The following is a 284363-nucleotide window of genomic DNA, read 5'->3' on the forward strand; positions in this document are numbered from 1 at the left end:
ATGGAGAAGAGGCGTAGAAACTGAGGGTGATTATTCCTTGGTTATGATCCTGTCTCTTTACTCCAGTTGCGTGATTGGGCCCCTGAGGGCTAGTGCTGAAGCTAGGGGGTGGGGCTTGGGGATGTAAGGTCAAATTTTTTGAACCTATGGAATTTCCCTCCAATTTTGAAGCAGCCCCTTAGTGTCGAATCTGCTGTCTATTCCGCAGGTTTCGCTCTTTTCTGAGTTTCTCGACGATCAAGACAAGCGAAATGAAACACCATTAAATTAACACTGGGTGATGCTGAACCCTGTATAAATTGTATTTTCTAGTTGTTCCAAGTTGCGACCTAAGGCGAATCTGCAACTCGGGAGTGAAACCCAGGGGGCGGACCGAGCAGCGACCATTTTTGTTTTGCGGCCGTGCGCTCTCAGAACATCTTGACTAATAGGACCCCACGGTGTAGGCGGAGCCTATCAGGGAGCAAGGCGGGGTCGTGGAAACGTGATGATTCAAATGAACTAATGAGCTGGGCGCATCTGGCACGAATCGCCAATGAGCGGGCGGGTTAGGGCGGAGCGCATATGCCCTAGTGCGTTCGGTTGCACAGCGGCTTTGGCGCATTTTCGGCTGGTTTGATTCATCCATTTTGAAGAGACGGGGGAGCGGGGGGCTCGTCTGATCAAGAGGCCCTGAACCAAGGAGCGGCGGAGTTTGAGAAGCCAGCAGCTCGGGGTTCGGCGGCAGCGGCCCCATCGGCCGAAGTTCGGGGGGGGTGGGGCGCCGAGCGCGCGGGGTGGGGGGGGTCCTGGTCCTTGGCTTCTCGACTCGGTCCTGTTTCGACAGCGAACATGTCTCGGCCTGTCAGGTCAGTGCGGAGTCCGAGGCCTGGAGCGGGTTGGAGGGGGCTGGGAGTGAGTGGTGAAGGAGTGGGGGACAAAAGCCTGGATTGCGGCCCTCTCTGATACCACGCGCGGCCTCCTCCCTTTCGGGCCCCGCGCGCGCCCTTGAGCGTGGGGGGGGCCTTGCTGGCACGCGGGACTGCGCGGGGGTGGCGGCCGCGCGCCCGTGCGCGCGCTTCTCCGCGCCCCGCGCCGTTGCAGGGCTTGAGGCCGCCCTACTGCCTCCCCCACCCACTGTTCTGGAGCAGGCGGGGTGTTCCCTGAATCGCCAGTGGCCGGGGAGGGGGAGGGGTGTGAGGTCAGCGCTCCTAACCAGGCCCCACCTGCTCGGGGCGGGCCGCTTGGATCCCGTTGAGGGGAAAGCGGTGGACTTGTGCTCGAATTCCCACCTTAAGTGAGGAGGGGCGGAGGCACTTGTTTGGCCCTTTCCCCTCTAGACTTGCGTGGGGGTGGGGGTGAGGGTGGGGGTGGGAGGGTTCGGCTCACTTTCCCTAGCGGACGGGGGTGTTCCATGCAAAGGGGGTGGGGCGGCACTGCCACCCCGCCTCCGTTCTCCCGAGTCGCCGCAGGGCCCCGCCTCCCGGATCGGGCCGGCTGACGGTGAGACCGGTTCTTTTCCCCTCGGGCAAAGATTCGGGTTCGGGACTGAGCCCTGGAAAAAAGTGGGCCGCTGCCTCTCCCCTAAATCGGGAGTTTTGAGACGGTTAACCCCAAAGTTCGCCCTTTCCCTCCGATTAGGAATGTCCTTCCTCGGGGAAACGTCCTTAACTCAGGGAGGTGCGGGTTAACAGCAAGGCTCAAATCCCGTGTGGTTCTCGTTCCGCTACCTCTTCTCTCACCCGGTGTACGTGTCGGGATGTTTTTGGAACCACCTCTCTCCCCCGACCAACTTTAATAAAAGGGCTAGGTTTAGTTACCATCAGACTTTATTCTCAGAATTTCAACAAGTTTGCTCTTTTCCAGTGGAATTCTCCCGGCCATTGTATGGAATGTGCCGTTTATGGAGGCGTGTGGTTTAGTTCAATCTGTTGAGGCCTTTAAAAGGAGAGCTGTTGTAAATAAACGTTAGTTCCTTGACACTTGTGTAATGTAAAGAATTGGCTACTTTCCATAGTGTTTTCGAGGTAAATAGTTAAAGGATCAGTTGAAAAATAAAGGAAAGAGAGAGTTAAGGCTTAAAATGTTTATTTGGAACAATGGAAAAGTTTTGGGGAAAAAAATGTTTCTTCATTCCAAACTTTGTGGGAAACAAATGTCTTGACTCAGGGGTCTAAGGAGAGAATGGGACCCCGGGAAGGGTTTTGTTTCACCACGTTTTATCCCCTGACTAGATGATTCCTCTCCAACTGGTGGTGGTATGGTGCTGCATGTTCCGATGTTAGGGTATCGGTGGGGATGGGGACAGTGAGCTAACAGCCTGACTTGTCTGCCTTCCGATTTCAATCCGCATCTGATAACACCATCGCCACCGGGAAAGTTTTGCCGGCTTTTTGGCAAGGAGTCTGAATAGCTATTTTAAAGTATGCATACTTTTTATTGGCATGTAAATTAACCAGTGTGTGGCATCAGCTCGTGGAATATTTCTTTAGGATCAGGTCAATAGACAATACTATAATAAAGATTTGTTCTATCTGAATTGGGTATTTTGTCTCCTGGAAGTAATAACTGTGGTGAAATTGGACGATTATTTTTCTGTACCTTTTAAACTTCACTAAGTTTTGATGACTTTCTGTTTTATTGTAGTGACTTTGTTAGACTCACCTGCCTGAATTTGTGTTCCCAGATATAGATATTGGCACATGAACAGAACTTTTTTGTTCAAAAACTGGATTTTAAATATCACCATGTGGGGATAAATATGTTAAGCACAGTCTTTTTTTTTTTTTTTTTTTTTTTTAAGGCACTGGGATTTTTGCACAAGTTTTTTTCTTACTCTATGTTAAAAATAATTTTATCCTGTTTATTTGCCCCTAACTGAAGAGTGGGCTTTTGTCACTTTCAAGTTATAATTTTCAAAACAACTTGATTTCTGGTTATCCATATTTTAGTGATAAAGTCTCTTCAATGTAACTTTTTTAAAAGAAGTCTTTAATATACTCATGACCAACAATAAACAAAGCAGAAATAATTAAACTTGAGTTTGGTGGTTTGTTAAATTTTGCAATAAAACAGTCCTGTCTTAGGAAAGTGTTTTCCTTTCAAAGTGTAATTGAAGAATCTGTGTACCCTAGAACATTTAACAAAAAATTGACAGACATTGATCTGGTTTCAGAACCATCAGCCTGGTTTAAAAAAAAAGGCACATGCTGGAAAATAATCAATGCCACAGTGCATCTTTGGGGGTATGTTTATGCCCTTAGGCCTATATAATAATAATTTTGCAAAACTTCTGGTTTTCATTTTTTTACTGTAAATATCCTTTTTAATTTAATATTAACCTAAGTATTTAAAGAGCATATAGAAATGTAATAATGGTGCCTTGGCACCAGTTTCCCAATGATGCAAATGATGACCCAATCAGCTACAACATTTTCTCAAAAATGTATGTCTAGCACATTATATCTAAGTAGTTTTGCTGGTACAGGATTGCTGTCTTACAGAGTACCTTTTACAGCAACTGACTCGTACTGTATGTAATGAGAGCCCCAATATTTTAGGCCTTGGATTCAAAATGATAAAGCATAAAATCAGCCTTGGAGCTAGAAAGAATAGTAGGCAAACTCATTTTACAAGTGACTTAACTGGGATCTGGAGAAGTGATGTGCCTTGAATCACACACTACTAGATGTCAAGGGTGGGTCTAAGACCCTAGATTTCTAAATTCCTAATCCTGCTCATCCCCAACCTCGACTTCCCCATAATCCCTTTGCCCTTTGCCGAATAGATGTTACTGATGTTGATTAGAGAAAATAATGCGGCACCTTTAACTTTCAAAGTACTTTCATGACTCTTATACTTGGGAGCAAGGAAGGAAAGTATTATTATAAAACATGAGAAAGAAAGTGTGATTTGTTGAGACTAGAAACCAAGTTTCTTGAAATTCAGCTTGGTATACTCTCCACATATCCTCCTTCATATTGAAAGTGACCCAAGTCACTCAAATTATCTTACTTGCTCCTTTCTTTCTAACATAAGTGTACTCCTTTTATTTAACCTGACGTTATAAGGAACCTTTAACATTGAAAGTTTAGTTGTGAAAGCATAGGCTCTTACAGGTATATATAAAATTACTTTTATATTTTGTCATTTTATAATTATGTTGAAAATTAGCATATTTCCTGAAATTCCAAATTGTTTTCAACAAGGATTTAGTTTGGTATGTGTTTGGATTCTAAAATTAATACTTTTGTCAGGAAATTAGTTTCAAGAAGTCCTCAGTTAAAGGGAAAACTTGGAAACCTGAAAATTTAATGTAGCTTGAAATTTATGACATCATGTATGCACAGAAAGACAAAAATTGTAGCCCACAGATGTATTCTATTATAGTATGGATTCTTAGAAGCTGATGGGAATCACTTTTTATTATCCTAGTAAATGTGGCTGTAGATGAGCCTCGTTCCTTATATCTCTTTGTATTCTCCATCCCAGGTGTGTGTGTGTGGGGGGGGAGAAGTGTGATTTTATTAACCTTGTCTCTATATATTTTATTATTACTTAAATGTCACTTTCCTCCAAAAAGACATAATCCTTCTATAGACCTTACTGTCAAAGACATGCTATCAATGATATCTCACAGAATAATTTGCAAAGCCTGAATAACAGAGGAATTTCATTTTATAAGAAAACCAAAGTAGTCAGCGTTCCCAACAAACATGTATTTAATTATACGGGAAATGATGGTAATTTCTGTGGTTTGTTACTGAACAAATTTATTATTGAGAATAAATGCAGAGTCAGGCATTCTGATAGAGACTTTCACTTTACCTAGTTTTATCCTCACTACAATCCTGAAAAGGGTATTTTAAATACCTTTCTGACAGGTAACAAAAAAGCTTTTAAGAACACATTATTCAAGGTCATAAAGCTATAATAGAGCCAAGATTTGATTCCAGATTTGGACACAAAACTAGCATTTTTTCTACAGTACCACTCTCCTTCCTAGTATTTGGCATGAAGATGGTCAAATGTGTTTTATTTAGTAATCTCTTCAATGGTGAGTACATTCTTTATACATAGCTTTTGGACTCGGTATAGGAAATATTTTAGGGACAACATTGTTCAACTCAATACTTAAAATCATTTTCTGATATTTTTTTTAATTAAAATTAAGTAAAGCTAGAAAGAACTTCAGAGATTTAGTCCAATTCCTTCAATTTACCAGTGATGACTTTAAAGCCCAAAGAATTAAATGTAGAGCTAATTAAATAGTTGAATTTTGACTGTAAGATTCTTGGCCATTCTCCTTTCTTCTAGATTTACATTTACTTATTTGTTGCAACACAGAATGTATTACAGGTCCACAATCCCTAGTGTGAAACCCTTGATGCCATGTGTGTGTGGGAATTCAGAATTTTGAAAGCAGCAAGGTACATATGGTGATGTAGCCTCACCAACAAGTAAAACACATTAATAATCAAGCACGTGAAACAGGAATTTTCCCATTAAATAAAGGCTGGAAAAAAACCTTACATTCTTCAAGTCAGGTCAGGTTTTCATACAATGTCAGTTATGAAAATCTTGGTTTTCAGGCCTTTTGGGATTTCTAGATTGTGTGTTAGGGATTTTAGGATTGTAGGTCTTTAACAGTAAAACTCCCTTTCTCAAAAACTTCAGTTTTAAAAAAACGAAATCAGTTCCAAACTCAAAACCACTATTTACTGAATAACTTATGTGCTAGATGTTCTGCCAGGTAATTTTGAAATCTTGCAGCAACTCTTCAAGCAAAGTATAGATCATCCTTATATCATGTGTGAGGCAGCTGAGGCTTTGATGAATTAAAAAATTAGCCCAAGTTAACATAACTTGTCAAGATTGGAGCTGGAAGTCAAATCCATGTTTGGCTAACCCAAAGCTGGTGTGATCTTTCACATGTGACATATTGCCATGGGGTGTTCCTCTTTCTCAAGGTGGTATAGTGCACTTTGGCTTCTTTGGAGGGGCTGACGGTTCAAATTAGGGCTTTAATGGAAAAGATTAACTCAAAAATAAAGTGAATGTTAGATGGAGAAATGTAGAAAAGGATGATTTTTTGGAAAGAATAATAGAAGCTTATGTGAAGGAATTAAAGGAAGATATACCTGAATGGAGGAAAAAACCGAAGTGGTTAGTGTGAGACTATTTAAAAAACTGTGAATGTTAGGTGGCATTGTTTTTTAAGTTGATACATATTTAAATGCTCAGACATTTCTCTCTGACTAAAATGAGTGAATAAACTAAAAAGTCGTCTAACAGGACTGTACAAGAAAATTATAGGTTCATTTCACATTCAATGTAGATGTCAAAATGCCGAACAAGATAATAGCTAGCTGAATCCAATGTTTATTAAAAATATATTGTGATGAAATACGTATCATGCCCCAGTAACAAAACTTAAGAAAATCCGTTACTGTGATTCATCATATTAAAGAATTAGAAAAATGGTGGCATTTGAAAAGGCTCCACGCATTTATTACACAACTCAGTATATTAAAATTAGAAGGAAATTAAGATTAATTAAAATTAGAAGGAATTGGTTTCACTTGACAGTGATTACAAGCTAAGATAAGGCAACTAAACAATTTTGTGTTAAGTCTCAGTGAGAAAACTAATTATTGGGATAAGGTAGCATGGCATAGCAAAAGAAACCCTTGGGTATCAGGAAACTTGGGTTTCAGCCTCTACTTAGCAATCAATTTATATAATGATGTTGCACTTCTTGAGAATAATGGTATCTTGCATTTACAAAGCATTTAACAATTTTCAAAGCTTTTTCTCACAGATTTCTTCCAGCTCTAAAATTACCATTCTTTAATAAGGAGGAGAAAACTAATTTCCAGTAAGGGACTTTTTTTGGGGGGCGGGGGGTCCATTTTTCCCAGAAATTTAAACAAGGCCATGATATCCTGCAATTCCGGAACACCATTCACATTAAAAGCTGTGTGAATCCTGTCCTCCTGTAGTTGTATGATTTGCAGTCTGCACAGCTAGATAGCTTGCTTTGCAAACTTTGGTTACTAGAACTTAAAATTATTTAGCATATGTAAGGAGTTATGTCTATTTGCATTTTAAAAATTCTTGCTGCAAAGATAGAAATTAAAGTGACTTCATTACTGTAGATTCAGAAGAGGTAGTTTCTTGGTCACTTAATCTTGGGTTGTTGAGATTAGAGACAACATTTAGGAGGCACCTATATTGTGCACAGTTGGAGGGATTAAGTGCAAGACCACTTAGTCAAACTGGCATCTCTTTGTTTTGTTCTGAAAAACTATCTAGATTCTAGGAAGTGGAAGTGATTGTTACAGAACTGCACTGCCATATTTTTTATGTAGCTACTATCTAAACAGTCATTTGACGACAAGTGCCTTGAAGAGCCTCAAATGTTATCATATTCCAGTTTCAAAATAACTAGGTGAGAGAAACACAGGCTGCCCAAGAGTGTTTCAACTGGGTTAAGCATATTTTCAGGTGCTTCTTAGTACATATCTATTTTTTGAATTGGATATAATCCCTGAAATATGGTGTGCCTGTTGGTAATCTGCTAAGCAAGGTGATCTTCAGTGAGATTTCCTTCCCAGCTACCTTTTGTTGGATGTGTATAATCCTTCATCTGTCAAGATTAAATGGCCTAGAAGATGAACTACTTGAGAAAGTAAAAATGAGCTTGGACCACAAAAGTAAAAATCCACCCTGCCATTCATTGGGCTGGGATAACAGGCACAGATAAAGACAGCTATCTTTCTTCCAAGGATACGTTGCGTCTGTAAAGATAACAACCCTGTTGTTTGAGTGACTACTGCTTTCTTGCTGAAAGACTTGATTCTCTCAAATCAGAGACTGCAGTTTTGTCAGGAAGATTAAAGTCATTTTGACACACAATTAGCCTCAATTTACAAATCAGGTGCAGAGCTTCAGATAAGGGATTGCTGGAAACAACGTTCTACACCTACCCTAACTTCTCTGCAAAGAAAGGACCTGAGATCCGCTTGACAGACTAGACCTGATGGTCTCCCCTTTACACACAGTCCTGCTTTCCTTTCAGCCCATTAAGACACTAGTTCATTTAAATTTCAGCTAGAAGCTTCCTTTTCTCCCAAATCCTATAATGAATCTTCCTTTGTTTGCTGAGAAGCCGCACACATCTCAGGTGTGCTGTCTCCTTTGTTGTAATGAGTCAATAAACTTGACTTTGTCGTTCTACAGGTTTGTCCTTAGTGATTGGGTTAAGACAATCTGGAAGATTCCACTGGGGTTTCTGACACCTTCTCTGCTGCAGAACAGAACTTGACTTAACTCAGCAATAATATGCTCATCTGAGACCCCTTCAGTTTCACCTAATTGAGGATTCTCTGTCCCCAGTTTTTCAGGTTTTGTGATGAATTGTTGGGGAAAATCTAGCCTAGCACATTTTGTCAATTTATTACACTCATTAAGAATTGTATGTGTGTGACTTTGAAAGAAAAGACTTTCCTATATGGAGAAAATACGATGGAACTGAATACGGTAAGTTGTAAAATGACTTGTCCTGGGAATAAGGAGTGCCATGTAGAGTTAATATGTGTTCTTCTGGACTAAAACATTTGGAAGTTGATTTAAAAAGGGAGCGCTGAACTAAAACATCTGGAAGTCGATTAAAAAGGGGGGGGGGTGACAATTTAATAAACAGATGTGCCTGGTCCATCATTCAGAAATCCTTTACTTCCCTCTTTCTGCAGAAATCATGAACTTTTCCCATTTGAAAATATGCTAGGAGCCCTTTTCTAAATACATGTATTTGGTTTTTTCTTTTTACGTTCTTATGTCTGGTGACTTTGTTTCTGAATTGTGTATTTTAAATGTAATTAATAGAATGATATACAGTGCATTCAAAGCAACATCTCTCTTAGGTAAAAGTAACTTGAAGCTCAAGATAAATGAAGCAATTTTAAGAAATTACCTACTGAGTTGAGTTCAGATATCCTGGACTCAATGAACTCGGGATTCTTATATCGTGAAAAAAATTGGCATATAATCTTTGAGGGGTAGAAGAATGGAATGATGTGATACTCATAAGTTTTAAAGAGGGGGAAATAATTGATATGCTGGAAGCTTAATGACATCAGTTAGTTCTGTAAAAGAGATCTCTGAATACCTAGGAAGTTTGAGAAGTGATGTGTGTAGGATATAGGGCTAGATGGGTTTAGGTTCGAAAATTGGCATTACCACTTAGGTGATAGTAAAGTTATTTAACCTTTCTGAGCATTAGTATTGTATAAAACTGAAATAAAATTAGCTCCTCTTTTAAGACTATAGGTGAAGTATCTGGCACATATTAGCTGCTCTTCTAATTCATAAGAATCAGCATGGAGTCAAACTTCAGAATACTGGCTTTCAGGGATATCTCAAACATTGGATTCAAATTTTATTTTTGAAAAATAATTTTAGAGATCAAGCTAAGCAGTTTTCTTTAATGCAGGACTTTCAAAGCTTTTAACATTGTGAATGTTCTTTTTGAATGTTTAAGGGAGTGATATCTAAACTGATCTAACCAGGAAACCCATAGAAAACCTGTTTTGACAAAACACAAATAGGAAAATTTTGTAGTAAGTAAAAAAAAATTTTAATTGAAGTTGTAAAACAAACCTATACTCTTAAAATGCTTTTACTTCTGGTTAGCTGTGTTTTATGATTTCTCAGAAGATTTTGTTTGAACATAAAGGGTTTTTTGCTGAAAGGTTTTACTATCACTGACTTAAATGAACTCATTTCTTTTTTTAAGAAAGTATTAGAAAGAATACTGTAAAAATAGTGTTGTTTTTTTCTTTCAACAGAACTTTTGACAAAGCTTCACATGAGGTCCTTGGGCTAAGATAAGAAATCATAGGCAGAATGATAGTTCAGTGTGAAGGGTTTGTGCCTCAGTAGCCATACCCAGAGAGGGCTGATTAATTGGTAGATGTTAGCCAGGAAGAATATTTCCAATGGTGCCTTAAAAAGCTTTGTTCTTGGCCTATCTTTTTACTGATGACTTGGATGAGGACCTTGGTGGCATGCTGATTAAATATTTAGATAATGTGAAGTTGAGAAAAGAAATATGTTGAAATCACAGTCGGGATACAAAAAGATTTTAGATTTTGGAAAGGGAGATTTTAGTTACTGGAATTGCAGTATCAAGTCCAGTGAGTGATGTAAGCAGCCCAAAAGTCAAATGAGGTCTTGGATTGTATTAGTAGAAGCATAGTGTAGACTCAAAAGAGGAAGGTCATAATCAGCTCACCCTACACGCACCACCTTTTTTTAACTATGTGCTTAGGTTTAGTTCTGGGCATTTCTTGATAGACTTTACTGAATTGGAGGTGAAGTGGAGGAAATTAACGAGATTGCTGTGGTACTTGAAACATGTCATATGAGTAGTGTTAAAAGAACTCTAGCCTCCAAGAAAAAAGTAGTGGAAATTGTCATAGAGATTTTAAGAGATGCTCTGTGGAGGAGAGATTAGATTAGAGGAAGATCCCAGAAGTTAGAACCATGAGTGGATGTTAGAGACAGATTTTACCTCATTGTGTAGAACTATTTAATTATTGGAGTTTTCTTAGAATAGGCTGGCTTGGGAGATGATGAGAGGTTCTCAGACATTTCTTTCTAGGGATATTTTTTTTGACAGCCTACAAGCTTTGGACATGGTTGGATTCGATTGTCTAAGGTCCAATAGTTCTGGTATTTAATCCTTCTGGTACCATCGTATCTCTCTACCACTACCCACCTAATTTGGATAGCCTTATGAATGCTTAAGGGACTTCTTTTAAAATTTGAGACTAATATTGGGAAGAGATATCTTTCTTTTGGGGCTCGGGTCAATGACATCATTTTTTTGTAAATGTAAAACTAAAAACTACTTTGGAAATTTCTTTTTGCAATCCACTTTTTTATTCTAAAGCATGGCTCTCAAAATTTTGTGATGGGGTTCCAATAAATACATTTTCCATTGCAGTTCACTATACACATGAACAGAGACACCTGGAACAAGTTTTTTGGGAACGTGTGATTAATTAGGTGACATTTTTCTCTTAGTTTGTATATACCTTTTGTTTTTCTTTTAAAATGCTGCTTATATACCACGAAATTGGTTTTAGGACCGAATAGTGGGTTTTGACCTATAGACTGAAAAACATTAGAAGAGATGTTAGTAGAAAAAAAAAACATTGTTATACAAGATCCTGTAGGATTCTGATGAAATGTGATGTTTACCACATAGGTGATGAGTGAAAAGAGCTTTTTTGGCTATTTTTGGGTTTCTCAAAATTCAGATTTGAAAGGTTCTTTAATGTCTAATGAGAAACTTGTTAAATTCTAGAAAGTTAGCAAAGATTTTTTTTTTCTTCCTTGCATTGGACTTACAAAGCTTTTAACATTGTGAATATTCTTTTTGAATATAGCTTGAACAATATAGCTTCTTCAAGATGAAATGGAAGTATAGTCACCTTAATTGAACTAATGTGCTTTTGACTTGAGAAAGTGGTTTAGTACCTTAAGTAGTTTAAAATTGGGGGTGTCATTAATTAAAGGTGAGTTGTGTTTTGACAGTTTCATTGTTCAGCTTTCCTCTTCTACCTGAAGCTTGAGACACATCTCTCTTTATATTCTGATGTGAAGGGTTGTTAAAAAGGAGAACTAGATTGTAGGGTCTCAGTTGTTTTCTCATCTGTAAAGTTAAGGGGGTTATAAATGAGATAATTTCAAAATCATAGTAATTTCCATCTCTAAAATTTTGTGATCCTGGTCTCTTCAGAATGTTGGTTACAAACCTCACTTAGCAAGAATATTATTGTTTGGGTCTTAGTTGCTGCTATAAGAAAGGAAAAGCATGTTTAGGTAGACTTGTCAGTATTTAGTAGAAAGATGTTGATGATTAAGAGAGTGAAACTAAAAATCCTCTTGTTAATAGATTGCTTTGTAATATGAACTGTCCATGTTTGGTGCCAAACAAATCTTGTAGTGTTCTTTTTCTAGCTTCCCACTTAACCTTTTATTTTTACACTTTAAACAGGTACATAACCCCTGGGGATCATCCAGGATTTGGTTCCTGGTGACCAAGGTACATACAGAATTGAGGTGTAGAGATTATATGCAGCTTTTAAAGTAAGAGGAAACACAAAACTGAATTTTTTTTGAGTTCCTGAATTTTTTATTTAAACGTTTGTATTCCTTACTGGGTAACAGTAGCTCTCTTTTCTAGTGCAACCTTTTAGATTTGTTTAGATCAAACTCCAGTTGATTTGAATGATGGAAATTGGTCTAGAATGACTTAAATGATGGCTTTAAAATAATTGCTATTTCTACTTTCTCTGGCCTAAACAATAACCTGAAAACTTTGCCACAAGGTTGGAAACAGCTTACTATAGAAATAGGGAGGTATTTTGATATTGCATTTTAGAGAAATGAGCAAGAAGCCTTTTAAGATAATCTTTCTAAATGGAAGTAGACCCACTACTTTGACATGCGTCTTTTAAAATTGAGTGGCTTACTCATTGTATCCAAATAATTAAAGGTGTTAATCATGTACATTCAGAATTGCAGTGGCATTGGTTAGAGAACAAGTTAACCTTTAGACAAGAGTAATAGCTATTTATTGGATAGTTATTGTGTACCTAGCACTGTGCTGAGTACTATACCTACATTTTCTCTTATTCTCATAACAACCTTGAGAGAGAGGTTTTGTTATTCCTATTTTACAGGTGAGGAAACTGAAACTCAGTGAGGGGAAGTAACTTGCTCAAGGACATAACAGCTAGTAAGTGGCTTAGCCAGAATTGAAACGCAGTCCAAAAATTTGGGTTTTTTTACCTCTAGGCTGTATTGAAGTTTTGTGTTACTTTCCCAATTCTAGTTGTTGATACTCGTTTTACAAAGAATTAGTTTAGCCTTGGCATTTAATTTAAGTAATGGTATTTTGAGAAAGTAAGAATATTTGGTTATTTCAGCTAGAAGTAGAACTTCCCGTGCTTAGACTTAAATGTTACTCTTAAGTTAGTGTGTCTATTCTAATATTATCTTCTGAATTTCCAGTTTACTTGGCAACAAGTTCCTCAAAATGTATTTCAGCTTAAGTAAGGTAAATCTCCAAATAGTAGGCTATTTTAATAAGCATCTTTAGAAGGCAGGATATAGTTTGAGAAATGAAGCAAACTATTATAAGTCATTATAATGAGTTGTTATTATGACCCTGGTTACACAGATCTTTTATGTAAATTACTTTTTCTTTTCCCACTTTAGCATTTACGGATAGGTTGCATTGGTTTTTGGTCATATACCCTTAGTAAGACAAGATTGCTTTTATATTCATGTTTTGTTTACTCGAGTTTTATAGTTTTTTGATAAATGACATTTGTTATTTAGGATAATTCTAGGCATTTTCAGATAATTGAAAGTTAAAATATTTGTGTTTTAAAGGAAGGAATGGCCTTTCGATTTACCTTCTAATATAATGTCAATATAGCTTACAAAGCATTTCTGTAGTTCTCGTTGAAAACTAGTATAGAAAAAACTGTGCTAAATAGTTGCCTTTTTAATTTCTTAGGTTTAAAGTAACAAGTTATTTAATACAGAAGAAATTAAATTTCTTTTGTCATGAAGGACAGTTGGGAATTGAATGTCTGGTACACTCAAGACTCCAGTCTTGTAACCTCCTCTCTATTGCTGCCTCTTCCTGCCCTCATCCTGCACAGATGCCAAGTCCATTCTCTCATCAAACACGTTTCTTCAATTTGATGTTCCTAATGAACAGACAGCCTCTGTCCTCAAGAAGCTCACTTTTAGTAGGGAAGACAGACATTTTGTGGATTATATAGTATCAATAAAAGCTTAAGTGTGTTGCGAGGAGTCAGGGTATCTGATAGGAGTAGGAGTGACAGGAACAGCATTCTAGCTGCAGCAAGAGGGAAAAAAATAATATGGTTGGAGGAACTACAGACTTCCTGGGTTGCTTAAGAGTTAAGTGGCAAGAAATGAAATCTTAGATTTTAAGTCGATTGTGTGTTTTTTGTTTTTGTTTTGTTTTTGTTTTTGTTTTTTGTTTTGTTTTTAAACATACATATATTCTTTTATTTCTCTAAAAAATAAAATCAGCTCTGTGGACCCACTCTCCACCTGGTTGGTAGGAAATTAAATCTCAGGCATGTTTGTGGGGTTCTGTCTGTACATAGGATAAAACACAAGCCAAGGAGTCCAATGCAAGTGAGACCATTTGGAGACAGGCTCACTGAGCTTCTGGCCACACTGCTCACCCCTGATATCTCCTGCGTCCACTTGATGGGGGTGGTTCTGCTGATTCTTTTTTCTTTTTTTTTTTTCATTTTTATTGAGATTGTTCAGATACCATACAATTATCCAAAGATCCAAAGTGTACAGTCACTTGCCCCTGGGTACCCTCATACAGCTGTGCATCCATCACACTTAATTTTTGTTCAATTTTTAGAAACTTTTCGTTACTCCAGACAAGAAATAAAGTGAAAGATGAAAAAAGAAAAAAAGAAAAGGAAACTCGAATCCTCCCCTATCCCTAACCAACCCCCCTCAATATTTGACTCCTAGTATTGTTATAGTACATTTGTTACTGTTTATGAGAAAATGTTGAAATACTACTAACTGTAGTATATAGTTTGTAATAGGTATACAGTTCTTCCCTATATGCCCCTCTATTATTAACTTCTAATTGTATTGTCATACATTTGTTCTGGTTCATGGAAGTGATTTCTAGTATTTGTACAGTTGATCACGGACATTGCCCACCATAGGATTCAGTTTTATACATTCCCATCTTTTGACCTCCAACTTTCCTTCTGGTGACATATATGACTCTGAGCTTTCCCTTTCCACCTCATTCACACACCATTCGGCACTGTTAGTTATTCTCACATCTTGCTACCAACACCCCTGTTCATTTCCAAACATTTAAGTTCATCCTAGTTGAACATTCTGCTCATACTAAGCAACCACTCCCCATTCTTAAACCTCGTCCTATATCTTGGCACCTTATATTTCATGTCTATGAGTTTACATATTATAATTAATTCCTATTAGTGAGACCCTGCAATAATTGTCCTTATGTGTCTGGCTTATTTCACTCAGTATATTGCCCTTGAGGTTTTGTCATCAACCCATTTTTTTTTAATATGGTTTTGTTCACTCATCATACATTCCATCCCAAGTAAATAATCGATGGTTCTCTGCATGGTCATACATTTATGTGTTCACCATCTTCACCACTATCTATATAAGGGCATCTACATTTCTTCCACAAGGCAGGAGGGAGAGTCAAAGAAGGTAGAGAGGCAAAAGAAAGAGGAAAAAAAAAATGACAGCTAGGAAGTAGCAAAAGGAAAAATAACCTTAAATCAAAATAGAATAAAGAATCAGACAATACCACCAATGTCAAGTGTCTAACATGCCTCCCCTATCCCCCCCTCTTATCTGCATTCACCTTGGTATATCACCTTTGTTACATTAAAGGAAGCATGATACAATGATTCTATTAGTTACAGTCTCTAGTTTATGCTGATTGCATCCCTCCCCCAATGCCTCCCCATTTTCAACACCTTGCAAGGTTGATATTTGCTTGTTCTTCCTCGTAAAAGAACATATTTGTACATTTTATCACAATTGTTGAATACTCTATAGTTCACCAAGTTACATAGTCCCAGTCTTTATCTTTCCTCCTTTCTTGTGGTGTCTCACATGCTCCCCACCTTTCTCTCATCCATATTCATAGTTAAAATATGTGCTAAATAGTTGCCTTTTTAATTTCTTAGGTTTAAAGTAACAAGTTATTTAATACAGAAGAAATTAAATTTCTTTTGTCATGAAGGACAGTTGGGAATTGAATGTCTGGTACACTCAAGACTCCAGTCTTGTAACCTCCTCTCTATTGCTGCCTCTTCCTGCACAGATGCCAAGTCCATTCTCTCATCAAACACGTTTCTTCAATTTGATGTTCCTAATGAACAGACAGCCTCTGTCCTCAAGAAGCTCACATTTAGTAGGGAAGACAGACATTTTGTGGATTATGTAGTATCAATAAAAGCTTGTGTGTTGAGAGGAGTCAAGGTATCTGATAGGAGTAGGAGTGACAGGAACAGCATTCTAGCTGCAGCAAGAGGGAAAAAAATAATGTGGTTGGAGGAACTACAAACTTCCTGGGTTGCTTAAGAGTTAAGTGGCAAGAAATGAAATCTTAGATTTTAAGTAGATTGGATATTATCCTATAAACTTAGATTTCTGACATAGCTCCTAAATTGGTTCTTTTCTCTCTCCATCTCTTGTTCCCTAGGTTTAGTTGGTGTTTTTGTTTTGTTTTGTTTTTTAATTGTCTATATATTGCAGTCCATGTGATAAACATTTAGTTAGTCCCAAACTCAATTTGAGACAGCTGTGAGGCATGGCTACTAAATCTGGTATAGTGGAAATGGTCTAATAAATAGGTACTTGGGTTTTCTTATTCCCCCTTTTTAGTTTTTTACATAAGAATAAAAGTTCAGAAAACATTTTGAGTGCATACTTTTCCCTTGCTTTGTACCAGAAATGTGGAGATAAGATATAGTTGTCACCTTCAAGAGACTCAGATTAATGGGGAAAAAAAAAAAAAAAAAAGGAAAACAAATGATACAGCAATATATGGTAAAATGGGGAGAGTGCACAAGAATAATTAACTGCCATTGAGAAATTAATTTTTATTAAACTTTAATAACTATTTCACTTAATTTTATAGAATTACTAACTTTTAGATCTGTGAAGCAACTAAGTCACCAATTCCAAAATGGTAGGAACTAAGGTCCAGAGAAATTGACTTGCTTGAAGTTCTAGAATCAGAATCCAGGATTCTTAGTGGCAAATATTTCGTTTTTTCTTTTTTTTTTTTTTTCTATGTAATAACATTCTAGAGTATTTCTAGTGATAGATGGTTAGAAAGTTCTTTACATAGAACCCACACTTAATCTGATCGCTAAAGCTAAACAGGTTCTTTTACTCCTTTCATGTCAAAGCCCTAAAGTAGCTAATATGTTTTACCTTTTACAAGGTAAAAATTCTCCTCTATTCACTTTTTCATGAGATATTCTTCACTGTTGGCTCCCTTACAAATTCTCATAGGATTTATCTACTCATATGTGGCACCTAGAAATTGAGTAACAATATTTTAGTTGTGATCTCACCAGCAGATGATAAACTGGAATTATTATGCCTAAAGATCAAAACCTGTACTTTATTAGAGGTTGAGTAGAAAAATGGAAATCAAGTGTTAGATGTCTTACCTAGTACTTTAGAGTCAAATAGATGTAGGCTTTCCTATTTTTCCACTCATTGTTTTAGCTTCCCAGCTGCTAGAATAAAGACCATAAAATGGATTGGCTCATGGTTTTGAGGATTGAAGGCGAAGCTTTCTCTCTGAAGACTCGTGTTCTGGGGCTGACTGCTGGCAATACTTGGCTCCGTGGCTTTTCTGATAGTGCACATAGAGGCATCTTCTCTTTTCTGGGATCCATTGACTTCCAGCTTCTTACTTCCCATAGCTTTCTCTGTCTGACTTTCACTCCGCTTTAAAGGACTCCAGTAATCTGGATTAAGGCCCCATTTGATTCGGTTGTGCCACACCTTAACTGAAGTAACATCTTTAATGGATCCTATTTACGAGTCTAAATGGATTAAGATTAACAGCATGCGCCCCACCACCGGGGTGCATAAATCAGTCTACCTGACTCATTAGAAAAAGCATCTTTTGAACTCAGCAACAAAAAGATAACCCAATTTTTAAAAATGGGCAAGGGGCTTGAATAGGTCTTTCTCCAAAGAAGATATTCAAATGTCTAATAAGAACTTGAGAAGATGTTCATCATCATTTGCCATTAGGGAAATGCAATGAAATCCATGACACACCACTTCAGTCCCACTAGAGTGGCTGTTATTTAAAAACAGAAAATAATAAGCATTGGCAAAGATGTGCATTATTGGTGGGAATGTAAAATGGTGCAGCTACTGTGGAGAAGAGTTGCGCCGCTTCCTCAGAAAGTTAAGTATAAATTACCGTATGACTCAGCAATCCCACTTCTAGGTATATACCAAAAAGAATTGAAAGCGGGGACTTGAACAGATATCCGCACACCAATGTTCATGGTGGCATTATTCTCAATAGCCAAAAGATGGAAGCAACCCAAGTGTTCGTCAACCAATGACTAGACAAAATGTGATACATGTATACAATGGAATATTATTCATCCGTAAAAACGAATGAAGTTCTGATACATGGTACAACATGGATGAACCTTGAAGACATCACATTAATGAAGTAAGCCAGATACAAATGGACAAAATTGTAGAATCTCACTTACATGGAATAATTAGAACATGCAAATTCAGAGTCAGAAATTAGAATACAGGTTACCAGGAGTGGGACTGGGGAATGATTGGTAGTTAATACTTAATGGTACAGTTTTTGCTCAGGGTAATGGAAAAGTTTTGGTAATGGATAGGGTTGATGGTAGCACAATATGGTGAATGTAGTTAATGCTGCTGAATTGTATACCTGAAAGTGATTAAAATGGGGCATTTCATATTGTATATATTATACAATAGAAATTTTCTAAAAACCATAGAACTGTTCAACAGAAAATGAACTCCAATGTATGTAAACCATGGACTTTAGTTAATATAATAGTATTGTTTTCATCAATTGTAACAAAGGTAACACATGCATGCTGTGGTTATGTTAATAATAACGGGGAAAATGGGGGGGTGTATAATGGGAACTCGGTACTTTTTGCATGATTTTTCTGTAAACCTACAACTACTCTAAAAAGTAAATAAATAAAAATAAAAGCATCTTTTGAATGGACCAGTTAGTGTTTATTCCTTTCCCTTTTATGTAAGTCTTTCCTTACTGTTGCTATAATTTTCTTTTGAGCATTATAATATAACTATTATATTTTAAAATTGCTTTTGCCATGAAAAAACTTAGTAATAACTTTATCAGGTATACATGCGTATGTGTATATAGGAAGAATGAAATTAACATTTACAATTTTGGTTTGTGCATATGTGATACCTTGTGTGTATAATGAATATATGTAGTGATTTAGCTCATTTTGCTGTTTTATGTACATATATTTTGGGAGATGGGAGGTTGTTTATGGGGGGAAATGGTATTTGAACTATCACTGAGATGAGCAATGTGAGAATTGTCATTTGAAATACCTTTGCCTTAAGTTGTACTTCCCTAAAACAAAGTAAAGTATTTTGGCTGGGAATGGGAACTGTTGAAAAAAACTTTCAGAGAGCTACTTTTCATTTTATTATGAAATAAAAGTGTATATTCCAGGTATCTTAGAAAAGTCGTATATTTTTATGATCTTAATTAATTAGAGGCTCTCTTTCTACAGAAATAGGAAGGTCGTTGATTATTCACAGTTTCAGGAATCTGATGATGCTGGTAAGTATTGTGATTTGTAAACTGTAAGTTGGACTGATCCATAGAAGAATCTCCAGCTTATGTACTTTTTTATCATGCATTTGGCATTTTTTTTATTTTTAGAATATTTGTATATGCAAATTATGTTAAGATCTCTGTCAACCAAAACAAAAGTTGGACTTCCATGGATTTTAACTTCTACTTGGTAAATCATTGATCATAAACAGTTGAATAACTGTTTTTTATCTGGTTTAGGAGTCCAAAGTTTAAATGTCCATTAATTCTGATGCATTGTTCATTACTTAGAATATCATGCTATAATCACCATAAGATTTATACCTTGTATTAGGGGGGTATTTATGTTTTTTCCTGAGTAAAGAAACTAAAATGAGGGTCTATTTTATGAAATAATTTGATTTGTAAACTAATTCATCAAAGAAGGTGTGGTATATCTTAAAATCTTAGCCTTGAAAGTTTCTTTGGAATGTTTTCTCAATCTCTTTATTATTTTCCAGATGCATTTGCTATTCCTTTCTCTTTCTTTTTCTTTTAAATCTAACTTAACACTATATAAATAATATATTCTTTGAGAAAACTTAGAAATTACAGAAAGGTGTAAAGAAGAGTATAAAACAGAATATATAACCCCATATCCCAGAGTTAATTCTAACATTTATTAAGTGTGTGTTACATGCCAGGAATTGTTCTAAATGTTAGTATTTGACTCACTTAATCCTTACAATATTCCTGTTAAAAATGACATGCACTGTTATTATTTACAGTATGCAGCGTGCCCGGTGTCCCTTAGACAACAAGTGGCCATTTTTATATAACATATCCAACCATTCAATAATTGCTGGATATCCAGACTGCTTCCAGCTCCTCACCATTATGTGTAATAGTGCAGTAAATGTTTTTGAAAATAATCACCTTTTAGGGTAGGCTAATTGTCCTTAGTTTTATAATACTTTTAAATTTGGAGGTATTTTCCTCAATTGCCAGCATATGCTATATTTAAGACATTAGTTTTTTAACAAAGGGTAGGATATAAAATTACCAGAGATATTTGACTATAGATATATTAAAAATATATACAGGGTCCAGAGGGTAATATGTGAAAATGGGCATAGTTGTCTTAAAGTGGAGGCTGGGATGGAAAAGAATTTAATTTTAAAAAATGAAAGTAAAGTATGTGGGAAATCTTGTCCCTCTCACCACTTAAATGGCATGAAAGAGAATTAGCTCAGTGAATACAGTGGTGATTTTTACACATAATAATCATAATATAGTTAATTGAATTTGAAAAATGCTTTGTTTAGATGAAGATTATGGAAGAGATTCAGGCCCTCCAGCTAAGAAAATTCGATCATCTCCCCGAGAAGCTAAAAATAAGAGGCGATCTGGAAAGAATTCACAGGAAGATAGGTAAGAGGCATTGTTTTTCCCTTCTTGCTTATGCTATCACCACTCTGAGATGAGGGCAGTCTCTGATCTCCAAATTAGTAGGCTCTCCATATACTTTGGAGAAGTGCTTATTGTGCACTTAGTATTGCTTTGCATATTTCATACTGGGGTGGGCAGCTCTGGTTCTACATGTACAGCCTCCTTAATGTCATGAGGCTTCCTCGGACTCAACTTGGGATCCAAGGTGATCTCCAGGAATGCCTTTGCTGCCACATCAAACCTGAACACAAACAAAAAGTTTAAGGATATGATTTGTTACTTAAGGTTAGTATTGGTATTTTCATTACAGTGATAGTAAAGAATAAGTGTCCTTTCCCATTCAATCACATATCATTGGCAGAATCATAACTGAAGCTTATTGAATCTAAGTTATATACCTGCTGAGTCTTACTGTCCCCAAATCGGTTTTCCTTTGCTTAAATAATTCAGTCATTTATAGGCAGTTTCCTTTCCCTTAGTTTTGTAGTGAGTTCAGATGAGTTGTTATTTTATCTATGATTTTGCCTCAAGAGACTAGGATACTGCCGCTTTCACCTCTGTTCTTAAAGGAAATATATACATACTCACACACTCACACTCAGCATTACTCTAACACCTTGATGGTGGTGGTGATGATGATGACAGCAGCTGCCATTAATGGGGGGGTATTATGTGCCAGTCTCTATGTATGTTCTTTGCATACATCATTTAATTTTTAAAACACCTCTATTAAGATAAGTAGTATTAACTTAGAGGGGTTCAGTGATATAACCAAGGTTACCCAGCAAATGGAGGAATAGGCTTTGAAATCGTGTGTTGGACTTCAAAGGCCATTTTTTAACCATTAGGCTATACTACTTCGAAATAATACTATTAAGAATAAAAGGACCAAAATAATTTTTTTGTTAGTTTTCTGAGATATTTACCTCAGAGCACTAAAATCACTACAGTAAAATAATAAAGCCACAGGCAGAAGTCTTTCTATTCAGAATCCCAGGGTGCAGAATTCTTAGAGGTAACAATATTAAATATATGAGTTTATCTAGTATTTTCTGTTTGTTTTGCCAACTTCTAAAATTTGCTGGAGAATTTCAGAAATGTACTTTTGAGGATAAACAAGACAAAATTATACCGTGGCGAGTCGTCTTCCAGAGTTTCATAGTGTATCTCTCTAATCCAGTTTTACATAGCAGCCCAACTTAGAACTATCTTTCATTATATTCATTTATTATATTTCTCCTGGGAATTTGCTTCTTGATGGCCTGTTAAAATGTCTCATTGATGTAATATCTAGCCTAAATTTTTTTCTTGTTGCAGTAATTTGGTTTTAATGTTCTCTAGTAAATGCCAGGAATGATTGAGATAGATACAATTTTTATTGCCCTTTTTAGTAAGTGTCTTGTATGTTTATTCCCTCACACCAGTGCTGTATTGATTTGTTTGTTGGTTCCTACCTAAAAAGTTCAGCTGTTACTTAAGTTTGCTTGTAATGGAGTTCAAGGATTTACTCAACTAAGTCTGCAGACTCAGTAATGGAAGAACTGTAGAAAATAATATAATATCTAGTCATTGTGATAGACTTGTGAATTAAATGCTTATTTTATATAAAAACCTATATAGGGAACAATCTTAGGTTTCAAATTACCAAATATCTTGGACTCAGATTTCCTAGTAAAGAAATATGTTTGATTTTCTCTTTTGCCTATGAATCTTAAGTTCAGTTGTTTGTCATTTGAGTGTGGTCTACATTATGGAAAATATCAAGAGATTTACAACACCTGCACATTGTTAAGGGAAAGCTCTGAAGGCCAGCTTTTTGCCTGAGTGTCTTTTTTGTTTGTCAGAACTTCTTATGGAATCATAAAAATTTTACCATCAAAGGGCTCCAAGTGATTTGCCTAACGTCATACAGCTATTGTTCACAATGACAGGTGCTAGAACCCAGATTGCCAAGTTAAGATTTATGAGGATATAACATTTGGATCTTTGTGACTTAAAATTTTTTTTTTAATACTTTTCATTGAAACTCTGAAGCACCTTAATTTCTTATTTTGTGTAAAGTGATCTCAAGCTCACTTTTTTAAGGTTTTTTTTTTTATTGTGAACTTTAACATATATATATAACTGTGATAACTTTAAAAGTACAAATTCACAAGTTGTTAGAGAGCAAATTTCAAAGAATGTCATGGGTCACAGTTCCACAACTTCAGCCATTTCCATTATTGTAAAATGCAACATACGTACAGAAACGTGTCAATTCTCGATGTTCATTGAGCTCACTTTTATTTTCTCCATGACATTCGGAGACCTGGGTGTTTCTGATGCATGGAAATGTTGGAAGCAAAAAATATTAGGAGATCATTAACTGATTTGTTTTCATTTTGCTTTAAATAAATTTTTAGGCATATTGTAGGTTATGTAACAACCCCACTACCCTTTAATTATTGTATTTTAGTTCTTTGCATCTATACTTAGGAGTGATACCCATTTATTTGCCTAATTTACTACGATCAGCATCATTTTATGTAATTTATTTTTAGTATTTTTATACTCTGCCCCATCCAGAGGATAGATATTTTTCTTATTAAATATTCTCGTGAACCAGGCCTTAACCAGAGGTGAGAAATTTTCAGCCCTGGATTGAGAGACTTTTTTGTGTGTATGTTTGGGGGTCGGGGTGGGAGTTGGTGGTCTTTGGAGGAAGTGTTTCCCAAAGTAGATGAAATTGTGCTTAATTACCAGTGCCCCTGCAGGATGGGAAATAATGGAAGTGATTTTACTCCTCAGCACCTGTTTGAACATTTAATACAGAGAAGTGTATTCAGTATTCAACTGAAGTCAGATATCAAAGATACAGAGACTTTGACTTAAGACTTTTTAAAATTTTTACCTTTTACCTTTTCCCCTTCCAGTGAGGACTCAGAAGAAAAAGATGTGAAAACCAAGAAGGATGATTCTCATTCAGCAGGTAGTAAACTTAATTGTTAATGTAATAGGTGTAATTCTATGCATTCATTCACTGGGCATTTTCATAAGCAAGTTTTATATACTGTGCACTGTTGTAGATGCTGGGATTACAAAGATGTCTCCATTGTCAAAGAGTTCATAGTGATTCTCAATCTTGTAGCTCTTTAAACTACATATGCCCCGGGATTTCTGACTCAGTAGTTCTAGGTGGGACTTCAGGGGCTTTGTTTTTTTAAAAGCTTCTAAGGATTATTCTGATGCTTAGTCAAAACTTACATGAAAAAATACAAGACATCAAACTAACTGGATGGTAGAAATACATATAATACCAGGTAAAAGAGAAGTAGGAAAAGGGGGAGCAGTTGACTCTGGGCTGCATAGCAAGCCAAGGTCAGTTTCAATCCCACTCTTTTAGCCTGAAAGTGGTCCTTTGAAACAGTAGCCACATAGAAAGTTTTTTGGTAAGAATTTTAATATTTAAAATAATTCATGTGAATTTATGAGGAGTCTCCATGGACAAATAACTGTGTTAAATTCTGATGAAATTTAACCCTTCTAAGAATTGAGAGTTTTAGTCCCTACCGCTCCCAACCACTTCAGCTGTGACCTACATTCCCCTACTCTTGCCTTCCTGGAACTGCCTTTTAATGAGATACTATTTAGCTGACACGTAGAGGATAAACAAGTTTCCACTAAATTCATTGCACTGAACTGTTTTGCATTCCTTCCTCTTCAAGTCTGCTGGCTGTCTGGCTGCCTAAGTTGAACAGAAATTATATTAACCTTTTTCACTATCTAGAGATCTTGTGATATTATAATATACACTTTGATTTATCTTCCTGGTGGACCTAATTGACTCTCTTGCACTTATTAGTTTAGTGAGCACTGCAAGGTGAATAAATGTACTAGTATTAAGCACAACTCCTACTAGGTGGGTATGGTTTGGAGTCTGCCAAGAACAGTTTTATTCTTATTCCCTCTGTCTTTAGCTGAGGTTTTTGGAAGTGGAAGTGATGATTTGAGAAGCAATCAATGGCAAGGCTTGTAGGACTATGAGTGTTTTCCAGAAGAGCTAAACCGTAACAGAATAAGGGGCCTAAAAGTCCAGGAAAAGAGCTTCAGGTCAAGACTAATACAAATATACCTTGGTCTAAAGCCAGTGGGCTGGCAGCCTGCCTTTTAACCAGATTCATTTACAAACATAGCTGTGTGTTGATTTTTTTTTTTTTTTAGTTAATAGACTATAGTCCACGAATGTAAGGTTTTTTGGTAATCTTGTACAGGAGTCTTTAGCTAATTGAGCAAAATATGTGGTTTAAAGATTTCCCTCAATCCCCTCTAAAATGAAACAGCCACACCCCTTTCAATGTAAAGGGTAGTTATTAATTTAGGGTTTGCATGCTAATGTAACTTTTGTTTATATCTTAGAAGAAAGATCATTGTAAGACATTTTTTTCCTCCTATTTAAATAAAAATATTTTTCTGACATTTTTTCTTAAGAACAGTGAACATAGATTTGAATGTAATTGAGAATTTTACATCAAAGCACTGAAAAAATTTAGCATGTTTTTTGGAAAGCTTGTATTCACACCTGAAATCAGCTTTATTACTGCTTAAAACTATATTCCTAAGTTATCTTATATGTGACAGTAAATACACAGTTTTATTCAAGTTCATTTTTTGTGAATTTTAGCTCCTCTTTTGTATGTTCTATGGGAATTTTTAAGGAGAGAATTCACCCTCTTTAAGTGAAATAAAACTGCAGGGTATATCCCATATTGGCTACTGTGTGTTGACTTTTTCAGTCAGCTATCAAATAAATGCAGAACTCTTTGATCATTGCATCATGATGACTTTGATATTGCAGAAGACAGTGAAGATGAAAAAGAAGATCATAAAAATGTACGTCAGCAACGGCAGGCAGCATCAAAAGCAGCTTCTAAACAGAGAGAAATGCTCATGGAAGATGTGGGCAGCGAGGAAGAACCAGAAGAAGAGGATGAAGCACCATTCCAGGAGAGTACGTAAAGTTGGCTTGGGTACTGAATGTTACAACCAGTCCCTTAAGTTAGGTGGATACTCCCTATTAGAAGAGATGACTGTTTGATACCTGTTAATATTTTTAAAGTTTAAAAGAAGTGCATGATTGTAAATTGCCCACCATTTTTAATGTTTACACTCTTTATTCCGTGACTGGCACATCATTTATACTCATATACATTGAATGAGTAATTTTTAGCATAGCAGTTATATGTATATGTGTTAACTTCAGTGATTGAGATTTGGATTTTGGCCCTGAGGAAGGGAATGTAGACCTCCACCCCACCCCCAAATGTTATAACAGAATTTAGATGTTTCACAAATTACTCAGATTAGTTAATTGTACATATTTTGCTTTGTATGCAGTTTTCTTGTGGCATTTATTCCTAGTTGGACCAGAAACACCAAATCTGTTCAGTTTCATTTCCCTGGGTCACCTGTGTTACACAGGAATGCTGGAACTACCAAAAGTTATTTGATGGCTTCAGTTTTTATTCAGATTAAGTCTTATCCCTTCCTGTTTTTGACCTGTTCTTCAAATAAGTCAGTCGTGTAACCCTAATGCAAGAATTCCATTTTACAGTTGGGGCTAGTGACAACAAAATTAGTAGCTCAGCTACCAGTAGAATCCAAGAGTGTCCTGACTCCCAAGTCCCATCCTCCTGTCAGTCTTAGCACTCTCACCCTTTGTTCACTTAGAAAGATGTGTTTTTAAGTCAGGTATTGAAATTCCTCTTTCCCCTCAGAAGATTCTGGCAGCGATGAAGATTTCCTAATGGAAGATGATGATGATAGTGACTATGGCAGTTCAAAAAAGAAAAACAAAAAGATGGTTAAGAAGGCCAAACCTGAGAGAAAAGAAAAGAAAATGCCCAAACCCAGGCTAAAGGCTACAGGTGAGCTCTGCAAAAGTGAAATGAAATTTTGCTGCTTTTAAAAATTTCAAGAACCAAATTATTCATTATTCATTAATACTTGGCATTAGCCAGATACATAACAGGAATATTAAGAATTCCAAAAGGTCCTGTGTTCTATACCTGGAAGTATCACTTAAGGTAGATTAAGAAGAGAGGGGGGGGTATGATTTCTTACCAAACAAAACTGGTCTGGATTCCTTTCAGTAGCTGTTTTTGAGTTTTATACTCATTAGAGCCATTTAATAGATTGGCCTTATTAATGAGGCCTCCAGTCCCTCTAGGAGTCAGGTGGGCTTAACCCTTTTCTTAACTGCTGCCATAGATAAGCAAGATTGGGGAATAACCAATCTGTGACAGGCACAGTGGTAGAAACACTGCATCATTATAGCTGGTTTTTTCCACTGCTGTCATAGTCTCACATCTCAGCAACTTGTGAAAATGCACAAATGTAAATGTAGATTAATACAACATTTATAAGTTCTGGGTTCTGCTCCCCATGCCATCCCCTATGCTATCAGAATAAAACCACACTTTAAAACATGGACTCATTTCCACTGAGCTCTTGTGGTTTCTGCTAGATATTCTTCTAATTGGAACTAGTTGTCATTAAATTGCAAGGCTGAATTCGCCTTTTATAGTGTTGTTTTATTCAGACTAATAGAGCTAGTGATTTTTAAATCTTTTGTTCATCACTCCTTACTCTTGGGAATGATGGAACTGTCAAGTTACTTGATGGCTTCAGTTTTCTCCTCAGATTAAGTCATATCCTTCCCTGTTTTTGACCTTTTTAAACATAAGCAATTTTTAGGCTCACAAGCACTTAGGATGAGGTATATTTCTGTAGCATCACATTTCTTGATTATAAATATTACTGCTGTATGACATTACAGTATTGGTAAAAGCACTTGGAAACCACTATAGCATATTGCAGTAATTTATCATGACTGATTTAGAAATTGAGATCGAGTTTTCTAGGTATACATGTGTTACCTTAGTACCCAACTTAGTTTTTTAGTAAGGTGGGGGTTTGTGTTTATAGATTACATTCTTACATGTTGTTTTGCTTTGTAGCTAATTTTTATTAAAGACTTTTTTCCTCTTCTCCTCCCCAAATTGGTATTTTTTTCTTTCAGTGACGCCAAGTCCAGTGAAAGGCAAAGGGAAAGTGGGTCGCCCCACGGCTTCAAAGGCATCCAAGGAAAAGACTCCTTCCCCCAAAGAAGAAGACGAGGAACCAGAAAGCCCTCCAGAAAAGAAAACATCTGCCAGCCCCCCACCTGAAAAGTCTGGGGATGAAGGGTCTGAAGATGAAGCCCAGTCTGGGGAGGATTAAAAGTGATGATGGTTTGAGGGGAGATTTTATTAAAAAAAGAAAGAAAAGGAAAAAAAGGGGAAAAAAAGAAAACCTGCTTAAGATAGAACATGGGTTTGGCTATGGCTTGACTTACAGGCTTTGAATGCTTTTTTCCATTTGTTGATGCATTTTCTCTTTTCTTCTTCTTCTTTTTTTTTTTCTTAAGAAAACCATTGTATGTTTCAGTTACCTTTTGTCTATTGGTCTTCTCTTTTCCACCCCTCCCCTCCAACCCCAATGAAAGCCATGTCACATTAATCACTGGATTGACTGCTTCATCTTTTATTTTTAGTGGAAGGTATACCACAGTCAGAAAGCAATAAGGTCTGAGGTGAACACTATAAAATTTTGCCTTTTGCTAAATGATAGCAAGTTGAACAGTAATCAAAAAGTGTATAAGGGTTTTAGTTAGAAATGATTGCTTCTTCCTCTACCTGGACTTTTTAGAAAATCAGTTGTCATCTAATATAAATTTGTATGTATGTATACATGATTATAGCTGTCTAAAATTATCGTAACTTCCACTGATGAGGCAGGTAGAAGATAAAAATGAATTCTGAATTGTTACTAAAAGTATTCCTATTTTTCACCTGGGGAACGGGGTGGGGAATGGGGTTACCTGACCTTGTGTAAGGGTATGGGTTTTCTTTTACCATTTCATCACTTGTTATCTCAAAGAGACCCGGAGCCAGTGATTCTTTTATCCCGCTACAGTCTTTAAGAAGTTTAAAAAAAAAAAAGAAGCGCCAAAACTGAAATCACTCCTGATTTCAGATCTCATTCTCAAATGGTTCATGTTTTTAATATATATGTATCTATTCTGTTTTTTGGATAAATTTATCAAGGATCAAAAAGAAAAAAAACCCTAGAATTTAAATGGCAAGATCAAGTTATATATACATCACAGTGGATTTCTTTTAAACTGACAATGTTTAGGTTTTAAGCAAATAAAGTACCGGTTAACATAAAACTCAATTATAAAGAGTTGAGGTTTTTCCTTTATGAATGAAAAAGAATTGAAATTCTTTTATGTCATATAAGATCCCACAAACCATGTTTTGTTTTTATTTGGGGATAGAATGATTTCCTTTTCCTACCCCATCTTTCCATTTCTTTGTAGAAACATAGTATAAAGTGTATCTCTGAGCTTCCTGCTACTATGTAAGACGCCCCTCGCCACTCCATCCCCTCCCCCAGTGTTTAGCAGCTCTACTAGGGGATGCGATTTCTGCTAGCTCTGTTAATTTACTTCATATCCTGTCCGTGATGGTAGTGTTACTGCCGCGCCCCATGACTCTGTCCTTGTCTTTTTACTTGGTTCCCATGCTTACTGCTCATGTTTGCTTAAAGCAGGAGTTTGGGGCTCGCCAGGGCTGGAAAACATGCGTTCTGGAGGCCTCTGCAGCTGAATAAAGAGCATTTTACATGCCTTATGAAAGCAGTCAGGAGAACCATAGCTTTGAGCCTCTACATCCTGATCCCATGAGCTAATGGGATCAAGGTTTAGGGGTCCTAGTAAGTTTAAAAACTAGTGAAATTGAACCTCTGTCTTTGTCCTGCCTTTTTATCTACATTCGCTTCTTCTATCTCCTGCTTTTGTAGTTATTTTTTCTGTCTTCCAGGTTACCGCATTTTTTTTCTCAGACAATAAGGCTTTCTTGCAGACAGTCCTAGGGCAAAAGGCTATTTAAGGAACATTGTCACTCTGAGTTTTTAAAACACCCAGTGGCTGAGAGTCATTTCACTATTACACTGTATGTATTAAGTTTTTATTACAAGGAGTTTTTGTACAAGGCCAAAAATGCAAGACTTGAACATAAGGAGCAGTTGGACTATTAGCTTTCATGTTGGTTAAATTTATTGTTGTGAACTTGGTAATGAGGGTGTTAAAGATTATTTGCCTTGGTGGGTTTGTTCCAGTATCCATTTTTAACAAGAAGGTTTGTGTTCATATAGGAAAAGACCTATCAGTGTTTTCCATCATGCACTTCTATTTTGGGGGGTTTACTTGTATCAGTCTTACATTCCTAGTAGTTAATATTTGGGCTTTTTTTTAGGTTATGTTTCATGAAGATTGCAGCACGGGGGAGTCTTGTAAAACTTTAGCTTTGATACTTCATGAAACGTACATTCTCTTTAATATATTAATCTGTACTAACATCTCTGATTATGATATGCATACTTTACAGGTGTCTTCTAGGTTACTTGGGTATATTCACTTGGGCTTTTTATTTGGCATCCCTCTGAAAAACAAAAGCTCAGATTGAAAAATGTATTACATATTTTTAATAGACTGGACAAAAGGATGTGTCCTCAAGTAAGAGAGGCTCCGGATGACCTTGTTTTCTCCACTTTTTGTTGATTTAAAGCACTCTAGTCTTCCCCTGATATGCATGCAAATAGAAAGACAGTTGTGGTGACTCAACTGGAAACAGGTGCTCAGTATTCAAGCTTGATAGTGATGTGTGTCCCCCTTACAAGCTGAAGCTCATAGTGCCTGGCCATGGGCACCACCCTTGACTAAATGTCCTTTGTTTTCTAGTGTGCCTACGGTGAAATGTCGGTAGCTTTCGCTGTTAATCTGCAGTGCTCAGGAAGTGGGGCGTTAACTTTGAAGGTGCTTGTTTCTGTTAGTGAGTTCTGTCAGCTCTGCTGGGTTGACCTCTATAACGTAGAATTCGGCAGCTATGCTGACACTACATTCTAGTTCATAAGATAATTTTTTCCCAGACTCTTTTCCCATTCCCCACACACACACACACCCCTCTGCCAGATTCCCTCAGCCTGATAGAAATGGGTAGTTCACATCTTATTAGATGTATCTGTAACTCTCTGCTGCTTTTAGCCCTCCCCACCTCAGATTGGAATCAGTGGAGTGGGCCCAAAGGATGAAATTTTTTTTCAGTAATGGTAGATTTTTCCTGCTTTCTAAAATATCTCCCCCCTTTGGTATCTCTACTCCATATTGATTCCATGAGGGAAAATTAATGGTTGTTCCCTCTTAAAGAGGTAATGAGTGCATACTTTTTAATCTTGAAGAATAGTAGTTGATTCCCAGGAAGGAGCTTTGACATTGATTTTTTTCACAATAACTGGTTTGCCCGATGTTCAATCCTCATTCTTGCTACTGGTTCAGACAGCGTTTTCTTACAGATAACTAATCAAGAGTGGAATTTGAGGTTATAATCCAGTAAGGCTTTTGACACTTGTTGGTATGGTCAGCTGAATTGAACTTGGCACTTTTTTTTTTTTTTAAACAGTTCTTTTTTTCCCTAGGAACATTCAAGTAACCAGTGGACTTTATAGAGTACTTGTTTGGGAGGGAATAGTGCTTTTCTTTAAACAAATTTCAGGGTATTAGAAAGGCAATGGGAAAGCTATGTAAAAGTTCATATGGCTGTTTTAGAGTTCAGGTTTCAGTAGTTCTGAGCACATATCACAAGTAAGCTAGCTACACTGAGAAAGAAAAATATTGTCACCTTAGGAGTTTGGAGATGAAAGAGACCTGGGCTCTGGTTTTTAAGACATTCAGACTGATATGCTTAAATAGAATGAATAATGTGCATTTCTTGCTGGGAGATAGGAAAAATAAGCTGTATGCTCTTGAGGTGTTGAGAATTATCCTTTTCTCTGTGAATGATGCTGTGTTTAATTTAGTGTCTGAATATCGGGACTTCAAGCTGTCTATACCAAGTTTCAGCCTGCGACCCATGTACCCTTTATCTTGGGATAAACTTGATGGAACACGATTCTTCTCGAATCCCAAAAATTACACATTTTTTTTTTTTCAAAGCCTGCTTCACAAAATTAACAGTGGTGCTGACTGTGTATTAACCACTATTGGGAAGAATCCCGTAAATCTGCCTGTTGCCATGCCGATGGAGGGACTGAACTGGTGACATCTGTATGAGCATGCTTTGTGTGGCTGGTGGAGTCCGCCACCGTGCATACACTTTGTACATCAGGGGTAAAGGGAGGGTTTTCTAGATTATGGTGAGGGAGGGAAAAATTGGGATTTTTTTGTTTGTTTCTCTTTTGATGGGGTGGGGGTATAGTTCAGCTTATGCCCTAAATAACATGTATAACACACCCCACCCCACCCCCGAAATATTGTGTGGGTGTGTGTGTGAATGTGTGTTTGTATATGTCTGGCAATTAAACCTCTGTCTTCTGGAAATTAGTGAATTCTTCTCTTTTTCCTCCAGAAGTATTTGTTACAAAATTTGTAAATAAGAGCTCTACTTAGTTTGTTTACCATGAACATGTTGCAGCAAACCTTATATAACTAATTCCTGTAAGATTTAAGGAAAGACTTTAAGACTTGCCGGGTTAAGCAGCAGCCAAGTTCTCTAATTCTTTGCCTTGAGAATTCATCTTTTAGATTTTTTGTTTTGCTAGCTCCAAAACTCCCAGTCTTCCTTGACTTTAGTTCTAAGTTTTTATGTTCTGAGCAGGAAGGGTAAAAGAAAGGAAACTGCTCAAATATACTAATCAGTCCATGGGCTGCGATGGGGCATCCCTGTATTCATACTGCACTGTTGCTAGATATGTGGTCAGACACCAGAGGATTGGGCATTCTTGCAATACCTTAATAATGCTGAAATCTGCAGCATGGTACTAAGGAAGTTAAAGTTTGAATGTAACCACTTTATTTAAAAGTTTGTTTTTTAATTTAAATAAAATGGGGTTGAAGTGAACATGATTTTGTTGACCATGTTCGTGAATTATAGATGCAACATGCATTGGTAGAATCGTGTGATGGTCTTTCGTGATACTTACTTTTTACATATCCCAGTCTCTATATACCTGCATAGACAAAAGAAAAAAACAAACTCCTGCTTTGCTTTTATTGAAGGGTTGCCAGGACTGCGTGTCTGCTCCTGAGCTCTGTGTTAGGTATGTGTATCCTTCGCTTGTATTTTGTATTAAAAATAAGAAAAAGAACCCTTTATTGTTGAGCATGTTGGCATTGTCCCCTTATTTTTTTTCTCTTTTTGGGACATATGAAGCAAGTTATTCTTTTTCTGTATCTTTTTCTTTTGTAAACTTTTTGTTTTGTTTTGTTTAAAAATGGCTTTATAAAAGGGCTTTTATAACCCAGATGTGTGATCTGTGTACTTCTTCTAATACTTTGAAGTAAAGGACTTATACAGTTGATCGGTCAATCACCTTGGCCCTTAGCTCTCAATCAGCCTGACTTTGGGGTGGGAGGAGGGTGACCTGTTTCCCAAATCAGTTCTTTAGAAACACTAACAGTGATCATCACTGTTGGTAAGAAAAAAAAGCATGTCCTCTCAAAAGTCAAAAGGAGTAATTAATACCGATTTCAGAGCATGGAATCCAGAGGTAGTAGATCATAAAGTTTTTTTTATTCATTAGGGGAACACTGGACTCTGAGAACTCCTAGTTAGGATTTTCCCTCACATTCATATCCAAGGTTATAAAGTATTGTGAAGGGCAAAGTCCATTGCACTAACCACATAAATAAAGGATAATGTTTATACTCACAAAACATGGAAATTTGCGTTCAATTTCAAATACCCTAAGAACTACAGTAAACTATCCTGAAACTTAGAATTAAATATTATTTTAGATGGAGAACATAGTACAGGATCCCTCTTTAGAACTGGACTGTAGAGTTATTAGGACTTTTGTTTTTTTCAGCCTTTCCCCTGTTTACACACTTGCCTTTTCAGCCAAATACTGTAACTGACATGCAAATTTAGCATGGGTCTGAAATTAAGTGCTTTTTGCATGTTGTTATTCCTCGGTGACTAGCTATTAATAGAATTGTTTGTTCCAGAAGTTGACTTCAGAAGATTGTTAGCTACCCGCTTTTCCTCATAATCTGGTGCTTTATGATTAACATACCAAATTTCTGTTTCAGCACAGTGTGAATACTCTAAAAAAATATATTCTGGTTTAAAGAATTTTCATAAACAACAAAGCGAGTGTATATCTAAATGCGTAAAATGGATGCATAGAACTTGATGGGGTAAAATGTATTTGGAGTTACCTTGACTATACATTAACCCTGTAATTGTACAGCACTTTGCAGTGTTTGGAGAGCTTTTCCTTACATATTAACCTCATTCAATCTTCCAACAACTGTGAGGTTGGAGAGACCTTTGTTGTTGCTTCCATTTTGTAGAAAAGCAAACTGATTCAGGTAGGAGTGGTTTGACATGGCAGTATGTGGGTACAACAAGGATTTGAGTCAGGTCGCTAGTTCTGTGTGCTTTAAGTTAAATTACAGCTGCTAGATCTGAAACCAGCTCTCATTTTCTATATAAATGGGCCCCTGGAGCCTTCCTGGTATTGACCTTTTGAGCATTTTGCTGTTGAGTATCTATAAGTACCAGTTATACTCAACCCTAATGAGTTACATCAAAGAGTTAATGGGGGAAGAAATGGAGACTTTTCAATGAGATGTGAAAATTTCCCATGAAATACTTCAATTTACTTGAAGATCCCGTGGTCACTAGGTATGAAACATCAAATTATTTTAAAGCTTTTTATTTTCTGATTTTGTCTTGAGAAAAATGGAGATGGCATTGAGTCATCTTGACTATAGATATCCTCTGCCAGTAGAGGGCAGTGCTTGTCCTCCACATATCTAACAAGGCACTGTATTAGGACACCCTGCCGCTTGCTTGGGTTATGGAAGTTCTGTGATCGGTGTGCTCATTTAGCATCCTGCTACATGCAGCAGCAATCTTTTCTGGATTTTAAGTGGGAAATAGGATATTTGATTCAATGCGCATGCACGTGTCTTCTTATATTGTTCCCTTTTCCCAATTCCCAAAATTTATGTAGTTAACACCCCAAAATGAAAGCATGTTGATATTTCAAAGCGCAGCTGTGAACTCTTGGCCCATTTTGAAACAGGTATTGCTTTTTGATATTTCTCTCCAGCTTAAAAGCCTTGTCTCTTGCAGAAGCAGCACTGATATGTGTTCGCACACAATGAATACCAAGACTTGTTTTCAAGATAATGTGGTACCTTGTGTTCCTTTATCTTGATGACATGCTTCTCTTTCCTTCCATTATCTTTACAGAATGAACAGGTGCCCATTTTGGCATGGCCTGCTTGGCTGGGTCACCAGAAAGAAATCACTGCTCATAGATATAACCCCCTGTTTCAATAAAGTCCTAGACAAACATTGTGAAATAAATTTTCTGCTAATTCTGGGGGCAGGAAGCAAGAGGGTGCAACCAGAGTTTCCATCCTGCTAAAGCAAATAATTACTTAACAATACGATAACACAAAATGTTGGGAGTAATAGTTTGCCCTACTTTAGCTCTAAGTAGACACCTAGAAATGATTTGTTTAGAAATCTAACTTTAAGAAACAGGTGGGTCAAAGAGGAGAACACATGGATATTACTATTGTTGGTAATGTTGTAGTTATTAAGTTGACTGGTGGGTATACTCCCACACACACATGCATATATACACACACATATATGTATACACATAGTACCAAATAGTAACAGCAGTTTGAAACCTGAATTCTATAGCCTTTTTATGAGAATGTGTAAGACCACTTTGGCCAAGGTGTTTCCATGTTGGGTCAGAACAGGAGTGTGTGGTCTAAGGGCTCTCCTGACTACAAGAAATTGGGATGGCTGGGTTAGGTAAGGCTCTGAAGGATAGAGAAAGTCATCAATCCAAGAAAAATGATGGCCTCAATCTTAGGATAACTGCCAATTTGGTAACCATAGCTGATTGGTTGTGTGGTGGTAAGAAGTGATTCTCATCTACATGTGCAAAAGGTAGGTTGTGAAACATGGGTCTTAACCAAAAAGTGTCCAGAGACCACAGAATACACTGGCTCATCACTTTGGGTCTGTAGGTTGGTTCTCTTGTAGTTCACTAATTCAGCCTAATGGGATAAAATACTAAGCATTTTTTACAATATGGTTTTACTTTTAAAGTAGCTAAGAATAATGACATAGCAAAACTCTTATAAGACACTAAAAGTCTTTAGGAGTCAAGGAAGAGTCAATTGGCATTCTGTTTAGCTCTTGGAACATAATCTGGGGCCTCAGTAACCCAGCGTCATATCTAATACATGCCACATCTCAGTTACAGACTCCAGGCGTCCCCCGTTGTGTCTTTTCCTCCTGCCTCTGACCTAATTTACTGCTATCTCTTCCTTCCCTTGTTTTTGTGAATGAACAGTTGTTTCCATGGGATTAGTATTTTTGAGGGAAATATATTGTTCATATATCAACCAGGTAGCCCTAGAGATGGATGGGGAACCAGCTGACCTGTAGAGAGCCATACAGTTGGCCCAAGTACAAGATAAATGGCATTTCCTGGTAAACCTGAAACAATACAGAGCTTAGATTCCAAAGCTCTATTGCACGGAAATGCTGGTGTGACTTCAGGTATACAGGATATGCACAATATCTAGTTAGAGAGTGACTGTTGTCCTAAACTTTGCACAATGGACCAGTCTTGGGACAATAGGCAAAGCAGGTCATTCCTTCTCTTGTCCTGCCTTCCTGCATTCTCTCCCCACGCACTGGAGTGAAGCAATGAGACCAAATATTTGGTTCATAGGCCACTCGCTCTTCTCAAGAAGTCAACACCATTAAACAGTCACTGAGAAGCTGGTACCCCTCTTTTTGGGAGATTGAAATCAACTTGGGGGCACACTCATAATGGCAGACCATGGAGATGAGAGTTCCTAGAACATACATTGCTTCTAGAGTTCACCTCTGAATTGACCAGTCATATTTATTGACTATAATTGAAATTATGGTGACTATATTCCAAACCAAAAATTGGAATCTGGTGTAATGAAGAGTTTTTGCCCTACTCCCCAGTAGAAAAGACAGTCTAATACATGGTTTGGATCTCAGAATATCAGCCTTTCTACAACATTTTTGTGGTTTAAAGAAAGAAAGTGTGAAATACTTAAAAATGGGATTATTCCAGGGAATTTATATGAATAGTATAAAAAGTGCAACAGGTGTTTAAGCAGCGGAGCTAAGAATTAATTCACTGTAGCGTGAGCAGTTGTTTGTTTAATTGAAACTCCCAGTCACCTTTCCTCGTTGCGTGACCTGCTTTGGAGAAGCTTTGTGGCTGATTGTGGACAAAGTCAGAAGATCAATTTTCAGGGTGATCTTGGGCAAGTCACATAACCTCTCCTCCTCCTTCCTCCCACCCCTGCCCTGTGGGGTGCCTGTTTCTCCTTTTTGTACAATGGCTATACCAAGGGACTGATTCTCCTCTACCTCCCAGGGACATTGTGAGAGTGAGACGGGCTATGTGCACCCACAGTTGGGAAAACGGGCCCTCTGTGCAGCTAAGTTGCAGTTGGCATTGCAGACCAGGGGACCACAGACAGAAGCAGCAGTGGACCTCTTGGTGAGGCAGTGTCAGGAGCTCTCATCCTGCAGAATGGAAATCCTTCCAGCGTTGTCTCTCAAGTAGAGCTCCATTATTTATTAGTAAGAACACTCTTGCAAAAGGGTAAACTTTAACCAGCCCCACAATAGAGGGTGGTTTTAGAGGGGAGGGGAGAGTGATAGTACTCCCAAGTCACCTGTGCTGTTAAAAGTTTTGTTTTTCTAGTAAAAGTATGCAGAACTGGTGATTGGAATTTAAAATGTTTCTTCTGCTTCTCAGCAGGAAAATAACTTCATCCAAAGGTGACAAATTCTACTCCTGGCTGTGGAGCATCTATTTCAAACAAGTAAATGCTCATTTGGACTGGAAAATGGTTGAGAAATACTTGTCAGCATATATTTGGTAATGAAATCATCATATTTTCGTGTCCTCGGTCTTTCAAGTTTAAGCCACAGAACTATCTACTGGAGCCATTATCAGGGACAGCACCCAGGGGCTCAGCTGAACTGTTTGGCTGATGCAATGTGTTCTCACGATATTGGCGCCTCACTGGAAGGCTTTTGTGTGTGTGGAGGGCCACTCTCACGAGACCCTTTTAGAGGAGGATAGCATTTTGGCAACTGAACCCTACACAATGGACTCCCCCCTCTCTCTGCCAGCCCCCCACAAATTCTCTTCAATCTTCAGGGAAGAAAGACCCAATTCAATAGATAGTGAGGAGGCCTTCTTAAAAAGTTTGACTTCTGTAAGTTGAGTAATGGTCAAAGTATATAAATGCCGAAATTTTGGTCAGGAGCCTATTATCTTGAAAAACCCTCTTCCGTCAGATTTTTAATAACATCATTTGTGCTTCTTGGATAGATAAGATAAGTCCCAGAAGCAGAAAGTCCCTCTTGTCATGTTATCTTGCACAAGGAGATAGAGCTGGTCATTTCGTCCTTAGAAAAATTTTCACTTTTCTCAACTCAGTTGCAGTCACTGCGTTCTGTTAACCCACATGACACATGCTTCCCCCTCTTTAGGCATTTGGGGCAAGTGTCAGCATCTAAGGTCATGAGAACTGTTTTTTTGTTCCCTCTTAAGAGTATGGTGTTAAGAAAACTTAGCTGAAAACCAGGATAGTGTTCTTCCCCAGGGCTTAGCTCCCTGCCCTCTTTTTTTTTTTTTAATTAGAGAAATTGTAAGTTTACAGAAAAATCATGCAGAAAATGCAGAGCTCCTGAATACCCCCATCTCACACAACTGTATTAGTGTGGTGCTTTTGTTACAATTGATGAAAAACTCCTATTATAATTATTCTATTAACGAATATTAACTGTAGTCGATATTTTACATTAGGGTTCACTGTGTTGAATAGTCCTATAGTTTTTAAAAAATTTTTATGCTAGCAATTTATACACAACTGAAATTTCCCCTGCTAATTATATTTGGATATATAATTAATTACATTCACAGTTGCGCTACTGACACCACCATCCATTATCAAAACTTTTCCATAAAAAAAAAAACATAGTAGAGGCTGCAGCTGCCAGGGACACTACGGAAGCAAGTGTCTTCGATGCCTGTGGTCTTCCTAAGCTGTATGTGAAACTACAGACTGCATGAGCCCTGCCATTCACAGCAAGGGAGTCAGAAGCCAATCTTGTGAATTCCAGAAGGACAGGACACCCCCACCCGAATTTAGACCTCTGGGTGCTGCCCCATGACCTCCACTAAAGCCCAGGGAAGGAGCTGAGTCCATAAAGACTGAAGAAAAACTAGTCTCTGGAAAGAAAATAAAATGGAAATTAAACTTAAAAAAAAAAACAACTTTTCCATCACCCCAAACAGAAACTCTGTACCAACTAAGCATTAATTCCCCATTCCCTACCCCAACCCCAGCCCCTGGTAACCTGTATCCTAGTTTTTGACTAGAATAAGAGTTTGCTTATTCTAATTATTTCCTATCAGTGAGATACAATATTTGCCCTTTTGTGTCTAGCTTATTTAACTCAACATGATGTCTTCAAGTTTCATCCAGGTTGTCGCATGTATCAGAATTTCATTCCTTTTTACAGCTAAATAACATCCCATTGTATGTATATACGACATTGTCCAAATATCTGCTCGAGTCCCCTTTCAATTCTTTTGGGTATATACCTAGTAGTGGCGTTGCTGGGTCATGTGGTAATTCATACTTAACTTTCTGAGGACCCACCCTGGCTTAGCTATCACTATAGTCTTGTAGAGTCAGAACACTTGCTTGGTCAGAGATAGCCACACAAGGCAAATTCCACATATGGAAGTAGCCAATAGTGAAGGAGTGGAGTGAGGAATAAGGAGCCCCAGTTCCCGAGCCCCCTTGCTCTATTCACGACAGGCCACGTCAGCTTGTGTTTATATCAATGTGATTTTCGAAAGAGATTTCTTTGTTTTTGTATTTTGGGTTTTTTATTTTATTTTATTTTCCTGTTTTCAGTGTAAAATTCTTAATTGTGAATCCACATCTTTGTGTTCTAATCGGTGTAACAGAAGAGAGCAGAGAGGCCAATATCAAAACAGAACTGCTGTATGTAATGGAGAGCAAGGATCATCAATTTGATAACTCTTTGGCTACCCATAGAGAAGTAATGGTTCTCAAAGTGTGACCCCTGGGCCAACAGCCTCAGCATCAGTCTGGAACTGGTGAGAAATGCAAAGTCTTGAGCTTCCCCCCAGACCTACAGAATTAGAAACTCTGGGGGTGAGGCCCAGCAGTTTGATTTTAACAAGCCCTCCAGGGGATTCTGATACATGCTAAAATTTGAGAACTGCTCATTGAAATCATGCCAAAGGATCAGCTTGGCCAAATCCTTACCCTTTTCCTCTTACTGGAAAAGGCAACTTGCCCTGGTTGATGTTACTGACCTAGCCCAGTGGCTGTGACGCATCCACCTGGGTTGTTTGAAGAGCACCAACTGAATCCTACAGTTTTCATCCTCGTTTGTCATTCCTGGAAATAATTTTCTTCGCTCTTGGAGGCATCATCCCTCTGTAGGAGTCACCAGAGATAGGAGCGACCCTTTTCTCTTCAATGAAATCCCACTATCATCTGCCTCCCCTGGCCCCTCCGCCCTCCAGCCTTTAACTTAAGAATCCTGCCTGCCATGGGACTTCCTACAGAGTCAGGCCTTGGTTTTTTGTTGCTATCGTTGTTTTCATTCTCTTTCCAGAAAGATGCCTGGACCTGAAAATGTCTGTGACAAACCACAAATGTTTATGTTCAAGGGTGGAACACGGAGAACACTCATAGCAAAACTCTTTAACAATCTGCACCTCACACTGGAACACTCATTTTGGCTGTGACTTTGTTCTTCTACCCACCAGTCTTGGTAGGGACAGGATCTCCCTCTGTTGAGTGCTTACTATGTTCCCCATCTTAGCACTTCACCTGCCTGGCATTGTTCACTCCTCACAACAGTCCCATGGGGTACAGGCGACATTACTATCCTCAAATTACAGGGGAAGAAACTGAGGCCTAGAGATGGTTAAATACTGTGCCCAGGTCACACAGCCCTCAACCTTTACATTAACTAAGGTCGATACTGATCGGTTGCACTTTGGTTCCCTTCACTTGTTTCCAGAATATCTGACCTCTAGCAGATGCATCAGGGAGTATGAATTGATCAAAATTAGATGAAAAGAGAGAATCGAGTGGAAAAACTTGAGGCAAAAAGTCAGGGACCTGGGTTTGATCTCTGACTCACCACTAACTGACTGTATTCTTGTCAAGTCACACAACCTCCCTGACTCGGTTTCTCAGGCTGTTAACATTATGCCGGTGACATCTACTTCCCAGGGTGGTTGTGGGGCTCACAGAGAAAGGACTCCCAGTACTATTTCCCTCCGGGGGGATGAGAAGCTAATAATGAATCAATAGCACGTGTGAGGAGAAGCTGTGGCTACTGAACCACAGTGCCTTTCGTTCTTGTTGCGAGGGAGGTTACATTTCTCTGGCAGTGTTTCCTCTTGAGGGTGGGATGATTGCACAATCTAGGTAAATAAAGAGGAGGGAGGAAGCTGGGAATCAGACCCAGGACAGCCAACACGTCCCCACACCACTGGCTGCCTCCCTGTGGGCCTGGCTTCAAGCACTGGCTGTTTATACCTTTCCTGAGAAGTAGCTGGCAAACAATGTGCCTCTTGTGTACATTTTCTTTTCATTTATCTTTATGCTTTAAAAAATTTTTGTTTTTTGTTTTTTTTCATTTATGGGTTTGTTTGTTTGCTTATGGGTTTTTTTGTTTTTGTTTTTGTTTTTTTTTAATTTTTCTTACATGCATTTTGATACTGGTGGACGGAGCCAGACAGGGGTCTGTGTTGGGATTCCCTAACATTCAGGAAGGGAACCGACCTGGCCTGCCTCAGAGTAAGGTTTTCTAGGCTGGTCAGATCTCCCTGGTTAGGTGATGGTGAGCAGCACACAAGAGAAACAGTATGTAGCTAGTACCCCTCATGAAATATGTAATATGGGAGCTCTGCTTGGGAAATAGGAGGATAATAATGGGGCAGGTGTGTTGGGAGAGGAGCAGGGTTAAAAACGGTGTGAGCTTCCACTTAGCCCTTGCTCTCTACTGCTGCAGAAGACTCCTATAAAGGAGGGGGGCAGGTAGGGGGTGGGTGAAGTACAGAATTATCCCCTCCCTTCCCTTGTCCCCTCTCCCTCACTCCCTAGGTGCAGGGGGCTCGAGTCTGCTGAGCATTGGTGAGAGGAAGCCATAGATGGCCACAGCTAGGGTACTTGTCATCAGTCCAGCTCTGGGGGGCCTTCCTGCCCTGAAGAGGCTTAGTGGAGTGTGGTCGGGAAGCCTGGGGTTTACATCCACATGGCAGCCTAGCATGGATCTGTGGGGTCTTAGTCTTGGGGGGATAGCTGATGGATGAAGCAGGGAGGTGGGGCCCTCCTCGGGAGACTCAGGTTGTTCATGGCTGGGGTAACCGCACTTGACATTCTGAAAGGCTGTGGTGCCAGGCGGTTCCAGGGTGTGGGGCATGAGGGAGCGCCGTGTCCCATGCTTAGGGTAGGGGCCCAGAGCCTCTTCCCCTCCCAAGGCATCGGCTCACTGCTTGCACAGTGCAAACTTTCAGGGGAAACCATGAGGGGCTCTTGTGGTGAACAGGTAAACAATGCTGTGCTCTCTACTTCCAGGAAATAATCATGTTAATATCTGGCTGTATTTTTTCCTTCCTTTTTCAATGTGTTACTATGGAAGGGGATGAAAGTTGATGTACTAGCTAGTTTGAGGACACATTTCTTATTAAGTGGGGAATTTTGCTTTCAGATTATCTCTTTTTAAAAAAAAAAAAAAGAAAAGAAAGAAAAAGAAAAGAAAAAAATCATCCCAAGGCAATTGGGAAGTAGTATCTTATTAAGTGGGGAGTTTTTGTTTTTTGTGTGTGAGGGTGTGTATATGCATGATTTTTCCTTTAGATGGGCAAGGAAGGAGAAAAATTGACCCTAAACAGTCGGAGAAATGTCAGCTTACCTGAATCAGGGTTTCTTGACCTTGGCACTAATTGACATTTTGGAACGCAGGATTCTTTGTTGCGGTGCTGTCCTGTGCATCGTAGGATGTTTAGCGGCATCCCTGGCCTCCACCCACTAGACAGCACCCCCAGTCGTGACCATCAAAGACGTCACCAGACATGGCCAAATGCACGCTGGAAGGCAAAATTGTCCTCAGTTCAGAACCACTGATCTAAATATTTCCTACTGAATTTTTTCCCTAGTGATTTGGTTTTTAGCTTTTTTGTTCTGTGGGTCTTATCTAACAAGCCAGGAGTAAAGCTGCCTTCATCTGAGGGAGCCCAATCCCTGACCCCTACATACCCTGCCCAGCTCAGAGGAGCCCCGGGAAAGCACCCTGCTTTTTCATCTGGGCTACACCAGCCCATTCAGCTCTCTAGCACCGGCCCAGAAGTAGGGAGCAAAGGATCACGGGGCAATTCAACAACTCAAGGAACTCGACTTCCTCGTGGCGGGGGGCACTCCTGCATCTGCCTGCCTCCCACCACTGCGGTTCCTAATTCCTTAAGATTTTAAGGGTAGTCCTTATGTTCTTGGGCACCCAGTGCTTCTTTTTTGTGTGGTGTGTGTGTGTGTGTGTGTGTGTGCAAGAGAGAAACAGAGAGGCAGAGTATCAAGTGTTAGTGTGTTTTAGGGGGGTGGGAGGCTGGAAGGGGGGCTTCTCATCTCTCTGAAACCCCTCTCTTCAATGTAGCCAAAGGATGTGTTCCCTCTCGGGGTCCTCCCATTTCCCCAGGCTAATTACATGCTTCTTTAATGAAAGGAAATAGTTTCTCAGCTGAGCTGGGAAACCCAAGTCCCTGATGCCCCCTCCTCGTGGGTATCATGGGAAAGACAAGAAAGAAGCAGCTGCTTGTACTCCTTGCCTTCCCTGTCCTCTGCAGGAGTGCCCGGCCTGAATTAGAGACAGGGAACGTTTCCTTCTTCCAACAGAAGCCTCTGGATGGACTCCAGACCTGCCCCTGGGCGTGACCAGGATGCTTTGAGAAAACCCAAGCAAAGGATGAGATGAGGGTGGTGGGTACAGACTGTATGTTTAAAAGGCCCCCGAGGAAGTCACATTTTAAATTCACAGCCCCTCAGCTGCTACCTGGGAGTGAGAGGGAGTGTGGCTGTCCCCCACCCCTGCTGTGTACAGCTGCTGGGGACACAGCCAGCTGCTTCAAGCTTGGCTGAGGGCAGGGGGGGAACCAGTGGGGAGGCAAGGAAGATTGGCTGATGTCTCAGCACAGGGATTGTAGATTTTCCTCTCCCCCCAGGGCCTCCCACAGTCAGCACAGTCCCTGGGAGGTGGTTTTAGAAAATAGTCCCATGTGGGACTGTAGGTGAGGGAAATGGGGCAGGGGACAGTTATGGGAGCGGAAACAGCTGGGCTGAAGCTTCTCTAGAGAGGTTACTCACGAGGCAGATTCCAGGATGCGAGGACCATGGCACGTGTCCTCTTTCCACTACTGGTGAGAGAGACAGAGAGAGAGAGAGAGAGCTCCCCACCATGGTTCAGCAGTTTCTCCAATACTAACAGCGAAGTGGAAGCTGGTCAGGTGATCCATTCCTTTTCACTGCTGTATAATCTTCCATGGTAGGATGTACCGTTCACACATTGAAGGACATCTGGGCCGATTCCAGTGTGGGGCAATTACAAATAAAGCTGCTGTGAACATTCATGTACAGGGTTTTATGTCAACATTAGGTTTTCACGCCAGACTCTGGGATAAGTGCCCAGGAGCACTTGCTCTCGAGTCTGTGTGTATCCAGCCACAGCAGCCTGCTGGGCATGAGCTGAATCCTCAATCCATGTTCCTTGCTAATGACTGAGGACAACCCACTAGGGCACATCAGTCCCGGTGGGGAGGAGGGAGAAAGTGAGGATTATGGTGGATGACAGTAAATGCCAAGAACAATGAACCAAAAATCAAGGCATGTTCTGAAGAAGGATTGCTCAAAGACATGCACTCATTAGTATTAAACAGTTGGGACTGTGAGAGAGCAAGATACTATGTAGGGAACAAAAGGTAGGGTTCAATATACAGGTGAGAGAGATGAGAACAACTGCCAGGTAGTACACGACAGGGTGTGCAATGAAATGCAAGAAGGTCCCAGGGATATTGACAACATAGCTCTGATTTTGAAGGAAATGGGGGCTTTGGAATCAGACCAGATTCAAATCCTGCCTCCACTACTTTTTAGCTATGTGTTCTGGGCAAGAGACTCCATTTCCTATTCTGTAAAACAAATATAATATAAGATCCATAAGGAATAAATAAAATAGTATATATAAAATTCTTGATACCTGATAGTACCTAAAGAAACATCAATTTCCTTCCTCTCTCCCTGTCTAAGGAGAAGTAAAGAGTAATAGATTTTGGGACAGGGCTCATCCGGAAAGGCTCTCTGTAAAGGAGTTGGGTTTAAAGGAAGCCCATAGAGGGGCATAAGGGAGAAGGGAGGACTTGTGCAAGTGGAGGGAGCCTGGACCCAGCAGTGGGCGGACTAGATGCTGCCGCTGCTCTGGGGTGTCAGCACTGCCCAGAGCAGAGCGGGAAACATGCAAATGAGGTTCGGTCCCCAGGATTCACCAGTTCAGCTACCCCTGCCTGGGTACTCTTTTACTTATTTATTTTCCTACTTTTGAGGCACACTTCTCCTTGTTTTATTTAAGTCCTGAGATGGACAGTGTGCATCCCTCTTAGAACTGCTGTAGGACATGCTGGGAAGGAGGTTCCCCCTCCAAGCACATGCAGGCTCTCCCCCTACCCATCCCTCCCTTCAAATTCCAAACCCTAAACTGCCAAGGTCCTTGATGCCTCCAACGCCTTCCAGAACTGCCTGGCCCCACCCAGCCCTCCTCTCAGCTCTGTCTTTGATCTCATGAAGACATTCACCTTCTGATCCCCCAGTCCCAGGCCCCAGGAAAGGGAGAAACAGAACCCTCATTTCCTTTTATCCCACTCTCATTTCTTTTGAGAAAGGATTACCCCCCTTTTTGGGTCACTCCTCTGGAAGAGACGGGGGATCACAGGCTCTTGACACTCTGTTTCCTGTTCTCATCTACTCCTGCCTCTGGCGCCTCCCAGCTCCTGACTTCCTCCATGTGCAGCTGGGCTGGGGACGTGGCGGGCGAGAGCCTGACCTGTGAAGCCAGCGGTGGGGGTAGAGGAGTAACAGGCTGTTCCCCCCCATCCACCCACCCAAATGCCACGGTCTTCTCCCTCTGCCAGTTCTCGCCCATCGCCCTTTAGGCCTCGGTGGTCTCGCTTCCTAAAGAGTGGGGGAGGGGAGATGGAAGACAGAGCTCCCCTTGGGTGCTGCCAGTCAAAAGGAGCCCTCCCATCCCATTTAGGGTCCTTCAAGCAAATTTCCTGTTCTGTTCCAAACTTTACCGCGCCCATTATTATTTTTTTCACTAAATTTATTGATACTTCCCCTTGCCAAACTCGTATTTCCCAAAGTGGACTTTTAAGAATGTAAATTAGATCCTGTCACTCTTCTGTTTGACTCCTTCTAATGTCTTCCTGTTGTACTAACATGAAATTCACTCTATCTGGTTTCTGCCTTTTTATCTGATCCTGTCTCTGCCTCTTTCTTGCTCTGGCTTTCTTTCTGTTCCTGGCTCAGGGCCTTTGCATTTCCCACACCATCTTCCTAGTGCTTTCCTCTTAGATCCATCTTGGGCAGGCTCCTCCTTAATTTCCAGTATCCAGCTCAAATGTCACCTCCTCCGAGGGATCTTTCTTCCTTTACCTCTCTCCCCAGCCCTCCACACAGGCCCCCCAACCCATCAACTTGTTTTACTTTCCTTGGAGCCATCTGAGCTTATTTAGTGATGAGGCTGTGTGCTTTCCCTACTGGAATGTGTGTCCCAAGACAGTAGAGGCCTTGGCTGTCCCGTTTACCCGTGTGTCCTCAGCATCTAGAAGGTGCTTCACAAATATTTGGTTAATGAATAAATGAATCCCCATGAGGTTGAAATGGGGCCGGGGCAGGGCTGTATTGTAGGCAGAACACTGACCTTCAGAGACTAGAAAACCCAGTGAAGTTTCAAATCCCAGCTTTGCCATTTATTAGCCATGCAAACACAGCCAAGTTGCTTTACCTCGTTGAATTTAATTTTCCTCATCTGTAAAATGAATGTGCTACCACTTGGCTTTGTAAGATTGTGGTGAGGATGAGAGAATTAAGTGAAAGCACAAAATAGATATGGAATAAGTGTTGGTTTAAAAATAAATCTACATGGCTATTCAAAGATAGTAAAAAAACAGCCTGAGTGCTATTACACACTAATCTCTTCTCCATTCCTTTAATCAGCTTTAGAGCAGTGGCTGCCAAGGGTCTAGAAGAGAGGCTGATGAATAGGTGAAGCAGGGAGATTTTTAGGTTGGTGAAATTATTCCATATGATACCATAATGGTGAAATCACGATACTATGCATTTTTCAAAACCCATAGAACTGTACAACACAAGTGAAACTTAATGTAAACTGTGGACTTTAGTTAATAAGAATGTATCAATATTGGTTAATCAATTGCAACAAATGTACCAAACTAATGTAAGAAGCTAATAATCAGGGAATATATGGAAGGGGGAGGGAGGTATATGGGAATTCTCTGTGCTAGCTGCTCATTTTTCTGTATATTTAAAACTTCTGAAAAATAGTCTATTAAAATAAAATAAAATAAATCCACATGGTTATCCAAAGACAGTAAAAAGAGTAGATGCTGTTATACGGTAATCTCTTCTCCTTTAATCAACTTTGTAATCCCTTTTTTTTTTTTTTTTAAGAGGCTGAGACACAAGGCAACCTGATGGAAGCATAAATAAAAAAACCACCCCTTCCTTTATCCCACCCCACTGCCATCGCTGTGCTATTCCTGGGGTCAGCAAACCAGGGCCTACAGACCAAATCCCGCCCCCCCCCCACCTGTTTTTGTACAGTCCCCGGGTGAAGAATGGTCTGTGCATCTTTAAGTGGTTGAGAAAAATCAAAAGAAGAAGAATATTTCGTGACACGTGAAAAGTTATGGCATTTATATAAATTATTATTGGGACACAGCCATGCCCGTTCATTTCTGTAATGTCTTGTCTATGGCTGCTCTTGGGCTATAAGGGGAGAATTAAGTAGCTGTGACAGAGACAATGTGGCCTCTAAAATATTTACTGTTGGGCCCTTCACAGTAAAAAGTGCGTAGACCCCTGACTTATTCTAAAAGGTAAGAGGGCCTAAGTCATAACAGAGGCTGCATGGTGTCAAGGAGATGGCCAAGATGACCTCTGGAGTCTGCTCCACTTTCGGGGGTCTCTACTGCTTGCTTTGGAAGACTCCCCCCCTCACCTCTGGCTGCAGAGGCAGTGCCCACCTCTTGGAGCCCAGAGGGACCTGAGGGGCACCCACCTCCTGAGCTTTTGGGGGTGAGAGCCCCTTAGTGAGGCTCACAGGAGCCCCTTGCCTTGCTGCAGCTCCCCTGACCTCCCTTTTCCCTGGGCTTAGTTTCCCTCTCTGGATGGTAGGGGGTGTCAGGTAGTTAAAGGGACTTGACCTCCAGGATCTCAGCTCTCAAAGATCAAGGTGACATACCCAAGGGAGGAGCCCCTCCCCCCAGCACCCTCCCTCCTCCCAGAGGCTGTTCCACGTCTGCACGGAGGGCAGCCTGCGAGAGCTCTGACAGATTCTCAGGCAAACAGGAGAGCTGGCCGCTTTGGGGAGGTGGAAAGCCTTGCCCTAATGACAGGCCTCTCTCTGGGGAGTTTATAATCACTTTTGGAAGCCTCCACCTTCGTGTGGCAGAAACCCCGGGGCTGATGGAGACCACAAGAAATGGAGAGGCTGCCGTGTGGCCTTGCGAGGGGAAGGATGTATGTGCACATTCTCCAGGCTTTTCAGGGAAGGGACAGGAATCAAAATGCAAATGTAAAGGCTCTGTCCCTGCAAAAGCCAGGGGCGCTGGGGATGAACAGGAAGCCTGGAGCAGTGGGGGCCACTGGCGCCATCCTCATCCTCCGAGCAGCCGGTGGAGGAGGGCACGGTGCAGGAGTGCAGCTGTGCGGCCAGCTGTGCCGTTAAATACCTCCTTCCTCCTAGTCCTTCCTCAACCAATTCCGGGAAGTCCGGAGATTTGGGGCCAAGACCCACCACTGCCAGGCCCCCTCTAAGGGTGAGAAGGCCTGTTTTTCCATAAGCCTCTCAGGGAGCAAAGATAGAGCAGTGTCCTGTCTACCCTGTCCTTGGTTCCAAGCCCCAGCAGCCTCTGCCCCTTTGGGTCACCTTCCTCAGCAGTGGACATGGTCAGAGGCTAGAGTCAGACCAGGCCCAACACCTAGTGGCTGTGTGACTCAGGGCAAGCAGCTTACTACTTCTCTAAGGTTAAGTTTCCTTCCTATAATAACACCTGCCTCCCAAGGTCATCGTGAGGACCAGATGACACGCCACACGTGGAGCCACTTTGAAAACCATAAAGCTCTGTAGGGAATATTCATGAGAACAAGCTGTAATCATGGTGCCCATACCATCCTGGTAGGAAACATGAGCCTCCCCATTATACTAATGGTGAAACGGGGCCACGGTGGCTTTGACTCCTAAGCCTAGCATGCCCTGAGGAGTTGGGGGGGGGCAGCCTCTAGTCACCATGATGCTTTATCTACAAGATGCGAAGGAGGGGAGGAAGGCTTCTCCCCGAGCTAGGAGGCCTCGAAGATGCTATCGCAGGCTCTCTGTGTCTGTTTCCACCACAATCAGCCCCCTGCTTGTGGTCTGATCTCAGCATCTCTGAGAGGGGCCCGGCCTTCCTGTTTCAGCACTGGCAGTTAGGCAGAGATAGCTGTCCGCTTCCCAGAACTCTAGTCCCACAGCGTCTCCTGGTTCTCAGCTCCCCTCTGCGGCTCACCTGCGGGGCGTGTGGAGGAGAGGTTTTAAATGAGTGGACTTCAGATGCCACCTGCCTCTCCCATCTTTTATCCTTGGGAGGGATTGGCAAAGTTATAGAAATCCCCGTATGACCCCTGGGCAAGCGTGGCGCGAAGGGGAGCAGGTCCCGAATTCTAGTGCAGTGCTGCCGCTCTGTAGCTGTGTCACCCTTGGCAGATCACCTGCTCCCCAGTGCTGTGTCCACTTCCTATGAAATGGACCTCTCAGAGTGGCAAGAAGCAAATGGGAGGCATTTGTAAAAGTGTTTTTAAAATGGTTCTGTTTGCATGCAAAGAATTGCTCTTTTTATGGAATGGGGAATAGGGACGCAGATACAGTCTGGGGGGATGATGGGGCCAGTACCAGGCAATGGCCCTGGACCAGGGGTGGGAGGAAGGATGGGGGAAACAGTTTAGGGAAGTAATTAGCTCTGTGTCAGGCACCCAGCTAAGTACTCCCTAATCCTCACACAACTTGTGGGATTCAGTACTAAGCTCCCCATTTTACAGAGGAAGCAGCCTAAGCTCAGCAAAGATTTGATCAAAGTTTATCACTAGTAAGGGCTGAGGGCCAGCAAACCCAAGTCCATGATCCTTGCACCCCACCAAGTCCCTGGAGAACCTGTTCTGAGTGTGGGCATAAGATTGAAACAGGAGTAGCAGAAGAAAAGTCAACTGGAGTGGAGGAAGTGAGAGACAGGAGGCATCCTTCAGTGCTTGGCTCATGGAAGGTGCCAGGGCTGGCCTGAACGGTGCTTTTGCGTAGTCTAGGAAAGGGTAGATGCACATGAGCCTTGCCTAGTTGCCCTTGTGAAGTGAATAACATATACAGCTGTACATGGCAGCCCTGGGAGACCTCTGAAATTACTTCCTTACTTAATTAACTAGTTAAAGAAGAAAAGAAAAACAAACAAACAAAACTCTAGGGAAAGACAGAGTTAATAAAGAGTAACTGGGTTGGGGAAGAAGAATTATTATGAGGGTACAATCTATAAATCGGAGGAGTGTCAAAGTGGGAGGGGGGGGTGCCGTGCTTAGAGGGAAGTAGAGGGAGAAATTTCCCTGATTTTTCCAAACCCAAATTAGGTGCCCTTCCGTGTGTCTCATCTCTGTACCTTCCTCTTGGTGCACCTGCTAAGCATGCCTTGGTGCAACTGCTTGCTCACTTGCTGTTTTACCTCCTGGACCATCTCTAGACAGTCAGGGGACTGGATATTCTAAGATTTTCTCTCTTCACTTCTCACTAAACAAAGGAGGCATCGTTTGGCCACACTGGCTGGATGCTGCTTAGCTCCTAGTTGTGGCTATCCCCCTCCCTTTCCTGTTCTAGAGTCCAAAGTGGGGGTGGGACTCTTCCCACTAATTCCTTCTGTTCCTCTGGAGCTATAGGGTCTGGGGTCTGGTGTCTCCTGCCCTAACACCTGGGCTCGGGCCTGTGCTTCTCTTTCCTGCAGGCCTAGGGATGGATTGTGCAAAAATAGTGCCATATCCTGAGGCAAAGGGTTAGTACACAATCTAGTTATTAATTACTTACTTGCTTATTATCTTGAGCATTGCATCAGGACCGTGAGAATGGCTTTATAGGCACTTAAATTAGTATCAGCACCCCCTCACCACCACCATCACATACACAAGTCCAGATCCTGCAGTAAATCTTGCCAAAAGTCACCCCAACCCAGCCTATCCCTACAACTCCTGGCACCTTCAGGCCATCCCTTGCAGAATGGGAAAAGCTGCCCAGCCAGCAGGATCCTCCCCATCATCAGGCCGTTGTGACAGGACCTGCCAAAAGCCATCTCACCCAGCCCTTCTCCCGGGGCTCAGATAGATTGGGGGACATTTAGGGGAGAAAGGTTAGAGGTTTTTACACCCTGTCTCATGCCCAGAAAGTCCCTTCTCTGACTCCCATTAGTCTTGCTGCAGTTCTAGTGCTTTCCCTCTTGTTTGGCTCTCTTTGCCACTGATTGAGTAAATACTGTGAGAGCACTTAATGGTGGGAGTAGCAGACTCCTCCTCCTTTTATCTCCGCCTTGCAGTCAGAGAGTCAGTGCTACAGGGGAGAATGGGAGCAAGACCTCGGGGCCTCTTCCCCGGCGCCCTCCTGCCCCTCACTTGACCCCTCTATTTTCCCCTCTCTGGAGACTGTGTGGAGTCACAGCCAGCAGTCAAATCCGCTTTGAGCTCCTCAGCCTCCTGATCTGGGCTCTGCCCAGGCCTGCTGCCACTATTGCGGCAGCAGCAACGCAACACACGGCTGAGGTCTGGAAACGAATTTAGCTTGAGCCAAGTTTTCCTGCCCGCCGCCTGCTTGGGAAAGCCGGGACTCCGAGCCTACTCAGGTGACGGGGCCTCAGGCTCCAACTTGCTTCTGCTCTGCCACCTTGGGCAAGTTACTGGGACTCGGTTTCCCCATCTGTAAAAGGAGGTGGTACTCCCACCTTAAGGGTAGTTGGGAGGATCAAACAAGATGGTGTCTGCAAAAGTGCTTTGTAATCCATTAAGTATAGCCCAAAAGCAAGTAATTATCATTCACCGCCAACGTACTGACCTCAAAGCTCAGCACAGAATTTTTCTACTTTCCTCAGCTGCCCTGGATTTAGCCCACTGAACTCTAATCATTTTTGATCTCTGAGGTTGGTCTGTAGCCTTGAGATTTTTGCACTGGGTGACATGTTGCTGGATCATGTTTTTGAACCATTTTTTTTATTTCCTGGAGAAGACGGTAATTTCTACAAGGCCAGATATGATTTTGTATGTTCTTCTCCATTCCCCCACAGCATCACATTTAGGATCTTGTAGAGAATGAATGAACATGCATTGAGATCCTCCCCTAAGCACATAACTTATGCAATAGTCTGTGTTCTGCCCAAGAAGTTTTCTGCATGAAAATCAAGGCTCACAGGTTAAATGACTTGCTTGCAGGCAAAAAGCTCCTAGATTCCAGCACCATGCCTGATTCTTAATTGTTACCTAATAAATGTTTGTTGAATGAGCAGATGAATGATTGGATGCGTAATAAGAGGGATTGGGCCTAATTCCAGAGCCCACACTTTTTCCACTATGGCACAGAACCACTCAGTGACTAGCTGGGGAAATATCTCCATGGGTGTGTGGAACTGGAGGAGCTCTGTCGCCTGTGGCTGTCCGTCCCCATTTTCCAACCCCACCCTGGTAGTCAGCCCCTCAGGGGTCTGAGCCCCAGGGAAGAAGCCCCAGCATTCACAGCAACATAATTGCCTCCTAGCTCCAGGCATTTCAGCACCCAGCCCAAATAGACTTATAGGGCCGTTGTCTCATTCACCCTTGAAGCCCTTAGGGGTAAGGAAATAGCATTACCTTTTACACCTGTGCTTCACAGCCCTCGATGAAGCAAGAACAAGTTCCATCAAGTGTCTAACCCCACTCCCAATCTGTCCTGTTGTTTCATTTTCTAAAAAATGAGACTTCGTGGCTCCAGTGCCTTGACTCTCTAAGCATTTTGCTGATACCCCTAAAATGTGTGAAGCTAAAGGACCCAGGTCTGGTCTCTGAGATGGGATTGGGATTGTGTCACTGGACCCCAGGACTTGAAAGGACCATCGTGTTCATCTAGCCTCACCCCTTACCTGATGCCTGTATCCTACAATGTCCCCAGCTTCAACATCCCTTTGCTTCAAACCCTTGGAGTTCCTCTCAGGAGGACTCACTGCTGTTCTTGTCTTCCTTGCCTCCTGTGACTCCTCTGCTCTAGGTTGGTCCTCTGAAGCCACTTCCTTTCAATGCCTGTAGAAGAGCAGACACTCTTCCAGGGTAGGAATGGGCTCATCAGTTTCCCACCGCTGTTCTCTGTTCAGCTGGATCACTCTGCTTTGGAGGCAGTTTTGGTGGGAGGATTCAGAAAGAAGTTTGAGGAAAGCTCTCTTCTTAGAATTTCTTCTTCTTACTGTCAGAGGAAATTCTCCCAAAGGAAGTGCCCTTCAAGAGCTTGTTTGGTGTTGTCTTAAACTCTCCCCTACATGGGGCAACACTCAAATTGGAGTGGGGCTCCCATCAGCTTCTGTCTGGGTCCCCAGCTGAGTAGTGAGGGGCTGTGTTCAACCACAACTGGAGGATCCACTGTCCATGACCCTCAGGGTGAGGGTAGGTGACCTCAAGACTGGAGGCTGTGTTCATTCTTAAGCTCAAGGTTTGAGGGGGAAGGGGCAGCTATTCAGTTTTTCTTTGGTGGTTTTAATTTCCTCCTCTTCTATCCCCACAAAACATCTCAAAGCTGGGAGTGTTTGGTGAGAGTGGGAACACGAGCAAGGTTGGGGGTGTGGCTTTTTTTTCTTCACCTTTCTGTTTCACCCACACTGTTCTAAATCTTCCAGCTAAGGAGACCCTCAAAGGTTGGTTCTTCTGCTCGGGTCCTTGATCTCCAACCCCCAGCCCCACCACCTCCCCCAGCCTCTTTGAACAGCAGTAGTGTGTGGGAGTTCACGCTGGTGGTGAATTCTCTTCCTGCTTTCTCCTTCCTTCATGTTTAAAAACTATTTTCCCCCTAAAAAATAAAACTGCTTCCTTTTTCTCTGTTTACAAAAGCAATTTATGATCCATGTAGAAAATCTGGAGAAACAAAAAAGTCCCCATTTACCCTCTTAAAAAAAAAAATCAAAATCATCCTTCTCAGTCTAGGAAAACCAGTACTAATCTTTGGGTTATGTCTTTCTTATAATTTTTTCTTTCTATAAATATATGTCTAACTTTTAAAACATTTTATTTTGGAATAATTTTAGATTTACAGAAAAGTTGTAAAATGGAGTCCCCATATACCCTTCACCCAGCTTCCCCTATTGTTAAAATCTTATATAACCATAGTACAATTATCAAAAATAAGAAATTAATATTGCAGCAATACTATCTGCAGTAAACTACAGACTTTATTCAGATTTCACCAGTTTTTCTACCAATGTCTTTTTTCTGTTCCAAGATCCAATCCAGAATATCATGTTGCATTAGTATATACCTATTTTTTAAAAGCATATCTCACCATGCGTACTATTCTATTGCTGTTTTTTTTTTAACTTGGTAATATATGATTAACATTTTCCCAATCAAAATTCTTCTATGTCTTCACCGTTTTTAATGGCAGTGTAGTATTCCATTGTATGGCTTTGCCATAATTTACTTAGCCAATTTATTTAGCCAATGTCTACATTTAGATCATTTCTAGTTTTTCACCATTATAAAGAATGCTGAGAAGAACACCTTGTACATACTTCTGATAGGCATGTCTCTGATGATTTCCATAACAGAAATCCCAGAAAAGGAATTGCTATGTTCGGGAGACATGTTCCCTTTTCCCACCCCCACCCCTTCCAAGCACACAGCCAGGATTTAGCCCTGCGGCAGGGAGGGGAAGAAGCAAAGAGACCTCAAGGTGGACCCAGCCCTTGGATGATGGAGACGGCAAGAGGAGAGGGAAACATCAAGGGAACACCAGGTCCTTTATGGCTTTTCAGCCTTCTTAGAAGCCAGCCAGCCCCAGCTGGGGAACTTCTCTCTAGAGAGTAAAAGGGATGCTTGCTCTGGGCCTGTGGATAGCGGGAAGGGGCCGTGGGTGGGGAATAGGGCAGAAGCTGCTAATGCATCTTGCCAGCATCTTTGGTTTCTCCAATATCCTGCCAGACTGTTAGCAGCTCTCCAGGGATAGCCTTGCTCCTCGCATCATCCCCCATTTCCTATAAATGGGAAGTGGCTAGGGAGTAGGGTTTGTGCATGTATATATTGTGGGGGTGGGAGGGGAGAAGAAGGGAAATGGACATGGTGGTTTTCCTACAGCTGACAGTAGAGAACTGTGAGTCTCAGAGAAGTCATTATTTGCCCAGAATGACTTTCTCTAAGGCTCCAAAGTCACCAGCTAAGCTAAATGAAGGGTTGCTTCCTCTGCCTTGTTTCTGGGGTACAGAGACTGTGGGGATGGGCAAGGACCAGGAAATGAACTGAGGGATTGCCTCATAGTTTCTTTCATTTTTAAATCGGAAAATGGTACCAACTCTTGGGTTGTCCTAAGGATTGAATGAGTTAATACATGAAAAGTTTTAGAATAGTGCCTGGTGCGACCAGTCATGGTTAACTCATTAAACGAGGCTACATCTGCAGAAAAGGGAAGGGGGTTGTCTTCAGAGCTCAGGCTCTACAGCAGTAGCCTGTGCTGGGCAGGGCCTGGAGAGCACATCCACCTGGCTTGGTAGGGAGATGTCACCTGCATTAGTGGGAAGGTGGGGTGGGCAGCAGGGCACTTATTCAGGTGGCCAGGCTGCTGGATAGGATCCAGGATCTCCTAACTTGCCTGTCTGCTCACTTTCCTGAGCCCTCCTCCCCTCCTCTTTCCCAGGTCACCAGGCATAAGGCATGCAGGCCCCTGGCAAGAAGTCAGGGACTCCCTACTCCCCTGCTGTGAGACAACTCTTCTGCTCCCAGTGTTCTTTCTCCAAACCTGGAAAATGCCATTATTCACTTTCTCCTGACTCTGGAATTTTCCAGCTGACCTGGAATTCCCCCTGGCTCCTGTCCTCTTTCCCGGGACAGAGGGGACCCAGGGATCCACCCTAGTCTCTCTGTTGGCCGCAGATGGGTGTGTCAAAGACTTTGGAAGGCTATCCGGGTTCTGGTGGGTCACCTGCTGGAGATGTGTGTGTTTTCAGGAGGGCAATGCTGAGACAGCTTTAAAGTTAAATTCTTTTAGTGACTTTTAGAAGGTTGATTCTCAATTTTTCTCTTCTCTGCAGTCTCCTGCACCCACTCTCTCTCCCTTTCCCAATGCTGCTAGGCTCTATTGTTTATCTCCCCCTTCTCTATTTCTCCTTCTTGTCTGCCTCCCTTTGCCTCCCAGCTGGAGGTACCCTCAGAGATCCTCTAGTCCCGAAAAGGGAGGGAACTTGCCCTACATCACACACGCAGTGGGCTGGCAGCCCGGCCAGCACTGGAACCAGTGCCCCAAAGCCCAGTCCAGGGCTGCGGCCAACCAGCTCCCCACTTTCAAAGACATCTTCTAGGGATTTGGCAGTGTTCAAGTAAGCAATCTGTATAAATTGGATTTCTCTCCACTACCTACCCAAATAAAACGCTGTGGAGGAAAAAAAAGAAAAAGAAAAAGACACGACTGGGGCTTCCCCCTACTCCAAGGCCAGCCCAGGTCTTCTGTTCTCTGCCTCCCACGTGCACTGTTGTACTCTTGTCAGAGGCATCCTGGAAACAGATATGGGTTGGGATTTTGCTTCAACAGCTGACACGAGGGGGCATTTTACCGGTAATGTATCATCCCCTCTTCCCCCTGCACACCTTTCAGGAGAATAAAATTGGAACTTGGCTTTTAGCTGCAGGAAGAGAGACTGGGTTAGCCACAAGAACGCTCTGCCTCGGAGAATCAGGGAGAATGTGACATCTCCTTTCCTAGGGATGGTCCTGGGTGGGCAGGGAGCAGCTCTGTCTGGAGACTGGGGAATGGCAGAACGGCACGTTTGGGTGATGGTCGCAGACTGGCTCCAGTGAGGGGAGGTGCCCCGCGGGGCAGGGTAGCTTTTACCTAAATGTTTTGGCGGCGAGCGGCAGAGGGGGCGGTGCACTGTCCTAGGTAATGACAGGGCAGACTGGGAGTCGCGCGGGGGCTGCCAGTTGCGGCCGCGGCTACAAAGACAGCTTTGAGACCTCCCGCTTTCTTCCCTCGGGTACCAGCCCCACCCCTCTGTACCCCCTCCAGCGCCCCCGACCTCCGTCCCGCCTCGCCCCGCCCCCCTCCTGGCAGCCCCTGCGCGCATGCTCTCTCCCCCCGTGGAGTAACCTGGCGATTTAAAAGCCGCCGGCTGGCGCGCTTGAGGTGGGGGAGAGAGAGGGTGCGCCTGGAGCCAGGTAGGAGTGTGCCCTCTCCTCTGCCAGGGAAGAGGGTCCCGGCAAGGGAAGGGGAGGAGCCCTGCGCGGCTGAGCTGCCGCCGTGTCGCGCGTTTTGCGCCTGGTGGGATGGCGCCGCGCGGTGATGGTTCTGGACGCTGCGCGCCGAGCCCCGCGCGAATCCGAGAGGAAGGCGCGGGGGCGCGGTGTCTCCTGCAGCTCTGCCGCGGGCCGGGCGGGGAGTGCCCGGCGCCCGCTCGGGTCTTCGCGGAGCTTTGCTTTCTTCCGCGGAGGGCGGTCTGGATTAGAGGCGCCTGGGTCTCCCGGCTGTCCCAGGCCGGCCGGCGGGGTGGGCGGGGAGCGGCCCCTCCTTGGAGCTCCGGGGCCCGGCAGACGGGCCGCTCGCTCCTCTTGCAACCTCCCGCGTCAGAGTTTTCTTTGGAAAGTTGCATTTATTTTCTTCCCTTGTCTCTGCTTCACCGGAAAGGGGTTAGGATGAGTCACCGCGGCACGCACAGTCCGGGACTTGGGGGAGTCGGGAAAGGGGTTTGCGGCCGGGACCCCACGGGGTCCTCAGGCCCGGGCCAGTTGTCCTGCAGGCGAAAAGAGGATTAAGGGAGGGAAAGGGAACTGAGCCCCTTCTCCTGGGGCTACACCCTGGGCAGAGAATTGAGCCTGTTTGTGTGTGCGTGTGTGCGTGTGTGTGTGTGTGTGTGTGTGTGTGTGTGTGTGTGTGTAAGTCGCTCTGTCCCCTGCTTGGCCTCGGTTATCCCTCTGGGAAGTGAGGGAGAGAGTCCTCCGTTTTCTCCTTACCTCCCAGAGCTCATTTGCGATGGTGATCGGCAAACAGGTGTGATGTGTTCCTGCCTGGGCATCCAGTTTCTCAGGGCTCCAGGCTTAGGCAGTAGCACGTTTTTCTGAATGTAGGCAGCCCTTCCCGAGTCTCCTGTTCCCCTCAGGCCCTGGAGCCTGCTGCTCGTGCCCTTGACCTCTGAATCAGCCTCCATCTTCCTTATAGTCACTCTTGACTTGCTCAGCTTTTCCCCTTCCCCTGGGCCCCCTGCCTGGTGCTTCCTCTTTTCTCAAGGTGCCAGAGTTGGGGTTGGGGAGGGGTTTGGCCTGGTGGGTACCTGGTGAGGACTTGCCCTTAAGCTGGTATACAGTCCTGATCCCAGTAGAGCAGGGAGTAAGACTAGCCCAGCTGCTGTTTTGCTGCCCTGGAGTCTGCAGTTGGGCACTGCCAGTGGACTGGGACCCAGAGTAACCCTTGCTGAGCCCCTGGAAAACTTTGCCCAGGGAGGAGGATGAGTCCTGGGAGCTTCAGGATGGCTCTCCTGATGCAATGAACAGATCTTTCAGAGTAGGGACAGCTCTGGTGTGGACTCACCTGCCCCCATCCTGGATACCAGGGAACAAGCTGGCATATGGGGAGGGAGATGAGGGGGACAAGACCCAGGAGGTGCAGGCTGGATGTTCCCGGAAGCCTAAGGAAACCTGTAAAGAGAGTGAGTGGGACATAATTTGAGGTCAGGGCCCTTTCTGTTGGATCAGGCCCATTGCTCATTCCTCCCTTATCTCCTCCCCCCAGGCCTGTCCTGGAGCCAGGTCTCTGATTTCCTAAAAGAGAGGGTGCTAAGAAAATGGAGCTTGAGTCAGCAGGATGAGCCTGAAGATAAAAATACAGCTGTGGATGAATATACAGCTGTGGACATACAGGCCCCGATTTAGTGTGTGTGTGTGTGTGTAGGAGGAAGATTTCCTTTTTCCTCATGGACTGTGTGGTAAGTTCCCTTTGCCCCTCCTGGTTCTCTGAGCAACCCCTAGAGAGGAAGAGAAGCTGGACAGTGATCCTTGGTGGCAGCACTCAGCCCCTTTCAGGCCACTGGGTGGTGTAGGCATTGGGTGGAGGCTCCTCTTGAGCTTCCCCTTGCCTGATCAGGGCTCTGGAGAGAAAAGGGATGCTCAGAGGACTCCAGAAGGAGAATTAACTACCACCGTCTGGACCATTAGACTCTAATAACACCATATATGAATAAAAACCCAGACTGTCAGAAAGACAGGGTTTAAATCTTGGCCCCTCTGCTAGCTGTGGAACATTGGGCAAGCAACTTAACCTCCCTGAGCTTCATTCTCCCTGGCTGCAAAATGGGGATGATGATAATTCCTACCTTATAACTTTATTATAAGGACCAAATGCATATAGAGCACTTAACTGTGTGCCTGATACGTATTCAATGAATGTTAGCTGTTATTAACTAAGTCTGTCACCTGCGACCAGTTGTACAGCGGAGTCCAGACTCGGACTCTTTTCATAGCAAAACAAAACAAAATCAAACCCTGCTATAGACCTTATAGACCTAATTTCTTTGGGAGCAAGTTCTCCTGGACTTCGAGGAGTTAATATGAGCCATTACGAGACTGGACTCTGGAACCAGTTTGTCTTTGCACAAGTTACTTAACCTCTCTGTGCTTAAACCTCCTCTGTAAAATGAGGGCAATCGTACCTATTTCATAGTACTATGGGGATTGAATGAGCTGATGTAGATAGAGCCCTAAACACAGTAGCTGCATATAAAAAGAGCTTTATAAATGTCAGCTGCTGCTATCTTATGACATTGGAGGCAATCATTGTGGTTTGCACTTAGAAACCAGTGTTTCTTAGCAAGGGAATTAAACCATACATAACTATATATAATCTACGGATGACACATTCTCAGTTGAACTTGTGGCCCGGTGCAAAGAATACACCAGGACGGGACATCCTAGTCTCTCCCCTGTCAATAAGCAGTGTGACTGTTGTTTTGTAATCAGTCCAGAAGTTCCTGCCCTGCCCACCTCCCAAGAATGTCTTCCTCCTCAAGTTGGAAGAGGGTGCTGTGAGGGAATGGAAGCAAATATACACTCTGCAGTGTTAAGAGCTCTGTGCAGAAAGGTTATTTGTTATTGTTTTTAGAAAAACTGTATGTGAGGGAGGGGAGGCCTCTGAAATGGGGTTCTGCTATGTCCTTCCTCTCTCCCCACCCCTTGAAATTGTTTTCACTGCTTTCTGGTGTCCAGAAGAAAAAACCAGTCTGGCTTTCTTTGAACAGTCACTGGCCCTGTTTGCTGGACAGCGAGGATAGAGGCTGGACCAGTTGGTACCAGCCTCAGTGTTTCGAACGCTGATGCCACTTGACTCCCAGCAATAAAGCTGGAGTGTTGAGCTTTGTCCGGTCTATTAAGTATCCCTGATTGTGGGTGGGGGCTGGTGACAGAGCCATCACAGGGTGGTCCTGATGCCTGGCCAGCATTTCCTATTCAATCCCTTTTGCTACAATGTGGTCTGATTCCCCCTACTTGGGAAGAAGTCTGCCGTTTTACCCCCAACCCTGAATGATTTGTGGGGCTTCTTGCTTCTGCTGTTGGGGATGGGTCTGCCTTCCCCATTGGCCTTGGTTTCATGGTCTGTAAAGGGGAGGTGTTAGTAGTCATCTTGCAAGGTTGTGGGGAGGATTAACTGTGATTCTGCAGAGTTAGCCCAGTGCTTGTGCAGTCAGGGGTTCAATCCATGTTTGTTCTCATCCCCGTCTTCTCAAAGTATGGAGATCACTCTCTGGGATTCAGGGATGAGCCAGGAAGAAAGGAGACGGGGACCACTCAGGCCAGACACCATGCCCAGCAAGACAGGGTGCTTTGGGGAGCAGCCAGCCCACCACTGCAGTCCCTCTTTTTCTAATACTTGCTGTCTGGCCCACCTGCCCTTCCTATCTTGAGTGTACTTTGAGCTGGCAAACAGTGTCCCAGCTCGGAGTGCCTGTTCCATCCCAGAGGATGAGGCCTTCTAGCTTCCTGAGAGTACATATCTTGAGTGTGGCTCTACTTGAATCCCAGACACTCTAGTCAATTCGCATCTGAGAGGAATTCAGCCTCACCCATAAGGCCATCAGCTGTGCACCCACTCTTCTCAAGGCCCCACCTGGGCAGGGGCTGTGGTGTCTGCTCTCGAGGAGCTGACAGGCTAGACTGTGGTGAAGTAGGACTGCACACTAGAGATCTCGAGGACCAAATGTACCTCCAACCCCGAAGGGTGCCTGGTAAGTGCAGCTGCAATTTGGGACAGGGCCGAGATCCTTGACAGACTGGGTTCCAGGGAGCCCTCCAGGAGGTATGGGATTTGAGCTCTCAGAGTTCAGGTGAAAAGGAGTGGTAGTCCAGGAAGCAGGGAGTAACTGGTGACCACTTCTTCCGAAGCAAAAATGAACCCAGTGCTGATGAACTTCCCCCTTCCTGGGCCCAGAAAGATGTGACAACTCATCTAAAGGCACACAGATAGCTGGGCCAGATCTGAGATCAAAAGTCAGTCCCATGATTTGGGGTCTGGTATTCTTTCCACCACACCTCACTGGGGAGGGGCCCAATGGAGGGATGGGACATATGGACATCCTGGGACTCTATCCTTTTCTACATAGTATCTCCCTGCTCATTTTCCAAGGCTCAGCCACCTCTTTAAGGAAGCCTTGGAAGAACTGAAACTGCCCCACACCTTCAGCTCCCTCTTGGTCTTAGCACTTGTACCACCTCATTGCACTGTGATTGCGTTTTATCTTTTCTACTAAAGGGAGCTATAATCAATTGTTGCTGTATCCCCAAGCATCTTCACAGTGGGCTTGCATTTAATTGGAGTTCAATAAGTGTGTGTGTGGTGGGTGGGTGGATGGCTGGATGGGTAGGTAGTTAACTGTGCAAAGATAAGTTTCAGTGCTCTTTGACATTTGTTTGGCGGATGTTAGGTCTCATACACTGAGGGTGTGCAAACTGGGGCTCATGGACAAAAAAAAAAGTCTCTTTGAGGCTCCTTGTCACCTTGACACTGAATGACTGTTTTGGAGGATACACATCCATGAGAACTGAGCCCCGATCCAGAGCCCACTGATTATAAAACACCAAGTTCTAAATGGGGCCAGTCACAGACCCTAGAATGTCAGGGCTGAAAGGATGTCAGGGACCATTGAACTGAAGATCCTTGGTGGGGGCAGGACATAGCAGAACTGAGACTGGCACCATGGTGCTTTGACTCCCAGCCCAGGGCTCTGCTGATTTGCAGGTCTGCAGTTCTTCAGTCCCCTGCCCTCCATCCTGTATGCCTCACCTCCTAAGCAGGCGCGGGCTGCAGGGAGGGGACCAGGATTGACTGAACCGGGAGGGGAAGTGCTGCCTGGTCTGGCCTGGCTGCCTGGCATAGTTCAAGTTCACTAGGACAGAAGCCAGTCAGGTTTCAGTTTACAGGGGCTGTAGGAAGAGGTGGGAGGAGGGGGCGGGCATCCAATTGGCCTGGAGACTGTGCCCAGCTCCCTTGATCCCCTCCCACTTACCTCTTCCCCCACCCTGGGCCAGGGGATTTCTTGGTACTGTCAACTCACTTGTTAGGGCAGCATTTATTGTGACCCAATTCGAGAAAGATTTTAGTTACTGATTTTTGCCAGACGCAGAGTCCAACTCAGGGAGGAAGTGGGGAAGAGGGCAACTCTGCCCTCAGATATCCTGGTTTCTCGGCTCAGTTTCAGGTGCCTGCTGACCCTTGGCACTGTGTCGGTGCTTGAGCAGTGTGTAGGCAGGTGGAGGATGGGGTGAGTGCACCGGGGGGCCTTTCTCCACTTGGTTCCCCCTGACTCGCCTTGGTGGAAGGTTGTGACCCCTCCCCATGTCATGTTCTGGGCACTTGCCTGGTGCAGGAGGTTGGTGTCAGACCACATGGAGGTATCGTAAAGAACCTTAGGTACCATCTAGTTTAGTTCTTGGTTTACAGGTGCTGAAACTGAGTCCTAGAGTGGTGAAATGGCTTGCCCAGGCCACACAGCTATAAAAGTTGCTGAAACAGGATTGCAGTCTCCTGGCTTCCGTTTGGGAGCACTTTGCAGAATTTTTGAATGGTTTAAATTTGCCGTTCAGCCTTTTTCATCTGTTCAACCTTGGGCATGTGAATTTCTTGGCAGCTTAGTTTTCAAATTTGTGAAATGGGAATATTTAATGCCTAGTTTGTAGGATGGCTGCATACATTAGAAAGGAAGTGTGTCAGGTATCCAGCACGTGCAGGACACCCGGGCACTTAGATCAGCCACTGTGAATGTTTTTTCCGTGGAGGGAGGCCACCCTGCCTCTTAGCTCTGGGACCTTTATCTCACCTTCTCCCTCCCTTCTCAGGCCTCCCGGGAAGGTCTACTGCAGTGACCTAGCTCACCTGTTGGGGCCAGCACCTGGGGAGGTGTTTGCATTCTTGGCATTCCTGCTACTGGGGGCTGAAAGAGGCACGGGGGGGGGGGGGGGGGGAATGTGGGTGAGAGGGGCGGGAGGGGTACGGAAGCACAGCCGAAAGGCACTGCTGTTTCCTGGACCTCTGCCGCTTGTTTGGGAACCGGAAGCTCCTTTTCCTAGGTGTCCTCCATTCAGAGATTGCCCAGGCAATGGAGACGTCACCATCCATCGTCCGTCGGAGGGGCCTTCACATACTTTATCTCAAACACTCCACACGTCTATGAAATTTGTGGAATTAATCTGAGTTTCTTTACCTGTCAGATGGGTCCACTAATTGTACTCATCTCATCAAGTGGTTGAAGGATTAAAACACTTGGAAAAGTGCCTGGCATGGAGTAAACCTCAATGTCAGCAGCTCTCGTTAATTACAAATGAGGAAACTGAGGCTCGGGGAGGTCAATTAACAAGGTCACGCAGTTATAGTAGGTGGTGGAGCTGGCATGCAAACCCAGGTCAGGCTGGCTCCCAAACATGTCACACTACAGAACCAACCAGGGTTCGGGGATGTCAGGGCGCAGAGGCCTCTCTTCCTGGGGTGAAGAGAGCTCCAGGCGGAAGAATAGAAGCCCGGGTCTTTGTCCTGGTTTGGAGAGCAAGCCCGGTGTGACCTTGCCTAGCAGCTGTTCTCAGAAAGGAAGTCTTCTTGGGAGACCCAGGTGCCTGGAGGCAGAATGTGTATCTGTGATGTGCATCATCATAGGATTTCCAAGTGACCCTTGGGAAGGTTGTCTCCGCCACAACTTAGGCTGGCCGGGACTGCCTCTGGCCAAGGAGAGAGTCAGGTGGGCCCTAGAATCCCTGTCTTTGGGTTGGAGAGGGGAGGGGAGCTCAGTGCCAGCCCGAGGGGCTTCCTCACTCTCCTTTCCCCTCCCCTTCCCCCAGCCTTCAGTATTTGTTTCCTTTCAGAAGCTGGGCTGCGGCTCTCAGACAGGGCAACAAAAGCAACTTTCCTCAAAGCCACTGCCACCTGTTGGGTTTTCACACATTGGGGGTGAGGGGTGGGGAGGGAGCTGTTGCCCTTTTCCCAGTGTCTGTGGTGTGCCCCCTAGGCACCCCCCACCCACCCACCCAGGGCCTGGGATTCTCTTTGCTGCCCGATGTGACAGGGCTTAGGAGCTGGAAGGGGTGGGGGGCCAGCAGCAGCTGGAAGGGGAGTTGAGTGGGAAGGGGCCACTGCTGGCAGCCGGGAGCAAGTTTGATGGATTACTCTGCAGGCCGAGAGGTTCCTCCCTAATCCTCCTTTGTGTCCCAGCCTGCAGCCCCCTCACTCTCTGACAAGCTGCTAAGCAGAAGGCTTCCAGTCCCAGTGAAGAAAAGACAGCTCAGCAGGGCGAACTCTAAATCCCTGGCCTCTGGGCCCTGGGGAAGGCAGGAGCTAGGGAGCGTGTCTGGGGTGGGGGCTGGGTCCCCCCCCTGCACTGCCAGGCCCTTATCCTTACGATTTCCCAGAGGTGGAGAGCTTGCATTCTGAAGGGTTGTCCTCAGGTGTCTGTGGGAGCCTCAGCTATTTGTGCAACTCACTGACTTGCTGTTATAGAGCCTTTTTCTAGGGTGGGACTGGGGAAAACAGACCTTCGCTGCTTCGGAAGTTTTAGAGCCCCGAGTTAAGAACTGCGTGGGTTGGAAGGTATCAAAGCCTTGTGCAGTCTAATCCTGTCCTCCCCCGACCCTAGCAGCCCAGAATTTCTAGAATGCACCATCCCCACCATCTGGATGATGGCGAACTCATTGCCTTGAACTTGTTGCCTTGCGGGGATGCTCCTTTTTAGGTCTCCTGGCTGGCCAGTGCAGCTCTTTCCCAATGGATGGCAGCCCCAGAGGTCATTATTGAGCTGCCCTGTGGGCATAGCTCATTTCAGGAGTGGATGCCACAGGCTTTGCTAAGTAAGGCTGAAGGCATTTGTTCCCTGAGACTGAGGAAAGGGAATGGGAGATAGGGATGCTGGGCTGCTGAATCTGCAGATCTGAGCGGTTGGTTCTCTTTCTTGCCCCCAACCTGGAGGGCCCAGGAGAGTTCAACTGTAGCCAGACCTCTGGGGTCCAGACTGGTTTGGAAGACCAGGGGTCCCCCTTTCCTTGCTGTCTTGCTGCCTCTGACCTGTAAATTGCTTCCCACCTGCAGTTCCTGGCCTGGGGCCCCAGAGCCTCCAGTGGGTGTGTGTTAGGGAGATTGGCCTGCGGTGACCCCACCCCCTTTCTTCAGCTGAGTCATTATTCCTCGGGGCTAACCTACCCCATCCCCAGCTTCCTTTTCTGTGGGGCGGGCCCTGCCTGGTGGCCGTGCAGGGGAGAAGAGCGTGCGTCCCAGGCAGGAGCGTGTGAGAAAGCAGTGCCGTCTTTGTGAGTGCCGAGGGAGGACAGCAGGGTCGCTGAGCCAGCGGGGTCAGGGTGGGGGCTGCGGCCGTTTGATGTGCCTGGGCAGGGTGCAGGGACACCCGGCCTGCATAAAGAGGCCATAGAATTGCTGCCCAACACTGGTTGGGGGTGGGGGCTCCCCAGCCCCGGCTCTGCCTGGCCTCTGTCAGCAGAAGGAATCCCCCCCCACCCCCACATCTCCACCTCAGCCATGCGGGGTGGCAGCAGCCCCTTTGAAAGGCCTCAAAGGCTTCTTTATTTGTCCCTCTGACCCTGCTTTCCCTTAGGGTGCCACCAGGGAGTGGGCTCGGGTCGCCTTCCCTCCTGCCTTTTCCACTCTGTCTTTTGAATTTTGGAACGTTCAGGCCAAGTTTATTCCTGCTGCCCGGTTTCATTTCCTCATACTCCCTGCCCTGGGTCCGACCTCAAGTGGGTAAAAGGGGCAATAATTGGGAATTCCAGGCAAGGAGGGTCTGTGTGATCCTCTTCCCCTTTGAACCCTTAAGAGTGCTGGACTTGGGGGTTCAGGGCTGGAATTTCCTTGGTGGAATGTGTGTGGAAGGGACTTAGGTCTTTCTCATCTTTGATACCCCCCAGCAACCCACCCAGATTTCAGCCATTTCAGCTGTTTATTCATTTGGTAAGTATTCCCTAGGCTGCTTCTTGTGCTGGGGTGGGTCCCAGAGGGCTCCCTGCCTGCCCTGGGGTGGGTGCGGAGCTCTCTGGTACCTGGAGTGGGGCTGAAGGAATCCAGATTCTCTGAACTTGCCTGGGCCCCTGGCCTCTCTGGGCTGCAGCTCTGCAAACCCCTCTGCCCCTGGGGATGGGGGATGATGGCCTGGGGCAAAGCTCTGTGAAGGTTCCCAGAGGTCTTGGGTTTCCTCCAGTGTTCCTGCTGGCCCGCCAGCACCATGGGGCGGGAGGGGTGGCTGTGGGTGTAGAGAAGAGGGGAGATGTTTGGAACTTGAGAGGGACTTGTCCTCCTAGAAGCCTGCTCATTCCTTTCCCCGGGACAGCCTGGACTCCCCCTTTCTGTCCCTCCTCTTCCCACCTCCTCCCCAGGTGAGCACTCCACTGGCTCTTCTGGTTGATCTTCTGTTTGCCAGACAGATAGAGTGCTCCAGGAGCAGTGGAGCAGGTGGATTTGAGTCAAAATGATCTCTGAGATTGGAGGGTATAGAGGAAAATGAGACCGCATCCCCTTCCTGGATCCCTGAGAAGGGCCCCAAATAGGGGGCCCCAACAATGACCTGTCACTTTGAGGTTTTGTCAGGATGTGTGCCCTGGGGCTGCAGCCGGAAGTGATAGCTGGGAAGTGGTACCGAACCACTTCTTGTTTTCTGATCTTTCTGAGGCTGGGAACCGGGCAGGGCCCGGGCTTCTCTCTTTGTGCTCTAGGCAGGAAGGTCCTGGAGGGCACAGCTGGGCATCTGGAGTCAGTGTCCTGGGAATCCTGTGTATTTTTCTCCACCCTGAGGACCCTGGAGTGGGGATGAAGCAGTGGGGGATGAGGGAAATATAAGGAGAAGAAAAGGGGGCTTTGGAGGAAGGAGAGTTCTGATGAATTTTTAATTTCTCCAACCATTCTGGAGCTGGAAAGAGTCAAGTCTGGGAATGGCAAGAGTGCCCTGGTAGCAGGGCAGAGTAGAAACTGAAAGAGGGAGGACGGGCTGAGCAACCTAAGAACAGAGGGGTGCTGAGCAAGGCTAGGAGCCCTCCCGCTTCCCACCCAACTCCTTTGAATTCCCCCCCTGGCCTCAGCCCTGGTACCCAGGTAAGGAACCTCTGGAGGCTGAGAGAGGCATTTCGGGGAGGGAGGGGCAGCTGACAACCTGTGTGGCTGTAAAAGGAGGAAAGGAAATCTCCTCTCTTCACCTTTTTTTGTCTTTTTCCCATGTGGGCTAAGGAGAGACCTACTCCTTCCTGGAAGGACTGGGGAGCTGGATTAAGGGAGGGAGGCAGGCAGGGTGATTAATGGTTGCTGGAGAGCTGCAATTTTATTTAAAACAACAGGGAGCAACCACAGCTTGGGGGGATTTTGGGTGAGGCAGAGTCTGACAAAGTCTCTGTTTGCTCAGAGAGGACCTGGTCCCTTGAAAACCTAGAGCAGGTCAGTGTCCAGGACTTCCCCAGGGTGAGGAGTAGAATGGATTGGAAGCCATTTGACCCAGAACTGCAACTCCCAAGTGGATAGCACCTCCCTGGGTCTCTCTTTGCAGCTTCCTGCTTTCCTTTTGGAGGTACAGTGGAAATGCAACAACTGGGGAGGGGTTCAAGTTGAACCCACAACAGCCCGGCTAAGACTGATGTCTGGGCCACCACCCCCTTTGGGGGCAGGGTGCTTTGGTATTTTACCTTCCTGCTTGTGCTCCCATAGGACTCCTGGGTCCCTTCCCAAAGTGGCTGGTGTGGGTCTGAGTGGGACCCTGGGAAAGAGGCTGCAGGTTGTCCAGTCTTATCTGAAGTCCCTTCCTTTCTGGTCTACCAGCTGCAAAGCCCCAGAAGGCGGTTATAGGATGTACACATCTTACCCAGGAGTGGTGGCCATCTGATCTCTCTGTGGTCCAGCAAAGAGAGCACCTGCAACATGCTTTATAACATGCACAGCCCATGGAATGTAGAGACATTTGTAAAGATAAAAGAAGTTGAAGTGTCAATTTATGGGACGCTGAGATTGGAGGAAGGAACAAGGGAGGGCTGGGGGGTGCTCCAGGGAGGCTCTGGGACTGGGGGGAGGGCCTTAGCCACTGTAGACCTTGCATGGGGATAGCTGCTCTTCAGCAACATTTGTGGGATGGAATTGGTGACCAAAGGGAAGGCACTCCAGCCAGCATGAGTGACGTGAACTCTGCCTTCTATCCCCATTTTGGGAAGGATGACAGATCAGGGGTCTCTCGCCTTTTCTCACCAAGCCCACCCTTGTTATCTGACTTGATGGCAGAGCAGACTGCCATGGGTGCCTTTGTCAGGAAGCGAGACCCAGAGGCCACCTGTCAGGGGTGGGGCTCACCCAGTGGGACCACAGCCGTGGTGATTCCCTCTGCCTAGAAGCAGGGCTGGGAGGAAAAGGCGTGGGGACGTCTCTCCTGAGAATGGGGCTGTTGGGGGAGCAGAGAAGGGCTGCCCAGGGACCGATGGGAAACCCTGCCTGCTCAGGGTGGGCAGCAGTGTCATCGTGGTTCTGTGGTTTCGTGCCCCTTTGAGGCTGGGACCTGGAACGGTCCCACAGTCCCTGGATGGTTGGGTAGCCTGGTGGGAATGTTTTCTTCCCCGTGAACACTGAATGTGGGGAGAAACTCAAGGGAGAAGTTTTCAGGCCTGGGTTCCTCCAGGGGAGCTCTCTTTAAGAGGTTTCAGTGGCAGGTTAAAAACCCAGTTGGACAAACCGCAGCCTCTCTTCCCTTCCCCAGCCTCGCCCTTGGGGGTGGGAGTTATACTGCAACGTGGCCCATAACCAGGCGGCGTGCAATAGGAAGTGTTCCTCTTAACAAAGGGGAATTGAACAGCCCAACTTTGGGAAGTGGAGAGAGAAAGGCAAACAAAGCAGGCCTGGCAGAGGGTCTCCAGGGACACCTTGATAGCAGGGACAGGGAACTGGGAATTTAGGTGGTTTGATTTTATCCAACACCTCCCCTCCATATTAGCAGGCAAGGGCAATTGCAAAGATATTCCAAAGCAGAGAATAACCCACATGTGTTTGGCTCTGGAGTGTGCTGAGATTTAAAAATCATATTTACCTTATTAGTTGTGTCAGCCTTAGGCTAATAGTAACATGCACTTCCTGATTGGGCAGCAGGGGGTGACACCTTGCTGCTGGCCTGGGAGTGAACAGGATTCAGAGAATTCACAGAGCAAATCCTGGAGGCCCGGTTCCCAGGGCTTAACTCTGCGTGTGCCGGTGCTTGTCCCTGCCCTTTCAGGATCTGAGTGATGAGATGTGTCCCCACCGAGGTGCCCTGGAGCAGCAGGCGTTTGGCATGGGCTGAGAAGCTGGACGTGGACCAAAGGGCTGGCAGACATGGGCTCCTGGCTGAGTCCTAGGCAGCTGGTGGTGTTGAGGAGGAGAGGCCTCCACGTCTGGAGCAGCACGGAGGCGAAGCAGGGCTGGAGTGCCTGAACAGCCCACCATGGTCCAGAGGCTGTGGGGGAGCCGCCTGCTGCAGCATCGGAAAGCCCAGCTCCTGCTGGTCAACCTGCTGACCTTCGGCCTGGAGGTGTGCCTGGCCGCAGGCATTACCTACATGCCTCCCCTACTGCTGGAGGTGGGGGTAGAGGAGAAGTTCATGACCATGGTGCTGGGTGAGTTACTACACCCTCCTTCCCCCCTGCCCCAGATCCGTGCTGCCCAGGAGTTACCCAAACAGCTGCTTGGAGGGAGAGGGAGTTGCCATCTCTCCCTGAGCCTGGTGGGTGGGCATTGCTGGAGACAAGGGTGACCCTGGGCAGAAGGCTCCCCAAGAGAAAGACAAGAGAACAGGGATGTCCTGTTGTCACCGCTGCTTCCCTGGCACCTACACCAGTTCTGGCTGGTGGGAGACTCTGGGGAAGTTACTCCCAACCTTCATTTATAATTTATACCTGCTATCTCATTGAATCCTTACAATAACCTTTGAGGTTATCCACTTTACAGAGAAGGAAACGGAGGCTTTTAAGAGGTTAGGTGACTTGCCCCAGGCTGTACAGCTACTGATTAGCAGAGCTGGGACTTGATTGGAGTCTCCCAGCCAGGGCTTGTTCTTATTCCCAGGGCAAAAGGTGGGCTCCTGACTCTGTGACTGAGTTCTGCAAAAGCCTCAAAAGGCAAGTCGTCACTATCTTGGGAAGTCCCTGGAAAAGGAGAGCAGGCTCTAGAGCCAGGCTGTCTGTCTAAACCCTGCCTCTAGCCTTCCCTACTGCCTTTGTGCCAGTGTCACTGATCAGTTGCTCCACGCCTCAGTTTCCCCATTTGGAAATGTGGGGGTAGTAATACCTATGTTGTGAGGAGTGAATTACAGAGCCCCGTGCAATACTTAGCACAGTAGCTAGCACAATGCCCTCCCTCAACATATATTATCCTCGTTGTTTCCATCCTTCTCAAGGAGGTTTGGTTCCCCGTCCCTGCGGGTTCCAGTCACTGACTCTCACCACTCGCCCTCCCTGCAGGCATCGGCCCGGTGCTGGGCCTGGTCTCGGTCCCACTCCTCGGCTCAGCCAGTGACCAGTGGCGCGGGCGCTATGGCCGCCGGAGGCCCTTCATCTGGGCCCTGTCCCTGGGCGTCCTGCTGAGCCTCCTCCTCATCCCGAGGGCCGGCTGGCTGGCAAGGCTGCTGTGCCAGGATGCCAGGCCCCTGGAATTGGCCCTGCTGATCCTGGGTGTGGGGCTGCTGGACTTCTGTGGCCAGGTGTGCTTCACGCCACTGGAGGCCCTGCTCTCTGACCTCTTCCGGGACCCAGATCAGTGTCGCCAGGCTTTCTCCGTCTACGCCTTCATGATCAGCCTTGGCGGCTGTCTTGGCTACCTCTTGCCCGCTATTGACTGGGATGCCAGTGCCCTGGCACCCTACCTGGGCACCCAGGAAGAGTGCCTCTTTGGCCTGCTTGCTCTTATCTTCCTCACTTGCATGGCAGCCACATTGTTTGTGGCCGAGGAGGCAGCGCTGGGTGCCCCCGAGCCGGCCGAAGGGCTGTCGGCCCCCACCATGCCACCCCGCTGCTGCCCCTGCCGCGTCCGCCTGGCTTTCCAGAACCTGGGCACCCTGTTTCCCCGGCTGCACCAGCTCTGCTGCCGCATGCCTCGCGCCCTGCGCCGACTCTTTGTGGCTGAGCTGTGCAGCTGGACGGCCGTCATGACTTTCACGCTGTTTTACACGGACTTTGTGGGCGAGGGCCTGTACCAGGGTGTGCCCAGAGCTGAGCCAGGCACCGAGGCCCGGAGACACTATGATGAAGGTAAGAGCTCGGCAGCCAGCAGAGGCTGTTGTGTGAATTGCTCTCCAGAGAATGTTTTGTGGGTAGGGAGATGTCACAGCATGTGCTGGGCTGATTGCTGTTCCCCTCAGGGCCCTGATTTCCTCATCAGTAAAGGGATTTGGTGTGAGGACCCAGCTCCTCGTGGGTGTAGGGCAGCTTGGCCTGTAGTCTTGATAGAGTCTCCAGCTGTTCTGTTTGATCCGTCACTGTCCCAATGTGACAGGAGGAAAGGCTGAGCTCATTCAAGCTCTACAGGGAGTGGAGGGGTCAAGGCTGGATCTCAGGTCTACCTGGCTCCAACTTCAGCATGCCCTCTGCTCCTCTGCTGACTTTCTAAATGGACTTTCTAGCATGTCCAGCTTAGGTGTTCTGGAACTCTGGGAGCCTGTGGCCGAATCTTCTTTGTGTTCCTTCTCACCCTCCTGTCCCCAAAACTGTAGCTCCCATTAAAGCCCTAGACCATCATCCACTTCCTCTGCCCTTACCCAGAAGCCCTGGCCAAATTCTCTGCAGGGCCGTGGAAGAATCTAGACTCCCAGTGCTACAGGTTGAGTGAGGAGAGTGCAGGGGAGGAGGTCTGGTCTACATCAGGTCTTGCACCATGGGTGTCTGCCCCTTTCTGAGCCCCCTCCCATCCCGTATTGGCCCCTTCCCCACCTCACCCTGCTCTGACCTCTCCCCCTCCAGGGGTCCGGATGGGCAGCCTGGGGCTCTTCCTGCAGTGTGCCATCTCCCTGGTCTTCTCTCTGGTCATGGACCGGCTGGTGCAGCGATTTGGCACCCGGACAGTGTATCTGGCCAGCGTGGTGGCTTTTCCTGTGGCTGCCAGCACCACGTGCTTGTCCCGCAGCGTGACGGTGGTGACTGCCTCGGCCGCCCTCACCGGCTTCACCTTCTCGGCGCTGCAGATCCTGCCCTACACGCTGGCCTCCCTCTACCACCGCGAGAAGCAGGTACCCGTGTGGGCCGCTGGGCGGAGCAGGGGTGTGGTGGGAGTTTGGGGAACCCCATGTCTGTCAAGGGACTTTGGAGAAGGCATTCTTGAATCAGACAGGAAGCCCATCCTGGCCCCAGAGCCAGAGACTTGGGCTGCGGAAAAAGGGTTTAGATTAGATGCTGGGAATGACTTCCTGATGTCAAGGCTATAAAGCCCTAGAACATAACGTGGTAGGAAATGTAAATGCCTTCACTGGGAATCCTGAAGAGTCTCCTAGATAACTCAGTCTGGGATGGGTGAGGTGCTGGTCTACCCTGAGGATGGGGGTGGATCAGATGACCTTGGGGGCACCTGCTTCAGCCAATAGCAAGTGGAAATGGTCTGGTGCTGGATCATTATCTTATCTCTCCATTCTCTTATCTCCCCATTCTCTTATCTCTCCATTATCTTATCTCCCCATCATCTTATCAGGGAGAGCAGAGAGGCAGTGTGACTAACCACGTCCTGCTTTGGTCTCCAAGATGGGGAAGGCGCCTTACTGCCCTCTCTCTTTCTGGGTTATCTTCCTTTTCTATCTAATTCTCATTTCTTTTCCTGCCTCACTCCTTTGCCTCTGTCCTCTTCCCCTGTCCCCACAGTGGATCTGAGCACCCACCTGCCTGACACCACTCGCTGGGGCACTGTGTGAGCTGGGGGCCTCCTTCCTGCTCGGCCTCACACTAACCAGCCCCTCCAAGAGCCCCCTTCATGGGAAGCGTCCTGACCCAGATGGTGGGGCCACCCCCATCCCCTCCACTGGCCTCACTGAACTACTCACTGAGTGGGGCATGGAGCTGGAGGGCCCCAAGGGAGAAGCAGGGGCAGGCCTGCCTTCATGAAGCCTCTGGACTGTGGAGAAGACCTGTCCCGCCTCTTGTAGGAGACGAGTGGGTTGTAGATAAATACATCAGCATAGAGTAGCTGGGGGCTGGTAAACTGAGTAGGTGGCCGTGGAGGGAGGGGCTGGACTTTCAGTTGAGGGAACCTGGTCCTTCCTCAGCATCTACACTGGCTTGGGGGCTAGTGTCAAGTGGCCAGGCCTGGGCACATGCAGTTGTGTCAGGGAACACGTGGGGCTGGCTCTCCCTCTGAACCTGGGAACATGTCTGTCCCCAGGGGCCTCTGCAGGCTCCAGCCTCAGTGGCCTTTCAGAGCACAGCAGGCAGAGAGGAGAGGTCTGGGGGGCCCCTTCCAATCAGCAGGTGATGGCAGACTGGCCCCGCACAACATCTGCCCTTTCCAGTGCTGACCTGTCAAGCTGCATGATGAGCTGTCAGGCTTCGTGGTGGCATGTTTGAGCTCTGCTGTGACTCCCGTTTCTCGCATGCAGCTGACTCGAGAATTCTTGTGTTAGACACTGTGCTGGGTGCAGGGGTACAATGTCAGGGGGAGTCCCTCTCCCCAGTCCTTAAGTGGGAGGCTTCAGGCTGCAGGGGCAGGGAGGGTTGAACCGGACACAGGTCACCCTGCTGTAAGGCAGGCAGCAAGAAGGAAGCTTGCGGGGCTTCAACGCTGTGCAGGTGGGGCTGTGGGGGTTGGGGAGAGGGCCATTCATCCTGCTCCAAAGACGGGGAGCAGCCAAGTGCCTCTCTCCTCCCAGGGGCTGAGCCTGTAAAGTCTTCCCTGTCCTGGGGCTGAGGCAAAGGACCTGATAGGAGGGCAGCAACTCCAGCTGGGGCTTGGGAGCCCGGTGGGAGCAGAGCTTTTCTCTGCTCAGGGTAATGAGGATTTCTAGATGCCTGATGGTGGAGTAGGGGGCAGGAAGGAAGAAGGGTTAGGAAAGCCCATTGTGGGTAGAGTGGGTGGTTAGGGCCACCTTGGATTTTGTTCCTCTATTTGTATACATCTCTTTTTACCTGTCTTCATTTTTCTTGTGACTTTTTCCTTCACCTTAGGCTTCTGTTCTCTTCCTAGCCTGCATACTGAGTTTGTCTGCCTCCTGTCTTTTCTGGAGAGGCTAGAGGAGACTGAGACTTTGGCTTCAGATTTGCCTACCCCCCACCCTTCACTCACTTCAGAGGAGGGTCCTGACTAGATTCAGATGAACCAGGGTCTGCTCGTATTTTCTAATCTGCTGCCTAATTTTCATTAAGGGCTGTTGCCTGGTTTCTTCCAGTCCCTGGGATAAAGGCTAGGATCTGTTCTCACAGCCGAGAGATCCCAGTGCCTGGGTACACACCTGTCCTTGTCCCCCCTTCTCACCCCCCACCCCCAGGTGTTCCTGCCCAAATACCGAGGGGATGTTGGAGGTGGTGGCAGTGAGGACAGCCTGATGACCAGCTTCCTGCCGGGCCCCAAGTCTGGAGCTCCCTTCCCCAATGGACACATGGGTGCTGGAGGCGGCGGCCTGCTCCCACCCCCACCTGCACTCTGTGGGGCCTCTGCCTATGACGTCTCCATGCGTGTGGTGGTGGGTGAGCCGTCGGAGGCCAGAGCCATCCCGGGCCGGGGCATCTGCCTGGACCTCGCCATCCTAGACAGTGCCTTCCTGCTGTCCCAGGTGGCCCCATCCCTGTTCATGGGCTCCATCGTCCAGCTCAGCCAGTCTGTCACTGCCTATATGGTATCGGCTGCGGGCCTGGGGGTGGTGGCCATTTACTTCGCCACACAGGTAGTATTTGACAAGAGTGACTTGGCCAAATACTCAGTGTAGAGCACTTCTGACCCATGGAGGGAGGGCCTGCCCTGCTGGGTCCCAAATCCTCCTATTCTAGTCTCAGGTTAGCCCCAGAGGGCTGCCGGGCTGGCCCTCCAGTTTCTGTTGCTGCTAAAGTGGTGTGACTCTGCAGCCACCCCGTGGCATTGAGGTGCATAGCTGCCAGATAGGGGACTGGGTGCTCCTCTCTTCCCTCTCCCTTCAGTCTGTGTTTCTAGAGGGAGGCCGGAAGGCCAAAGCATGTGATTAACTCCGTGCACTGGAATGCAAGACTGCAGGGGGCATTACCCAGGCTCAGGTTAACAGCTAGTGTTCTGTTCAAGTCATACACGGAGAAGGGATTTGGGGAGCTGCATAAACTCAGCCACCTGGTCTCCCATCTCCAAGTTCCCTTATCCTGTGGGTTCCCCCACTGATGCTCTTACATGGGAGTTTCTAGTCTGAAACTGTCTCCCATAGGATTTGAAAGAATAAAAGGGGAGAGGGAAGGCGGAAGGTTCCATCTCTCCCTTCCCCACACAGCACTGCCTGTCTGCTGACATCTCTCCCCCACCCCACATTTTATCAGGGTGTGGCTTTTTGTTCTCTGTGTTCCTATCATAGGAACAGGCCTTTAAATGTTTAACCTATTTATTTAACAAAGTGGAAGGAAATCAACTCCCAGTTCTGCCGTGTAGGGGTCTAGGCGTTGGGTAGGGTGAGATTCCCAGACCCTGGGTCCTCTGGGATAGTTCATCTTGGGGCTCAGCATTGCCAGAATCTCCTTCAGGAGTGACTTCTCTGGCCCCTAAAACTGCCTAACCCAGGAGCTTGGAAGTTGCGCTCACCCCAACTGATAACCCAAATGCTGTTACTCAAGGAGGGGGCACGTGGGTCTCAGCGGCTCCCCTTACCTCCGCTCCTGGCCGGGCCCAGCCCTCCCCGCCCCCTCTGCTCTCTAAGGCTGGGCTGACCAAGGAGCTGCCCAGCCTGCCTTTCCCCGCTGGCTCCGCAGCCTTCTCTTTGGGGCCACGTGGGACCAGAAGCACAGGTTCCTCGAGCCTTTGTCCGTCTAAGTCCCCAGGGCATGTCTGTGCTTGGGGAATCCCACACGGAAATTCAGGAGCACCCCCGCCTGGGCTAAGGAGGTCTTATCTCGGGGACTTAAGTGCCCTTTGCAATAACGTTACGCCTTATTTATTTAGTGGAGTAAATATTTTATACTGTATGTGAGCAATCAGAGTATAATGTTTATGGTGATGAAATTAAAGGATTATTATATGTTTAATTGGTGTGTGCATAGTTTTTCTAAGGGGGAAGGAGCAGATCTCTTTCAAGTTATCCTCAAGTAACTCTAGTGACCCTTAGCTTTTGGTGGCATCAGTTCCCAGCATCAACCAGCAGATGGAGCCATAGACCAGTGTTGTGCTGTTGATCAGTGTTTAGGCATGACCAAAAGACACTGGATTTGAGGTTTTTTGAGTGAAATTGTGGGGTGGGGCAAGAGGGTGGGGATTGAGAGGGGGTCGAAAAAGATGTAGGAGAGTATGGACATTTTCCTTCTCAAAGAGCTCACCATGTGGCCAAGGAGATGGAGTAAGTACCTATTATCAACCATAACAAGGGAAAAGGGAGAACGCCTGCGTTTGCATGGTGGAGATTTCAAGCCCACCAGTGTTTTCCATCTCCTTCATCCTTCCTGCCAGGGTCGGGGCAGGTGCAGGGTCCTCCCTGCTCCTTCCAACCTTGACTGGCCTTCCTGCTCCTTAAAATCCAGACTGGTCAGAGAAGTTAAAGCTCACGTAAGGGCTAACTTTATTATTCTTTAATCTTTCATATTTTATTTAAGCTTTTATTATGGAAACTTTAAAACCTGTACAAGTAGTGAGCCTGGTAAAATGAACCCAGCTTCAGCAATTATTAACATCCTGCCATCTTGTGTTTCATCTATTCTCCTTCCTTTTGCTTTTTCTGGGATATTTCTAAAACAAATGCCAGATACAATTTCATTTTATCCATAAATATTTCAGTATGTTCCTTTACGAAAGGGGAATTTTAAAAAACTTGATCACAATGCAATGAAAATATCCAGCAAAGTAAACAGTAATTCCTCATTTATTTCCTAGTCCATGTACAATTTTCCCCAATTGTCTCAAAAATGTTTTTTTTTTTTTCCAATTGGGTTCAAATCAGGATTCAATTGAGATAAATTGCGTTTGCTATGTCTCTTATACTTAATCTCTAACAGATTTTTAAGTGCCATTTATTTATGAAGAAATTCACTTTTCCTGCAGAATTATTCACATTCTGTATTTGGCTGACTGCCTTAAGATGCTCTTCTCCCCCACCACACACCTTTTTTCCTGTAAGCTGGTAATAAGATCTAGAGTCTTGATTAGATTTCAGATTTGATGTCTTGTCCCACATTTGGTGATGTTAACATGGATCACTAGGTTCAATTGGTGGCAGCCTAATCCATCCATTATTAAGTTTGTCCTCAGCTTCACCTAAGCCATTGATGATCATTGCCTAGATCCTATTACATTAGGAGTTGCAAAAATGGTGATTTTCTAATTGTCACTCCTGTATTTATCAGGTATGATTTTTCTATAAAGAAACTTTTTTCCTCATCAAATAGTTGGCAACCCTGAAATATATGCACAGGAAAAGCAGGATAAATGCTTGATTCTTCCATTTATCAATTTGTAGAACAATGATTTGGTGCTGTAGAAGCCACCAAAGATGACCAAAGAGGTGGTTGTTTTTTTAAGTATCACTATGAACTCATGGATTTTATGTATTTGCCTTTTAATCCGTTGTAGTCAGTATTCTTTTTGAGGCTCAAGTTGTTCCACCTTGAGCTGATGGTACTCCCTTCAAGGTGTCTCCTGTATTCTTTTGACACAACTCCAATAGCCTTTGATATTTCTTTGCTTTTAGGCATGACAAGATGACTCGGGTTTGCCTTGAACATTTCTTGCTTCAGACATGGACTTGGCCAATTCTCCAAGGATTCCCTGGTTGGTGTTAGTGACATGTTCTTAGTTCCAGAGGTGCTTATTGCTATGGGTTGGTCATAGTTTCTAGGTCTGTTCAGTGGGTGTAGCTAGGAAATGCATATTTTTAAGAAAGCTTTCAAAAACAGTTCATGCTATTTCCAAGTCAAATTAAAGACAGCAGGGTTTTTGTATATTTCATTTTATATTTTAATTGTTCATGCTGAAATTTTTGGTTCCTAACCATAGTAATATAATTATTTATTTGCTTCATCTTTCAGTCTACATGAGAGTTTCAAAAGTGACAATACCAACATTATTGCTAACAATAAGGCTGCTACATGCAACTTAAGATTAATCTCTGTAGTTGCTTTTGTCCTTAGGATATATCCAGTAAGGGATGTGAATCAAAAGTCTGTTTTAAAGTTACAAAATATTTCAAATATATCTAAAAGAAGAGAAATACTTATGTATAATGAACGCGAATGTGCCCATCACCCAGCTTCAACAATTCTCAGCTCAGGGTTGTCATTGTTTCACCAATATTCCCATATACTCTCCTGACCCTCTTGTAAATCTCAGACATCCTATTTTATTCGTAAATATTTCAGAATGTATCTCTAAAAGATAAGGACTTCTAATAAAAGATAAACCCACATCACCTTTATCACACCTAAAATTACTAATTCCTTAATATAATCAAATATCCTGTAATGTTCACATTTCCCCATCTCATCAATTTTCTGCACGGTTTTTGTTTAAATGGCGATCTAAATAAGTTCCATACATGGCATTTGGTTGCTATGTCCCCTAAATCGCTTATGATTTCTATAGTTAACTCTTCAGTCTTTATTTTTTTTCTTGCAATTTATTTATTAAAGAAATTTGTTGCTTGTCCTGTAGATATTCTCATCCCTGGGTTTTTTGTTTTGCTGTTTTTTGTTTTTTGTTTTTTACATTTTTTATTGTGAAATATGACATATATACAGAAAAGTGATAACTTTCAAAGTACAATTTAACAAGTAGTTAGTAAATTTCAAAGAATGTTACGGGTTAAAGTTCCACCATTTCAGTTATTTCCTTATTGTGAAGTATAACATACATACAGACAGGTGATAACTTTCAAAGTAAGATTTAACAAGTAATTATAGAGCAAATTTTAAAGCATGTTGTGGGTTATAGTTCCACCATGTCAGTTATTACTTCCTAGCTAGTCTAGTATCCTAGGAACTAAAAAAAAATTTATATAAAGATTCAATATTCATAATCCTTTGTTAAATCCTATCTTGTCCCTTGCTACTCCTCCCTCTTGTTTGATCACTTTCTCAATCTTCAGGGATGTCGAGGCAGTGAAAACACTAAATTGTTCATATTGAAAAGGGGTGTCAACATTATCCGTCTTGGGAGCACTCTGGAAGATTTAAGTTTCAGAAAAGTACACTTAGCAAGTGGAACTTTTATAGAGATTCAGATAGGGACCTAAGTATTCTTTAGTATTTTGGGGACTATTGTTGATGAGGGTTTGCCATACTGTGGCCATTTGGAATATCTAGCTGGAGCTTGCATAAAAGTAACCTGCAGGATAGCCTCTTGATTCTATTTGAAATCTCTTAGCCACTGAAGCCTTATTTGGTTACCTTTCTTTTCCCCTTTTTGGTCAAAAATGCATTCTCAGTCCCTTGACGCCAGGGCCAGGCTCATTCCTGGGAGTCATGCCCCATGTCACCAGGGAGAATCACTCCCCTGAGAGGCATGTCCCACATAGGGGGGCAGGCAGTAAACTTACCTGCAGAGTTGGCTTAGAGACAGAGGCCACATCTGAGCAACAAAAGAAGTTCTCTGGGGGTGACTCTCAGGCACAATTTTAGGAAGGCTGAGCCTCCCATTTATAGCCCTAAGTTTCACAAGAGCAAGCCTCAAGATCAAGGTCCTGATTTATTAAGTGGGGGGTTCCTAATTTCACATAATATATATTCTGTCCAAGATAAACAATCATTGTCTCACATTATCTTCACTTAATTGTACAAGCATCGTCACTCTCAATTGTAAACAATTATCATAACCCCAAACACCCCAAAACTCTTATCAGCCCCTAATTATTTATCCCTAGTATTAGTGTGGTACTGGTAAGGTATTCCTATTTAAACAGAGTCTATGATACGTAATAGGTAGTTTTTCCCATATACATTCTGTTGTTAACTCTTTATATCAGTGTCATACCTTAGAAATAGATCATGCAAGCACTTATTTATATTGGTAGTGTTAATCTATGGGATACATACCTTTAAACAACCCCTTTCAATCATGTTTGCCTTCAGTGTGGCACAGATACTTATAATCCCATTAACGAACAATCATCACCTCTGTCCATCCCTGTACCTCTAAGTTCACCCTCATTAACATATCTGTACATGTTAGGTAATCATTCCCCCTTCATTAACTTCTGTCTGTCTCTAGTTTCCCTATATTCTACGTTATAAGACACTGATTTTACATTGTTCAGGGAGTTCCTATTGGTGATAACATACAATATCTCTCCTTTCGTGTCTGGCTTATTTCACTCAGCATTACGTCTTCAGGGTTCATCCATGTCGTCATATGTTTCAGGACCTTGTTCCTTCTTACTGCTGCATAGTATTCCATCATATGTATATACTACATTTTGTTTATCCACTCGTCTGTTGACAGACACTTGGATTGTTTTCATCTTTTGGCAATTGTGGATAATGCTGCTATGAACATTGGTGTGCAGGTGTCTGTTCATGTCACTGCTTTCAATGGGTACATACCAAGAAGTGAAATTGCCAGATTGTAGGGTAACTCGATGTCAGGTTTTCTGAGGAACTGCCAAACTGTCTTCCACAACGGTTGTCCCATTATACTTTCCCACCAGCAATGAATGAGAGTTTCAATTTCTCTGCATCCTCTCCAGCAGTTTCCTATTTGTTTAATGGCAACCATTCTTATTGGTGTGAGATGGTATCTCATTGTGGTTTTGATTTGCATTTCCCCTAATAGCTAATGAAGGTGAACATCTTTTCATGTGCTTTTTAGCCATTTGTATTTCCTCTTTGGGGAAACGTCTATTCATATCTTTTGCCCATTTTTGTTGTTGTTGTTGAGTTGTAGGATTTCTTTATATATGCTGGATATAAGTGTCTTATCAGAATATAGTTTCTGAATATTTTCTCCCATTGGGTTGGTTGCCTCTTCACCTTTTTGACAAAGTCTTTTGAGGCACAGAAGCTTTTGATTTTGAGGAGTTCCCATTTACCTATTTTTTCTTTTGTTGCTTGTGCTTTGGGTGCAAGGTCTAAGAAGCTACCTCCTAGTACTAGGTCTTGAAGATGTTTCCCTGTGTTATCTTCTAGAAGTTTTATGGTACTGACTCTTATATTGAGGTCTTTAATCCACATTGAGTTAATTTTTGTGTAGGGTGTGAGGTAGGGGTCCTCTTTCATTCTTTTGGATATGGATATCCAGTTCTCCCAACCAGATTTGTTGAAGAGATTGTTCTGTCCCAATTCAGTGGATTTGGGGGCCTTATCAAAAATCAGTTGACCCTAGATCTGCGGGTTTCTTTCTGAGCTCTTGATTTGATTCCATTGGTCAATATGTCTATCTTTGTGCCAGTACGTGCTGCTTTGACCACTGTGGCTTTATTGTAGGCTTCAAAGTCAGGGAGTGTAAGTCCTCCCACTTCATTCTTCTCTTTTAGAAATGTTTTTGGCAATTTGAGGTCCCTTTCCCTTCCAAATAGATTTGATAACTAGCTTTTCTAAGTCTGCAAAGTAGGTTGTTGGAATTTTGATTGGAATTGCGTTGACTCTGTAGATCAGTTTGGGTAGATGTGCCGGTTTGAGTGTATTGTGTCCCCCAAATGCCATTATCTTTGTGGTCTTGTGTGGGGCAGAAGTTTTGGTGATGGTTGGATTTGCTTGGAATGTGCCCCACCCAGCTGCGGGCAATGATTCTGATGAGATGTTCTCATGGAGGCATGGCCCCACCCATTCAGGGTGGGCCTTGATCGGTGGAGCTACATAAATGAGCTGACTCAGGGGGAGGAAGAGAGTGCAGCTGGGAGTGATGTTTTGAAGAGAAGCAAGCTTGCTAGAAAGGAACGTCCTGGGAGAAAGCCGTTTTGAGGCCGGAGCTTTGGAGCAGATGCCAGCTGCCTTCCTAGCTAACAGAGGTTTTCCGGACACCGCTGGCCGTCCTCCGGTGAAGGTACCCAATTGCTGAGGTGTTACCTTGGATGCTTTGTGGCCTTAAGACTGTAATTGTTTAGTGAAATAAACCCCCGTTTTATAAAAGCCTATCCATCTCTGGTGTTTTGCATTCTCCAGCATTAGCAAACTAGGACAGTAGAATTGACATCTTAACGATGTCTAGCCTTCCTATCCATAAACACAGAATATTTTTCCACCTGTTTACATACCCTTTGATTTCTTTTAGTAAGGTTTTGTAATTTTCTGTGTAGAGATCTTTTATATCTTTGGTTAAGTTTATTCCTAGGTACTTGATTTTTTTAATTACCATTGTGAATGGATTTTTTTTTTTTTTTTTTTTGCCTCTTCAGTTAGGTTATTAGTAGTATATAGGAACATTACTGACTTTTGCACATTAATCTTGTATCCTATCCCACCACTTTGCTGAATTTGTTTATTAGCCCAAGTAGCTTTGTCATTGATTTCTCAGCATTTTCCAAATATAAGATCATATCATCTGCAAATAATGACAATTTTACTTCTTCCTTTCCAATATGGATGCCTTTTATTTCTTTGTCTTGCCAAATTGCTCTGGCTAGAACTTCTAGCATAATGTTGAATAATAGTGGTGATAGTGGGAATCCTTGTCTCATTCCTGATCTTAGGGGGAAAGGCTTTCAGCCTGTCACCATTGAGTACTATGCTGGCTGTGGGTTTTTCTATATACCCTTTATCATATTGAGAAAGGTTCCCTCGTTTCCTACCTTTTGAAGTGTTTTTATCAAAAAAAGGATGTTGAATTTTGTCAAATGCTTTTTCAGTGTCTATCAATGATCATTTGATTCTTCCCTTTTGATTTGTTAATGTGTTGAATTACATTAATTAATTTTCTTATGTTGAACCACCTTTGCATGCCAGGAATGAACCCCACTTGCCCATGGTGTATAATTCTTTTAATGTGCCTTTGGATTCAATTTGCAAGTATTTTGTTTAGGATTTTTGCATCTATATTCATTAGGGAGATTGGCCTATAGTTTTCCTTTTTTGAAGTATCTTTATCTGATTTTGGTATCAGAGTGATATTAGCTTCATTAAATGAATTAGGTAGTGTTCCTTTTTCTTCCATTTTTTGAAAGAGCTTGAGCAGGAATGGTGTCAATTCTTTTTGGAAAGTTTGGTAAAATTCCCCTATGAAGCCATCTGGCCCTGACTTTTATCTGTAGGTAGATTTTTTTTTTTTATTGAATCGTATTTATTTACCATTATTGTACTTTTTTTTTTGTTAAATTCAGTTTTATTGAAATATGTTCACATACCATACAATCATCTGTGGTGTACAATGAACTGTTCACAGTACAATCATATAGTTATGCATTCATCACCACAATCTATTTCTGAACATTTTCCTTACATCAGAAAGAATCAGAATAAGAATAAAAAATAAAAGTAAAAAAGAACATCCAAATCATCCCCCCCCCATCCCACCCTATTTTTCATTTAGTTTTTGTCCCCATTTTTCTACTCATCCATCCATACACTAGATAAAGGGAGTGTGATCCATGTAGGTAGATTTTTGATGACTGATTGGATCTCTGCATGTGATTGCTTTGTTGAGGTACTCTGTTTCTTCTTGGGTCAGTCTAAGTAGTTCATGTGTTTCTAGGAAATTGTCCATTTACTCTAAATTGTCTAGCTTGTTGGCATACAGTTATTCATAGTATCCTCTTACGATTTTTTTTATTTCTTCAGGATCTGTAGTAATTATCCCCTTCTCATTTCTGATTCGGTTTATTTGGGACTTCTCTCTTTTGACTTTGTCAGTCTAGCTAAGGGTCTGTCAATCTTGTTGATCTTCTCAAAGAACCAACTTTTGGTTTTATTCTATTTTGTTGTTTTTTTTGTTGTTGTTTGTTTGTTTGTTTTGTTCTCCAACTCATTTATTTCTGTTTTAATCTTTGTTATTTCTTTTTGTCTACTTGCTTTAGAGTTAGTTTGCTGATCATTGTTTAGCGTCTTCAGTTGTTCAGTTAGGTCTTTGGTTTTAGCTCTTTCTTGCTTGCTTTTTGACATATGCACTTAGAGCTATACATTTCCCTCTCAGTACTGCCTTTGCTACCTCCCACAGGTTTTGATATGTTGTATTCTCATTTTCATTCATCTCTAGATAATTGCCAATTTCTCTTGCAGTTTCTTCTTTGACCCACTGGCTGTTTAGTAGTGTGTTGTTTAACCTCCATGTATTTGTGAAAGATCTGGTTCTTTGGTGGTTGTTGATTTCTAGTTGCATTCCATTGTGGTCAGAGAATGTGCTTTGAATATTTCAATCTTTTTAAATTTATTAAGACTTGTTTTGTGCCCCAGGATATGATCTATCCTGGAGAATGTTCCATGGGCACTAGAGAAGAACGTGTATCCTGATGCTTTGGGATGTAATGGTTTATATATATTTGTTGAGTCTAATTCATTTATCATGTTATTTAGATCCTCAATTTCCTTATTGGTACCTCTGTCTTATTGTTCTATCTATAGAAGAGAGTTGTGTATTGAAATCTCCCTCTATTATCATAGGTATGTCTATTGCTTCGTTCAGTTTAGCCAATGTTTTTCTCATGTATTTTGGAGATCCTTGATTGGGACATAAACATTTATAATTGTTATTTCATCTTGGTGAATTATTCCTTTTAATATATAGTGTTCTTCTTCGTCTTTTATGACATCTTTACATTTAGCGTCTATTTTGTCCAATGTTAATATAGCTACCCCAGCTTTCTTTTGATTGCTGTTTGCATGGAATATTTTTTTCCATCCTTTCCCTTTCAGTCTCTTTGTGTCACAGGGTCTAAGATGAATCTTTTGCAAACAGCATATCAATGGGTCATACTTTTTAATCCATCCTACCAGTCTGTATCTTTTAACTGGAGAATTTAATCCATTCAAATTCAAAGTTATTACTGTGAAGGGAGTTATTGAACCAGCCATCTTATCCTTTGGTTTTCAAGTTGTTAAATCTATTTTTTTTCCTCTCTCTCTTTTTTTCCGTTAAGTTACCCTTACTAATACTCTTCAGTTTTCCTTTCTTTTTTTTTTCTTTTCTTTGTCACTGGTAGGGCTCCCTTTGGTATTTCTTGCAGGGCAGGTCTCTAATTAACAAATTCTCTCAGCTTTGTTTGTCTGTGAAAATTTTAAACTCCCCCTCAATTTGGAAGAAGAGCTTTCCTGAATAAAGAATTCTTGACTAGCAATTTTTCTCTTTCAGGATCTTAAATATGTCCTACCACTGCCTTCTCACCTCCATGGTGCCTGCTGAGTAGTCAGTACTTAGTCTTATGTTGTTTCCCTTGTATGTGGTGAATCGCTTCTCTCTTGCTGCTTTCAGAAATTTCTCCTTGTCAACATTTGACAATCTATTCAGTATATGTCTCAGAATAGGTTTATTTGGATTTATTCTATTTGGGGTTTGTTGGGCATCTTTGATTTGCATATTTATGTCATATAGAAGGTTTGGGAAATTTTCCTCAGCTATGTCTTGAAACATTCTTCCTAGCCCTTTACCCTTCTCTTCTCCTTCTGGGACTTCCGTGATTCTTATGTTTGCTTCATGCTGCCCATGATTTCTCAGATCCGTTTCAAATTTTTCAATTTTTTTTTTCCATTTGCTCTTTGTGTGCTTGCATTCAATTTCTCATCCTCAAGTTCACTTATGCTTTCTTCTGCCTCTTCAAATCTGCTATTATGTGTCTCTAGTATATTTTTAATTTGATCCACAGAATCTTTTATTTCCATAAGATCTGCTATTTTTAAATTTACTCTTTCAAATTCTTCTTTATGCACTTGTAAAGTCTTCTTGATTACCTTTATATCTTCAGCCATCTTGTTGAAGTTGTTTTGGAGATTTGTTTGTACTTCTTTAATTAATTGCTCCAAATTTTGTGTCTCTTCTGGCTTTTTAATTTGTTCATTTGGCTTATCCCTATATTCTAGATTCTTCGAGTGCTTTGTAATTTTCTGTTGGCTTGGGGGCCTTTGCTTGTCTTGATAGGGTTATTTTGGGAAATGCAGGATTATTCCAGTATTTACATACAATTTGGTAAAGCTATAGCTTGCTGGAGTGTAGTTTCCCAATCCTTCCAGTAGGTAGTGCTGTGGAGGTACAGCTTGCTGGAGTGCATTTCCCTAATCTACCAGCAGATGGCGCTCTCAACTAGGTCTTCCCCAAACTTCTGTCTGGTAGACAGTCCAAACCGGGTGGGGAATCAGTCAGTTCACCAGATCTCCATGTGCACTGGGGAATGCCTGTCCTGGGGCTGCAACTTGGTCCTGAGCAGGTAGGCAGGGAGTCCGCTCAAGGGCACCCCACAGATGGACACGGGCCCTGCCTGTCTGCTCCCTGCCTGCAGTCCACCCGCGAGCCTCTGGGGTATTGGAGGGGCTCCTGGTGCTTCCATGTGGCACCCTCATCTATCCCCACCTCTTGCCTGGGCACACAATGGGCTTCCGTGGAGGGAGAGTAAATGTGGTCATCACTGGTCCGCTGTCTCCTGGGTTCCCTCACAGGAGCTCCTGGCAGTGTGGCTGAGGAGGATTTTCTTCCCAGCTAGTTGCTGAGATGGGTGTGCGGGAGTGGAAAGTGCTCCCTCACCTGCTTGGAGGCTGTCTTGCTGCTGCCAGCCCCAGCAGCAGTCCCGGCTGAATAAGCTCACCCATCCTCTGAGAGGCAGTTTCTCCACTTTTTCATCCAAGTCCTCACCACGTACTGTAGAGGTCCCTCTCTGGCTGCTCACACCCTGAAACCGCTGCCCTGAGCAGTGTCTGCCTTTTCTCTAGTTTCTTTCATGGAGAAGTTTGCTCTGTCTCGCCTATTCCACCATCTTCCTAGAAGATCTGTCTCATAATCTGGGTTTTGCTTATTGCATTCTCAAGATGACATTTTACAGGTTTTTATTGCTCCTGTATTTTCTATAAATTGGTATTAAAGTCAGACACAACATCAGATTTGTTTTGTTTGTTTTGCAAGGATTCTTAATAGATTTGTGTATTTGAGTATTTCTATATTGGGGGCATGTATTGTCTGGATGTCTTTTTTTTTAATTGCTGAACTCAAGGCTACTTTTTTTTAATGCATTTTTTATTGTGATCTTTAACATATATACATAACAGTGATAACTTTCAGAGTATGAGTTAACAAGTAGGGAATAAATTTCAAAGAATGTCATGGGTCACAGTTCCACAACTTCAGCTATTTCCATTATTGTAAAATGTAACATACATATAGAAATGTGTTAACTTTCGATGTACAGCTCAACAAGCAGATAGGTAATTTCAAAAATTGTTATGGGTTATAGTTCCACAGTTTCAGTTCTTTCCTTGTTATGCAATATAGGGCATATACAGAAAGGTGAAGACTTTCAAAGCACAATTCAATGAGTAGCTATAGAGTCAATTTTAAAGGATGTTGTAGGGCACAGTTCCATGTCATGTACCTCCTTCCCAGCTATTCCAAAACCAAACGTCTAAATATGTATATATGTATATATGTATTTATATAAAGTTTCACTATTCATAGACCTCTGTTAAATCTCATCTTGTTTGTTGCTACCCTTTCCTCTCAATCTCTTTCTCCATCTTCAGGGGTGTCTTAGCAGTGAGCACCCTAACTCGTGTCGGCAGTATGGGGAAGGGGGCTGCGTCTGATAGTTGATCTTAATGAGGCTCTTGCCTCTGGGTTTTTGGACTTGTCTGGCGTAGGAACACTGGTGGATTTAAGTTTCTGAGAGATAAAACTTAGAGAGTGAATCTTTTACAGAATCTCAGGTGGAGACCTAGGTATTTGGGGACTACTTTTGGTAAGGGCATGGCATACTGTGGCCATTTGGGATGTCTTGCTGGAGCTTGCATAAGAGAAACCTCTAGAATTGCCTCACAACTCTATTTGGGATCTCTCAGCCATTGTGACCTCAGCTTGTTGCCTTTCTTTTTTCCCCTTTTGGTCAAGTAGGCCTTTTCAATCCCTCGTTGCCAGGGTCAGGCTCATTCCTGGGAGTCATGTCCCACATCAGTTTCATTCCTCTGGGGGTCATGTCCCTCATAGGAGGGAGGTTAATGAATTTATTTGCTGAGTTGAGCTTAGAGAGAGAAAGGCCACATCTGAGCACAAAAGAGGTTCCGTGGAGGTGCCTCCTAGGCATAATTATAGGAGGGCTCAGCCCCCCATTTACAACCTTAAGTTTCACAAGAGCAAGCCTCAAGATGAGGGCTTGATTCATTAAATAGTGGGTTCCTGATTTCACTTAATATTTATTCTATGCCAAGATAAACAGTCAGCTTCTTACATTATCTTTACTTAGTTGTACAATCATCATCACTCTCAACTTTAAACAATTATCATAACATAATACATCCCAGAGCCCTTATCAGCTGATAATTATTCATCCCTAGTATTAGTGTAGTGTTGATAAGATATTCCTATTAAATATAGTCTTTAATATGTAATGGGTAGTTTTTCCATATACCACTCTGTTGTTAACCCTGTGCACCAGTATCATACCTTATAAATTTATCATACTAACACTTATTTAGGTTTGTGGTGCCACTCTGTGGGTTACATGCCTTTGAACAACCATTTATGAAAATGTTCACCTTCAATGTGTCGTTGATACTTTGTCTTTCTTTTTGATGTTACTAGCCATTGACTATCTTTTCTCAGATTCATTATTTCATAGTGGTTATAAAATGATAATCTAATTTTATGACTTCTTAATTTATTAGCTGGAATACTTCTAGAAATAGAAACTGTGCTGAGATGCAGTCATAACCTGTTTTCAAGACAATAATACATCAGTGTTCAAGATAACACATCTTCTAACAATGACAGAGGATTTTTCCTTAGTGTCATATTGTATTCATGGATTTAAGCAGATATGATTTGTTTCAAGGCATTACAGTTGTACTCTTTATTCATGTTCAAATTGTACCTGTTTTTGGTCAGTAGGAGCCTCTTCAAGTTGATTTCTGAGTCCTTTTGATACAATCCTGAATGGTGTTTGAAAGCTTTTTTGCTTTCTGGCATGACTGGATAACCTGACTCATTTTTGCATTTCTTGCCACTGACCTGAAACTAGCTATTTCCTCTAAGGGCCTTCGATTCCTTTTTGTTGGAAATGGTGTTTAAAGACCATAATATGGGCATTAGGAGTGCTTACTGTTACTGGGTTGGCTGTTGGTTTCAGGCCTCTTCAGTGGACAAAGCTACAAATTTTAAAAAATGTAAATACATTGTGAGTTTATATTGATATTTCTAATTAAAGGCTCAGTACCATAAGGTTTTTATTAACCTTGTGTATCTTACTTTTCTCATTCCTCCCACATTGAAACAGAGCTGAAGGCCTGACCCAGGGGCTTTTAGTGCAGCAGGGGTGTGTGTGTGTGTGTGTGTGTGTGTGTGTGTGTGTGTGTGTGTTTGTGTGTGTTTTGAGCTGGTCTGTGCTACCATGACATAGGATCTGACCTACCAGGCACATGGTGGCGTCTTCTCCTTTGTCATCAAGCTTCTGTTGACTTCCAGCTTCTCCCTGTGGCTTTTTCTCTTTATGTCTGAATTTCATTCTGATTGTAATGTTCTCCAGTAATCCAGATTAAAGCCCTACCAGAATGACCCTTACTAGCATTTGACCTTCAGCAAGTCTCCATCCTACTGTTATACAAGAAGAGGTTAGTAGATCATCTCTACGGATACAACTCTAGAATTCTGTGACTCTGTGGTTTGCAGCTCTCCTCCTCACTTGTGCAAAGTTTTTCAGGCCTGAGACTCAACAGGGTCCAGAAGAGGAGACATGGACTCCCTAGGGACAGGAAACTCAGGCTCAGCAGGGCTTTCTAGCACAAGTTTTAAATATTTGGAGCCAGTTAAGCCAGCTCACAGGCATTTGGAGCCTTGTGTTGGTGGTTCCTCAGGTTCCAAAACATATTCCTCTCAGAAACACCAACTTGCCAAGAAGTAAGGAGAGAAGAGAAGCTGGAAGACTTAGAGTCTGGAAAGGAGGTAGGAGACGGCAAGAAGCCTCAAAGACATCACAGCTAACGGTTACTGAGTGCTTTCCTGTGGGAACACAGATAAGTGCAGTCTGGCCATTGTCCTTAGGACTGTTTAATTGAGGTAGAAAGGAAAAGCAGGCCTGGATCAAATGTACGTAGCTGCAAAAGGCAGGATATAAATGGAAAATACAGAACATGAATCACAGGTACTAATTGGTTTTGGAGGAAGGAAAATTATGATTTTTGTCTGTGGTGGTGAAAGGTGGAGGGGTCAGCCTGTCACAGTCCTCTTCCCATCCTGCAGGTCCTGTCCGTCTCCTGGAGTGGGTTTGAAGGCCTGGGTCCTGGCTTGTGGTTTGAGCCCAGAAGTTGGAGAGAGACAGGGGCTGGGGTGTGGTTAGGTGCAGAGTGCTCCATCCTTCATAGGTTCATGGGTCCTCCTTTCTGGCCTGGGGTTGCTCCTCCCTGTAGACCCAGTTACAGTGAGAAGGGGAAGCAGGAAGAGTGGGGGTTGGGAGGTAGGAAGGGAGGGACCTTGGCTCTCAGGTTACTTCTTGTGCTGCTGGGGGGAAAAACCCTCAGTTTCCAGGGTCAGGTTTGATTATAGCTGGCCAGCAGTTTTGTTATTTGAGGACTGTCTTAGTTTCCCGGAGCTGAAATCTGATTTAAACAATGGGAATTTATTGGCTCATGGTTTTGAGGCTAAGAGAAATCCAAAATTGAGATGTCAGAAAGGTGATGCATTCTCCACAAAGACTGTGGTGTTCTGGGGCTGGCCACTGGCAATCCTTGGGGTTCCTTGGCTTTTCTTTCACGTGACAATGCACATGGTGGCGTCTTCTCCTTTGTCATCAAGCTTCTGTTGACTTCCAGCTTCTCCCTGTGGCTTTTTCTCTTTATGTCTGAATTTCATTCTGCTTGTAATGTTCTCCTGTAATCCAGATTAAAGCCCTACCAGAATGACCCTTACTAGCATTTGACCTTCAGCAAGTCTCCATCCTACTGTTATACAAGAAGAGGTTAGTAGATCATCTCTACGGATACAACTCTAGAATTCTGTGACTCTGTGATTGTGTGCCACTCCCTGCCATTAACTGTTTAGCACCTTCCAGTCCCCAGTTAATGCTCTCTCCTTCCCTCCTTTTCATCAAATCATATGTGTCTACTTGCCCGTATGCTGGACCCTAGTTAAGCCCTGTGGCTGTGGATATGAAAGACACAACCACTGGCAGCTCATATGGGGCTGTGAGGAGGCAGACTGGTGAGCAGACCCCTGCCCACTTAGGGACTTAGATCCTGGAGAGGAAATGAGCTCAGAGAGAGCAAGGCGTAGGCCAGCCAGTGAGTAGCGGTGAGGATAGCAGCCACCCAGCCCTGAGAACACCGCTCAGGCTGGCCTCTTCTCGGTGATTCTATTACAGTGATCTGTGAACAGCTTGTAGGTGGGGGAGACACCATTATCCTTTCCCCAGTAACAGACCGAGGGCTGCCATCAGATGATACAGTTTCCCCAAGGGCACAGTCAAGTGGCTTTGGTCCTGGTTGGGGGCTAGTTTAGTCTTTAAAATCACCAATTTTAAAAATTGGAGGTGTGGGGTATACAGGACATGTCTGCATTATCTTCACAGCTTTTCTGTAAATCTAATTTTATTCCAAAATTTACTTTTTTTTTTAAATGGAAGACTTTTGAGGCCTCTCATCACCTTCTGAGATGCACCAACCAATTAATGGACTATTACTGTTTATCAAATACCTGGTAGTTATAAAGCTCTATGGCACTTATAGCCATTGGAGGGGAGATGAAGATGTGTAAAACACAATCTTTGCTCTCTGTGAGTTCCCAAATTATCTGGGAAAATTAGGCATGTTCAAATGAAAAGTTATTTCTAACAGTACAAGGCAGTTTGGTAAGTCCCAAAAGAGCATAGTTGTGAAAAGTAGGGGAGAAACCACTACTAGGGGGATGTTTTAAAAATAGGGACAAAGATAGTTTACTTCTGTGATACAAGTTCAGAATATTTTGACTTAACGGACACTGGAAATAGATAAGCACTTCAATCGATTGCACATACATTTTCTCAGTCTTCATGCATTAGTCATAAAGAAAATCAAGTCTTGTTGAGTCTGCACCCTAAATATCTCTCACATCGATTGTCTCATTGCCATCATCAATGCAGTGTCATGATTTATGGCCTTATCAGCTCTCTCCTGGATGATTAAATTCACTTCATCTATCTCCCTTTCTCAACTGGGTCTGTTCCTGTTGGTACAGTCTGAGTTATCTTCCCAAAGGACTGAGGTGATTGCATCACGCTGGGGCCAGGGTAGGAACCTCTTAAGAGTTCACCGTTCTGCACATGACTGGCCAGCTCCTTCACAGTGTGGCTCTCTCCACCTCTTTGTCACCTTTCCTGCTATTCCCCTCCCCAGAAATGCCTGTCAGCCCCTCAAGCCCTGCTTCAGCCACAATGAACTTCTTCCTGTTTTTCAACCAAATTTGCTCTTTTGAGCCTCAATGCCTTTGCACTTGCTACATTCCCTTAACGGAAAGCCCTTCCACTTCCACTCTGTCTATTGAAACTTTGCTTATTCTTCAACCCTTAGTTTAAACATCCCTTCTTTGACTCCTCGAAGTTAATCACTCCCTCCTCAGTCTTCCCATAACATATAACTACTATGGTACCAAGTTACGTTGGGCAAAAGTTTATTATATTTATTCATCTAGTAATTCCTTCCATGAACATTTATTGAGCAACCACCATGTGCCAGGCCTGTGATAGGGATATGGGGTGAAAACATAGTTGAAGACTGTACCCCTCGCTAGAGGTCCCTGACCAACAAGGAGTTCAGAGATGCACAGAAGCAATGGCAGAACACGTGACATTGCTGAGATGGTTTGCACAGAGGGCCAGGGGAGTGCAGTGAGGGGACCAGCCCAGTCTGGGTTGGGTGTTAGGGTGAGGCCAGAGAGGGCTTCTGGGAGAAATGATGCTAAACTGATCTCTGAGGCCAGGGCAAGAATTTGCTATTTGCTTTCCACCAAGCTCTCCCAGGGCAAATGCTGTATCATATTCATTATTCTGTGGTCCCAAATATAGCTTTATATCTGGCACGTAGTAAGTTCTCAATAAATTTGCTTGCTTGATTAAAGGAATGGTTGCACAAGCAAAACAAATGGGCAAATGAAAACCATACTATTTTTGAGCAAGTGGGCAACCTCAGATTTGCTCTTCTGAAATCAGGGAGAGCTGAAGGTATAGGTTATGTTTTGCCTTTGAATAGCATGTGGGTTGTTGTAGTGGTTTCTTGCCTTTAGATTCAGATTTAGTAATATTGTGTGAGTAATGAGTGGTTTCACTTTTTTTTTAACTTTTTTGGGGAGGTTTTTTTTTTTTAGAGAAGTTGTAGGTTCACAGAAAATCGTGTAGAAAATACAGAATTCCCATATATCCTCCCTTATATACATATATCCCCTATTATTAACACTTTGTATTAGTGTGGTATCTTTTGTAACAGCTGATGAAATAATATTATTATAATTATGCTATTAACACAGTTTTCATTAGGATTCACTCTTAGTGTTATACAGTCCTATTGTTTTTTTTTAATTAGAGAAGTTGTAGGTTTACAGAAAATTGCGTAAAATACAGAATTCCCATATAACAATATTAACACCTTGCATTAGGGTGGTACATTGTTTCAATTCATGAAAGAACATTTTTTTAATTGTACAATTAATTATAGTCCATCGTGTACAATATAGTTCACTGTGTTGTACAGTCTTATTTTTTTTAAAATAACTTATTCTAGTAATATATATATATATAACCTAAAATAACCCCTTTTAACTACATTCAAATATGTAATTCAGTGCTGTTAATTATGTTCACAATTTTGTGCTATCATCACCACCGTCCATTACCAAAACTTTTCCATCATCCCAAACAGAAACTTTGTACCAACTGATCATTAACTCCACACTCCCTATACCCCTTACCCCCAGCCCCTGGCAACCTGTATTCGTTTCTGACTCTATGAGTTTGCTTATTTTAATTATTCTGTATCAGTGCAATCATACAATATTTGTCCTTTTTCACATTTTTTGAATGAGTGACAGTTTTTAGTTTTTGCTTCAATGAGATATAGAGAGAATTATTTCATTAAATTCAGTAATATCCATGAATTTGATGGATTATACTTTCCTAAAAAATGATTTAAAAAATTTCATAATATGACAAAAGGAAAAGAAATTAAAGCTGTGTAGTGAGAGTGGAAAGAGATTGTTGTGGGGCAGGGGGCCATGAGAGGCAGGGGAAGAGTGAGATATCAGAGATGGTCTTGCCTTTATGTTCAGGAGCTCAGAGAACTTTCCCACCTGGTATCTCTCTTATTCACAGAGAGGGCCACACCTTTTTTTTAAAATTCAATTTTATTGAGATATATTCACATACCAGTCATCCAAAGCGTACAATCAGTTGTTCACCGTATCATCATATAGTTGTGCATTCATCACCCCAATCTGTTTTTTGAACATTTTCCTTGTACCAGAAAAAGTGAAAATAAGAATAAAAAAAAAAAAGTAAAAAAGAACACCCAAATCATCCCCTCCCACCCTATTTTTCATTTAGCTTTTGTCCCCATTTTTCTACTCATCCATCCATACACCGGATAAAGGGAGTGCAATCCACAGGGTTTTCACAATCATACTGTCACCCCTTGTAAGCTACATTGCTTTACAATCATCTTCAAGAGTCAAGGCTACTGGGGTTGCAGTTTGATAGTTTCAGGTATTTACTTCTAGCTATTCCAATGCATTAAAACCTAAAAAGGGTCATCTGTATAGCACATAAGAATGCCCACCAGAGTGACCTCTTGGCTCCATTTGGAATCTCTCAGCCACTGAAACTATTTAGTTTCATTTCACTTCCTCCTTTTGGTCAAGAAGATGTTCTCAATCCCATGATGTCAGGTCCAGATTCATCCCCGGGAGTCATATCCTGCGTTGCCAGGGAGATTTACACCCCTGGGAGTCAGGTCCCACGTAGGGGGAGGGCAGTGAGATCACCTGCTGAGTTGGCTTAGCTAGAGAGAGAGGCCGCATCTGAGCAACAAAGCAAGTTTAGCCTCTCCTTTGCAGTAAGGAGCTTCATAAGGGCAAGTCCCATCATGGAGGGCTTGAGGGCCAGGCCTTTTGACTGACTGTCCTCTACCTCTGTGAAGTTTTACTGACACCAAATAAATCATCAGCCGTAAGTGTCAGAGCTGGGGATCAAACCATATCCCTCAGTTTACAGATGAAGAAAGTGAGGCCAAAAAAAGAAGGTTCTTCCCACTGCACATCCCACCACCGTGCTGGGAATCTCCTTAACTGGAGATAGTTCATAATTAGAAATAAGGCTTAAGATGCAAATAGTCCTGGGGGAAGTAATGCACTGACATGAATTCATAAATGAATATAATTGACTCGTATGGAACATTTTTTGAAGAGCAATATTTGATGGGGAGAGAAACTGCTGGCATAGTTCAGTTCTTGAAAGTGAAGGAAGGAGGCATTTGGGACAATGGGAGTCAGGATGCAGTAAGGGTAGGGTACACCCACAGATCTCACCTCCTTCATCGCTCACTGGAGTCTGTGTTCCACTGGGAAGCTAAGAGTGTCCACATCTGGAGGGATGAATGGGTGAATCAAGCCCAATCCTTAATTTCATTGAGCTTGCAGAAAATTTCCACAAGTATAGACTTCTAACAGTAGCACATGCATCTTTTAAACAATAACATTTTTAGCACCTGACATGTGCCTTCCTGGTGACGCTGGGATGTGTTGTGGGTAGAGTGGGCAGCAGGGCATTTGGGGCAGTTGGGCAAGTGGCAGCCTATTTTCAAACCTCATATGTAGCTTATTTGCTTTTCACTTTTATGAAGCTTTATGAGTGGGTTTTTTCTTTGGGTCAATAGCTTGAAAGAGAAAACTATGCTCTGCTCCGAATGGCCATCATTGTAATTGTCCTGATTTAGAGAAAGAGCAATGGGCAAGATGGCAAAGATACTTGCATCCCATCATGTGAGGTGGGGTGAAGGAAATGGGGATATGTTTAACTTGGAAAAGAGACTCCTCAGGAGACCTGAGAGCAGGCTTCAGCTATTTAAAGGTCTGTTCTGTGGAGAAGAGAATGGACCCATTCTGTGTTCTCCAAGAGATCACAACAGGGTTAGGGGGAGGTTATGGGACTATGGCTTTTGGTAGTCAGAAGGGAAATGGGCTGCTTCAGGGGCAGGAGAGTTCTCTGCATTGGAGGCACTGAAACGTCAGCCAGACAGGTGCTTGGTGGAGGGTTGTGGAGGAGATTTAAGCACTAAAGGATGGTTGGTCGACATTATTTTTAAGTACCTCTGATCTTGAGATTCTTTGACATGAAGCTGTGGACAACAGTCAGTTACCACAAACAAATGGGGTCTGAAGATGTGGATGCTTGGTCATTCATCCAGCCAGAAGTGTTGGTCTGCTGTGTATAAAGCACTCTAGGAAGCAAGAGACACTAAGGTCCCCATCCCAAGTACACAAATGGCTGTAATGCAAACCAGAATGCTACATAGGCCATAAAGAAGGTATATGCTTTCCTTCTCTCTTCTTAGAATACAGAAGAGGGGGTAAAAATATAGTTTGGAAAACCAGGCAAACTATCATGGAAGAGGTGACTATTTTATCACCTGTGTATGATTTAAAAAAAAATTCAAGCAGAAAAAGTAGGTATGGTATAAAAGTGAGTCTCCTTCTCTCCTGAGTCTCCTAGCTCACTATCCACAAGGAAGGTGGCAAGGACTCAGGGGTCAAACTTTCTAAACTGAAGGAACTGCAGGATTAAAGCCAAGAAGGTAGGAGATTGTGATGATTAAGTTCATGTGTTGATTTGGCCAGGTTAGGTCCAGTTGTTTGGTCAACAAGCACTGGTCTGATTGTTACTGTGAGGATATTTTGTGGACTTAAATGCATCTATGATTGATTACATCTACAAGCAACTGAGGAGATTACCTTCCACAGTGACAGAAGTCTCATCCAGTCAGTTGAAGACTTTAAAAGAACTGATGATTTCAGCAGTCTGAAGAGAGAATTTCCATCTCTACTTCAGCTAGCCAGCTTTGCCTGGAGAATTCATCAGACACCTTCATCAGAGTTCCCAGCTTATTGCCTGCCCTATGGAATTTGGACTTGTCCATCCCCACAGTCATGTGAGACAATTCTTATAAAATATCATTATATATATATAAACATCTGTAGGTTCTGTTTCCCTAGAGAAACCTGTACAGAGATCATAGGCCCATTTGAAGAACTGTGAGGATTTCACCCCTAAAATGTTGAGAGTTAAACTCTAAAATTAGTACATAATGGATGAGTTTGTAGAGAGTTCACATTCTTCCAGGTTAGAGCTAGGAAGAGGTGTCAGAGTTTGGCTGGAATGTAGGAGACTGTGTTAAGATAGCTAATGAGAATGTGAGTAGGAAACAGAGGGGCTCTGTGCTGGTTTGAAACGGTTATGTACCCCAGAAAATGTCATGTCCTTTTAATCCATTCTTGTTGGTGCAGACCTGTTGTGGGTGGGACCTTCTGATTAGGTTGTTTCCATGGAGATGTGACCCACCCAACTCAAGGTGGGTCTTAATCCTTTGCTGGAGTCCTTTAAGAGAGCTCACAGAGAGAGCATAGAAAGAAAATGCCCTGGGAGAAGAACGAAGGCCCCACAGAAACTGAGAGCCATTTTGAAACCAGGGCCCAGGGGAGAAGGACCCGTAGACATCGCCCAGTGCCTTCCCATGTGACAGAGGAACGCCAGATGCCAGCAACCTTTCCTCAGAGAAGATACCTTCCTCTTGATGCTTTAACTTGGACATTTCCGTTTCATTTGAAATGTAAATTTGTAAGCTAATAAATCCCCATTGAAAAAGCCAACCCATTTCTGGTATATTGCATTCTGGCAGCTTTAGCAAACCAAAACAGGTCTAGATGAGGAAGGTGTTGGAAGCGACTGGCCCTGTACTTTCCAGGAGAAGGGGCTCTCTTGCCCATGGCAGGTGTTACCCTGTTGTGCAGCTGGTACCTCTAGTTCTCATGGAACATTTGACTCATCCAGCCAACTTCCTCTGCTCAGATGTCATGTCACCAATTAGCTTGCTGGTCATGATTTGGCTTTTTATGTTAATTTCTCTACAGGAAGGATGTGTGACAAAGGACATCTATCATGGCACTTATCTCAGTGTTATAATTGTTTGCTTGTCTGTCTGTTACAGCAGGCTGAAAGTTTCTTGTATCCTCTCTAAGCACAGTGCCTGGTTCAAAGCAGGAACTCACGAAATATTTGCATAGTAAATGAAGATAGGCAGGAAAAATCACATCTAATTTGGGTGGAAGTGGGCAGTGGCCAAGGAGAGCAGAGAAGAAAAAACATTTGCAAGCTGGGCCTTCCTTGAAGTGGGAGTTCTTCAGAGAGAGGTATTCATTCAACATTTACTAAGTCCTTGTTATGCTCTAGTCCCTATACTAGTAAACACTGGATGTACAGAGATGATTGACACAAAATTCGCTTTCAGGAATTCCATGGCCTAGAGCAGACATTACAGGCTGAGGGAGCTACATAAGCAAAAGGCTGGAGCCTTGAAATTTCTTGATGGGTTTCAAGGGCTAGAACACAGCTTGTGAGGCTGGAGATTAGGCTGGAAAAGGGTTAGACTGTAAAGGGTCACTAACCCAAATAGGGAGCACTGGATGGTGATATGAGCCTTTATATCTTCCTTTCACAGGTCTTTCAAGCTGGATTTTGGACTTTATCCTGGAAGCAGCAGAGAAATCAATCGTTGGAGACTTTTAAACAGATGGGTGACATAATCAAATGTGTGTTTTGGGAAGTTTCCTTGTGGTAACGTGGTGGACAGACTGGCATGCCTGCATACCGAGAGACAAGTTAGAAGGCTACTGCAATAGTCCTAGCAAGAAATGGTGAGAGCCTTGAGGAGGAACATGAGGAAGGGACAGATGTGAGAGGTTCTGAACGTAGGTGCACAGGTCGTGGTGACCAATCATCTGTGTAGGATGAAAAAGAAGTTTTTAGGGATGACTGAGGTATCTGGGTAATGCTTTCAACTGAAATTGGGAAAGAGGACCAGGTTTGGTATAGGAGGTACAAGTAATGAGTTCAAGTTGTATATTCCGAACAGAGGTGACTTGGGGACATCTGGGTGAGAAATTCTGCCGGTTACTGGAAACATGGATCCAGTGCTCAGGGGAGAAGTCAGGGTCAGAAATAGCGGTTAGGGGTTAATAGCACTTGGGTGGTAAATGAAGTCTTGGAGAGAATGAGGTGCCTCCTGGAGAGTGTGTTGAGGGACAAGAGGCCAGGGATAGAAACTAAGGCAAGGACAGAAGCCATTCTTCAGAGCTGGTAGAAGAGAAGCCCTGAAAGAGAGAAGAAAACTGACCAGAGAGACAGAAGGAAAATCATGGAAACCAAGAGAGGCAAGTGTTTTAGGGTGGAAAAGGCTAGTAGTGCCAGAAAGGGGCACTTAAGTCTATTTTAGAGCTTGGGGGAGTTTTACCTAACAAGATGACATCTAAGCTGGTCGTGAGGATGAATAGGAGATGGCAAATGGGATAATGTCTGAAAAGGGGGATGTCAGATTTGACAATCAGGATGGCTGCAGCCTTTACTAGAGAAGTCAATGGTGGGGACAAGACAGTAAAGAGATTTACTGAAGAGTGACTAGAAGGTGAGACAGTGTAGGTGGCAAATATAAACATTATTTTATTAAATTTGATTCTGAGCAGAAGGAAATAGAGGGATAGGCTGATAGTTGAAGGGGGGAGTTTTCTTAGGATGGTGAGACTTGAATGCATTTACCAGCAAAAGGATAGGGAGGTGAGAGACTAAAAATTTGAGAGGCAATAATGGATGGAGCAAGGCCATGGAGAGGTGGAAGGAAATGGGCTCAAGCTTTAATCATACTACACTTCTCCATGTCAGGGAGTTTTATACCACTGAGTTTTGCTATGCCAATCCCTTAGCCTAGAGTATCTATTGATTTATTAAGCATTTACTCAGCAGCTACTGGGGCAGGGATTGCACTGAGTTCTGGGACTGCAGTGGTAAACAAGACTGAGGTTCTCCTCTCATGGACTCAGTACAAAGGGCTGAAGAGGTGAAAAAGAAATTTCAAATCAGCGTGGTGAGAGCTGCAAGAAGGGTTAGCACTGGACATGATGGGAGCTCCTTGGAGGGCACCCAACCCAGGCTAAGTGCCTGGAGGATCTTCCTGAAGTAGGCAACATGTGAGCTGAGACCTGAAGTAGGGGTTAGGCAGGTGGGGGAGTTTGGGGAAGAAGTAATTCCAAGCAGAATGTTTCCCTACACATCCCCACCCCAACTTTCTCTAAATCCTAGACACCCTGTAGTGTCCAGGAGGCTCCTCCTGGGCCTCCTTCTCCCTACTCCCAGCACATAAATTTTACCCCAACCTAACCCCCCCCTCCCCTTTCCTATAGCATAGTGGCTTTTACCCCCTTGATGATTACAAACTTCTAAAGAGAAGGGACTGGTCCTAGTAATCTTTGTATCTCCAAAAGTAGCTAGCACAGTGCTCAGCAGATGGTTAATGCATAAAAAATATTTTTTGATTTGAAATAGTCTTAGGCACAAGGACCTCTATTATGGCTAATAAGATCTCATGAGGACCACTGGCAGGGGTGAGGCATAGAGAGGAAAAGGGAAAAGGGGAGAGGAAAAAGTAGGCATAGGAATAAAAGTAAGTGTGAGAGAGCAAGAGAGAGGGCAAAGGAAAGAAAAAGAGAACAAGAGAAAGAGACAGGGAGGGGGAGAATGGAAGAAGTTACAAAGAGAAAATGACAAACTATATACACAGTGGGGAAGGGTAAATTCCAAACAAATTCTAAACACAACTCTTTGTTCCATGAAACCTTGTCTTTGGATTCTCTTCTGTTATGGGGAGAACCTCAATACTCCCTCTGCTTTAGGGGTGTCCCGTTAGAATCTGATTCCTAGTCATGTTCAATCAGTTACATACATCACTGCTGCATTTTCTAAGAAGCAGGGAAGAAGCCAGGAGAAAGGGATGAAAAAAGCCCCACAGACTAGACAGAATTCAAATTTTCTTCCCTCAAGAGTCTAAAGGAGGGAGGCCAGTAGCTGTGTCACATTTCTGAGGTGGGTGTACAACTCATAAGCTAAGTCCTCCAGTATAGCAAAAACTAAATTTGTTTTGCCACTGGATATATAAAGTCAGGGAGAAAAAAGGTGGCAATACACATTCTGGAATTGGCACCAAGGCTTTCAAACTCCACCTCTTTCAGGAAATGTTCCTTAACGTGTGGAAGGCGGTACTTTTTCTCCCTCTCCCAGCCGTCCACGTCCCTTCCCTTCCCACAAAACTAAGCCCTATTTAGAACCGTATTTATCTATTCATCAGCCTGATTTTGCCTCCCACATCATCTCTGGATCTACAGCTGAAGTCTTTGTCTATGTCAACAGGATCAAAAGAGATCATGAAAGAACTCTGAAAACTGTGTAAGTCGTGGATGGCGATGATGTTCTCTGTGGGTGTCAGTGTCATCAATCCAAGATTGAAAATTTCCTGGAAAAAAAAAATAAACAAGGTCTCTTTGAATTTCTTCTATAGTAAGCAGCATAGTATCATATGTTGGTGATTCCAGAATTAATTTGAATTGAAGATAAAAAATTTTCCAGCCAGCGATCAAGTATATGAGGGAAAACACACACACACAAACTTCTGGCTTAAAATTCAGAGCAATACGTGTCCTATAAGAAATTGGTGAAACCATCCAGAATCTTAAGCAGTTACACAAGAGTTAGGTTTCATGAGCTTTTGTCAATTAAGTAACATCTTTCCAAAGAGCCATTAGGAATAATCAGTTACCTTCTCTTTCTTGCATACATACCCTCTGTCAATTTTCATAAGCCCAGAAAAAGTGCAATTATCAAATAAAATTATTTTTGATTAAAAATACTAGCATAAGAGGAAAGTAGTAGACTGGGTATAGAGACTGAAGTTGAAAATTATGTGACGTTATTTTTGAGGTGTGTTTTTGGTGGGTCATTAAACATATTAGATAGTTGTTATTGCCTTAGGCATGTAAATGCAATAACTCATGTCTTGTCATGTCCTTTCTTGGGAAGTAATGTGTTGTGTGAAGAGTACAGCTAGAGCTGAAGGATGTTGCTAGGAGCTTACCTTATAGTCTATAGAGATGATACTTTCAAGGGTTTTTCTCTGGAACTTGACTAGCCTTTGCTTATAAGTCTTTTGGGGGATGAACTTTGTTCAGAATAAGAGCCTGAGCATAAAGATATTTTTAACCATCATTTCACTGGTTATATGTGGTTATATTAGGGCCTTGATCAGGAATGCGGTTTTCAAGTGCTACCAGATTCAACATACAGCTAGCCAGCATTTAAAACTTAATATTTTCAAAGACGACTTTTACTCTAAGATTTCAATCCTCACAAATACATTAACTATAGGGCTACTTAACAAGAGCTCAAAGCATAGTTTGATCAACTGTTTTTTTCTTCTTTCATTCTATCCATCTCAGACAAGAAGAGGAAGGTATGAGTCTATTTTTAAAGATGTTGAAAGAGAAGCCCAGAAAGGATAACTCATAGGGATTTTGTCAGGAGGATCAAGCTTTGAGTTTAGGGAGTTCCAAAGCTAGAACCCAGAACTCCCTTATTTTTATTCTTTCATCTCAGTCATGCTGCAACTTGTTTCATACATATCCCTGCTTGGGGTTGTTGGCGTTCTCTGACTTAAAGGATAACTTATTTCATATATAGCAAGACACTGCCTGAAGGATGTAACAGCCAATCAGATGGATGGCTCCTTTCTTGCTCAGTCAGTCAGAGTCCATGAAATACTTCTTTAGGAAAAAAGGAATGCTAACTGGGGGCAATGACGAGGCAGTGAAATAGAAGAGAAGACAGGGGAAGTTGCCTTGAGAAGAAATGGTGAAGGCAAGGTATTCTTGGAATAGGAAATGTAATTAAATAAGAATAGGTTGAGGTGGTTGGGATAACTATAGTAGAAACAATCAGGGCAGGTCAGGCAGAAACATATATTTAATAATTTAAATAAAATCTGCAAATTTTATTCAGGCTGTCCTCTAGCGGCTAAGATTGGGAGTCCATCTAACTGATCAAAAAGACAATGAAAAAGCACTGTTTTTTTAGTTGACCAATATCCACCCATGAAGTTTGCAAAAACAGAACCATCTGTTGTGTAAGGAACCATGGAGAGATTCTGTTATTTATAGAAACCTGAGTGGCAAAACCAAGCACATTAATGAACTTTTTTTTCCCCAGTTCACTAATCTGAAATTCACTTTTCTAGTTTCTCTGCTGTCAACATGTACCCTGTTTAAATAAAAAAAAAAAAAACATTCTATTTGAAAGCAGACAGACTTGCTATGACTAATTTAAGAACTCCCAACCAGACTTTTCCAAAAATACGCTGCAATTGACAACACTGTAAACTCAAGTCTAAAGGGGATATGATACAACTACCAACCCTGAAGCTGAATCAGATTTTACTGCTAGTTTGGGTAGAGCAGTCTACAGACTCCCATAATCCTTACAAGTTCCTCCTATGAGGTTTTAAAATTAAACCTTCCTTTAAACAAATGTTTCCAATGGGTGAATCTTCAATGGACTACCTTAATAATTCTAATTTTTTCCCCTCACTTTCTAAAATGGAAGTGGTTGCAAAGAAAATTTATTTTAGGGGCCAAAGTTGCTAGTGCTTTGTAGATATCATATGTTCCCTTTTAAACACATATTTCTTTTTTTTTTTCTTTTTTATTGAGATTGTTCAGACACCATACAATTACCCAAAGATCCAAAGTGTACAATCACTTGCCCCTGGGTACCCTCATACAGCTGTGCATCCATCACCACACTTAATTTTTGTTCAATTTTTAAAAACTTTTCATTACTCCAGACAAGAAATAAAGTGAAAGATGAAAAAATAAAAAAAGAAAAGGAAACTCGAATCCTCCCCTATCCCTAACCAACCCCCCTCAATTGTTGACTCGTAATATTGGTATAGTACATTTTTTACTGTTTATGAAAAAATGTTGAAATACTACTAACTGTAGTATATAGTTTGCAATAAGTATATATTTCTTCCCTATATGCCCCTCTATTATTAACTTCTAATTGTATTGTCATACATTTGTTCTGGTTCATGGAAGCGATTTCTAGTATTTGTGCAGTTGATCATGGACATTCCCCACCATAGGATTCAGTTTTATACATTCCCATCTTTTGACCTCCAACTTTCCTTCTGGTGACATATATGACTCTGAGCTTCCCCTTTCCACCTCATTCACACACCATTCATCACTGTTAGTTATTCTCACAACTTGCTACCAATACCCCTGTTCATTTCCAAACATTTAAGTTCATCCTAGTTGAACATTCTGCTCATACTAAGCAACCACTCCCCATTCTTAAGCCTCGTCCTATATCTTGGTACCTTATATTTCATGTCTATGAGTTAAACACATATTTCTTAATGAAAATATGTTTACACCCTTTGATAAAATTATTTTTGAAAAGCTAACACCTTTTGTTAGATTTGCTTTTACAGGAATATCTGTGTTTATAACTACTCTCTGTATTACGGAGGAGGAAGCTGGAAATCAAAGGAAGTGATGATTCTCTTCTAAGAGTCTACAAAGGGATGATACGATCACATTTTACTCAGTGACTTCAATTGATTTTCCTATGAATTCATTTGTGGGAGTGGGAGAGAGGCAAACATAAATGACTTAACCATTTACTGTGTGTCTACCATGTGCCAGGTACCACACTAAACACATTATGTCCTTTGTCTCATTGAATCGTCTAAGTAACACTGCACGTTATCATCTACATTTTATATGAAAGAACTGAAGTTCAGAGAAGTTGAGAGAATTCAGTGTGGGTCACCCAGCTAATAAATGGAATACTTGACACTAGTCTGTCTTTGATGTTGTGTTAAATAGAATATACAACCTATTTCTTGGAGCTTTGTTCAGCGGTCACATCTGATTAATGACTCTAAATCCTTTTTGCTCCGTAATTGTTCAAGTAGACTCATGCCAAGTGTGACCTGGTTCCTTTGTAATTATGTTTAATGAGAACCTACGGGCTAGAAACTGTGCTAAATAGTTTATTTTTTTTTTTTATTTTTTGCACCTTATCTCCTTTAATCACTACAATAAGAAATTGGGTTCTCTTCATTTTATAGATGACAGAACTGTACCTTGGAGACGTTAAGAAATTTGCTTAAGGTCGCCGAGTAAGGGGTAGAGCCCCGACTAGACTCCGGGTCTCTGACTCACGTGCCAGAGTGGGCTTTTCCCAGGACACAAGCGTTTCAATTTGTTAATTCCCGGGCTGGAGAGCCACAGTGTTGATTTAATATTTTTCGACTGTTTGTAGTGCCCTGGGAAATGGCACTTCGATGAGAATGTTGTGGTGGCACCAACGTCTTCGTCCACCCTGCAGGAGGAAGGCAGGACCGGGAGCATAGAGGGAGAAGCTATTACACTTATCAGAAATAGAAGTGGTCGCCTTCAAGGGGAAAGAGCGGAGGGTCCCAGGACCGAGAATACTCCGGGGAGTACGAGATCGCCAGAGAGGCGGCAGCTTTGGTCCTGCTTTGGTCCTGCGGGTTGCGGTCAGGCGCCACAGGGAAGTGGAAGTAACAGGGCCGAGCCCGGAGGAAAGTGACAAATGGGGAACTCCGAGGGGCGCCCTCACTGTACGCCCTCCCGAAGCCCCATGGTCCCTCTCAAACCCGAGTTTTGGGGCGGCCGGGGCTCGCAGCACCCCTCTGGCTCGCAGCTCCGCCCCTGCCGGTCCCGGAAGTGACGCGCAGCGGCTGCGATGACTACGGCGTCTGGGAGGGGCCCACTATGGGGGTTTGAGTGTGGCGGCTGCAGCGAAGCGAGAGATAGGCCCGGATTCGGCGAGGAACGCCCCGAGCGCGCGCTCGACGGGTAGCGGCCAGAAGACCCGCGCGCTAGCCGCTGGGCCGCTGCCGCTCGCCACGTGCGGAGGCGGGAGGACCGCGACAACTGCTGCGGCAGCGAGAGATGCGGCCGGGTGCGGGCACTCGGTGGGCTCGGCTCAGCCGTCGCCGCCTTCTGCTCCGCTGCGGGGTTCGCAGCGGGTGCCGCGCCGTCCTCGAGTTCTCTGCGTGAGGAGGCTGCTGGCGGAAAGGCGCATCGTGTTCGAGGCAGAGACCGAGAGGGAGCGTCGCTGTTCGGTGAGCGGCCAGCCTTGCGCGCCCCGTCGGTCCTATGTGGGATTCTCGCGGCAGCTGCCCCCACAGTGGCCCAGAGCGGAGGTGGGGGCCGGGGGGCTTGTGGCACAACAGGAAGTGAGGGGGCGGGCGCGGGCGCGGCGGCGGGGGCTGCGGGCACGCGCTCCCTTCGGGACCCGCCCCTTGCCGGCCCTGCCCGCTCGGCCGTAGCCCGCGGCGCAGGTGGACGCGTGGGCATCTCAGATGCTCGGCTTTCACTGCCCCTTATTTGGTCCCGTGAGGTCCCGTGGACAAAAGGTGGCGGTGTTTTGTTTTTTTTTTCCATGCGTGGGGGGGGCAATTCTGACTTGATATGTAGTGACAGGAAGTTGGAAAATGAAAGTACAGTAATTCAATGCTTACAAAGGCCCCAGTGAGGTTGCGGCTCTCCTCCCGGACTGTGATCTCCCCTGGGGCACACGGTCATTCGTATTTCTTCCTCTCCCCAAGTTAGCTATTCATCCGGTGTCAAGTTTCATTTCTTTTTCTGCTACTCTCCAGCATCCTCTCCCACCCCCTGTACTTTGCGTTTAACGTACAGCTGCAGCGAAGCTGGTAGCTTCTTCATTCCTGGGAAGATCGATTGGAAACATCTTTTGGGGGCGGCATCTTAACTGGCATTGGCAGGAAATGAGGGGTATTGTTGACTAAATTAGTGAAAAGGTACAAAGTTGCCTTTTTCCAAGGTTATTGCTATTTGAAGTTTAGGGCATGTAAATAAAGACTAGAGTTTTGTTTGTTTGTTTTTCTTACTCCTCATCAGAATGGTTCGCTCATTTACCTCTGATTGTTGAATCAACCCCCCCCCCCCAATGCTGTGTGGAAGCTTGGTGCTTCAATACTAAAATGTTTTGTGATTCATTCCCCCTACCTCAGGGACACTTTCTTTGATTTGATTTAAACCTTAAAATTGCATAAGGGGGAAGCCATTGCATTCTTAGGGAAATGTCTCTTTAAGTTTTACTGTAATGTAACAGTGTACTTTTTTAATATTCTCTTGTAGGGTCCTGTATGGTTAGATGCATCAGGTTACTTTTTGACCCTGATAATTATTTTAATTCAGTACTTGGCTTGATATGTTTCATAATTTTATTTTGTTTTATTTAAGCTGTATGCCAAAGAATTTGGAGGCTTGTTTATTATTTTGGGTCTTAGCTACTGTTTCTGAAAAATAGTTGGGCTATGGGTCACCACAGCAACTGGGTTATGTGTATTATAAACATGTTTAGGGTGGAAAAGGTTCATTTGATAGACTTCCTTTCCCTAGTAAGTTATTTCAGTATGCTCCCACTTTCACCTTAGCATAGGAATTAGTTTACTACTGTCTTTCAAGTATTAAGGTTATAGTCATTACCGTGTTTTCAGCATTTAACCCCTCAAAAATCAAGCTTCATTTGGATCAAATATTTCCTTTCTCATTATACTTATACTAAAGAAACTCTTCTCAAATTGTAATTGCAGGAAACTTGGGATTTTTGTGAGAAGGAAAAGAAAGCATCTCCTCTCTCCCCTGCTTTTTTTGACTGATGGGTAACAACAATAAAAGTTTATTTTTTAACCCTTCATTTTGCCTCTAATTTTTAGTAACTGCCTTCTGGAAAATTTTCCATTTTGTTCTCTTTTATGGCTGAGAAAATCATTGAAGTTCATAATTAATGCCACACTTTTAGGAACTAAAATGAAGAGATTCAACTTAACCACATACCCAGGAGTTCACGAACTTTTCAGTCAAAGAATAACCTGATGTCAAAATTGAATGAATAAAACATTGCGTTAAAGTACCCACTGAAGATGTCCACTTTTATGTCTTTGTTAATATTTCTCAAAAGAAAATTCATTCCCAGTACTTAAGTCCCAAGCTGCAGTGCCCATTTTCTTTCTCTTTCAGCAAAGTTCTATCTCAGACACATTGTAATGTGCTAAAGAGGCATCAGCATTTTTCACAACAGCTAGGTTCTGTCCAGAAGTATCCAACAACTCACCAACATTTGATACAATACCTACTTCTCCACTAATAACCAAGGGGAAAAGTGAAGTTAACCTGCACCACTTTGAGAATACCCATACTTTTGGAAACCTCCTTTTTATTGTGGAGTTACTGTGTTATTTCTGCCTTTTGCATGTATAGTTTAGCCATTATAAACTAGTATGTCTCAAGCATTATCTATATGATAAGTATTACGGTTCCAGGATTTGGCTTTTGGAATTTTGGAATTTTATCAAAAACAAATGGAATTCTACACACCAAATTTGTAGTAGTTAGAGATTCCAGTTCTCTGTCTCTTTTTCCTTTCTTCAGTTCTCATCTCTCTCACACGCATACTTATACCCCTACCCCCTATAACCGTTAATATTGTGAAGTTGATGTTTGGAAATGTGGAAATTGAGTTCTGTGGTTAAGCTCTTGTTTACTAGGGAGCAGTTTTAACAGGCTTACACTAGCAAATATTTGTTTAAATGGAAAACTTACGTAGAAAAAGTAACATGCCAAGAATAGGTATCAGAAGAAAGCCCTGTCTGGCAGACTCAGCAAAATGACAAGAATAACCCCCCCTCCCCCATAATTAATGAGTAAGATATAAAACCACTGTTTTAACACAGTTTAAGTAAGGCTATGGGAAACTGATTTCTAATAGACATGGTTATTTAGCATTAAGGTAGCACTTGTATTTGTAGATTATCATCACTTATTATCTAATATGTAATACTTCCTTACAGTCGTCTGATGTGAATGCTTTAACTATCTGGGGAGGTGGTTTCCCTAATGAATAAAGTACGTGACTGAGATTAAAGACACTTGGATTCATGGCTTTATCATCTACATTAACTCTGTTTGTGTCTATAGAATGCATCTCTTACTTTCTATTCTTTAGTATTTTCCCATTTCTGAACAGTAGTCTCTATGCAGTCAACTTCAAAGTGATACTGTGAGGATTACTGGATGACATTTTAAGTATTTCAGAAAAGTTACAGAAACTCAGATATTTTCCATTCCAGTTCCTTGTCTCTGCCCTTATTGGAAGCAGATGTATTTGATCTTAAGGATCCCATCCTCTATGAGTTATACGTACTTAGAATTAGGCTTCTCAGCTTAACATGGAATATTTGTAGCATTAGGGTTTTAGTTTTTTTTTTTGTGGGGTTTTTTTGGGGTATCTTTATTGAGATATAATTCACATACCATAATTCACCTATTTATTCACTGTTCATCAGTTTAGAGGTTTTTTGTATATTCACGGATGCAACCATCAACACAATCTAAGTGTATAACATTTTCATCATCCCTGTAAGAAACCCTGTACCCATTATCAGTCACTCCCCATTCCTTTCCCCACCTCACTGCCAGCTCAAGGCAACCCTATTCTGGACATTTCATTTAAATGGAATCATACAATATGTGGTCTTTTATGACTGACTTATTTCACTTAGCATGATGTTTTCAAGGTTCATCCCTGTTAAGTGTCAGTACTACATTCCTTTTTACGACTGAATAATACTCCTTGTGTGGGTATACCACATTTTGTTTATCCATCTATCAAATTGATGGACATTTGGGTTGTTCCTACTTTTAACTATTGTGAATAATACTGCTATGAAGATGTACGTTCAAGTTTTTGTTGACATTTTCAGTTCTCTTGGGTCTATATGTAGGAGAGGAATTGCTGGGTCATATGGTAACTCTTCTGTTTAGGATTTTGAGGAACTGCCAAACTGATTTCCAGAGCAGCTGCACCATTTTACATTCCCTCCAGCAACATTTCCTACATCCTCATCCACGCTTGGTATTGTCCATCTCTTTGATTGTAACCATCCTAGTTCGTATGAAGTGGTATCTCGTGGTTTTGATTTGCATTTCTTATAATGACATAACATTGAGCATCTTTTCTTGAGTTATTGGCCATTTGTGTATCTTTTTTGGAGAAATGTCTTTGCAAATCCTTTGCCCATTTTTTCCATTGGTTATTTAGTTTGTTTTTGAGTTGTATGAGTGCTTTATATATTCTGGCTATGAGTCCTTATGAGGTACATGATTTGAAAACATAGTCTCCCATTCTGTGGATTGTCTTCATTTGATGGTATCATTTGCAGCACAAAAGTTTTAAATTTTGGTGTAGTCCAATTCATCTGTTTTTGTAGTGTTAGGTTTGTAATGGAATTTATTTAATTTATTTTCAAGCCCTATTTTGGTCCATTGAGATTTCATTCCTAGATTTAAGAGTCTGTTTTGTAAAGGTGTTCAGTTAGAGACTTCTTGGGAAGAGTTTGTATGTATTTGGCCAGATTTTCCACCCTAAAGAATTCTTCCGAATAGACAAGATGTTTTGAAGTTTTACAAGAAAAATAACTTTATGAGAACATTTCCTTGCTGCTCCACTGCCTAAACCAATAGTTCGCAACAGGAGTGATTTTTGTCCCTCCTCCCTCTGAGGAGGGGAGACTTTTGTCAATGTCTGTAGACATTTTTAGTTGTCTCAGCTGGGCTGGGGTTGCTACTGGCATGTAGTAGTTAGAGGCCAGGGGTGCTGTCTGACAAACAACAATACACAGGACAACCCCCAAAACAAAAAGCATTATCTGGCCCAAAATATCAGTTGTATTGAAGTTGAGAAAACCTGGCCTGAGCAGGGAGATCCTAAACCTTGAGGTATTGAAAGATTTTTCCTCTATTCATGTCTTGATAATCAAATAAAGGTTGCTAATCAAATAAAAGGAGGATCCATTTGGATAGAACCCTGTGGACAGAATGGTGACAGAACTTGTGAAATTAAATCAGGGAACATTTTGCTGAATTCTCAGTGCTGCCAATATGTAGAAATTACATTTATGGTAATGGAAACTATTTGCAGAGGAAATAGTAGTGAAGCAAAAATAGATTATTCACTACACCTCAGTCCCTGGGCCACTCTGAGATATAGACACGCGCATGCACACACACACACACACACACACACACACACACACCCCACACCCTGACAAATAAACAAACTAGGTTGATTTAGTTAGATGCTGAAACAGTGGTCTCCTCAGAGAGTATGATAATATTATTAAGATAAAATATAGTAACAATGATTGGCAACACCAGTCTGCTTCTATAATTTATGGTATGAGCTTTATCCTCTCTGTAAGTTGTTTGTTGCATGAGAAGAAGGACTTTTCTTAAGCAGTGTGGCATGGCAGTTTTAAGAGTTTGGACTCTGGATTCATACAGCTGGTTTTAAATCTCAGCCCCACCATTTATTGACTTTTGTGACCTTAGGCAAGTTACCTTACCCCTTTTATGAATCAGTTTTTTCATATGTAAAATAGGTATGCAAAAGTATCTATCCTACAGGATTGTTGTGGGGTTGAAATGAAATAATACATTGAGAGCACTTAAAACAGTGCCTGCCGTATGGTGTTATGTAAGTGTAGGCTGTCTTATCCTATATCTTACCTGTTCCTCTTTCAGCTCACTGCTATGGACAGTGCTATCACCCTGTGGCAGTTCCTCCTTCAGCTCCTGCAGGAGCCTCAGAACAAGCACATGATCTGCTGGACCTCTAACGATGGAGAGTTTAAGCTTTTGCAGGCAGAAGAAGTGGCTCGTCTCTGGGGGATTCGCAAGAACAAGCCTAACATGAATTATGACAAACTCAGCCGAGCCCTCAGATACTATTATGTAAAGGTAATACACATGATGATCTTGATAGTAGATAGAGAACCTCAAAACAAGAATTGTTCCTTCTATTCTGTTGAGGTTATAGGTAATAGTGTCCTGGGTTATTGAAATGCAATTTATTTTAAAGCTTTGGCAGTTTGGAATTAGGACAAAAGGTGGAAATGTTCCAGCTGTATTTCTACAAACTCTTACTCAGTATCCACTCCCATTTCACATATTTTCCTCCAGGTGTCTTTAAAAGAACAAGTGAGTACAGGCTTGGAGTAAGAGAAAGGAAACTTGAGATTCTTAAGGATAAATAATTATTCATCTGTGGATCATAATTTACTTTAAAATTGTCATATATAAATACTTGTGCTTGTAGGTTTACTTAATTTTTGGTTTTAGTTTAACCTGCAGAACACAGATTGCTACTTTAAAGAATAGTTGCTAAATAGAGTTAATTTCTTAGTTAAAATTGTGGGGGTTTTTTGTTTGTTTGTTTAATGTCTAATTATTCTTGTGCACTGGAATAAAAGGAATGCCTCAAAAGAATAGAATTAAAATGAGAAGCTGAGGTCTTAATTTCTTCAACCTTTAAGTAATAGATCCTATCAGCTTTCCTGTATGGAAATATTAGATAAGAAACAACTGGAATTTCTGAAGGAAGTAGGACCCTTAGCAGACGTATGTTCTAAATTCCTTTTTTCTTACCCAGGGTGTGTGGCTTGTACCTTTGGAATTATTTGAGATTATACGTCAGTGATTGTAGATTTCACACAGATGCTTGATTGAGAGCAATTAAATCTTTCAGCTTTTATGTGACATATTAATTTCGTTAAATTTAAATGTCCTTGCCTTAATTTATGCTCAATAATGGTAGGGACTGTGTTTGGTATGGCTAGATAAATTTGGATGATTTTGAAGCTTTTAAGTAAACTATGCCTAGTTCTCATATAGGGAACCTCATTAGGTTAGCTTTTTTATGAGCTGTGGGATATAAGTTTATAAGAAAGTATAAGAATATTTATTTTAATTACCAACAGAATATCATCAAAAAGGTGAATGGTCAGAAGTTTGTGTACAAGTTTGTCTCGTACCCAGAGATTTTGAACATGGATCCAATGACAGTGGGCAGGATTGAAGGAGATTATGAAACTTTAAGTTTCAGTGAAGTCAGCAGCAGTTGCAAAGATGTGGAAACTGGAGGGAAAGAGAAACCACCTCAGCCTGGTGCCAAGACCTCGAGCCGCAATGACTACATACACTCTGGATTATATTCTTCATTTACTCTGAACTCTTTGAACTCCTCCAGTATGAAGCTTTTCAAATCTATAAAGATTGAGAATCCAGCTGAGAAACTGGCGGAGAAAAAATCTCCTCAGGAGCCAACCCCATCTGTCATCAAATTTGTAACAACACCTTCCAAAAAGCCACCACTTGAACCTATTGCCACCATCATTTCAACTAGCTCAAGTATTTCTCCATCTTCAGAAGAAACTTTCCAGGCTTTGGAGACTTTGGTTTCCCCGAAACTGCCTTGCCTGGAAGCCCGGACCTCAGCATCCAGTGTCTCGACCACCTTTACCACCACACCTCCTGTTTCATCCATATCCCCTTCTTTGCAGGAGCCTCCTGGAACACCTTCACCACCGCTGAGTTCTAACCCAGATATCGACACAGACATTGATTCAGTGTCTTCTCAGCCTATGGAACTTCCTGAGAACTTGTCACTGGAGCCTAAAGACCAGGGCTCAGCTTTGCCAGAAAAGGACAAAACAAATAATTCATCAAGATCCAAGAAACCGAAAGGGTTAGAACTGGCACCCACCCTTGTGATAACAGGCAGTGATCCAAGCCCTCTGGGCATATTAAGCCCATCTCTCCCTACAGCTTCTCTTACACCAGCACTTTTTTCACAGGTAGCTCTTTCTTTTTAGTGCCACTTCTGTTTGCATTTAATCACCTTTAGAAACAAATGCAGAATTCACACTCTCATGTTCTCATTCTGCTACTTAGATTTGTCTTTAAAAGGTTATGTAAGACCACCCTGCAAGACCCTTTTCTTTTTCATATAATACTGGATGATATCTTATTTTTTGAAAAAGCCTGATAATCTCAAGTTAGAAAACAGCAGGTCCTGCGAACCTTAAGAAAAATTACTGGTGTGCTATTGAGTAACAAGTTTGTACAGTTACATTAGCTATTTATTAACTTGCTCATCTCAAAAGCATTTTAATAGATTACTCCCAGACCATCTCTTTATTAAGGAAGAAACATGTTTGTTGACCCAGTGACCCATTATTCCTTTGTATCTGAATTCAAGTGGGTTCTCTTATTTGTAAAAGCTGAGTTAAAGAATAGCTATTTTGACCTTTATCTTTCTTACTTTGTAAAAGTCATTTCTGAGTTTTTCCTGATGATAAGTTTTTAGACTTGGAGATATTTGGGGCAGAGAATAGGACATTATTAGGGTTCAGGGCTATTTGTGTACTTGCGCAGGGATAGAGCATAATCCTGATAATTCACCTGATGAATGTTTTTGTTTTGTGTATTGCAGACGCCCATCATACTGACTCCTAGTCCCTTGCTCTCCAGTATCCACTTTTGGAGTACTCTCAGCCCTGTTGCTCCCCTAAGTCCAGCTAGACTGCAAGGTGCTAACACACTTTTCCAGGTAAATTGCATAAAAGCCTGTCTTTTCTAATTGGGGCAGTTTAATCACCATGAAACCTATATTTAATAAATATTCTTTTTATTTATTTTGGAATGTCTGTGTTAATTCTGTAGCCATTCAAACAGCTCAAATAAATATTGCAGCAGTTTCCTTTTCATTGTTTAATATTTGACATAGACCAAGAGTTGTTTAATATTATAGTAGATATTGAGCTCACCAATTGTTTTCTGTCATTTTAAACACTAGAAATCCTCCATTTTTAGAAAATACTATATATACATTTTGGGGCAATGTCTGCACACAGGTCCTTCCTTTTAATTGAGAATTTTTAAAAATACAGAAATATTTTTATAATGGCATATCAAATACTCCCATTTCCTCCCAGAATTGCTATTTATCAACATTTTAAATATGTATTTTTAAAAAGGAATATTAGTTCTTCAAGGTGTTAGGAAAGGTCTTGCCATTTTTAAGCATCATTTTGCTGAAAACATGTACAATTTATAACTTGTAGACTTTTCTGTTTAATTCATTTATTTATTCAGGGGCGACTATCCTTACATTTCATAATTTAACTTTACATTTGTTCTTTGGAAATGTTAAGGAAAAAGAAGAAAATTAAAGTCTTCTGCTTCTGTGTTTGTTTGCAAAAAGTTAATTATTGAATAGAAAGAGGGTTGAAAATTTTCCATGTTTCATTTTTACATGTTTTTTCATCCTTCACCAACAGATAATTGAGTTGTAAAGTGATCTGAATCTTTAAGCAAAGTCTTAGTGCTGGTATAGTTTTAGCCTGGCATCTCCCTGTAGAGTAGATTTTAGAATGCATGATGGGGAGCCCTTTTCTAGGATGAACACCCTTTAACTATCTGTATCGGTAGAGAGTTAACAGATGGGCATTTCCTTCTGAACCTCTCTGGACCTATTTTGAGAGACCATGATTTGCTCTATAATTGAATTATACTCTATATTGCATATTGTCATTTACTGAACTTTCTAAAACTTTCATTGGGAATGAAGTGGGAAGTAAATCTGTGTACTTCAGGGAATGAGGGAGGGTATAGATTTTTTTCTTTTTCCAGTCCATCAGGTAGGATGGAGAGAGTTAATATTTATCATGTAGGAAAACAGTGTTTTTTCTTTAAAGTTTTTGTTATGACATCATATTCTACCATGATGAACAATTACTTTTGAAGGGAACAGGTCCTGTGAGCCATTGCAGAAGCCTGTTGTATTCTGCCTCGAGGGAAAGAAAGTAAAAGTTGGGGTTGAGTAACAAAATGGTGATGTGTTTATTTTCTTTCTCAGTTTCCTTCTGTACTGAACAGTCATGGGCCATTCACTCTGTCTAGCCTGGATGGACCTTCCACCCCTGGCCCATTTTCCCCAGACCTACAGAAAACATAACCTATGCACTTGTGGAATGAAAGAACCATGGAACGAAGAAGCAGAGAGACAATCATCATGATTACATTTGAAGTGCACAATTAATAATTCCACAAAGCTGATAATAGACTCTTGTGATTTTTGACATTCCCCATTGAATAGGATTCCATTTGAATAGGTCTCAAGTTGGACTGTGTATAAAAATGCCTTAATTGAAGTCCAAACTCCACTTCCTCCCTCCTTGCTTTCCTTCCTCCCTTTCTTTCTTTTTTACTATTTTGAGCTTTGTGTTAAAGAAATTTTTGGTGAGATTTAGTCTCTATGCTTTGCAAGGGCAATTAAGAACCAAGTTACTCTTTCTGGCTATTGGAACCCTTTGGCGAGGAAAAAAAAATTATGTTGAGTATGTTATTTAAAGAAATATTAGTTAAATGAAATTGGCCATATGTTTAGGACTAAGTGTGTGCTCTGTTGAACCACTAGAAGTGTGCTGTTTATAAGCAGTGGAGGAAAAAGAATCATTCCTATTCATACAGAGTAAGATTGGAGCAGTACTACTGGGAATATTATATTTTGCTGTGAACTGTGACATATGTAAGCAACTCCACAAAAAGGCACCTTGTTTACATTTATTCAGGATGGGTCTCTTAGCCCTATTCTTAGCCCTATGTGTGAGCTTGTCTGAACCTGTCAAAAGAGCATGGAGCTAGTCTGTTTCAGCATAGGAAGCTTTTTAAACCTGGGCTTTAAGATAGTGTTTAGAACATCTAGTGAGACTATGATCCCGCCCAACACCTAGCATAGAAATGTCTGTTGTCTTTTGCCACTCACATTCTACAGCATGGTAAATGATGGCTGTTATAAGAACCTAGGTTTTTGAAAATTTAAGGCATCTTTGAGGAAAGGATTCAAGTGAACGATTTGAAACAACATGAAGGACTTTTTCCCAGTTAGAAGACACCCAAAAAAAGGACTCTCTTTTATTTTCTGTTTATTTTATCTCATTTTCTACTGTATATTTATCTTCTTTCCTTTTACATTTAAGGTTTTTAGAGGTTGTGATAGTTTTAAAGATGTAATTAGGAAGGTGAAATGCAAAGTTTGGTCTCCAAATCAGGAGTGAGGTAAAGATGTGCTTTTCTTTCCTTCCTTCTTTCTTTCCTTCTTTCCTTCCTTCTTTCTTTCCTTCTTTCCTTCCTTCTTTCTTTCCTTCTTTCCTTCCTTCTTTCTTTCCTTCTTTCCTTCCTTCTTTCTTTCCTTCTTTCCTTCTTTCTTTCCTTCTTTCTTTTCTTTTCTTTCTTTCTTTCTTTCTTTTCTTTCTTTCTTTCTTTCTTTCTTTCTTTCTTTCTTTCTTTCTTTCTTTCTATTAGGAGCAGAGTTTGTTTGGGAATGCTCATACATAGGGTTTGGATTGTTTATGGTAATGGTGAAGAATTTATGTCTTCATCTCTAAATTAACACATTTATAGAATATTGCTATATAGTAATCAATGCCAGGTGCAGACAGATTGTTGATCCCCTGGCTGAATTGAAATCATCATCACAATGGAACCTTTTGTTGATATATTTTTGGCCTTAAGGTCCAGAGGAAATTATGTGGCACCATTGCCACTACCAACCTTCCCATCTAACTGTTCTTTTAACCTAGAAATCCTGAGTCATATGAGCCAAATGGAATGAGGGAGTAGAGACTTGAGGACTCAAAATGAGAACGAAACAAACCAGCATCTTCCAGATACATTATAGTCAATTAAATTTATTTACAGTATAGACGAGTTCTTGTATAAGACATCTGTGCTAGCTCAGTAGTAGTGGACGGAAAATATTCAGGGAGCTACCTTTAATATATGCAGTGTTGGAGAGTTGTTACTGGTTCATTTGTGGCTGTCAGTTGAAATTTCTGTCCCTGAGATGTGCAATAGTGGTGTTCAAAAGGTAGTGTTCAGTAGTGATGGGAAACACATATTGGACTTTGTCCTCATATTGAATTACCTACTTTGCATGCTTGTTTGAAATTAAACTTCTCAGCAGCACTTTGCAAAAGTTTTGTTAGGTTAATTAACATCTTGTACTTTAAATGATAAGTAAATATTGATGGCTTAAGTTAACAAGAAGTTTTAAATTTTGAAAGCACAAATGTTTTGTCTTTTTAAATTAAAGGAAAAAAGCCATTGGTTTGTTTTCAGAGATAATATCTTTGATAATTCACTGTCTCAGCACAGAGGTGCCTGGGAACCAAGGGCACCATTAAAACTCAGTAAAAGCGCAGCTTCGTAGCTTTAATGAGCCCTCTTTCTGTAAACCTATCCTTGAAGCTTCTGAGAGGTGTGAGGCCTTAAGAGATTAATGATGATCTGCCTTCTCTTTGAAATCAGCTAATATGGGGAACTTCTGTGTGTGTATTTGTGTGTGTGTGTGTGTGTGTGTGTGTGTGTATTTTTTTTTTTAATAAATGTTTACAACCTTAGCTCGAGTGTAAGACAGACCGTTCTGTTTTTAGACTACCTCCTTCCTGGAAAATCTTTTGAACATCTACAGAGTTATTATCATCAAAAGGTGACATACTATTTAAGATCACAGTATTCACTGAAGAGACTTACATTTTGGTAGTTTTAGCTAGTATCCATCACTAGCCACTTTGCCAGCATGAACGTTGTTGGACAACAGTAGTCTAAGTTAAAGAAGGTAAGTGGATTGAATGGGATTTTGGAACATCTGTTGTAGGTGATTATTTTAGCTTTTCTTCTGCTCTGGTCCCTGTTCACTCAGTGGTTTGCTGGAAAATGTTTAACAAACAGCTCTTTTTGGAGGGGGGGGGGGCTCTGAATTTGCCAGTTTCTGTGGTGTAAAGTACTCCCACTGTGACTGATTTCAAGCTTCCACTGTGGCATTGAAAAGAGATGCACACAGTTGACTCAGAGCCAGTGCCAGCAACCCACTGCATTGACTCTACTGTAGTGTGGATTTTCACATAATTTCTAAAATAAATCTTTCTTGATATGCTGATTTTTAAAAATACAAAATTAAAACCATATGTCTGACTACTTTTCAGTAATCTTTTTTTTTTTAACCAATTTGTCATAGTGCTTTTGTAGTCTTACATTCCTCATGGCATTTTGTGTGTTCAAAAGTGGATACTTCCACTGATTTTTTATATATTTTTTTTCAGGTACATAATTGAAGAATCCAGAGGCCTTCAAAAGGTCAACCTTAAACTTCTTAGAATTAAAATATAGGTTCAATTTTTTTCCCAACATTTTGACATTCTTAATAGGTTAAAACATTTTTTTTTTTCTCAAATTTCGGTGGAGAAAGTAAGCCCATGTGTCTTTAAAAGGATACTGGATTTTTTTAAAAAAACTGGAAAAATTCCTTGAAGACGTACAGTTTTAGAGATCAAAAAAAGGTAGGACTGACTGTTGAATCTCTTTACCTGGCACAGTTTCTAGTTCTCTATATTATTTATCAGACATGGAGGGGAAAATAAATCAGAGACTTGGAATTCTGGAATTGTAACTCAAGGCTATTGACAGAGTATCACTTCAGTTCCATTCACACCTGGCATTGTGTGATGTCTAGTCTAACTATTGTTTCATACTTATCTCAAAAATCGTTTTGTGATTCCAAAGTTCTCAAAAGTAGCTTTGTATGTTTCTGGTGAGGCAATCATTGAAGTTTCAGAAAAACAGTCTCCAAACCTTTTGAACAAACACTTGGATCAGTAAAAAGTTTTTGAACATAAATTCCTTATTAAAAATGCATATGTACATGTTAATTTATATAGCACTGTACTAATTAATTCATGCATTATAAAACAAACAAAAATAGAAATTAAGGATAGCATAAAAAGTAAATATTGAGTAGAAGTTCTAATATTTTCTTCCTGCCAGTTTTTTTCAGATAGTTTCTGGAAACATACACTCTACTTTAAAGACCACTGATTCACATTATTGTTTCTCAGTCTAATCTTGAACAAAAAAAGATGTGTATGCTTTTGTTACGCTACATGGAATTACATGTTTTATTTTCATGTAAAATCTTTAGAAGAGATTTGGAATTTTTCAGGAGAGCTTGTCATCAATTTCAAATTATTTCTTTTTTCACAAGCTGCCAAATAACCCATTGCTAAATGTTTCCTAGAACTTCATGCTTATCATTTTTGACAGCTTGGTGTCTCTTTCCACTTCATATTAGGTATAGCTCTATATTTCTATTTTATTAGTCTGTTTATAAATTATTTTAGGCTTTATGTTATATTTTAGCAACAGATTCAGAATTATTACAAGTTACTTGATGTTAAAATATATAACAGCTTTCATTTTCTTGCTGTATTAGTAAGTGGTGTATGTGTATGACATTTTAGCATCTGAAGGGACACTTTTCTTGCTAGGTCTTTTCTATTTATCACTTCATTAACTATGTATATTTTACTTACACCATGCCAGAAATTTGGAATTGTGCTGCAGTGCCATTCTTTTTTTTTTTTTTTTTTTTTTATCATCATTTTATTGAGATATATTCACATACCACGCAGCCATTCTTAGGTGTGTAGTGAAGTATGGAGACGAGTGCAGGTCTCCATGTGCAGACACCTGGAACGCTGGATAAATTACCAAACCAACAGGGAAGTGAAAAGACTACCCATGATATAGTTTGTTATCTGAGGGAATGACAGAATATGTTATTTCTCAGATGGGATTGAGGAAGTTAATTGTCAATCCATAGTAGTATAAGTGAAGTGGAGGTCAACCATAATTGTCTTTCAGCAAGTGCTCTGACTAGAGAATGGGTAGCATAAAAATGATTTTCTAATTATCTGCTTCATTTTGGGTCAAATGTAAGTTTTCTGTATTGTTTTTAATGCTGCTGTCATTGCCTGAAACAAGGTGTCCTGTTATTCCTCTTACATCATCAGAACTGCTTACTGAAGTTACAATCTTAGAATCTCGAATTCTTGTGGGTGGTAGTGTATTAAGCAAGAAAAGAAGGTGGTTTGATTTCTTGTACCTGCTGGAACCTGTTAGTATAAAAGTCAAGTTTTGACCTGTAAACTGAGCAAATCTGAAAGTTGAGTTGTTGAGGTAGAATAAATGTTCCATTTGAAGCTGCCACTTTCTTCAAGCTACTTTTTCTGGAAAACAAAAATTGTGATTGACAGCCTGCCAGAAAATAGCAATTTCATACTTAACCATTTTGAAAGATGGAAATTCAGAGTGGCTTATGTGAGAGGGGAAACGTTGGCTTTAAGCTTTCTACAGAAACGGAAATCCAAGCTGGTGTCAATATCAGTTTAAATAAAATCTTTAACAAGAAAATATTTGAGAGATACAATGAAACATAGTAAGTATCCTGAACTTTAGCCTTTTGGATGTAATCACACATATTAAGTGACTTGGACTCTAATTTTTTTAGAGTATAATACACATCAGGAAATTTTAAGGGGTTTAAATTTTACTTTGAAATATTCAGTTGAGTCTAGAAGCTTTCTTTTCAAGTCATGCAGATGTATATCTGAGTATGTATATGTTTGTATAAACGAATGTATTGGCTGAGTGTAAATGTGTGTATGTGTATAAATCTGTTTTTCAGAGAAAAGCTATTATTATTCATCCTCTAGACTAGGATGGCTCTTAGGCTATTTTATACCAAAACTTAAAAAAAAAAAAAAAGAATTGCTGCACTTTGCAGTTGCCACTTTTTAAGAGATTAATGCCTTGCACATTTCAATTTTTTCAATATCTAGAATCATAGACCTTAAAGACTAATTGCTTGCCATCATTTTAGAAATACAGTGCTATGTGTGACATATTCTAAAATAGGATGTCCTTTCTTAAAAATTCTAAATTTACTTTTGCTTTTGTGTAAATCCTTATTAGTTTGGGTTATACGTCCCCAGAAAGGAGGTTTATAGTAGAAGCAGTATTTCTGAAATACAGATATTTGACTGGTATAATAGTGGAGGAATTCTGGTATTGTGGCCCAATTTATCCTTTTAAACTGTGCATAAGAAGCAATGGCGAAAACCTCAAAGTAGAATATCATGGGCCGAACGTTCTCAATTTTGCCTTGTTTCCCATCTCATATGGGCCCAATCCAGTTCTTGTCCCTTCCAAGGGTTATGACATGCTATGTGACAGGCCTGGGATCTTCTGTAATGGAGGTGCCCTGTGGCTGGGCCAGAGTTCTGGCTAATGGAATCCATCAAGTATGCCTGGAGTTCAGGGGTGGGAATGCCATATGCTGGTGTTATAACACTTGGCACTTTCTTGGACACCATTATTAGCACTGCTTTGTTTTTATCTTGTTTTGAATAACTGGAAGCACTTAATGATTATTTTGTTTGTTTAATTTCAACTTAAGGATATTGAGGGTCAGGGAAGAAAGGTTTATTTCTCATTTTTTTTCCCTGAAAATTAAGACTATTTGGATAAAGGATAAATGGGTTACCTAATGAGCCATTCTTCTAGGCTCTGTAAGGTACACTCTTTTGGCTAGGATGTTTTAAAATAATTTACAAGCTCTTAATAGTATGCTTTATATAAATTTATAAAATTTTTAAATGATTTGCAACTGATGGATTACATTCAACTTTTAAGTTTCTTTTCTGTTTAATCATTGTTGCTTATTGTCTTTTGTTATATAGGGGGCACAGTCCCTTCTAAGACATTGCATACTTTTCATTTATTGGGGCAGTATTACCAATGGCCTTTATATGTACGTTACAGTCATTGCTTATGTGATATAGTAGCATATTTCATGAACTTCGCTGTCCAGTATGAGTGAAATTAACTAATATTACATGTATGTAAAGATAGAAAAGAAATGGGTTCAATTAATTCTGGGTTACACAAGGCCCATTTATTCATTTTGGCTGCAGATCTTTTGCCAATATCAGTCAGATCTGTTTTTTCACTTTTGCCTTCTAGCAGTTTCGTTGATCTCTGTGGGTAGGGAAGATTAAATATGAAACTTACTCCAGTCGTTTTGCTACTGGTTAGCATTTGGTTTGGGGAAAATAAAATTTTTGACGAAAATTAGTTTTTAGAACTGTGCCCTTTATTCCCCGAATAATCAAATTGGTTAAACAAACAGAACTGTGTATATCTTTGCATTTTGAAGAACAAACTAATTATTTTCCGTGAGCCATATTGGCTCTCTTCCCAGGAAGAGACAACTAGGAATGTGTGTGATGAATGGGAAATAACTGTAGGTTAGATTTGAAATTCCGTTAGCCACGTGGTTTGGTCACAGTGGCATTGGCAGTTTGTGGACTCTTAAGTGTGAATGTCACTTAAAAATTAAATGATGTTAAGTAATAAACTCTTGATTTTCTTTAACCCAATTGGTAATTCAAAAGAAAAGCATATGTCTGCCATAGGACGATAGCAGTGTATTCCTGTTAGCAGTAACATATGTGAGATGTATTATTTTACATGTATGTCTTAGTTTGGAATATGTGGTAATAAGAACTTGTCCGGGTGCTTTCCTCTAACCTACATCAACACAACTAAGAAGATGGTTACTTCATTGTTTATTTCCCCCCTTGTTTATTTTATTGAAATCTGTATCTCATACTATATATCCATACTGTCTACTTTTGTAGACAGAGTACTTTATTAATGCAAATCCACACTCACCCAAAGGAATGAATAACTGTTAATGTGTTATTAATAACTTGTCTTACTTAATTTTGGTGTAATTTAAACTAGAGAAATCTTCAAAGTATTAAAATCACCATTTTTTATTTTTCCTTAAAAAGCAATTGAATAGTAACTGTTAATAACATTTATTAAAATTCACATTAATTGTTGATGCAGCTGGAAAGAAACTGCCACATCTTGGAGCTAGGTAGTTTGGACTTACCTGTTGGGAAACAAGGGAATGTTGTTGTAAGATAGATTAGGATCATTATTGCTAGTCTCGAATTCTCCTTTTTGTTCACAGCAATGGAACTTTGATACAGAGTTTAGGGTTGCGCTTGCACTTTGAGGGCTTTACAATATGCTGCTTTTAGAAGGAAAAAAGTATAGTTCATACTCAGTGCATCTCCAGACATGGTAAGGGGTTGCTCTAAATAATCAATCAGGTGGTGTTTTTTCTGTTGCTTCAAGTTTTATGCAAACATTTTGTTAAATTCTATAACGAATGATACATTTCAAAAAACTTTCATGTAAGAACTGACAGAAGAATTTGCTTTGTATAATGCAAGCTGACTTTAAGAAAGCACTGTGGCAAATTTACTAAAGTCCAAAATTATACAGATATGTTAATAGATATATGTACAACTAGATATGGACAATTGTATTTTTTTAAATAAATATTTTTAACAAAATTTTCTGAATTGATTATTCATTTCCCTTCTTTTGCTCACATCCATTGAAATAGTTTCTGTGTATTATATTTTCATCCATGTTGAATGTGGGTAAGGAAAGAGTTGAATTTTCCTGATGGCTATCATTAAAACCTGCCTCCACTGTTTGATCTGTATTTACATTAAAATATTTAAAGTCTGGTTTGGGATAAGTGGTGAAGAGGGAAGATTGTAAAATGATTGTTGACATAAAAAGGAATTAAGAGAACGGACTGACTAGGAAAATGATTCATCATGTGAAATCTTTTTTAACTCTTAATTTTACATTTTATTTTACCTTTTAAAGGGAATATTTTTTATTTAATCAGATTCTTTTATTCCAGCCCTTATAAGGAGCAACTTTTGCTAATTCCTACTCTAGGCCCTCTTTGTTCATATAGTTTTTGAGATAAGAAACTAGAGGCTTCAGTTCATTTAGCAAGTGAAATTAGGCCTTTTTAGAACTGGGTTGATATAATATACTTCGGGGAAAGTGGGATTAATAGGTGGCAAAATCACATCAGGACAGATCTGTTTCATATCTGTAGGTGAAAATAACGAGGATAAAGGGACAGATTGATCTGGGGGGAAGGGTGCAGTTCAGCTAGTGCAGTTCACTTAGTTGGTGAGTCAGTAAACAGTGTTGAGCACAGGTGGGTGGAAAGCACTTGTGGGACTGGAGGATTTTCCTCAGCCACTGTTCTCAAAGTGTGTTTCCTGGAACAGTCTCATGAGATCAAATAAGTTTGGGAAGTGGGATCTCCACCTCTTGGAGATTTAAAATGCACTTTAGAATATTAAAAGCGCCAAGAAAATCTTCTAGTAAAAAAGCCTGTTTAATCCACTATTTTCTTTTTTGACTGTTGACACTTCCCCTTTTGAGAAGCATGATGCCTATTTTGCAAGTACTTTCTGTGTTTTGTAGTAAATATGCATCTGGTGACAAACTAAAAAGTTATATGAATGCTCTAACATTAGATAATTTTCCAGGACTTGGCATTATCAGGTAGGAGGTGTCATTAACAACTGTAAGATCTCACATTGTTTGTCACTACAAAGCACTGCACTGACTGAAATACATCCTGTAACTGGAGGGAGTCCATGAAGCTGACTTCATTTGGAATAACTAAAATAAGAGGACCATGTATAATACTGAGAAGTGAAACAGGAGTGATAACCTCTAACAGCTGTGCAAGTCAATTGGCAAAGCATTGGTGTCAAGGAAGTTGCTGGAGCATCAGAGTTGATTTTATGATTCCCTTGTTTTCGAATACATGATAATTAATGGAAACCCTTCTCTATCAAGATCACATTCCATGTTGCCAAATCCAGTGGTTTATGTTCAGTCCTCTTATTGGACCTCTTGACAACACTGATTCCTTCCTCCTTTAAACATCCTTCAAATGCCTTTCAGGAAACCACATTGTCTCCTGAGTTTCCTCCTACCTCTTTGGCTTCTCTTATTTTTTCTGCTGGTTCCTATTCTTTTCCCAAACCTTGAGCTATTGAAGATTCCCAGAGCTCAGTCTTCTGATCTCTCCTCTCTGTAGATGAGGTAGCTTCACTGCCTAGGGGGTCTATGTAGGTGACCACAGAATTTTTATCTTCAGCCTTGACCTCTCTTTTAATATCTAGACTTACATATCTAATAGCTTTCTTGACATCCATGATAGCACCTTAAAAATGAACATTCCAAAACAGAACTCTTGAGCTCCACCTCACCCACATGCCCACCCACTGACTATCCTCCAGTGTTAAATGGCATGATGATATATCCACTTACTCAAGTTAAATACCTTGCGGTCATCCTTGATTCCTATCTTTCTCACGCACCCTGTTCTAGTTTGCTAAGTGGCGCAAAGTAATGGGAATTTATTAGCTTACAGTTCTGAAGCTGTGAAAATATCCACATGAAGGCATCATGAAGACGATGCTTTCTCCTCAAGACTGGTTGCCATCGATCTGGCTCCTCTGCACATGGCAAGGCACATGGTGGCATCTGCTGGTCTTCCCCTTCTCTTCTGGGTTTCCTTGCTTTCAGCTTCTTGCTTCCATGGTTTTCTCTCCGTCTGAATTTCATTCTGTTTAAAGGACTCCAGTAAGAGGATTAAGACCCATCCTGAATGAGGTGGGTCACACTTTAACGAAGTAGCCTAATCAAAAGATCCTACTTACAATGGGTTTACACCCACAGGAGTGGATTAGATTTAAGAACGTTTCTCCAGGGTACATACAGCTTCAAACCACCACAGGTGCTTATATCATTTATTTTAATTCTTCTAAATACTTTTAAAAAATGAATTATTTAAGGAAAATATTTTTCCTGTGAATGTAGTTATAGCTCTATCATTGGAATGTTTACATAATGTATACATAATTATAATGTATAATTCTTATGTATTATAATGTATAATTCTTTCAATTTGTGCCAAGGTTATTCAAAATAGCCTTTTCTTCATTTTTGATTTTTAGATGATCTTTTCTGTCATTATTGTCTCTGTTTATTTCATTGTGGATAGAGAATATTGCATATTCCATTAAAAAAAAAGGCAAAAAAAAAACAGGTTGTTTCTTTATCCTGCTCTACAAACCATTTGTTTGCAGAGTCCATATGTACTTTAAAGGTAGATTTTCACTTTAAGGGTGTGGTACGTTCATTTGTAAAATTCTAGAGTAATTGTTCAGTATACAATGGAGGGAGTGTCATAGGATAAACATTCCCAGTGCCATAGGGAGAAATTGAAGGAAAACGGAGATCATAGGTCCCAAACAATTCCGAAACCCTGCAGGGCATACTCCATTAGATTTCAAGGTCTGAAAGTCATCTGTAAAACAAAGCCTTGTCCCCAGGGCCTGATGGAGCGGCATCCCCACCCTTTCCTTGCACAGCGGCCATGCTCTCCCAAACACTGGGGTGAAGGCTCCAACATCTTCAAGCTTTGGGGTGACGGCCAGGCTCTTGGCTCCACCCTTAAGCACTAGGGTCATGGCCAGCCTCACCACAACCCCCAATGCATCTGAAAAACCTGGGGTAGCTGAACTCTTTCTGAACAAGGGGGAAGAAGGCCTGCCCTCCTCAAGTGCCAGGGCAGACACCCTTTCCACATACATGGGTGGGTCTGCTCTCTTGGCCCGAGAAGACGACTTCAGTCCAGACCTCAGCTTCCACAGTTCTGCCTTTGAAGTCATTTTTCCTTCAATCTGTCCCTTTTCTGTCCCTTTTAGTCCAGGCTGGCAGTAGTTCTGTTCATACAAATCTTGCACACACACAAAAAAAAAACTTGTCGGTTTTGCATGTAGTGCACAAATCCTTTCTGGATAACTGTATTTCCAATCCTGGCTTGCACTGAAATGGCTGACTGGTTCTATGATCAGTTAAACCCTCACATGGAACACTATTCCCTGGCTACTTGTTTTCTGGAAGCTCTGAATTTTCCAAACCATTCATTTCCGGTTTCTTTGTACCAGGAGTTCAGTTCTCAGTTTATCGCTTTCTCTTGCATTTTGCTATAAGCTGCAAGAAGCCAGGCAGCACTTCCTACATTTTGCTTGGAAATCTCAGCTAAATATCCAAGCTCGTCACTTTCAAATACTGCATTCCTTCCGACGTCTCTGTCACTTTAAAACAAGGGTCACCTTTCTGGTTTGCAGTGATTCATCAGTTCTAAGGCCTTCTTGGAAGAATCTTTAGCGCCCGTATCTAAACCAACAGTCTCTTCAAATCAATCTAGGCCTTTTCTATCAAGCACCTCACAATTCTTCCAGAATCTACCCTTTACCCATTTATAAAGCTGTTCCCACATTTTTGGTATTTGCAATAGCAGCACCCCACTCTACTGTTAACAAAATCTTTTCTAGTTTGCTAGGCTGCCAAAAGCAGACACCATAAAATGGGTTGACTTTTAACAGTGGGAATTCATTAGCTTACAAGCTTACAGTTTCAAGGCTGAGAAAAATGTTCCAATCAAGGTATCATCAGGTGATGCTTTCTCCCTGAGGATCAGCTGCCAGCGATCCTGGACTCTGTCACATGACAAATCGTTTCGTGGTGTCTGCTGCTCTCTCCTCTTCTGGGTTTCCTTGCTTTCAGTTTCTTGTTTCATGCCTTTCTCTCTCTGTCTGAGTTTCATTCTCTTGTAAAGGACTCCAATACGAAGACTAAGATCCACCCTGAATGAGGTGGGTCACATCTTAAGATCTTACTCACTGAAGGATCCTACTTACAATCAGTCCACACCCACAGGAATGGATTAACTTCAGCAACATACTTTTCTGGGGTACATAATATCTTCAAACCACCAAACACCCATACCAAATCATCAGCAAATTCTGTCAGCTTGACCTTCAAGATGGAGCTGTAATTAATCAGTGCCACTATTTCCACTGCTACCAAAATTATTCAAGCTACTCTTATCTCTTAATGTCTATTGCAGTTGTACCCTAACTTGTCTCCCCAATTCCATTCTTTTCCCCCAGTCTCTTCTCCACACAACAACCAGAGTGAGACTTTTAAATATGTAGATCAGTTCCTGTCAGTTGCCTGCTCACAACTCTCCCAAATATCCCACATTACCAGTAAAAAGAAAACCCATCCCTACCATGGCTTATACGATCTGGCCCCTCACTACCATTCCAATCTGTTTCCAGTCACCTTTCCCCTTCCTCACTGCACTTACACTGCATTGGTCTGCTTGCTGTTCTCAGATACTTCAGGCATATTCTAGTCTGAGGCCCTTGCAATTATGTCCCCTGCCTGATGTGACCTTTCCCAGGGACTTGCATGGCTTGCTTCATGTATCATTTAGGTTTTTGCACAAATAGTATTTCAGAAAGGACTTCCATAGCATCTCTTGCTATATTCTATCCCCATCTCCCCTACTTTATTTTTCTTTATGGCACTCAGCTCTCACCTGTGACATGTTTATATATGTATCTGTTTACTGTCTACATGTCTCCAACTATGGTGTAATCTCTGTGAGGACAGGGGCTTCTGTCTCATTCCCTGCTGTATCCCTGCACCTAGATCAATGACTTGAATATAGCAGGAGCTTGAAGAATCTTTTCTGAAGGAATAACAGTATTCTCTGTAAAAGACTTCTCTATGTCACTATGTCTTCCTTTCATGAAATCTGGTGTGCTGATGGATTAGATTCCAGTGTCCAAGTAGCAGAGGGAAATCTAAGAACAGGATGACTCCATGGCACTTCAGAATGTCAAAATTCTAAAAGGAAGGAGATGAGGAAGAAAGTCCTACTTGTTGCTCTGTAACTGATTTTGAAGTGTGGTACAAGAACCTAACTGCCTTCCTCTTATTCTGATTATGTATGAGAGAACAGTCGTTCCCAGTCCAACTGTCTGTTAGAGTTTTGTTTCTTCCAAACATATCAGCCTTATGAACCTATAGTATGAGAGAGACCTATCTTGGGAGAATGTTAGATCATTTGTTTGTGTGCTTATTAGAGGATTAATTGCCCTTTATAATAGATAACACATTATTGCATTTAAAATATTTTATTTTAGGAAGGGTAATCTTGGTTTTGTTTCAATCTTATTTTCTATATTCTCCAGTTAATCACGATCTGCTTAGATACAGCCATTGATTCCTCTCTCTAACTCTGTATGAAAAGGAAGTTTTCTTGAAAAACCACAAGAAAAATACAGCTGTTTCCTTTTTGCCAAGGTCAGTAAGTCACTACAGTTAGATTGTACAATGAAGTTTGGTGGGTACCTAAAACTTCTTGCATAGACATATTATTTTTTAAGTATTTACAATCATAGTTAAAACTATACCCTTGGGCCACCAGCTTTCAAAAGAAGTTGGATCTGGTTGACTTATGATAAACATGTACCACACATATGCTTATGAGGAGGTTTTAAAAATAAAACTTGCTAACATTTAGTAGGTTCTCTACACAAATTTTCTCAGTTAATCCTTTCAGAATTCCTTTGAGGTAGGGGAAGTAGTTTAATAAATGTCTCTTTACAGATAAAAAAAGAAAAAAAGTGAGGTTGAAAGAGCCTCAGTAATCTTCCTGGGGCCACACAACAGCTAGAACAGGTGAAGCCAGTGCTTGAACCAGCTCTCTCTCTCTATTGCCAGATTCGCCTCACTACACCATATTGCTGGTGGATGGCGCTGGCTGACTTCATGAAGCCTACAGGTCCAGGAAAACCCTTTTTTGGGTCATGCATGTGAACCGCAGTACTGGGTACAGGTTATTGAGAACCATCATCCATTTAATTTTTATATTTATACATGTACATTTGCATACACATAGAGAAAGTGCAGGTAAACCAATATATAAGCAAACAGTCACTGTACTAGCCATTTCGTTACTTACTGAGGTCTAGGTACTCTCATCCCTTTCTAAGCTGATATGTTTGCATTTCCTCATTGTATCACTGCAGGATTGGTTATGGACAGGAGCTGTAACTTCTTGACAGGCGCTGCTTTCAGTATACTGCACAGCTGGAATTGTTCAGTAGTCCCAAGTTTTTGTTAAAAAAAGACCTTGGCCTGGTATAAAGAGCTTTTTTTCCCCCTTTATAAAAAATGTAAAATTTAACTGAGATATTTTTGGAAATTCTAAATACTGTTTTTACACCTTTGTAAGCTAGTGAACCTCAGTAAAGAAAAACAGAATCTCTAACTCATTCTCCCAGGCCAATTAGCATTGATTGTTAGTAATGGTAGGCTGGGAAATACTAACAACTGGGAAATACTAATGGGAAAAAAACCGCATGATTTGTGGCTTTTGCCAACTTCTGTGGTGCAAATACTCCCACCATGGCTGATTTCAAGCTAGCAACATATCACTGAAAGCAGGGCTGGGAAGGGATGAAGAGGAGCACAGCCTTTTACAGCATTTCCACCATACACATACAGCAGACATAAATAACCTCAAAAGTGTCAGTAACAGTAAAAGGTAATCATTAGGAAGTCATGAGTTTTGAGTATTTGTTACCTTTGTTTTTAATTTATTTAATTATAAGTTTATATAATTTAATTTTTAATAATGACTGTGTTTAACAGCCAGTTCTCAAGATGAAAATTTAACAGTCAGCTTGTATAAACTGGGACAAGCTAACTCCAGCATGCCACTGGTTTAGTGACCAGAAGATAGCAAGCTTCAACTTCTTCTTTTGAGGCTTTAGAATATAGATAAACTACTGATACCAGTGTCAGGAATTTGAGGGGCTTTGGATTATTAATAGGTACAAAGCATATAATCCTTTGAGCATGCCAGGGAATACGTTGGGGGTTGTTTGGTTCATTTAAAATATATCTACACAGAGCAATGAGCTTTATAATTTCAACCCATTTTTTCAAACTTCAACTAAGAGTGCCCTCATCCCAGGGTATGGTCCATGTGTGACCCAGCTGATGGAGTGAAGTGTGTGGCGGTCTTCCTCCTTCCCATCTGCGTATCCTGGGCAGCTCTTACCAAAAGTCTGAACCAGGGAAAAGGAAAGTAACTGGAAGAGCCAAGTAAACTTCTAATGATTTGTCTGGGGAGGACCCAGGTCCCAGAACTCAATTTAATTTCTTCTACCCAATCAAGTATTAGTGGAGAGGATTTGAACAGTCATCTGAGAGATTGCCTCTTCCTCCACCCCCAACTTCCTTAAACAGTGGGTTGGTGTCCAAGAGGCTGGAAGTCTTCACTTGCTCCTTTACCCAGTTCTACCTCTGGTAGCATTCAGAATTTTCCATCCCAGTGGGTTTGTCCTCGGTAGGAACTACAGAAGAATAAACAACAGGTAGCACGTTTCAGCAGATCTGATGAGTTGTGGCCATTATCCATTCCAAGAGTATACCCAGCCTTTTTGTGTCTCTGCCCTTCTGTGGCTCATTAGGAAGCAAAGTGAAAAGTCAGACCTGCTAGTTCTGGCAGAATGTTGGTGGAGGCAGTTTGTTGAAACTAGTGTTCAGGTCTTGGGAAATATGTATTTATTTTTGTCTCCTGTGAGTAAGGAACTCATTAAGTGTTACTGATTTGATATTCAGCAAATATTTATTAAATGTGTGTCCTAAATGAAGGGCCTGTGCTGAGTGCTGCTAGACAACAACTGATACCTGCCATCTCAGGCACGGGCTACAGTTAGTGCTTTTCTCAGGTCCCATTGTTCTTCTGGACCTTTAAATTCAGGGTTTAGAGGGTGTAAATGTCCACCCACTAAGAGACAGGACTGTCTTTTTACTTTTTATGAGGATAACGAGCGCTTCCTGAGCACCTTCTTTTAAGAATGGGCCATGCTCACAGCCAATATAGTTGCTGGCACTTTGAAAGCTCTGAGTGGAAGGGCAGACTCAGGCTCAGACTTATGATAATAGCTTTGGGACTCCCCCTGCCTGGGGTCCCTAAAAGGGAGACTATTCTTGGGAGGTATCTTTGCCCTAAAGGAGGTTTTCTTTGCCACATGACCTGCAGACCTTCTTTTTGAAAAAAGAGATTTGGACTAGAGTCAAAATCCTGAACTGCAAGGAGAAGGAAGGCCAATTAGTCTGCTGGGCTGAGTTACAGCCAAGGAGGCAGGCTTTGCCTTTCGGTGCCCTGAACAGGCTGGAAAGAGATTCTGGCCCATGGTGCCCTGGCATGGTGGGATGCAGAAGCCAAGTTCACAATTCCTGCCCCTCTCCTGATGGAGAAACCATGAGTCAGCCTTATCCCATTCCTGCCTGCCCAAAGAGTCCAGTGCAGACAAAGCAGGGAGAGGGGAAAAGGAAGCTGTAGAAAAATAAACATTTCCTTGCATTTTACTTGGAACAGTGCACCGTTCGTGGCGTGCTAAGGTCCATAGCACTTCCCCTCTCCTCCCCCGCCTCGTTTTCCGACTCTTGTGTAGAAACGGATTCTTTCCTTACCTGCTGATTGTCCAGGGTGCATCCTGTGGAAAAACAGGAGCAAGATATAGAAGGTAAAAGCCAAGCAACCAAAGATCACTCCACAGACCAGGAAACTATAGCTGCCCTGAGCCTGGAATATCTGCCAAAGGGGAAAACACAGAGATACGGGCCATTAAAACCTTATGCGCACAACACAAATAGTGAATCTGAAGTTAAACCATAGACTATAGCTAATAGTGCAAAGATAAAAATGTGCTTTTATCAGTTGTAACAAATGTACCACCCAATGCAAGGCATCAGTAATGGGGTGGCTATTTTATGCAGGATTGTCTACAAACCCACAACTTCTCTAATAAGAAAAGTAATGATATAAAAAACCAAAACCTCAAAAAAAAAAAAAAAAAACCTCATGTGGAAGATGTACTGGAGGACGCTGCCTTTTCGGGCCCTTGGCAGATTTTTCAGTCAAGTTGAGGCCTAGCACATCAATACAAAGAAACATGGGTAGGGGGAAGTCTTGGCCTTGTTTCAAGGTTATGTTTTATGGAGGACACAGCAATCCTCTCTAAGGCAGAGACTGAAGCTGGTGACCCCCTGCAATTCTTTCCAGCTCTGTTCTGGAACCTTCTGAAATCTCCATATTATCATTGAAGCTCCAACCATGCTAGGTGTTAAGTCTAACCAGAACTTTACAGAGGATATATAAACTATGGAAAATTTAAAACATATGCAAAAGTAGCATATGGAACTCCCATGCCCCCATCACCCAACTTTAACAATTAGCAACAATTTGTTCTGTCCTCATTTCCTCCTTGCACTAGATCATATTGTAGCAAATCCCAGATATCACATCATTTCAATGCAGAGAGTATCATAAAACGTAGCTCTTCCACCTATCCAGAGGGGCAAAAGAAAAGGAAAGGAGAATTGAGTAGGGATTTGGGGATTTGGGAGACTGAAAGGCGTAGGTTTGAACTTCACCTCTGTTGGTTCTTAGCAGTGTAACTGAGTGAGGGCAAGTTGTTTAATCTATCTGAATTTTGGTACTTTCTGTTGTAAAAAGGGGAATAATAATATCTGTATTACAGAATCCAGTAAATAGTAGATATTAGTATCTTTCCCCCTAATAGGCACACGAAACATGGGAAGGTTTGAAGAAACCTGGGGACAGGTGGCCCTTCCTTGATCAGGGCAGGTGTTGGAGCCCTTTGCAGAGTCCAAAGGCCAGAGATGTGGGGTTGGGAGTGACATGTTGAGAGGGATGGAAAAAGAACCCCAAGCACAGCTCAAACTCGTCTCAGGCTCTGAGAACTAAACTACATTCCCACGGGGCCTCCTGTGGCCCCACTCCCGGACACGGCTTGTGTTTACTTTGGATTTCACCACACATCCCTTCACACTCCAGATCCCACATTTGGAAGCGCAGCTTTCAAGGCTGGGTCTGAAGCGGAAACAAGTCACACAGGCATAGTGGGGCCCTCCTGGCTCTGTGGGAGTTTCAGAGAAGGGACGGCTTGGGTTCAGAAGGTGGCTGGCTGGCAGTTTCTCACCTGTGCTGAGGCGTGCCACCCCAAAAGCTTCTCCCCTTCCCCTCGAGTTTCCCACATACCGAACCAACAAGCATCTGGAGCACCATCTCGCCGATCCCTGCCCCCGTCACCAGCACTGTGGTCGCACAGCCTAACAAGAAAAGAATTTAGTTTGGGAAAAGCAAGTTAAGGAGACAGAAGTCAGCTGTCATAATTATTTCTGGGAACCTCTGGAAAATGGTATGACTGCCTAAGAGGACTACTTTGGATTCCTAAGTTTTCTCAGACTTTAGACCTTAACTTTGCTTTGGGAATTCTTAGGTTTTATTGTTGATATGTTTCTCCCTTGTTCTGAAACTTTCACTTGCTCACAGCTGTCTTTGGGGTAAGTTCCAAGTTGTGTAGGGCCCTTCCTAATCCGGCCACCACCTACCTTTCCAGAAAGATTTCCTGATATTCTCAGGCCAGCCCTCTGCCCTGGGCAGACCAGTGTCCTAGCTCCCCTGGCATTGCACTGACTAGCCACAGGCCTCTGATGAGCTTCTTGGGCTCCAATGCCACTCTGTCACTCACTAGCCATGTCACCTTAGGTAAGTTCTCAAACTTCTCTGGGCCTTGGGTTCCTTCTCTGTGAAGTGCGCATCATGGCATCTCCTTCACAGGGTTGTTGTGTGGCTAATTCTGATCGAATAACTGTAAAGTGCTTGGCCCCATACTGGCACACAGTAAATACTTAAATCCAGGCCAGTTCTCTGCTTAAACCCTACAACACTGCCTTCAGGATCAAGTCCAAATGCTTTCATGTGGTTGCAGAGCCCTTCATAATCTGTCCCTGCTGATGGCTCAGGCTCATCTCTTACACTAACTGTTCACCATCTACCCTCCAGCCAGGATAACTACCTTGTGTTCCCTGACCCGTAACACTCACTTTCACTTCCAGGTGCCAGCACATGCCTTCTTCACTCCTTCTAGAACACTTCTCCTCCGACTCTTTGGCAAAACCCTCCTGGCCTCTTAGGTTCCACTTTAGATTTCCTTCAGTAAACGCCTTACCTGGCCGCCAAATCTGAACTGTTTGCTCCCCGGTGTTCCCACAATCCCTGCACCCTACTCTTAGCACACTGTCTGCTTCCCTGCCAGCCTTCCCCACCAGGCTGTAAGCCCATGAGAACAGGACTATGCCTTGAATTTTGGTTAACTGGTGTATTCCAGCGCTTGCTACTAGCACAGTGACCAACACGTAGTAGACACCTAGTGTTTGTTGTAATAAAACAATGATCATCATCATCTATTCTGGGCTTCAAGTTCCTTTTAGCTCTTTTAGTCTCATTTAGGTTTGTATCTATCTCCCTCCCTTTGCTCTCACACTGTTCACTGCCTGCCTGACCTCGCCCGCACTCCCTGCCCCACCCTGGAATGCCTTTCCTTTTCCTCTTTGCTTTCCAAATCCTGGGTCAGCTCACGTCCCATCTCCTCCATGAAGCTCTCTCTAGGTTCCACACTGGACACCCCCTTCTCTGAATTCCAGAAGCACCCACTGTCTATTCCACTCACTTGTTCAAAAAAATGTCAAGACCCTTCTGTGCCCATCAGGTACTGGGCTAAATACTGGGGCCACTCAGACCAATAATAAAGAGTTAACATATATTGAGTGCCTGTGAGCCAGGAAGTCAAGAGCTTCACATTAATATATAAAAATAATCCTAAAAGTAGGTATTTTGCATCCCTATTTTACAGATGAGACAAATGAGGCTCAGAGAGGGGAAGAAAATTGTACAAGTTCATAAAGCCAGTAAGTGTTGAGGCAGAATTTACACTCGGGTTTGCTGTTGACTTCCAAGCCCATGCTCTTTCCCTTGTCCCTTGCTGGTGCCCCAGGGAGTATGTTGTCTAGGAGAGAAGGCAGACAACCCATGTACAAAGTCTTGGATGGGTTCAACAAGAGAGGCAGGTACAATGTGCAATGGGGCAAAAGGCAGGGGGCAGGGAACACCTTTCCACGGGGGCTCAGGGAGGCTTCCTGGAGTGGGGGAAGGGGAGAGACTGGAGTTGGGTCTGGAAGGATGGACAGGCAGACAAAGGTGTGGGATCAGGTAGAGAGGGCATTCCAGGCAGTTTTGTGCTATCAGGGAAGAGCAAGTGATTCAACACGGTAGACTGCAGGCTGCGAGGAGAAACGGGGAGAGAGAAGGCTGGAGAAAGGAAGAAAGGTGGGAAGCTAGGAAGGCTGTCATCAATTCTGGGTTTTAAAAGGACCTCTCTGCAGCAGCGTGGAGGATGGCTTAGTGAGTGGTCCTCACTGCTGGCAACTTACAATCTCTCAGGAGCTCCAGACCAATTAAAACCAGACTTTCTGGCAATAAGGCTCAGGCACTGGTTTTGTTAAAAGTGCTTTAGGTAGTTTTAATGTTCAGCCAGGGATGAGAACCACTGGAGGCAAGAATGAAGGCAGGAAGATAAGCCAAGATGTTATTAAAAATATTCCAAGCAGGTAAATGACAAGGTCCAAACGAATGCAGGGATAGTGAGAAATGAAGAGGATGGATTTGAGGGATAATTTACAGGCAGAATCAATCAACAGAATATCATCATCATCATTATTATTAAACTCTAACATAATTGATCAGTCAACTGTATTTCATTTGATACAAACATTATTTCATTTACTCCCTTGAGGTTTAGAGAGAGCTTGATGGGCACAGGAGGCAACTGAGCACACTGTCACCCTCAGGAGCTGGGTGAATGGCCTCGAGTTGCTGTTTCACAGCTGTATCCGCTCGATCTCTAGCGCAAGCTGAGGGGAGAGACTGTTTTCCTTGGGCTCCACCAGCAGGCCCCAGCCCTTTGCCCTTAGAGCAGAAAGATGGCTGAGTGGATGGTCAGATGGAGGGATAATGACTGACTGCATGTGGCATCTTCTTCCCTCATTTTTCATCAGGGTCAGAATTTCTTCAGAGCCATAATTCAATCAAATTATATCAGGCCATTCCCTGGTTTGGGGGTATTTCTCAGATCATGTGTACCCCCACTCGGAGGAGCCGAAGGTCAAAGAAACTCAAATATATGTGATTGTTTGATTCGCTCTCTTGCACAAGTTGTTTTCCTTCTAAATTACAGATGTTAAACAACATATAGTATGCTCTCATTTGGATTTAAATATACATGCATGTTTATATGCCCAAAAGGCATCTGGGAGGAATCAAACTTCTAATGGTGTTATTTTTTACTGCTTTCACTTACTGCTTTATATGCTTCTATTATTTTGAGGGTTTTGTAGTGGGCACATACTCCTTTTATAATCTGTTTTGAAACAAAAGAAAAAACTTGCATGTTTATTGTAGAAGTTTTGTATTCTTTCTTAACGACCAATGGTGATGCTATGTGCTGTTCTAGTTTCCTAGCTGCTAAAACAAATACCATATGATGGGTTAGCTTAAACATGGGAATTTCTTGGTTCACGGTTTTGAGGCTAGAAAAATCCCCAAACTGAGGCGTCAGCAAGGTGATGCTTTCTCCCAGAAGACTGTGGCATTCTAGGGCTGGCTGCTAGAGATCCTTGGTCCTTGGCTTTTCTGTCACATGGCAGCATCTTCTCTCTTATCCAGGTTTCACTGCCTTCCAGCCTCTGGCTGCTCCCCATGTCTTCTCTCTCCATCTGACTTTCACTCTGCTTATAAGAACTCCAGTGATCTGGGTTAAAGCCCAACCTGATTGAGCTGGGCCACACCTTAACTGAACATCTTGGAGAGCTCTTGTTTACAGTGGGTCCACACTCACCAGAATGCAGACCAAGACCCAAGAATCTGCCTAAGAAGGGATACACAATTCAATCCACCACATGTGCTAAAATTATTTGGTGTTAATCCTTCAATTTCGAGGATCCAAGCTGTCCCTGTCTCCCATTACCATGGATAACTGAGAGTTGGGTATAACTCTAATTGCTCTGACCCTCCCTACATAGCAATTTCCCCCACTCCTCCTCTGAAGAAATTGCTCATTTTCATGTTGCTTTTCCAACACTCTAGGGTGTCTCTATTTACTTCTAAGGATAATATTCGATCAAAACATAATTAGTTTTAATTATCTTATCAAAAAAAACAAAAGAGTTCTGCCATCTGCAGGCTAGTAGAGGGGTGGGAGATTAGTCAAGAGAATTAGGAGGTTTCTGACATCAAAGGAGCTGTGTCCCAACCGCATTCCAGGTGCAGAGTCACTCCTAGCCCTCCATGCTTCAACCAACATCCACAACAACAAAGCAAGAACACCTCTCTTATGCCATAACTTTTCCTGTGCAACCGGGCTCTTCTTTTGAACTTGGAATGCATGCTACACAAAATGTTGGCTATAGACCAGTAGTAGATATAACCCTGGTGGCCTGAAACCCCACTGACACAGGCACAATTTTGAATGAAGGGAGCCTCGTGGGTCAGAACACCCCCGTTTGCAAATCTGTCCCTGAAGAACTGAGGTATTGATCTTCTAGCTGGAAGACAGTGCTGTCCTAGAAATCACAAAGTTGGGGCGTGGGGGCAGGAAGTGGCATCTGGCCGGAGCAGAATGCCTCTTTGCTCTGCACCCTGGACACTCACCTCTGTACTGGAGGATGTCCTCAGTGTAGGCCAGTATGCTGGGGAAGGTGCTGCTCAAGAACAGGCCCAGACTTGCTGTTCCCACAAACAGGAGGACCATGTTGTAGGCAAAGATGAGAAGCACCAGGAACGTCACCACCACGCCGACCTGTCACAGCAGAGATGGAGGCGATTAGAAATTGGGAAAAGCCAAGCATAGGGTAAGGAAGAGGAAAAAGCCGGAGTCAGAAAATGCTGCAGGCTGGGAAAGTTTCCTCTCGGGTCCCAGCAGTGCTGTGGCACCAATGCGCCACCCTGTGGTGGATTTGGGAATGGCAACTCTCCTATTCCGGTATCTACGGGAGAAGCCCTGAGAGTACAAGCAGCACAGGGAGGCGAGCCCACCTAGATATCTGTGCCAATGTGCTATCATACACGCATACTAAGCTCTTGTTGAGTGAATACTGCCGGTGTCGAAGGTCTTTTCTGTAACCATGCTATGGGTAATTCCACCCCAGACACCAGCTCTCCCTGCTCTGCTGGCCAGACCTGTCCTCTGCTTCTCTGTAGGAGGAGCTACTTCTCTTTCCCATAAAGCCCCCATTCACCAGGGCCACGAGCGCGTAGAGAGGAAATGTCGGGTGGCAGGAGAGGATGATGGAGAGGTGATGGCTGCAGTGCCCTCACCCTCTGGGAATCCAAACACACCTCACAGGGGGAAGAGCAGTGGTGTGGCAACCGACTTGGCTTCCTCCCAGATTTGTCTCAAATTCTCACAGGCAGATTCTAATCTATGGTTAGGAGCCCCTGTGATGGGCTAAAGGGCTCAGAAATCTGATTCAGTAAAGGTCTCTGTCACAGGGGCATGTTTTTGTTAAAATAGCCCTATTTCTAAGTTCTTTAAAATTGTTTTTATCTCAATATTCATTACTTTCCATGTAACGCCACTCTGGGAAGAAACCCCAAGCAGCACAAGATTTCAAGACAGGAGACCCCAGGTGGAAGTCCCAGCTCTCCTTTCACCAGATGTGGGGCCTTAAGTAGTTGAGCTCTCTGAACCTTAGTTTCCTTATCTGCGAAATGGGAATAGTTACAAAAGCTTCACTAAAGGGTGGTGGCAAAGGAATATAAATGAAGGGGCTCTGTAAGGTGTGAACATTTAGAGAAATGTTAGTTCTAGCACTGATGTGTGAGCTTTTCTTACTACCTCAGGAGATAGGGATCTTCTGTAGATGCACATGGCTTTAAGGCAAACATTTACTGAGTGAGTACATCTGTTTCTGGAAAATATAAGATAAAGAGTATAGTGCTAGAAGGTGTACAAGAGATGACATTTGATCCAACTCCAACCTCTCTCCACTTTACAGATGAGAAACAGATTGCAGAGAATGATATTTTCACAAGTCACAAAGCAGATCTTAGGGAATTTGCTCCACACTGGAAAAACAAAGTCAGTGATCTCAATCCGTGACCCCTCCCCTTAACCAACCCTTCAATCTCTGTGCTGCCAGATCTCTTAGGTGTGGGATGTTCTCCTGGAATCACTCATCAATCTCGGAGTCCTTACTGAGAAAGACTGCCTGCCCCTGAGAGAGGTTAGCCACAAAGCAGTGGCTGGAGAAAACATTCTCTTCACAACGCCTGGCAACACAAAAGACTTTTTTTATGCAGTAAAAATACGAAAGCCATGGACATATCTATTGTTCCAAATATAATGTATTTCTTGGGCATAGAACATGGCCCCACAGCTCCAATTGCTCTTTCTTCCTCCTCTGGTCAGTTTCTAAATGTTGAAATGTCCTAGGACTATTCTGGATTTTCTTTATCCCCTTGTTCCAGCTCTATTCTTTCAAATATCTCTGTGCCAGGGACTCTCAAAGCTATCCCTCCAGCCATAACCTGTGTCCAGAACTCCAGACTTGCATATGAAACGGTCCCTTTGACATAGTCACTGGATGGCTAACTTAATGTGGCCAAAACAGAACTTCTAATTTCCTCCACCAAAACTGCTCTTCCCCCCATCAGTCAACAGCATCCCCATCCATCCAATTGCTCAAGCTCTATATCTAAAAGCAGTTCTTGATTCCTTGTTCCCTCACCTCCTACATTCAGGCCAATAGCAAGTCTTGTCAATTCTACCTCAAAGACCATATTAAAAAGAAGATATACAAATGGCCAATAGGCACATAAAAAGATGTTCAATATCATTAGGTATTAGGGAAATGCAAGTCGAAACCACAGTGAGCTACTACTGCATACCCACTAGAATAGCCACTATTAAAAAGATGGAAAATAACAAGTGTTGGAGAAGACATGGAGAAACAGGAACACTCATTCACTGCTGGTGGGAATGTAAACTGGTGCAGCCACTGTGGAAGAGAGTTTGGAAGTTCCTCAGAAAGCTAAGTATAGAATTACCATATGACCTGACAATCCCACTTCTAGGTATATACCAAAAAGTGAAAGCAGGGATTCAAACAGATATTTGCACACTGCTATTCCTAGCAGTATTATTCACAATTGCCAAAAGATGGAAGCAACTCGTGTCCACCAACAGATGAAGGGATAAACAAAATGTGATATACCCATACAATGGAATATTATTCAGCCATAAAAAAGAATGAAGTTCTGACACATGCTACAACATAGGTGAATCTTGAAGACATGTTGCGTGAAAGAAGCCAGACACCAAAGGACACATCGTTTGATCTCAGTTATATGAAATAATCAAAATATGCAAATTTATAGAGTCCGAAACAAAAATACAGGTTACCAGGGTCCGGGGTGGGGTGGGGAATAGAGAGTTAATGCTTTAATGGGTGTGCAGTTTCAGTTCGTGGTGATGGAAAAGTTTTGGTAATGGATGGTGGTGATGATGGCAGCACAGCACTATAGATGTAACATCAGTGGACTGTATATTTGAAAGTGGTTAAAATGGTAAATTTTAAGTTGTAAATACATTACCAGGAAAAAAAATGTGAAAAAACCATAGAAATGTAAAGCACAAACAGTAAATCCTAATGCAATCTCTGGTCTACAGTTAATAGTATAATTGTTTCATCAATTGTAACAAAAGTACCACACACACACACAAAAGAAAACAGAACAAAACCTTGTTAGAATCTCTGTATTCCTCTCTAAATCCATCATGACCACTGTGGCCTGGATTGCAAATAGCGGCCCTCTCACTGGTCTCTCTGCTTTCACAACCCATTCTTCTGCATAACAACTAGAAAATGTTCAAAGTTTGATTGTGGCAATGAATGCACAACTATATGACGATATTGTGAACAACTAATTGTACACTTTGAATGATTGTATGTTATGTGATTATATCTCAGTGAAATTGCATTTAAAAATGCAGTGCAGATCGTGAATATTCCCTGCTTAAAACCTCCTAGGGGCTTCCTATCTACTTAGAATAAAATCTAAATCCTGGCTTTTAATAAAGCCCGACAGGGTCTGAGCTGAGTCTGCTTTCCCACCTCATCTCTCCCTGCTTCCCCCACCCCCAGCCCCGCCCGCCATGCTCCAGCCTACTTAGATCCCACCCTGGGCCTCCACACCAGCAGTGCCCTCCAGGACCCCTCAGCCCTCTGCTCTCCCTGTGTGTGGCTGGTGCCTCCTTGACCAGCCCTCAGCTTCAGTCTCTGCCTCTGAGTGGCCTCTCCAAGCTTGGGCTCTACACCTGTACTTTGGAGCTGCTGCCACCGCCCCTCCCCTGCCATCTGGCTACCCCACTTTCAAACCACATGGATGTCCAGGCAAGCCTCGGAGACAGTCACCCAGCAAGAAAACTGGGAGTTAGTGACGTTGAAAAGCACTTAACTCTCTGAATTTTGTCTTGGTGACAGAAGACTGAGTATATCCATGGCAAATTATCAGCTCTACCAACCAACCCTTTTCCCACTCAGTGAGGCCCCCCTGCCTTGGCCAGTGACTCGGTCTATCTACTGATTCATCTCTCCTTCTGCGCCAGGGCTTCCCCTCCCTCTCCCCACCCAGCCCAGCCCCACAGCTATGGCCCTTGCTCTCCCAGGCACATCTCTTACCACCGTCTTTCCCATGATGGCTTCTTTCACTTCCTCCCACTGCTCCTCCTGACCACGTCCCTGTCCTCACTGCCCTCTTGATGAAGGCTCTCTCCTCCTCTCCTGACCCCCAGGGTCCCGCAGCTTGCCCTCCAGTGTTGCTTCCTCCACCACTACTCTGTATCATTTCTTCGTTGAAATTCTAACCCATGTACTCCCAGCCCCTCTCTGCATTGTCACAGACACAGTTCACCAAATTCAGGAACACTTTCGTGCTTGCCCAATGTCTTTAGAACCAACTTCCATGGTTATTCCTTCTGCTCCATTTCCTGCCATCATTTTCTGGTGACGTCACTGTGGATGATTGTCGAGAATTGTTCCCTAATGCTGGAGCAGACATTTATCCACCAACCAACTCTCTACTAGAAGCAACAACCTTGCTTCTAGACATCCTTCTAATTTTGAGGGACCCCCTCACAGCGGGAGTCTTGGAGCAAATTGCTTCCCACAACAGAGGCAAAAGTTGCCACACTCTCTCTCTCCACCCACTGCAGGTGTATTTAAATGATGGTGATGTGGCCTCAGCTAAACCAAGCTAAAGTCCTGCCAGGGACTTGGACCCTAGAGGGAATGAAAGATGCAGGCATGGTTGAGTGGTTATTCGCAGCTGCAGTGCCAAGAGTTCAGAGGCAGTGAGAGTCCCGTGCTAAAGGAGTAGACCGAGGCATCCCCATCACACCATTTCTTTGGCATAGCCTTGGCAGTGCTGTAGCTTCCTTTGGTTCCTGGCTGTTTTCAGGGCCTGGTACTTTATCCTCCCTATAAATTCCATGGACTGCTCAATAGCCTTCTAATAATTATTTTCTGACTAAGTTAGCCTGTTGTTTGCAGTCGAGCCCCTCACTGATACACACCCTAGCCATCATTTCAACTCTGTCCGTCACCCACTGTACAGACACACTGTACAGTGGCATATCCCTCCCTGTGCCACTCTCCCCCTCTGCCATGGGCATACTCAAGACTTCTGTCACCAAGGCTGAAAGAAGGGAGTTGGCATTTTTACATGGTCCCTGGAACGATTCTTGGAAACAACCCTTCCAACATCCTGAGATTCCCCGCTCTGACCACAACCTTCTCAACTTTTACCCCTCCCACCACCTTCTTCACGCTCCCGTCTCACCTAACCGGAATCCTCGTCTTCCATTTCCTTCTCCTCTCTGTTCATCCTGTCTGGCACTGCCCGATTAATCTCCTGAGGCCTGTTACAATCATTTCACTCTCCTGTTCAACATCTTTTAATGCTCTTAGACCAGGGAACGGAGGCCCCTGCCCTGTGCCTGAGCTTCAGCAGGCCCCTGCTTTGTCTGTGCCCTTCTGCAATTGGTAAGGAATCCTAGGGGCAAGGGGATAAACCACATGTCATGTCCCCTTCTGCACCTGTACCAGGTATCTGGGATGCCAGAATTCCCTGCTCCAATGGCTCTGAGTCGGCATCCTGAAGGCTGACCATGTCACTGGCGTGTGCACACCTAGGCCTGAGGGGTGGCCCGAGGATGGCTGTTTGGACAAGCAAGCTGAGGTGTCCACACGTGTGCACAGGCCCCCACGGTGTGGGACACAGTGGGTGGAAAGAGAAGGGGGCAGGTCAAGGTCAGGGGCTCACTCCAAGGAGCTGAGAATTCTAAACTTAAACTCTGCTTTCCAGGTCGTTTTGAACGTATATTTGTCAAAGTAGGAAGATAAAACGTATTTTCTTTAAAAGTTTGTTACCTTGATTTATAAATTTAAAATATTTATACACACGGTATGTGCACCTCCATTTGTACTCTTGCTCCAGGCCCTACAAGTGTTAGGGGCGGCCTGCAGGGCTCCCAACTGCAACTGATAAAAGGCCAAACTTGGGCATTCAAGGCATAACGCAAGGAGGCAGAGTCTTCTAAAGCAGCCAACCCAAAGTGATGGGCCCCTTGTTCTTACCTTGATAAGGCTGGCCTCTCTACCTTTGCTTTTGTGTTCCTTTTGCCAGGACCCTTCCCCTACCTGCGCCCCCACCTCAGCCATCTTCACCTTTTGGAAATTTCTCTCCATCCTTCAAACTCGTCAACTCTTCCTCTTCCTCCATGATGCCTCCCCAGATGCACCGGGTGGAAGTGGTTCTACTCCCTTCAGGGACCTGCCACACTGAGTAAGTTTCACTCATCTGATACTTTGGATGCTCTGCCTTGTAGTGAAGAGATCTGAGCACCAACCTTCTCTCCCCTAGTAGAATGAAAGCTCCCTGGAGGCACAGACCTTGTCTTATAGAAATTGGCACCCTTGTGTACTCATGAAGTTGGTAAATGTTGTTGAGACTCAGGAGAATGTTGAGAATGGGGTGTCTCTGCATTTAAAACAGAGGACTATTTTCAAGTGGCTACAGTTGAGAATGAGACAGTTGCTCTGCCAGTTGCAGCATGAGGGAGGCTCACTCAGGGCTGTTCAACTGTAGCTCCCAAACAGTTTGCGCACCCAAGGCACCTAAAAAGCTTTAAAAACAATTCAAACGCCCAGGCTCCTCTCCACACCTCCTGAACCAGAATCTCTGGGGCAGGCACCCCAGAAATCTGTATTTTCGAAAAGCACCTACAGTGAGTCTGATATATTTGGGAAACTCTTGTTCTAGGACAGTGTTTTCCCAAACTTGCTTGATGGTATGAATCCACTGGGGTGTTTGTTAAATGTATGTATTGCATTCAAACAGATATTGAACAACAGCATTATTTACAATAGCCAATAGGAGGCAACCCAAGTGTCCATTGATGGATGAATGGATAAACAAAATGTGGTATATCCATACAACAGAATATTATTCAGCCATAAAAAGGAATGTTCTGATGCATTCTGCAACATGATTGAACCCTAAAGACGTCGTGTTGAGCGAAATAAGCCAGACACAAAAAGACAAATCTTGTATGATCTCGCTTAAATGAAATACCTAGAAGAACCACATTCATAGAGACAGATGGTGGTTTACAGGTTACCAGGGGCAGGGAGTGTGGGGCAGGAAGGGGGAGTTATACCTTAATGGGTGAATAGACTCTGAGGTGATGAAAAAGGAAGGGTGATGGATGTCGGTGATGGTAGCATAATATTGTGAACACGAGACTACTGAATTGTGCACTTGACTGTGGTTAAAATGGGACATTTTGTGCTCTATGTCGGTTTCTGTGATAAAAGTTAAGGAAAAAAAACATGGAATGCTAGGTCTCTCCCTTGGACATTCTAATTCCCTGAGTCTGGGCTGGGTCCAGGAATCTGATTTTCCTGTTTGAAAATGAGCACTCCAGGGGAGTTTTTGTCATCAGCACCTAGCTTATGTGGATGCTTCAGACTTTCTTTACTCTCTCAAACCCAGATTCCCACCCCAGCTCTTCTTCTCTTAGTTACTGGCCTCATGCCCTACGGAGGGGAGAAGCCACGGCTGCCATTGTTAGCACCAGACCCTTACTCTTCTCCACCTTGTGGCCTTTTGGGCTTTCTCCTTCCCTGTATCACCCCCCCTCAGCTTCATGGAATAGGTGACCCTCCTCTTTATGGGGCGCTGCTCTTCATCTTCCCTCTAGCAGGGCCTTCCTCACCCCGTTACTTCCACAGCGGTATTTCCACAGATTTCTCCTTACAGCTGGTCCCTTTCTCCTCTGCCAATAAACAGGCCCATGCTACCCTGACTCCTGTCGCACAAAACTCCCCTCAACTTAGAAATATCTGCACAGAGAAATTCATGCTCTTGCTTCCCTGTCTCCACGCCTTCTCACTCTCACCCCCTTGAGTTTGGCTTCTAACAATCCCCACCTCCTGCCTGAAGGGAAGTGGAATTTGAAGGTCATCAACACAAGACCAAACCCAAGGGTCTTTCTCGGGGCTCATGACCCTTGGTCTCTGTAGCCCCAACATTTTTTCCCAACCCCTTCTCCACTAGAAACTCAATGCAAGGAGGTACTTTCTTACGGTGGATTGGGCTACCTGGAAAGGTAGTGAGTTCCTTGTCACTAGAGGTGTTTAAGCAGAGACTGTGGACCCCGTGGAAGGGATGTTATAGCAGTGATTCAAGCCCTGGTGGGAGGTTAGGCTCTATGACAACCTCCAGGGGTCTTGCAGTAGACTGAGTTGTGTACCTCAGTTTATGTACCCACTCACAATCTCAATCCATGCACCTGTAGGCATTTACCCACTATAAATAGGACCTCTTGAAGATGCTACTTTTAGTTAAGGTGTGGCCCGACTGAATGAGGGTGACTCTTAATCCATATTACTAGAGGCCTTATGAAGAGAAGGAACCAGAAGCCAGAAGACCGCGGGGAGAAGCCGGAAGTCGGTGGAAACTGGAAGAGCAGACAAAGTTGAGGATACTGCCATGTGATGGGAGGCAGAAATACATGCCTTGGCCAAAATCCTGACTTTAGACTTCTTCTCGCCTCAAAAGTGTGAGCCAAAAAATTCCTGTTGTTAAGCCAAAACCAGTTAGTGGTATTTGTGGTAGCTGCTTGGACAAACGAAGACAGGTGTGTAATCCGGACCGCTTTCTCGGGGCTGGAAATGTGGAAACACCTTGGGACAAGGGTCTTAACCCATGGCTTGGGCCCAGACCTCCCGCCTCAGGCAATGGTTCTTAAATGCCAGTCTGGCTACTAATAATCACCTGGGACAGCTTCAAAATGCAGGTCCCCAGGTCCCAGTCCAGAGATAGTGAGTCAGAAGTCTGAGGAATCCTGGCCTCCACCCCCTCCTCTGGCCCAGAGGGCTCTGGCCAGGTGGACACCGATGTAAACATGGGAAGACCAGTGCCAGCACTGCTTTCCTCATGTATCTGACAAGACTATCGGCTGAGATCTACTACACCCACAGCAGGAATCGCCTCCTGCAGCCCCTCCTTGATGGATATGAAATTAGAGGCCCAAAAAAGAAGGGACTTTTCCAAGGTCACACAGGTAGGCTCCACCTCCTAGACTTCCATCCTTTCTTTACTAGCATCTGTCTTTTCCTCTTCCCCATGTACACCTACCCTGTTGACAGAGTTCAGACCCAAGCAAACGTCCTGGGGCAGTGGCAGGGCCAGGAGGGAACAGATTCTTGGGTCTCTGAGCAGTGAAAGGAGACCACTTACCATGTTGATGAAAACCATGGTAGCTGGCTTCATTCTTGAGGAGATGGGAATGGAGAAGAGCCGGCCCAGGGTGATGAAGCCCCAGAAGAGGCTGGGGAGGTAGCCGGCCACCTTGTGTCCCACAGACAGTGGTTTCGCCATCGCATAGCTGTACACAAAGGCGGAATATGCCCCCTGTGGAAAGACCCGGCCCCACTGAGCACACCTGCAGCCCAGCCACAACATAATCCACACAAAAGAAGCCTGGGCAGGTGTGGCGAGGCCTGATGGAGGACTGGTTCTGCTCCCAGAGGCTCAGTGGAGGGTGGGCTTGGGGTCAAGGCCAAGCAGCACATGCAGGCTCAAGCTGAGAAAGGAACCCAGGGTGCCAGATTACAATCTGCACCTGGGGAGGCCTAAGAGTTCCAGGGAGGTGTCCCTGGATCTCCACAGGGAGCCCCTGCAGAGCCTGAGCAGGCAGAAGCTGACACCCCCTACCCCCACTGCCAACCACTACATGTCTCATTTATGAGGATTCCACAAATTTTGGGGGTGCCACAGCTAAAAAAAAAAAAAGGTGTGAAATCCACTGCCCTTGCACAAGCATCTCCTTTTACAGATGAAAGAGCAGAGGGGAGGTAACTTGCCCAAGGTCACGCTGAGAGTTGGAAGTCAACTGTCGTGAGAACTTTCCACTGGGTAATCTAAGTTTCTTAGGGCCTCTGCTCTGGCAATCAGTTAATCAGTCAACTATTCAAAAAAACTCTCCTAATCTAATCCTAAGAGATTTCTGAAAAAAGGTACTAAAGAGTATAACAGAGGTCACCGGTGGAACGAATAGCTGGGCCCAAATTCTTCCCACAGCTTGTTTACGACATTGGCCAGAGGAGCCCAGGCTTGTAAAGTATTCCAGGAAGCAAGGTGCCCTAGAGTTTATGGCATGACCTTTAACTGGGAGACTAGGGTTCTGGCCCCTTTTAAAAATGTGGATAGACTGCACTCATTAACAAACCAAATGGGCCCACAGCCAAAGAGTTAACAAAAAAAGACAAAAATAAAAGCAATTGACAAGGACAGAACCAAGGTGGTGACACTCTTCCTGAGGACTTTCATTTAGTTAAGATTTTTTGACTCAATTGTATTACAGGTGAGGCCTGCAGGAAACCTTGATGCTCCTCTTTCTCTTGCTAGCCCCCCACCCCACCCCACCCCCCGCCACTGACCTGAGTCCCTGGGGAGGTGGGTCTGCCAATAAGGGGCACCATCTGAGGGCAGGCTCACCGTCATCCCATCTGTCATGAACAGGACCAGGGCAGCTGTGATGTGGATGGCAAAGAAGGAACAAGGGGCTCCTTTGAAGTTCTCCCTTTGGCAGCAGCTGAACAGGTCCTCGTGCCCTGAAGAAGATACAGGAAGAGCAGAGGCTGAGTCCCAGCTTCTGCTCCCCGACTCTACATGCCCCAGGGGAAGCGTCTGGCAGTCAGAAGAGCCCTGGCAAGATGGGGGACCACCTTCTCCAGCTTTCAGCCACCTGTTAGGAATAGCCTCAGGGATGGTCATCCCCTGTCCATCTCACAGTTGCTGGTAGGACCAAGAGTCAGAGAGGTTAAGGAACTTGCCCAAGGTCACACAGGCAGAGTTGGGTGAAATGGAGGTTGCAGCCAGAAGTCTTGCTTCCTCATTCTTTTAGCCAAATTACTCTACCTCTTGCTTTACAAGATCATCCCAAAAGTCAGGGGTAGGGGATATTCCCCACCATCATCACCTGTGACTTGGGACTTTGAGGGAGAGGGGTGGCAGCCTCAATTTAGGGCTGTGAGCATGAAAGTTCATTAGGATTCTCACCTGGGTTTGGCTGACACTTTGGGGGCACTGAGGAAGTATCTTTCTTCTCAGGAGGCTGCGTCTCCAGGGCAAGCTCATCTGCAGACAGGAGCAGGGGGCTTCTCCGGGGGCAGCAGGTGAGTAGCCGCTCCTTGGACAGCAGAAGCAGCACAGCCATGGGCACTGGAAGCTGGGAGAAGGGGTGGGGGTGGATGGGCAGAGGGTCAGGAGAGCCCTTTTCCCATCGGGCTCCTTGCCTTCCCTCTCCTGGTCCACTGTATACACTTCCACATGGAGTGTGGCACCTACTGTTCCTGTACAGTGCTGGGTGCAGACAGCTTTTTTCCAAGGGTGCCTGCCTAAGAGCCATCTCCAGCTAATGCAGCCAGGTGCCCTGACCAGGGACAAGCTTAACTTTGCCCATTTCTCTGGAAAGACAGGGACTCATCACGTGCACTGGACTCACACCAGGCCTCTGCTGGCCACGGGAGATGTGCCAGAGGCTAACCTGTTTCTAACACCTTTGTCCTGAAGCGTGGAGGGCTTGGCCCCTCACACCACTTTAGGCTGGTGGATCACGTGGTACTTCACAAAAGCTTTGTTCATCACAACCTATAAAATGTGCTAGCTGGGACTTATTATAACCATTTTCCAGATGGGACAACCGAGGCTCAAAGAAGTTGTCACTTAGTCCTAACCTGTCAGAACTGCAAGAGACCTGTGGGGTAAATTAGAGACCCAGAGAATGGAAGTGCTCAGGTCACACAGCTGACTTGGGGAGGAGCCAGACCACGACCCGGGCAGCCAGATTCTCTGTCCAGAACTGTACCCTGGTCAGGGGCTGTCTGGGTGATGTGACACCTAGAAGGATACAGAGGCTGTCCTCACGGGCTTGGTGTCTAAACTGGTAAAGGCAGACATGGACTTTTCTCTACTGAAAAGCGCATGCTCAGGAGGACCCCGCACACAAGCCCAGTGTTAAGTTCACTGCTATTTACATGAAGCCCCTTAGGGGTTTACGTGAACTCCCCAGAGCAGTGAGAAAATGTCTCCTCTGCTGAGGTTGCCTGGAGAAGCCTCTACCCACTCCCTCGGGTGCTCCCGCCCTCGCTGCCAGGAAGCTCTTCATCATGTCTAACCTCTGCCCTTCCTGCTGCAACTTCATCCCAGTTCCTTTTGCTTAGGAAACAGAGGAAGCCCAGGGAGCTGGGAAGTTTCCCAGGGGCTGGTGAGAGCTGCCAGCTAAGGGGTTCCTCCGAGCCCAGCCAGGTAGAGGTGAGGGTGGAGCAGACGGGCAGGCCCTGGCCTGGTGCCGCCTGGGGAGCCCCTGTCCCTCGCCTGGAGACGGCTGGCCCACTCGGGCATTTTGCCAGGTCACCTGAAAGGAGGGAAAAGCGACTGGGGAACCTCTCTCCACACTCAAACATAACTCAAAGCCAGACACAGTCCCCAGGCAGCGTTAAAGCCACAAACCAGCGCAGAGTGGGAGGAGACAGCCCCTGCCCTCGGGGAGTCTCCCGTCTGATTGGGGAGACACAGCCCTCCCTCCAGTCTGATGGGGGAAACAGGAAACCCACACTCAGAGGCCTCGAGTGGCAGAATGCCTGGGTAAAGGCCAAGGGGAAACAGCTGTACACGAGGCATCATCCCTCAGGTGGAGTCCTCCAGGGAAGTGAATGGTGAGGAGTTTACAGAGGATTGGTCGGCTTTGCAGCTGGAATACCCGATCTTTTTGATAAAAATCCCATTCAGGGAAGGCAAGCTCCGGTTGAAGTCAAACAATGCTTGTGTGTGTGTGTGTGTGTGTGTGTGTGTGTGTGTGTGTGTGTGTGTGTGTGTGTGTGTGTGTGTGTGTGTGTGTGTGTGTGTGGTGTCTGTGGTGTGTGGTGGACTGTTTATTTTCAGAGACAAACCAATGGAAGAAGTCCAGAAATTCTGCAACACACAGAATTCCCCTCAATCTGCACCTCGTGGAGCGGGAGAGAACAGACCTCAGGCTTCAGCTGGACCTCACGGCTTCCTGGTCCCGGGGTCTCAGCCTTGACTTGGTGTTGACAGTTCTCCTTCCCCTTGCAGGTCCCCACCTTGCAAGGCACAGGCCCAAAGCTGCATTGTTTCCAAAACAATGGATGGGCACCAGCAGAGAAAGGGAAGAGCAGGGAGTGAGGGGTACGTTTCTGAGAAGCCCCCAGCGAAGATTCTGGTATAGGGAACGGAGAGTCACAAAGGAGGAGAAAGGAGAAATGGATGGCACCTGTGAGGGGGTAGCAGGGAGTAGGCCTGCACTAGGAGTCTGGAGACTGGTCTGAACAGTGACAGTATGACACCCCCTCCACCCCTACTCATGACTGGGTGGTCTCAGAGACCCCTTCCAGTGCCCCTTTACACCATTACCCTGAGGCCCAGCAGCTGGGCAGCTGCTCTGGTGCCCGAGTCCCGCCTGCCTCTGGAGGGGTGATGAATCAGCCTAGTGCAAAGGAAGGCTTTAAGTAGGGGGATAAGCAATGCGGTCCCTCCATCCCACAGCTGGGCCAGTAACCACCCCCAGCTTCATGCTGGCTGCAGCCTCAGCCAGGAGGCCAGGGCTACTCCCAGGGTTCCCAACAGTCCTCCCCAAGCTAGCTGGGACCAGGGTGGGAGGGTTCCTCTTCCTCTAGCCCCAGACTGGGCTGACATATGGAGGGACCCATTTTTGGTGGCAGAGCACCAGAAAAGGTTTCCAGCCAAAGACCAGAGTTGGTGCCAACTTGGCAGGGAAAGATGAGTGGAGAGAGGGGTGCTGAGGGGACCTTAGTGTCTGACCGGTCACAGAATGAGCAGTTTCCCCTCTGCTCTGCTCACAGCTCAGGCTGCCTAGGCAGGCAGAGCCCCTCAGAGACACCTGCAGGGTGCAGGAGAATCACACCAGTGCCTCCAGGCCCCAGAGCAGAACTGACGTCTCCTGCAGTGCCTTGTTCCAGGGCCACCTTCATCTGGCCTTGGAGGAAAAGAGCTGGTTTCCTAGGGAGCCTCAGACGACTTAGAGTCGACCCTGATTTTCTTTGTGCTAAACCTGCTCACTGCTTTGCTCTTCCTTGAGAATTACAATCGCAGAATGTCACAATTAAAGAACTTTAGAGATGCTCTTTCTGAACCCCCTTTGTGCCCAGATGAGTCCTGGGGGTCAGTTCGCCCATCCTTCTGCCTTCACGAGAGCTCAGCTCACCTCCAGCCGCAGCGCATGTCTCAGAATCGGAAGAATCTGCATTGGGGCTGGTATGCATGTGTGCACTCCCCACCCGGCCCTGGCCCAGCAACACTCACATTGATCAGGCCCATGATCCAAAAGGCGTAGGACACGCGGGTCCCTGTCCCATCCTGTGGGGGCAGCACGGAGGGCGTCTGGTTGAACTGAGGCTGGGCCTCTGAGGGCTGCTGGCCCAGGAGCCTGGAGGCATGGAACAGGTGGCTGCTGGAGGTGGCACTGGCTGTGCTGTTGGCAGGTGAGCAGTCACCCTCAGAGAGGAAGGGGTCGGCGATCAGGGGGCTCAGTAGAGCGCCAAAGCCCACAAAGAAATGGAGCACCTGTGGAAGGAGGCATGGGGCGGGTGGGGGTGTGGAGCAGCCTTCCGGCCAAGGAAGCCGTGGCCTAGCTGTGACCCAGGGCGCCCGCCGTGTGTCAGCCCCCGGCCTTGCGCCCATCCCAGGAACCCCTGGCTGGCTCCAGCATGAAGAGCAACACAGGGTGGGAAGCCGGAGAGATGAGGAGAGGCTGCCCGGCCCCTCACTGCCAGGGAGTGGAGTTTCTCTCTCGACCACCCTCTTGGTGACAGCAGTCAATCCTCCCCTCCTTCTCTCTTCTTTCCTGAACCTTAACCCCCAGCTTGGGACTGTCCTCCATGTTAGCATCCACCAGCTAACACACCAAAGGGAACCAGGGACAATAAAGGAAAAGGCTGGACTGGAATTCTCGGTGACTGGAAAGAGAGGGAAGGAAGAAGAATTAAGGAGAGATGGGTGGAGAAAGGAGAGAAAATAGCAGTCCCTCACATTACACTTTTTCCCTCGGTTTATATAGAACTTTCTCCCGTTAGGACTTAGATTCCCGTGACAAGGCTGCCGCGCAGCCAGGGGTCATCGCCCCGTTTGAGAGATGAAATACCAGATATCTTGGATACCCAAGTCCAGAGCTATTGGGTGGCTGCCCAGGGTGGCCCAGCTAGCACAGTGGTCACGGTAGACTGAGACCCTGGAGCTCTCTCAGAGTCACCCTGGCCCAAGGGGAAAAATGTCTGGACCTGAGAAGAGGTCAAGTGGGAGGGGCTGGGAGGTGGGTAGTGTCAAGGGCACTCCCCCTGGCCTCCCCCTACCCAAGCCCGGGCCGCTCACAGGGCTCACCTGGAGGAAGATGGCCGAGTCCTTCTGGTACATCCGCACCAGCTGCATGTTGGCCACAGTGTCGATGCAGCCCATGGCCAGGCCTGCCAGTGCCATGACCAAGGCCAGCACCTTCACGTCGCTGCAGAAGGGGATGACAGCGAACACCAGCGAGATGGCCAGAGAAGAGGTGAAGAGGGCCCATAACGACTGGGCCAGCCTGGAGCAGGGGAGGGGAGGGGCAGAGTCAGTGGGTTGGGGACCTGGAGCCCCTGGGATGAGGACCCCCCTCATCGTCCTCTACTCACTGGGTGACCTCAGGGAAGCCGCTGGTCAAAAGGGGAAGGGAGCTGTGGAAGAGGCTGTCGTTATCAGCTGTGGGGCATGGGGGTGAGCTGCTTCATCTGCCTCAACGTCTGGGATGACAATGCCCACCTCATGGTTACGTGGGCACGCAGGATGCCATGTAGTGGGGCACACGGTGGGCACCTAACAGGATCACTGCTCTTTTCCTTAAAAACAATTAAATGCAGAAGCAATTCCTCTCTGGGATGGCATAAGGGGAAACTGTTCTAAGCATCTCAAGGGAATCTATGCCAAATGCAGGAAACTGGGGGTGGGATCTGTGATGGAACCTGAACCCAAACCCCTGAGCAGAGCACTTCCTCTTGCCCCTCTCCACTGAGGAACAGTAAAACCACCAATCTCCTTCAGCAGGCACAGGCCTGAGCCCCTAGAACCAAAGGCCATGGCCGAAGCATTTGGGTAATTTGGTGACCCCTCTAGTGGGCAGAGGTCTTGGGCTTGGCAAGTGTCTGGAAAGGAGGACAGGGAGGCCCTGAGGCCATCCCCACCAAGAGGGGTCATGTGGTGACCCTCTGACCTTCCCCGTCCTTCCGAGGATAGGAGGTGGAGAAGCCCCCAAGAAGGCAGGCTGAGGCCCATTTCCCCATGAATGAATGAACGAGTGAATGAATGAGCAAAAGAAATTTTGGGGTATCTAAGACTCTGTCAAGGTCTTTTTGGGACATTCTGTCCAATAATCCGGCTCTCAGGGAAAGCACTAAAGGCTTGTATCTGCTGGGACCAGACAGAAAGGCTGTGGGGGCGGGGAGGGAACGGGACAGCAAGGGGGACCTGGCAGGAGAGGTTGTGGAGAGCTTTGTCTGGCTGCTGAGAAGACCTCTCGGAGCTTCCAGCACATCAAGGAACAGGAGGCCCCAGCAAATGGCTCAGTCTGTGTGTTTTCCTAGTGGCCTTTGGCCCTCAGCAGTCTCATCTTGGCCCATCTTTGATTAAATCCTTTATCAGAACGGCCCTGCTGATAGCAGCAGTTCGTTATTTTCTCTTTTCTTCTTCCAGGCTGATGTGATGGGGAGATTATTGATCATGACTCCTGCCAGTTCCCCGCTTAGCCCTCAAGGGGGAGGGCAGGCGGGGGAGGGGGGCTCACGTCAAGGCCAGCCATTAGGAGGGAAGTAAGGGAGGGTCGTATTGTGGGGAGACCCTCCTGACTCCCCCAGCCCCCTGGTGCCCCTGCTCTGACGGTCCACAGCACGGACAGCCTGAGCCATGGCATACCCTGTCTGGTGCCACTCACTGGTCTCATGTGTTCCTGCCTCCTGCAATGTGACAGCTGGGTCTCATTTTCTTCCTCCTTGGCACCTAGTACAGGAGATGCCAAAACACACTATGGGCTAATAAAAACTATAAACCTCTCATTACAGTTCCCTCTCTCCTTTCCATTTCCTTTCCCTGGATGAGGTTTCCCACACTCAGAGTAGGCATCCTGGGTGGCCTGACATCAGGGACAGCAAGAGGGTCCCCCACCTCCACCCTCCAATACTTCCCCCATTGGCCCCAGTACACACGGCATGACATTTCTACCTCACTCACCACTTTGAGATGAAGCATGGAGACCCCAAGGCAGGTACAAATATTCTCTTATCAAACATGACTGTTATTGCCCTGAAAAACCTGAATTTAAGTATTTAAGCAATCAGTCCCTTTGCAATTTTGAGGGAATGGGACCTGGGATCAGTCAACTGAGATGAAAAAGAGCTGTGGGGAGGTGTCGGAACGAAAACGATGATAACAACTAGCATTTGTTTACAGTTTATGGAACATTTGGTGCACGTGACAACTTTGTGAAGCAGGCTTTGCAATCACACTCATCTGGCCTATGGGTAAACTGAGGCTGAGAAAAGCTAAGAAAGTAACTGACAGAGCCTGGACTCCAACCCAGGTCTAATGACTTTATATTTTCTATACCATACTGCTTTTTCATGATGTGCAATGGAGCAGTGTGGGTGTGTGTGTACGAGAGAGAGAAGGAGGAAGGAAGGGAGGGAGGGAGGGAGGGGAAGAGAGAGAGAGAGAGTAGGAAAGGCTGATGCTGGGCCAAAGACCCAGCCTGGAGAGGGGGCAGCCAGCAGGGAACATGAGGCCAGGTTCTGCAGAGCCTTGAATGGTAGGATTAGGAAGCAATGGAGAACAGCTGTAGTCTCTAAAACAAGTGCCCCTAACAGTCCCTCTGCTGGTATTATGGGAACACCAAACGTTTCACATTACAACTGCTGGCTCCGCCACCAGCTTCCCAAGGCCTATGCTGCAGCCTGTTCGCTTTGCAACCCCCCAGGGCCTGGCCCTGAGAAGGTGCCCAGCACAGGTTGCTGGATGTTCCTAGTGAAATGGAAACAGTGCTTGAGGAAGGCTTTTCTTATCACTCCCACAGGAGGGCCTGGAGAAAGGAGGCTCAGAGGCTGAGGTAGGATCTGTGCTAAATTATCTGATAGGAGTGCTAGAGAGAGGGAGAGAAAGAGACAGGCAGACAGAGTCAGAGAGATGGGACCAAGTAGGGACAAGTTGCCAAGAAGGTTCTTAGTGGAACACAATGTGACCTGACGCAGGAGAAGGGGAAGGGATCGGGGAAAGGCTGGTGGCCACAGTGGGCTGCCCTGGCTAGGCCTCCCTTTGTCCCATCGGTGCCCTCTCACCTGGTCATTCCTGAGGACACTTCTCAAGAGAAGCCCACAGGGAGCTTCTTTGTTCCCAGGCCCAATGACAGCCAGAAAGGAGGGATAAAAAGGGAAAGCAGGCAGAAAAGGGAGGCCGGAGGGAAACCAGGCCTGGGAAATCCCCTCCCTGCATCCCTGCCGATTCCTGATTTGAACTGGATGCCTGTCAGCTGGGGCTGGGGAGGCCCGAGCCCATGACGATCCTGGAGTTCTTGGGAGTCAAGCAGATACAGAACTGTTCCCAGTAAATAGGGACAGCTGCACCACAGGAAACCCTTGTTTTGGGGTTCCAGACTGCCTGCCCTCCCAATTGCTTCAGCAGGGCTGTGCTTGCATATTCCAAAAATTAGTTTGAGCAAATGTCTTTAGAATGGTATGCTGTTGCCAAGGAAAAAGAAGTCCCAGATACATCTCAGAGCCAAACTGAAATACATGTACCACCTGTTTTAAATGGCTTGGTCAAAAGTCCCCTCTAGGAACGGGGGTAAATTGAAAATTATATAATAATAATACCTAAACAGCTTTTATGGTAGCGTGAATATGGTGGGGTTTGCAATCAGAAGACCCGGGTCTAGGGCCACCTCTGCTGCTTGGCAGTGGTACGGCTTGGGCAGATTCTCTCAGCCTCTACCCCTCTGAGCCTCAGTTCCTCTAATAGAATGGGGGTGGTAAGATCTCTCTCCTGAGGTCGCCATGAGGAGTCTGGGTGATGATACATTGGATTCTCCTTTCCTTGCTCACTGGGATCTTCCCCTGGCCACTGGCAGCCCCCCATCCCCATGCTCACCCCCTCCCTGCTGGCCCCAGTCTTCCCCAGAGAGCACTGGGGGACCCAGAGAACCAGCCGGAAGGGGGCAGAGAGCAGCACCAGCTCCTGGAGTCTCCCCCCCAGGCCCTGCCCCTATTCCTGCTGCAGCTCTCTCTGGGATTACTCCAGAGGGAGGGGGAGGGGCGTGGTGGGGACTGGTCGAGGAATGGTTAGAGGAGAGGCACCACCCCCCAGCCCCACAGCATCCCAGCTAAAGTGTGGCAGCAAGGGCCTAAGAGTCCTGCCCGCCATTTTACAGGTCGGGAAAGACAGACCAAGGAAGAAGCCAGGTAGAGCTGGGCCAGGACCCAATCTCTTGCCTCTCAGTCCAGGCATAGGCCTGCAGAGAATGAGCCACAGAGTGTCACTGGTCTTCCTGCCCCCGGTCCTGCGTACAAAGGTTAATTCAGACCAGTGACAGGAGGAGCCCCGCTCTCCTGAGGCCTGGAGAGGCCCAAGAGAACAGCCTAGACAGTCCAGGAGACCCTACCATGCAGGAACACAAGCAATGACCAAGCTACTTACCAACAGCTCCTCACAGAAGGTGCAAAGTGGGGAGGGGAGGAACTGGGGTCCCCAAGCCCAAATTCAGTCCAGGGTCCTCCCCAGCCTTGCTGCGGCTATGCCTGGAGGTGCCTGCCCAGCCATGCTTGCTGAGGGAACCCTCACCTCCAGGGCCCTGTCCTACCCAGAGGGAGCATATGACCACCTTGGCCAGGTAGCCCTGCCCCTAGGCACCTGCTCTTGACCTCCAGGTACTGTGCTAAGAGGAGGGGCTGCTCCCCTCCCCAACAGGGAAGGGCTCCAGCAGTAAGATGCCAGCCAGCCTGTCCCCTGGGGAAGAGGGCTGCTGAGGCCCAGCTCCACTCCACCGCTGAGTGAACCCAGGGTCTGGTGGCACTGACATTCTCCCCACATGTTTCCCTAGGGAGCTCCCTCTGCCTGGCAGTGCAGCTCAGGACACCTTCCTTCCCTCCTTCCCCTGACCACCCTGGACCATCTGCTTCCTTCAAGGACCAGGAAAGAGGGGCAGAGAGCAGAGGCAGAGGCATTCTCAGTTCCACTCCATCCCAAAAGTTTCAGGCAGCCCCTGAGCAGTCAACCCCTGAGTGAGGCTGGGTGGGAGCCTGGGATAAGATCAGGAGACAGAGTGCCCCTGCAAGCTAGGGCCAGCTAGTGAATGTATCTCCAGCGGGGGTGATGGGGAAGGGGCAGGGTAGACTGAGGCAGGAGGCTGGGGAGAGGAGGTCCCCTTCTAACTTGGTCATTTCTCACCTCTTCACTGGCACTCCAGCTTGTCCTGGGCCCTGTGTTAAGGCTCTGTTAGAGCCTGTTAGACTCTGCCCTGTTAGACTGCACCCCCGTGCACGATGATGTCCCCCAGGCCTGGCAGGGTGCTGGGCATGCACGGCGTGCTCCTTAGGTACTGGTTCAACTTGCAGTTTTGTATGCCTGGAACACTCTCCTCCAATTCTTTTCATTCCTGAATTTCTCTCATCATTCAGGGCCAGCTCGTATGTCACCTCCTCCGAGAGGCCTGCTCTGACCATATAGGGCCCTCACCCTTTACTCTGTCACTCTCTATCCTTACCCAGCTTTATTTCCTTAATTTCGCTATCAAAAATTGTCCTCACAATGTCAGTTCCAAGAGAGTGGGGACACTGTCGTATCACCACTAAAATATGAGATAGTTGGCTCAAGAGATAGTTGTTGAATGAGTGAATCTATGGATGGGATGAGTTTTAAGATTTTTGTTTCAATTTTTTTAAATTTGAGATATAATTTGCATCCCATATTCAAAATATACCTATTCAAAACATACATTTCAATGGTTTTTTGTATATTCAGAGTTCTACAACTATTACATAATGTAAGTTTAGAGCATTCTCATCATCTCCAAAAAGAAGCCCTGTATGCCTCAGCAGTCACTACCCTTTCCCATCTTTTCCCGTCTCCACCTCCACCCCCAGTCCCTGGCAATGACTATTCTACTTTCTGTATCTACAGATTTGCCTATTCTGGATATTTCATATAAACAGAATCATAGATTATGTGGTCTTTTGTCACTGGCTTCTTTCCCTTAGCACGATGCTTCCAAGGTTCATCTATATTGTAACATGAATCAGTACTTCATTCCTTTCTATGGCTGAACAATATTCCATTGTATGGATGTACACATTTTGTTTATCCATCCATCAGTTGAAGGGCATTTGGGTTGTTCCCACTTTTTGGTATTCCGTGCTATGAATGTTCATGTACAAGTGTATGTGTGGACATACATATTCAGTTCTCTTGGGGATATACCCAGGAGTGGAATTTCTGGTTTATATGTAAATCCATGTTGAGAAAGGTTTTTAGAGCAAGAACCATGGTCTGGGGCCAGGTACCCTGTAGGCTTTTGGTAGAGGTTTGTTGCCTGCTGAAGGGTACACGAGGTGCTGGAGGGAGGGGCTGAGGTTTTCTAGGTGGCAAGACCAGCCAGAGTCCAGATCAGAGGTGGAAACTGGCATTCGTGTTGTGTGATATGCCATGGGCCTCGTGCCACAGGGGGCTGGCCACGTTCATGCTGAGGAGGAACTTGGGGAGCAGGTCAGGCAGTGGCCTGGGACACTGGATTTGATGCAATGTACAGAAGGGAGTCATAGCTGGGTCCTGGACAGGGAGGGATTTACAAGCTGGAAGGAATTTAATAAAAAGAAAGAAAGAAAAGAAAAAGGAAAAAAAAAAAAAGAAAGGCAGAGAAGAGAGAGTGAAGGGGGCAAAGACAGGGAGAACTCAGCCAGCCTTCAATAAGAGGGTGCGTGCAGGGGAGAGAACAAGGTGAGGCTGGGAGAAGGCTGGGGAAGCTCTGAAAGTCATTTATCTACCCTGATGCATCTGAGATAAAGGGGTCTCCCAACTGTCCGGGGTGGTTAGACAGGTCCCCAGGACACCAGGAAAAGAAAACTCACCTTCTCTAAATACCACCTCCCCTTTCCTGTCTGACAAAGCACATACCTATATACCCTGCCAACCAGGTGACTTTTGTTTTTCTCTGAGAGTTTCCTGATTGTGGTAAGCAAGATTTTCCTAAGGAAGGTCTAGTCCAAATTCTTCTTATTCTAATTGCACTCCTTTCCCTCTTGGCCTGCAGGTGGTCTCCTGTAGCTCTCTGCGCTAGAAGCCCCAGTGCTAAAAACACACACACAGAGGAGGCTGGTGCTTGGGCTCAAGTCCTGCCCTGCACCCACCCTAACATCAAAGGCTCTTGCTACAATTTCTCCACACATGGCCCTCCAATGCCCACGTCCCTGTGGAAGCGTCCAGAAGCCCCATTCAGCCTGCGCCCCCAGCCCAGGCCAAGAGGTAGGCAGGGCTCAAGCAGGAACCCTAGGGAAAGAGGCACTGCTCTGACTCTCCTCTCTGGTGTGTCATTCTGCACTCGCCCCCACTCCCCCCGCAACAGCTGGCCCTCACAGATTGCAGATTTGTTCAACCAATCCCCCACTCACAAGTACCAGCCTAGCACTAGCTGATAATCACTGAAGCTGAAATCACTTGCAGGGGTATCTAGCATTTTAACAGAGACATGGTGCGATCTCAAGGAATCAAGCTTTAGAGGCTGGTTTCAGTACTGGTGGAGGTTTTGTTTGTTTGAGGTGGAGGGTGGGGATGGGGATGGGGGACTGGGATGAGCTGCCCAGGGCAAGCTAGGTGAGGCGGACTCTCCATGAACAAGGCCACCCCTGTAAGATCCCTCCATTTCCACTGGAAGTCTGCTTTACTCTTAACCAAAGGAAAGGGTTCTTTATAACATTTGAGGGTGGCCTCTCTCTTGGGGGTAGAGAGAAGGAGGTTCAGAATTTAAACCCAAGCCACTGTTAGGACCCAGGGGGGCCTGCGATCCCAGCAGGAAGCCCCAGTAGCCCACAGTTTCCTTCCCAGGAATGTCAGAGCCCAGGGACATTCATTCCATATTTGTGCCTAATCTGTACAGTTGAAGCTGACTACTCATAAAAGCAAAAGACATTTCCAAAGTATCTGGTTCTAGAGACAAATGCCTGGGTTCAAGTCCTGACTAGGCCTCTTAATTGCTGTGTGACCTGGAGCAAGTTTCATAACCTTTCTGTTTTCTCAGGCATAAAATAGAGATAATAGTATGACTTCACAGATTGTTGGGAAGATTCAATGAGGTGATACATGAAGAGTACTAAGAGCAGTGCCTGGTCCAGAGTAAGCGCTCAATAAAGTTAGTTATTTTGGTTACCATTATTTTTCTTTTTGTGAACCAGTTTCTTGCCATAGGGCCCTCCTGTTGCTTGTCTGGAGCCCCTTGTTGAGTAAGGAGCCCCGCAGGAGGCACAAAGCAAGCAAAAAGAAATGGCCCAGCTGAGTGTGTACCCCAAACCCAACATGCCATTTAGAATTATCTTCATTTCCTTTCCAGTTCCTTGTTCTACATATATTCTTTTTAAAACTCCAGGAAAGGGAACTTTTGTAAGTCAAAATACTTTAGGGGGGAAAAAATAACCATGATATTTTCTTTATCTTTATTTCTAATTAAACCTCTAGGCAGAATGAATCTTGAGCTTTTCCTTAAGATTTTTTTTAATCCCCTGCACATCCAATCCTGTACAAAATCCAAAAAACACTGGTGTACTTGTTATTTAAAAAAAAAAAAAATTCTGTTTACAGGAGGATTTTGGTAACAGGGATATGGGGATAATGACGCCCTAATTGATACTGTTTTGTAAGTTTGGGTGGCTTAAAGTGGGGTCCATCTGTTTTGACACCTGAGCTCCTCTTCCCCAGCTCCAGAAGCTAGGGGGTATTGGAAAACCCACCCTCAAGGAGACCTCTGGGAGTGAGCTAAAGAGGGAGAGGTCTTGGCCCAGAATGCCACCCCCCACCCCAGGAGGTTTCCCTGGGGTAATCCAACTGCAGTATTGTCCCAAGGCCACCTGCTTGCTCGAGTCCACCCAACCCCGGAAACCTCTAAGCCAGAAGGAGGCTCTAGAATGGTTTCCAAATAGGCAGCTTGGGGGCCATGCCAAAGAGAGACCAGATCCCCTGCCAGAGCAGAGGCCAGGGAGGTAGCAGCTTAAGAGGGGAGCCAAAGGAGACCCTGGCACCTGGGACAGAGGGTCACCTTACTGAGCCATGGGTGGGACACCCTGCACCTCCCCACCTGGGCCTAGCAGGGAGGTCCTGTGTACCTTAGAGGCAGAAGGGCTCTGCCTCCAGGGGCCAAGGCAGGAGAGGTATCCTGGCTGTCTCAGGAGCAGGACCATACAGGATCCTGCAGTCCCGTGGGCACCCTGGGGGAAGTGTCAGCTTCTCTGGAGCTGATTATCTGAGTGGAGCCTGTGCTCAGGGCACTCTAGCACCCAGCATCCGCCCTGGGCTGACACTCCCCCTCTCCTTCCACTTCACTTGCAAATCTGCCCCTGGCAGCAGGGGCTACTGACTAACCTCAGCTCCCCTCTGCAAACTCCACCACCCCCTCTTCTCAGGGGTGAGTGAAGGGGGATAAATAATCCAGAAGTCACCTTCAGTCTCAGGAGAGAGTTTTCCGGGGAGAGCTGGGGTGGGGGAGGGAAGGCAGCCCTTCGGCTAAGGCGCGGCGCGGCTGGCACAGCGAGAAGGGGTGGTCGCCGGGCCAGAAGGCCGGGGCGACTGGCAGCCTCCGCACAGCCCCCGCAAGGGACCAAGATCACTGGCTGGAAGTGAGGGGTCTGCGCAGCGATTCCGAGGAGCGGCGGGGGTGGGGGGCACCGGGGGAGGGGACACATGGGGCTGCGGGCCGGGACGCGCGGGCCCGGCAGGCGCGGGCCCGGCACTCACGTCCTCTTGAAGATGCCCCCGAGGGCGCTGCCCAGCAGGAGGCAGAGCTGCTGCGAGAAGAAGACCCAGGAGATCTGGGACAGCGAGCTGTGAGTCTGGCAGCGCAGGTCCAGCAGCGTGGGCCCCAGGAAGGCGATGCACAGGCCGAAGCTGAAGAAGACGCTCCAGTAGGTGAGCGTGGGCTGCAGGTTGCGGCGGAGCAGACCTGACACGCGGCCGTCGCAACCCATGGCCCCGGCTCCCGGGCTCGCGGCTGCAGGCTCCGAGCGAACGCGGCTGCCCGAGTGCCGCGCCGCCCGTGGGAGGGCCGGCAGGGCTGGGGAGGCCGGCGGCCTGGCGGGAGGAAGGGAGGGGCGGGGAGGGGCGGGGAGGGGCCACCCCGCGAGGGCCCCACCCTCGGGCCCGGGGAGCGGCGGGATCGTGGTGGGCACCGCGTCCGGTGCCGCTCCTTCCGCGTGCGGTGCCGGGCGCGGGCATCCCCCTCCTTCCCAAACACACATGCTCACCCTCCCCCGGCTGCAGGAGACCAACCAGGAGCCGCTCTGTACCCCCACCTCTTCTCCTCTCCAGCCAACCGTCTCACTAGCCTCCTTATAGAACTCCCCAGGGTCAGAGGGCCCTGAGAGCCCATTTTAGAGCTGGGCAAACTGAGGAGCCGAGACGCCCCATATGTACACGGAAAGGTTAGAGGGCGGGATCTTCCAGCGCTTCGCGCAGGCTCTGGAGAGCTGCAAGTCAACGGTCCCCAGATACCAACCTGACCTGGGGTTCAGCGGTGGAGGAAACCCCGAGCCCTCACCCCTTAAACCTAGGGGCTTCGCAGATGGACTTGGAACGTCAGACAGCGCCCCACCTCTGCCTCAGGAATAAAATCTTGTACGTACTACGCACCCCCCACCCCCCGGGGGGGAGTATATGTAACTTTCATCACAGCCCTGAAGAGGTTAAGCACACTGCTCTTGAGACGGAAAACCCTAGAAACTTTTTATCTTCCCCTCAAGCTCCCCTGAAGAGCCTTAGAGTTGATTCTCGCCAGCTCTGATCCCGTCTGCGCTGTGGATGGGTGCAGAAGGAGAAGGATGTAACTGTTCTGTCCAAGACTCCATCTCTCTCCTTCTCCCTAGCTGGTGGGGGGGGTGGGTTGAGGATTCCTGGAGGAATCCTGCCAGGGATTCTGAAATAATCCTCTAGGGTAAAAAAGAGGAGCTCCAGGGAAAATTCCTTTTTTCACTGAAAATCTCTTTTTCACTGAAGAAAGCTGCGGGTGCCAGGTGGGGGGTGCTTGGCCACCAGCCTGGGAGTCCTGTGGGGAGCAGATTTGCTCTCAAACCACACCTAAAGCCCTGGATTTTACTTATGTAAGGGGGCTGAATATTGCATTGGCAGTGGGGAGCTTCACTTGACTTTTGTCTACTTTAAATTTTTATTGTTTACCGTTTTATTCGAAGTATAACTTATGTACAGCAAAACGCACAAAGCTTAACAGCCCAATGAATCTTTACCTGTGTTTACACCTGTGTAACCTCCACCCAGATCAAGCTGTAGAAAGCTCCTCTGCCCCACTGCAGGCACTGTGGGGCGCCCCCCTCTGCCAGGACCACCGTCACTATGGCAGAGGGAGCTGAACCAGTGCGGCGACTTGGCAGGGGCGCACCGTCAGGGAAAAGTATGAAGGAATTTCAGGCGTTTGGGCTGGAGATGCAAAGCCACTGGGGTGAGGGGCAGGGACATTATGTAAGTGAAGGACTGAGGTGTCCAGAGCAATTACACCTGTCCTGTGTGAGTCAGTGGGGCAGGGAGAGCAGTTACAGGCAGGAGCATTTCAGTTCAGTGCAAGACCCAGAGCTGACTGGAGTAGGAAGCGGACCCCTAGGAAATCATAAGTAAGGTCCCCCTTAATAGAGGTGTTGGTTGAGAACAGGCCAAGCATTTATCAGCGATAAGGGGGGTGGGGGATAAGGACCTCAATCAGAGGTTGTTCCCTCCAACTCTGAGATTCTGTGGTTCTGGAATTGTCAGAGTGGCAGCGAGGACTCAATCAAACGCCTGTGGTTAGAATTAGTTTTTTTCCCAGAGGCTAACTTTGGACTTCATTACAATCACAAGCATTGTGCCATCCTGTCCTTATCACTGATGAATAAGTAACTGTCATCACCTACTGACTGACTGAGCCAGAAGGACCGTGGGGCTCCTCTCCTTGAGGCTCACAATCTATTGGGGAATGGAGAAGGTCCCGGGGCCACCGTGAGATGGGACCAGCACCTGTGCGAGAAGTTGGCCACTCTGCCTCCTGCCAAGTTATCCCAGGGACCGCCACTCACCCACCTCCTCAGCCCTTTCGGCCCTGGTCCCTGTGATGGCAGGTGGTAATGATGTCATGGTTCCTGTCACTATTAAACCACCTGGGCAGAGGTGACACTGTAGGGTCCTACTGCTCCAAGTGTGGGCGGTGGCCCAGCAGCAGTCACATCACCAGGGAGCTTGTTAGGAACACAGGATCTCAGGGCTCCACTCCAGACCTACAGAATCAAAATCCGCAGTTTAGTAAGATCCCCAGGTGATTGACAAGTACACGTAAGTCTGAGAAGCTTTGGTAACTTAATCACCTGGACTTTTTAACAAGGTGACAGTCACAGGCGTGACTGGGCAAGGTCCTTGGGTTGAGACAAACAAGTAAAGAAGCAAGTCCAGCCATGGGGCACATTCTGTAATGGGGTGCTTTAAGGGCAGGAGGGGGGAAGTGCCTAATTATGCCTGGAAAGGCTTCATGGAAGAGGTGACTTCTGAGTTGGGTCTGTAAGGATGAGTATGTGAAAAAGTTTTGCTTATTCTGTGCATCCATCTCTTTTCTCTATCTCATCTATTTTCCATCATAACACATTGTCCTCCTCCTCCAGGAACCTTTTGCAGATAAATTCTATCCAACCCCCAAATTCCAGCAAGCCCCTGATCCACTCCAACCCCCCATCCCCACCCCCACCCCACCCCCGCAGTCTTCACAGTGTCAGCTATTATACTCCAATGACTATCTTCCTCCTCCTGCCACCTCCCTCACCCCTGTGGCCACTTAAGCCATGCTTCTTAAGAGCCGAGACTCTATTACCAATATTTCTAACCCACCCCACATGCCCTACGGATCACCTCAGAAATAGCAAGTCCTGGATAAAGAGCTAGCAACTGAATTATTTGTACAATGCTTTTACAGTTATGGCTAGCTTTACATTTACATATCTTATCTCCCAATTGTAACACGTGCCTCAAAGGCAGGGGCTATTTTATCTTTCCCTTGTGCTGTGCATTTGAGCTGGGCACCCTGTGGTCATTCTTCAACTTGAGAGACAAGTAAAACCTTGAATGGTCCCTTAACTGCTCTGACTCCTTATAAATTGGAAGGGAGTTATCCATGCCTATTCTGGAAAGCAATCTGAGAGCCCCGAATATGGAAAGACTATGGCTGGATTGGAAGAAAGGATCTGTGGGAGTGAAGGTCTCTGAAGCTCCTGGAGACTGAAATCCATTTGTTTGCTGTGGAGTGTGGAGTAATTTCTACTCATTTGCCTCAGAGGTCAACTCCTCTGGGAAGCCTTCTCTGACCTTACACCCCTCTTTGGGGATCCCAACCTATCCCAACATTGCGAATTATGTATTGACTGCCTCTCTTCTCTCACTCTAGGGCCCCAAGGCAACGGACCCCGTGGTTTGCTCATCACAGGGTGCCCAGATTTCCTGACCCCTTGATGGGAGCTGTTTGCCCTACACTGTACAGCACTTGTAGCTGGAAAGCTGATAAGAAAGAAATCAACTGCACAGCATAGACCACAGGTGACCTACATCCTGGAAATACACAGAAGTAAACAAGATAATGTAACACACAGTGAAATAAGAGCTAGATACTCTGAACACTATCCTCTTACATGCATCACAGCTGCCCAAATTCCTCCATGTATAAGCCCATATACTCATTTTGTTTTTATTACTGTTTCTATTAGAATTGAAATGTACAAAAGAAAAGGTCTGATTAATGCCAGCCTGGAGGGGAGTCACTGGATCGGGCCTGGTTTCATGCTGACAGGGTCCTTCAGGAGACCACAGGCCTGCCCTTGGTCCCCAGTGTCCTCTGGTCTGTGCTTCCAGTAGAGTGAAGCCTCCAGGCCAAGGTCATTAAGCACATCCTGCAGTTTCTCTGACCATTCTGGGGCATGAAACTAACCCCTCCTCCTTGGATTTTTGTCTTCTCAGCCCCCACACCATCTCTCTGCTGGTCAGAGTGTGGGAGTGGATTGGCAGACTCTGTGTGGGGCTGGCACAGGGCAGGTGGCAGCCAGCTTGGTGCCAAGGGCTACACCCGAAGGCCCAAGCATAAACGTAATCGCAAACACGGCAGAGGTGTGTGTGTGTGTACAGAGAGCCTCCTTGACCAAATATCCGGCTGAACTCTCAGTGAAGGGGGTGGTCCCTGCAGTGCCAAGGGGGATAGGAGTGACAAGAGCAAGTTGACCCAAAAGCGTCTTAGAGTTAGTCCAGTGGCCACACACACACCCAGGAGAGAATGTGGCACAGTACCTGGCATTTAGTTGGTGCTTAATGTGTTACTTAGTGCTTAAAAGTGCTAGTTGATGCTGACTGGCTTTGAGAGTTGGAAGGACTCTCTGAAATTACCTAGTGCAACTTCCCACTCAGAAAAGCAGAATTTCATTTACAAACAGCACTCCTGCAGGTCCACTCAGCCTCAGCATGGCATCTCAGACATCTGGTATGGCCTGTGAGAACATCAGCCTCAAGCTCCTCCTCTCTAAAATGGGGAGAATAAAACCTACCATCTGGTGAGAAAATGTAGACAGAGCATGGCACACCAGGTTCTCAATCTATTCTCATTATCGTTATCATTATTGACAGCAACCCAAACTGCTGTACACACGTGAGGTTTTTATTCAATTGCTGGATGGTTCTAAATTCTAAATCTAAACGTTAGCAAGTTTTCCCCTTTTCTGGAGCCAAAATCTACCTCCCTCTCCAAATTGGTCCTGGCTTTGTACACTTGAGCGGTGGCTCTCCAGGTATGTCCTGGCACCAGCAGGTCAGCGTCTCCCGAGGATTTGTTAGAAATGCAGATTCTACCTCCGCCTCAGACCTGCTGAATCAGACAGTCTGCTGGGGAGTCTCAGGAGTTTCTGATGCAGCTAAGGTTTGAGAATCACTGCTCTAGAGCCACAGAGATAAGGGCAAAGTCTCATTCTTCAGAGAGAGGCTTTCACTGTTTGAAGATGCTCTTTGTGTTTTCCCTAAGTCTCAATGTTCCCAACATCCTCCTCTCCAGTTCTTTAGCTCTTCCTCATTTACCTTGGATTCCACATCTTTTCTCCCTCCCATGTCATCTTCCAGTTGTCTGTGACCTTTTAAAAGGTGGCTCCCAGCCACCTGGGGGGTGGTCTGAGCAGCACACAACCATGGGTTTGCTGCCTCCTCTTCTTTAGAAACTTTGACAACTATTTACCTAGTGCCCACTCTGGGCCAAGCATATGACATACTGGAACAAACTTACCTGTTTATTGAGGTTAAACTTACATTAAGGTGCACACATCTTCGATGAACGGCTTGATGAAATTTTACATGTATTATACACAGTCATGTAACTACCACCCAGATATAGAACCTTAGCACGCTCCCCAGAGGCAGTAGTGCACTCGCTCAGCATTGTCCGTGAGATTGAGCCATGTTGTCATGCATAGCAGTAGTTCATTCTTTTTCATTGCTAAGTAATATTCCATTGAATGGATACCCCGCAATTTGTTTATCCCATTGACTATTAGTGGACATTTAGGCTGTTTGTAGTTAGCTATTATAAGTAAAGCTGTTCTAAACATTCTCATACTTGCCTTTTGGTAGACATAAGCATTTATTTATATTGCATATACTCCCAGAAATGAAATTTCTATGTCACAGGATAGGTGTATGTTTGGCTTTAGTAGATGCTGCCAAACAGTTTTCCAAAGTGGTTATACCAGTGCACACTCCCCCCACAGTTCCGGCTGCCCCTCCTCCTTGCCGACGCTTGGCAATGTCAGTTGTGTTAATTTTCACCATCCTCTTGGCGGTGGAGTAGGTAATATCTTGGGGGCTTTAATTTGCATTTCCTCATGACTAATACTGTTCTGTATCTTATTTGCTTATTGACCATTTGCATGTTCTTTTTTGTGAAATGCCCATTGAAGTCTTCTGCCTACTTTTTAAAATTGTGTTGTCTGTCTTAAAAATTTATTTAGGAGTTCCTAATATATCCTGCATAGGAGTCCTGTGTCAGTTACATGTATCGTAAATGTCTTCTCCTTGTCTGTACATATGTTCCCCTTATCTTCACAATGATCCCTTGCCGTAGACATCATTGTCTCTCTTTCATGGCTAAGGGGACTGAGGCTCAGGAAGGCAGAGTAACTTCCCGACTCACACATCTGGTGAGTAGTGAGGCTGAGTTTAAGCCTAGGTCTCCTGACACCAAAGCCTGGATCCTTGCCATGATGCCTTCTGCCTCACACATTCAGCCCTGAAAACTCTGCAAGAGCTTATAGCTCTTAACGTTTTCCCCATGGAAATCAGTATTGAACCAAGTCTCCCCGTCACATGTACGTGTAGCTGACTTTTTACATCTAAGTACAGGACTTGATACACGTGGAAAAATGGAAAGAACCACAACCTGGGAGCCAGACAGGCCTGGACTTGAGTTCTGTCCCCTCAATATGGCCAACCCAGGGTAGCCACCTGACATCATGAGCCTAATTTTCTTCAACTATAAAATGTCAAATTCTGACACTGTTGTTGCAGGGCTAAATGAGAGGACACACAAAGCCCCTGGTAGAACTTCAACCACTACATCGCTGCTCGTATATGTTTGTTGCCTTCCCGTACCCAGGAGCCTCACTTATTTTTGGTTTGGATTCCTCCTCTCTGCCAACGTGCTTTGGATCCCAACTCAGCCTCCCAGCACTACCTCCAGTAGTTCCTGTGTTTAAGGATGGCATCTAATATTCATGAGGTATGATTACTATGAGTCATCCTAATCATTGAGAAAAATATTAGGCATAACACACCACTTCTCCCATTTCTCCTTTGCCTGATTAACTTTCCCTGCAGGTCCAGGTTAGCTCGTACTTCTGCTGGAAGCTTCCCTCCTGCCCAGAGCTGCCTCAGGTGCCTGTTTTGAGTTCCCTCAGTCTCTTCACCAACCACTGGCCCATGTGATCCACCTGCTGAGCTGTCCATAACCCCTACTGACTTCAGCTCTTTGAGGATAGAGATTGGGTCACACATTAATCTCTCTGTCCCAGGGGCATGGCACAGCACCTGCCTGGCACATGGCATGCATTCAGAAAATATTAGCTGCACAAATATATGTTGAATATAACTTTTAATTTATGGAAAACTCTGAGGCAAGAAATAATCATGGAGGATTTCATAAAGGATATACAGTTCATCTATTTACTCAGTGGTTCTCACACTGCAGTATGTTAGAATCACCTGGAAGTTTAACAAATTCAGAATCTCTAGTGGTGGAGTCCTGCATTGGTATTTCGCAAAAGCTCCCTGGGGCTTTCTAATGGGCAGCCAAGGCTGGAAACCACTGCTCCTGAGAATGTACATTTACCGACCGGGAACTGCCTGCATATCCTGTACCATTTAAAGCCCCTCACTAAAGTGCCTTTGTTGGATGATACTTTGACTTTATGCCTAGTTGAGTGATATAACTATGTGAGTCCTGTGATGGAGTTACTGTGGGGATGTTGGTTCCAATCGGCCTTTTTAATGAAGGCACATGGGAGAAATTTCTTTTGGGCATCAGCACCAGGGAAAGCTGTGATTTTCCTAAGCAACTAGTTCATGTTTATCTTACAGATGCTGGGAATTGTTTAATTAACACTTTCCAAGTTTGTAGTAGCTGCTGGAAAGCTCACAGCCAAAGTTGTGGTCCATCTTTATCAACTATATAGAATTTTATGGAATGTGTGTTGTGTCCTGATTTGGTTCCTCTTTATTTTCCATTATTTTCTCTTCACCTTTTTTTCCCTCATTTTCTCATAATAATGCATTTTTCTTGAGATATGATTCACATACCATAAAATTCACCCTTTTAAAGTATATAATTCCATAGTTCTTAGTATATTCATGAGGTTGTGTTATGCAACAATCACTATTATCTAATTCCAAAGCATTTCCATTACCCCCAGAAAACCCCATGCCCATTAGCAGTCACTCCCCATTACCCACACACCCCTAGTCCCTGGAAACCTCGAATCAACTCACTGTCCTTATGGATTTGCCTATTCTGGACATTTCATATAAATGGACATACAAAATGTGGCCTTTTGTGTCTATTTCTTTCACATAATGTTTTCAGGGTTCATCCATATTATAGCATGTGTCAGAACTTTGTTCCTTTTTATGACCAAATAATATTTCACTTATGGATATACCACATTTTGTTTATCCATTCATCAGTTGATAGACATTTGTGTTGTTTCCATTTTTTGGCTATTATGAATTATGCAGCTTTCAACATTTGTGTATAAGTTTTTGTGTGACTATGTTTCACTTCTCTTGGATATATAGCTAGAAGTGGATTTGCCAGGTCATATGGTTATTCTGTTTTTAACTTTTTGAAGACCTTTCCTCATTAAAAATTTTTTTATCTTGTTGTATTGTATGTAACTCTGTAATCCACTGCAAATCCCTCTTTTTTTTGCAATGAGGCAGAGTATAAATAAATAAATCACAAAGTACTTCCAAGCCATCTGTTTAATAATCTGTTTTAAGAACTTTGCCAGGATTCTATATTGAGCCCTTTGGTCTATAGTTTCCAGAAATAACTTCTGTCTCTTTGTGAGAATCAGAACATTTTCTTTTTTCCAATGTCCTCATTATTTACTTGGGTTGTTTTCAGTCTTACCTGTAATATATTTCATGACTCTGGTGTCTAATTCATCTGAATCTGGCCTCCAGAACTCATCTACAGCCAAAAAAGCTCTCATCAACCTCCTCATCTATCTCATGATGTATGTAATTTTTTTTTTATCAAAGTAATTCATGCCCTAGGTTAAACATAAACTAGAACAGAAGTGCCTGCGGTAAATAGCCCCCTACCTCATCTCACCCCCACCTCTAGTCCTGCTCTCAGAGTCAGCTGCTTCCAGCTCTGCTAGCTCTTTATTCTGGGAGTTACTTCCATATCTGTAAATGATATGCTTATGCTGCTGCTTCTTAATTTCTCAAATTTAAACACGATTGATTTCATCAAAGCAATCCCCCCACCCTACTCAAATGTGGTTATATTGCTATTTTTATTCAATTCCTTTGTGATTATATTTGTTGCTTTAAGTAACATATTTAAGTCTTTATTCCTCGTTCCATCAGCTATTAATAATAGTTTTGACTATTTTGTGGGGTAGGGATATCATCACCCTGCCTGTCCCTTTGACTCTCCTTCTGGAACTTCTGTCATCTGAACATTTACTTTAAATGCTCAATGATGGGAACATTTATATTCTAATTTCCTAACCACAATTAGGTCTTCTGATTCTAAAAGCTGACATCCAATAAATACTATTTACCTTTTGTTACCATGCGAATATTGTTCCTGGCAGTCACACAATGCCATATACTTACATTTCCTTTCTTCTGTTTTTTTTTTCAGAGTTGAATTGTCTGTCTTCTCCTCCTCCTCCTATTTCTTTTCCTTCCCCTTCTTCTCCTCCCCCTACCCCCACTTCTCCTCCTTCTTGTTTATGATTCCCCATATCATTTCCTCAAGTTTGTTCCCAACTTTTCAGCATATCAGGTGTTCTATCTATTAGGTCCCCCTTTCTCCCCCAGGACCTCTCACACCCGGCCCCCTGCCATGCTCTAATTTGGGCTTGTTGCTTTTCTGCTACACAGCGGCCAGCCTGGGCCTTCTTCCTTTCACTGATGCCTTGGGTTGGTCCCACTGTTTTCCAGTTCTTCTCTTCCTTTCTTCCTCTTTTTCTCTATCTTTCTTTTATGTTTATGCTCTCGTTTTGCTGCACCACATTTTTAAGTAGTTTCTTAAAGACGTGTGTGGTAGGTAGATTTTCTGAGTTCCTCATGTCTGAAAGTGTCATTGGTCTGCCCTCACTTGAATGGCAGTTTGGATGGATATGGGATTCTTGGTTAAAAATTTATGTTTTCACAGATCTTTGAAGGCACTGTTTTCGCCTTTGCCAAATGAGAATCCTGAAAGCCAGTCTGATCTTATATTTTTATGGGTAGCCTTTTTTCTCTCTAGGGGAATTTTTATGAGCTTGTCTAAAATTTCATTGAGGTTCCAAAATTTCACAGTGATGGTGCCTAAATGTGGGTGTGTTTGATTCATTTGTTGTGTTGGATTCTTGGTGTCCCCTTTGAATTCGAAAAATCTGTTTTTTTAGCTTTGGGGAATTATTGGTATTTTTTATTTGAGAATTTATGCCCTTCCATTTTCTTTGTACTCTCTTTCTGGATATACTATTATTCAGATATTAGGTTAATTCTCTAATTCTATTACCTTCCAACGTTGTCTATTGACACTTTTACTTCCAAAATCTTTTAAGTTTCTATAGTGCACATTTATTCCCCAACTACTCCTTTTCATAGCCTCCTGTCCTTAATTAGGGATAAAACCCCATCTCAAATCTCTCTGGGGATACCAATTATTTCTTTAAAATTTTCTTCTGTCTTCTGTTTCCCACATCTCTTTCTTATGGAGAGTTTCCTGCCATTTATTTCTCTTTGCCTCTTTCATGCTAGGGGCTCTTTTCAAATGTCTAGTGTTCTTTGTTGATATTTAAGAGTGAGGCCAGGCTGCAGAGCTGGGGGATTTCATTTCCTTTCACTTGGACAGGGGGCCAGCGTCACGTGGGGGGAGGGGAGTATTCTAACTAACAGAATGGAACAAATCCCCGGCTGCCCTGATTGTTACTTGGAAATTCACTGCTGCATATATCAATCACTCTGTTTTCAGCCATGTCGGCGACTCCTGCCCCTCTCCATTTTCCAACCCTGTGGCCTCTTGGAGACCTAAGCCTCCCCGCAGCTCTTCTGGGATAACGCACAACCTTCTCTGCTGCCTCCCACTCTGGGCTCCGGGCCTTCCAGCCGGGGCTTCTCCCTCGGGTCTTCAGTGACCATACCTCTCTCCATTTCCCATCTCGTCTGCTGCTCACCTCCCTTCTGTACTGTTCTAGTTTGCTAATGCTGCCAGAATGCAAAACACCAGAGACAGATTGGCTTTTATAAAAGGGGGTTTATTTGGTTACACAGTTACAGTGTTAAGGCCATAAAGTGTCCAAGGTAACACATCAGCAATCAGGTACCTTCACTGAAGGATGGCCAGTGGTGTCCGGAAAACCTCTGTTAGCTGGGAAGGTACATGGCTGGCGTCTGCTCCAAAGTTCTGGTTTCAAAATGGCTTTCTCCCAGAATGTTCCTCTCTAGGCTGCAGTTCCTCAAAAATGTCACTATTAGTTGCACTCGGGGTATTTGTCCCCTCTTAGCTTCTCCAGAGCAACAGTCTGCTTTCAATGGCCGTCTTCAAAATGTCTCTCATCTGCAGCTCCTGTGCTTTCTTCAAAGTGTCCCTCTTGGCTGTAGCAGCTTGCTCCTTCTGTCTGAGCTTATATAGTGCTCCAGTAATTTAATTCAGACCCACCCTGAATGGGCGGGCCAACACCTCCATGGAAATTATCCAATCAGAGTCATCACCCACAGTTGGATGGGGCGCATCTCCATGGAAACACTCGGAGAATTACAATCTAATTAACACTGATAGGTCTGCCCACACAAGATTACATCAAAGATAATGGCGTTTGGGGGGACATAATACATTCAAACTGGCACATGTACTTACCTTCTTTGCTCTCTTATGTTAGTGGGGTCACAAAAGGAGAGACAACAAATGTGCAGTCAGTAAACCATCTTTCAATGGAAATCTTCGATTTCCTCTTTTTTTTTTTTAACTGGAGAAGTTGTAGGTTTACAGAAAAATCATGCAGAAAATACAGAGTTCCCAGGTACCCCCTTTTATTAGCACTTTGTTCAATTCCTTCTTAATGCATCAATTTTACCTTTTTCAGAATGAAGGCCAATCTCCTTGAAATAGGAGAGTGGAACAAATTAAGAGTTTCATCATCATCATTGATATTTCTACACTTTGAAATAGAGGTTCCTAAAATCCAGGGGACTCCTTCTTTCACTGTTTGGCTGCTCTGTGTCTTCACCTGGGTTCCTCATTTCAGACAGGTCTTCTCTGCCCACCCAGGCACCTGTCAGAGGCCTTCATTCTCTCACATCCAAATGCCAAGGAGTGTCTCTGTCCTGTTAATTCCCAGTCCAGCAGGTGTCTTGAATTCACTCCTCCAGCTCTCGCCTTTGTCCTGTAGTTCTGGACCACAGTTTAGGACAAGCTGTCCCTCCAGCACTCATTGCAGTAGCCTAACTGGCCCTGCCTACCCTCCTCTAACGCCAGCCTCCACATGTTCTAAACTGGGATCTGACTATGTCCCTCATTTACATCAAAAGAGGGAAATTTTAAAGCAATTAGTACCACCTCCCTGGAAGGCTGTTTGGCAATATCCATCAATATTCTAAATGCATCTGCCCTTTGACCCAGCAATTCCACTTCTGGGAATTTACCCTGCATATAGACTTGTACGTGTGCAAAATGACGTTATGTACAAGGTTATTTATTGCAGCACTGTTTATAAAAGCAAAATATTGTAGTTGACCCAAATGCCCATTAGTAGAGACTTGTCAAATAAATTATAGTACATCTGTATAATGGAATATTATGTAGCAAAAAAATAAGAAAACTCTTTATATTGATAGGAAATAATATCTAAGATATATTAAGTAAAAACTGGAGGATGCAGAGTAAATGTTATTAAGCTAACATTTGTGTAAAAAGGGGAGAAAATAATTTTTAAATATCTTCTTGTTTATGCATAAAATATTTGGAAGGTTAGAACAACATCGGTTGAACCCAGGGAGGAAAACTAGATAGCTGGGGGACAGGGGTTTAAGGGACATTTTCCTTATATATGCTTTTATACCTTTTGAATTATGGAACACATGAATGCTTTGTATATTAAAAGATAAATCAAATTAAAACTCCCCCCTTTTGTATATTTAGTTTTTTTAAAAGCACAAATACACTAAATTATTTTAAAATATTTTGTATGCCAATCTATATATACTCTGAATACAGGATATATTCTAATATAACATAATCTTTTAATATGAAATATACATTTTGCTGTGTTGATAGGAGTATGTATTACGTATTGTATCTATAATATACATAATTGTTTAAAGGTTTCTGTTCAGTTTGCTAAAGCTGCCATTATGCAAAATACCAGAAATGGATTGGCTTTTGTAAAGAGGATTTATTAGGTTACAAATTTACCGTTCCAAGGCTATAAAAGTGTCCAAACTAAGGCACCAACAAGAGGATACCTTCACTGAAGGAAGGCTGTCGACATCCAGAACACCTCTGTAGGCTGGGAAGGCACGTGTCTGGCATCTGCTGGTTCTTTGCTCCTGGGTTGCTTTTCAAATGGCTTTCTCTAAAATGTCTCTGGGCTTCTGTCTCTCTTAGCTTCTCTCAGCTCTCTGCTTGGTTCTCCTGTGGCATTTCTCTCTAAGTATCTGGGGGTCCTTTCTTAGCTTCTCCGGGGCAAACTTTGGGCTTTGTGTCTTAGCTTAGTATCTCCAAATGTCCTTCTGTCTGCATCTCCCAGTGTCTCCAAGCATCTGGGCCTGTGTCAGCTCTTAGCTTCTCTCCAAAATGTCTCTTTCAGCTTCTCTGAGTTCCTTCTGCCCTTGATAGCTCTTAAAGGACCCTAGTGAACTAATTAAGACCCACCCAGAATGGGCAGGATAACACCTCCATGGGAATGATCTGATCAAAAGGTCTCACCTGCAGTTGGGTGGGTCACATCTCCATGAAACAAACTAATCAAACATCCTACCCTAATCAAAAGACTAATAAGTCTGCCCTGACAAGATTGCATTAAAACATGGCTTTTGTGGGGGACAGAATAGATTTAAGACAGCACAGTTTCTATATAAAAGAATCTGAAAGTGAAATAGTAAAATGTTAAAATGTTTTCAATGGTTATTTCTGGGTAGTCCACCAATGATGGTTTTAATTTTATTCTTTATCCTTTTTCTGTTTTCTCCTCACCAATTTTTTGATGGTGAACATACATTGTTTCTAAAAATCAGTAAAAAGATATCTTATGCTACCCCAGCCCTCCTCCACTGCCCGCAGGGTGGAGTTCAGTTCTCTTGGATGAGCCTGTCAGGGCCCTGCTGCATTTCCACTCTCCTCTCCTATCCTTTGACCGTTCTCCCTGTCCTCCTGCTGAAATGCTACCCAGTTTTCACAGCCCAGCCCAAATGTCATGCCCGTCCAAATAGAATCAGGGGCTCCTCCTTGGTGCTCAGGTAACCGGCTGTTTTCCTCCGGATGGGATTCCTCACGGCGCAGATCTTGTCTTAGGAGCCCCAGTGCTTCCAGGTGCCGTCCAACGACCACAACGCCCGGGAGCGCTCGCTCGGAGAGTGGCTTCCTCCACCCTCCGCAAGGCGGAAGTGGCCACAGTCCTCACTGAGACTTCATGTTCCTTTCTATTTGTCATAGTTTCTCGATTGTGATCTTGGTGTTCTGCCGGTCATGGCTGCAATCTTTGCTCCCCCACCCCCTCGGTGGGACCCTCTACTTAGCAGCAATCCTAGAGAACTGCATCTTCCCAACCAGTGATGGGTGGGTGGACTCCCAGGTAGGTCTCATTAGAGGGATCGGGGCTCTCCGAAGATGGCTTTTAGCAGATTCATGCAGAAGAACTGAGCTGGTGGACAATCCCACCCCTTACCCATTTCTCAGAGCGCAAAGATTCAGTGATTCACAAACCTGACCCCATCTTGTCTTTCACCCAATCCCTGCCCCCACTTCGCATGGAAGTTGAACCCAAAGGAAATGGAAAGAAAGGAACAGATGTTAAATGTCTACCAGAAAACAACAACAACACAGAAATGTACAATGCAGAAAGTGAACCCTAATGAAAAATATGGGCAACCATTAATAGTAAAATTATAATAATGTTTCATTAATTGTAACGAAGGTATCACACTAAAGCAAAATGTTAATAGGGAAAACTGTGTGTGTGAGAGGAGGTATATGGGAACTTGTAGTTTCTGCATGATTTTTCTATAAACCTACAAATGTTCTTTTTTTTTTTTTTTTTTAAGGGATGTCTAGACAGTGACCACCCTAACATGTTCATGTTGATAAGAGGTGTCAACTTTATAAGAAAAGGGGACACATCTGGTTGATGTAATTGAAGAGGCTATTGCCTCTGGTTTGGGGGACTTAGCTGGCATAGGAGTTCTCTGAAGGATGTATGTTTCTGAAGAATAAACTTAGTGAGTGAAACTTATTATAGAGGCTCAGACAGGGATGTGGGTATTCATTAAGGTTTTGGGGATTTCTGTTGACTTGGGCTTATCATACTGCGGTCATTTGGCATATCCAGGTGAAGCTTACATAGGATAACCTCAGGGACAGCCTCTTGACTCTATTTGAATTCTCTTAGCCACTAAAACCTTATTTTGTTGCCTTTCTTTTCCCCCTTTTGGTCAAAAAGGCATTCTCAATCCCTTGATGCCAGGGTCAGGCTCATTCCCAGAATCTGTATCCCACATTTCCAGGAAGACTCATTCATCTGGCGGGGGAGGGAAGGGCCTGTCCCACATCAGGGGGAGGGTGATGGATTTATTTGTAGAGTTAGGCTTAGAGAGAGAAGGTCCCCATTTGAGCAACAGAAGATGTTCTCTGGAGGTGACTCCTAGGCATAATTATAGGTGGGCTTAGCCTCCTCTTTACAACCATAAGTTTCACCTAAGCAAGCCTCAAGATCAAGGGCTTGACATAAAGTAGGGAGTTCTTAAGTTTACATAGCATATGTTATATCCACGATAATCCATCCATATGTCACATTATCCTCATTTAGTTGTACAATCCTCATCACTCTCCATTTTAAACAATTCTCATGACCCAAAACATCTCATAGCTCTTGGCAGCCCTTAATTATTTCTCCCTAGTATTTGTGTACCTACCTACTAGTATGGTATTCCTATTAATTATAGTCCGTAGTACACAATGTGTAGATTTTTCCCATGTACACTTCTGTTTTCAACTCTCTGTGCTAGTGTTATACCTTAAAGGTATATCATGCAAGCACCTATCTATATTTGTGGTGCTGATCTATGGGAAACATACCTTTAAACAACCGCTTTCATTCCTATTTGCCTTCAGTACAGCTCTGGTACTTATAATCCCATTAACAAACAGTCATCATCCCTATCCATTCACATACCTTTGAATTCACCATCATTAACATATCTGGACATATTAGATTATCTTTCCCCTTCACTAGCATCTGTCTATCAGTAGGTCCCCAATATTCTACATTATAAGACATTGATTTTACATTTTTCAGAGAGTTCATAAAAGTGGTAACATACAATATCTCTCCTTTTGTGTCTGACTTATTTCACTCAGCATTATATCTTCAAGGTTCATCTATGTTGCCATATGTTTCAGGACTTTGTTCCTTCTTACTGCTGCATAGTATTCCATAATATGTATATATCACATTCTGTTTATCCACTCATATGTTAAAAGGACACTTGGATTGTTTCTGTCTCTTGGCAATTGTGAACAATGCTATGAACATTGGTGTGCAAATGTCCATTTGTGTCATTGCTTTCAAATCTTCTGGGTATTTACTGAGAAGTGGAACTGCTGGATTGTAGGGTAATTCAATATCTAGTTTTCTGAGAAACCACCAAACTGTCTTCCACAGCAGCTGTACCATTATACATTCCCACCAGCAGTGAATAAGAGTTCCAGTTTCTCCACATCCTCTCCAGAACTTATTGTTTCCAGTTTGTTTAATGGCAGCCATTCTTACTGGTGTGAGATGGTATCTCATTTTGGTTTTGATTTGCATTTCCCTAGCAGCTGGTGAAGATGAACATTTTTTCATGTGTTTTTTAGCCATTTGTATTTCTTCTTTGGAATAATACCTTTTCATGTCTTTTGCCCATTTTATAATTGGGCTGTTTGAACTATTGTTGTTCAGTTGGAGGATTTCTTTATCTATGCAGGATATTAGTCTCTTATCAGATATATGGTTTCCAAATATTTTCTCCCGTTGAATTGGCTGCCTGTTCACCTTTTTGACTAAGTTTTTTGAGGCACAGAAGCTTTTGATTTTGAGGAGTTCCCATTTATCTGTTTTTTTTCTTTTGTTGTTTGTGCTTTGGGTGTAAAGTCTAAGAAGCTACTTCCTATTACTAGGTCCTGAAAATGTTTCCCTATATTATCTTCTAAGAGTTTTATTGTGTTGTCTCTTATACTGAGGTCTTTGATCCACTTTGAGTTAATTTTTGTATAGGGTGTGAGGTAGGGGCCGCTTTCATTCTTTTGGTTTTGGATGTCCAGTTCTCCCAGCCCCATTTATTGAAGAGACTGTTCTGTCCCAGTTCAGTGGACTTGGGGGCCTTATAAAAAGTCAGCTACAACTGTTCTAATAATAATAAAATGAATTCCTTTCATGTCCATGTATGCTTTCTCTAAGTCCTGGTTTAAGAGATGCTACTAGAGACTGTCCCTTAATCTGACCTCTGTTGCTCTCATCTTTATCCTTATTCCTGAGGAGATTTACCAAGAGGATAAATGCCAGCCCCAAAACTTGGATACCTGGATGCACTTTCAGGACCACCTCTCCATGGTCCATTAATAAGCAATAATGGGCAATACTTAACTGAGCACTATGTGCCTTCTCTGTGTAAAGGAAGTAGATACATTTATCATATCTCTATTTTACACATAGAGGCAAAGGGAGGTGCAGGAACTGGTCAAAGTTGCTCAGCTAGTGAGTCTAGCTAGGATTTGAACCCTCAGGGGTTCCTTTCCTTCCTGGAACTCTCAGGGCATTGGTCTCAGCCATCTACTTACTTCTGATTTACCTGGGGATGATATTTAAAATACAGATTCTTGGAGTTCAGCCCCCAGAGTTTCTGACTATGGAGGCTGAGGTGGTGCCCAGGACTCTGCATTTTTAGCAAATTTCTCCCTTCCCTCCACCCCTCCGCTCCCCCTCCCCCCCCAAACCCCTGAGATAATTCTGAAGCAAGAGGTTCCTGGTGCACCAGCTCTGAGAAGCCCTGCTCTGTATGTGCTTGTCTCAGAGGTGTCTGTCTCAAGCCCTTACCCATAGCAGGGGGCCCATAAGCATCTGAGGAATGAATGAATGAGTGTCCCTTTACCCCTTGTTTGATTGCTCAGTTTCTCTCCTGTGGGTTTAAGATTTGATAAAGGGTGACAGGACTAGGCTGAAGGTTGGATCCTTGGCTTCTGAGACTCCAGGCCGCTTCTCCTGGGTTTCACCAGTGCAGCAAGGTAGGAGGGAGGGGAGAGGGCCACCTCTTGGTTGCCCCTCTGTTGGCCAAGGTCATAAAATGGAGCCCCTAAGGCAGTATGTCTCAGTCTGAGGCTCAACCCCTTCTGGATCACTGGGGTCATTTTGGGGAAAATGCAGATCTTTGTCCCCTTCCCTGATTTATTGAATTAGAATTGGAGAAGGGAAGACAAGGCTAACTGAAAAATCTGCGTTCTCAGCCAGCACCTCAGATGAAGCCTATGCACTCGATTGTTTGAGAAAGTCTATGGTAACATGTGGACTTTGGAGTCTCACAGGCCTGGGTTCAAATCCCAGCTCAGCCACGAACTAGCTGTGGGGTCTGGAACCAATTCCCCACCTCTGGAGGACTCAGTTTCCTCATCTATTAAAAAAAGGGGAACACTATATCTACCTAATGGAATTACTGTGAGTATTAACTCAAACCATGAGATAATTTATTCAAAGCACCTGTCACCTAGTACACCCTCTCAAAACACACACAGGCTAGTGGTAGGGAGAGAAAGAGGCCTAAATAAAGGCCTTCTCTGAGAACTGTGAGAGAGTAAAGAACACAGAGCATTACTCACCCCGTGGCAAACACTGAGCTGCTTCAAAACAATTCTGACTTTCCATTTCCTCTGGGGTGAGCTCAATGAAGCTTTTAAAAATGACTAGTTCCTTTCACATCCTCAGGTGTGAGCCGCCCCACGTTGGAGTCATGTGTGCTTGTAAACAAAATATAACAGTTTTGGCTTGACAGCCCCCAACCAGGCCCTCCATTCCCCCCTCCCCCATTTCCTTTCCACTTCACATTCCCAAACCCTCACACTGCACAGCCGTGCCAGTCTGACAGGTCCCTTTTGCAAATGTCAGGTCCACAAAAGTCCCTGGGACCTTTGGCCTCGCAGCTGGCTACCAGGGAGCAGGGAGTCTCCGGGTCCTTCCTTCTCTGCTCCTCCAGTCTGGCTGATCCAAAGAAATTTCTAAGCTTTTGAGAAGCTTCAGCCATCATAACTGGTCAGTTCCCTCCGGAAACGCTCCCCGGCTTGCTGAAAGCCTGCCAGGAGACTGGGAGACTTCCAGCTCTCAGCCCACACAATGGGCACGGGCAAAACAATGCCGAGTGGAAAAAACATCCCCGCCCGCCAGCCATCCACAGGCTGACATCCTCCTGGGACTCCCACCCCCACCCCCACCCCCAGGGCTCCCAGAGGCTGGGTGGGTGGAGGGAGGGTGTGTTGGGATGATCCAGGGGATGGGAGGTGGGGGGGCTGTGGAAGCAGGGCAGGGGGGCAGGAGGGAGTGAGAGCACAATCAAATTTCCCCTGCTTGGCTGGATGCTGAACCAGCTGGGTGAGTCAGATTAGAAGTCAAATCTGCTTATTCTGGCTCCCCTGCCCAGCCCGGGGCCACTGCTCACAACCCTGACTCTGGACCGGATTAAAACCTGACCTGGCAAAGAAAGCAGTTAGGAGTCAGTGACCTACAGAGCACAAGTGGTGAGGCAGGTAGACCTACCTGGTGTGAGGCCTTGCCTTGCCACTTAACAAACCATGTATGAGGCGTTAAACCCTTCTTGGCCCTCAGTTTCCACATCCGTCAAATAGGGTAGTTGAGCACACCCTGCCTTCTTTACAGGATGTTTTCAAAGCAGAAACAATCTACATGAAAGCACCTCAACAGCTATAAAGCTCTACGGAATTACTTGGTCACCAACTGGTGTACGTACCTGAACAAAGCCCTTGGAAGGTGTGGGGAGGGACAGGCCTGGGGAAGTCACAGTAGAGAATCAGAAATCTGGCCCAGACAGTTTGCAACCTAAACCTAAGAAAGACTTACACTTTGAAAACCTGGATCAGCCAGTGCAGACGAAGGGTAATTAGAATTTCTAGATGGTCTGGGTTAAGATACGTTTGGTGGCGGGAGTGGGGCGCTGGAGGGCGGTTTGGAGGTCTTACCTAGAAGTCACATTTCCATGGTAAAACTCTTTGTTTTTACTTGGGTTGTGTCTATTTGGATGGTTTTTCAGGTGATAGACATAATGAGGGGGCTAAAGTACTGGTGCCAAGAGAGCTGAGCACAAAAGGGAGTGATATGTTCATGGCGTTGACCAAGGAAGGCTTCCTGGAGGAGGGGAGTTCGAGGCATGTTTAGAAGGGGAGAGGGAAATGGCTCATACAAAACACTAAAGTGGGAACAGACAGGTCGATGTAAAATTCCGGAGCTGGAAGGACATGCTGAGGACACGTAGGGCTCCCCTTCATTACAGGGACGGGAGTGCTGAGCCCCAACAAGGGGGAGGGACTTGCCCAAGATCACACAGTGTGTGGGGGTGGGGCGGGGGTCCAGGCACAGGGGATAGTGACTCCAAAGATACAGAGGCTTGAGGGAGGAGGGACCTTAGGGAAAAGGTGGGTACAGGAGCTCGGGTGTGCAGTGGGTGGTTGGACACAGGGTTGGGGAGAGAGGAGGGTCAGGGCTGGAGAACAAAGGCTTGGACACCTTGCCGGGGAGTGGGTACAGTCTCATACAGGTGCAGGGGGTGGGTAACCAAAGGGATGCCCTGAAACCTCTCCTGGATCCCCTCCACAGCCGGGGTAAAATTTTTTTTTGTCTCCTGGGTGAGGTGGGAGGTGGGAGGGACAGTTCTCAAGCTTTGAGAGCAAAGCTTGGAAACACCTAGCAATGAGAATGGCTTTATTGTGTGACTTTAAATGGACACACATCCAAAGGGTCTGAGCTCAAAGTAACAGGGACAACCTGGGAGTGCTCACAGCTGCTGGGAAGGGAAGGGAAGGAACGGGATGAATGGGTTCCAGCAGGTTTCTGATGTATCAGATGTTTCATTCATATATTAATTCATTGGCATTTTCATTCATAACTATGAACTGAGCCTGAAAGGGTGGAAGTCCTACTCGGTTTATGGGGCTTGCGAAACAAGCAGGTACCGAAGAGGCTGAGAAAGGGGAGGGGAAGGAGGTGGAAACAAGTGTGTCTCCTGGGCAGGCTGCTTATACCCCCTGGGATTGTCCTTAGAGCATCTGTGAAATGCAGATAACAGAACCTACTTTGCAGCCCTGATTGTTATTGTTTCTGCAATCGGCTTCTCTCTCCCTGGCCAGATTGTGAGGTCCTTGAGGATTGAGCCCTCTTTGCTTGTTTGTGAATCTCCAGTGTTTCACAGACTGATTTGGGCCAAGAAAATTTTTGATAAAATGTCTGTTAATTTAAAAAAAAAAATTTTTTTTTTGTTTAGATAATGTTTGCTAGGTTCTTAGTACTTTGCCTAACACATAGTAAGTGCTCAATACCTGTTAGGATAAGGGACATCAAAATACTCAAATTCTGGTAGCAGTTTGGGAGAATGGACAGAGGGGTTTTATTCACTCTGGCCCTTCCCTCTACTTCCCATGAGAAACCTTTGGCCTCTGATCAGGGCACTCACTGTGACACAGAGGGAATGGGTGGGACAGATGACATAACAAAAGCTCACTGTTACGTAGTGCTTTCTGTGTGCCTAGTAAACCCTGAGTGCTTTCTGTGTATTGATTTCTTTAATCCTCACCCTAATCCTACAATAGAAATACTATGATTACCCCATTTTACAGATGGGGAAACCGAGGCACTGAGATGTCCTGTTGTTTGGCTAAGGACACACAACTAGGAAGTAGCAGAGCCGGGATTCAGGCCAGAGCTCTGCCCTGGATCGCCACAGTGAACCACCTGTACTGCTTGTTAATCCCAACCTTCCCCTTCCTCTTGGGCTGTGAAGCGGGGCAGTCAGTGCCACCGAGTGGAGCTGTTGGCCCGGGATGTAGAACCACAGGGTGGCTGAGGACAACCCGGCAAGGTATCTGCCCAAGACAGGAAACAGGACTGGTCCCCAAGCCCTGGCCCCTTCCCCTCTGCCCCGAGACGGCCACCCCACCCTCCTCAGCTCCTTTTTAGTTCGTTCCCACACCCCAGAAGCAGTCCTAGGTCTGGAAAGGCTGAGGCAGTCTGGCCTCAAAGCAAGTGGCCTGTCTGGGAGGATTCCATAGGAATCCTGGAACCCAGGAAAAGGGTGTCTGCGAGCCCAGAACCCTGGTTTGCCACATTTCTCTCGGCCTCTCTGAGGAACGTGTCTCTCCTGAGGGCTATACCTCACTGGGCACGTGATTGGCAAAGGGAGAGACCCAACGCATAGGGTCAGATCAGGCGCAGATCTGGCCTACCTCAAGACAGCCCCTTCCTCTGGAACCTGGTAAGGCTCACCAGATGCATGGGTGCCCCTGGAATTCCCAATGCTTGGTCTCCCAGCCTCTGCTTAAATGTACAGGAGGCAACCACTCCACTTTGAGAGTGACACCTGTCACCCCAGGCCTTTTACTGTAAGCTCTCTTTCTAGGTTCACTTCCCCAGCTATACATAAAGTCCTTCGGAGACAAAACTCTGGGCTGAGGTCATCCTTTTAAAGTCTTGCAAAATCTTTTAGATTGAACGCACTTAATACCTTCCTGCTGACTGAGATCTTATCGAGGGTGAAGAATGAGATCTCTAACCTTAGCTCAGGTCATTCCAGGGCTTGGACCCCTGGAGGAGGGAGGGAGCTGGGAATTCCTGCCAGTGGGGAAGGGCGTGGGCACGCGGACTGCTGTCAGTGCCCCCACTCTCTTTCGGGCTCCTTAAAGCATTCTCTCATGGATCTGCAAAGCCTTGTCACTATCTCCATTTTACAGAGAAGGCAACTGAGGCACAGAGAGATTAAGTGACATGCCCAAGGTGACACAGCCTGCAGCAGTAGGAAGCAGAAGGAAAAGGCACCTTCTCCCCGGGGACAAGGGACCTAGTCAGCCCTTCCCCCAGGGAAAACAAGGTGGCTTAAAAAGTTTTGCTGTGCTGAAAGAAAAAAAACTTGTTAATTTTTTAAAGATTGACTGATGACTACCTCCTCTCCCCACAGGTAGCTGGGACCTCACGAGAAGAAGCAGAGACCCCATCCTATCCGACTCTGAGACTGAGTCCCGGGAACAGCGTCTAGGTCAGGGTCTGTATCCGTGAGCAGAGCCTGGCACACGGTGAGCGACCCTCTGTGGGAAGTGCATGAGGGAGCGGGGAGTTCCGGAGGGCACCGGAGGATGCGGAACCAGGCCAGAAGCTTCTAAGGGCCATTCCAGAGACGTGGTGGTTTGGAGCTGTACGTACCCCCAGAAGAACATGTTCTTAAATCTAATCCATTCCTGTGAGTATGAACCATTGTAAGTACGACCTTAACCTTCAGTTGACACAGCCCGGTCCAATCAAAATGGGTTCTTAATTCTATTACAAGAGTCTTTTATAAGCAGAATGAAATTCAGACAGTGAAAGAGAAAGCCACAGAAGGAGCAGCCAGAAGCTGAACTTCAATGGAACCCAGAAGAGAAGGGAAAGACGGGAAGAGGCTGCCATGTGCCTTGCTTGTGATGGAGGAGCCAAGGGCCAAGGATCGCCAGCAGCCAGCCCCAGAACACCCCAGTCTTCAGGGAGAAAGCATTGCCTTGATGACACCTCCACTTGGACTTCTTCTGGCCTCAAAACTGCGCGCTAATACATTCCCATTGTTTAAGCCCACCCATTGCATGGTACTGAGCAGCCCAGGGAACTAAAACAAGAAAGGAGTCAGGTGGTGACAGCATCCAGGAGGGCAGAGTGAGTGTACTGCCACGCTCTGGCCAGGTGCCCCACAGCCCACACAGCTGCTGCCCCCACAACCCCACGCTGTGTGTTGACATCACTAGGAAATGGATGAAGGCGCAGCTGGAAGGGTGGCTATCAAGAGGGACTTCTTGGGGATGTGAGGCCCTGGGGTGGTGAGTGAGGAGAGGCTGCAAAATCTTCCTCTGGGACTAGGCCAGGCCAGATCATTTGTCTCTGGGGTTTAGGTGTTCCCCAGGCCACCCACCAACTAGTACTGAGGGCCCCATAGGGAAGAGGATGAGGGAGAGAGAGAGGTGGAAAGAGAGAGGGAAGGCAGGAGGGGGGGAGAGGGAGAGAGAGGAGGACGGGATGGCAAGAAGGGCAGCAAGTGGCCAAGTGGGAAACAAGTGACATCAGAGCTGCCCTCTGCCCGCTCCGTCCCGTCTGGAGAGTTGGGTGCACCCCTGTCGGGAGCTGGATTGGGAAAGCCAGGCCCTGGCCAGTCGGAAGCAACGCTGGCTGCGGTGCTGAGCAGGCCCTGGCCCCCCCTCCAGTGCCCAGCAGTGCCCCTTTAGTTGGTAGATCTCGGGGAGGTTCAGAAGGTCCAGAGGACGGGCTGGGGTGATGACAGGGGATACTTGTTGGGGAGGGGATGGTGGTTTTTCCCTGCCCTCTGGCGCCTACTGGAGGACACCTTACTTATCCACCCCTTACTTCCAGTATGGCCGTGGGAGACTTCAGCCCTGCTTGTAGGTGATTGGAGGGGAGAGTGTTGCCCCACTCCCCAGGAACCCTCCTATGCCAGCTGCCCACACCTACCTGGGAGCCAGGGTGGTGTAGCAACGAGCACAGCACTGCGCAGGTCAGCAGACCTGGGTTCAAATTCTGACAATCCCCCTTCCTCTCTGAGTGGCCAGGCCAGTTACTTGACCTCGGAGCCTCTGCTGCCTCACCTGGACAGTGGGAAGACAATCCCCTCTTCACAGGCAGGTAGCCTGGACGTGCACGAGCGGAGGCACTTCCCTCCCCCTTTCCCACTGCGCCTGCTCTGCAGCTCCTGCCCCAAGGGGGGTCCTTCCCCTCCTCCTCCCCCCAGCATCCTCCTCTCAGCACTGACATCCTGGGCTTGCTTCTGTGAGCCTTTCAAAACAGAGATCAGTGGCTTCCATCTCAAAATAAAATCTGCAGCCCTTACCATAGCCCCCAAAGCCCGTGTCTGCACATTAGGGTCATCTGGGGAGCTTTCAAAACTACTGATGCCCGAACCACTGCAGAAAATCTGGTTTCATAGGTCTGAGCTGGAGCTGGGCGTCAGTACGCTCTAAGGGCTCCCCAGCTGGTTCTAACATGCAGAACCTCTGCCGCACGGGCCCTGCCCTCCTGCCACTGGGCCCGGCTCACCCTGCTCCTCCAGCTGCCCTGATTTCTATGCCTTCCCCAGCATGTTCTGTTCCCTTGGGGCCTTTGCTGGAAAACTGTCCCTGAGTATACTCAGGCCCCCTTCCTCACAAGTCACTGCTCACTCTGGATCTTGTCAGAGGCCCCCACCCCTCCCATGCCGTCCCACTCTCCCCTTACCTTGCTTTATTTTGCTTCATCACACTTAGAACCCATTGATGTGTAATGTGTTTATTTGGTTAACGTCTTTCTCCCTCTCTAGAGTATAAGCTCCCTGAGAGCAGGGACTTGTCTGTCCTGTTCACTGCTGAACCCCCAGTGCCTACAATGGTGCCTGCACATAGTAGGTGCTCAATAATTTTGTAGAGGCTGGTCATCTCCACCAGCAGGCCTAAGCTCCTGGAAGGCAGGTGTATGTGTGTGTGTGTCATACCTCAAGTCCCAGAACCCAGCACAGGACCAGGCGCAGAGCCTGTGACCAGCTCATGGTGCTGATTGAATCTGGAGACAAAGGGGTTCCTGGGGTGCTGTGGAGTGTCCAGACTGGAAGCAAAGGTGGAAGTGGAAAAGATGTGCCAGAAGGGGCTGAGCTGCCTGAAGGAGGGAGTGAAGGAGCAGGCCTGGCAGCAGGGTCCCGCACTCGGCACTGGGCTGGCCTGGCAGCCGAGCAGGGGTGGGGGGGAAGGGAGTGGCAGCCTGGCGGATTCCGGCTGCCCTGGCCGCTGGACTCAGACAACATGGGCAGGGGTGATGGGAGCCCACAGGAGGGGTGGGAGCAGGGGTGGGACAGGGCATATGCTGGTGTCACCCCCACCCCCCGCCTCTTGTCTGCAAACACACATGCCCCTGCAAAGTGGACACAGTGGAGGGGAGGCCAGTCGGGGCCACAGGGGCTCCTTACCCATCCCTGAGCAGTGGGCAGAAGGGAGGCCAGAGGGGAGGATGATGTGCTAGAGGGTGCTTTTGGCCAGGGATTCCAGCAGGACAGGACAGCTTCCTGGTTGTGAGATGTAAGGAAATAATGGTGGGGTGCCCAGCAAACAGAGGGCTCAGGGACACGGGCCCTGGGTTGTGGCTCCGTCTGGTCACTGAGGAGCCTGGTGGCAGCTTCTGCAGCCCCTTCTGTCCTGGCCGCTGCTTCGACTTCCTTCTCTGGAGCCATCATTTTTCCTTTGAAAGCCCTTGAGCACGAACTACATACAAGGCTTGGTGTGACCCTGTCTGCCTGACCCGCCCCACCCCATGCCCGACGGGAAGCTGAGAGGTTTGATGTCTCCACAGTGGGACTAGGCAGTTGCAGCAGCAAGAATCCTGCTCCCCTCACCCCACCTCAGAAAGGCCCTTAAGGGGACAGGAGTCCCTGCCGAGCTGGTGGACAATGATGGTAGCCTCCAAGGTGCTTCAGCAAAGCAATGTCTGGCCAGAAGTCCTTCTCTGTGGCTCCTGGGGCTCTGCGGTCTACACCTCCCCTTCTGTCTGTCTGTCCACTCTTTGCCTCTTGAAAACCAAGGGCCGGGGTAGTGGACAGACCTGCATTCCTAATTTGCTATGTAACCCTGGGGAAGCCACTTACCCCCAGGAGCCTCAGTTTTTCTCATCTGCAAAGTGGGGTGGTTGTGAGGATTATTGAGACAATGCCTGGGATATGGGAGGGCGCTTAGTAAATGTCAGGTCCCGTCTCCTTTCAGACTCAGCTTAAAAGTCATGCCTCCGATTGCCACCAGTGCATCCCCAGACCTCTCCCCTTCCACGGAGCACTCAGGGCTTGTCTGAGTAATGGTCCTACAGTTTGGTGTCTGGCTGCCTACAGAAGCGGTGAGAAGGTCTAGTCTGGCGGGATGGTGGTAGGCTGAGACTCAGGCCCTGGTCAACCCCTTATTTCCTGCATGGCCTTGGATGGCATCACCCAACCTCTCAACATTAGCTTCCAACTTCGGAAAGCAGCCACACCCTCACATACGCCAGAACACTGGGAAGTTCTTAAGGCCAGAAATGAGACCACTGGGGAGGGAGGGGCCAGGAGACATGGCTTGTGGCCTGGGATTCTCATGGTGGTCTGAACTGGAAAACCCTGGGAGATGTGAGTTGAGTACAGAAGCAAGGTAAGAGGTGGCCTGGGGAGCAGGAGGAGGTGGATTCAAGGTTTGCAGGAAATAATGCTGGGCCAGGACCACAGTGAGGTTTGTACCCCAGGTCTGCTGCTCTGGCCTTGGCCTGCCCCCACACCACCCCTCTCTGGAACCTTCCTCCCTATTTGGGTAGGGGGGTTGCCGGGGCCCACAGCAGCCAGATCCCCAGACCCTGCCCCAGGACCCACTCTTTGCTCTCTTGGTCAGTCCTACTGTGCAGGCAGCAACATGGGCCAGGGCCAGGATGGAGAGCACAGACCCCCAGGGCTGCACCCCTCCACTCCCCTCGCCCCACACCCCCTCCTCCATAGGCAGCTCCAGATGGGCTCCCTGCTGGCTCTGAACTCAGCAGCATCCTGAATCTATCAGGGGAGGGGTTCAGAGATACACACAACCAAGTCTCTCTTCACTTTATATATAAGCTAGCCCCACCCACATTCTGTAGGCCTGCAGAAGGGCCTTGGGTCTTTGGCATCAATCTGTCAAAATCAGCTTTTCTGCATGAGACTGCTCGCTCCTCTCTGTACAACATGAATTAAATATATTATCTGTCTTTGTGCCGAGTCATAGGACATTCGCAGTACAGTGGAGGAGTGTGGGGAGGCTTTCCTCCAGGGAGGGAAGTAGAGGGGCGGGCAGGGAGCTCTGAGACCACCAGGCTGGGCAGGGGGTGCTGAGGGGGTGATTTTTTGAGGAGCCATAGCCCATCAGACTTCCAGCCTCCTGGGGCAGAACTCTGGGGATCAGAGCCTGCCTTCCTCCGCCCCAGACTGAGGCATTTACACGCAGGCCTGTGATTACTCCTCTGGGGAGGGTGGGGGCCGGGGGAGGCTGTGTCAGGATCAGGTACAGCCAGGACAGGGTCCACCTGGTTAGGAGGGGACAGGGGAGGCTGTGCTGGCCCTGAGGAACCAAGGCCAGCCTGGCACGGCTATCAGGGTGGCCCTGCCTATCTGGGTGCCGTCCCCAGTCCCCTGATCTGGGAGCTTATCAGAGCTCAGGGGTGATAAGTGGGAGCCACTCTCGGGGAGGGGTGCACAGGGAGGAGCTTGGGCCACAGCTCCAAGGGCAGCAAGCCCTCTACCACCTGCCATTTTAAGGCAATTCCATTCCGACTGGTGAAATGGTACGGGGGCTGGCGGAGGATAGCCGGAGTGCAGCTGGCAGTACCAGGCTCCTCTAGGCCTAGTAGGGCATCTGTCAGCATCCCATTCAAGCCTGCAGGCACATGGGACCCAGGGTGAGGAGAGGGCCAGGGGGTGCAGGGCAGGGATGGCAAGAAGGGATGGGCTACTATTCCTTCTGTGGCTCCAGGGAAATGGGCCCCTCAGGTGAGGGGTGGGCTTTGGCACAGGTGTGGGCAGCCAGCATTCCAGGATCCCAGAGGAGGTGCCGGGTCCTTTCCTGCTCTCTGAGAGGAAGAAGGTGAAAGCTGGGTGGGCTCCAAGGAGCTGGAAGGGGGCTGTGCCAAACCACTGAGGCAGGCAGAGCCGTGAGGGTGGTGCCCACGTCCGGGGCACGGCACTCAGCCTGGCACCTGGGCTCTCCTGTCTGTGCAGGTCCCGTGCTGGCGCCCAAGCACTTCAAGGTGGGGAACGGCCTGAGAGCCTTTCCTGGGAAGCAGCGCGTGCCCCGCCCCAGCGCAGATGATGGAGGAGTTGACACCCGGGCGAAGGCCAGCGGGGAGGTATGTGGGAAGCGGGGAGAGGAAACGGCCACAGCCAGCAAGGCTACCAGCTGTCTTCTGGACGCGTTCCTCAGTCCTCGGAGGGCAGCGCAGGCCCTTCCTACCCGCGGTTTCCTTGGCATGACCTCAGCCCACAGCCGGAGCACGGTGGGCCACGGCTCAGAAGATGCTCTGCCGCCGGTTTTTCCCTCGACCTGGAGAACAGCAGGGGAAGAGGTGGGACTTCCAGGAGGAAGCTGGGCTGAAGGCTGTGAGCAAGGGCTGAAGCCAGTCGGTCCTGGGTTCAAATCCCCTCTCTGCAACTTAACTGTGTGAAATTGTGACTTAACTTCACAGAACCTCAGTTTCATTGTCTGAAATGCGGAACTTTGACAGTACCCACTTTGAAAGGGTGTTTCAAAGATAGGAAACAGAGAAACATAGAAAACACTTGCCACGGGCAATCTGCTGTTCTAGAAACAAAGTACAGTTCTCCCCGCATGGAGTCTATTTAGAGGGCTCCAGGTTTGCAGGGAGAGAATGCACCAGAAGGAACACGAGCCTTGTCGGGCTACTGTCAGATACAGGTTCTGTCTGGAGTGGGAGCTGAGGGGGGAGGGAAGGAAGTAGCCTGCCAGGGAAAGGGAAAGCAGTGCTTCCTTGCTCCCCATGGGAACCCCTGGAGGGAGGCCAGCGTGGGGAAGACTGTGCTGATTCCCCTTCATGGGAGGGGGCTGCTGGGCCCCTTGAGAGTGCCAGGCCCCCTGGAACCCCAGGAGGAGTAGCCTGATAAGGGGAGGGAATGGGGAGGAGGGCAGGGTCAAGCCCCTACCTGGCTGCTGAAAGGCCAAGCCCCGGTAGCCCGGGTCCTTCTGCAGCTGGATCTCCTTCAGGGAGAAGATGGAGGCAGCTACGGTAAGGAGAGGAATAAGCTGGGTGGGGCCGGCCCTGCTCTGGAAGCCTGCTGCCCCCACACCCACTGCATACACCGAGCTGGGAGCAATGTTTTCAGGTAGGACTGGCCCAGGGGGACCTTTCTGGGCCTTTCAGGCCAGTGTCTTAGGTCCAGAGTCCAGCCTCCTGGTTCATAAATGCAAACCTGAGGAGGGGATGCTGAGGCTGCTTCTGGTGTCTTTTCTAGCTCTCTTGCCCATACCTGCCCCTTCCTCCCTGGCCTCCCTGGCTCACTTACTGTCTTCCAGCTGGTACACATGCTCTCCCAGAGATCGAAAGTAAGGGTGGCTCAGGGCTGCCTCTGCTGACACTCGGCTCTTGGATTCGTACTGAAAGACACAGGGTGGGCTGCTGGGCCCTGGTTGGGAGAACTGTGGGGGCCCCTCTGGACAGTGCTACCCCCATGCTAAATAGATCACCAAGATGGGAGGATCCTGAGTTAATCTGAGAAGCCCCTGGGGTCAGCCACTAGCCCCCCACCTCCAACCTATGACCAGGCAGTCTCAGGGCCTGGGCTCCCAGGTCTCCAGCTCTTAGGAGAGAACCAGAAATGGGATTTCAGGAGAGGGATCTGCTCTTGGGATGAAAATTCAGATGTGAAAGTGGCCGTGATGATGACATAATTTCAATACTATTAATATATAATAGCTAACACTAACAACTGCTCTTTATCACATGTTTACTTCAAGACAGGAACCATACTAAATGTGTTCCATAATCTCAATTTATCCTCATGACCATCTGATAAAATGTGCATTATTAATTCCTTGTATAGTTGAGGAAACCAAGATGTGGAAGTTATGTACCTCCCCAAAGCTACACAGCTAGTAAATAGGTTTGAACTGGGGTTTGAGTTCAGAGTGAGCTGATTCTGAAGTCTGTGTATGGAGGCCAGCACTGTCTCGGGCTTTACTGGTGGGAGAGTAGGGGAGATGGTACAAAGACGTAGGGGCATGAGAGCCACAGGAGTTGGGGCTTAGGGCCCAGGGAGGGATCTGGGGGATTCAGCTGCCCCTCCCTAGGCCCCATGGGTGGGGATACTCACCAGGAGGAGGCTGCTGAGGAGGTTGATGCCTTCACTATCCAACCTGCAAGAGGAAGGAGCTGACAGGCCTTGCCTGTGTAGGGCTGGGGAGGATGGGTGTGTCACCCCACCCAAAAGGAAGAGCCAGGGCCAGGAGTCGAGGGGCAGCGTGGGGAAGCAGAGGCTACCTGGGAGCGTGGCTGATGAGCGGCTGGGGGAGGTACCGGGGGAAGTTGTAGGCTCGGAACTCGGAGATGGCCATCACACCTGGCCACGTGTCTTCTGTAGGGGTCCCTGGGGAGACGAGAGGGGGTGGGAAGGGTATGGGTGATGGGTCAGAGCCCTGGCCTACTTGGAGGGGGTGCAATGTGGGAGGCGAGAACAGAGAATGGCCAAGGATACAGGGGTCCCTGCCCTATTTCGAGTTGGCCAGAGCCACTCTTGCCTGTCCCTGTATGTGCCTGGGCTGGACAGAGGTCTGGCACCCCCTGGTGGTGGAGTAAAGGAACGGCAGGAGACTGACCGAGGAGGCGGAAGATGAGGTGCAGCTCCTCCTTGACCGTGGAGCCGGGGAAGAGGGGCCTCCCTGTGGCCATCTCGTAGTGGATGCAGCCCACACCCCTGCGAGGAGCAATGGGCAGTGGCAGCATCAGACTGTGGCTCCTTGCGCCCGCCCTTCCTGGGGCTGCACCACCAGGGTACAAATGATGCCCGACTACAGGTGGCTGGGGGCGGGGTGGGGGGAGAGGTGGCCGAGGGCAGTGAAGGCTCCAAGCAGAGCACAGCCCCCACCCCCAGCCTGTATAGGGGCTCCCCTAGACCCTAGGAAGCTCTGACCTCTCCCCTTTCACTCTCAGATTTGGGTCTGCACAGCCGGCACCAATGTGGCAGTTTAAGCAGTGTTGTCTGGGTTACCCGCCTCCCCCCGCCAAAAAAAAAGCACTGTACGTAAATCTGTTCTTCTAGGGATCCTTGGGGCATCAGGCACAGTGGCTCTTCATTAGAAACCTGTGTTCCACCTTTAACATTGGGCTGATTTTTCATTCTACACCAACTTGCATGCATGTTAATTTTAACATAAAAATAGTGTATCCCTTCCAAACCTTTCAGTAGAACTGACGCTCATATATACTGTGGGGCCTCCTAAACCCACTGGTGACACCCTCACCCCCACTCATACCCCTGAGGGAACATTCAAGAAGCACAGCCCTGGAGGTTTACCTAGGGTCACGGAAACCCCAATCCATGTCAACTTTTAAACATCCAGTTCAGCAGGACACCATATGGTTTTTAGTCAGAGGAGGAGGTGGTTCTTCTCACAAGCTCAGGGGGAGGTGAAAGGGCATGTGGGGGTGTGGACAGTCCCACCCCCACCCCCACGGTCCCTACCGGGCTCACTCACCACATGTCGATGGGGGTGGAGTACTCCGTGGACCCCAGCAGCACTTCGGGGGGCCTGTACCACAGGGTCACCACCTCGTTGGAGTAGGTCTTTGTGGGCACTGACTTGGCCCGGGCCAGTCCTAGGACAGATGCACCCACAGGTGCTGCCAGATCGACCACCGAGACCTTCCCCACTGCACCCAAATCCCGGGGAGACTGTGTACCCCAGCATGGTTGGATGCCTTCCCCAGGCCTTACCAAAGTCGGCCAACTTCAGCTCTCCCCTCTCGTTGATGAGCAGGTTCTGGGGTTTCAGGTCCCGGTGCAGGATCTTACGGCGGTGGCAGTAAGCGAGGCCCCGAAGCAGCTGGAACATGAAAATCTGGGGGAAGACGGAAGAGAAAGGTGAGTCCCGGCAGGTGGGATCGTGTCCCATCTGGGAGACCCACGGCTGGGATTGGGGAGGGAGAGAAGTCAGCACAAGCACCCCCTGCAGGCCCATCCTGGGCCCCACCCACCCCAGGGAATCACAGGCCCAGGCGAGGGCACCGGGCAGGCTCTGTGACCAGGGAGCTGCTGGGGAGGCACAGCTGGGCAGAAAACCGGCCCACGTGGGGAGCATGTGCTCGATGCTTTAACAGCACCAGAAACATCATCCATCCCTCTGCACTTCCCCGGCAGCCTCCCTGCATTCTGGCAGGTAGCTCCTGGGCAATTTGACACATGGGAAGGCTGCTGCTCAGAGACAGAGACAGAGGGTTTACACCAACAGCGAGAGGTGGCAGAGGGTGTGCATCTGCACAGGTGTGCGCGGGTACAGCACGCAGCCCAGCTGGCACTCACTACACAGCTGTGCCCTTTCCCTCCCTCCTATGTGTAAGATCCAAGCAGGCACAGCAGCTGGGGCCTGGGGGGGTGAGAGGGGGTTCCCTGCTGGGCTTTAGTTCAGTGGATGCCAAGACGGGTGGGGGGCCAGAGGCTGGGGGTCCCTACCACTGAGGCCCTCACCTTGACGTTGTGCATGCTCATGAGGTTGCCACAGTGGTCCAGATACTGCTTCAGGTCACTGTCCTGGAACACAGAGCTGGCTCACTCTCACCCTGTGCCAAACCCCCCCAGCCAGAGGCCAGACTCAGCCTGAGGCAGGGAAGCCCCTCCCCACCAAAGCATCGGAGAACCTGACTCTAGAAGAGGCCTGGACCCTCCCTGAGAGGCCACCCACCCCAGCCCAACTCACCAGGTACTCAAACACCAGGGTGAGGGACCGCTCCGTGTGGATGAGGTCGTGCAAAGTCACGATGTTGGCGTGCTTCAGGTTCTTCAGCAGGGACACTGTGGGGAGACGGGTCCGTCTGGGGCTCTCACACTTCTCTTCCTGGGATCTGCCCCAGGAGTCCTACCTCATCAATGACCCTCATTCCTGGGCTCCCGCGGGGGCTCAGGACAATGAACTCCTCCTCCCCAGTGCCCGGGGCAGGATGTTCCCAGAAGCCGCTGGGAGGGTGCAGGACCCCAGGATGCTGTACCCTCTCGGATGGCAGTGCAGGGTGCCCCCTCCTCATGCTCCAGCCGGATCTCCTTCAAGGCCACTAGGTTCTCCGTCAGTTTGCTGCGCCCTTTAAAGACTGTGGCATACGTGCCCTGGGAACGAGAACCCCGGCAGCCCCGGGCACAGTTCAGGGCCGGCCCTCCTCTGTCCAATGCCTTCCTCCACCCTGTGCCTTTGCTTGCGCTGTGACTTCAGCCTGAGTACCTCCCCCCTTCACCTCCCTTTATGGAAATTATATTTTTCCTCCAAAGCCTACTTCCTCTGTGAAATAGTCCCCAGGCATTCCTCAGCCACAATGAATCGCTCCTTCCTCCAAGCCCCCAGTGCACTAGGCACCTCTCTGTTATAACACCAGTTTTGTCCTTCCATATATTATGTAGAGATTTACATGTTGGTCCACTCTGTGGGTTCCCAGTGGGGGAAGGCCACACCTTCCTCCTTTCTGTACCTCCCCTGGCCCCCACCAGCCTCTAACACAAAGCCTGACTCAGTGGGCACTGTAATTGCAAATAGTTACAGAGTGTTCACCATGTGCCATGCCAGGCAGCATCTAAGAGCTGCAGACAAACTTATTTAATTCTCACCCAGTCCTGTGAGGTAGAACAATTTTTATCTCCATTTGACAGAGGAAGAAACTGAGGCAGAGAGAGGTCATGTGACTTGTCCAAGCCCACGGAGATAGTAAATGGTGGAGCTGGAATTTGAACCCAGGTAAGAAGTACTTGCAGGGAGGACGGGGGGAATAAAGAAAGGCCGGATTCTGCCCAGAACCCAGGGATGGCTGCATTCTCACACCCCTCCTCCAGGACCTGTGCTCACCTCCACACCTGCCAGGGGCTGCACCAGGACTGGGGGGTCAAGGCCATGCCTCTCCAGGACAAGGGCAGTGAGAGGAAGATCAGGGAGGGCAGGGAAAGGCAGTGTCTCTCCTCTCCACCATCCTGTCCGACTGCCCCGAGACACCAAACCCAGCCTCTTACCTCCCCCAGCTTGTCCAGTTTCACATACGTTTCCAGTTTCCCAAAGCCGATGTCTGACTGAGAGGGAGAGAGAGAGGGCCCTGTCGCTGGAGGCTCCAGCAGCCCCCCGCCCCCACTCCTCCAGCCTCTGGGAAGGAGGGAATGAGATCCCCACCACGGACAGGGAACCACTGAGGCTAGCAGGAGGGAGGGCAGCCACAAACCTTCCTCCTTCTCCTCTATCCCTGTGATAAAGGAAGGAGCCCTTGGGAGAGGGAGTTTAAGCATCTCCCAGCCCTGAGTTTCTTCCTCCAATGACAGCTGAGAGTGGGGAGCCCAGAGCTGCAGCTCTGGGGATAGCTGCACACTTTGACCACCTGTCTGTCTGTCTTGCCCAAAGTACAAGCTCCTTGAGGGCAGGTACTGTCTTTTTCTCTGTCATATAGTGTGTCTGGTTCAGAGCCCACCTCCCTGACAGTCTCCCTCAGCATGGCTCCTCTAGCTCAGTGGTTCCCAGCCCTTAACAATACAGATTCCTGGGCCCCCTCCTACCCAGAGAGTTCCATTCTGTAGGATCTGGAGTGAGGCCCAGAAGTCTGTGTTTGTAAGATGCCACCAGGCAGATGTGATAGGCAGCCAGGACTGGGAAGCCCACACCAGCTGGTGCACTGGTCTTACCCTGGTGGAGATTCAGGGGCCCAGGGGTCTTGGAGATCAGCGCCAGCCCCAGGGGGAGCCGTCCAGGGCATGGATGGTGAGCTAGTCAGAATCGACTGTGGCCAGCAGGTGGCGCCAGAGACCCAAGCTGGGATGGGGGACCCCAGGACCCTGGTGTCCGTGCTGGAGAGAGGAGGGTGTACCACCCTGGTGACCCCTGACCTTCTGGAACTCACCAGGGAAGCACGGCGAGACATGCGGCTGAGTGGCTTGGGCAGGTCTGGGTTCTCCAGCTGTAGCTTCTGCAGGAACTCCTGGGGCAGGCGGATATCCATGGGTAGAGAGAGCCTCTTGCTGATGTCCTACAGTGGCCAGGATGAGATGGGGACACAGTGCTTGCTCCCTGGTAGGCTAGGATGGTGGGGCCCTCGCTTTTCCCACCCATGAGAAGCCCGGCAGGACCCTCCCATTTCAGAGCCTGCAGAGCAACCACAGCAGGGCCAGACCTTGGGCTGGGACCCAGGCTCACGGCTGCTTCCAAGATGTGCTCTGCGCCACCTACAGGAACACCCAGGGACTGCTGGGTGACCCTGGGGAGCTCCCTTCCCCTCTCTGGTCCTCAGGATCCCCTCTATTGAATAAGGTTCCTACAAACACTGTGATTCTCTAAGCATAGTTTTTATAGGCCTGGGCACATGTATATGGTAATAAAAATAATAATAACCGTCAAGTAGTCTAGTCGTTGCAACGTGCTAGGAACATTTTAAGCACTTGGCATATATTAACTCATTCCATCCTCACGATGCCCAGAGGTTGAGTCACCTGCTCAAGGTCAGTTAGTCAATGGCAGAGCTGGGATTTGAACCCATGGTGCCTGGCTCCAAGGCAAATACTCTGACGTGCACACATTTGCGGATGCGCACAGCCACACCCCCACGGCAGGGCCAGGAGCCCCGCACCTCCATGGAGAAGCGGCGCTGGTTGTGCCTCCGGTACTGCAGGCTGGGCGATGGCTGTTTGGGGTCCTCTCTGCTCTCTGTGGGGGAGAAGGTGCTGGACTCTGGCTGGGGGTCTCCACCAAGAGGACCGAGCTGCAGATCTGAGAAGGAGAGGCATCAGCTCCCCTCCTTGCCTCTCTGCCCCCGGGGGTGAGGGGGAGTCCACTCCCCCAGTTCCATCCTTCCCCGCCAGCCGCCAGGACCCCCCAAAAGCAGAGTGCTGATAGCACTGTCACAACAGCCAGGAAGGCAGGAGGGGCCTTTGGGGAATGTCAGGGGCGGGAGAGGCGGCTTGGGGAGGGTCCCCGGACCCCTCACCCTCATTCCGCCGGTTGTGGAGCTGGTTGAACTGCTCGGTGAACTCAGCCAAGGATTCCTCGATGGTCTCGGTGCGAGGTACTGACAAGGAGAAACGGCGCTTGAAGTTCTTCATCTTGTTCATTATCATCAGGGATCGGGCTTCCGGGTCCTGCGACAGGAGAATTGAGAACAGGTGAGAACGAGGGTCTACGCCAAATGTGAGTCCAGGGCCTTGGTCTCTGTCTTCCCACTGAACCCGGGACTCAGAGGGCGGAGTGCTGTGGTCCTCCTTGCCGGGAGCTGGGCTTGTGTCTTCTCCACTGACTCCAAGCTCCCTGAGGGTGGCCCTGACCCTCTTCTTCCCACCGAATCCCATCCCTGTAGGATGCCCTTCCTCTGGGAGATAGTCACAGCATCTACCAACCAGGCAGATGCACAAACGAGAACCAGGAAGCCCTCCTGGGCCAGACATTAGCCCTCCAGCTGCTGGGGATCTGAAGAGTTCTGGAGGAAGGGCTGGGATGGCAGGGAGCCTCCCGAATGGTCTGGCTCTTGGGCCAGCAGCTCTTCATCATGTGTGTAGGAGCTGCAATCTGATAACAGCCAGGGAGTCCTTACAGGTGCCATAAGCTGAATATCAGCTCAGTCTACACCCTTACAACACGACCTGCTCCAAACCCCATTTCACACTGACACCGACACCTGAAGGTCCCCTCTCTAGCTTGTCATGTGTCCCAGGAGACAGGGAAAGAGAGGAGAGGGACGAGGGAGGGAAGTGTGGGTCTGAGCTGGCCCAGCCCCATCTCCTCTCTAGCTAAAATAAGGGAGGTCAGAAGCAGTTGAAGGTCTCCAGGGAAACACAGAGGTTTGCTGGAAATGGAGGGGGCCCCAAGGAAAGGGAGGCAGGAGCCCGGCAGGACCCTCCCATTCCAGAGCCCTGCCAGCGGGCCGGGCATCCTCCTTGCACACGATGGGGGAGAGGAACAAGTGCTCTGCTCAGAACCCTGGCTCTGGGTCCCCTCCAGGAAGGCTCCTCCTGCCCTCTTAATGGGAGAACACCCCCCCCCCCTCTGGCCTCCTAATGAGACTTGTGCAAACTGCTTCTCCCCACAAACCCTCCCTTCTCCTTCCTGCCACAAAAACCCAGAGTTGGGCTGCCCCATATTCCCTGACCTCCATGGTTTCATAAGCAACCACTGCAGCCATCCCTTCTTCCTGCTCTGCCCATACCTCCCTCAACTGCAGCAGGGCCTGACCCAAGAGGCCTCAGGGGCTCCCACCCACACCTGTCAAGAAGGCACCAGGAGCCAGCCCTGTGATGGGAAGGGGCCACCTAGTACCCCTGCCCAGCTTTTGCCCACATGCCAGGCACAGCCCATTCCCAGAGGATGCTCTCAGTCCTGCCGCTGGCCAGCATCCTGTTGCCAAGGCAACCAGGCCCCTCCTGGATCCTCCTGATTTAAGGGATTATGGGTCAGTAACAAGTTTGCTTTGCTTAGTGATCACATCCTTCTGTCCTCAGCCAGCCTGGGAGGGTCCCCAAACCGGGCCTAGAGGCTCTGGGCTGCTCCCAAATGCAGCTAAGTCATGGCCCTCTGGTACCCCAGAACCCAAAGTAAGGGGAGGGTCAGGCTGGCTATCCACAGGCTGGTACCCCTCAGATTAGAGCCGTCCATCTGTACTGCCAGCCGAGCCCCATCTGTCAGTGGGTCCTGTTATCTCACTCAGTTCAGCTCAACAAACATGGGTTGGGCACCTACCAGAGCATTGTGCTAGCCCCAAGGGTTACAGGGGTGAGGAGAGGGTGGTCCCTTTTCTCAAGGAACTCAGGGTCTGGTGACACCTCCTCTGAGAAGCCCTCCCAGACTGAGGTGAGGATAGCTGAGAATTATTCTTTCAGTTTCCTTGGCAAAGCCCTAAAGGCCTTCCTGATGCTCCATCCCAAGCTCATTCCTGCTGACCAACTTCAGCGGCTCCTTCGTGGCCCGTGTGATGGCTTCGGCCTGCAGGACTCAGAGCCAGGAAGCTCTCCGAGGGCAGCCACCCTGCCTCACACTCTGTGCGCAGCTTCCAGTCCCAGGGGACCCAGACACTTCTTACTGGTGACTCAGATTTCCAAGCATGACAGAAGAGCTGAGCAACCATTGCAGCCACCCCTTCATCCTGCTCTGCCCCCCGTGAATAGATCAATTATTTTCAAAGTTAGCTGAACATCACAATCACCAGGGAGTATTGTTAAAAAAAAAAAAAGAAAGAAAGAAAGAAAAATTCCAAAAAATCAGATTCTGGTGGCACCTGGGAAACTGTATTTTTAAAAACCATCCTGAATGATTTGGACATGAAACCACACTGGGGAAGTATCTCAAGCCCAGGTAGGGATGACAACCTGCCCAGGTTCCAGATTGCCTATCTCCCAGTTACTGTGCCGAGGTGGGGAATCCTCAGGGCTGGGGAGGGGGCAGAGGGTGGAGGGCTCACTGAGTGCTGTGGGGGGCCCCCCACAGAAGGGAAGGACATGCCTGTTTTGGAAACGGGCACATCTGTGCTGCACTTACTGATGCCCTGGGCTTGCTCAGTTACTCTGGGGGCGGGGCTGGGGGCGGAGCAGGGTGGTGATGGAGGGAGCACGGAGGGAGGCGCTTGGCTCCCAGAAGACCTGAGCTCTGCCCTGCGCTCGGCCTGGCAGGGACCAGCCACGCCTCCTTCTAAAAACAGGGTTTCCCCATAAAGCTGTCCTGCAGTCTGGGATTTATGGGATGGCGGGTTGAGTTTGCGGCTCAGGAATCCACCAGTAGCCACCATAAATCTCACACCATGGCTCTCGCCTGTGCGTAGGGGGAAGGCGAGCTCATTACAAACCTTCTAGGAGGGAGGCCCCCGAATTTCTGCAAGACAAAGGAGAACCAGCGCTAATCACATCTGCTCTCCCCACAGTTCAGTTAGGAGTAAGGAGCCACCAGCTTGCGCTTGGGATGGACTGGAGGGTGGGACACTAATACAATGGCCAGGGGGAGGGTAAAACTGGGTGCAGCTAACTAGGGAAGAATGTGGGGTCAAGGGATGCAGGAGGGATGGGGACCTGCTGTTCTCCCCCTACGTCCAAGAAGAGACCAAGAGGAAGTGGCTGACACTGTAGCAGGAGGGATGGAGGGCAGATGTAGGGATGGACTTCCTCATGGTGATGGGAACAGGCGGCTGGGGGTGGTGACCACAGCAGGGAGTGGACGCCTCTCTCTGCTGGGGACAATCAGGCATTGAACCCGGCAGGGTCTTGGGTGTGACAGGGCAGACTGGGCAGTGAATGGTCTGTTGTTCCCTGGCTCAAGACACAGGGTGCCTTCTGTCACTTTTCCCTTGGGAGAGACAGCTCCTCAGATTTGGGGGTCGAGGGGGAAGGGAGACAGGAAAGAGCCCTGTCACCTTGGTGCTGTCTGCCCCTCACCCCCAACTGGGGACAGAAGGGCTCAGTGTGACCCAGCCTGAGGCCAGCTCAGGGCCGGGCACAGTGTGGCCTTTGTCCCCAGGCCAGGAACCATCTGGGGCTGTCCTCGTGCAACTGGTGCCAGGGGAAGAAGGCAATGGGTGTCCAGGGATGCTGGGCTGGTCGGGGCCCTGGGTGGGGGGCTACAGGAGAAGCAGAGGCTCCCTCAGGAGCTGGGTAGGGTAGGCAGGCAGACCCCCAACCAAGCCTTCCCACCTGCCCCCTTCCTCCTGCCCAGGTAGGTCCATCCAGTTCTGGACCCACCTCCCCTCACTTCCCCCTGGGCACATACCAGCCGGCCCAGCACTTCCTGCTGGTGCCAGAGAAGTGGGTGGCACAGCAGGAGGGAGGGGGAGCCAGGCCAGGAGACCTGCAGGACACCCAGCCCTTGCCCGGAGGCCACTGTGCATCCAGTGTGAAAGGGTGAGACCCCAGAAGGCTAGAAAGGGAAGACGCAGACCGTCCGTCCCAAGCCCTCCCTTTCCCCACGAGGACCCTGAGACTTCCAGGCGGGGAACTGACTGCTCAAAACCGCGCAGCAATTTCCTGGCTGTTGCCAAGAACACAAACACCGTGACCACATTGCTCCCTTCTTCTCCTGACAGGAACCCTCTCGCCCCTGCCCCCTTCCTGTTGCCCAGGTTTTAAGGCTGTTTTCTCCTCCAGGTTTTCTCCCCTCCAGGGCTGCTTTCCTCCACTCCCCTGCTGAATTACAAGTCTGACAGACCCAGGTTCAAATTCTGGTGCTGCCACCAACAGATTGTGTGATCTTGATTATGTTATATGATCTCTCCTAGCCTTGGTTTTATTCATTTAATAATTATTTACTGAACACTTACAATATGCCAGGCACAGTTTTAGGCCCTAAGAGTTCACTGGTGAATGAAACCGACATTCATCCCTGCCCTCCAGGTGCTTGCATGCTAACGAAGGGGAGGTAACAGACAATAAACAAAATAAATACATAAAATAAACAGGATGTTAGATGGTGATAAGTGCAATGGGGAAAAATAAAGCAGGAAAGAGGGACAGGGTGTGAGAGGTGGGGTGTTGTGATTTCAAGTGATCAAGAAGGCCTCCCTGAGAGGGTGACATCTGTGGAAAGATTCCAAGTAGGTAAGGGAGCCAGTCATGTGGAATCTGGAGAAAGCAGGTGCAAAGGTCCTGAGGCAGAAGTGAATGTGGTGTGTTTCAGGAACACCAAGAAGCTAGCGTGGCTGCAGACGAGACCAGAGGGGAACAGGCAGCCTCGTGGGATATGGGAGGGTTTGAGCAGGGGAGGCACATGATCACACATGGGTTTGAATGGCTCGCCCCAGCCACTGTGCTGAGAATGGATTGCACATGGATAAGGGGAGAAGCAGGGTGCCCAGTCAGGAGGCCACTGCAGTGATCTAGTGGAAAGAGGGCAGTGGCTGGGCCCAGGGTGGGCACAGTAGAGGGCGGGTGGTGAGAAGTTGGTAGATTCTGGATTATTTTGGAGGCGGAGTCAAAGGGATTTGCTGATAACAGATTGTGTGTGCTGTGTGAGAAAGGAGATAAGAGTGACTCAGGGTTTTTGCCCTGGGCAACTGGAAGGGTGGAGTGGCCATGTGAGATGAGGAATGCAGGGAGTGGAGGTTTGGGTGGGCAGATCAGGAGTTGGGTTTTGAGCAGGTGGTTTGCAATGTCCCATGGACATCTGAGTGGAGACACTGAATGAGATAACACACAACACAGTGCTGGCCCAGTAAAGGTTAGCTCTCCTCTCTCCATTTCGTCTCTCGAGAACCTCCTCAAAGGTAAAGATTCGCAGGAAAAGAGGCCCCATGTAAACTTCACTGAGGGGTGCCCTCACAGACCTCACAGACCTCCTTTTGGTGCCTAAGACCCCAGGACAGAACAGGGGCAGGAAGCAGGGAACATAGTCCTAATCCGGGGGCCTGAACTACTAGACCGAGAGGGAAACGCCAAGGAGCCAGGGTCCCCCTTACTTATTGCCCCCTCCACCAAAATGAGAATGGACTGATGCAATGCAGCAAGACCACACGGAGCGGGCCCAGAGCCGAGCAGGGGACCAGGCCTCCTTCTCTCACCCCTTACCCCAGGACAACCTCTGCCAGGACCCAGGCCTAACACCTGCCCCAGGGCTGGGAGCCCCTGACCTTGAGACCCTGGAGGGAGAGAAGGAGGCTTGGCAGAGCATGCAGGGACTCGGAGAAGTAGCTTCCACCTCAGAGAAGCTCTGACTAGAGACTGGTGGGGAGGGAAGGACAGGGTTAGTTTCCCATCTTAACCTCCAGGGAGCTGGGTTTTGAGTTGCTTCTCAGCAAACCCTTGAGGTACAGCCCCTTGCGTTCCTACTGAACACCCCCCCCCCACCCCCCAGCCTGCACCAAGGTCCTTCCTTCAAGACATGGGCCCTGCCTTCCTCTCTGGCTTCACCTCTCCCCTCTCCCCACCACTCTGGCTCTGCTTCCAGCAATGTCCCCTGTGTGATGTTCAGGTCTCTTGGGTCTCTGAAAGCTTCCTGGACCCCCAGGACCGGCAGGCACCCCTCCGCCGTGACAGCATACTCAGAACCAGAGAACCGTAATAGACATTTGTTCACCTGTCACCCCTCCCTCGGGAATCTCCAGTCCCTTTCCCTGGTGCTGGCCTGACATGCACCAGCCCATCCGTCTGCTTCACAAACGTATGTCGAGCACCTACTGTGTTCCAGGCACGAGCTAGATGCTGCCCCACGTCCCCGTTGTTGTTTCTTTCCTTTTCGACCTCAGTCTCTCTGGGCCCAGGCACAGGGTTGAAGAATATAACTTCCCATTGCCCACTTTCTGAAGCCCAGGGGGTCTGAGCCTCAGTCTCAAAGGTTGACCACCAGCCGGGATCCTCCCTCCCTCTCCCTGCCCCTCGGGCTCCTTGGCCACTCAGCCATTCTGGGCCTTTGGGCAAGCTTCAAAAGAGCTGGAGACCAAGGCTCACCGGGTTTGCAAATGTCATGAGCGGAGACGGAGACGGGAGGCACGCCCTCCTCCCTGGATAACTCTGCCTGCAGGGAGCAAGGCAGATACCATCTCTTCCTTCACCCTCTTTCCCGGCATGCGTAGTGGGAGGCTGTAGTTTTCTTGGCCTGCGACAGACCTCAGCAGAAGCAAAAACCCTGGAGCCCTCATCTCTGACCTCTCTCCCTGCCCCTGCTCTGGCTTGGGATGGGAGAGGCTGTGAACCCGAAGCCTTTGGGGCAGCCAGAACCAAGGAGGACCAGCCAGGCCTCAGTCACCCTCTCAGTGAACAGATGCTCTGGACAGGGAAGGAGCTCGGGGAAGACTCCCTCAGCCTCTGTGCAGAATGCAGGAAGCAGGCAGGGAAGGCCTTCTGGAGACCAGCCGGGCCAATCTGCAGGATGCCTGTCAGGAGGCCAAGTGTCTGGGGCTCGGGGTCGCCCTTGCTCTGGACAAATGCACTACTGACCCCTTCAGTGTCCTACTCTGACTGCAAATGTCCTACAGTGAGGGCCACATGCTGCCAAGCCCTGGGGTTTAAAATTCTCTGACGTTTTGTGTCATGGAAGACATCTCAGCTCTACCACGTCCTAGCACTTGAGCAGGGAAGACACCCCAGGCCTCGGTCTCCTTGTCTGCTAAATGGGGATAATACCTCACCTCCAGTCCAACTGCCCCCAGGCTGCTGGACTTAACTTTCTAAGCTGCTTCCTGATGACATCATCCCTGTTTAAAATCCTTCAGTGCTAATAGCGCCCTCAGGAAAAACCCAAACTCCAGGGCCCAGTGGACTGGGCCCTTGTGCTTTGATCCCTGTTTCCTTGGTGTTCCCAGCAAACCACACTCACACCCCACGGCTTTGCACATGCTGTTCACTTCAGCCCTGGATGCCCTTCCTCATTTTTCCCTTCCTGAAACTGCTTCAAAACTCAACTCCAGTGTTGCTTCCCCTGGGAAGGAGGCCACACCTCCTTCCTCTAGGTAAAATTAGATACTTCCTCCTTGTTGCTTCCATAGCAGCCTGTATACACTCCTAACTGGACTGAATTGTCAGGACAAAAATAGGGGCTTAATCATTTCTGTTTCTCTAGTGCCTTAAATAGTGTAAGGAATCGACCAGGAGCTCAGCGAGTGCTGGTGGAATGAAGGAATAAACGACTGGCTTAGACCATCTATTCACTGTGTCTTAATTACTTGTTGAAGCCCCTTTCCTCTTTAATGTTATACTGTCATATTAACATTAGGCCCCTCGAGGACAAAGATTGACTCTTGGCCACCTTCAAACCTCCAGGGCACATTCTATGTGCAATAAGTGCTCGCTCCCTCGCTTCTACTTTTAGGCAGGCCAGGGACCTGTCTCTAGGTTTCTCTCCGCCTCTCTGGCCAGCTCCACTCTTAACAGTTGGAACTTGAGCACAAGCAGGACTGGCTTCGCCCTTGCCCTCTTTCCAAGCCCTCTGGAGCGAGCTGGGCTGTCCAGTCAACCAGCCCTGGACTCACTGAGACATCTTCCTTCTTCAGTTCCCTTGGGTTTCAGAGAAAGAACTGGAAGACAGGTCAGGGTGAAGGGCAAGGCGGGTAAGGGCCAGGAGAACTAGCAAACTGCCCCTCACCTGAGGCTCTGGGAATGGAGGCTCATAGATCATCTACTGAGATTTTCTTTCTGACCCTTTTTGGGGACCTGGCTAAGGCTCGTCCACAATCAAGAGGCTGTGGACTTCTGAGTGAGAAGATGGGACAAGGAGCTCTCTGCCAACTCTGATCCTAGTCATCTGAATTTCCCAGACCAGAGGTGGGAGCCAGGGGCCCGTGCAGGCAAGGCTCCCACCTCACACATCCTCCTTCCAGACAAGGCCCTCCTTACCCTCCTGGGCAGGGGAGATCCTTCTCAGCTGCTTTTAACAGCCCCTGTTAAAGACCCTCAAGGAAGGTCCCTCACCTACAAAGTCCAGTGTTTTCAAAACCCCAAAGTCTGGAAGCCCTTCTGCCCTATTTAAATACCAAAGGACAGCTTATGTCTGTTTCCTCTCCATTTGCTTTAGTGCAGACGATGATATCCAACATCTCTGATACAGTCACTAGAAGAAATAAAGAACATCAGGCTCACCCACCCTTGGGCCTTCCCTCCTCCAAATGGAAGCAACAGTTTTCTCAGTGGCTTGTCATGGGACCTCTATTAGTGTCCCTGTGGTTTTCTCCCCATGCCCAACTTTAGCAATGGAACTGAAGGGGCCTGTAAGCCCCGGGCATCCCTGGGGACCTCCCGGTCTCATGGTCTGGAGGGCAGGAGGGGAGGAAGGGAGGCTTTCCCAGCATCTCAAGATCATAGGCCTATTTATACTCCACTCCCACCCCCTACACTCCCCAGTCTGGCCCACACTGCCCCAGGCCCTCATGCCGACAGGAACCCCTGGCCAACCTTCTCCACTCTTTCCTCGTTCCAATCTGAGTGATCAGTCTAAGAGAGCAGCCACACTGTCACCCCCAATGACAACTCCAGCAGGCTCCTCTGACTGGCTCCCAGCTCTGGTCAGCTGGATTTCCCCTGCCCACCCTCTCTCCCCCTCGGCCTGGCCTCCCTCCCCGCCGGGCCTGGTGGGTCCGGATGTTACCTTGACCTAGATGGCCCTCCCACTCCTCCCTGCCTCCTCTCCAGCTTCTCCTCGGGGAAGCTCTAACTGTCCCCTGTGTCAGGGTCACCCACCTGGCCAGAGACCAAGCCCCTCGTGGGAGGTACAGGTTTATTCCAGTCACTCACTCATTTCACGGGCAGCTGCCCTGCACCAGGCCCCATCTAGGCCCCTGCCTCGTACTCCCCTCTCTGGCCTCCTCATTCTCCTCCTACTTCTTTCTCCCCGCAGGGCCTTGTGTTCTCATCTTCTCTGCCTGCCCCCTGTCTGTGGGCATCCCCCCGAGTTCCCTCTTTGGCCCTTTGCTCTTCCCCATCTACACACTCTTCCGGGGTGACCTCATCCTCTCCCCTGGTGGAAACCACCACCCACATGCTGATGACTCCCCCAGCCCCCGAGCCTCAGCTGCACGGGTGCAGATGCCCACTGGGAGTTGCAACCTCCGTGTGCATGTCCCCCGAGAGTCTGAGAAACTAGAATAACCCCCCTGAGCCTAGGACAGTCTTGGAGATAGCAAATAGTTGGACTGAGATGTACTTTTAAGTGAATAGGGCAGACGTATACAACCTATAAAAGCTGTATGTGTGATATATATGCACACATGTCATATGCATGGATATATAAATAGAAACTGCAAAAAATCCAGAAGGAGAGAACTCAAAATGCTAACAGCAGTTACATCTGAGTGGCAGGATTATGGGTGACTTGAACATTTTCCCTTTGCTTATGTGCATTTTCTAGTTTTTTCATCACAAACATATATACTGCTTATGTAATAAGAAAACAGTAACACTTCTTTTTAAATGAAATGGAAGTACTTTTATACTGATATTCCAGAACTGTTTAGAGCAAGGCCTAGGGAGAACCACAATTATCTTGAACAGGGGTCAGTAAACTCTTTCTGTAAAAGGCCAGATGGCAAAAATGTTAGGCTCTGCAGGCCACATGGTCCCTGTCACAACCTCTCAATTCTGCCAAAATAGCACAGACGCAGCCGTAGACAAAGCATACACGAGTGAGCGTGTCTGCCTGCTAAGACGACTTTACTTATGTACACTAAAATTTGAATTTTATATAATTTTCAAGTATCATGAAATACTCTTCTTTTGACTTTTTTTCAACCATCAAAACACATAAAAACCACTGTTAGCTCAAGGCCGTACAAAAACAAGTGCTAGGCTGAACTTGGCCACGGGCCCTGGTTTGCCAAACCCTGCCCTTGAGCATCCAATGCCTGTGTGGTGGTTTGGAGCCAGCATCCACTTCTTTGGAAGGTACTTTTTCTCCTGCTCTCAGACAAGGGCGAGGCTGTCTAGAGTTTCCCTGCACATCTGAGTAGCGGCAAGGACTAAGTGCACAGGCCTCAGCTGGGGAAGCCCCTGTACTCCCAAGTTTGGAGGAGCAGAAGGCTGAGTCCCTCCCGGATTCTCAGGGCCACTGCTCACATTGTTTGCAGGACTAGCAAAAGTTGGAACTGTAAATCAGCAGTCCTCGATGGGGCTTTAGAAATCCCCTGGTCTGTGCCCTCATTTTTCAGGTGAAGAAGGGAAGACTCTGTGACCTGCCCAAGGCCACACAGGTTGATAGAGCAGAAGTGAGACTAGAACTGAGGGCTTGTGACTTTGAGTGCAATGCCCTTTCTGCACCCCAAGAGCCAGCAGTGATGGTGGGGGAGCACCGCAAGGGCCTGCCCAGAGATGGCATTTCATCCACCAGGCACCATTGCCAGGGAAGTCGGCAGCCCACTCACAGGCCGTCTTCCACAGGGGAGAAGCCATGGCAGGTCTGGCATTGCACAGAACGTGGCGCCCGGCCCAGCCTGGTGGGGGAGATGGTGCCAGCTGGACACAGTGCCAGCAGCAGGGAGGGGCTATGGCCCCTCTGCTAGCCTCATCCTGTGCCCTGCTGGGAGAGCTGGGCTGGAGCCCCAGCATGGCTTACATCACGAACACGATGTCTGCCGGCAAGGACCTACCACCTACCTGCTTCCGGGCCTTGTCCCCTGCTGAGCCTGATCGCCTAGCAAGGTCTCCTTTGCTGGTGGCTGGGGACCAGAGGAGAGAAGATGCCCTGGTTCCTGAGGGTCCCCACCCTCCCCAAGGCAGCAACAGACAGGCTTCTTTAAAGAAGCGAGGTGTGAGGACAGAAATCAAGAAGATGATAAATGGAGAGGGAGTGAGGAAAGGTAGAAACATTTAAAAACAGAGTCTCCTTTCCAATTTGGGGTCTGAGACCTGGTTTCTCATTTCAAAAAAAAGATACTGAGCAGATGCCAGGGTGCTGAGATGCCAAATGGAGCACGCTGTCTCCATTCACCACCCTCATTGATAATGCCATTAGGACAGGCCCAAAGCTAGGAGTGCCATGAACATTCTCCCAAGTGAATCCTCACAAGCACGTGAGGAAATACTATTATTCTCCCCGTTTCATAAAGGAGGAAACTGAAACTTGGATGAGCAAATTACTCAACCTAAGGCAACCATTACTGAGTGACACAAGCAGGAGTTGAACTGACCCACCCATGGTGGCAGGAGACGCATACTCAGCATATAAATAATGAATGAACGTGTCAATCTGCCACTGTTGGGTCACCTTGTCTATACTCAATCCCTCTGTCTCCAGGGGAGACTTTACTTAATATCTGGGGTGGGGGGTGGTGGTGGCACATGGCAGGGACCATTATTAAGAGTTCTAGGAAGGACGATCTCACCACTGTCCCTTCAGAAGTTCTGGCCAGTGTCTCGCAGACCAGGGTACCCTCACTTGGTCTCACCAGAGTCACTCCTGCTGTCAGGGAGTTTCAAGACCCCTTCCAGTTCAAAGCCAAACTGCGCACTATCTGTATCCCCTCTTCCCTCTCCCTCTGCCTCAGACAGAAGCATGGAGATTTCAGGAGCATAAGGTTCTCCTTCAGACAGCAGGGCTGGCTGAGATGCACCTTTAGCTTTCCCTCTTCCCGATCTGCTGCTGTGCCCCTGGCCAGCTCCACCAGGCCCAGCCACCAGCCCTGTAGCAATCCCTGAGCCCCAGACCCTCCGCCCGAGCTGCCCTGGGTTCTGTGCGTGCGTGCGTGTGTGTGTGTGTATGTGTACACATGCATGCAGCTGCACTGGCCAGTATAAGCCTAACCTTGGTCCGTTCCCACCCACTGGAGATGGGAAAGTGCCCACTCAGCCGCTCAGGCCTGCAGAGTGAAGGCGAAGGCTCCAGGGTCGGGGAGAGAAGGGGTCACCGTGGGACACAGGGCCAGGAGAGAGAAATGTGACTCGTTCCCAAAGAGGTGAAGCTAATCAGGTGGGTCTGGAGCCAGGCCAGCCACTCCCTGACGGACAGCGGAGCAAAACAAGGACTGCAATTAAGTACTGGGAGACGGTCTTTCTACTCAGGGGGATGGAGGCTGCCTGAGGCCCCTCAGAGCAGGAGGTGGGGATTCTCTGGTCCCCAGTGCCTGCCTCACTCACATTCTGGAAACTAGAGAGCAGAGCCCACCAGGGCACGATTCCTGGTTCTCTTCCTCGCAGCCCTCCTTCTCACCCTGGAAGAGCAGGACAAGGCCCAAGCCTAATGTTGGAGGAAAGCCTGCCTCCTTCTCTCCCCCAGAGCAGGGCACTGTGCAATCACCAGGAAAATCCCTTTCAAAGAACCAGCACCCCTACAGCTGCTGGTTATTTAGCATCTGCCATGTGCCAGGGCTAGTATGTGCCAGAGCTGGATTCCAGCAAGACCCTAGGCTTTCCCTCCCCTTGGGGTCTCAAGCCCAGTAAAGGAAGTAAAAAGGGAATCACGGGAGAGGACAGATGGAGGTGCTGCTGACAAAAGTCCAGAACAGGGTGGCCTCAAAAAGGTGAGCCCCAGTTGGAGCTGGGAGGAGCCAAGCCAGGCTCTGCCCTACACGGTGGGACCCGTTTTTCTACACACAGGAAGGCCCAAGAAGGCAGAGGACCAAGCTGAGTCTGTAGGGGGAACAAATGCAGCCCTAAAGGCCGGAGGGAGAGGCTGCTAAGATAGGCAGTGCGATTCCGTGAGACTGTAAGACTAGGAACCTACTTGTTTCTCAGATCTGGTGCCCTTTTCCCTGTGACCCACCAAGAAGTCTGGCTCTGCCTGGCACAGGGCCTCATTACTCAGATCACCCTCCCCTCCTTAATTCTCCTGAGGATGGATGCAGAACCAGAGAACCCCAGAATAGGCTAGGATCTCCCCTGACGGAGCCGGGACGGAGAGCAGGGGCTTAGGGTCAGATCGAGGTGGGCTGGGCCTCGCTGCTGTGGGACCTTGGGAAAGTTGGTCTCTGAGTCTCAGTCTCCTTCTCCTGTAAAGTGGGGACAATAATATGTACTTTTTAAGGTTGTCATGATACTTACGGTGCTTAGCACATGGTAGGTATTCAATAAATGGTAGCCACTGAAGCATGCAGAGAGCAGATATAACTTACTGAAGTGTGTTCTGGTTTCTGGAAACCCCAGTACATTTGGGAAGAATGAAGGCTCTATTCTCCAGGCAGGGCCTGGGCAGCCAGCGGAGAGAGTCCTAGGAACCTAATGGTGAGTGAGGTCCCAACACCCCCAGGGAGCAGAGGCAGTGGGATGTCAGCCCTTCAGGCTCATCAGCTGCACACAAGGTGGCTGCATTGGGACAGGATAACCCTGCGACAGGAGCTTTGCTGTGGCAAGGTGACCCTCTGCAGAGCGCCTTAGGATGCCGACCTCCACCCGGGGCCAGTGTTGCCTGGGGGATGGTGCTTGGCCTTCCCCAGCCCCACCCCCAAGCCAGGCTAAAAGCAGGTGATTTCTGAGGGCGTGCTGCCAGCCAGACAGTTGAGGCTTCCTCGAAGATTCTGCTCTCTCAGGCCAGTGTCCAGGAATGTGGTGTAAGTCCGTGCGGGGTGGTGAAAGCCACACTGACATGCCGAAACTCCCAGGCTGCTGACACAGGAGGGGCAAGCCTGCGGTGTCAGTGAGTCACAGGGTCCAGGCTGTGTGGGGGGAATGGCGGGAAGACAGCAGAAGCCAGGGGAGGAGGTTCTGGGGAGCTGACCCCCACTCCTCACAACCACAACTCGCCCACCTCTGTTGCCAGGAAGGGGCTCAGAGAGAATTAGAAAGAGGCCACAGGTGCCTAGGAGGGTGTTGACACCCCTCCTCCCCAGCATAGAAAATCAGTTACTGTCTCAGCAACCTGACTCCCACCATAAGGCCTGGGGACACTCCAGGGAAACCCCTCCCCCCAAACCAGGGAGATGAAAGAGGCCTCCAGTCCATACCGCATCTCAGATTCCTAATGGTCTCCCTGACATATACTAAGAACAGAGTCCTTAAGTCACATCTCCCTAGTCCAAGCGCTACCCCCCTCCAACACACACCTTTCCACTACTGCATTAACCCCTTGTCTGCTGCTGCTGGGGTGGGGCAGGTCAGAGGCAGCCCCTTTGGTCTTCTCCAGTGGGCAGAGAGAGGAGGCAGCAATCTCCAGAGGCCCGCCCCGCTCTCCACCAGCTCTGGGACCAGCAGGGCTTCCGCGGGAGCCCTCCCACATTCACCCCAGGTCTCTGCTCCCCAACCCGCTCCTCCAGCCCAAGCCTGCTGCTCTAGAAATTTCACCAGAGCTTTTGTAAGCCCCTTCAAGGTGGCGATCTGGAACCGCACCCCAGGGATCTCTCCTCACCAAGACTGCTGACCCTTGTCCTTCCCAGAAGGAAGGGCTCTTAGAAAGCGCCTGGTAGGAGAACTGGAAGGAAAACTTTGCTTTGTACGGTTCAGGCGGGAGCCCAGGGGCCAAAGTGGGTCCCAGATGGAGACTCACTGGGGACAGGGTGGGGGGTGAATTTGAGAATGAAAAATAGCTCGCTGTCTCCTAAGCACCTGGAAATTGGGAGTGCCCATTACCAGGCATCACCCACCGGGTAACACACACGCGATCTGCATTCTGCGATCTCCCTACGTCGCTCCGGTATTTGCCTCCAACCTCTCGCCCCACGGCAAAAGCAGAACTGCGCCTTTAAGAACCGCTCCGCTTACCTTTGCCCGCTCGGTCTACTCGGCGCCGCGATGCCCCCTCCTCCTCCGACCGGCCTCCCCTTCCCGGACGAGCCACCCGCGAAGCCCGCGGGACTCACCGCGCGTGTCCTGGGGGCCGCGGCGCGCCGGCTCCCGCCCACGACGGCAGGGGCGCCGCGGGGTTGAGCGCCGTGCCCTGCGCTCTGCGCCCTGCGCCCTGCCGGGATCCCTGCCCGGGCTCGGGGCTGCTCCCCTGCTCCGGAAAGGTGAGCGGCTCCCGGGAAGAGCTGCAACCTGAGCTAGAGGAGGAGGAGGAGGGAGAAGGGGAGGGGAAGGAGGGGGTGGAGGAAGGTGGGGAAGAGGAGGGAAGAGGAGGAGGAAGGGAAAAACCCGGGCCCCGTCAGAGTTTTTCACACGTACAAGTTGACTCCTCCTCCGTCCCTCCGGCCCTGCCCACAGCCGCTGCCAATCCCCAGGGCTCCCTCTGCCCGGGTGCCCACCCCTTTCTCCCACTCTGGGAACCAGGGTCCAAGTGCCTCTTCCGGTTTCGTTCCTTGGCCAGGCCCCCACCAGCTTTGCGGACTGGGCCTGAGAGGTCTGACTATGGGATGAAGCCCTCTGGACTGGCTCATCCCAGGTTTGGGGCTGGGAGACCAGAAGTGACTTGCCGAGCATGCCTGTCTCTAAGTTCCCTTCCTCACCTTCTGGGCCTGATCCTAGACGGGCACCTCAGGAGCTCACCTGGGCAGGCAGGTCCTGTTGGTCAATTTTTGCCTTTAGAGCTCTTCACATATTAGCCCTGGGGCTTTCCTTCTGACCTGCCTAGTGGAACTTGTCACTTACCTTTAGGGACAAAGTCCCCACCCTGTTGGCCCCACCTCTCCAGTGCCTGAATGAAGCCCTGTCAACAGGCCCGCTTCCTATCCTGAAGGGTAATCCCGTTTGTCCTTTTGGCAGCAAACCCCAGAGACCAACTGTGAATCATCTAAGAAGCCCTGCAGAATAAAAAGTGCTAGTCCAGCTCTTATTTCACCGAAGGGAATATTGAGGTCCAGAAAGGAGATTTGACTGGCCCAAAGTTCCTCAAGGAGTTAGTGGTGAGCCAGAACTAGAACCCAGGCCAGTGGCAGTTCCACACATGCCATCTGCCTACAGAAATCGAATTAAAACTGGGGTAGCATGAAGGAGAGCAGTGTCTCTGTCTGGACCCCTTCCAGCCCCTGCTTCCTCCTGAAGGATTTAAGGACAGGAGGTGGTGCTTTACCTCCGATGGGTACCAGATCAAGGAAGTCTGCCTGGGGACATGGCCTCTTCAGCCTGGGGGCATTGGCTGGGAGGGTCTCTGCAGGAGGGGGTGTCTCACCAATATGGATGTGCGTCAGCCTCAACCCTTTTTCCACTGCTAACCTGACCTGCTGCCTCCTCACAGGTCCTAAGCTTTGAGCATGAGGCCTTTTCTTGGGGGAAATAAACAGTTTCCTCTTTTGGAAGACATCAGCCGGAGGTCCCATCCTCAGGCCAGCCTCTGGCTTTCCAACATCAACCTGCATCAAGTCAGCAGTACAGGGTCCTGCCCTTGTCCAGGTCTCCGCAGGAACTGGAGAGGGGAAGAAAGAAGGGAGCCACTGGACCCATGCGTGAGAGTGATTTGTAGGTGTTTGGCAGGGAGCATCCTCCAAGGGCTTCCCAACTCTTTGCTACCTCTGTTTTCTCTGCCAGGGCACATGGATTTCCTAGGCACAAGAACTTGATAAGATAAAACCGCCAACAACATTGTGAATGTAATTAATACTACTGAATGGTATACTTGAAAGTGGTTAAGAAGGGAAATTTTAGATTGTATATATGTTACCAGAATATAAATTAAACAAAAAAATATAAAGAGTGAACCCTAATGTGCACTACAATTAATAATATAATTATAATATTATTGTTTGATCCATTGTAACAAAGTTACTGCATGAATGCAAATGCTAATAATAGGGAAAACTGTATATTTGGAGGTTCTATGGGAACTCCATACTTTCTGCATGATTTTTCTGTAACCTACAATTGCATGCATGCATAAAATAAAAAAAAAATAAAACTTCCATGTGTTGAAGGGATGCAAAGAGTGGATGGATCCAGAGCCTCAGGCTTTGGGGAGAGGAGGCAACTTGCCTGGCTCCATAATCCATGCGTGCGATAGGAATACTGGAGAGCAGGGAGGCTGTCCAGAGGCAAGGAAGAGGCAGGTGGGGAGGGAGAGAGAGGCTAAGGAACTAGATTTAGTGCAGGATGAGAGAGAATGGGGCCAAAGAGCAAAGCTTCGAGGAACCAAAGGGATAAGGCCAAGAGGTATCAACAAACACTTTCTGAGCATCCCTTATATGCCAAATAATAATCAGGGCTCTGGGCACAACAAATGAATAAAACACAGTCCCTGTCCTCAAGAGTTCCCAGTCTAGCAGGGGCAGGTAAGTAAACAGTTACAGTGCTGTACAGGTTGGTGCCATGGCTGCCCTGGAAGAGCTGTTCTGGTGCTTGAGCTCAGGGTTAAGGGATGAGAGATCAGGGGTTGGGGGGATGTAGGGGGGTGGGGGTGGGGTTAGAGTTTCTCTGGCGGGAGGGACACCATGTACAAGGTGCGGCCCCAGGGTTCCGTGAAGCCAGAGCTTAGAGCCCAGAGTGGGGCCGGAGGTGACACTGTAGAGGAAGACAGGGACCAGTTCCTGAAGGCCCTTCTGTGCCTTGACTAAGAAGCCAGAATTTTATCCTGAGGTGGGGCAGCATGGAGCAATTTAGAGGAAAACGACACCACCAGGTCTGTGATTTGGCAAAACCCCTCCAGCAGCCCAGTGGAGAGCAGTGAGGGGTAAACCGGAGACAGGAACCCCAATTAGGAGGCGGATCCTGGTGAGGAATGATGCAGGCCGTGAGGAGAGGAGAGAATTGATTTGAGGAACAGGAGACAGACTCACGGAACATTTTGCCTGTTTGAGTCTGGGAATATAAGAGTAAAGAGTGCCAAGGTTGGAGCCACTGCTGTGGTGAGCCAAGCTGGGCCTTGAAGTTTCTTAGGTGTGCCTTGATTCCCAGCACCTCCTTGCATTAGCTGTGTGACCATGGACAAGTGACTAAACCTTTCTGAGCCTAGTTTTGCAGTCTGTAAAACAAAGATGCAAAAATCGATCTTGAACTGTTGTGCAATATATTAGAGATAATGCATGCTAAGGGCCTACCACAGGACTTGGCTCATAACAGGAACTGAATAAAAAGTAGATATAATTGCCATTGTTTGTCTATACAACAGACATTTATTGATCACCTGTTATGGGCTAGGGACTATACTGGGTCCTTAGGACATAGAGATGATTTTTTAATACAATTTTTATTGAGATATATTCTCATACCATACAATTATCCAAAGTGTACAATCAGTTGTTCACAGTATCATCATATAGTTGTGCATTCATCACCACAATCTTTGAACATTTTCATTACTCCAAAAAATAAGAATAAAAATTAAAGTAAGGAAAAACATCCCAAACATCCCATACCCCTCCTTACCTCCTAATGTTCGTTTACTTTTTAAAAATAGTTTTATTGAGATACATTCACACACCCTACAATCATCCACAGCGTACAATCAGTTATTCACAGCACCATCAAACAGTTGTATGTTCATCACCAGAATCATTTTTGAAACTTTTCCTTACTTCCAAAAAATAAAAATAAAAGCGAAAAAAGAACACCCAAAACTTTCCATCCCCTCCAACCCACCCTATTCTTCATCTAATTTTTGTCCCTGTTTTTCCACTCATCTGTGCATACACTGGATAAAGGGAGTGTGAGCCACGAGGTTTTCACAGTCACACAGTCACACTGTGCAAGCTACATAGCTGTACAGTCGTCTTCAAGAATCAAGGTCACTGTGTTGCAGTTTGACAGCTTCAGGTATTTCCCTCTAGCCATTCCAGCACACTAAAGACTAAAAAGAAATAGGAATACTCTCCAGAGTGACCTCTTGACTCCACTTGAAATCTCTCAGCCACTGAAACTTTATTTTGTTTCATTTCTCTTGATATAGGGGTGATTTTAAGTCTCAGTGCCTATTTTCATGCAGCTCACTGTCCAGTGTGTGTGTGGGAGAGGGCGGGTAGCTGTGCAAAGGAGCATGTATGGGCTGGGGCAGAGGAGGAGGAAGCTCCTAACTGTGCCCAAGAGAATCAGGGCCAACTTCACAGAGAGGGGTGATGACTTAAATGCTATAGGAGCAGCCACCTGCTCAGAGATTGTGACAGCACTCATCCAACATGGGATTGCATTTCAGAATCTCTGAAATCTTCAGTATAGAAGGCTTCCTGCTCCCCAGGGTTGGACGAGGGCTGTAGATGGGTGACTATACGGAATACCCCCCCCCCCACTGCCCCCACCGCCCCAGAACAGAGAAACGGCATTTGGAGCCTTGGCAGCCCCAGGGAAGGGCATGAGCAGAAGGGCAGGTAGAAGAGGGAAGCAGGTGAGAGCGAGCGTGTGTACGTGGGTGGTGCTGGCTGATTGGAGAGGGAGTGCATGGGTGTGGGCCTACCGTGTGTGTGCACACACGCGCCCGCACGTGCTGGTTGGGCCATCCTCAATTTTTGTGCTCCCTGTCTGTACTCTTCCAAAAATTCTCTCTGCATTCTTTGGTGTCCCCTGCCCTCCTCCCATGCCAATTTTTTCTTTCCATGCATCTCTCAATAGCCCAGCTCTGTAAAAGCAGCACTACCTGGTTCTTCCAGCAAGAAGGGACTCCCACCCTGCTGCCCCACAAAAAGACCCTGGACTTTAAAGCCACAGAAGCACGGCTAATCACATCTCTGATTTGCTTTCCTGTCTGTTACATGGAGAAGGTAATAGTCCCTCTCCCAGGCGATTGATGTGAGGGTTCAAAGAGATAACAGATGTAAACTCATGCCCACTCCATGCTTGCTTCCCTCTCTGGCAGCCCTAACTCCCTCCTTGCAGAGGGTCAGACAGGAGACTCTCAGCTGGGTGTTTCCACTGGCAGCTCAGTCCTGGGGCCCCTTTCCTATAGGCCCTGTGGTCCCCTTCCCCTCTGCTAGCCGGGAGGGTCTGTGGCATGGCCAGGAGGCCACTATCGCACTAGCAGCATGGAGCTGGGAGACCTGAGCAGCATGACAGTGGGGGCCCCAGCAGCCACCCAGCCCAGAGCCTGGCTACTCAGCTCCTGCCTCTCCTGCCCGCTGCCAGTGACATGCCACTGCTCCACATATAGGACAGGCGTCCCTGGGCGCCTGAGGGCTGAGTGGGAAAGCTGGAAACAGCTCTCCCTCACAGACTGTGTGGGCAGCGCATTCAAATAGCTTCAGAAAAACCAAAGTTCAAGCCCGCCCCACTTTCCCCCGGGGAGGTGCAGCCTCCGGACTGGAGAGTTCAGCCAGCAGAGACGCTCTCTTCAGCATGTTGCCCCAGACTCCCCTCCTACCCCCATGGAGGTCTCCAAAAGCATTGCAGGAACCGCAGGGGGTCCCTGGAGAGCAGACTCCGCCTCAGTTTTCCTCTTCAGCAAAATGGAAATAATGTGCGTGCCTGCCCCCCAGGATGTGAGCCTCAAATGAGACATGAGTGTGAATGTGCTTTATAAATGGTAAAAAAAAAAAGCAACAACAGCAATCTGCCAGCATAGGAGATCATTAGTGTCTGGCCAAAGGGCCCTTCTAGGAGACAAGGGAAGACAAAAGAAATGGAAAACTAAGTAAGAGCAGAGCTAAACTCTCCCCAGGAGTGTGTATGTCTTTGGCAGAGAGGGGAAGAGTGGCAGCAGAGATCTGAGCCCAGGGACCGGCCCCAAGGCCTCGCTGTTGGTGGGGACTGCAGGACTTGCTGGACTCAGCCAATTCTTACTCCTCTGCCTAAACCCAGGCCATTGTTTTCCAGTGATTTATGAAGCATGGGGATGATTAGGAGAAAAATATCATTTACCTGGTTCCATCGTGATTCCAGTAGAGAGCCAGAGAGTTTCTGCTTTATCACTGCACCAAGCATCACATTCTCCTCTCTGCACACTGTGCTAAATGTATAGGCATGTGTGCACGTGTGTGTGTGCGTGCGTGCGTGCACACTATGCACAACTTAGATGGGGCAAAGGCTGCATCCCCAGAGGGTTCTCGGAGAGGGTGGGCACATAAACAGTCAGCCAATCACAGATCTGTTGACCCCAGCAACCGTCAAATCAGTTAAGACCCCACCCGGGCATTCCGCAATGCCGCTCAAGCACAGCACACACATACATACACGCATGCAAGACCTTCAGGTGGCTGCATTGTCACAGCAATGAAACTATGATGCAGAGCTGGAGAAAACAAGAGTGGCCAGTAGCAACAAGACTGGGGTGAGGATGCAGGCAACACTGGCTGGTGTAAGGCACTAAGAGAGTCCCATACAGCGTGGAGGAAAAGAGAGAAAGCTGGTTCACCAAGACTTTGTAAGCCCACTTTTTTTTTTTTTTTTTGCCCTGGACCTTAATTTGCTCATCTGTGGAATGGGTCAAAGAATCCTATCTGAACTTCATAGTGTATGTTCAGAGTATGCAATTATTATTCAATTAATAACAACTGAGGCTATAGATTTTCTTTTAGGAAAATCTTAAGGACTTGAGACCTGTGAGTAAAAGGGAGAAAGACCTAAAATCAAACCGCAAAATCCAGCTCGTGAGTTCATTATAAAGTCAGATCTCAACTCAATTTGAAAATATTTACTATTTCCTATGTGCCAGGCACTCCACTCACTGTCAGAGATACAAAGATGAGTAAGCTAAGAAGCTTGGTGTTTATGGAGAGCGAGAAATGCAAATATATAATCAGGCCCTGATGTACCAGGTGTTATGAAAGAAGGATGCACAAACTGCGAGGGGAATGGAACTTTTTCCCTAGGAGTTGAGGAGAATAGGAAAAAAGGTGGCAGAGGTCAGGGGAACTCATGGACGGGAGACAGTATTTGAGCTGAGCCTTCAAGGACAGGCAGAGTTCCCTTAGCTGAATGACAGGATGGAAGTGGACGCCAGGAAGTGGGAAATCATGGATGAAGGTGTGGGGGGGCAGGCAGGGATCTTCAGGTCTGGCGTGCCTAGAGGCCAGGCGACTCTGAGGAGCAACTGGAGAAAGGCCTTGTTTTCGTCTCCTAGGGATCCCGTCACAAGTACTACAAACCGGGTAGCTTTAAACAACAGAAATTTATTCTTCTCACTTTTGGAGGCTAGCAGTCTGATGTCAAGGTGTGGGCAGGGCCTCGCTCCCTTGGAAGGCTCTAGGGCAGAAAGAACCCTTCCTTTCTGTACCAGCGTCTGGTGGCCCCAGGCGGCCCGTGACTTGTGGCAGAATCACTCCAGTCTCTGCCGCCCTCTCTGCATGGCCATCTTTCCTAGGTGTCTGTGTATCTGTGTCCACATTTCCCCTTTTTATGAGGATGCTAGTCATATAGGATTTAGGGCCCACCTTAATCCAGGATGACCTCACATTGGCTAATTACATCTCCAGAGATCCTATTTCCAAATAAGATCCTATTCCCAGGTCCTGGAGGTGAGGACTCGAGCCTCTTCATGGGAGATATAATTCCAATCACAACAAGTATCTGTGAAATTGGCCAGAGCAGGCTGTAGGGGCTTGGCTGCCACACCAAGCAGTGTGGACTTGGTTCTGCAGGTGGTGGGGTGGCTGAGGGCTGGGACAGGGCAGTGACACTGTCTGCTCTGGCAGTGAACAGGCGCGGGATGCCACAGAGGCAAGAGGCCATTTCAAGTGAGGCAGGATGATGAGGGCCTGGTACAGGGCAGTGGGGCAGAAGGTGGGGGAGACTTCAGGACTAGAATTGACAGGTTTGTTGATTGATTGGTTATGGGTTGGGGGAGAGGCTTTGTAACCTGAGCTGCTGAGTGTGCCCTTCATGAAGATAGGGGTTCTGGGGAGGACACCTGGGGTGGGCAAAGAGGAGTGAGATGCTGATCTCAGCTCTGGCCTGGTAGTCTTTGAGGGACCTGTGGGGCCTCTTGGTGAGACATCTGGAGATACTCAGGGAGGCCTGTTGGATGGCCTGGGGGCAGGTGTTTGTGGGGTTGCAGACTACCTCAGGGAGACTCTGCTCAGCGCAAAGGAAGAGGGCTGAGGCTCAAGCACTCTGGACCCCGCTGGAAAACTGGCCTCTGGCTTCCATGCCTCATAATCTTCCCTTCAGTCAGCCACCATGAAAAATGAAAATCTAACTATAGGATTCCTCTGCCCAGTTGCCTCCGATATCTCCCCAACAGTGGGCCTTTGGGGCCATAAGAGCCCCTTCAGAATCTGATGAAAGCTGAGGAACACATAATGCACAACATCTCCCATTCAGTTTCAGGAGCTGTGGGCCTCTTTGAGCTCACTCAAGGAGTCTCTTGTGGAGGCATGGCAAATGAGGTCCCTGGTGACTTGCCCCTGCCTCCCTCCTCAGCTCGTCTTAATTTTCTCTCCCTCATGGTGCATGTCAACTACATCCTACTACGTGCACTTCCCTTGCACATGCAAACCAATGTTTCACTGCTCCCTGCCTTTGCAGATGTTCCTACCAGCTGGAGAGGCTTCCTCCCTCACTTGTTACCTAGTAAACTCCTATTCATTCCTCAAAACCCAGTTCAGGAACCACCATCTCCTTGACACTGTCCTCGATGCTGTGAAGACAGGCTTGATCACTCACTCCTCTTTCTGAAGCACTTCTGTTCCATCGACGTACTTCTCTCATTGTGTGTCTCCCAATACACCCGGACTCTGTGTCTGTCTCCTTCTTTGGATTGCAAGCTTCCTAAGGCCAGGGACCACATCGTTAGCTGTGGTATCCCCCACACCTAGAATATAATAGGTGCTCAGCAGGGTCTGGAGAACCAAAATAGGCAGAATGGAATTGGCAGGGGAAGCAGAGCTATCACAGGAAGAGAAGGAGCCAAACGGAAGTTAGGACAGGAGCCAGGAGAGAGGGCATCCAGAAGGAAAGGAGGCATCAGAAGGAGCCTGGAGGTCTAGGTGTTGAGGGCTGAAAGACAACAAGGAAGCCATAGGTAAGGTGAGCAGCCGTCCCTCGGGCTTTAGCACTGAGAGTCCCGAGGAAAATTAGATGGTTGGTCCTCTAGATCAATGACCATACTGAAGGCAGTTCTGGAGTTGGGGGTGGGACTGAGGGGAGATGGAAGGTGAGGGACGGGAGCCTGCAGGTGGCATGAGGGCCGAGCTGTTAGGTGGGGTGGAGGTGGGGGGCAGGCAGGTGGCTGAGGGCCGCACCAGCCTCCCAGCCCATCTCTCCTGCCCCACTGCCCTGGAGAGAAAGCAAACAAAGCCTGCGTTAGGAACATTTTGCACACCTTGGTGACTCCTTCCTGAAGGGCTCCAGGCCTGCCAGCCCTGTCACCCGACCAGTCCGCCCACAGTCCTGACCCCTGCAGCAGTGTGCCCTCCGTCCTCTGACCTCTGACTGGTGGCAAGAAGCTGTGTGTTTCATCCAGTTGGCACAAAAGATCCTGCCTGGACTGGGATGGCTCTTTTCTTCTTTTGAGCTGTTATTTGAAAGTCTTATTTACCCTGATAGATCTTGTTCCTCTAATTAGACTCTGAACTCATTCCTTCAGCAAACACTAATTGAGTGCTTTGTATCCACTGGTCAAAATGAGGGGTGAATTCCTTCCATCAGATCTCACAGTCTGAGCGCAGGCCCCCTGAAGTGTGTGTGTGAGGGGGTTCTAGCCCTGAGCAGGGGGAGGGGTCCCCACTGGCCTTCAGGTTACATGCAAAACTGATGGTGAGTGCGTGAGCGTGTGAGAAAGACAGAGACAGAGAGAAAGACAGACAGACAGACAGACTGCATGTTTCCAAACAAAGAGTTTACAAGTTAACACATTAAAGTGCAGCCTATCTGCCTGTGTTCAAATCTTGTCTATGTACTATGGACAAATGAGTCATCATTCTGTGCCTCAATTTCCTATTCTGTAGAATGGGGCTAATATAGCACCTTTCTCATAGGGTTGTAGTGAGGGTTAAAGGGACATATATAGAAATAACTTAGCACAGTTCTTGGAATATAACAGGAGAACTGTTAATGTTAGCTATTATTCTTATTGAGAGAACGAGAGAGACAGAGAGTGAGAGAAGCTTTTGTGAGGCTCTCAAGGGGTTCTGTGACCCCGATAAGGCTAAGGGGCCCTGGTCCAGTGGGTGAGGCCTCCCGTATGCTGAGGGGGTGCATGCTGTGACAGGTGCTAAAGGGGAGCTCATGGGGGGTGCACACGGGAACCCTGAATTTTTCTCTGCATCTCACTGTCCCAAGTCATTCAAGACCCTGCTCTAAACAGAGGTTCAGTGGTAAAGACGGACTCAGCCCCCAGCTCCGCTGAGAGCATGACCAGATTGGAACAGCATGTTAGGTGAGACCAGAGCTCCATTTCCCCAGTCAGACAGGAAAAAAAAGGAAAAAGAGAAAGGCCTTTGCTCTTGATTGTATTAAAAGCAGTAGCCTCCACAGCAATTAGGCAGCCATAAATTACAGAGCCTGCCCCTGTCAGCCGGCTCGGCACTATCTCATCAGCCAGGGTGCTGGGAGACACTGCACACCCTGCTGGGAGCCGTCTCATTGCCAAGTTCCTGCTCCGTAATTAAACACAAAATCCCAGCCTCCTCCAGGCACCCAGCTGCCCCTCCTGCGAGGGGCTAGGGAGGCTGTGGGGAGGGGCCGAGAGAGGGTGCTCTGCAGATGGGTGCCCTGCTCAGGAGAGGGGAGTCTAGAGCTGGGAGTTGTGGGTGGCGAGTGCAGGGCCCTCCCACGACCTTGAGGGGAGATTCGGGAAGGCTGGGAGAAAGGAAGTGAAGGGCATGGGATGAGAGGAGGGAACACTGCCTTCTCCCTGCCTGGGCACTGAGGACCAAACACACAAGAGGAAATGGGCCTGATTGGATTCTACACACTCTGAGGTTGGACTTCAGAAGATGAAATCCTGGAAAGAAGGGGGTTATAAAGTCCTTTGCTCCATGTTCACCTGAGAACATTACACGTCTCTCCTGTCCGCCTTCCACTCCCTTAGTTTGGAACTGGTCAAGGGTTGACTGGAGTGGATGCTGTGGGGCAGACGGGGGCATCTAGACAAGATGCCCCCCCAGATGCCCTGATAGCCAGCATCAGATTAAGGAATAGACCAGCTAGGCAGGTGCACAAAACATCCCGGAAATGTAACAAGATGTGTGGTAGGGGAGACGGTTTGACGAGCCCTTTAGGGTAGAGGTGTGCTCCTTCCACCTGCTCTAGTGACAGGGCAGGGCTGGCTGCCAGCTAAACTGCAGGGCCTTTGCTTTGCTGAGCGGGAACACAAACCACATTGAGAGGCGAGAGGAGCCAAGGCTGCCCCTGCAAAACCCTCAGCTGCTCTTCTAAATCCAATCTGAACACGTTTAAAAGAGATTCTTAGGAAGAGGTACCACGTGACTAGCCTGCCCTGGGCATCCGCAGGTCTCCAGCCAGCCATGACCGCTAGTTGGAGAGAAGATGCCCCAGGGCTTCTAAATCCTTCCCAAGTGAGGATGGGAGGAGGAGGAGGAGAGAGGGCAGATGCTGGGGCCTTGGTGAGGGGAGTACCCCCGACTTCCCGAGCTCTCTGGTCTTCCTGCCTGAGCAGCTTGGGCCACGACAGGGCAATGCTTTGGCTCTGGCAGCTGGATCAGGATGGGGAAGGACAGAGCCACTGAGAAAATCTTTCTGTGCAGGCAAGAAGGCGAGTTCACTGGGGACAGAGACGGGGAGACCCAGGGCCCAGAGCTTCTGAAACCGGAGCATGAAGTGAATGCGGTCTGGCTTATGTTTGCATAACATTTTATGTTAAAAATGGAGCTGCTGGATTGGTGAAAAATGGAGTGGCTGGATTGATGGCCAACACCCGCTAGAGCTCAGGGAAGTCTGCTGATAGTCAGAAAAGGGCACTGAAATCCCTTTAGCCTGCTGCCCCCCTCCCCTGGTGGTTATCCTGGCTCTGATTGGCCCCCAGTCCTACCCTCCCCCACCCTCTCCCCTCCCCCAATCGAGGGAGGGAGGGAGGGGACAGCCTTGCAGCGGTGACTCACAGTGTTGTCCTCCGAGATCAGCACAGCCTGGAGAAATGCCTGGGCAGGCTGGGCTCCTCTCATCCCCTCCCTCAAAATCTCAGGCCCTCGGCAGCCCTTGGCAAGGCTTGGGCCATGTGCCCAGGGCGGAGGAAAAGTCGCTGTTCTGCCCTCGCCTCCACCCGGCAGAGTCCCCAGCCCCAGTCCCCAGGCCAGCCCCAGCGGGGAACCCTTTGCCACACCATGTGAACCCAGCCCTGGGGACCATAGTTTCCTGGAGTCAGAACTAATCTCCCTGGGGGCTCCTCCCAGACCAGCTTCCCCTTTTCCTGGGGCCAGAGAGCAGCCAGGTGTGGCTGAGGGAGGGGAGTGGGGCCTGCAAGAGCGGGAGGGGTCAGGAACGGGGAACAGTCTGGGCAGGCCCCGGGTGGGGGTCACATCTGAAGGAATGAGGAAGAGGTAGGGGGCTACACTCGTAAACTTTTTTCTCTGGGATGAGCCCTGTTATCAGAATGGTGTGGGTTACCAGGGCCTCCCTGGAACATACCCTGATGGAGCTCAGCTCGGACTTACCTGAATGATCAGCTGGGCCCAGGGAATCTATATTCGAATGAACAGGTATGTCCAACCAAAATACATCTGAATGTGCCAGTTACCACTAGGTGAAACACACCTGAATTGTCAGTGTTGGTAAGTCTACCCAAGTGAACAGGTGTGACCAGGTGCAATACCTGAGTACAGCAGGCTGCCTCAAAGTAGACCAGTGGGCCAAACTCCAGACAAGAAAGACCCATTCCAGGTGTCAGGCAGTGTCGGTGGAGCCAAGTGTCTGTACCTGCCCGGGGCGGGGGGTGGCATTGTTTGCCTCGGGGAGCCCGCCCACAGGTCCCTGAGGATATTACTATCTTTCAGCATTTCTCCCCCAGGATCCCAGTCATTTATGAACCTACGGCTTCTCTCTTAGTTAAACAGCTGGTGTCTGAACCTGATCCAATATTTACTCCTGCAGTGAGGCCAAGGGGCCTGTGTCACTGGCAGTCCAGGGTGCAATTGGCTGGGGACTGGGGGATGGGAGAGGGAAGTGGTTCTTTCCTCTGAGGTCCCAAGTGCTGTCTCAGACCTCAGGGATCCCCCCACCTCTACCCAGTCATTTACCTCGTCTTCCTGGCAGGGGCCAGGGGGTACTGGATGGGGACTAGGAGGAGATGAACCGTGGAGACCACCCTGAGAGGGGCGAGGTCCTAGTAGACGAGGGACTTCAGTCGGGGGTTGTCTGAAAATGAGACAAGAAGGGGCCCTGGTCCTGCCCACGTGGGCCAGGGTGAGGCTTCTGGGGAGAAGCCCTCCTGTAGGAAGGGGTCAGCCTGGTTTTTTCTGGAAGGGCATGGGGTGAGACCCTGGCTGTGGCACGAAACGAAACAGGTGGTGCACGAGCCTCAGGGCTGGCAGCCGCCACCTCGGAAGGGAGCCAGAGCCACGGGGATTCTTTAAGAGTCCAGAAACTTGGTAATTTCTCCTCAGTTGACATTTTAATTCTCCCTCGCATGGTTAGCAATAAACCTTGGAACCCAGTGAACCCATCAGGTTACTTAAGGGGGAGTCAACTGAGGCGATGCCCCTTGACAGCTGATCCTAGAAGAGAAGAAGCCCGAGGGATAGAGTGAATTTGGGCTGCTTCAAAGAGGGGCAGAGAGCACAGCTTCACATAGAGTGGGAAAAGGGAGAGCGGGAGCTGGCCACTGTGTTCTCTTGGCCAGAACTGACCTTTCTGAGTGGCTATTATGTGCCAGGTGCCCTTTATATACCAGGCCACAGTTAACCCTCATGACAGCATGAGGTAGATACTGTTATCCTGTTTTACACGTGAGGAAGCTGAGGCTCAAAGAGGTTCACATCTGCAAGGCCTCCATGCTCAACCCAGGCCCCAGGGCCTTCCAGACACCACCAGCCAGCCCAGCACGGGGCAGGTCAGCCTGGGGGTGGGGTGGGGTGGGGTGGGGGGGTCTCTGCCACAACCTCAGGGTGCTCCCACTCAGATGCCCATGCTTTCTGGCATGGTCAGAGGCAGCAGCACACAATGGGTGAGCCCCAGGATAGACCTCAGAAGACTCTAGATTTGGATGCCGCTTGCTAGATGTATGATCTTGGGCAAATGGTCTAACTTCTCTAAGTTTCCTCATCCATAAGGAGAACCTAAAGCCTGCTGTTTGAGAATTACATAACTCGTGTATACATAGTATCTACCATGTAGTAGGTGCTTAATAAGTGACAGCGATTGGCAGGTCTGGCTTCTTGGGGGTGCAGCCTGCTCAGTTGCACAGGGTCCAGAGCTCAGAAGGGCCCCCCCACACTTGGTTTAATGCTCTATTGTTGCCTTCTTGAAATTCTTAATTTTTAAACTCAGGGCCCTGCAAATTATATAACCGGTCCTGGTTATTGGTTTGGGTTCAGCTCCCTGAATCCAGAAAGGATTAACTGTGCCCTACACTCTGAAACAGCCCACCATTTTATCATTTCATGAATTTCTGTGCCCAAGAAATGTTTTTCTGCTCACCCTCCTCACATCTTGCTGTGGCTTTCAAGGACTGAGAGCGAGCCAGAGCCGCGCCACTCCTCCAGCCTCCAGAACCTCCAGGGTGGCCTTAGCAGGTCACATTCCTGCTTGTTCTGAGCAGAGGGATTTCTTGGGGAGCCCTGGAGCCCTGGATCCTGGCACTCCCTGGTCCCACCAGCACAATTAAGTATTAAGTGCCCTGCAAGATTTGGAGCCCCCAGATCCCGGTCTCACTTCCTCTCCTCCCCTGGGGTCCAGTGTATTGAGCAGCTTCCTCCCCCCAACCCACTTAGGGTGAGGCAGGAGGCCAGGCAGAGCCAGAGCTCCAAGCAGCAAGGTCAAGCAATGATTGCCAGGGCAGGCTCCCCAGATGCCGCATGGCCAGGATTGGGACCGGAGGAGGAGTCGAAGCTAAACCTGTCCACCCGCCCTTCAATTCAGACTGCCTGAAGCATCTGACCTCCAAAGCATCTGCCCTTAGCTGTTTATAGACGCCTGTTTCCAGGGGCCCAGCTGTTCACTAAACTGGCAGTCTGGGTCCACCTACCGACCCCTGCGAGGCATTGCCGCAGGTGGAAATGAAACTGCTGGGCTGAGAGGCTGGCTGTCTCCTCTCTCTCTCTCTCTCTCTCTCTCTCTCACACCCACACACACACATGCACACACACACACGCACACACGCACACACATGAAGACAATCCATTTCTAGAATCTGGAACACTTTAAGGGGACACTGGGGTGGGTGTGGGGGCATGGGAATGATGAGGAAGAAGAAAGACTAAGGGGAGTCCGGGCTGGTGCTGCCAGGACTGGGGAAGACTCAAAAGCCGACTCTAAGATGATGAACCATCAGAGCTAGACCCGACCTTTAAGAAAAAGGTCAGAGAGGGAAAGTGAGTTGTCCAAAGTCACAGAGCCACAACATGTCCAGGTCACCTAACACCTAGTCTAGTGTTCTGGTTTGCTGTTGCTGCCATTATGCAAAATACCAGAAATTGATTGGCTTTTATAAAGGGGGTTTGTTTGGTTACGCAGTTACAGTCTGAAGGCCATAAGAGTGCCCAAGCTAAGGCATCAACACAAGTATACCTTCACCGAAGGAAGGCCAATGGCGTCCAGAAAACCTCTTTTAGCTTGGAAGGCCCGTTGCTGGCGTCTGCTGATTCCAGGTTGTGTTCAAGCTCCTCTCTCAGCTCCTGTGCTTTCTTCAAATTGTTGCTCTTGGGGCGTTCTGTCCTCTTTTAGCTTCTCCAGAGCAAACACTGGGCTAGTATCCCCAAAGTGTCGGCAAAAGTCTGCTTTCAGCGGCCGTCTCTGAAGTGTCTCTCTGAGCTGCTCTCCAAAATGTCACTCTCAGCTGCTCTGAGGTCCTTCTGTTTGTGAGCTCTTTCACAGGACTACAGTGATTAAATCAAGACCCACCCTGAATGGGCAGGGCTCATATCTCCGTGGAAATATGAAACATTTCACTCACGGTTGATTGAGTCACTTCTCCATGGAAACAATCAAAGGATTCCAACCTAATCAGCACTAATACATCTGCCCCCACAAGATTGCACCAAAGAACATGGCATTTTGGGGGACATAATACATCCAAACCGGCATACCTAGGGAGGCAGCTTCTCCCACAATAACCCCTTTCTCTCTCTCTCTCTCTCTCTCTCTCTCACACACACACACACACACACACACACACTCTCACACATCTGGGCCTATTCTAGCCCTACTTCCTCCTGGAGATTGGTGAAAGGAGGAGCTAGTCTTTTCAGGTAAAATGGGCATTGGTGCAGGGAGGTGTGAGCCCTCTGACCCTGCTATTGGCATGGCCTTTGGAATCTGAGGCTCTTGGGGTGGTATGATATGGAATGCTTCTACCAGGACCCTTTCTCAATGGCTGATCTGATATGGCTATTGCCTTTCTGAGTCCCAGGCTTAGATCTTGGAGCCCTCCCCTCATGGAAGGAGGGACCAGGAGGGTTACTCATTCAGTGTAAGATTCTAAAAAGGATAATAATAATTGCTAATATTTATGTGCCAAGCACTGTTCAAAGAGATTTTTGGGTATTGTGCCAGTTTGTAGATTTGTGTCCCCCTAGAAAAAGCCATATTCTTTAGTGCATTCTTGTGGGGCAGACATATTAGTGTTGATTAAGTTGGACCCTTTGGATTAGGTTGTGTCCATGGACATGTGACCCACCCAACTGTGGGTGATGACTCTGATTGGATAATTTCCATGGAGATGTGGCCCCACCCACTCAGCATAGGTCCTGTTTAGTTTACCAGAGCACTATATAAGCTCAGACAGAAGGAGCTCAAAGTGACCTGGAGCTGAGACAGACATTTTGAAGATGGCTGTTGGAAGCTGATGCAAACATTTTGGGGAACGCCATTTTGAAACACAACTTAGGAGCAAGCAGACACCAGCCATGTGCCTTCCCAACTAACAGAGGTTTTCCAGATGCCAATGGCCTTTCTGCAGTGAAGGTACCATTTGTTGATGGACACTTTATGGCCTTAAGACTATAACCTTGTAACCAAATAAACCCCCTTTTATAAAAGCCAATCCATTTCTGGTGTTTTGTATTCTGGCAGTATTAGCAAACCAGAACAGATTTCAACTCATCTAATCCTGACACTACCCTATCGAGATAGATACTATCATTTTATAGTTGAAGAGAGTGAGGCACAGAGAGGTTAAGTGACTTGCCCAAGGTCACACAGCTAGTGAAAAACTGGGATTTGAACCTAAGCAGACTGTGCTCCTTTACCCTTCCCCAAATAAGTGCTACCCTTTGGGCTCCTAATTAAGTTCTCTTGGCAATATAACATGTGCTTGATCCCCATCCTGTGAGTGAGTATTTAGTTGGAAACTTTTAGTTGAAAAAAGCTACATATATTCCTACTTCCCTCTGATTTAGCATCCTCCGCGTTTCACAGCTGGTGCCAGCCACCTTTGCCCAACCAGGAGGTAAATATAAATTTGGGGGAGGGTGGGGGGAATTGTTTCTCTCTTCGCAGCTCCTTTCCTGCCCTCAGAACACTCCTTAATGGCCTATGCTGCCACCCGCTGGCCACCAAGGGTTAAGACTGGCCCTGGGGGTGTTTCCACACTTGTTACTCTCCATCCCCTCTTGTGGTGATGTCATCCACACCGTAGCTGCCTGGCCATCTACACCTGGTTGACTTCTAAATCTTGATCTCTTTGAGATTCAGGTCTGTGTATCCTGATGCCAATGGCTCTAACATGCTAGCACCTGTAACTCCTCTCAAGTCACAGCTGTGAAGTGTGGGGCTAGAACTACACCCCAAAGTCTCCTGGCTCCCAACTCAGGGCTCACATCACAGCCCCCCACTGCATCTCCAACAACACAAATAAAACATGGACAAAATGAGCCTGCAGAGAAGGGCAAGATAAAGACCACACGCTGGCTAGTGGAAGATCCCAGATTTAGATCCAAGACAGGGTGGTGGCAAAAGCAGTTTACTTTCTCTACCATGCCACATCATTCCTGTGGGTTTGGAGAAGGGGAATGGTTTGTAAGACACATAGGTATGGGCATGTAAGGGAAGCCGTAAAAGGCTGGTGAGCAGCCTGGGGTGGCCAGACAAAGGCTTTGTTGCTGAGGAATGGCGGGAAGGGTGTGTGTGCTAGGACTCCCCTGCCAGACTGCAGAGTGAGTGTCCAAAGGAAGGAAGGGGATGAGAAGAACAGAGGGTTCTGTTGTCACTGAAGGGATCAGAGGAAGAAATGGAACAAGAGAAAGGGACAAAGAAAGAGGAGTCAGGCAGAGGAGATCGAAGGATGAATATTTTAGAGACAGACTCCAACTCTTAAAACACGGGTTCAGGATATTACAGCCTAGGCACCAAATCTGGCCCAACTCCTGTTTTTGTATCATCTGTGAGCTAATGATGGTTTTTAAATTGTTAAATGATCAGGAAAAAAATCAAAAGAAGAATCATATTTTGTGACACGTGAAAACGATATGAAATTCAAATTTCAGTGCCTATAAACATTTAGTGTTCTAAATGTGTCCATGCTCATTTCTGTGTCATCTCTAGCTGCTTTCATGCTTCAATGGTGAGTTGAGATTTTGTGAGAAAAACTGTTTGGCTTACAAAGCCTGAAATATTTACTATCTGGTCCTTAACAGAAAATGTTTGCTGACCCCTATCTTAGAGGAAAAGGGTCACGGGCCACAGGCTCTGACCTCCATGTTCGAGGGGAAGCAGCTTGGGGAAGTTGAGCCTGCAGAGAGGTAATAAAGGAGCAGGAGGAGGGGATGGATGGGCTCTTGGGAACCCTTGCGAGCTGCCCTGATTTTCCCATGAAAATCTCTCTCTGACAATGAACCCACACCCTCCCAGTCCCTGGCTCCACAGAACCTGCCCTAGCTCTCCGGTGGAGATCCTACACAGACCCAGATCCCTCCACTCTGGCTTAGAGAAGAATCCCTGCTTCACCATTATGAACTGAGTGGCCATAGAGAATTCCATAACCTCTGAGTCTCAAAATCTTCACTGTAAGATGGGGATAACAATGCAGACCTTGAAGGACTGTTGAGAAAATTCTACAGCAAAGCTCATATCACAGTTCTTGGTGCACAGTGACATTCTGCAATCCACAGACCACGTTGCTGTCAGGGTAGAGAGCTCAGTCTGCAGCTGGGTGCCGACTGCGGGTGCACTTCCTAAAAGTGTCCACTAGAGGGCAGGAAGGCACTGCTGGAGGCCAGGAGGTGTCAGGTGGAGCTGGTCGGCAGGTTCCCCAGCCTGGAGAGAGGTGTCCCCTCTGCTGTTTACAACTCTGGCTTTTGATTGGTTCCTGCTCTCTCCACAGCCTGTTGAGGGTCAGACTGGTGCTGAGCTTCCTGTTGGGGGCAGGCCAGGCTTCCTTCTTGCCCTTTCTCCAATCCCCAGGAGCAGGCCAGGCTGAGGGCAGGTCATTGGGTAAACATTCCTTGTCCAGTCTACTTACAGTTATGCAAAGCCCTTTCTTATACATCACCTCAGATGACCCTCCAACCACCCTGGAATGCGGGCAGAGCAGGTGGGATAACAGCCTCATCCAGGCTGAGGAAGCCGAAGCTCAAAGAGATGAAGTGACTTGCCCAAGGTCCCACAACTGGTTAGCAGTGCAGCCAGGATTATAACTTGTATCTTCTTTTTAAAACATTTTTACAAACAAACACTCCCTCTTACCCCCTGCCCCATTCCCCTATTAACTTCTAATCTTCTTTCTATCTCTGCAAATTTGCTATTACTAGTCATCTCTTATAAGCTATATAATACAATTTTGTGTCCTTATGCTTAATTTCACTAAGCATGATGTTTTCAAGGTTCTTCCCATTGCAGCATGTCTCATAGCTTCATTCTTTCAGAGAGATGAATAATATTCCATTGTGTGTCTGTACCACATTTTGTTTACCCCTTCATTTGTTGATGGACACTTGGGTTGTTTCCAGTTTCAGGCTATTGTGAATAATACTGCTGTACACAGTGGTGTACAAACATCTGTTTGAGACCCTGTTTTCACTCTCTTTGGTTATACACCTAGAAGTGGAATTGCTGGGTCATATGGTAATTTGCAGTTCATATCTTCTGATGCCAGGTTGTGGCTCCCTTCTGTGTGACAGGCTGCCCCTAATGAACACACTCACCCAGAGGCTCAGCCTTCAGCAGCTTCTTTCAGTGTTCCTGCTCCTGCCCTCCCCGTTGGTAAAACACCACTCACCTCTTCTACCCCCGCAGAGCTCTTGGACTGTTTCATGTTTCTTCCACACACATGAGCTCATCTCTTCCGAGAACAGGTCCCCCAGGGGAGCTGAGGACAGTGACAGTGCTCTCAAGGGGCTTTTGATGCAGTTGGGAAAACAAAGTAGGCAGGTACACATGCTCTCACTCTCTCTCTCTCTCACACACACACACAGACACGTGCATACCTTCACGTCAGGCTGTGGATGTGAGGACTCACCGTGACAGAGAGGGTGTGGGAACTGACACAGTCAGGGACAACTGGGGAGATCAGGAAAGTGCCAGCGGATGGGGCTTTAGGGAAGCTTCAGAGGAGTGAAGGGCAAGAGTGCTCACTGTCTTTCAGGAAAGGAACAAGAAGGCAGAGAGGAGGGCAAAACCGGAACCCAGAAAGAGGATGCTGGTTTGCAGAGAACCTCGAATGCCAGGCTAAGGGAGGTGGCAAAGGGGAGATACTGAAGGCTTCTGAGGGAGCAGTGGTGCTCAAGGAAGGCTGACGTGAACGTGGGGAGGGAGCTGAGGAGGATGTTTCCAGGGCCCGGGCTTGAGGCGATTACAGATGCAACGGTGAGGGCACGGCTTCAGGAAGAGCTGCCAGGGGCTGAGCTGATGTGACCTGGGGCCTGAAGAAGGAATAGTCCAAGATGGGAACCTTGAGAGTTGGGAAAGGTGATTAGCTCTCTTTCTATGAGGGTGAATTTGAGGACATCAAGCAGAAATGCTCTGTGAATAGACGTTGAAAAAGAGTCAGGGCTCAAGATGTAGAAAAGGGAATCGACCACGTGGAAGTGATCTCTGAAGCCGTGAGAGGGAATCCACGTGTCTGGTGAGCCGGTGAGGAGGGAGAAAGTCCACAGCCGGCAGGAAGAGGAGCAGGAGGCAGTAGGTCCGGCTAGAAAGGGGTCTGTTGGTGCCACCCCAGCAGCTGATCCTCTTGCCCATCTCAACAGCTCCCATTTCTACTGGGGACCCAGTGACCTCAGGTGACTCCAGAGACTGAAGGCTCCCAGAGCAGGGGAGTGGAGCACCTGGCCCCAGCCAGGCCAGTCAGTGCTTTCCACCTCTGGCAACTGTGATTGATTTTGGGGGTGGGGAGACATTTTTCCTAAGTCAATCAGAGAATTGCAGGACTTTTAATAGAAATTCTGGGACAAAGAAGCTTTTTTTTCTAGTAGTACATGAACAAAGAAGCAGGTGCCTCCAGGAGCAGTTACCCCTCCCCACCCCAATCTGGAAACACAAGGGATCTGGTCTTAGGGTGAAGCCAAGGCTGAGGAGGCCAGAGGAGAGAGAAGCAAAGAAACTCGGCCCTTGGTGACATCCCTGAGTTGCTCCATCAGTCCTTGCCTGAACCATTTATGAGTGAATAAATGTCTTGTATTGTTTAAGCCAATTGGGTAGAGATTTCCGTTTCCTGCAAGTGGAGGATTCCTAACTCGTACCAAGGGAGGAGGAGAACATTAATGACATCACTTTTCAGAGGTCGAGGGAGAGAAAATTTCAAAATGGAGGTATAGGTGAAGAGTGTCAAATACCGAGAGTGTCAGGTCAGAGTTGTTTTATAGTCCCCAAACTCGGCGTTACGGAAGAGGAAACTGTGGGTCAGAGAGCTTTCTCTAGTCAGGCAGCCCACACACCCAGGGCTCAGGGCCCGCAGTCGAATCCACTACTTCAAGGGGCAAGGAAAGAGGAGCTGTGTATTGGGGAGCTGTTCTTGGGGGTCTCCCTTGCCCAGTTTCCACTCAGCTCCTCTCCAGAATGTTCTGTAGGCTCACTGGCCATCCCCCCCTGCCTTGACCAAACCTCCCACTCGCCTAATTCTACCTCAAGCAAGAAAATAGGCAAAGAGAGACCACGTTCCCCCTTGCTCAACCTTCTTCCTGGCATCTAACAAACAGGATTCCTTCAGTGAGAGAGGCCCATCCGCCCTTCTGCTGGTCTGGCCTTGCTGGCTGGCCTGTCAGGCAGCCGCAGGCGAGGGGAGAGAGGGAGGCCCACACCCAAGAGCTGCGGCAGGGCAGACTGACACCCTGCCGCAAACACGGCCCCCAGGGCTGCAGCGAGGGCCAGGCTCTTCCTGAGCGGATTACGGTTGTGGTCTAAGTGCCCGAAGCTGCCGAGAATGCTATTGTAGCAAGCGGCTTACCGAAACACGGACACCCAGCCCTGGCATGCCCCGGCACACAAACGGGAAGCTAAGCAGAATAAGCTCCCTGCTAAGCTGCTCTATTGTCCTGCTTGTTGCAAAAACACCTTGCTGAGTTTTCTGCCAAGTGTCTCCTCCCTGCTTCAGAACTGTAATCTGTGGCCCTGTGGGCGTCCCCCATCCTAATGGGGAGAGGGGCTGCCCTTCAAGGGGGAGTTAGAAGAGGGGGAGGGAGAGAGCCAAAGTGCACAGCTGAATGGTTGTGTCCTTCAGCCTCAGGATTACAGAAGAGGCTCTGGCAAGTGAGTGACTTGCCCAAGGTCACACAGTGGGCAGTAGCAGGGCCAGGATTGGCATCCAGGACTTCTGACTCTCAGTGAGAGCCCTTTCCTGTGCACCTTGGGTCCCAAGTTCTGCCTGGCACATGCTTCATCTCCCTGCCCCCATACCTGCCCCTATGCCCACACACCTTCTTCCCCCTTGCCCACCACAGACATGGGGGCTGCCCTCTGGGGCATGGAGTCTTCATCAATTGGGTGCTAGTTCATTTATCAGAGTGAAGTCACAAGCCCTGTTCATGTCACATGGAGGGAGACCACATTGCACAGCTGCCAGGGGAAACCAGAGTGGAAAAGTCCCATCCCACCGGCTGAGGACCTCAGGGGCAGGCAGGAAATGGGGGAGGGTCTGAGGTGCACCCATCATAGGAGGCAAACAGCTGTGGCAGGGAGGGACGCTGGCTCCACAGGAGATGACAGGTTAGGAACAGCAGGGCTTTTGGAGATCTCGAGTAAGCACTGGGACTTTCCAGGCTGCTTTGTGGGATGGAGGCAGGAGGGGATTGTGGAGGAGAAGGCTGGGTGGCGGCTGGCTAGGGGAGAGGCAGGGTGGGAGGGGAGATAGTGGGGCCCACATGGCAGCAGGCTGTAGGGCTGCTTAGCAACTGCCCTGCCTCTCCACCTGGACGTCCACAAGCTCCTTGGAGGCAGCACATCCCAACCTGAGCTCACCAGGGCTCCACACAGACTTTCTCCTGGGTTCTGCAGCCCCCAGCCAGCCAGCCAGGAATTGGGAAATCCCACTTCCCACCTCCCTGTTCCCAACTCTTTGCTTCAGGCCCATCACCAGTTCTGCCAAGTTTACTTTCTCAGCTTTTCTCAAATCTACCTCCTCCCCGCTAACCAATTCCCGTTGCCCTCTTCTCGTTGGGTTGCAGCAACAGCCTCCTAACACCTCTCCCTGACTTGCCCCTAAAACCCTTCCTCCTTGTGGCCTCCAGAACCATCCCCCTAAAGGACCCATCTGATGAGCTCTCTCCAGTTTAAATCTCCAGGGTCTCACCATCTCCTGTAGGATCATTTTGGGCTCCTTAGCATGACCTAAAAGTCATCTGCGTTTTCACCAAGGCAGTGCAGTGTGCTAGTTAAAAGCACAGATGCTGGAGCCAGACTTCCTGGGCCCCCCCAGGCCTGCCCTCTGGTCACATGGTGGGACCAGGTGCCAAAGATGAATAGGAAGATATGGTGTCTTGTAGGCACAGATCCTTGGTGCCATGACCTACCCCTTTCTTGCCCTCCCACTCCCTCCATGCCCAGGGCCAATATTGCTGCTTTTTGTACATGGAAGAACTTTGAGCCATTAAAAGCCCCTGCCAGCTCCTTGTGTCTAGAGCAATATTTAAGTTAGTACAAAGTTTCTGGGCAGAGACAGCAGACTGTCCAGCAATCCTCATCCAGCCCCCTAGGCCACTGAGATGCCCTGGTCCCTGTACTGCTCTTTGTTGTCCTCACCTGAAAGCAATCTAACTTTGTTAGATTGCCTGGGTTTGAATCCCACCTCTACCCCTTACTAGCTGGGTGACCTTGGACAAGTTACCTAACCTCTCTGAGCCTCAGCTTCTGAATTTGTAAAGTGGGAATAGTAGTAATAGCCACACTATGGGTTGTTGTGAGATTAAATGACTTCATACGTGTAGAGTCCTTAGAGCAGTGCTTGCACATGGCAAACTGTGTTTCTTTACTACTACCCTTGCTTTTAGCACAGTGTATTATGTGTCACTTACGTGCCTCTCCCAAGATCCTCGGGGGCAGGAACCCTCAGCTTCCTCATTCATCTTGTACCCCCACGGCCTGGCTCGGTGCCTGGATCAGAGTGGACAGGCCAGAAATATTTGCATGGCAAACTGCTCGGATGCCCAGTACACATACTGGGATGGGCTGAGGCAGACAGCCAGTGCTGCACCAGAGGTGAGGGAGCTCTCGGTTTGGGGAGGGGTCCAAGGGAAGATGCCAGGGTCACAGGAGTCGAAGTCGGAGGACGGCTGGTCGAGGTGCCATGCTCCTTCTTTTCCTGCTCTCAGCTCCCACAGGCGCCGTGGCCATCTGCCGGGGCGGGAAGGGTAGGCTCGTCCTCCAAGGGAGATAGGCTCCCAGGGCGGTGGAGGCCGCAGCCAGCCTGGAGGATTTACTCTTCCACCGCTGAGCTCCTGGACTAGGGACAGCTAGAGGGCGAGTCCACATGGCCCTGCAGAATGGAAGGGGCAGCTGGCCAGGCCAGGGGAGGGGCAGAGCACACGCCTGGGACTGCCGGGGTGCCAGCCAAGGAGGGGAGGTCCTGGTCGCTGCCAGGAGGGAGGGCATGGAGGAGGGCTGTACCATGTCAGATAGGACGCGGGATGTCCGCAGGTGCCCAGCCCATGCCCTCACTACATTGTGAGGAAACTGGGACACGAGGTGGGGAAGGGGCAGCTCAGCACTCACAGGAGTCCATGAGAGGCAGGGTTCACACTCTGCTCCCCAGTGGGCTTCTCTCAACGCAGGGAGGGCCACCTGGTGTGTGCGGGAGGGAGCCCTGGGGTGGGGCGGGGCAGGGCAGGGGCCCTGGGTCTCGCTCAGATGATGGGATGATGAGGCACAGACAACGGGAAGTGCAATCTAACGGCAATTAGGTTCTAAGGCAGTTGAGAACTGGAATAAAACCAGTTCTTTATTCCCAGTGGATGAATAAGGAAAAGGAGCTCTAGGATGCAGGCTTATGGGTGAGGAGCGCATCCCTCTGCTCTGTGCGCTTGCTCAGAGGTGGGGCAGAGATCCTTTTCCTCCTCCTAGCCTCTTATCCCCTTTAGATGAACCAGCCAAGCAACGGGCAGGCTGAGAATGTTGGCCAAGCACCCGCAGTGGGTGGCATCTGCAGGACAGACAGTGACCGCTGCAGGGACCCCAGTGGGCAGAAGACAAGCATCTGGGAGGGGCTTCACAGGCCAACTGGAGACATGAAAGGGGCTGGGAGCGTGCGCCTCGTCTCTAAGATGTCAGGAGGAGGCCTTCTGTGGCCCAGAGGTTTCCTTTACCACCCATGGGCAGTTGTATTGTCAGACTTCTGCACCACCACGCTGCACCGCAATATACCACATACACCACACCACACACACCACATGCACAACATACACTATACCACACACACCCACCACACCACGTGAACTATACCACACACACCACGCCACACACACCACACACACCCCACATACCACACACACCACACCACGTGAACTATAGCACACACACCACACCACATGAACTATACCACACACACCACACCACACACACCACATACACCACATACACTATACCACACACAGCACACCACACCATGTGAACTATACCACACACACCACACCACACACACCACACACAACCGCACGACGTGAACTATACCACACACATCACACCACACACACCACATATACCACATACTCTATACTACACACACCACACCACCACACCATGTGAACTATACCACACACACCACACCACCCACACCACACCATGTGCACTATACCACACACACCACACCACACACACTACACACACCCCACACTCCACACACACCACACACACATATGCCACGTGCACTATACCACAGACACCACACCACATACACCACACCATGTACACTATACCACACACACACCACACACACTACACACACCCCACACCACACACCACACACACACACACCACACACCACACACATGTACACCATACCCCCACTACTTCACCCCACCACACACACCAAATATACCCCACACCACCGCATGAACCCCCTGCACCCTGCATATCCCATCTGTACCTACTACAATCAAATTGACAGCTGTCCCAGCACTTCCTCATTAACACACAAACCTAAACACACACACTTTCCCCACCCTCGCCATCTCACTGACGCACATGCACACACCACACTGCTCCCTTCACAAGCTAAGACAACTCCAAACTGACATGCCTGTCAGATTCTTGGTTTGTTTCCAGTAGGGAATGAAGTAATGGTTATGGCTGAGGAGGAGCTTGCAGGAGTGCTGGGTTGTAGTTTTGTTTGAAGTTGTTTGTGTGGCTATCATCAAGCCCGTGTTTGCAGTTATTTTCCATTCATTTGTCATTCAACATGTATTTCCATATTGATTGATCACCTCCTATGTGCTAGACACAATTCTACGTTCTGTCAAACTTAGTTTGGGCTCTGCAAGCAGTAGAGATAAGAGGTTACAAAACAGCTTTATTGAGCTATAATTCACATACCATATGATTGACCCATTTGAAGTGTATAATTCAATGGTTTTTAATATATTCATGGAATTGTGCAACCACCACCACAATCAATCTCAGAAGGTTTTCATCACTCCATAAAGAAACCCCCACCCACTGGCAGTCACCCCTTCCTCCCGCCCCAGCCCCAGGCAACCACTAATCTGCTTTCTGTCTTTATGGACTTGCCTATTCTGGACATTTCATAGAAATGGAACCATACAATATGTGGCCTTTTCTTCTTTCACTTCTCATGATGTTTCCAAGCTTCATTCATGTTTTGGCATGTGTCAGCACTGCGTTCCTTTTCATGGCTGAATAATATTCCTTTGTATGGATATGCCACATGTTATGTATTCACCAGTTAGGCTCCCAGAAGATGCTAGCATCTTGCTGTTGGGCATTCAGGTCCTACCCCCTTCAACATTCATTCGTTCCAGTTATGATGCTCCAGGCTCTGGGTATGCAGCCATGAGCACATCTGACATGGGCCTCTGCCCCGTGGAGAGTGGGGGAGACAGATAAACAGCATAAATACATACTAGAGGCCGTAAATATATAACTGATATTAGAAAATGACTGAGACTTTAGAGAAAAATGCAGCCCATGTGGGGGATATGGAGTGCTGGGCCCAGGGTGCTTTGAATTTTAAACAAGGGTCAGGGACAGCCTCACGGAGGGGCTGATGACACAGAGATGCAACTCGCAGCCTGGCTGGCTCCCAGGAAGCTCCCTCCCTCCCTCCTCCTCTCCTCCTAGCAGGTGTCCTGCAGCCCTGGAGCCAGGGAGGGAGGGCTCTCCTGAGGACCCAGAGAGGAGGCCTGAGGTGTGCTCCTCAGCTGCCCCCGCCACCAAGCTGGGGAGGAGGAGGAGAGGGGGTGAGGACAGGGGAGGAAGTGGTCTGGGCCTGCCGAGCCCCAGGGGAATATTGATGAGTTTCTTGGCAAGAAGCGGCAGAGCTGGTGGGGATGGTATAATGAAGACAGATGATCCCAGGCTGGCTCTGCTCGTTGTCCTGCTGGAAGAGGGAGCCTTTACAACTGGGGGCAGGGGCGGGGAGGACGGCCTGCCTGCCGAGTGCCCAGCGTGCCCTCTCCCCTGGCACTTAGCACCCCAGCTACCCCCAGAGGCCCCCTCTGCTCTCCTTCTCCCCTGCCACCCCTCCTTCCTTCTCTCACCTGAGTCCTTTCGCTTCTCTCCTTCTCTCCCTGCTTTCTCTTGGAATAGGCCTGTTTCCCCCTTCTCTGTTTTTTCTTCTTTCTTTTCTCCTCCCCTTCTCATTTCTCTCTTCTTTGCCCACTCCCACCCCCAGACCTCCTTACTGGGACCTCCAGAGCAGCGTGGGGGCACGTTCCCTGGGGATTCCCTGCCCTCCTGCAACTCTCCAAACAGCAGCAAACCCCATCGCTCTATCAACAATTTTTTGCATGTCCACCGAATGGTAGGGACTCGCCACACTGGGCCTGTAGGCTGTGGCTGCAGCAGTACCCGGAGGAAAGGGCACTGAATTTTTTTGCTGATGATATCTTTATTTTATTTCTTTATTTACTTACTTATTTTAGATTGTGGCAAAATACACATAACCTAAATGTAGCATTAGTGACGTTTAGTAGATTCACAATGTTGTGCAGGGGTCACCACTATCTAGTTCCAGAACATTTTCATCACCCCAAAAAGAAGCTCTGTCACTCCCCAGTCCCCCATCTCTGTAGCTCCTGACAACCACTGATCTACTCTTTGTCTCTATGGGTCTGCCTATTCTAGATAGTTCATATATAAATAGAATCATACAAAACATGACCCTTTGTGTCTGGCTTCTTTCACTTAGCATAATGTTTTGAAGGCTCATCCATGTTGGGGCATGTATCAGAACGTCATTCCTTTTTAGGTTGAAAAGCATTCCATTGAATGGGTGTACCACATTTTGTTTGTCCATTCATCTGCGGATGGATATTGGCATCTTTAGGACAATGAATTTAGAAACAGAAGCAACAGGCCTGAGTCCCCTCCCACACCATTTCCTGGCTACGTGGCCTTGAGCAGCCAAATGTCCTCAAGCCTTGACAGTTTCACCTGTAAAATGGAACTGTAAATTTTTAAATTTAGAGTGCTCTTTTAGAACCTAAGGCAAATGAGCTATGGTCCTCATAGCTTGATAAATTGGAAATTCATCCTCATTTCTCTTTTTCTGTGCCCCCTTCCCATTTGCTGCTGTATATGGGACAAATGCTCAATCAAAAGATTCATGTGTCACAGATTCGTGTGGACTGATACCTGCTGTTGTGCTTTTGATACCAATTCATTGATTTCAACATCTTTGATATTGGTATGCATCTTACAATTGATGGTTGCATAGTAATTGGTAGTGCTCTTTATTTTCTTTGTAAAATAATTGTGCTTTCTTGCGGTTGATGGCCCTTGGTTTTTGTAATATGCCAGGTGTAGTTTAGTAAATATCACCATGAACAATAAATGAGAGAAATAAAAACTGACTCCCTAATGAAACAGTTTTGATGATGGGGTCATGCAAGTTAACCCATACGCTGGCATGTGAAATTCCAGCTACGTGAGTTGATTGAGATGGAAATACTGATTTACCTGAGCTGACATAATGTCAACATCATTTTAAAAACCACGCAGGCACACCTTGCCAACACGAGCGGTTCTAAAATGCCCTGCCACCCTGATAGGGCAGCAGATTCAATGGGACAATACATGTGCACTGGCTTTGTGAACCGAGAGTCTCGTTCACCAGAAGCACCACCTCCCTGCCCTGCTCCCTCTCCAACATGGACAAAGCCACAGACAAATCCTGAATATTTTTGCCTTCATTAAAGCAGGCCAGATATGGTGATGATGCCCTAGGGAGCAGAGGGCTCCACCTGAAGGGAGGAAGGGGAGGTGGATGGAAGTCAGTGAGACATGCAGAATTCACGAGTTTGGCTAATTGAGCATCTCCTCTATGGAGCGTATCTTAGCTGCTTGGGGAAGAAAATTGTACCCGATGGTCCTATCCCTGCTCAAACCTTGCTTCCTCCCCAGAGTCTTCTCAGCTGGAGCCAGCCATCCTCTAAACTCACAGGACATGCCATCATCAGTCAAGGCCTCAGCACTTATCCGCTCCTGGGAACGTCTTCTTCCTCCAGCTGGACTGTGAACTCGGGGAGGGCCGGGGCAGTTTTGTAAGCATCTTGAAGTTGCTCCGGAAGTCCAAGCACACAGTGGCACTCTAGAGAGGGCCACTGATCACAGCAGTGTTTCTCCAAGAGTCCAGCCAGACCCTTGGGGTGACATGGGGTGACCTGCTGAAGCTTGTTACCAATGAGTTTACAAATGAGGTAACCAGCCAAGCAATGCTGGCTCAGGTCTGGGGAGGGGGCCAGGGATCTGCATTTTAACAAGCTCCCCAGGTAATTCTATGCTCAGTAAATTTGGGAAACCACTGAGACTAAGGGTTAAACTAGAAGATATCTTGGGTGCTTTGTGATTCTGACAGCCTGTGATATATGTTCCTGTCTTCTAAGCATTCAGCCCCCACCCTCCTTGTTATTAAAAGCCTACCAGTGGAGGAGATATCTGCCAGTGATGCTCAGCTGGGGCTCCTGGAAATAGCCAAAGGAGAGACTAGCATCATTGCCTTGCTCCCATCAAGCAAGCAAGAGGGTGCAGGAGAGGGAGGGGTTGGGTGATGGGCTGGGGAGGCCGGGGAGGGGGAGGGTGGACCAGCAGGAGAAGCCCTTAGACCTCAGCAGCCACTGGGTGCCCTGCTGTCCATAAGTCCTCCCACTGTCCCACCCACCTGGCCAGCCTTCCTGGAGAGGATGGCGCTCTGCTAGCTGGACCCTGCTCTGATTTGATCACCAAGAAGGCACACAAGGGACAAGGAGGTTTAAGGACTAAATCAAGGAATGAGGAGCACGCTCGAGAGCCTCCAGGTGCACCCACTCCCCAGGGCTAATGGCTCTGGACTATTGTCGATGGATGTCTTTGACCTTCCAGGTCATGCCTCTGATGGCTCTCCTTGTCTGAAGTGAGCACGCCCAGTTTTTAATAACAGTCACTGCAGCTAACATTTACTGTGTCGGGCCCTGGGTTCAGCCCTTTACAAGCATTATCTCACTTAATCTTTATGCCAGCCCTACTAATAAATCCCCTTTCCAGGTGGGAAAACTAAGGTTGTGACATATTGTATAACTTGCACAAGATCACTTGGCCTCTTCAACTGATGAGTGCTTCATCACTTCCTAAGACATCCTTCTCTCCCCCAGTCGCTCTCCCCTGCATCCTCTCCAGCCTGTCCCTGCCCCTCTGATAGCACAGGGCCTGGAACTCAACCCAGCTCTGTGCTCCAGGGATGGCTCACCTCCCTGGCTTGAGACAGTCCCCTTCTGTTGATTCAGCCTTGTCATGGGCTTTTCTGGAAGTCTCACCACTCTAGCAACTCAACCTGAGCTTGCTGTCAGGTGAAACCCAACATTAATGCTATCTGGTCCTAAGTCCCCCATTCTATTCGTATGTAACCAGGATTCTGTGTCCATAAATTCGCATTCATTCCTATTGTGTATTTCCGCCTATGTGCTTTGTGGTTCTACCTGCCACATCTCCTACAGAGAGACAGGCAGACAGACACACAGGCACACACATGCATGCTCCTCTCCTCTGAAGACAGGTATACATTTTGGACAACCTACTCCTTGGGGACCACCTCCCCTCCTCTCCTTCAAAGTGGAAAACTAGGAGCTATGCGCGTGCTTTTCCTGTGTTCTCCTGATCATGTCGTGTGCTCAGGCAAGACAGCTCCATGGTCAAGACAGCAGGCCCTCGGTCAAGCTGCCTGAGTGGAATCCCAGCCTGAGCACTTGACTCTGGGATCTTGGGAAATTAATTTAGCCTCCACCCCTGAGTTCTCTTCCCTGTAAAATAGGGCTTACTGTATCCACCTTATTTATTATTTTGAGGATTAGGCGAGATAGTAATTGGTTGGCAAATGTCTCCTCCCCCTCCTTGCCTCCTGGCTTCTCTGTGTCCCCCAATCCTGCTTTCCTGCCCTGACATCGCCCACATCTGCCTGATTGTGCTTGACCTTACTTGCAAAGTAGAGCCCAGAATTGCAAGATGAAAGGGCTTCAGATGCAGTCTAATCCAGGCCCTTTGTTGTGCAGATGAGGAGACTACAGCCCCTCCTGGCACCCCTCTGCAGCTTCATTTTGTTCCAGAGTAGTGTATTTCCAGCCCTCCAGTCAGCACCTCTTCTCTCTCCATCTCACATAGCAATCAGATCTGGCTGCTTTTCCCCCGGTGCAATCAGTAAGCTCCTAGCCTCCAACCGGTCGGATTTATGGCTCTCTGCCGTCTTGTGAGGTCCTTAGGGGTTTGTGCGGCTCAGGAGTTATGGGAGAACAGAGACAGGGCTTTCAGTGCACTTGGCCCAACTTGTCAGTCACCTCCTGGGGCTGACTGCATGGAAAAAAGAAAATAAAATTGCAGGGCCAATATGCTGACCACATTTTTATGCTTCTCACTCAAATTCAAAATTTTCCTCTTGGGACTTGCTGGGAACTATTCAGGGGACAAAGGCAGAGACCATTCTAGAGCTGGCCAGGGAAGGAGGACTACAGGCAGGATGCAGGCTGTCTGAGCAGTTTGGTCTTCCTTCTCGGAAGAGACTGTGCCTGTATGCCAGGGGACGGTAATGGCAGAGGGCAGCCAGGGCTGGGGGGATTTCTTTGAAATCCCTGTTAATCCCATAAAACAAAGTTGGTAGTTATGCAACCAGCTTCAAGACAATTCCTCAACCTTCTCCTTCCAACCAAACTGTCACTTTTGGCCCCTCTAATACCGAGGTCCTGGGCCCAGACCTGTGCCAGAAGGGCATGGGGCAGCTTATACGGGATATTTGAGTCAGTTTTATGACAGTGGGAATGGCTCTTGCTAAACAACCATTTCCTAAAAGAAAGGACATTCTAATACAAAAAAGAAAGAGAGAAAGAAAATGAATAGACATGATCTCAGACAAAAGGACGATCCCTCAAAAGGAATTACTTTGGATTTACTGAAAAGTCTTTGTGTTTGCTTGTTGCTTTGGACCTTGAGGGGTGGGTTTGGCAGCCATGGGGGCAGCAGTGCAAGCTCTGGGCCTGAGTCCAAGCTCTGGGATTGTGTGTGTGTGCCTTAAAACAACAGAAATTGGTTGTCTCAAAGTTCTAGAAGGCAGAAGTCCAAAATTAAAGTGTTAACAGGGGGACACAGTTCTTCCAAAGGCTCTAGTGGGGAGCCTCGCCCCTTCCAGCTTCTGGTGGCTCCAGGTGTTCCTTGGCTTGTGGCTGAGCTCTGGGATTTAACCCAGGGTCTGCCACAGAGCAGAGAGTGACTTAGGGTAAATTAATAGACTTGAACATCAGTAGACTTGGCTTCAGTTTCTCCATCTTTAAAACCGGAATGGTAACATGTATGGCATAGGTCATGGGGGAGAGATGGGGAAGGAAGGGAACAAAGAATTTACTGAGCATTTGTGACAAGCCAAGCACTTGCCAAGGGTTATCTTGTTTAATGCTCAGAACAACCTAATGAGGTAGGTGCTACCATGACCATTTTACAAATGAGGAAATGGAGGGTCAGAGAGGTAAAGTAATTTGCCAGAGGCGTATCACAGACCCAGGGTTGCTCCCCCATCTCTCTGGATGTGAAGCTCACACTCTTTCCACAGGGACAAGCAGAAAGGAGGAGAGGGAAGGAAATAGGGGGTTGAGGCAGGAGTTTCCGGTCCTAGCTTCAGTCTTCTCTGAGACAGAAAACAAGACCATCTCCCAAGCTGGGGAAGCAGTGAAGTGTCAGGATTGGTGTAGTAGGTTTGGAGGGAGCTGACCCATCCTCAGGGATAGTGTTGTTAAGAAGTCGTTCAGGAGCTGGTTATCTTCTCAGGGGGAGACGTACCATCTCATTTACAAAGGAGCAGATTTTGTCTTGCACTCATCACTGAATCCCCAGATCCTAGCACAGTGCCTGGGAAATAGTAGGAAATTTATTCATCTAATAAATATTTAAGGAACATCTACTATGTGCTGGCTCTGTTGTAGGTGCTAGGGTTCAGAAGTGGCAAAGGCAGATAAAACTCCTGCCCTCGTGACAGGTACTCTCTAATAGGAGCAGTCAGACAGTAAACACAGAAACCAACAAATAAAACAATCTCTGATAGTGAAAAAAACTACAAATAAAATAAAATAGAGTAATGGGATAGAGAATGCCTGTTGCAGTGGGTGGCTTCTCTGAGAAGGTGGCTTTTGAGATGTGACTGGAAAGATGAGAAGACATTACTCACGTCAAGATGGGGGAAGGGTGTTCCAGGCAGAAGCAACATCAAATGCAAAGCCCTGAGGTTGGAAGTTCAGTGGGGGTAAAAGGAAGTCTGTCGTTGGAGAGGAGGTGAGTGTGGGAAAGAGCTGCAGGAGATGAGAGAAGAGTTAGACCATGTAAAGCCTCATAAGCCAGTTAAGAAGCTTAGATTTCATTCTCATTCCAGTGAGAAGTCTTTGGAAGGTTTTAAGCAGTGGGAGGGATGTGATCTGATTTATGCTTTGAAACACTCTCTCTGGCTTTTAGAGGGAAAGTGGACTGTATTCAAGGGAAAGTGGAATCGGGGAGAAAGTTAAGAGGCTGGTGCAGTAGTCCAGGAGAGACATGAGATTACTGGGCTCAGGTGGAAGCAGGGGAGAGGGTAAGAAGGGGTTGGATTTGGACAATGGGACTTGCTGAGAGATTAGATGGAGAGAAGGAAGAGAGAAGTCAGGATGGATCCCTAGGATTTGGGGCAGAACTAGTGGTGCTGTAAACTGAGATGGGGATAACTGGTGGAGAAACAGGTTGGGACTAAGAGGTCAAGAAGTCGAGAAGTCCCATTATGGATTATTAAGTCTGAAATATCTATTAGATATCCAAGAGAGAGGTCAAGTGGACATTTGGAGGTACAAGCCTGGAACTAAGGGGAGAAGTTGGTTTTTAAGGCCATAGGACTGGATGAGATTGCTTATAGTGAGTTAGAGAGAGAAGAGAGCCCAGGAAGAGACAAGGACCTGTGAGGCAGGAGGGTGGGGTGTCCCAGAAGCCAAGGGAAGAGAGGTTTAAGGAGAGTCATCAACTGTGCCAGCCACTGATGGTGGGTCAAGTCAGACCGGCTATGGCCTTTGGATTTGGCAAGATGAAGATTGCTGATGACCTTGCTAAGAGAGATGTCAGCAGGGTGGTGGGGAGAGAAGCCAAACTGGAGTAAACTGAGGAGGGAACATAAGCAAGATGTGCAGAGTAATTTCAGAGAACTCTTTTGAGGAGTTTTGCTATAAAATTACAGAGAAATGGGGTCTTACCTGGAATATGTGGGGATCAAGGAGAGGTTGTTTTCTTCTTTAAGATGGGAAATATTAAGGCATATTTTTACATCAATGGATGTGATTTAATGTTGAAGGAGAGACTGATGATCCAGGAAAGAGAGGGGATAGTTGAAGGAGCAAAGTCTTAGAAGAAGCAAGAGCAGATGGGATCCACTGCACAAAATGGGGAATTGGTTCTAGATAAAAACAGAGATTCTTCATCTATTATAACTGCAGGAAATGTAAGTAGAGATGATGCAGATGGGTTGGTGGATTTGGTGGTGGGAAGATGAAGTAGTTCTCATGTGCTTGGGTTTATTAGTATTTATTGTATCCGTGAAGTAGGGGGCAGAGTCAAACAGAATGGTGCTGGAGGTTTGAGGAGAGAGGAGAGAGAGTATGAAAGTCTTTTGAGAAGAAGGGAAGAAAAATACACCAGGGAAATGTAGATAGTTTGCTTCATAGCGTTGAGTGCTCTTTTGAGATTTAAAGTTAAATGTTTAGAGTGAGACCATTTAATAAGTATGGTAATGTGATTTTCTTCAGCAATGTTCAGCTGCTTGGGTGCAGGTGAAGGGTAAGTGGTTAGCTGGGTTTAACTAGGCTTGGTAGTTTTTCCAGAGAAGTGCAATGGAATAAATGAGAGGCAAGGAAGATGAGAGTGTTTGAAAGGGAAAGCTTGTAGTAATGAACCATGGAAAGTAAGCTGGACAAGGAGAGAAGTGGGAACATGTAGAGTATGATAGACCATAGAAACTTGATCAGTAGATTAGGTTCCTATGAGAATTGAAGGAGTGGGCATCCCAAAGATAGTTAGTTGGAAGGACAGGAGATCTCAGTGACTGAGATGCCTGAAAATGATATTTTAGTGGTACAGGTATCAGTGAAGACAAGATTTAGGGTATGAGCCTGTGAGTGGATGGAGAAGGCAGCAAGAAGGTGGCAGGTGGTGGGGTGTAACCACATTCATATCAAAGATGCTGGATTTTATAGGAGGAAGAAAGAGAAAGAGTTAGGAAGCATGTCTATAGATGCTGAGATATGTGGGGTATGAGAGGGAAAAAATAACCTTCATTTGAGAAGGGGACAGCCAGCTATCAACAGAGCAAGACAGTAAACGGAATGCCCAGGGAAGGCTTTAAATAAGGGACTGGTGGCAGACTGTGAGTCCAGAGGACACAGAGGAAAGTTTTGGGAGGGTGGGGAGGGATGGGAGATGGAATGCCCTTAGTAGTGGTACAGAATGACTCTGGGATTATGGATTATGGATAACATGGGAGGCTAGGACTGGTGACACAAAGAGTGATGGGATATGTCCTGGCACTGCCATTGAAAAAGGTGGCTGGCTGATTAGCACTACAGTCTAGAGTATTTAGCTGGCATATTGCAATTTATTGATTAAAATGGAGACCATATATATATTTGATGCTCTGATAACTATTTTAGGAGCAGGCCCTAACCCTCAATACCTTGTACACAATGTGGGTGATGATAATCTGATGATCTCTGAGGAACTTTGGTTGCCTAATGTGGAAAATAGTTTGTACTTTGTCCCTTCTGATGAAAATCAGGACTGTGCTTAAGACTGACCAGGAACTGGGTAGTAGTTATGTTTTGACGTAATTAGGAGGAGGTAGAGAGGAGGTAAAGGTAGGGAATCAGGAAAGTGACAAGCCATGGTTGGAGCTGCAGGACATCCCTGTCACCCCCCTGCCCCTGTCCTAGCCTAAAACATTACACTATCAGCCCAGGAAAGTCAGAGCCTAAAAAGGAGCAGCCACATCCTTTCCTCAGTCTGAAAGATGGACATTCTGAACCTGGTCTTTGACTCCCCCGCCCCCCCCCACCATCAGCCACTTCTCCAGGATAAATTATTTCCATTTCTTTTAGAACCTATTTTCCAGCCTTTCTGATCTCATTTGCCTTCTGCTTGGTTTCATGGAAGCTGGGTGCACTATCTCTACATTCTCCTCCCTGGGATCTCCCACAAAATGCCTCCATCCTGTCGCAGCCCCTCCCCCAATACCCTAGGTGTGAGAGTCCAGAACCCTGGCTTCATTTTTTTTTAAAGAGTCCACTAAAGTTCCCCCTGATGTAGTGCCCCAGTGTGTGAGGTGACGTGGCCTGGACTCTGTGCGGCTGAGAGTATCTCTTTGTGCTGGCTGATGAATGGCTGCCCTGTCCTGTCCTGGGACCTCAATACCTGGAGGGTAACAGGAGAAAGCCCACTCCCCTCCTTAGGCTCTGCACCTGCTGCTCTCAGCTTTCCTCAGGGGCCACGGGGCACCAGGTAGGTCGCTAGCTCACCAAGCCTTAGAAGAGCAGCACTAAGGAAGCAGATCCAGGAGTTTCTCTCTGGGCAGAGTGGAGCCTGCTAAGGGGCTGTCCAGACCTATCACCCCTACCCCATCCCTGCCCAATCTGTTACCCCCAGGATTTTGGTCTCTCAATAGAACAGTGAGTCTGCTGGGATGATGTTTCTCTCTGTGCACAAGCATTTGAACTGTAGAACTTCAGGACTGGAAAATACCTCATCTGGATAGCCACTGACACCTTCACCTGTAGACAGAGCAGTATGCACACCTCCAGACCAGAGTCACTTTCTAAAGAAGACTCTATGATTTTCCTTGATAACACACCCTGTTGTTTCAAACTATAAGACTCTATTCAGTTCCACAAAACATATGGAGTGCCTATTAAATAAACTATTTTTATTGTTGTTATGTTGCTTTATACATTAGCTCATTAAGATATTTCATTAGTCATTTTGAACAGGTAATACTGGCACATGGCACAATAGTCTTAAGTACAAGTGGGTAAACCATGAAAGGTAGGTTTCTCCTGTCCCCCACCTTCCCAGAAGTCTTGTGTATTATTCCATAGCTATTCCACATGTCTATAGTTTCATTTAATCTTCACAACAGCCTTCTCAGATGTGTATCATTAACCCCTAGTATATTAGTAACTAACTAAGTGGCAATTCCTATCAAGGTATGTGTAAGTCCAAAGCCCATAGAGTTTCTGCTATTCCATGTTCCCAACCATAGTGACGGGAGATCATCCTGCCTTTCCTTCTCTTCTACACAGCCAGTTAGCACGGTTGGCTTGAGAGCCTGGGTGTGCAGGGCCCTGTCCTAGGTGCTGAAGGCTCTGGCATTGGCAGGGATCACTCAGCCCCCACCCTCACAGGGCATGCCAATGATCTGGGGAGGCCAACAAAATCCTGTTGTCAGGTAGAGAGAAGGCAAGGAAACACAAACTCTGGCTTGGCCGCTGAATTGGTGCATGGCACTAGGCAGGCCACTACCCCTTTCTGACTTTCAGTTTCACCATCTGTCTGATGGGGATAAACTTGACTTACAGGACTGCTGTGAGGATCTAGGGATAATAAATGCAGAAGTGCTTGGAAAGTGCATAATCCCAGGCCAGGAGGAAAGGAGTCTAAACCAGTCCTGTGGACAGCTTCCCCATGTAAGGAGGGTCAAGAATCATGGAATCATGAAGTAAACAGTGGTGCCAGCTGCTGGGAAGTGTTAAGGCAAAGCAGAGATGTTGTCATCTGTGTTCTTTATTTTGGGATTGGCTTCAACAAGCACACAATTGGTCCAGTGGCATCAGACCAGCTAGTAGAAGGAAAATGGGGGGTAGAGCAGAGGGTTGATCTAGAAGGACAGACTGCAATACACAAGCAAGATTCTTCTAAAATATTAGGCTGTAGAACCTGGAGAAGTTTATCCTGGGCTACACCTATAAATACCATGCTGGACAGCTCTCCTAGTTCCTCAAGATAGGGAGGACCTGGGCGGGCCCCAAGGCTTCATCTCCCTTCTGTGCTCCCTCTGCAAGGAGAGGTTTAATTGCCTTCTAGTGAATCAGTTACCAGCAGCTCAAGCGCCTTTCTAGAAGTTCCTTCTGCCCAGAACTCTTCCCCTGCTCCCTCTCTACCCTAGCTATCTCTTTTTCATCCTTTAGGCCTCCACTTAGTTCTTATTTCTTCAAAGAGGTCCTTCTGCAACCCCCCACCCCCACCCCAAGAGTAGCTTAGGAGCCCTCATTATTCACTCCACCACTACCACTCCCTGCAAATGTCTCCTGATGAGCTCATATCACACCAGTTGGTGTCTGTGTTCTCCATCAGACTGTCTGCTTCAGGGGACTGGATACCATGCTCACCTGTCCACCTATGCATCCCCAATGCCCAGCACAGAGCCTGGTGCTTAAGACATGCTAAATTCTTTGTGGAATGAATGGCTGAAGTTAGTCATTTCAGTCTCTGTGCTCAAACCTTGCCTGTTTCTTGCAAAGCTGTAGTTTTGCTTTTTACATGACTGTCTCATCTGAATCTTTTCCCTTTGTATTTTGGTGCCTAGCTCATGTGGTAGCTCAGGGGAGGTCTTGCATATTTCTTTCTTTCTTACTTGCTGAATGAATGAATGAATTCTTTGGCAGAAAATTGCTTTGAACCAGAGAGTATTTCCTTGGCAGGCAGTTAATGAGCTGTCTTCCCAGGTGGGCCAAGAGAAGGCCCAGACATGGGGAACCAGATTGTGCTGGAGCTGATGGGGCTGGAGAGAGAAGAAAAGCAAAGATCCTCGGTGCCATCTCTTTGTTATTGCTGTCGTGTGGTGGGGAGGAGATGGTTCACAGGAAGCAGCCTTGGTCACCCAAGGGATCCTCTCAAAGCCCTCACTGACTGAGGTGGGATAGGCTCAGGTGACTGATCCTAGATGTCCCCGCCTTTCTCTTCGGGGGTGGGGTGCGGCGGGGAGACGGGAGGGCCTCCGAGACTTCCACCCTCTGGGTTTCTCTCCCTCGGTCTCTTCGTCCCCGAGACAGCAGTCAGAATTGGGAGGAGGGGTCGGGCCAAGCCGGGAGGCGGGGGAGGGGCGGCGCGGCCAGCCTGCTGGTGTCCTCTGGTGTCTGGAGCCGAGGCCCCGGGCTCTCAGTCCCCGCGAAGCGAGGCGAGCCGGAGCTGTGCGGTGAATGCAAAGAAACGGTGAGCTCCCAGCCCCGCGCTGCCGACGGCGTCCTCAGCCGTAGCCCAATGAGAAGAGAGCAGATAATTTATTCTCTAATCCCGGTTCGGGTGCCCTGCGCTGGCGAGTGGCGGGGGTGGGGGTGGGGGTCTCCTCTTCAGTCTCCCCCGCCCGCCGGCCGCCCTCTCTCCCGCCCCGGCGGGCTCCCGGCCCCGCACACACACATTTCCTGACAATTAGCGAGCACACCTTGGCCGCGCGGCCTCCGGCGCCGCAGCTTTTGTCTCCCGCCCGCCCGGCTGGGAGGCGCGGGCGCGGGCTCCTCTGCGCGAAGTTGCGGCTCAGCGGCGCTGCTCGGGAATGCCGGCCGCCCGGTGCCGTCGGGGGGTGGGGAGCGCGGAGGGCGGGGTGGGGCCAGGCTCGCCGGCCCCGGGGCTGGGGAGCTACAAAAGCGGGAGAAGAGAAAGAAAAGTAAGGCAGCACTGACCCCTTTTCCTTTGTTATAACCTCGAGTGTATGCGGGCGTGAGCGCGCGCGGGAGTGTCTGTGCGCGCGTGTGTGCATGTATGTGCGTGCATGTGTGTTTCTGTGTGCGCGTGAGTACGAATGCGTGTGTCTGTGTGCATGTCGTTACTGGGTTTGCCAGAATGGGAATTTGAATCGCGTCCCCGGTCTTTCGCTTTGCTCGGAATTCGGGCGTGCGGGCAGGTAGTCGTCCCGCTCTCGCCAGCTCCTCTACGGAATGAACTCGGAGTTTGTTCACAGACCGTGTCGGAAGCGTCGCGGCGGGGACCCGGCCTCCGGGGGTGGGGAGGCGGAACCGCAGGGAGCGCAGGAGGGGGTCATCCAGCACCCAGAGCGGCGCCACCGCCGCCGCGGAGACCCCTGAAGCCCGGGTAGGAGCTCCACTGCGGCCCCGGGAAAGCGCGAGCAGGCTGTGGAGGCTGCTGGAGGGGACGCTGAGGGAGTGGGAGACGGCGCGAGGAAGTCTGTCTAAATGCCAATTCCCTGAAGTTCAGCGCATCGGTTGTCATTTCATACCTTAATGCATATTTATGCTGCGCCGAAATAGGCTTCATAATTAACTCCCGGAGTCATCCGCAGAGGTTAAAGGGACCCCGAAGATTTGTGCACTGATTGGGTACCACGGCGGTGTGTGTGTGTGCGCGCGCGTGTGTGCGTGCGCCCCGTGCGAACCCATTGAGAAGAATAATTATTTTTCTCCACTGGAAGCTTCAGCAGAGAATCAGACAAGGAGGGAAGACAGAGATTGGAGAGGGCGAGAAAGAGAGACAAAGGAAGTGAGTGCAAGGGAGGAGACGGTTTAACACCCGAACTGTGAGTACTGAGCTAAAGCCAATAGGCAGAAAGTGCTGCGGGTCGGGGACCCCTCGGCACGGTTGGGGTGCCGGGAGCGGCTGAGGATGACTCGCCTCTCCGCCGGGGGTTTGCCTGGGCGATGAGGGGGGGAGCCGAGGGGTGCGCGGACTCCGGGATGCGGATTCAGGCACTCACCTGAAAGCCAGCGCTGACTGGCCCCGGGGTTGCGTCAAATGCCGCCCCAGGTCGGCCAAATAATAGCTCCCCAACCTCACCCCCGTTGTCTTTGTTCTTTTTAAAGGTTTTTACAGCTGGTGGGATTCAGGGGGGAGTATGAGAGGGAGCTAGAGCCCTGACTGAGAAGGTAGCTGGATCACCCTCTCCCGCTGGAAGAAACCGGATTTCTGGAGTCCCTCTCCCCCGCCTTTCCTTTGCCCCATAGTGGGGTGGGATGGGTAAGGGGCTGTTAGTGCGGTCGGGACCAGGACTTTGTGACACCTGTGCATTTGTTTGGCACTAAGAAGTGAAAAGCAGAGGTGTTTGGTACCCCTAAGGCAGAGGTCCTCAGGAGACCCCAGCCTGGGAAGCTGGGAGAAGCCATTACCATGGGCAAAATCACCAGTTCCAGGGTATGATGTGGCAAACATGGTCCCAGGCTTAGCAGGGACACCAGCAACTCCCCCCCTCCCCCCACCTACCAGAGTCCTTCCTAGTCATTGTCACTTTGGGGTCTGGGTTTGGCTGTACCTCTTGGCTATGAGCCCACCTTCCACCTCCCAGATCAACCTTGGGGCTCCCATAATCTCAGACTGGCTAGATTTGGAGGCCCACCAAGGGGGAGGGGCCCTGGCTTGGGGTGGGGGCTGGGTAGAGGAGGCAGCCTCCCTTTCCTGAGAAAGTGGTTCAAGACAAGGTGCGCCTGGGGGATGTAGTCTGGCGGCCACCCCTGCCTATACCAAGCCGGTCAGGAGAGGGTGCCTGGGGGCCCAGGGGACACCCCTCCTTCCTGATCAAGATTCCACAGCCTCCTTTTGGAAGTACTAGTATCCTGCCTCCTCCCCTTCACCCTTCATTAATACATTCTTTAGGTCTGCTTTCTCTTTCCTGATGATTATTCAATGTACCTACATCTGCCAGTGACAACTCAGCCCGACTTAAGCCTTAAAAAGGGCTGATTTCGGAGGGAAATTTGGCTCTTTTGAGGCTGGATAGGGGAGAAGGGATTGTCCCCTAAGAAGCCCTCTCATGGGGCAGTTTTGGTAGCCTGAAAACCCTGCTTACATCCCCCAGAGGGACACAGCTAAGGCCTGAGACAGGGAACAGCTTCTACAGCTTCTATCTCTTAGTCACTCAGTTCCAGCTCCCCTTATCCCATCCAGGCCTGTCTCCCAAAGTCAGGAGAAAGAAAAGCTCTCTCTGACATACACACACACACACACACACACACACACACACACACACACTACAACACTTCCTCCAAGTGATATTGGGTACCCTCCAGGCCTCAGAATCCTCTTCCCCTGCCAGTTCTCCTCCATGTACACACCTAGAAGAGACAATCTGGGAGGGCTTCAAGCCTGGGGCCATTCTCCCCAAAGCATGAAAAAGAATGAGGATCCCTCAAATAGGGAGGGTCTGGTTCGGTTTAACTCCTAAAGAGGCAGAGTGAGGGGAGTTGGGGAGGGAGCAGGTGGCATAACTGCTCTGAATTGCAATCATTTGCAAACGACCCTGCCTCTCCAATGGACTGCCTGCCTGCTGGCCAGGCCACACTGAGTGCTGTCTGTGAGTGCCTAGCACAGTGCCTGTTGCACATAAGCAGTGCATTATTGCCGAACAGGTGGCTGCTTTCACAGGCCTTCTCCCAACCCTTTATCCCTGTGTGCTTCCTCCTCTCTGAGAGGGGCTGCCCAAAGGCTTGGGAGAGCCTGGCTACTTAATTCTTTAAACTCGGCCCACACCACCTTCTCTGGATTGAGAGGGGCATGGGAGGAAAGGAGTGGGGGTGGGGGGTGGAATAGGGTCTGGACAGAACATTGGAGCATTTTGATATTCATAAATTGCTCCGGTTGAAATGCATGTGAATTTCCCAATGACTCGTTATTATATTTTTCTTTAACAGCTTGGCTGCTCTGAGAGACAAAACTGTGGCTTGGGTCCTGTCCTTGGGGTGGCTGGATTCTGGTGACACAAGCACCTCCCTGTGTCCTTTCTCCTCCCACAGCCCAGCCTTGGAGCTTAGGAGAGATCAGTTGCAGGGGCTATAGAGACCCCCTTCCCCCAGTTTCTGACACTGCTCTCTCTCCTTCCCTTGCGTCTCTGTCTGCCTTGATTGCCTGAGGCTTTCACCAGGTCTCCTCTTTCCTCTAAGAGCCTGGGGATCCTGCCAGGCCAGGCACTCCCCCTCTGTTTGCCTTGGAAGCTTTAACTGAGCCCATGGGAAAAAAAAATTCATACCTGACCTCTCTGTGCTTTCCTGTTCAACAGAGCAGCATCTCCTCACCTCACCCCCAACTCCCCACCCATGGGGCCTCCCAAGCCAGTGATTGAGAGGGAACCTGAGATGTTCATGCTTTGGAGTAGAGTTGGAGCAGTGGAGCAGTGGGTACTTGAGCCCTGGGGAAGGCTATCTAGTGGGAGGTCATCCTGTTCTCAAGAGCAGGCACGTGGCTGGTCTGGTTCAGGTCTGGAGGACAATGTGTATAGGAGCCCCCCACGTTCTGTTCCTGAGTCAGTTCTGGGCCAAGGACTGCTCCCCTAGGCCCATCCCAAATCTGGAGGCCTGTGTGGGGGCAGAGGCCTCAGAATCAAATCCCCTGAGTCCCCTTTGAAATTTCAGCAGCACCCCAACTCCTGTGTGGGAGGAGTCAGATTGCCAGACTGTGCTCCCCACCCTAACCCACCACCTACCCCGGCCCAGGGCCCCTCCTCCCTGAGAGTTTAGGCCTGAGGGAGCTCCAAGCATACACAAAGCCTGGGATATGGGAGAACCTATATCTCTTGCCCTCGTTACCTTGCACCTGCTCCCTTCATCAGCCATTGATTCATTCATTCAACAAATGCGTACCTATATCATTCGGCCAGCATCCTTAGAATAATGTAGTACACTTCATTATTATCTCCTCTGGGCTGGTGTATATGAGGTGGCAAGATAGAGTGTCTCCCCTCTAGTGTCTTCCTAATGTCCAAGTTTCCGGCCACCAGGGGTAAAGAGGCATGGCTGGGTGGCCCCAGGCCCTAGGAAACCTCTGTAAGTCTATGAAAAGCTCTGAGAGAAGTCAGCTCCAGTGCAGACTCATGAAATCTTGTAGTTGATGAGACCTTAGGTTCAATCTATCTAACTTGCTTCCAAATGCAAGAATCCCTTTACACTAGCATACCATTTACTGAGCACCTACCATGTGCCAGGTAGTGAGTTTGAGAGGTGGTGTGTACTCTGGGTTTGATTACCTCTGATGGCAGGGAGCTCGCTGGCTCCTGAGCTCATGTTATTTGTTGGGCAGTTCTGATTCTTATTTATTCCATTCTTGAACTGAGCCCAGTCTGTCTTCCTGCCCGTTCCCTCTGTGGCCTTCTCTCCTGAGGGCTAATGGTTCATCAGCTCCATCCCAACTCCTCTCCAGCACTCTCTCTCCCTTTCTTTCTCCCCATGTTCCCCTTATCTCAGCTTCCTCCTGTCCTACCCTATACTTTCCTCTTTTTCAACATTCTCCTTTTCCTCATTCTTTTCTTTCTCTCAGGCTTCTCCTGCCCTCTTTAAAAGCAGCTCACCCGAGCAAGTCATAGCCTCTATTAGCCTCAGTTTTCTTATCTGCCAAATGGGAATAATAATAGTGTTTGTGTCATTGAATGATTATAATTAATAGGGGCCCTGCACCTGCATGACATGAAGTTTTCATTAAAAAAAAAAAAGTATTTTCCTTTTCCCCTTCTTCCCTTCCCTATCCTAACTTCTCTTACACCTCTATCTGCAATCACTTCCTTTCCTCTTCTTCCCCAGCTTCTCTTGACATCTCCACTCTGGTTCTGTCTCCTGCCCTCTGCTTTGTCTCTCAGCTCCTTTCACCCTCCCTGGTTGCCCTCTTCCAGCTCCTGCCCCAGGCGGCAGGGCCCAGGCTGTGCTGACAGCAGCCAGCAGGGCAGGCAGTGAGGGTGGTGGGCTTGGCTTCTCATTAGAGGCCCAAGAATGTGTGGAGTCATGAGAGACAATGCGAGCCAGCAGTAGGAAGAATGGGGCCTCTGTCGGGGCAGGAGAAGTTTCCCAAATACTGCGCTCAGCTGAATGGGAGTACCTGGAGGCCAGGGAGGGGCGGAAACTCAGGGAGGTGGAGAGGAGGGCACAGGTGGTAAGGTGTGGGGGAGTGCCACCCTGGGAATTCTTAGCATCTGTTGGCATTTCTGGGAAGAGGCTCCAACTTCAAAAGCTAACTAGGATAGCGCAGGCAAGATGCAAAGGGGTGCCGGGGGGCCAGGGATTGGGAAGCCAGAAAGAGGAAGCCGTGGTGTGGCCTTTATATACTGAGGGTGCCCACGGGCTCCTCTAGCTGCCTGGGCCCCAGCTCTCACCACCAGCAGAACTGAAGAAGGGTTTGGAGGCAGTTCCAGAAGACAGAGACAGTGGGGATGGCCCCAGCTTGAGGAAAGTGAATCCTTGGGGTTCTAACACTGCCTAGGGTGCTGAGAACACATACCCCTGGGATTGGAGGAAAGAGGGTTTTTCTTGGAAGGGGAGGTGAAGCCTAGCTGACTTGCCTCTCCTTCTTCCACATTCCAAGCAAGCCCCTGACGCCTGCTCCCTGTCCCCACTCCTTCTGGCCCATTCCAGAGCATGCTTGGGGCTTGTCAAGTGGACTGGGTCTGGCAGACAGGCCAAGGGCAGAGTCCTTTGTGTACCCCAGGACGGGAAGCCAGGAGAGGCTAGTTTTCGCAAGGTGCTTAGTCGAGGAGAGGAATTGGAGGGAAGGATGGGGGGCTGGGGAGGGCGGGTGGAGGGGCCAGACTTGACCTGGTCTGAGGAAGGAAAGAGAACGACAGACAAGTGCTGACCTTGTCCTCTCTGGGCAGGGAGTGGTGGGAGCAGAGATGTGGAGAGGGAGCACAGAACTCTGGTACTGGCGATGAGAGGAACTCGGGCTGGGGAGATTGGGGAGGGGGGTCAGGCCAGAGAGGGGGCCTCCGGAGAGCCGCCTCAGGTCTCCTGCCAAAAATTAAAACCATAAAAAGGCTGGAGGGGAGTGGGAGGAGAAGGAAGGAGAGAAAGGAGATGGAGAGGGAGGGAGGGGACAAAACAGCCCCTCCATACCAATTGCCCAGCAGGGGGGACGTGAGTAATACCCGGCTGGTTCAGAGGGAATAAGATCAAAAGCCAGTAGATACAAGGGGTTTGTGCTTCAGCGACCAGACAGCCAGAGGCTCAATGAGACCTTTGTAACAAAGGGCCCAAGTCAGGGTTGAAGGAGTACCTGCCCGGCCCGCCCCCGGGCTGCTGTCCACAGGGCTGGGGAGGGGTGGCTCAGTGTCTTCAAGTCAGCCACGGCTCAGACCTGGCCTCGGCCGGGCCGTGGGCAGGAAGAGGGAGGAGGCCTGCCCGTGCTGGGGTGTGGAGATTCTGGGGGTGAGTGGAGGAATGGGTGGCTGCCCGGGAGGCAGGAAATGGCTCCGGGAGGCCTCGCTGGAGCAGCAACTTGGACCCCAGCTCCTGGCCCGATGTCCCATGGCTTTGGCAGGTCCTGGGTCTAGGATTTTGAGGGCTTCTGGGCTGGGGCTGATGACCCAACGCTTAGGCGGAAAGCTGGAGGGTGTCCAGTTTGTTCCTTAAGGTTGGGGTGTGTATGTGTGTGTCTGTGTGTGTGTATGAGTGAATGTGTATGTGTGCCCGTGTCAGAGTGTGAGTGTGTGTGCACATGCATACACATGCTGTTATTGTTGTAGTGGTTATTGTTGTGTTCAGGGAGCCTAGTTAGAGCAGGGCTGCTTCAGCCAGGGTCTGGGGAGCCAGTGAGCCTGCCCCTGAGGCTGGGGGGTGGCAGCTGCTCCCCGACGACGGAGACGGCATCATCTGAGCCCGAGGCCCCGTCACTGTGTTGGGAGTCCCGGGGAGAGGTCAAGGCCCTGCTTGAGTGACCACATGAGCAGGAGCAATTGTTGGCCCACTCCTTCGAGGCTGGGGCCGACAGGTGAACCATCATGGGAAGGGGGTGACACAGGACTTGAATTGAGAACATACATTTTCCAGGGTCCTGAGACTTAGGTTCCTCTTGTCTCAGCCTTCCAGCCCAGTTCTGGAGATGCCTCTGCCGGTTAGTGGGGCAGAAAGCCCCCTCCCCAGGCATGCCCCAGGGGTGGCTCCCAAGCTAGCTGCCCTGAGCTGGTGGGGATTTCAAGCTCCTGCCCTTTCCCTGCCTCCACCCAGGCCTGGGGTCAGAAATCCCACCCCCCTCTACACCGCGCAAGAATGGGCACAGCTCATAACCACCCCGGCGTAGTCTGGGAAGTGTGGGCCAGCTCCCAACTCGGGTGCTACTCAGTAGAGAAAAAGCAGGCTGTTGTCTCTGCTCTCCTTTACCCAGACCCTCCCTTCCCCTCCCTGCTTCATGTGTCTGGACTAGAAAGGGTTAAGCTTTGTAAAGAGGGAGACTGAGATGGGGCCAGTCCTGGGCACTGGCAGAAGCGCCTGCATTGAAAAGATCCGGTCTTATTCTCTAAGGGAGGGGGTAGTTAAGGGCACTGGGCAGGGGTCTGGAAGCTAATTAGGGGAATTTGAGGAGGTCCTTTATGGCCAGGAAGCCACCCCTCCCCGTAGCTGGGGTGAGGACCATTGTGTGGAGCCTTTGTAGGGCAAGAACTGGAAACTCATTACAGGGATGGCTTTAGTGCTCCTGGGGCCAGGGCAGGTGGTGGGGGGTGGTGAGAAAATGTAACTTGGGGGGCCCGGTACCACGAGGGAGGCCATGTGGGTGGGTAGTGGGGGGAGGTTGATGGGAAGGGGTGTGAGAGCTTCCCAGGTGTCTCCAGCTCCCCACTTCCTTTTGAGATTCCTGCCCTGCTGCTGGACCCCCCTCAGCTCTGCTGCGGCCTATGGCTTTTCATTCCTATGTGATTGCTGTTCCAAATTCATGTAGGGCTAAAAGCCATGGGCTACGGTGAGGGGCGTGCTCCTTCTCCTGCAGCACCTGCAACCCCATCCCTGCTCTCCTCCACAGGACCAGACGTGGAGCCAGCTACAAAGGGGGCACCAGAGGGCCTCTGCATGGGACAGGGCATGCAGGGGATCTGGTCACCCTGCATCTGGGCCTTGGCTGTGTGACCTTACCCTACTCGCTTCCCCTCTCTGGACCTGGTCCCTCATGCTGAAATGAAGAAACTGGGCTGCTGATTACAGATGGAGATTTCCTCTGAGGAAGGAGAAATTCAGGGTGTGCTGAGATCTCTTGAGTCTGTTCTTTCCCCCTTGCCAAGCTGCAGAGGCCTGGCTCATGCCCAGAGATTTGAGGGCTGAAGTCAGGGGTGATGGTCCACGCAGGCTTGGGCTTTGCTCAGTGCCTCCAGGACAGCTTCTGCTTCTCTGCCTTGCTCCCTTCCCTCCTCTTTTCTCAGTGGTCAGCTTAGAATCCTCTGCCTTTTTCTGTATAAGAGAGACCTTGGGACTCCTGAGTGGCTGAAATGGGAGCACGCAGTTCAGCCTTGAGGGGAAGGGAGGCTCAGCGGGGTGAAACTGGGGAGGCAGCAGCTCCCCACCTGCTACGGGTTGGAGCTCAGTGTTCTTAGCTGGGCTTGCCCTCCTCTTCCACTCTCCTCCCAGGGAGTTTGCCTCCTTCCATCTAGGTCTGTGAATGGTACCTGCCCTGCCTGCTCCCCTCCTGCCTGTCACTCAGTTTGCCTGGCTCCCCATGCCTATCTCCACTCCCATATCCACCCTTCATCCCCAGTCAAATCTGCATGACTTCATCCCAGCCCTCCTGGAAGGCTCCAGCAGATGGAAATAAAGCTGGCTGTAACAACAGAGGAAGCACCCTAACCTCCTCTCCCCTTCTAGCCTCTAGTCTATGACGGACCACGAAGAGTCAGAGAGAGCACTCTCTGGTATTGAGAACCAGAGGACAAGTTACTCATAATGTCTTGGAGCCCTTAATTTCCCCTGCCAACATTTACCGATACTTACCATGTATTAAGCATGATTGTAATCATCTTACCTGTGTTAACTTATTTAATCTTTGAAACAACACTTTGAAGCAGGTACTATAATTATCCCATTTTATGAGAAATCTGATGCACAGAGGAGCTAAAAAACTGGCCCAAGTTCATAAGACTAGCAAGGGGCAGAGTTGGGATTTGAACCCAGTTGGTCTGGTGCCAGAACCCCTGCTCTTATCACATCACGCTGGATGTTGTTCGAGCCAAATGAGCAGTGCTTGGGAAAGTACTCTGAGCACTGGGAAGTGCTGTTTTCACAGGAGGGGCTCTTCTGACGGGGTCTCTATTGGATGCATGTCCACGAATTAGCCCCCATGGCCCAAGTCCATTTACTGTTTATCCACCCCTGGTTTTCCTTTTCCAGCAGCAGCAGAGAAGGGAAAAAAAAATCAAAACAATAGGAGAAGCAAAGAGAAAGCCCAAGCCATCTGGGTTTTTTGCTGGGGCTGATCCAGGCCACTTCCTCTCCAGCTCCCAATTTGGTTGGTGGAAGGAACCGGGATGAGAACTGACAGGGCTTCTCGATTTCCCCAGAGATTCAGAGGTAGCTAGCACCCCCCCCACCCCACCCAGCTCCCTCGTTCAGCAGCCCCAGGCTCAGAATGAGCCCATCGTTTCCCCCACTCTGCTCCCAGGACATCCTGGCACCTGTCTCCCCCTAGTACCAGATCTCCTAGTTGGAAAGTCAGGTTGGGGTGCTGCCCTTTCTGTCCCCTGCAACTGGGTCTTTCCCAGGAATCCTCTTGTGCAGTTTTCTGGGAAAGCCCCAGCACCGGGTGGGCCTGGGATGAAGTGGGGGACAGATGAACCATTCGTGAGATTACTGTAAAGCTCCAGCAAGGAGGCACTCAGCAGGGAATGTTCAGTAAATGATTGTTGGATGAATGGAGAACTAGGAGAACAAGGGGGATGGGGTAAAAGAGGTGAGCTGTCACAAGCAGGGGCGCGGAGTAGGCCCACAGCAAAGCAACTCGCTTGAGTCAGTCCCCCTTTGGCTGGGGTTGGTATATCTAGGATGATGAAGTTGGAGCTCCTTCTCTATTTTATATCTCTTTGCCACTGCCGGTGGGGCAGGCCTGGAGAAGATATGTAATTATGTATTTCACATAATTGTTGAACTGAATTGAATAGGCAAGCTGGCCTCGTGCCCTCTTTCCTCTGAGGATTCAGATCAGAAGGCTGTAAGTGTCCTGTCCCTGCCTGCAGACAGCTGAAACCTAAAATATTCTGAGACACGTAGCCTGAGGCCTCCCTAGGGAGTCTGGGCCCATGTTTAACAACACTAAGATTCAGGTGAATCTCTCTTGTTGTATTTGTCTCATTTTTAGTGGAAATGGAGTCTGACTGCTGAGCTCTACTCCTTTCTAAATGCAGTCTATTTAAAAAATCTCTGTTCTCATCTTTAGAAGGAAATCATACTGAACTTTGACCTCTGGGGGCCCTCCTGGCACTGACAGTCTGGGTCACCAGGTCCCAGCTGATGACCCGTCATGCTTTCAATGAGGCCTCTTAGGGTGGATCCAGAAGACCCTGGAGGCCAGGGCATACGGACATTTCCAGACTATTGCCTCGGAACTGCTGGTAAATGGCTGGCTGCCCTTGTCTTGAAGAGGGGGGAAGCTGGCCTTTGGAGGCAGAGAGGCCCTTGGCTCGTGATTACAGAGAGTGCAGTAAGCCAGAGGCTGGAGCTCAGTCTCAAGCAGGCCAGGAAGGAGTTAATCTCCAAGGAGAACGCGGGCTTCTCCCAGACTGGAGGCCTGTGCCCAGCTTCGCCTCTGCCAACTCCGGGAAGAAGTCCTGGGATCTGTAGTTTGTGCCACCACCCACCCCTGGCCTGTCTGTTTATCAACACGGCCTTGTAGACTACAGTTCCCAGAAACCTACAGAGGCTAGGCTTTGGGGGCGGGGGTGGGGTATGAGGCTCCGTGGTGGCAGGAGGGAGAGGGAGGAGGTGGGGAGAGAATACCCAATTCACCCCCTTCCTTTTAAATTCTTTCTCCTGGTGTGTCTGCTCCATCGCCCGAGCTAATCCCCCAAATCCGGTCTCCTAAACCGCAGCTGCTTCCCTTCGCAGTGATGAATGGCTCGGGGAGGGAAGGTGAATTCATATTTTAATTACTGAGGCGCGGTGCTAAGGGGAGCTGGGGAGGGGGGTGGAGGGCTCAGCATTGTTCCCGAGGCATTGAGGCGCACCCTCCTCTCAGGGTCACTTCTCCTTTGCCCTTTACCTGAGCCGGGTGGTGGTGGTGGAGGTGGGAGGTGCCTTGTTGGAAACTACTCTGCCTTGGGAAGTGAAAGGGATGGGGGATGGGGAGAGGGGAAGGGAAAATATTCCTTTCCTGTTTGTCAGAGGATTCCCTGCAAGTCCCAGCACTTGTAAATATCTTCCCCACCGCCTCCCTGCTTTAATGGAGGACATCGCTCAACTTTGAGACACCCAGGAGCTTGGTCTGCAAACCCAGAGTCCTGGTTTTCTCCTCATCTTACTTTCCAGCCCGCTGTGATCACCCTCTTCCTCTTGATTCTCCCACATGTTGAAGTGGGTCTCTGATCCACTGTCTCATTTTTTGCCAGAGATGCTGGCATTGGAGGACCCTGGAGGGTATCTGGAGTGGAGAGGCAATGTGAGGTGAGGGCCAAGGGAAGGGGAGGCTGGCAGACCTCATGGCGGTTTGGGATGATGCTCTGTGGATTGGCATCTCTTCTGCTTTGCTCCCACAAAGTTGGCTGGGCAGAGGATCATTTATGACCCCCACATGCCCGATCATCTTTGACTGAGCTGGGGAAAGGCCAGAGAGGAGGACGTGGAAGAAACCAGAGTCAACAGCTTGCATTCAGATGCAGCCAATTCCAGGATAGCAGGAGGTTTGTCCAGTGTCCACCTCCCTTTCCTTCTTATTCTGGGTTTCTGGGAGTTGTTTTTTTATTCCTTAACCCCAACTGGGCTACGGAAATGAAAATGGAGATCGGAGGAGAAAGTTGCAGGGCAGGAGGGGAAGTTTCCATCCTGAGCACAGCTGAGGTGTGTGGAACAAAGCTCAGGGCTTGCTTCGGTGCGATTTCTGGATTCTGAAAATCTCCATCATTCAGATCCCCTTCCCCTCAAGTAGAGATAAGCAAGAGGAGGTTCAATAGGACCTGACTTCTCCAGAGAGCCCTCCAGCTGGTGCTGGAGCACTCTTTGTCAAGTGTGAAGGGATAAATGCTGGAAAAAGAGTCAACAGCCAAGCAGAGAGGAGCAGAGACCACAGCTCTGGCAAAGGGGCTCCTCAGGTACCTGCTGGGATTTTCTGGGGGGAGGAGCAGGCCCACAGCAGGCAGATACGCTGAAATGGGGTGGGATTCTCTGTCCTATTGTCTCCCGACTTCCCCAGGGGCCTGCATGCCACAGACGAAGCCCAGGCTGCCTCCAGGCCTTGGGTGACCCCTTGAGGGGAGAGAGTTCAGGGGCATTACTGGGGGTGTGGGAAACTCGGCTGAAGTGCATCTTGCAGTGAGGAATCAACCAGACCCTGGCAGAGAAGTGAGAGGACAGCCAGGGCACTTTGGATCAAAGATCTGAGCAGAAGACTAGGCCCTCCTTATTATACTGTCTGTCCTTAGAAACAAGGACAACTGTGACTGAGCTCCGAGATTCCTCAGAAACAGGAATCCCTCAGAGGCCGCCAGTCCTTGGACACCTCTCCGGAGCCAGGTTGCAGGCCCCTAACCCAGCTCCCCAGTGGCTTCATTCAATCCTCCTTTCCTCTGATGTGTAGGTTCTGGTTCCTCCTCCATCCCCACCCCCACCCTCCCTTACAGTGATGGGATCAATGAAAAAGTCAGGATTTCCTCACCTTCCCCAAAGATGACACAACCCTAGGGAGGACCGGTCACTTAAAGGGTACATTTTGCTATTTTTGAGAAAGAACAGGTATTGTAAGGGGAGTTCGGGGTGGGGGTGGGGGTGCAGAGGGAAGAGGATCTATTCATTCTGGGACCAAAGAGACCCTGTGCTACACCTAGACCTGGGATAGGGGTGGCAGTGAAGGTGTGATGATCAAAGCTATTTGCCTGGCTTGTTTTAGTTGTGGGTTCCTTGCCCAGATCAGTTTTGTTGTGCCTGCAGATTTCTTCCCGTGTATTTTTCTTATAATAATGAGAATGCTTTGCTGCTAGTACCCTTGACATACAGGCCCCAGCAAAAGAAATGTATGTATTACAATTACTGAGTATGAGGGAATCCACCTGCTACCCTTTTCTTTTTCTTGGTCATGGTAGGATTCCAAGTGTCCTTTCAGCCCCTTAGGTTTGGGGTTTATGTGTTAAGTCTTGATTAACCTCCTGGCACATTGAAATGAAGGCCCAGAGAGGTACAGCCACTTACCCAGAGTAACACAGCATGCCAGCGTCAGAGCCAAGAATAGAACCCAGGACACCTAAGCCCCAGTTTGGATCCCTGTCCCTCTCTAGGTTTGCCACGGGAGGGATCCAGAGATAGCTGCAGTAGATAGATCTAGAAATATAGTAGTTGTGTCTCGGCTCTGTCTATATATATCCTGGAGACTGCTCTGTGCTCTCTATATATACTCCAGAAGAGTGGGTGTGTGAATGGTGCTGGAAAGAGGGTTAATAAATAACCAGCCTATCTACCCGTGCAGACTCAAGCTGGGCTTCCTGCCCACCCAGCTGGCCATTGGAAATGCATTGCTCCTATTAATTCTAGCCATTAGCGGTATTACCAGGACACAGAGAGGGTGAGGGAGGGGACTCGGTTCCCCTGTAGGCACTGTGATTGGTGAGGGACTGCCAGTTTGTCCAAAGGGTCAAGGTTGGCCAGTCCTGTGAAACTGTCCAGGGAGTCACCACCTGGGCCGTTCCACGTTCCTCACATGCTATGTTGGGGCTATACAATATCTATTGCAAGAGAGGCTGGAGAAGGGAGGTGCCTCATGCTTCCTTACTCCCAACTCCTCCGACATAGACCCCATGCCTCCCTTCCTCCCCACAGCATCTGAGCTTCACTCAGAACACTTGTCCTCGGTGTTCTTCCCAGAGAGAGCTACGTGACTGAGACCAGGCCCCAGGTTCAGGCCTCTTGACCACCAGTGCAGAGGGCTTTTCTGTGTTCTTGGCTGCTCTGCTTGGGCTGACTTGAATGCAGCCCTGCTCCTTCTGTAGCAGGCTCAGGGGCAGAAGAAGGGCAAACAATGAGCTGGAGGAGCCCACAGGTGGCCCAGGCTAAGGAGACCTAAATGAAATGTTTGGAGAAAGGGATACTCCTGCAGAATGCAAGCTAATCCGGAGCCCACTCCCAATCCCAGCTAGACTGCCGCAAATACCAGACCGGCAAGCCAGAGGTGGGGGATGACGTGCCCCATCAGGGCAAATCCAGCTCAGCCTCTACCTTCGATTTACTTGCTATTGTGCCAGGGAAGAAACTATCTTTTTCCTTTGCCTGACCCCCAACCCCTTTGCTCAGTGTAGGGGCTCAATAAATGCCTGTCGGCTGAAAACAACACTCTTTGCCATCTATTCACTACATAATGAGGACGAGGATTTGTGTTGATCTAAGCAAAGATGAAATTCCCTAAAGGAATCAGACGAACTGGGGTTGTTACAGAAGGGAAGAAACTGACTCAGTTCCAGGTGTCAAGGTAGAGGCTGCACTGGACGTGGGACTTTGTTCAAGGTCCCCAAAGTCGCACATCCGGATCATTGGTTGGGTTGTGCTGCCTAAAGGAGCAAGTGAAACCATCACCACCACCACCACCACCTCTAATCTGTGTAAGGTGGCATAAGCCAGAGTTTATTTTGAGCCAGTTTGTTTCCTGTTCTCCAACCACAGGTGTGCAGTGATGAGGTGAGGCTGAGAGGGATGGGAGGGGAACAAGGGAGGCAGCAGCTGGGGTGACTCTCCCGGGCTCCAATTTGAGGAGTGACAGCAGCTCCCTGCAGATCCAGGAAACATCAAGGTTTCAAAGAGGCTGTTGTTTGGTGGCATGACTGTCCCCAAGCCGGTGTGAGCAGCCTAGCAGGGCTGGGCAGCCTCAGGGAGTGGCTCTGACTCCTCCAGACCCCTTAGGTTCTGGGAACATTAACCCCAGCTTGCCTTCTGTCTTCCTGCCTTCCTCCTACCCCCTTTTCCTACCCTGTCTTTCCCTGCAGATATTCTCTGGTGACGGTCCCCCCAGCCTGGCCTAGGGCATGCCCCAGTTCACTTTCGCCTGCTTCTGCGGCCTCCATGGCTTCTGCAAGATGAAAAGGAAGAAAGAGGACGTTCGCAGAGAGCGAGAAACAGCTGTGTGAGCAGAACCGGGGCCCCTCCAGCCCCAGCAGTTTCCAGGCCTGAGGCGCCCACCGCCGGCTGAGAGCTTGGGGCAGGAAGCCCAGTGTGCATCTGAAGTCTCAATTTAGACTTGTCTCTTCTCAGCCTGGCCTGACTCACCCGTGGGCATCAGCATCCTGTGGTCTTGTCCTCTTCGTGCCCCCACCCATTAGCTTCCAGAACTGAGACGTCCCTGCACGGATGCCTCAGCTTCTCAAGGAGAAGCCAGTACCTGCTGTTTGCTTTCCAGAGAGGGAGCAGCCCCTTGGAGTCCGCAGGAGTGAAACTTCTTTCCTGCCCCGAGGGCTCCAGGGACTTCTCAGGTTAACCCTTCCCAGGAGGGATGTGCTGCCTTGGGCTAGGAGAGCTGCTGCCAAATAGAGAACTGGCTGCTCTTGTGGGAGAGGTTCTCTGAGCAGCCCTGACCCTGGGAGAGGCCTCAGGCAGGCGGGGCGCAGCGGGGGAAATAAGTCAAGCCCAGGATGGAAGCTCTCCGGGGAACCCAGGACCTGGGGCAGGAACCTCCCGCAGAGCAGCACCAGCTGGACTGTGGCCCTGGGAGAGTCGTCCTTCCCCATTCCCTTCCCAGCATCCTCGGCCCTGAGGGGGCCAGCCTGGCTGCCTGGGGGATGGCGGAGTCAGGAGTGTCTGAAGGAGAGCAGTCCTGAGAGGCAGGCAGACCGCTGTGTCTCCCTTAGCCTGGCTCCCCACCTCACACTAGAAGGCAGTCTTCCCTCCAGCCCTGGCCTCTCCTACCCACCCCCTTCCATGATGTCCAGCTTCCTTAGCAGCAGCACAGATGTGGGGGTGCCTGTTCCCCAGGCCCTGACTCCCCTCCTCAGGGACTGTCTTCCAGGGGCCAAACTGAGGGCCTCTTTTCCTGGACTAAACTGTCCCCTCCAGTTATTCTCCTGTCCCCTAGCCTCACCCACCTGCCTTTTCCTTCTCCTCAGAAGCCTAGGTGGGGAAATGCCTGCGTGTGTGCCTTGGGGGGAAATTCTTGGGGTAGAGGAATCTCTAGGGCTTTCCTTGCCTTTCCCCCTAATCCCTCTCCCCCACACCCAACAACTTTCTAGGGTCAGTCTCTGCTCCACCCACATCCCATTTCCAGAGGTAGGAAGCAAAAGGAAAACCAGTATCTCCCTCCTCTTCCTTCCTTCCTTCCTTCCCTCCCTCCCTTCATTTCTTCTTTCCTCTCCCCATGTTGATAATACCTAGCCTTTTGTCATTGTGCCTGGACCTCTCAGATGCTAGGGGGGTGTGCAGACAGGAAAACCAAAGGCAGAGACACTTTAGACAGATCCCATTGCTTCAGCAAGCTTGCCCTATTCATCCCAGGAACAGTTTAGTTTAGGAACAAAGTCACATCCTCTCTAGCATCTAAAGACAGAATAACTCTTCTGACAGGTAAACAGGTGACCCAGGTAGAGGAGGTCAGGGCCCCAGGACAGAAGGAGGGTCTGTGTTCTCCTTTCCTGGAAACAGTGGGCCTCTATGGGCCATTAGGGAGGGCAGGGGCCTCCCCTGCTGGTTCACCCGTCCCAGTCCTGGGGAGAAGCCCTAGCAGCCTCAGACTGATTGGGCCACACCCCACACTCAGGGGTATTTCCTGGGCTTTGGGCAGGTTTGATGGGATCCAGGCTGCCTTTGTGAGGCTGGAGCAAGACAAGCTTTCTCTCCTCCCACCCCCCAACCTCTCCCCTGCCAAGACTTCCTAGCCCCAGCCTTTTATAATCTATTCTTTCCCTTGATATCCAAAGAATTATAAACAGAAGTCCTTCCCTAAAGGCAACTGCAAAATTCAGCAATAAAGGTCAGTAGGGTCACAGGGGACAGATCCTAGGGGACAGAATTAAAATCCCGGCTCTTCAGCCTCCTGGATCATAGAAGCCTTTGGGCAGAAAAGCCTTCAGGAGGTAGCTGGCTGCAGAGGCTGGGAGCCCGACCCGGGGGCGTGTGTGTCCCTAGGGGTCGCCTGCGAGGCAGCAGTCCCGGAGAAGGAGTGCCTGTGGTGGAGGATGAAACTGTATTCCCGGAGACTCAGAGGTGTTGGGTGTTCAGTCCTGACCACACGGGTTCACCCCAGAGGAAAGGTCAGGAGGGTGGAGAACATGCACAGGACGGGGTGGGAGGCAAGAGCTTTCCCCATTCGCGCCTCTCGAAGCTTGGCAGTGATTTCTGCTGCAAGGGTTTGGCGGGGAGCCGGGGCAGAGAGGACTTCTTCCCTCAGGAGAGCTCCCTTGGCTCCGGAGGGATACTGGATATCTTGAGCCGCTGTCACGGGAACAATGGAAGGGGTCCCAAGGTCAGGGCATTTCTGAGCGGAGGCCCAGCTGGTGGCCGCAGACCGCTGCCCTTGGCCTCCAGGCCCTTGGCCCCGTCTTCATGCAGGGCCAAGGCTGGAGCCAACACTGCGGCCGAGAGGGTCAGCGCAGGAGGCAGAGCAGCCTGACACATGCCACCGCTGTCTGTTGTCCCTTAGTTGCCTTAGCAGGAAAATGGGACTTGGCTCCTGTCGGCATCAGGGGGAAACAGTCTGGAGACACGTTCCCACCTCTAGGCCCTTGGGTGAATCCAAGGCATAGGACTTCACCCAAGACAAAGCAGAAGCAGCCTCAGTAGGCCCCAGGCCTCAGCGTGGGGCTTCTCTTCCAGGCCTCTCTGTCCTGTTCCTTCTGGGCTGGGCCCAGCTGCCTGGTTTCCTGCCCTGCCCTGAGTCCCGCACCTGCCCAAAGTTCGGTTGTATAATCGTGCCCTTCCTGTCTCTAATTCCCTCATGGCTCTATCCCAGAGACTTCCCCTTAGGGTGAGGGCCCTGAGCTCCTGGGTGAGGCGGGGCATGTGGTAAATGATTCCAAGGAGGAGGGATCTTGGCCTCGATCTTTCCCGCGTGGCACAGGATCCTCCTGCTAAACGAGTCGTGGATGCCTTCGTCCCCCTGGGCCTCGTTTCCCCATCTATAAGAGGGAGAACTCCCCGTGCTGATTTCCCCTTTTGTTCTGCAGATGGTTGAACAGAAGTAGAGAAGTGCGAAGGGTACTTGAGTTGTTGCCCAGGACCCTGGCCCATGGGACATGAGGGCTTCTTGTCTCAGGTTGAAGTCTTATTAGAATGTCATTTCCTTCTCCACTCCCAGAGAAGGGTTTTCTGAATGTAGCATATGGATAATATAAATATATAGCAAGATTATTTTTGTACCAAAAAAAAGAGCAATAATTTAATTGAAATATGCACATAGTAGCACTGTGGAATGCAAAGAACCTTGAGCTGGGAACCAGGTCTCCTGGCTTCTAGCCCTGCTTGCCCTGCTTGGACACTAATGAGTGTGTGAGGTAGGGTAGTCATGCCTTGTTTCTGAGATTCAGTACCCTCAACTATAAAGAGGGGTTTGCACTAATGTCCTCTAAGGCCCTTTGAGTCCATGGCTCTGGGAAGCTGGGAAGTTGAGCCTCAGTGTGGCACAGGATTGTGAACCAATGGGGTTGAAAGTTTCCTGTGCCCCAGGTAGTGCTCTGTGCATGTAGCAAGTGTGCATGTGTGTGTGTGTGGGGGGTGGGGGATTAGTGATGTGAGTGGGGAGGTGGCAGTGATCTGGTAGATCTAAGAAATGGTGGGGGAGTGAGTGGGAAGGTTGAGGTACCCAGAAGTTCTGCTGCTAGAGTCCTCCCTCAGCAAGGGACCCTGCCTCCCTGCAGATCTGTGTGCTCCACCCTCCTACAGCAAGGCCAGGGGACATAAATCTCATGTCTAAGTCATTGCAGGTACCTCCCTCAAGCCCTCTCTCTCACACACACAAACACCACACTTGCAGATGCTCAAGAGATTCTAGAAGGGATCTCAAGGCCTGGGCCCCTGCTCCAGGTATATAACCGATGGGTTTCCCTTGGCACACCTGCTGGTGAGCCCATCCTCAAACTGATCCAGTAACACCTCCCCCCCCCCCCATCATTCCTTGCCTTCTGCAAGGGGAAGTGCCTCAGGCAGGAATTTTCCCTGTCTACAGACTGAATGTATATTTGGCCCAGTGCTTTAGGATGTGCTGGTGGTGGAACAGGCTGATGAATGGTCTTTGGATGGAGAGCTGCCGCCCCCAGTTTCCTAGTGCTCTGTCACAGTTGTCCTCGTCCATTGCTTCCTCTCTCAGCCTCTTGCAAAAAGGTGGCAACAAGCCCCCTCTCCTCCTTACCTCACAGGAAGGCATGCATTGCAAAGGTACATTGTATCAGATCAGTCTAGATATGGCTTGGAGTGTTGGAGACAGATGCTCAGTTCACAGCCATGCAGATGGGCCTTCACCCAGAGACAAAAATCTCTGGGCTGCTGCATTCAGTGAGCTCCTTGCAGGCTGGTCTGGAAAGTCTGGTGTTCACCCTGAAGGTGACTGCTGTGCCCAGCAGGTGAAGGCACTGTCAACAGCACAAGAAACAAGAACCAGAATCTGTTCCCAAGGAATGAACACTCTCTCCCTCTGATGCAAGGGCAAGAGATAGCTGTCACCACCATCACCCTGTTCCCAAGACAGACTCAGCCCTTGAAGTCCGTATTGCTAAACAATCTGGGACCAGGGTTCTGACTTGTCAAAGTGAATCCTCCAGGCCATCGTGGAGTGGTCAGTGCCATGGTGGCAGGGACATCCTGGCCAGTCCTGCCTGAGTACCTACCCTTCTCTGAATTTCTCCACATTCAGAACCACAGTCCATGAAGAGGAAACAGAAACCTTGGCTGTTCACAAGAGGAGCCCGGGGGCAGGACCATCCATCAGAAGGGTTGGGGTGGGGGGGTTGCCTAGGGCATCCCTCCAGGAACTTATACTGAGAAAGAAATTCTAAGGGCCAGGATCCCCAGCGCCTGGGCAGCCAGGCTGGGGCAGAAAGCCTCAGGGTCCCGAGTCCAGGGGCTTTTCTGGTGGGCTGCTGGCCTCTCTCCCTTCCCTTCTCTGGCAGCCTCCCTTCCTCCCGCAGCTCATTTCTCTGTTCCATCCGAGGGGCGGGAGGAAGGCAGGAGGGGGTGATGGCAGGACCCAGACAAGATCCTCAGGACTCTTCCAGCCTCTGTTGCCATGGCAACACTGCTATTTTTATCCTGGTGTTCATGATACTCGAAGCTTTGACTTTCTGTGTTCCAGAGAGGCCAGGCTGGCTTCTGCCCTCATCCTTCAATGCAGCACTTGCTCCCAGAGGCCCAAGAAGGGAGAAGAGTGATGGAGGGAAGGGGAACCTACCAGGTCACGACCCAACCAGGGGAACTGTTTGACAGGGGGTTGCATCTGAGTTTTTGTACCTTTGGTTTTCTAAGCTGGCATGGGCACTCAGTTTCATGTTTTCTAGGAGATCATAACTCCCCATGGTCTCTCTGGGAGGCTGCTCCAGAGGAGAAGGAAGAGTTCTGACCTGAGATGAGCTTTTCCCACCCACCTGTGATTCTGGGGCTGCTGCCCTTCTTGGGAAAACCAGACCTGGTTTTGAAAAGTGTCCTGTTGGTACAAACTAATCCTTGACCTCTTGAAAAGAGATAGAGAATAAGTTTAGTTAATTAGCAATCAGATACACTTATGTCACTGTGGGATTTAAACAAATACTTCTCTTTCCTCTGCTCCTCCGCTAAAAAACTGGGGCAAATGGGTTTCATGACTTTGGCCAGCCTTTCTGCCCATAGTAAGATGGTATATGTTCTCCAGGGCAGAAAGCAGACTCCTGGGTTCCTCTCCTCCCCCTCCAAACAGCCATGATTCTCTCCAGGGGCTTGGGATCTTGAATTTTGAGGATGCTCTTGAGGGCAGGATTTAATGAGACAGTTTCCTAGAGCTGTTCTTTCTCTGTTCCTACCCCCTGGCCTAGACTCTGGTCCTCTCCCTATATCTTCACTTTCGGCCCAGTGGCAGGGGAACCCCCGAGAGTCAATGGTGCTAACCTTCTCCCACCTATATGCTCCCGTGTAAATCGGTGAGATTTGAACCCAGCCCTTGGGTGGCCGGGTCATGGAGGGGGCAGACAATTTCATCCATGCCCTGATGGCTACGACCCTGGAGACAGCAGGTCCCAGTCTTAATCCAGTAAAGGAAGAATCTGTGTGGTGTTGGACTCTTGTATGGAGGTTCTACCTCAGCTGAACTGACTGCTAGATAGTTAATTTTCCTGGGGTGGCTGGGACCCATTTACTAAACCTCTAATTGGTTTCATTTTGGCTCAAGTTGCATGGTTTCCTGAATCTATGCACCTGGAGTAAGCACTTTTCTGGTTGCCACTGAAAAGCATGCTGGCAAATGCTGCTCTGTTAATTGCTGTAATAAACAGAGTTTATTATATCCCTTTGCAGTAAATGAATTATGCTGTCAGGGTAGATGGGGCATCCGTGTTTATTTCGCACTGTGATACACTGCTGCAGAAGAAGCCAAACATTTGTTTCCACCAGCTCTGCTGGGGAGAGGAGAGAGAGTGGCAACAGGGAAGAAGAGACAGGAGCGTGGACATAAAGTGAGGTGATGGGGCTTAGGAGGAGGCTTCGGAGGACACATTGAGCCCCTTGAGGTCCGTGAGCCTCACTTGTGCTACCTGTAAATGGAGCACAGCCAGGCCTCCTGCTTCCTAATGTCTCAGAGAAATAGTGAGATAAAGTGGGCAGGAAACAGGGGAGGAGACTTAGGTCTACAATATGATCATATAGACTTAAAGGTGCCTTTATTTTTTACAGAAAGAGTGAAGACCTTTAGGGGGTTTCTCAGAATTATTGAAAGAACAAACAAATTTTCAGACTTACAAGAAGTGAAAGATGCTGTAAGATGGCATGACATTAAGAACAAGAATTATTAAATCATGACTACACTTTGGTTGGAGGGACCAGACCGATATTCCAAATTATTTCTGAAGCAAGGTGCCCCAAGAGGGGGCAGAGAACCAGACCCATCAGCCTAACCCCAAAGCGAGCTCAACCCAAAGGCATGGAGTGGTTTGGGGCAGGATGAAGCTAAAGCATCATGCGGGCAAGTCTGGTTTAAAGCCTTGGACTGCTCTTGAGAGAGGGACCACCCCTTCTTCCGGCTCAGCCGTCACTCCTCACTCTGCCCAGCATGTAGACACTCAGTAAGTGTTTCCTGAAAGGTCTGGGGCTGATGGATTGAATAATGAACCCCTACTCCTTGCAAAAAAAAAAAAAAAAAAAAAGAAAAAAAGATATGCCCACTTCCTAACCCCCAGAACCTGTGAATGTGACCTTATTTGGAAAAAGGGTCTTTGCTGATATGATCAAGTTAAGGGTCTCGAGATGAGACCATCCTGGAGTTAGGGTGGGCCCCCAAATCCCATGGCAGTTGTCCTCGAAGGAAAGGCAGAGGTGAGAGTTGAGATGCGCCGCAGAGAGGGCCTGTGAAGAGGAGGTGGAGATTGGAGTCCTGCAGCTCCAAGCCAAGGAACGGCTGGAGCTGCCAGAGGCTGGAAGAGGCAAAGAGGGCTCTCCCCTAGAGTCTTTGGAAGGAGCATGGCCCTGCTGACACCTTGATTTCCTGATTTCTGACTTCTAGTCTCCACAGCTGTGAGAAAATAAACTTCTGTAGTTTTAAGCCACCTGGTCTGTGATGCTTTGTTACAGCAGTCCTAGGAAACTAGCACAGGGGCAGACTTGCGCCCCAGGCTTTTCAGTCTGTGCCACACTCAAGAATCGATCTGCTGGGAGGCCTGCCCCTAATCCCTCTGCTGTCTGTGCCCCAGCTCTTCCCCCCTTGGGTGGAGAAATGTGTGCTGTACACTGCTGGCAACTCAATCCAAAGCCTTGTGGTACGAGCTGCAGGAGAAATACAGGTAAATGAGAAATGGCCTGGCCCTAGAGGAACTCACTGTCTAAAAAAAATAACATGACAAGGCTGAAAGAATGGAAGATGCTTAAGGTAGAGCACAAGCAAAGTGCTTTGGGGCTTCAGGGTCCTGAGGGCACAATTATTTGGAGAATCTGCCTCCACTTCCCTTCTGTTCAAAGGCAGATTTTTAGATGAGGCAAAATCTGAGCTGAACCTTGAAGAATAGGAAGGAAAGAAAGTTCAGGGCCAGAGCCCCAGGACCCCTCACTCTCTGCCAACATCTACAGACTTCTACCCAAGAGTACAGGCACAAAGCCAGCAGTGACCTTACCAGCAGGTGCTATAGGCAGCCTCTTCTGTCACAGGTGGGACTTACTGCTCCCAAATTCCTCTCCTCTCTGGGAGTTCAGGTACCTGAAATTCTCCCATTGGTGCTTCTTTTCTTTGACTTTAGACCTTAATCCCCAGGGTTGGTAATCTAGGAGAGAGGGTAACACTGGGTGGTGGTTTACCAGACATTTGCACCATAGCATCAATGGGTACGTCAGATTTCTTCCTGAGCAGGTTTGTTAGGGGGCAGGGAAAGCATGAGGGCAACCTGGCTGAGGGTGGAGGGGTACGCCCCCACCCCCCCAGGTGGCAGAAAGGGGGTTAAAGAAAGGGCTGACTGGGAGCTCTGACCAGGCGCTTTCTATCTCACAGTCCTTCCTGGCCAGGCCATGCGTTGCATATTTATGCTGTTACTTGCTCCAGTCCTGCCCCCTCCTTTCCCTTCCTCTTCCGTTCTCTGACTCCTCTCCTACTGCCTTTCCCCCACCCTCCTTCCAAAGAGGACAATCAGGAAACCTAAAAGATACCACATGATGTTTTCCAATCATGTCCCATCACGGTGCCTGGGACCAGAAGTTCAGGAAGAGAGACCCTAAGTTGGCTGTGCTTTTGTCCTTCCTCTGCCCCCAGGCTGACAGGAATGTGACTTCATCTGTCTGAACCTCAGTTTCCCTACTTGTAGAATGGTGGAAGGAATCTGCCTTTACTTCCCTTCTATTCAATTGGCTATGGGAAGGAAAAAGCAACAAGAGCAGGTTCTGATCTCAATTCTTTTTTTTATTAGCTCTGATGGCCTTGGGAAGTCATTTTAATCTCTCCAATCCTCTGTTTTCCCATATGTAAAATGTAGATAATAATACCCACCCCACGAGTTTGGTGAGGATCAAAACAACAGCATGTGCTGAAAGTGCTTACTTAGCTCAGTGCCTGTCACAAAGCAGCTATTCAATAAGAATTAATTGAGACAGCTGAAAAAAAATTACAAATGGCAAGTGTACATTTTGGGTATTTCAAATATTCCACTGCATCTAGTACAATGTTGCCTACAGAGTAGGTGAGCAATAAACACAGGTCAAAGTGAATTGAAGACGGGTATGGAGATGTCAGGAATATTAAATTAGTTTGCCTGTGTCCTAAAGAACTCTTTTGTCAGGTAATAGATAAGAAATCGTGAATATACTTGCCCCTAATACAATGTGTGGTGTGGAGAAAGTGGCCTAGGGTTCCTCCAACTTCTGATTCCCGCCCTCACCCCCAATTCCACCCCACCCCCCTCCTCCACCCACTTCTTCCGTAAACCTGGCGGAGCGCTCTAGGACAAGTCACTTCCTTCTCCGTCTTGGAGCGCATCTGCAGATGGCGCTCTCCCATCATCTGAGCCGCAGCAGAGTTGGACTGGGGTAGGCAGCGGGGGCGTAGGGGAAGTGTGAAGGAAAATCAGCTCCACGCGTCACTCCCATATTTACATCTGAACTGTCAAAATAGTTATTTTTAAGACGAGTTCCGTCTGCTGCCAGTTTCAAATCAAGCGGAGCCCGTAGCTGGGGCGCCCCGCTGAGAAATGAGCGGCTGACGGGCTGCGTGGGGGCTCCTAGCGGAGTGGGGTGTACTTGGGGCTGAGTGGGTGAGTGTGTATGTGGTGCGCACGCGCGCGTGTGCTTGGAAGGCGAGCTCTTCCCTTGGCCACTTTGTACTTGGCTTTAGGAGCTATGGAAACTATTGGTGCTGGCCGGATCTGCCATTCCTGTGGAGAAGGGGCGGCTTCTATCTCAGGGGAAACTTGCATTCCATCCCAGCCAAGATGGAGATCTGTGCTGTTCTCGGGATCCTCTGGAAAGAAGATTCCATGACTTTACTTATCCACCTCTCATTCCGAGAACCGTCCCCCAGAGCCAGCTTCTCTACTTCCTAGGTACAGCTTGGGCTCATTCCCATGTCTAAAGCAAGACTTCACCGGCTCCAGATTCAAGTCTGATTCTGAGGACTGTAAATCCCTCTCTACCCCTCCACCCACCCTCCCCAGCCATCCCCCACCATCAGCCCTTCCAAGAAGGGAACGAACTGGGGGATTCTTTTCTTCAGGAACGGG

At 47.1% G+C, this 284363-nt stretch overlaps 6 protein-coding genes and 1 long non-coding RNA gene across 19 annotated transcripts; 4 read left to right on the plus strand and 3 right to left on the minus strand.

Annotated features, from left to right (window-relative positions):
- Positions 1–746: 746 nt before the first annotated feature.
- Positions 747–29146, plus strand: NUCKS1 (nuclear casein kinase and cyclin dependent kinase substrate 1). 3 transcript variants are annotated; one of them, XM_037824896.1, is made up of 7 exons: positions 747–848; positions 19422–19471; positions 20770–20875; positions 23806–23861; positions 25728–25880; positions 26650–26796; positions 27951–29146. In XM_037824896.1, exons 1-7 carry the CDS (start codon positions 832–834, stop codon positions 28148–28150), a joined length of 729 nt encoding a protein of 242 aa, XP_037680824.1. In that variant the 5' UTR covers positions 747–831; the 3' UTR covers positions 28151–29146. The 3 variants fall into 3 exon arrangements, with proteins under 3 accessions (XP_037680824.1, XP_037680823.1, XP_037680825.1); XM_037824895.1 differs by having other exon boundaries at positions 748–848; positions 26647–26796; XM_037824897.1 differs by having other exon boundaries at positions 748–848; positions 25731–25880; positions 26647–26796.
- Positions 29147–57766: 28620 nt separating this feature from the next.
- SLC45A3 (solute carrier family 45 member 3) lies at positions 57767–105094 on the plus strand. 6 transcript variants are annotated; one of them, XR_005215103.1, is made up of 6 exons: positions 57767–57845; positions 70391–70769; positions 71613–72398; positions 73107–73372; positions 100059–100254; positions 102797–105088. XR_005215103.1 is itself a non-coding variant. In XM_037824899.1 (6 exons), the coding sequence occupies exons 3-6, from the start codon at positions 70598–70600 to the stop codon at positions 76046–76048; spliced, it is 1662 nt and encodes a 553-aa protein (XP_037680827.1). In that variant the 5' UTR covers positions 65260–66455; positions 67068–67110; positions 70391–70597; the 3' UTR covers positions 76049–77318. The 6 variants fall into 6 exon arrangements, 5 of the variants coding, with proteins under 5 accessions (XP_037680830.1, XP_037680826.1, XP_037680827.1 ...); XM_037824899.1 differs by lacking the exons at positions 57767–57845; positions 100059–100254; positions 102797–105088 and adding exons at positions 65260–66455; positions 67068–67110; positions 75611–77318; XM_037824902.1 differs by having other exon boundaries at positions 100059–105094.
- Positions 100545–107829, minus strand: LOC119511606 (translation initiation factor IF-2-like). Its single transcript, XM_037806117.1, has 2 exons — positions 106587–107829; positions 100545–102899 (listed from the first exon to the last, which is right to left on the minus strand). Exon 1 carries the CDS (start codon positions 107827–107829, stop codon positions 107083–107085), a length of 747 nt encoding a protein of 248 aa, XP_037662045.1. The 3' UTR covers positions 100545–102899; positions 106587–107082.
- ELK4 (ETS transcription factor ELK4) lies at positions 107106–121795 on the plus strand. 2 transcript variants are annotated; one of them, XR_005215104.1, is made up of 6 exons: positions 107106–107594; positions 113080–113295; positions 114315–115190; positions 115829–115945; positions 117254–120016; positions 120501–121795. XR_005215104.1 is itself a non-coding variant. In XM_037824904.1 (5 exons), exons 2-5 carry the CDS (start codon positions 113089–113091, stop codon positions 117350–117352), a joined length of 1299 nt encoding a protein of 432 aa, XP_037680832.1. In that variant the 5' UTR covers positions 107106–107594; positions 113080–113088; the 3' UTR covers positions 117353–121795. The 2 variants fall into 2 exon arrangements, 1 of the variants encoding a protein (XP_037680832.1); XM_037824904.1 differs by having other exon boundaries at positions 117254–121795.
- A 9311-nt stretch (positions 121796–131106) lies between these two features.
- MFSD4A (major facilitator superfamily domain containing 4A) lies at positions 131107–166040 on the minus strand. The gene is made up of 10 exons (XM_037824903.1): positions 165608–166040; positions 155981–156179; positions 154907–155167; positions 151625–151793; positions 151061–151176; positions 149801–149974; positions 140648–140795; positions 136139–136209; positions 134548–134668; positions 131107–133421 (listed from the first exon to the last, which is right to left on the minus strand). Exons 1-10 carry the CDS (start codon positions 165835–165837, stop codon positions 133366–133368), a joined length of 1545 nt encoding a protein of 514 aa, XP_037680831.1. The 5' UTR covers positions 165838–166040; the 3' UTR covers positions 131107–133365.
- LOC119526082 lies at positions 165577–189541 on the plus strand. 3 transcript variants are annotated; one of them, XR_005215105.1, is made up of 5 exons: positions 165577–165778; positions 166130–166483; positions 169281–169429; positions 172427–172637; positions 189059–189541. It is a non-coding gene; the product is annotated as an uncharacterized LOC119526082 (long non-coding RNA). The 3 variants fall into 3 exon arrangements; XR_005215106.1 differs by lacking the exon at positions 189059–189541 and adding an exon at positions 172736–173564; XR_005215107.1 differs by lacking the exon at positions 189059–189541 and having other exon boundaries at positions 172515–173564.
- A 4152-nt stretch (positions 189542–193693) lies between these two features.
- On the minus strand, positions 193694–218262 carry CDK18 (cyclin dependent kinase 18). 3 transcript variants are annotated; one of them, XM_037824905.1, is made up of 16 exons: positions 217996–218262; positions 202807–202957; positions 202450–202589; positions 201727–201852; positions 200855–200911; positions 199852–199966; positions 199563–199657; positions 199334–199396; positions 198584–198707; positions 198345–198465; positions 197466–197563; positions 197131–197236; positions 196964–197006; positions 196157–196247; positions 195797–195851; positions 193694–195179 (listed from the first exon to the last, which is right to left on the minus strand). In XM_037824905.1, the coding sequence occupies exons 2-16, from the start codon at positions 202934–202936 to the stop codon at positions 195086–195088; spliced, it is 1458 nt and encodes a 485-aa protein (XP_037680833.1). In that variant the 5' UTR covers positions 202937–202957; positions 217996–218262; the 3' UTR covers positions 193694–195085. The 3 variants fall into 3 exon arrangements, with proteins under 3 accessions (XP_037680833.1, XP_037680835.1, XP_037680834.1); XM_037824907.1 differs by having other exon boundaries at positions 195797–195874; positions 217996–218261; XM_037824906.1 differs by lacking the exon at positions 217996–218262 and adding an exon at positions 217898–217921.
- Between the last annotated feature and the right edge of the window lie 66101 nt (positions 218263–284363).

Source organism: Choloepus didactylus, chromosome 2 (genome assembly GCF_015220235.1).
Source record: "Choloepus didactylus isolate mChoDid1 chromosome 2, mChoDid1.pri, whole genome shotgun sequence".
Lineage (NCBI taxonomy): Eukaryota > Metazoa > Chordata > Mammalia > Pilosa > Megalonychidae > Choloepus > Choloepus didactylus.

What these genes read in the sequence shown, in the direction of transcription:
- ELK4 (XM_037824904.1), top strand. Translation starts at nt 113,089, where the DNA reads ATGGACAGTGCTATCACCCTGTGGCAGTTCCTCCTTCAGCTCCTGCAG. An exon ending in TCAGATACTATTATGTAAAG is followed by an intron (nt 113,296 to 114,314) that starts GTAATACACATG and finishes AATTACCAACAG; the next exon opens with AATATCATCAAAAAGGTGAA. An exon ending in GTGCTAACACACTTTTCCAG is followed by an intron (nt 115,946 to 117,253) that starts GTAAATTGCATA and finishes TTTCTTTCTCAG; the next exon opens with TTTCCTTCTGTACTGAACAG.
- CDK18 (XM_037824905.1), bottom strand. Translation starts at nt 202,936, where the DNA reads ATGATAATGAACAAGATGAAGAACTTCAAGCGCCGTTTCTCCTTGTCA. An exon ending in CTGCACTGCCATCCGAGAGG is followed by an intron (nt 199,658 to 199,851) that starts GTACAGCATCCT and finishes GTCTCCCCACAG; the next exon opens with TGTCCCTGCTGAAGAACCTG. An exon ending in CTTGGCCTTTCAGCAGCCAG is followed by an intron (nt 195,180 to 195,796) that starts GTAGGGGCTTGA and finishes GCTGTTCTCCAG; the next exon opens with GTCGAGGGAAAAACCGGCGG.
- MFSD4A (XM_037824903.1), bottom strand. Translation starts at nt 165,837, where the DNA reads ATGGGTTGCGACGGCCGCGTGTCAGGTCTGCTCCGCCGCAACCTGCAG. An exon ending in GGACATCCTCCAGTACAGAG is followed by an intron (nt 136,210 to 140,647) that starts GTGAGTGTCCAG and finishes TTTTCTTGTTAG; the next exon opens with GCTGTGCGACCACAGTGCTG. An exon ending in GCACCCTGGACAATCAGCAG is followed by an intron (nt 133,422 to 134,547) that starts GTAAGGAAAGAA and finishes ATTCTTCTGTAG; the next exon opens with TTCCTACCGAGGACAAACCC.
- NUCKS1 (XM_037824895.1), top strand. An exon ending in TCAGGAATCTGATGATGCTG is followed by an intron (nt 19,472 to 20,769) that starts GTAAGTATTGTG and finishes TGCTTTGTTTAG; the next exon opens with ATGAAGATTATGGAAGAGAT. An exon ending in ACCCAGGCTAAAGGCTACAG is followed by an intron (nt 26,797 to 27,950) that starts GTGAGCTCTGCA and finishes TTTTTCTTTCAG; the next exon opens with TGACGCCAAGTCCAGTGAAA.
- LOC119511606 (XM_037806117.1), bottom strand. Translation starts at nt 107,829, where the DNA reads ATGCCCACGCGTCCACCTGCGCCGCGGGCTACGGCCGAGCGGGCAGGG.
- SLC45A3 (XM_037824898.1), top strand. Translation starts at nt 70,598, where the DNA reads ATGGTCCAGAGGCTGTGGGGGAGCCGCCTGCTGCAGCATCGGAAAGCC. An exon ending in GTTCATGACCATGGTGCTGG is followed by an intron (nt 70,770 to 71,612) that starts GTGAGTTACTAC and finishes CCCTCCCTGCAG; the next exon opens with GCATCGGCCCGGTGCTGGGC. An exon ending in CCGGAGACACTATGATGAAG is followed by an intron (nt 72,399 to 73,106) that starts GTAAGAGCTCGG and finishes CTCCCCCTCCAG; the next exon opens with GGGTCCGGATGGGCAGCCTG.